Source organism: Lontra canadensis, unplaced genomic scaffold (assembly GCF_010015895.1).
Source record: "Lontra canadensis isolate GAN:19392208 unplaced genomic scaffold, GSC_riverotter_1.0 scaffold1, whole genome shotgun sequence".
NCBI lineage: Eukaryota > Metazoa > Chordata > Mammalia > Carnivora > Mustelidae > Lontra > Lontra canadensis.
In genome coordinates this window covers 116,093,311-116,381,668 of record NW_022630995.1, presented here as the reverse complement: position 1 = coordinate 116,381,668, position 288,358 = coordinate 116,093,311, and the positions used below count along the sequence as shown (strand labels likewise).

The 288,358-nt window shown below is 40.8% G+C and overlaps 7 protein-coding genes and 3 pseudogenes across 11 annotated transcripts in view; 5 read left to right on the top strand and 5 right to left on the bottom strand.

Annotated features, from left to right (window-relative positions):
- ABCG2 (ATP binding cassette subfamily G member 2 (Junior blood group)) overlaps positions 1-6,297 on the bottom strand; it is a 129,881-nt gene extending 123,584 nt beyond the window's left edge. Inside the window, exons 1-2 of the mRNA XM_032861926.1 lie at positions 6,256-6,297; positions 5,916-6,070 (exon numbers count right to left, since the gene is read on the bottom strand). The gene's annotated coding sequence lies outside the window, so the exon portion shown is untranslated. The remainder of the gene's footprint in view (positions 1-5,915; positions 6,071-6,255) is intronic.
- Positions 6,298-23,431: 17,134 nt separating this feature from the next.
- PPM1K (protein phosphatase, Mg2+/Mn2+ dependent 1K) lies at positions 23,432-46,131 on the bottom strand. Of its 4 annotated transcripts, XM_032861897.1 has the most exons (8): positions 45,976-46,130; positions 44,854-45,143; positions 37,996-38,514; positions 37,068-37,168; positions 29,705-29,870; positions 29,200-29,344; positions 28,170-28,304; positions 23,432-25,024 (listed from the first exon to the last, which is right to left on the bottom strand). In XM_032861897.1, exons 3-8 carry the CDS (start codon positions 38,433-38,435, stop codon positions 24,893-24,895), a joined length of 1,119 nt encoding a protein of 372 aa, XP_032717788.1. In that variant the 5' UTR covers positions 38,436-38,514; positions 44,854-45,143; positions 45,976-46,130; the 3' UTR covers positions 23,432-24,892. The 4 variants fall into 4 exon arrangements, with proteins under 4 accessions (XP_032717788.1, XP_032717780.1, XP_032717797.1 ...); XM_032861889.1 differs by lacking the exon at positions 44,854-45,143; XM_032861906.1 differs by lacking the exons at positions 44,854-45,143; positions 45,976-46,130 and adding an exon at positions 45,271-45,289.
- Positions 46,132-64,293: 18,162 nt separating this feature from the next.
- Positions 64,294-64,805, bottom strand: LOC116868360 (annotated as a pseudogene).
- Positions 64,806-79,563: 14,758 nt separating this feature from the next.
- On the top strand, positions 79,564-80,649 carry LOC116868318 (annotated as a pseudogene).
- A 14,732-nt stretch (positions 80,650-95,381) lies between these two features.
- Positions 95,382-118,896, top strand: LOC116868251 (annotated as a pseudogene).
- A 19,271-nt stretch (positions 118,897-138,167) lies between these two features.
- HERC6 (HECT and RLD domain containing E3 ubiquitin protein ligase family member 6) lies at positions 138,168-200,292 on the top strand. Its single transcript, XM_032861876.1, has 23 exons — positions 138,168-138,618; positions 140,653-140,812; positions 143,309-143,385; positions 147,294-147,521; positions 148,832-148,929; positions 150,430-150,557; positions 151,362-151,492; positions 152,794-152,861; positions 162,692-162,813; positions 163,362-163,421; positions 166,411-166,504; positions 171,054-171,243; positions 176,124-176,278; positions 182,905-183,018; positions 183,770-183,877; positions 187,481-187,639; positions 190,585-190,728; positions 192,417-192,583; positions 194,502-194,565; positions 196,065-196,135; positions 197,482-197,668; positions 197,758-197,860; positions 199,881-200,292. Exons 1-23 carry the CDS (start codon positions 138,420-138,422, stop codon positions 200,108-200,110), a joined length of 3,057 nt encoding a protein of 1,018 aa, XP_032717767.1. The 5' UTR covers positions 138,168-138,419; the 3' UTR covers positions 200,111-200,292.
- Positions 200,293-205,118: 4,826 nt separating this feature from the next.
- On the top strand, positions 205,119-247,381 carry HERC5 (HECT and RLD domain containing E3 ubiquitin protein ligase 5). Of its 2 annotated transcripts, XM_032861843.1 has the most exons (23): positions 205,119-205,416; positions 208,329-208,449; positions 209,121-209,197; positions 212,289-212,510; positions 213,706-213,797; positions 214,283-214,413; positions 216,435-216,580; positions 217,927-218,003; positions 218,941-219,044; positions 220,426-220,485; positions 222,845-222,938; positions 225,848-226,037; positions 227,462-227,616; positions 231,179-231,292; positions 232,394-232,504; positions 233,947-234,117; positions 236,886-237,029; positions 238,084-238,250; positions 243,176-243,242; positions 244,127-244,197; positions 245,682-245,865; positions 245,957-246,059; positions 247,107-247,381. In XM_032861843.1, the coding sequence occupies exons 1-23, from the start codon at positions 205,134-205,136 to the stop codon at positions 247,310-247,312; spliced, it is 3,090 nt and encodes a 1,029-aa protein (XP_032717734.1). In that variant the 5' UTR covers positions 205,119-205,133; the 3' UTR covers positions 247,313-247,381. The 2 variants fall into 2 exon arrangements, with proteins under 2 accessions (XP_032717734.1, XP_032717742.1); XM_032861851.1 differs by lacking the exon at positions 232,394-232,504.
- LOC116870246 (60S ribosomal protein L23a) lies at positions 242,390-242,866 on the top strand. Its single transcript, XM_032861864.1, has one exon. It carries the CDS (start codon positions 242,396-242,398, stop codon positions 242,864-242,866), a length of 471 nt encoding a protein of 156 aa, XP_032717755.1. The 5' UTR covers positions 242,390-242,395.
- A 7,500-nt stretch (positions 247,382-254,881) lies between the features above and the next one.
- Positions 254,882-255,714, bottom strand: PIGY (phosphatidylinositol glycan anchor biosynthesis class Y). Its single transcript, XM_032861831.1, has one exon. It carries the CDS (start codon positions 255,659-255,661, stop codon positions 255,446-255,448), a length of 216 nt encoding a protein of 71 aa, XP_032717722.1. The 5' UTR covers positions 255,662-255,714; the 3' UTR covers positions 254,882-255,445.
- Positions 255,715-255,743: 29 nt separating this feature from the next.
- Positions 255,744-257,747, bottom strand: PYURF (PIGY upstream reading frame). The gene is made up of 2 exons (XM_032861818.1): positions 257,506-257,747; positions 255,744-255,897 (listed from the first exon to the last, which is right to left on the bottom strand). The coding sequence occupies exons 1-2, from the start codon at positions 257,706-257,708 to the stop codon at positions 255,756-255,758; spliced, it is 345 nt and encodes a 114-aa protein (XP_032717709.1). The 5' UTR covers positions 257,709-257,747; the 3' UTR covers positions 255,744-255,755.
- Between the last annotated feature and the right edge of the window lie 30,611 nt (positions 257,748-288,358).

Sequence of the window (288,358 nt, the reverse complement as noted above, 5' to 3'; positions counted from 1 at the left end):
TAACTTCTCAATTTTCTTGATATATCTAGGCTATGCAGTTCATCTGTGAGTTTTTTCAAATTGTTACAAATATCCAAAAATTTTTCCAATATATTTATTGGAAAAACCCATGTGTTAGTGGACCCAAACAGTTCAAACCCATGATGTTCAAAGGTCAACTGTAGTTTAGTCCACAAATATTTACTGAGCATCTACTATGTGCCAAGATATAAGTGTTAGGATATAGCTTTGAATTAGACAAAGACTCTCTCCTCAGGAAGCTTACATTCTAATGAAGATAGATGATAGATAGATAGATAGATAGATAGATAGATATAGATAGATATGATCATTTCAGAAAGTGGTATGTCAAACAAGGAAGTTACATAGAGTCATGGGAGCCTTCCTTGAGGAAATACCACTTGAGCTGAAAACTGAAGAATAAGAACCAGCCATGCGAAGACCTGTTTGTTTGTTCTTTCACTGTGGTAAAATATCTATAACATAAAATTTCCCACTTTTGAGTAGAGTTTTGTGACACTGAACACCACCACCCATCTCCAGAACTTTTTCATTTCCCCAAACTGAAACTCTGTACCCGCTAAACAATCACTCCTCACTCCCCGTCACCCCGGTAGTAACCACTATCTTACTTTCTGTTTCTATGAATTTGACTCCTGTAGGTCCCTCATACAAGGGTTTATTTGTCATACAGTATTTGTCCTTTGATGACTAGCATAGTCCACTCAGCATAATGTCACCAAGGTTCATCCATGTGTCAGAATTTTTAAAACAAATATTCCATTATAAACATAGACCACATTTTGTGGTGTTCTTCTACTGATAAGACACCTGAGTAATTTCCATCTTTTGGCTATTGTATTACTCACAAGTGTACAAATCTCTATTTGAGTGCCTGCTTTCAATTCTTTCAGTATATACCCAGAAGTAGAATTGCTGGATCGTATGGTAACATCATGTTTAATCTTTTGAGGAATTGCCAAACTTTTCTATAGCAGCTATGCCCCTTCAAACTCCCACCAGCAAAGCACAAAGGGTCCAGTTTATATCCATGCCAACTCTTGTTATTTTCCTCTTTTTTTTTTCTTATTATGGCCATCCTAGTGGGTATGAAGTGGTATCTCATTACGGTTTTGATTTACATTTCCCTTGTGATTAGTGATGTTAAGCATCTTTTCATATGCTTACTGCCCATTTTTAGATAATCTTTAAAGAAATGTCTACTCAAGTCGTTCTGCCTTTTATAATTCAGGTATTTGGCTTTTGTTGTTGAGCTGTAGGAATCCTTTATATAGTCTAGATATTAACCCCTTATCAGATATATGATTTATAAATATTTTCTGCCATTCTGTGGGTTGTCTTTCCACTTTCTTAATAATGTCCTTTGAGACATGCGAGTTTTTAATTTTAAAGAAGCTCAAAGATCTGTTTTTTCTTTTGTTGCCTGTGCATTTGGTGTCATATCCCAGAAATCACTGTCATGAGGCTTTTCCCCTATGTTTTCATCTAAGAGTTTTATACTTTTAGCTGTTATGGTTAGGTCTTTGGTTCATTTTGATGAACCATTTTGATAATTTCTGTATAAGGTATAAGGTATAAGGTAAGGGTCTGACAGTTCTTTTGTATGTGGATATCCAGTTTTTCCAGCACCATCTGTCAAAAAGAATGTCTTTTCCCCATTGGACATTCTCTCTATTCCATTTCATTGGTCTGTATTTTTTTATTTATGCCATTACCACTGTTTTTTGATTACTATAATTTTGTTGAGGTTAGAGATTTAGATCAGAGGTCACAGCAATTACAAAGAACTAGAGTAGGGAATCAGTGAACTTTTTCTGTAAAGGGCCAAATAGAAAATACCTGGGGCTTCAAAGGCCATGTGGTCTCTGTCACAATTACTCTACCTGCCATTATGGCCCTAAAGTAGCCATAAATGATACAGAATCAGGTGGTTGTGGCTGTGTTCCAAAAACACTTTATCTTAATTGGTGGCAGGACAGATTTGCTCCAGAGGCAGTATTTCGACACTCTTTGGACTAGAGGTCACATTTGGGCATTTTCAAAGGCTTAAAGGAAGGCATGTGTGACCAGAATAAAGGTTAGAGAGGAGGAAGGAGCTGAGGCTAGAGAGGTAAGTCAGAGCCAGATCACAGAAACCTGTAGAACACAAGGAGAATTTGACTTACTCTCTCTCATTCACTTACCAAACATCCATCAGGGACCTTCTGGGAGCTAGGGGCTGGGACTACATAGACTCCATCCTCAGCCTCCATGGACTTTTGACATAGAGAAATGTAAGCTAAGGAGTTTTAATACAGATCATATTTCCTGAGTCATGACCTATGTTCCACTCCCTCACTTGAACGAACCATGGGAGATGCTCAGAGCTTTACCCTACTGCTTAATTTTTTTTTAAGATTTTATTTATTTGACAGACAGAGATTACAAGTAGGCAGAGAGGTAGGCAGAGAGAGAGGGGGAAGCAGGCTCCCCACTGAGCAGAGAGCCCAATGTGGGACTCGGTCCCAGAACTCTGAGATCATGACCTGAGCCAAAGGCAGAGGCTTAATCCACTGAGCAACCCAGGCACCCTACCCTACTGCTTTAGTTCAAGCCTTTATTCACTGTCTCCAGGATGATTGCCACAGTCTGTTCAAACACCTCTGTCTATAGTCTCACCTCCTTCCAAACCAGCCCCCACATTGCAGCAAGACAACTCCTAAAATGTAACTATGATTGCACTCCCCAGCTTCAAACTGCCACTCTAACATGGTTAAGTCCAAACCCTTGGGATGATACATAAGGCCCCAAGTGAGCAGACCCCAGCCAACTTCTCAGCATCATCTGCTCTCTCTCCCCTTGGTGGGAAGTGCTAGCTGGCGACCTGGGGTCTTAACTCACAAAAACCCTCACAAGAGCATGTTTGACTCGTGATTAAGCCCTGCATACCACCTACATTAAAGAAGGGTGTTTGATATCTATGTGAATTCTTATTGTTTGTGTCTCTGTTATAAAGTACAATTATGAATTGAGCAAGACCTGGTAATAAAAGAACAAACACATAGAGCAAAAGCCCTGCACTGCTGAGTCAGTTAAGCTTCACAACTCACTTCCAAGGTAAGTCATACCATTGTCTCCATTTTACAGATTAGGAAACAGGCACAAAAGGTTAACTTCCCCAGGATTGCACAGTTTGCCTAAGCGAGGTCATCAATATTCAGACCCAGAAATTCTGGCTCTATAATCTGTGTTATCAAGCACATTGTGCTCCCTCACTAAACCATAAATATATTCTTTTAAAATACTGACAAGCTGCACCTATAGTCTAAGAGGGTGACCGCTGGCTGGCAGCATCAGATTCATCTAGAAGCTTATTAGAAATGCAAATTCTATGTGATCTCACTCTGTCAAATAAATAAATAAATAAATAAATAAATAAATAAAATCTTTAAAGAAATGCAAATTCTATATCTGGGACCTGACCCACTCAGAATCTCTGGAGGTAGAACCCAGGAAGCTGAGTTTTAGCAAGCAATCCAGGTGATTTTTTTTTCTTTTTTAAGATTTTATTTATTTATTTGAGGGAGAGAGAGAGAATGAGAAAGACACAGAGCATGAGATGGGGGTGAAGAACAGAGGGAGAAGCAACACCTGAACCGAAGGCAGACGCTTCACTGACTGAGCCACCCATGCACCCTCCCCGGGTGATTTTTAAGCATGATAAAGTTTGAGTTTGAGACCCGTTGCTCTAAAATATTTATTCCTGCGGAGTAAAGACCTTAATGGAGGCAAAGCTTAAGACAAGCATGAGCATCAATGACAAAGAAGTAGAAACAGAACTCTTTTTAGCGTACAAAATTTTCTAAGTCCAACGTAAAAAGAAAGCAGACCTAGTACGGAACACTACAGGATGTCAAAGGTCCTGAGAGGTTGAAGAAAGTACAAAATAAACCTGACCTTGGAGCCATCAGGCTGGGGTTCAAATCCAGCACTCCCACTAACCAGCTATGTGCCTTGTAAGAAATGGCTTAACCAGCGTCTCAATTTCTTCACTAACAGGTTAGAATAATAAGCCCTTTGACCTGCTCCCTATGATGGTTGTGAAAATCATGTGGGATAAGATACGTGACGATGCTTTGTACGGAAGGATAACATGGTGATGAAGTTTGTTTTCCTGCTGGAACTCCTTACCGCAGACTATATGCATCTTCCCTTCTACTCAGGAAGCGGATAGGATTTTGAGTCTTGCAGCGACTCAAGATTTCTCTTCAGTGTAGGTTGGAAGAGATACACAGCTGGAATGAGAGGTTGCTCTGGGCTTGACTAGAGAGAACAGAGGGAAGTGGCCTCAGCTGAGAAAATGGTGCCAGAGCTTTGGCAGATGGTGGTGGAATACCATTAATATATCTGAACTCATCTGTGCCTTTACAATTTCTCTCCCCCCCCCCCCCGAAAAGTTTAATTAAAACCTGTAACAGCTTCAGCCAATGTTCAGTCCCAGACATTCTCACCGCCTAGCAGTTGCTATTGTGCGGGCTGTTTACAAAAACCTCTGTTCTGACTGGTCAAGGTTTGTGCCACACAGTTGTTAAATTTTTAAGTAACACCTCTGGTGATACCCCAATGATAGAAAGGGATGTTATTCGAAGCTTATTTCAAACATAAGCAATTCTTCTCCCTCAGAAATGGTTTAATGTGTTCCTACTGCGCTTCACGAGGCCAGCGCATTCCTCGGACCCTTGACCCCAGTGCCTACTCCCTGACTTCATGACAAATAGTTTTGGCACGTTCACTCATCACAACACAATTTATAATTTATTCTGTTTCAAGCATATTTCTCCGGCTGAGGAAGCCATGAGCTACTATTCCAGAAGAACTCCCATGTGTCTGTGGGTCAGAATTCTATTTCTAAGCTGGGGTTTCTTCTATTCATTTCCTGAAGCTATGACATCCCAAGCCACCACACTCTTTACTTTCCCCCTTTTTTCCCATTGCTATTTTCTCCCCTCAACTACGGACAGAATAGGTAGACTTCCTATCTATTCATTTTTTCCTTCTTAGCTTGTCTCTTTTGGATTAAACTCGACTTTCAGATAAATGTGAATCATTTAAGAGAGGGAGATATTACCAGGAGAGATTAAAGGCCTCTCATAAGAAAACAAAACATATTACTTATGTTCCTTACTTGAATTGACATTCAACCTTGTAGTAGATTCATAGGCCTTACAATCTTTATACCTCAAAATGGTAGGTGGAAGACATCAGTTATTTTTCGAGTATGCATAATTTTTACTGAAACTGAAATGATCAAAGTAACCACTAGCTGTACCTGTTGAGGTGTGATAGGACACTTAATCCCCTAAATTGTAAAAATTAAAAAAAGATTTCTGGCTCTGCCTAAAGTGACCCACGCAGTCTAGGGAGCAGTCCAACATTCTCTCTCACTTGGGGTGACTTGGCTTACCACATCTAGGAACTGTTGAACAGAAACCCCCAATTTTAGAGATAGTCCATTGAGCAGATACAACCAGGGTAAGGGATGGGGACTGATTTTCTTTTCAGGTGCTCTTCGTAAATCACATACCTAGTTAAATACCTTCATTCTACCAGCATCCTCCCAATCCTTTTCCCCCCAAAGCAAAAAAACCTAGAGGGCTGAAGCCCTTATTACTCAAGGCGTGGTTCATGGACCCACAGATCTGAGGCTGCCTGCAAGTCTGTCGGAAATGCAGAGTCTCAGGCCCAAACCAGACCCACGGAATTCTGCTGCCTTTTAACTCAATGTCCAAGTGATTCATATTCACATTAAAGGATGAGAAGTACTGATTTAGGTGACATCTTTGTTAAAGAGCATTCCAAAAAGAACCAAGATTCTCTACTCCGAACACTTGAAAAAATAAAAACAGACAACTCACTTCAGTTAGGACGTGCGATGCTGGATGGAAAGCAGCCCAACCTTCGTAGGGAGGCAGCGGTGATGCAGAGACTTCTACCCTGGTAGGTTTTCCTATAGAGACTTCAGCCCCAGATCCATGTCCCTTAAAGTTCCAGGAGTTTCCTCTTGCCAGCCCTCGGGCACAAGGACAAGAACCAGGGAGAAAACGTAGCAGCCCCTCAGCAAGGTCCTGCAAGGACCAAAAAGACCAAGACTTTCCAAAGAAACTAGCCTTGAGGAAATGGCCAGGGGTGGAAATGAACAGTTCTCATCTCTCCCTGATTTCCCTCCTTCTCCCCTAGGAGCCCGGCATTACCCACATTTTTTTCTTGACTACTGAGATTCAAACTGATGACCTAATGCCTCCAATCTTTCTGGGATCCTTTTCCGGCATTCCGGGCAAGAGGATGGGGAAGAGAGAAAAGGCACGTGTCAGAGAGATATTTTTATCTTTCTCTTTGTGAAACAGAACCCTGGTAACAGCATCTCCGACACTAGCAACAACTTGAGGAAGAATCAAAACCAATCCTAGCAAATAGTTGTGCTCTGTGTAAACTTCCTGTCTTTCGCTAGCTCTGACGAAATGGAGGTGGGGGGTGTCTCCTCTCATAATAGGTCCTGCCTTCTAGCAAAAAGAATGCAAACAAGAAGATAACATGTTTAAAAGGAAGTGAAAGAAACCAAAGCAAAGACAAGAGTTAGGTTTCAAGGCAAAGACCCACCAGCGATTGAAAAGGAAAGAGCAGCTGTATTTCAAACATGCTAGTCTTCTAATGTTCTCCTTTTCTAACCCAGAAATATAATAGGAAGGTAAGACCATATTAAATAAGTATTTCATCTTCTGAAAACGTGATGGTGTTAAGTGAAATAATAGGACATTTACTAAGAGCTTCTGGTCCCTCTCTTTACTAGTCTTGACAAGTCTTTTCACCCACGCTTCCTCAGTTACAAAAGGGTGAGCACAATGATGCTGTCCCTACACAGATTGGCACAATAATATGAGATGTGCAAAATGTCAACGACTGAGCTCGCCATGATTTAAGTTCTCTTTATATTTAAGTCACCATTCTGAGTCTTCTTTTGCTCATACCTAAGCACAAATCAGGCACTCAATAAATATATTTGTTTTCCTCCACCTTCTTCCGGCATTCAATAAATAATGATTGAAATGAAAGTTAAAAAAAAATCTTGATGTGTTAATAAATTCTACCTATTTATTTTTATTATTTTTTAAATGGTGGTAAAATAAGAAAATATGCATTTTAGCCATTTTTACGTGTTTGGTTCAGTGTCATAAATTGCATTCAGAATGTTATGTAACTGCCACTACTATCTATCTCTAAAACTTCCTCATCTCCCCAAACAGAAACTCTGTAATCATAAAGAAATAGCTCCTTCACAGTTGTTTTTTGTTGTTGTTGTTTTTGTTGCTGCTGTTTTTTTTAATGTGGGGATCAGTTTTTAATCTGGGAGGATCCCTCCTCCCTCACGGTTATAGTTGCACTTTAGGAACCCCTGAAGAGAAAATACATACTGCCAAGAATAACATAGGTAACTCTTTTAAATAAATTTACATTTTAATCACATAACACATCTTTGTGTATTTGAAATATATGAGATTATTCTTCTTGCAGTAAAATTTCTGCCATCTTTGTGGATATATCTGGACTTCTTCTTAATGTGTTCTACATTTTCTTTTTATAATTTTTATTTTTTTAGAGAGAGAGTGAGACCAAACAGGGGGAGGCAGAGAGGGAGAGAGAAAGACTCTTAAGCAGACTCCATATTCAACATGCAGCCCAATGTGGGGCTCGTTCCCACGAGCCTGAGATCATGACCTGAGCTCAAATCAAGAGTTGGACACTCAACCAACTAAGCCACCCAGGCACCCCTCCTTTTTAAATTTATAAAGCTGATTATTTCCTTTTGAAGAGAGAAGAGAAACTAGCATTTATTGATACCCACTGGGTACCACTGAGGATTCAAACGTCATTTCATTCTTTATCATAAACATGAATAAGGCTGAGGAATCGTTTATGTGGTATTACTATAATCCTGCGTGATAATTTTCCTAGTTATTGCACAGTTGACTATTCTGCTGTGATGTAAGCACATAGACAAAGCAGAGATGCTGTATCTTGCCTGGAATGTAATTAAGCAAGGCACATGTGCATTTTACTAGTTAGCACAACTGTCTGTATTAAGCAAGGCCTAAAGGTAAAAAGCAACCAGGGCAAAGTTACAAACCTCCTAATCAATGGTACATTTATTTATTTACTTACTTTTAAATATTTTATTTATTTATTTGACAGAAAGAGAGAGCACAAGCAGGGGGAGCAGCCGGCAGAGGGAGAAGGAGAAGCAGGCTTCCAGCTGAGCAGGGAGCCAGATGTGGAGCTTGATCCCAGGACCCTGGGATCATGACCTGAGCCGAAGGCAGATGCTTAACCAACTGAGCCACCCTGACATCCCTCAATGGTACATGTTGATAAAACATGTTGATAAATCTGTACAGATGGCAGAAGTTTTATTCCAAGGTTTATTCTATCACCCAGTTACCTTACTCCCCCACCTCCCTCCCCCACAGCAACCCTCCGTTTGTTTCCTATGATTAAGAGTCTCTTATGGTTTGTCTCCCTCTCTGGTTTTATCTTATTTAATTTTTTCCTTTCTTTCCCTATGATCCTCTGCTCGTTTCTTAAATTTGACATATGAGTGAGATCAAATGATAATTATCTTTCTTTTCTTTTTTTAAAGATTTTATTTATTTATTTGGCAGACAGAGATCACAAGGAGACAGAGGGTCAGGCAGAGAGAGAAGGGGAAGCAGGCTCCCGCTGAGCAGAGAGCCCGATGCAGGGCTCAATCCCAGGACCCTGGGATCATGACCCAAGCTGAAGGCAGAGGCTTTAACCCACTGAGCCACCCAGGCGCCCCTATAATTATCTTTCTCTGATTGACTTATTTCGCTTAACATAATACCCTCTAGTTCCATCTTGCCATTTCCAAGGTTTATTTTAAACCAAATAGAGCTAACTTTGCATATACAATTTTAAGGATAATTAAGACATATTAAAATAAATAACCATGATTCTAGAATCACCTAGACATTGTTGGGGAAAATATGGAATACATGACACAGTATCTGTCCTCCATGGGTTAGGCAGACAAGACTAACACACATGCCCTAACAGGAGAGCTGGCTGAAAATCAGATTGGTTCAGGAAGCAGGTAGGGGTAGAAAGGAGAACCCAGCATAGATTAGGGATCCTGGATCCTCAGTTCTACTGATGTAGACCTATGGCTGACTTGGCTAAGATGACCCAGCAAGCTCCTAGAAAGGTTCAGAGTAATGGGGCATCAGCTCTCAGGATTCCCTTTTATTCCAAAATAATAAACATTAGATAAATGCTTGCTTAGAAATAACTAAAGCCTCTCTTCCACTGAGGCAAACCTAAGTGATTCCAATTTAAGGAAACAAATATTGCTTTTCTGACAGAAAGTAACACAAACTAATTTTCAAATTTTCTCCTGTATTTCATGCAATATAATTTTATGTTATTAAATATAATATTAAGACAAAAGTAATGCAGTAAAAAAAAAAAGAAAAGAAGGAAGGTAGCAAGGGACTGGGGAAGGAAAGTAGGAAAGGAGCAAAGAAATTAGAATCTAAATGTTTACCCCTTTAGGATATGGTTAAATAAAATGTAGCATAGGCATACAATGGAATATTATACAACAGTTTAAAAGAATGAGGTAGAAATATATGTACTGTCTTGACAAAGAAAGATCTCCAAGATATATTAATTGTAAAAAAACAAGTTGCTAACACATTACAAAATAAAACTACATGTTTTTATATGTACCCATCAATGTATATAATCACATAGAAAAAACTTCTGGAAAAAAAAAAAAAAAGAAAAAACTTTTGAAAAACATGACCCAAAATGGCAGCAATCTCTGGGTAGTATGAGATTAGGAGGTAGGGATGGCTTGTTGACAACATATACCTCTGTTGTTTAAAGATTTCCCAATGTGTATTTATATATTTTCCTATTTCTCTTAGAGTAAAAGCCAAGGACCTTTATCTCTTCCACACCTACTTCTCTATCACTTTTCCCTTTGCTAACTGTAATGTGGCCAGACCTATCTCCTTGCTGTACCTCAAACGTACGTATACTGACCCACCTCAGGGTCTTTGCACTAGCTCTTCCCTTTACCCAGAATGATCTTCCCCTATTTATATATATGGCTCATTCCTTCACTGCCTTCAAGTTTTTCTTCAAATAGTAACTTCTCAGTGAGGCCTACCCTGACCTCCCAAATTAAAATTGCAGTACCTTCTACTAGCATTCTTGATCTGCTTATTTTTTTGAGAGCTCTTATCACCTTTTGACACGTATAATTTCCCTATTTCTTATGTTTGCTTTTCTCCTTCCACTACCATGTAAACTCTATGAGGGCATGGCTTTTTACTTGCTTTGTTCGTGAATAAATCCTTAGTCCCTGGAATTGTGCCTAGTATACCTCTAGATGCTTAATAAAATGTATTAGTAAAGTCACAAATTTTTCCCAAGAATATAATCATGTATTTTTGTATATATTGAATAATCAAAGATAATCACCAATCTCAAACAAACAAAAATGTTTCTAAAAAGTTAGAATAAAATGCCTGAGAACCTCCTGACTTTTATGCAACAAGATTTGAAATTTTCCAGCTGAAAGCTAAATAAGGTAGAACGCATGGGACAAAAGCTTTTGAATGGAAATCCTTCTTTTGACTTAGCATACTATCTAACAATGCACAATATTTTGCAAACAACGAGGAGCAAACCAACCACTCCTAGAACCTCTGTGAAATCCCCAGCTATTTCTTTATAGAAGGAAAGGGCCAGTTAAGGTCCCTTATTTCTAATACAGCACTATGCCAAAGGTGAAAAGTTGTAGCAAAAGTCATGGATATTCATTCTTTTTTTTTTTTTTTAAGATTTTATTTATTTATTTGACAGACAGAGATCACAAGTAGGCAGAGAGACAGGCAGAGAGTGAGAGGGGGAAGCAGGCTCACCGCTGAGCAGGGAGACCGATGTGGGGCTCGATCCCAGGACCCTGGGATCATGACCTGAGCCAAAAGCAGAGGCTTAACCCACTGAGCCACCCAGGCGCCCCATGGATATTCATTCTTGAAGACCTCTGTTATTTCTTTCCAAAAGTGTATATCCCTAAGAATGTAGATGGAATTTAATCCCCAATCTTGTTGAAGCATCTATTGAAGTCCTTGGAACTGGAGAGTGAGAAAGGTTTGAAACAGCCAGCATTATCCCCTACTTCAAAATTGAAGTCTTTTAGCTATCAGTGATTCTTTTTTAACAGAATCAGTAGTTGGGCAGTGGAGAGGAATGCATTCCAAATTAACAAGGAAGAGTAGTAGGGAATGTGGTTCACAGATAAATATTTTGCCAGTCCAATTTCCCCGTCTTTAACCATTCCTCAGGGCTCTGAGAGGCTGTAACAAAGAACACTTCCTTGCTTAGCCATTGAAATTATGAAAGGGTTGGGGCACCTGGGTGGCTCAGTTAGTTAAGCATCTGCTTTTGGCTCAGGTCATGATCCCAGCGTCCTGGGATCAAGCCCCAAGTCTGGCTCTCTGCTCAGCGGGCAGCCTGCTTCTGCCACTCCCCCTGCTCCTGCTCTCTCTCTAATAACTTTTTAAAAATCTTTATTTTAAAAAAATTATGAAAGGGCCTTTTCTGGTGTCCCAAACTTTTGTTTTCCATATTGTATTGGTTTATAATGGCATCTTCAGAATTCTCTAGAAGGAATCCAAAGAAATTTGCCATAATCTATTTTTTTTAATCTTTTGTTTTTAAAGATTTTATTTATTTATTTGACAGACAGAGATCACAAGTAGGCAGAGAGGCAGGCAGAGAGAAAGGAGGAAGCAGGCTCCCCACTGAGCAGAGAGCCTGATGCGGGGCTCAATCCCAGGACCCTGGGATCATGATCTGAGCCAAAGGCAGAGGCTTTAACCCACTGAGCCACCCAGGCACCCCTGTCATAATCTATTTCTATTTTCCAGGGTATGGAAAAGTTCCTCCTAATTTCCTTTAAGGCTTAGAAGCAAACCAAGACTTAGCAACTGTTTAATAAGAATGAAAATTCTGTGTTCTGTATCTTTATCATCAAGGCTCACAATGATTATTTACAAGTTCCTCAGCACTTAAACAGATTTGTTTTCTCATTTTGCCAGTTATAAACTTCTGAGAGTTGAGGGCCTCATTCTAGGCTTTTGTAGTCTGACAATATGGTGGTGTTCAAACAGTAGTTATTAAAATCAAGTCTTTATAATCAGCATTATAAACCAAATGATAATATAAACAGAGATAATATAAACATGTTTATATACATGACCTAAAATAAAATCACACTTGTAGCAGAACTTTGAAATGCCAAATGTGCTTCAGTGGTTGCTTCCAAGTTTTATTTTTATTTATTTATTTATTTGAGAGAGAGACAGTGAGAGAGAGCATGAGCGAGGAGAAGGTCAGAGAGAGAAGCAGACTCCCTGTGGAGCTGGGACCCCGATACGGGACTCGATCCCGGGACTCTGGGATCATGACCTGAGCCGAAGTCAGTCGTCCAACCAAATGAGCCACCCAGGCATCCCTGCTTCCAAGTTTTAAAAGCCATACAGCACAACAAAAAATTAGTAACTATGATGACCTGTCCTTGTTAACTCTTCATACTTGTTATTTACTGAACTGGAGACACAAGAAGCTCTAGGAGAGGAAAGTTCAAATCAAAGTAAGTCTTTTTATTAGGCAGACCAAACTCACCTCTCTTTATTGCCTGGGACATTTTTTTTTTACATTTTTTTTTAAAGATTTTATTTATTTATTTGATAGAGATCACAAGTAGGCAGAGAGGCAGGCAGAGAGAGAGGAGGAAGCAGGCTCTTCACGGAGCAGAGAGCCCGATGCGGGGCTCGATCCCAGGACCCTGGGATTATGACCTGAGCCAAAGGCAGAGGCTTTAACCCACTGAGCCACCCAGGCGCCCCATAAATAAAATATTAAAAAAAAAGAAAAAAAGAGTTGAATGCTTAACCAATTGAGGCACCCAGGTGCCCCTAACATAGATCTTTCTGACATCCAAAACATTTTTTCTGCCTTTGTTTTGATAAAGTTTAGTTTTGAAATAAATATTTATTTTCCCCTCCCCCAAATTCTAAAGCTTTCCATCTTTAGAGAAATGACAGTGCTCTTCCCTTTCATCTACACCCCTAGGGTAGAGCACATTCATTCATTCCCTCCTTCATTCAGCACATGAATGAAACTGAGTAAAATTACGTAGCCTCTGTCCTCAGAGAACTGCACAGTGACCTCTGGGGTACAGCCTGGAAGCCAGTCCCTTGGTTTGACATCTAACAAACCATGCAATCTTGAACACAAGAGATTAAGATTAAAAACTCCAATTCTTGTTTTCTCTCAGTTTCTAAATAGGAACTTTAAGTCAGGAATTCTCTCATGACTTTGGCTTTAAGCTTTGGCATTAGGAATCCCTCTCACATTTCTTTGATCCTTAAAAGCAGATTTAGCATCAGAGAAGTATCACAGTGGAAAGATGTTCCAGGCAACACCTAAGACACCTCCTAAATTTCTATCTTCTTACATTATCATTGTGTCTGATTTTAAGCACCATGGTCACACTTTCTCAGCTGTGCCAGCACAACTTCCTAACATGGACTGAACAAAATCTTAAAAACAACAGTGCTGGCCCACCTAGCCAATTTGGTTACTGAAGAAACCTGAGGACTTCATTACTCTTAGGAACACTGTGATCTTTCTTCTTTTCATGATTCATCTTTTGGGAAGGGTGTACTCTCAAGTTTTAAAATAAGGCTCAGAAATGAAATAACTCTTCCCTATTTTAATTGTCATTCATGCATTCCAAACTTTTTTGAATGCCGACGATATGCCAGACTATTGTTAGGATTATAGAGAAAGACCAAGTTCCTGCCCTGGAGGAATTCACAATCTAAAGGTGAAGAAAGGAAGGAAACAACGTGTTATAATATTGGGTTAAAGCCTCAGTGGGTTAAAGCCTCTGCCTTCAGCTCAGGTTATGATCTCAGGGTCCTGGGATCAAGCCCTGCATCAGGCTCTCTGCTCCGCAGGGAACCTCAAATGTAGTCAGTATAAGGGCCTGCCCCTCCCAGAGGAACTGGCTTGTGGACCCCGGATGTAGGGGCGGGGCAGGCCGGGTGGAGACGTCCAATTGGTGGGGCACGCGTATATCCACTGGGATGAATTGGGATTCAATTGGCCGCCTGCGTAGGGACGGGGTTCAACCACCCCCATAAAGGTTGGTCTGCAAGGCTGTCGAGGGAAGGAGAGCTGTTAGAGGAAGAAGAAGGAAGCGGCAGCAGCAGCAGCAGCAGCAGAAGAAGAGTCGGCGGGAGCAGAAGAAGAGCTGTAACAGCTCTTGTAAGAGCTATAAGTGATGGCGGCGGCCCCGAGACACCTGCTGTCCGGACACCAGTGGCCCCGAGACGCCTGCCATCCCGACCCCGGCGGCCCCGAGCCACCAGCGGTCCAGACACCGGTGGTCGAGCCGCCGGCGGTCCCACCATGCCAGCAGTCCCGCCACGCCAGCGGTCCCGCCACCAGTGGCCCTGATGCCTGCGGCCCCGAGATGCCTGCAGCACTGAGACATCAGCAGCCCCGACCCCAGCGGCCCCGCCCATACCGCGACCCTCGGCAGCGGCGCCAAGGGGAACGGCCTAGACGGCAGCAACCTCGCAGCGAACCCTGAGCCGCTGCCTCGCCAGAGCTGTGTCATTCTGGGGAGCGGCTTCGTCTAGGAAGAGGCCTCCTTGGTGAGCGGCCCTGCGGGAGCAGCATCATCAGGAAAGAGGCTTCCTCCAGAGCAGCCTCGCCGGAGCAGCCTTGTCTGGGGAGTGGCCTCGCCAGAGCAGCCTTGTGAGAGTGGCGTCATGGGGAGCAGAGTCTGTGTCATCGGTGTTGTCCTCCTCATCATCGTCGCTGTCGTCATCGCCTCTTCATCATTGGGAGCGGCTTCCTCCAGAGTGGCCTCTTCTTGGGAGCGGCTCCACCCAGGGAGCGGCCTCATCTGCGTAGCAGCCTCGTCCGGAGCGGCCTTCTTGGGAGTGACCTTGTCAGAATCATCGTCGTTGTCTTTTCGTAAGAGACATCCCTGACCGGTCAGTTTGATTTTTGATGCTTGGCATGAAATAAAGCTTTATTTGATTTTCACTTTATATCAGTCTCGTTCCTTTGATCACGGACCCTAACAGTCAGGAATGCAGTGTAGGAGCTTGGTTAACTTTTGTCCCGGTCTCAGGGTGCTTTTACTATGTCCTTTCTTCGCCTGATACGTTTTCCCATTATTCAAGTCTTCCTGGTTTTCCGCAAGCAGCTGCAGCGTTCTCAGGTTCCTTATGAGTTTTTTCCCCCATCTAATTACTAATATATACATACTTATTATTTCTGGAAAGTAATTGACTTTGGGGATGAGATAGGGCTGGATTTGAATCCCAAGCCAGCACACTCACGTGACCTAGGAAACGTCCTCGTCAGCTGGGCATGATCTCGGGATCCTAGCTCCTCTCATTACACAGTTAGGGAATCAGTCCATCCCTCAGTACTGCGTAGATTGTGTAGAGAGAATCTGATTGGTTGTTGACTAGCTAAGGATCGGCTCTCCCAAGATGTCCAAACCGGGTAAAGTCTGTTGGTGCAAACACAGCCACCCAGGCCAAAAGTTTTAACAGATTATGAATCAGGCACAGTTCCTGGGAATTAGGGTTTGAACTGGACGGAAACCCCCCCTGGGACCCTGGACAAATCCCTCGTTCTTCGCAGCGTTATCTGCAAAGTGTGGTTACTATGTCGTGGATGCTGCGCTCTGCGACCACAACTTACCTTCAGGACTGAAGAAACTATTTCCCTACCAGGGGGAGCGCCACCGGACCACAGCCGTGGTAGGCCACCCTCTTCCCCCAGAAAGGGAGAGCCACCCCGCCGACAGCCGCGCCCTCTGTCTGGAGGCAGTCTGCACCGCCTGATGCAGGAGCGGAAGTCAAGCGGGAGTGGGCGGAGCCTCGGAGCGCCGCGCGCGGGCGGTCCCTCCGCTTCGGAGTGGGCTCCGACGCCGGGTTCTGTTTCATTTGGGCACGGCGCGGCTGCGGCTGGGGAGAGGAAGGAAGGAAGGAACTAGAAAAAGAAATAGAAGAGAAAGGAGGAGGAGAGAGGCAACTAGCTGTCTGGCAAATGCCAAGGGAGTGAAGGAAACGAGTCCCAGGGGGAGGGAGGGGCGCATTCCGACGCCCTGAGCGCGGCGCCTCAGCCCGCCGCCCTCGCGGTCCTGGGCGCTGGGTCCCCGCAGCCTGCCCCTCACCCCCGGCACCCGGCGTGGGTGGGGGACAGAAACCGCGAGCTCCCGCTGCAGTCCCGCCTGGGCAGCCCCTCAGAGCCAGGCACCAGAGTGCGCGCCGGACAAAGCATTGTGGAAAACCGACCTCTAGACGCCTGGGTCGAATTAGAACACGGACCCGCTGGGGATTTTAAAAGGCTGAGGGATTTTACAGGAAAATACAGGATCTGGGCCCTTTCTATAGGAATCTGGTGCGTGCTGCCAGCCTTGCTCACTAGGTCTTCAGGGTGGTCTCACGGCCCGCGCTGGAAAGGACACCTCAGCGTCATTTCTCAGTATATATACTTCGAGCCCGCCAGACGGCAACACTGATACCAAGTTTGTGGAACAAACGAGTCTACAGGAAAACTGGTGAAGGGCAGGGGGAGGCTTCAAGAATGAGGAAGAGAAAAGGTGTTCAAAGTCAAGTCTTACTGAAGCATTAGTCTGTATATCTTAATTTCCATCCATTTTTACGTTTCTGTGGCGGTTTCAAAAGGTCTTGGAGGAGTGCAGTGAATGTGGGAAAGACTTCCCTGAAAGGTTTAACTTCTTTTGGGGTCAGAAAATCCACACTGCGCGGGCGGGTGGACTAAGGGTCTGCCTTGGCTCAGGCAATCTGCTATGATCTCGAATTGAGCCCACCTCAGGCTCCCTGCTCCGGGGGAAGTCTGCATCTCTCCCTCCCTTCCCCTTTTCTTCTGCCCTTCCCCCCAGCTTTCTCCCTTTCTCAAATAAGCAACAAAATCTTTTAAAAAGTAAAATAAATGGGCACCTGGGTGGCCTAGTTGTTAAGCAGCTGCCTTTGGCTCTGGTCATGATCCCAGGGTCCTGGGATTGAGCCCTCGGTCATGCTACCTGCTGGGCAGGAAGACTTCTTCTCCCCCTCCTATTCCCCCTACTTGTGTTCCCTCTCTTGCTGTGTCTCTCTCTGTCAAATAAATAAGTAAAAATCTTTAAAAAAAATTTTTTTTAAAAATAAGTAAATAAAAAGTAAAATAAAGCCCACACTGGGAAAAAGCCTTATAAATGCAACCCGTGTGGAAAATTCTTCACTCATATCTCCATTTTCCTTCAACACCAGATTCACATTGAGGCAAAGCCTTGTTAAGTGTAGCAAATGTGGGAAATTCTTTGGCCAAAGCTCCAGCTTTATTGTACAGAAGAGTTCACACTAGAGCAAGGCATTGTGAGTGCAGAGTACATGGGAAACCCTGCACTAGTGATTGTGACTTCATTCAACACAGAAGAGGTCACATGGGTGAAAGGCCCCATGAGTGCAGAGAATGTGCGAAATTCTTTAGAGCCCAATTAGCTCAGTACCAAAAAATTCATACCAGAGAAAGATCTCACCAGTGCAACAAATATGAGGAAGCTTTCAGCTAAAGGTTTAACCTCATTCAGCACCCGAATTCACCACCACACAGGAAGGCATCCTGTGCTGGGCAAACCCAGGGAAGTCTTCAGCCAATGGTCTGCTCTGATTCAGCACTAGAAACTTCACAAAGCAGGGGCAGACATCTGGGGGCGGAGGTGGCTCAGTTGGTTGTGCTTCCGGCTCCTGGTCTCAGGGTTTCCGGCTTTCCGGCACCTGGTTTCACGATCTCGGGGTCCTAGCACTGAGCCCCTGGATGGGCTCTGCACTCAGCAGAGGAGTCTGCTTGAGCATTTTCTCTCTCCCTCTGCCCCTCCCCCCACTCAGGCAGCACACACTATCTCAAATAAATAAATCTTAAAAACAAACAAACTTCACAAAGCAGATAATCTTTAAGAGTGCAGTAAATTTGAGAAAGCCTTCAGCTGATTCATTTCCTGGGCACAGGAAAGTTCACATGAAGTAAAGCCATAGACATGCAGGGAACATGTTCTCTCCTTATTCAATATAATAACACTGAAGGAGAACCTTTATGAGGGAGATCCGTTCCTGAAGTTGAAACTCATACATCGGAATACACACAGTGGGGAAATTTCCTTCACAAGTTCCAGATATGTGGGAAGAAGCTTCCAACAGTTGCTTTATACTTCCTAACTTGCTTGGAGCGCTTCCCAAAATTGTCACTGCCAGTTACTGTGGCACAAGTCATCTCAGCTCTACCACCTGCCAGGTCTCCATGGTGTGCATTAGTCACTCCCAACCTGTTCAGGAGAGTAGATATCTGTGTCTCTCTAGAGAAAATAATAAGTAGCATGAGCCTTTATGGGGACCCGTTCCTTTTTCTCTAATTAGGGCACATCCCTGACCCAGTTGTACCCTAAAGGACCGTATCTCAGTTCTGCAGGCCACCTGCAGAGGAGATTCACCTTCATGGATATTGTTGTTCTTCAGTGATGCTCACGATGGATTTTTCCAGCCTCCATGTCACCAACCTGTGACTCATGATCTGGCTGCCTCACCTGGCTTTGGTTTGTGAAACAATAAAGGCCTCATTTTATTTAAGACAAAAATCAAACAACTCTGAAGGGACGTCCCAATTTCCTGGGTTTCCTGAGTTCCCTGTGGAGGGACACGGGTCTTTGCATCACAACTCAACTCTCCCTCTTCCCATTCCTGCCCATTTCCCACCCCTGGTGCATGTGCTGTTGCCAAGAGCATTACCTAATAAATCTGTCTCAGAGCCTGCTTCCCAGGGAACCCAATCTGTAGCGATAGCTTGCCCACACCCTGCAATATTTTAGAGAGCAATAAATTAGACATTGTAAATAAAGATGCCTAGACAACTCTAGGGGCAACTTTATTGAAGGTTAGTCCTTTTGGCTCTTATGAAAAGTTTTCTATCACCTCTATCAAGGCTTTGTGCCCTCCTAGCTTGTATATATTTTGTGTTGTAGGGGAAATATTCTTGCCTTCCTAACATTATGCTCTTTTCTTCTGTGTTCTGCATTAACTTGCAAGATTTGCTCCTGTGAGTATTTTCACTCAGGTCAAGGCCAGCTTCACAGGTGCACAACCTGCGTAGCTGCAGGAGACCAAGTTCCTAAAAGGGCCCCAAACTTGGTTCAGCAGTTGCGGTCTTCGAAATTCTTCATCAGTTTTGAACAAGGGCCTGTTTTCATTTTGCACAAAATATGTAACTGGTTCTGCCCTTGGTCACTTGCCTCCTAAGACATGATATAGGTCTCCTGGTTCTTGAAAGAACCTACCCTTGACATGTGGCAAAGGCTTAAGGACTTCACTGGTTAGATCTCTTTAGGCTCCAAGCATCTTTGCTTTATCTGTGCAGGTGAACACTATCTGGTGTAACTCACTTTCCTCACTTCCCTGCCTTCTGACAAAGTTCTTCAAGGGAGGTAATCAACCACTACCTTCCCCAAGCCCTGCTAGGCCCAAGCTGGTGCCATTTGCAGACCTAGGCAGCAGCTTCTCAGTAAACGCTTATCATTGGTAGACTGACTTATTAGATTCCGTAAGAATTCATATAAATCCTGTACTGTTTAAAGCAGTAATTCTGTTCATTCATTCACAGTCACTCCCATTATACTTACTTGGCTTGGACGTAATTTATTTTTTGTGACAGAGGCTCGGTTATTCTAATATGCTCATCCATCCACTGAAGAGTTTCTGGATCATTTCTTGTAATTCTACTTCATGTGCACCAGAGGGCCTTCTGCAAATAGATGTTCACAGATGTTTGACAGTAGTAACTGGGTTTTGCTTTTGCCGATGTACAAAAGGAGGTTATGGTAGATGAGAAGGACTTTGAAGTCAAGGGGGCCTGAATTGTATCTTGCCATTATGAGCTGCACGAAGGCTCCATTTCCTCATCTATAAGAAGTACAATTAGAAAGGTTTCCTGTGTGATCATTGTGAATAAGTGAGATGGTATATGCAAAAGAGACTCTGAATATTCATTTCCCCTTCTCAGTCTTCTAAAAAAGCAAGGTTAGAGCCATTCATGAGGCACTGCTCTTTAAGGTTTTTGTTCAGAATAAGATTCTGAACCATACATATATGAAGGCATAACTGATCATGGTCTAAGGAAACTCTGAAAGAGGTGACAGATCATTCCTTCACCATTAAATACTATGTTTGGCTTATTATTTAAGGTATGTAATGTCCATTTCCCCACTAAAAATCAAGAGAAGTATAATTGAATGCATTAACTTATTCAACAAACATTAATCAGCAATGATTCAACATCTCCTCATTGCTAAACCTCTGAAGAGTGCTCAGTATGGAGTTTGAACAAAACAAGACAGATCTCTACTGCCATGGAGTTTACCAAGTTACCTTTGGGAAAACAATACAGGAGATATCCTTGTGCCAATGGTACACAACTATTCAATTAACGATAGGACAATAAAAACTGCTTGTTAAATGTGTAATGCTGAGGTCTGCAGGATCACTGCCAAACCCCTACTTCTATTTTTTTAAATATGTAGAAATGATAGTGAAATACACCACATGCAAAATATTAGAAAATCATCATGATCATTTTCCTCTGATGCACCAACAAATATTTTGGAAGAGGGAAATTAAAAAAAGACAAATTTTGCTTTAGATCAAATTTTAAAAAAAATTGAATAGGTAAGTGTATACACTTTTTCCAAAGATTCTTCAAACTAATTCTGTAAACATCCTGATTTTCACTATTAAATTCCCAGCTACTCATTGGCTCTTGAATATCAGTGTTCACAGGATCACATAATAAATATTGGGAGTCTGGATTCCAAATAAACACACTTGAATTTCAAAAAGTGTTTAATGGATGTACTTTATTCAAGTGGTGTTTTGAACACTGAGATATATCATTTTAGTCTGTTCACAATTATTCTATTACATACATTTAAAACAATCGTCAAAGCAGCGATGACATCAATTCACCAGGAAAAAGTACAGAATACACCCAAGTAGCACTTTGGTAAAATTGCAAAATATTGCACACAGGAACATTTAATTTAATTAATTTTCAGCAGAAATTAAATTAATTTGGGACACATTAAGCTGCTAAATTTTATACTAGAATCCAATGGCAGATGAGTCATTTTTGGAAGGGGAGGAACTCCATGGTTTCACAGCCCAGAACACTCAGTTGACCATCAATGGACCATTTCAACCATCCAACAATCAGTGGGAGCTTCCAGAGTCCATGGGTCTCTTTCCAGATACCGAAAGCAACGGGCACGTCATCAGAATTAGGCTTGCAAAGACACATTTTATTTCTGCTTAACTTGTCCAGATAAGTGAATCTAGTAAGTACAATAAAATATAATCCAACCAAAATTTTTTGTCACTTTCCACAGATAAGAGTATGTGAACAACTGAAGGGCTAAATACAAATCCATGCTTGTATTCAAATGTTTGATGCTAAACTTTAACCAAGCCTTCCCCGGCTTTAAGCATTTTCTTACTATCATCTTACCATGAAATTAAATCCTTATCCATTCTTAGAAAGGAAACGAAATGACCTGTCTGATATTGAGGAGTTAGCACAGACCTAAATCATTCTCTGCCAAGATTCTTTAAAAAAAAAAAAAAAAAAAAAATCAAGTTCCACTTTGAAAAAATAATTTCTATTCAGATTATGTGCTAATAATTGTTCAAAGCAAGTAATTTCTTTCTAATTTTGGAACTTGAGAAAAGTTTGCATTATAGAGTACAGAGATTCAAAACTCTTCCCTTCAAAACAAACAAATTATTTATTTATTTATATTTTTTTCCCCAGGAAAAAAATGTGTTTAGGCCTCGAAACATTTGAACACAAAAATCTACAACAAATGAACAGTTGATGCAGAGCAGGACAGCATTTACTTTTGAATATATTAGGTACTTAAGAACTTATACTTGTGAAAAATCACAATGATTTAAAGAATATTTTGCCAAATCAATGTTGGCAAATAGTTTGGCAACACATTTGATAAAGGTGATTTATATACTACATATAAATGAAAGACAAGTGTAAATTATAATGGATTTAGGTTTAATTACAATAATATATAATCTACATTATACCTACACCCATATGGTAATAGCCACATGGCAAATTCACAGTTGTAACTAAAAAACTATATTTAGAACAGTCTTCTTTCCACTACTACTTGCATAATCCCTTATAGGCTTATTATCTTTTGTGGATTATAATAACCTACAAATTTTACTTCAACATTGTGGCTTAAAAAACAAACACCAGTATGTTTTTATGCTTTAGTCAAAATTGACTGATTGCAAGTTTTAAAAGCTTTTCAGGTGAAACAGAGCAAAGTCCACCTCAAAGCAAGGCCCAGACAAGCCTACAAACTCCTCTTTGTTACACCTCACAATCCGCCTCAGTGCATCAGTGACTTTTGAGCTTGACAACATCACTCCCATCCTTAGTTTCTAAAGTAAAAGATAGGAACAGTCATGTGAAGAATTCAGATCAAAAATGAAATCTACAGGGGCACCTGGGTGGCTCAGTGGGTTAAAGCCTCTGCCTTCAGCTCAGGTCATGATCCCAGGGTCCTGGGATCGAGCCCCGCATCGGGCTCTCTGCTCAGCAGGGAGCCTGCTTCCTCCTCTCTCTCTCTCTCTCTGCCTGCCTCTCTGCCTACTTGTGGTCTCTGTCTGTCAAATAAATAAATAAAATCTTAAAAAAAAATTAAATCTACATATTGAGAATATCATTTTGTGCTTTAGAGTTTTCGTTTGCTTTTTAGTCTGGAAATTCTCCATACTCCTAAGCGAAGTTTCTATATTTAGGTTCTGGCACCTAACTCAGAAAGAGCCAAGGAAGTTTTCCAGCTTTCTTAGGCTACCTCTGGTTCCTCACTTCCCAGACAATGAACAGGAGACTATTTGCTTTCCTCAATGTTTTTTACTTTCACTAAGCTTCCTTGGGGGGAAAAAAAATTGAAATATTTGTCACCATTTTTACCAAAGGAAAATTCCTGATTAATATATGCAGGAAAACTCAAGATTTATTTTCTTCTATTCTCAAAAAGGTGAGAAGATGTGAATATTTATATTGGACCATGTTCCTTCTAACAACAAACCTTTAAATAAAACAAAGACAGAAAACCAGTCGACCATGAAAACTGAGATTGGAAGATATACACTCCACCAACTTTACCTTCTTGATTTCTTTCTTTGTCTCTGCAATAAAACTCCACATCATTCTTAACACTTAATATTTTCCTCACGTCCTACTATTTTATTTGCAAATTACCATACAGCAATGTAGCTTCAACATGCTGGTCTGCTTCTGTGTTTTTCACATCAATTACCCACCACAAAATATCACCCACAGCCATTTTAATTTCACTTCCTCACCTCCCAATAACCATTGGTTCTCCACTATAAAACTGCCCGCTGTTTGTCAAGAGTCCTTGGGGATAAACTTATCAATAATTTAAAGCTAACTGGTGAAGGAGCTATGCAGGCTTGTTCCCTTTAATTCTCTATGACTCCAAAATTTACATAGGTACATACACCCACACATATAACCAATTTACATTGTCTGCAAAAGTAAACTGCAGATAAAATTCCAAACACGCATGTAGAGATTCACATTTTAACAGCAAACTTACATGCATATATAAAGAAGTATAGTTTTACATTCCTAAATTACATTAGCAAGCTGAAATATAGAATGCTTTCATGTTTTAGATTTATTCTACACTATGAATCACAGAAATAAGCGAAAAGGAGACATAAACCTCATACTATGTCTATAGCATTGTCAGTCAATGTGGTATTATTTTTACTGACACATTATCCAACTTGCTTACTCTATACAACAGTACATAAACATACTATATACAAAACACAGAGTTAGAGCTAACAAATGGAAACTTTATACAAAATACTTGCTACTGTCAGTATTTGTTTGTGTAGGTTTGACCAAAAGACTCAGCCTGTACATAACTTTTCTGATATAAAGGAGTAGTCCATGTAGCTATATAGCACTCTTAGCTACAGAAAGAGAAGAATGGAGACCAAGGGACACAGCTGGAATACGAAAGTGCACTGTTGTAAATAGCCACACACTTTAGCAGGGTCATATTATCTGAATTAATGTCTTTTGCATTGGGAAGTTTACCAGTAAGTGGTCCAGAATACAAAATATAGTCACAGAGAACTCAGTTTTCACACTTACTCCTCGGCAGAACTATTAAAAACAAACACTTGCAGCTAACACATTGCAGAGCTGTCAAAATACCTATCAGTGCTGAAGAACTTGAAGGCAAGAATCTGTACCAACAGACTGAAGAATAAAAACCATCAAAAGAAACTCATAGCTGCCTAAGAGTTTTAAAAATTAGACATATAACACTCAGCAAGTGCGTCAAAGCCACTTTTCATTTGCTCACTCAACTTGAGACTCCCAATAGCTGAATTACATGTATACTGATACCGAGTATGTACAGTTGAACATAAATATGACAGATATTTATGAAAAGCTACAATGTAAATGGTTAATACACTTACACTGATTTGTGTACTGATCTAGTGAGTCAGAGTTACCCTGACACTTGTTTGACCTAGTAAGTTTCTCGACATGCTCAGTGAACAAGTGTTTCACAACAATTCAATGTCCCAGCAAGCAATCAGGCCCATCGTCCGCTGGAGGCAAAGCTTCTGCTGAATGAGAAGTTGATTTCGGAGTTCTTGTACTTTCCCCATGCACCAAAAGGCACTACGACCACAGTACTATTATCTTCACTACCATACTGTACTGCCTGTAAGGTTTAGCAGGAAGAAGAAGAAAACACAGGAAATCAGAGTCTGTACAAAGAAAAATAACCGGTACTCTGGAAGGCTATAATCTCATTTAAAATAGTTAACAGTGACTTTGCATTCATTCAATATGTATTAATATGTATACATGTTTATTAGATTGTACACAGAATAACAGATGCCCCCCCTCAAAAAAACATATTAATTATATTCCACTGGAGCAATTTTGGCAACAGAAATACAAGTGGACTAAGATCAAGGTATGTAGCTCTTGAAGAAGAAAAGAAAGCATTTAGCATAGGGACTAATACAAGGTAAAAAGTAATAACCTAAGGAAATGAAAGTGTGTAAGATGTAGCATCAATAAGGTTTATTACACTCCCTACGAAATGAAAAGTTGCATAAACTAAATTTCCTACAGTGGGAGAACTGTAAATCAGTTTTAAGAACGAATTCAAATAGCAAATGATATAACATTGTAAGAAGTACTTGGGATTATACTAAACAGCAAATGTATTTCAAAAGAATAACAGCCTGAGGCTAAAACTGTGAGGGAAACGGTTAATAAAAATATCTGCTGTAAAAAGCATCAAAATATTGGGATGCCTGGGTGGCTCAGTTGGTTAAGCATCTGCCTTCTGTTCAGGTTGGGATCGAGTACCCCATCTGGCTCCTTGCTCAGCAGGCAGTCTACTTCTGTCTGCTATTCCCCCTGCTTATGTTCTCTCTCTCTGACAAATAAATAAATAAAAGCTTTAAAAGAATTTTTTTAAAAAGCATCAAAATATAAAAAAGTTTTACAAATAAATTCTAAGACACCCCCCCCCAAAAAAAAGGTCCAAACATCAAAGTACTAATACACTTAACATATAGGAAGTTGTTACAATAACCATGAAAAAGACAAACATGCCCATAAGAAAATGGAAAAACACTATATGCACAGGTAAGAAATACAAGGGTCTAATGAACCTCTGCAAATGTTTAGTTTCACCAACAAAGGAAAAAAATGCAAATTTAAAACACTAAAATTCGATTTCCCTACTTATCAAATGGGCAAAAAACAATGAGCAGCATTTGGAGAAACAGAAATCTATAAACATACTAGAAAACAGTGTAAATTGGAATAGCACTTCTGGAGGGCAATTTGGCAAGCTTATTAAAAGTTTTTGAATAGGGAGCCTGAGCGGCTCAGTCAGTTAAGCATCTGCCTTCAGCTCAGGTCATAATCCCAGGGTCCTGGGGTCGAGTTCTGCATCGAGCTCCCGGCTCAGCACAGAGTCTGCTTCTCCCCCTAACCCTGCCCACCTGCTCATGATCTCTCTCTCAAATACATAAACAAAATATTTTTTAAAAAAGGTTTTAGAATACAGTGTATCCTTTTACCTAGCAATTTTCTAAGAACTTTACCTGAGAAAATAATGTATGAAGGAAAAAGATGTGCACAAGTAGATACAAGAATGTTTATACAGCGCTCTTCTTCCCTATATATTATGGGAAAGTGAAAGAAACTAAATTTGCTGATTAGGGGAACTAGTAAAAGAATCACGGCACAAAAATATAGCAGAATACAATGCAATCATTAAAATATCATTGGCTGTGTGAATGAGAACACACATATCTGAGAGAGGTAGGTGAAATTATTAAAGAAGTGATCATTCAAAGGACTGGGCCCATTTCTGTAATCTCATGAACACACATAGCAAACAAGACAATACTTCATGCTTGCCCATCTACTTTCAAACAAATAATGCTTTTTAAGTGAGGTCTTAGGGCGCCTGGGTGGCTCAGTGGGTTAAACCTCTGCCTTCAACTCAGGTCATGATCTCAGGATCCTGGGATTGAGGCCTGCATCAGGCTCTCTGTTCATTGGGGAGCCTGCTTCCCCCTCTCTCTTCCAGCTGCTCTGCCTACTTGTTCTCTCTCTCTCTCTCTCTCTCTCTGTCAAATAAATAAATAAATAATCTTTAAGTGAGGTCTTAAGTCTTAATTACAAATATTAGCATTTAAAGGTTTGGGCTAAATATGCCTTCCCAGTTGCAAATGTAAAAATTGGGAAGTAAAAAAAAAAAAGCTGTTAAATTAAAGCATGACTCTAATGATCAGTGATGGCTACAATGTCAAAGAGCTATCTATCCAAACAGAATATTTAAAGAGCACATGGAAATTCTACATTTTATTTACTGGGTATTACTAGGCATTCCCAATTTTAGCTCTGACTGACATACTCATACATGACCTAACCATACCTCTTTCTGAATTTTTTTTTTCACACACCCATTCTTTTTTTTTTTTTTTTAAGATTTTATTTATTTGACAGACAGAGATCACAAGTAGGCAGACAGGCAGGCAGAGAGAGAGGGAAGCAGGCTCCCTGCTGAGCAGAGAGCCTGATGCAGGGCTCCATCCCAAGACCCTGAGATCATGACCTGAGCTGAAGGCAGAGGCTGACCCACTGAGCGATCCAGATGCCTCTCACACAGCCATTCTTAAAACCCAGACAAGGACTATGCTATAGTGTTCCTAGACCGGATATTTACTTGCAGCAGTCTAGTTTAATGGTCTAGTGGTTGAATTTGGGAGCTTGGCTGTCTGGGTTTGAAGCCCAGTTCTGCGATTTAATAGTTTTGTGATCTTGAATAAGTTACTTAAGTTTTCAGCCTCAGTGCCTTGGTTTTCCTCATCTGTGGAATGAGATAGTACTAGCTCTAACCTCAGAAGGTTACAGTGATGATTACATGAATTAAATATATGTGAAGTGTCTGACACATAGTAAGTGGTATTACTATTGACAATTATAATTTACTATTGCTATTCCTGTCATATCAAGCTGTGTACAAATCCAAAAAATTAACATAGCACATTCCCTGCACACAAATTTCTGAACTACTTGGGAGAACTGTGAACGTTTTAAAAAATTGGAACTATTATGGAGTCAAGTGTAAAATTCCTTGTAATACTGAAGCAAAAACACAAAACTTCAAAGGACTCTTAAGCCCATAGTAGCCCTGAGGGGCTGTACTGGGACCTGCACCTGGGTGTTCTCCCTGTCCCCACCTCCCCCCAACCCATGCATGCTCCACGCCCCCCTCTCTCCCCCGCACCAGCCTAAATTGGGACTTTTCTAGCAGAAGCTCTTGCTGCTGTCACCTGTTCAATCACTGCATGGGCTGCTTCATTGGGATCATGGCACTGGTTGACAAAGTCACAGATCTCTTGACTATTCACCATGAAATTAATTCCATCTGTAGTGAGGACCAGGAAGCTGTCATCAGCATGATGTAGCTGCAATCAGAACCAAATAGACTCAACCTTTGAAGAGTATTCAAAATTCAAAGATTTTACCTGTTTGCCAAGTGGTCATCTGTGTTTAAGAGCTTAACAGTGAAAATGGAAGGCCAATATTTTGGGCAAAATTAACATTTGTAGCATCAACCACCAAGTATAAACCTGGCATGTACTTAATAACACCACAAAGGGAGAAACTAGACAGCCAAATGATGAGAGGCAAGCATGGTACAATGGTGGTGGGCACTGCGGTCTCTGGAGCCAGGCTTCCTGGGTTCCCAGTGTCCCTCTACACAGGTAAGTTCACCTACACTCTCAATTTGTCTTCTCTGTAAAATGGGGTGCTAGTAGCTATTCTGGACAGAGCCTGGCCCACACTAAACCCTACTTAAGTATCTGTTAGACACAATGAATGTAAGTGGGGTAGCTCTCTGCCACCATGGTTGGGAGCCTCTATTATAGAGGACTAGGTGCTGGCACTTGCAGAGAAGGAAGTGTCAGCTCACAACTGGGTGTGTGTTGAGGGAGGTGCAGTGTTAACTGGGCCACTGATCGACAGCATGCAAAAGATGTCAGAGAAAGGGAAGTGGGCAATTATTTAGTTTGGTGCACAAGGGAGGCCAAGGTCAGATTCCAAGTGGTGGTGATGCCGGATATCACATGTTGGTGAGGAAGGGCAGCAGAGCCATTCCACCAGGCCATCGCAGTCCAGGGTAAAGCAAAAACCAAGCACTTCATCCTACAGCAGGCCAGTATCTTACTTTATTTGAAAAGTTCATCTATCCTTCCATAAACTACTCCTTTCGAGAGTCATGTTGGCTTTAATGAAGGCTTCTAGCTGGAAGTAATCCTTTCATTCCTTGCACATGTATCAGATGTTGCGGATTGTTACCTTAATCCTCTTTGTTTCTGGTTCTGCTATCACACCACTGGTTTTAAGATCCAAGTCTCCAAGACTCCTTGTCATTGCAAGTCTGCCATTCACGTGAGGCTGTCCCAAACTATTCCAAGCCACAAAACCACCACATTTCTTGATCCTGGTCCAAGAAAAAAAGACTGACATGATACCCCAGAAATGGAGGCATGGTTATATTTAAGAGAAATCAGTTTAAAATGCAAGGTTTCAGAGTGCCTGGGTGGCTCAGTCAGTTAAGCTTCTGCCTTCAGCTCAGGTCATGATCTCGGGGTCCTGGGATCAAGTCCCAAGTCGGGCTTCCTGCTTAGTAGGGAGTCTGCTTCTCCCTCTCCATCTGCCCCTCCCCGCTGCTCATGCGCTCTCTGTCTCTCTCAAATAATAAAATCTTTCAAAAATAAAAAATAAAATAAAATGCAAGGTTTCATTTCTATCTTGAACTACAGAAACAGCATCCTCATAGAATGATCAGTGGAGGTGGTACCTTTCTTTTTCATCTTTTCTTTCTGGAGTATGGTCAATGGTCAGCTTCATAGGTTTTCCTTTTCTACACAAAATAGCCCGGCTATCCCCAACACTGGCTACAACCAGTTCAATACCATCTCTCACCAGGGCTACCGTTGCAGTAGTCCCAGAGGTCAGAAGGGTTGCTGTAAACATTATGAAAAAGAGTATAAGTCAGTGACAGTCAAATGATCGGATATGGAATTTGTATTACAAAACACAGGCATGTTAAACTAATGCTGAAAAGTGTCATTCTAATCTAACTAAAACTACGCAAATAAAATGCAAAGGAACTATGTAAGTAAGAGCATGCAGAGGAAGAAGTATTTAATTCAGTAACAAGGCTCCATGCAAACAGAAAAGGTTGCTAACCTAATTTGGTAAAAAATACAACACTGTCTCCACATGGCCTCTATTCATATAAACTAGAGCTGACTTGAACTGATAATTATGACACCCTTGTGTGTACATCAGGTGTCCGTATTAAAAGTATTCCATTTTAATTACATTAGTTAAAATGGCAGGATGATTTTTAGGTCTACTGAGCTCACTTAGGCAAGCTGACTTTTCTAAAATTTTTATGCACTTAGAAGGCTTTTTCTTCCATTTCTTAACTCCTATCTTGTGACTGCATTATCAGTTAATAAGCTAAGCAAGAATGCCAAGAGTGTATCATTTGCTCTTCAAGTGCTATATTTTATATTCTTTCCTTCTACAATTGTTTTAATTTTACAAATGTTCACCAAAAAAATCCTAAAATGGTTAAAGGTCCATATTCTTTTCTATTTATCTTTGTCCTCCCCAGACATGAAAAAAAGTTACAGCCATCATTTTATTAGGAAAATATGGGGTGTGAAGAACGAAGTTCATGCTGGTTTCCCAAACACTTAGTGTTAGTTCACACTTAATTTTCTCTGACCAGTAACAAAATTAAATGTCACTTGGCTTGAGGTTGCCACTGCTTCCTTCATCCAACCCAAACTGCATTTTTGCCTCTTTCTTTGATTTATTCAAACTGCATCTGCCCTAAGTTCTTTACTATGTGTTAAAAATTTTGAAGATGCATTGAGCCTTGCTGAAAGTGAAACTACTGTGAAATTAAGGGCTAAAAAGTAAAGCAAATTGGAAGAAACTGAAAAAGATAATTTATTTAAAGCAGGTATTATCTTCAGTAACATGGTTAATTCTTTAAAGCATGTAAATAAAATATTCAGGTGATCATCCAAAGATGATTTCTTCTTCAAAGGTAGATTTAGGAAAGTGCTACTGATTTGACTGATTGAGGCTCAATATTTCCAACTTTTTCTTTCCAAAAAGATGCTTTAAAATGCATTTAAAAATTTCATCAGTAATACATTTTGGATGAAGATATATATATATATATATATATATACACACACACACATATATATATTTTCATATTCCAATTGGTGTATTAAAATGCCTGCTTTAATCAGAAATGGAAAATGGAAAAAAATTAATAAATCCTAATCTTTTTTGTCCATGCTGAATCTAATTTATTGAGAAATAGCATTTATAGCTGCACTATCTTCCCATTGATCTTTCGATTTTGGAACTGTTGCCCAAGATAGTATCTCAGCAATGCTAAAACATACTACATATTTGTCATTGTGTAATGTGACTGTTTTAGCATAAGAATCAGTGATGTTCATATTATAAAAGTTAAATTTTCTGTTTTCCAAAACATTGTATCATGGAACAGTCAGAGTTTAACCACTGTGATCTTTTCCAATGATGGGAAGCACCAGGCAAGAGAGCACAGGCAGTCACTCACATGCTACCCATCCAAGAAACTTAGTATTCCTCTCCTTTGCTTAAGTGATCATCAGCAGATTTTTAAACAGGTGGTTTTAATTAGCTATATCAAAAGAGTTAAAATTTCATAAACGAACACTTCTAAGTTTCACTATTTAGGATTCTATTGTTATTCACGTCCACCTCAGCCACCCAGGAATTTCAAAGGTCTTGAGTTTTAACCAACCCAACTTCACAGTTCCAAAATCCCAGGATTTATGGGAAATTTTTCAAAACTAACTGTTGATTCTGGTTTGCTAAGGATCTAAGAAATAAAGATTAAATAAACATTTATTTGATTTAACATTTAACATGGAAGTAAAAATTCTCATTTTTTGCCCTAACAACAAAAACTATAAAACTAAGACATCTTTCAATAAGGTCTTAACACTCACTGGACATTTCCTACTGCAAGTCATCTCAACTAATGGGACAAAGAGGATGTGGGAACCTTCCAGTAGTCCAGGCTAGGAACCGCTGGACTCCTTCACCTGGGACAAAATTAAGCAGATCTCTCTTTCCACTGAAGCCCAGCATATAGTGTCCACGGGCTCCAGGTCTAGAGCTGCTGACCGGGCACAGTTCTCTGCCACAAATAACACGCACAGAGGCAAATAGGAAATTCACCCAGGAATTGTGCTCAAACATTACAAACCTGCAACACAGGGGAGGGCAGAGAAAGAGCTGCAAAATAAGGGGAAGCATTTTTATTTGGGTGAAAATTTCACTAGCAAATTACATAGTATTTCAGGAGGTGCCAGATCAACGAATTCAAGACTCAGTTTGCCCAAGTTGATGGTATTTTGTAGCTGAATCCGTTTTTTCATTGCAGAGTAAAACCTCTTAGCTTCACAGCTTCCCACGGTTGGGAAAACTATATGCAAACTCAGGCATACCAAACATATATGCAGTGTTAACACAGAAACACATCTATACATTCATACTCTCTCTTTCACACATGCATACCACTCACACATACTGTAACAGTTAGTCCTGAGAAGTAAGACAGTAGCTCTACAGAGCTGGAAAAAAGGCATTGTCAATTTGATTGGTACTAGCATCATAACTGTCCCAATAACTAACGGGAAAATTCATGGGTTCTGCAGTGAATATTTTGTATCTAATAAGCAGCACATAATCAGAGAGGATGTTCACTACAGTATACCACCAAATTACTGGGAGTCAAATATATATTAAGAAGGAATTAAAGCACCTCCTGTACCAGATACAAGAAGTACATATTTGTTAATGACACTTAATTTTTTTTTCAGTAGACTGATTTAAATTAATTGTTTAAATATCGGCTAGTAAGGCTCTTGAGCTCTGGTGCATATTTGTAAGTTTATGGAAGTCACAAAATGGGTATTTCTGCAGCTCTCTTCTTTCCCCGGTGTTGCAGGTCGACATATCAAAAGAAAAATGATCAAGTTTTTGAATGGCAACATAAAAGTAAAAGCTGTACTTTTCAAAGTATAAACAACCCCTCCCAGTAATTATTGTTTACTATGTAACAATTGTTTACTGTGTAAACAATAATATGTATAAACCAATACGGTTTCCAATATTTATTAAACATGGGTGTCCAGACACTCAGGACTCATGAACACTGAAATCCAAGTAATGAACTGAAGCAGTAACAGCACAATAAGTATCTCTTCAATGTCGTCCCTATTGCTCTTTTCTTTTGGCTGCGCCCAGTGTAAGAGGGTACTCAAAAACACCGGCTTTCTAACACTGGTTATTTTGTAGGGATCAAGTAGTGTGAAGCACATGGACGTTTCCAATGGGACTCATGATGCTGCCACCAACATCTCACACTCTGAACGTCAGAGAAAGTCTTCTCTTTCTGATCCATCTGTCTTTTGGGTAACTTTGCTGCTTTCAAGCCTTAAGCAATCCAGAAATACTTGGAAGAGTTTATAGAATGTAAAGGATATAATCTCGGTTTTCTACCACCCCATTTGTTTTAAGTGAGATTTGTTCATAGACAGGAGTGTAATGGGAAATCATTTGAATTTGCTGGCTGGTTTCATTAGTTGTCAAAATACATATGACTGGCATGAATTGAATACAAAAATATTTAAAGATAATGAAATTAGCTTCATAAATAAGGGTTATTTCAAAATGTGTCAACAACAAATCCACAGGGGCGCCTGGGTGGCTCAGTGGGTTAAGTCTCTGCCTTTGGCTCCAGTCATGATCTCAGGGTTCTGGGATCGAGTGAGCCCACTGGGCTCTCTGCTCAGCAGGGAACCTCTTCCCTGCCCCCCTCTGCCTGCCTCTCTGGCTACTTGTGATCTCTGTCAAATAAATAAAGTCTTAAAAAAAAAATCAGTAAAAATAGCCAGCAACTTTCTAAGGGCAAGATTCTTGCTGTTTTTGGTAAGTGGCATTCTGATTTTCTTCTCCTCAAACCATCGCATTTTTTTTTTTAAGATTTTATTTATTTATTTGGCAGAGAGAGATCACAAGTATACAGAGAGGCAGGCAGAGAGAGAGAGGGAAGCAGGCTCCCCGCTGAGCAGAGAGCCCCGATGCGGGACTCGATCCCAGGACCCTGAGATCATGACCCGAGCTGAAGGCAGCGGCTTAACCCACTGAGTCACCCAGGCGCCCAAACCATCGCATTTTAAACTGAAATACTATTTTAAATGATAACAGAATAATCTGAAGCACTTTATGTAAATGTGACAGCTTTGGACTAAATTCTTGAAAAGGAAAATGTTTTATGTTCACCTTATTTTGTTTACTTTCTCTCAAGAAAGCTAATATGGTATAATTGAGGGGTACTCCTCCCATTTATACGCCAAATTCTACCATTACTGATTCATTCCCATGGTTTAACCAATCTCTTTTCAGGCTTCCCCTACTTAAAATTCAAATCCACACAGGATGACTCATTAAAACACATACACTGTATTAATAATTTCATTAAATTGGCTCTAGAATAATCAAAGAATAAACTGTAATAACTGTGGTGAGAAAGAACAGACATGGAGATCAGGTCAGTCCAAATAATTGAGTGCCTTCCAGATTCTATACAGGATGCTCAGCGATGGAGATTCAGAATGAAAAAGCACAGTCCCTACCTTTAAATCCTTCACTGGAAGGGATCAAGGAGAGAAAACAGGACTGATGCTGATAGAAAAGGCTAAAAAAAAAAACCCACAAAAAACCTGGAAAGGGCAAACTGCACTTACTTCACAATTTTATTTAACTAGCCTGGATCCTACCCATAGCTCTGCCAAAAGAACATTATCCATTCTTATAATGCTGACACAGCTTCAGTTCTTACTAAAAACAAAAAAAAAAAAACAACAAAAAAAAAGTTTTTAATTTAAATAATAACTTTGAAATCTGAAACATGTTTTTTTAATCCACAAATTGAAAAGGTACATAACTTACACCATCTATCTTCGGTAGCTTTAATATATTTGATAAAATAGGCCCCGAATATCAAAAGGCAGTTTTTCGCAACATTGAAGATTGGCAACTTACTAAGAATAAATTTTAAAGCCGTTCCCAAAATACTTATTTAAAAACACACACACAGACCAAGTGATGTCTAAGAATACATACAAAACGAGATTTAAGAACAACAATGTCATAGTAGACCCCTTTCTTTTAGTAGCGCACTGGGTAACATTGTCGTGCTCCATTGTACTTGTAAACAAATGGCCATTAAATGAAAAGTAAATTTTAGACTACCTTATGAAATTTCTGAGATCATTAGCTCAAGGCATATGACAGATGAACTAAGTTAAATAAATTCAGTTTAGATTTATTATTAGAAAATAATTATTTTTTATGATTACTGACTGTACAACTGTCTCTGAGTAAAACACTTTTAGAAAGTTTCTTTTAAGGTAGGCCAATTAAACAATTTTTTTCCTTAAGTTCAAAATTCCCTTTAATTAGAATTTATTATTTTATAAAATGAAAGGGGTCTTCTTATACGCCGAATCTCAGTTTGCAGCATCTTTGTCAATTAGATCTTTTACCAAAGGGCTGATTGCACCCATGAAGGGTTATGTTTGATTGCTGGCCCACACATTCCCCATTATAAGCTTAAGGGTTTTCTTCTGACAGGTAGAGCCCAGTAACAGCTGGGACACACCCCCTGCATTACAGCCAATGAACACCATGGTGTAAGATACAGCCAACCTGGTTATGGATGAAACCAGAGCATGCCAATCTTCAGAATCAGAAAATTAAAACTACAAGAAAGTGTTTTTGACTCTTCTCTTCTACCTCATATATTTGACCCATTAGGAACAAGAGCTCAATCGTATACCTACAATTTACCTTCTCTCAACCTCTATTTTCAAAGGTGAGGAGCCAGCTGGAAGAAAAAAAGTCCAAAGGAATGAAGGAGAAGAGAAAATGGGCCGAATGATCTACAAACAAGAAAATAAATCCCTGAACAAAGAGAGTGGACTCTGATGCTTTTCCAAAAAGTATGATAACAGTAAGTTTCTCAAAAAAAAAAAAAAAAGGGCAGGAAAAATCTTTTAAGATGGTGGATAGAACCATCTTACTCATCTTCTATGATCTTCATCATAAAACATGCCCATGAGAGAGGCTACTGTGGGTGCCAGGGAAATCCCAGCCCTCACTCTGCAACTGGCCCTTGTCAGGGAAATGAGGAGAATTTCCATCCCTGTGCTCTCCAACTGAAAATTGTGAAATGTTATTTCTCTGGTGCTTTGACTTCCTTTAAATAAAAAGGTGAACCAAACACAGATTAATATTGTGCCATTCACTTTCAAATCAGTTATGAGGTATGTATGCATACATTTAAATGGTCACTGCGGAAGTTTTCCAGGAGCAAAAGATTTGGGGGGTCAGCTAATTAGAAAACACAAGTTCCGTTTTTCTGAACACTTTTGATAAATTTGGTCAAAATCAGAAACATTCCACTTTCAAACTTTAAGGACATGCAGTAGATAAATTTTAAAAATTCAGCTGACACGTCCTTGTGTTTAACAAATAAAAACAAAACATCCCTGATTACCACAAAGCTGCAAGACCAAATTCTCCCTTCTAATTAAACAAAACAGTGCATATTAGCCATTGTCTTTTCTTATTTAGGACCAGTTAGCAGTTTTCTTCTTGTCTGGACAGTTACTACATGGCTAAATGAGATCACCCTCTAGTGTCTTTTGGTACTTGCTCATCAGATTCATCTAAAAAAACCGAAAACTGTAAACCCTCCAACAGTATGGACCTCCTATCCATATAAAGAGCAAATTTTAAAAATTTTTAATCTTTTTAAAATTTAAATTCAGTAACAGAACCATTTTAGAGCTTCAATTTTTGAAAATTTCTCCAAGATATTTCATTTAAAAATGAGGTTCTAACATTAATTTGTATTCCAAACAGCATTTAAAGTTATTCCTTCCATAAAACCACTTTCAACATAAGCATCCTCATAAATAAACTTACATTCCCACCCCAAAGGGCTTAAATTGTTTCCTTTAATTAGACAAGCCCCCCAAGACTCTAAGGAATGCGACTGTTTTACTTACCATCCGCAGACAGGTGGGCGTGCCTTGAAAACGCTTTATCTATTTCTAGAAAAGCCAAGGTCAACACAGTTTCCAAGTTCTTCTCCTTAGGAAGCAAGTCCCTTTATGGAGAGGGAAAAAGAGCCCCAAACAACTGTTTTATAATAGGTTTCTCTTCATCCAGGTCCCTCTAGCTAGCTGTTAGTCCATACAATGGACCTCCATGGTTTGTCTTTCAGATGCTTAAAATCCATAGATTAGCAAATCAAATTAGGAAATATCTAGACTAGGAAATAAGCCTTTAAGAACAATAAAAGTCCAAGTCTCCCTCCTTAAAGATGAATACTCTCTATCCACAACCCTGAGAGATCAAAATTTCCTTCAAATAAATTTACATTACTGAGTTCAAAATATGAATAAATCAACTGATAAATAACTATATACAAGAAAACAAGAAATTGTCATGTTCTCCCCCTCTTTTAATTCAAGTCATACTGTCCCCAAAATACATTAATAACTGCAGTAAATAAGCTTTTTTAAGAGCTCCAAAATACCCTCATTAAACGCATTTTCCCCACACTACTGTCAATCATCTAAAGCTACTGGTACCACTGGGAAGAAGAATTACCATTTACTGAAAAAACGCAGGTCGTGCACTGGTAGGAGTAAATGCTTTTCATAATACATGAGATCGTGCAGCTTGTACGACTTAGCTCGACACAATCACAAATCCAAGTGCTGATCCTGGTCAATGTCCCCACCAGGCGGAATGGTAATAACCATCAGTAGTAACAAGGGGCAGGCTTAAGCTACTGCTTGCTTGTCAACCAACGGTATGGAACCACTCAATTAACTAGGGTAACCCTGAACATCTCAGCCAAAAGGCTGACGTTCAAACCTGAAGTATAAGGTAAACTGCAAAGTCAAGAGTGAAAGCCACTGTACATACATGATGCATTTCTCCATGTGGGTGTGACAGAAATCCGCGGCTGCAGGTCCGCCGTGGCCGTCATACACCGCGAAGTACAGGACCTCATCTGTCAGCTGAGCGCTGTCAAACCGGTCTTCATTCTCTTTCCGTTTCCCAATATGCGAGGCGCAGCCCACGTTCTCCAGGCTGATTTTGGGAATTGGCTTGCCATACTTAATGCTGGGCGGCAGCAGAATGGGCTCATCGATGCGGTTATCCCAGATCCCAAAATTATCCCAGGTGGCCGGACGCCCACTACCATCCGGATCAAACCGAGAACACCTGGGCTCCGACGTGGAGCTGTGGCAGGTGGGTGTCAGCCGCTTGTCGTCCTGCAGTAGGCGGGAGCTTAGTAGCACTCTCCTTCTCACGTGGTTCCCACCGCTTCTCACCAAAGTAATTAAGGCAGCTGTGGACATACCTCAACTCCAAAGGACTCGGGAATGAGGGAAAGACCAACAGAACAATAATGGAATGTCTTCAAGAAAAATGATGCAACTGAGGAGGGGGGGAGGAAGGGAGAGAGAGAGAGAGAGAGAGATTCCATCAGTAATTTCACATGTAACTGAGGTATCATTAGATATTACCAAAACATGGGGCCATAAAGAATGAGGCACCTAACAGCCTACTTCTAAAAATAGTGGATCAAAACCAAAATTGATTTACATACCCCTTTCACAGTGTTTAAATTCTATAAACATTTGACAATGTGTATGTATCATGTAGAACAAGTGTTTTCTCAAACTTTAACCTTCAGTCACCCCAGGAACTTGTTAAAACACAGATTCTGCTTCAGTCCACCTGGGGTGGAACCTGAGATTCTGCATTTCGAGCCAGCTCCCTGGTGACAGCAAACAACTGATCCCTCAGGCCCATACTTTGCATAGCAAGAATGTAAAATACAGGTGTAAATAAATATTCTTCCCTTTGTTAAGGCCATTGCTCTGAAGAAAAGGCAGGGGCAAATGTTGACAGTTCCAAAGTCTCTTAAGGAGGAAAGAAGTAAAAGTAATTGGTTATAGAATAGTTAGGACAGGGGCGCTTGGGTGACTGAGTTGTCCAGTGTCTGCCTTTGGCTCAGGTCATGATCCCAGAGGCTTGGATGGAGCCCACATCAGGCTTCCTGCTCAGCGGGGAGCCGGCTTTTCCCTCTCCCACTCCCCCTGCTTGTGTTCCCTCTCTTGCTAGCTGTCTGTCAAATAAATAAATAAATAAATAAATAAAATCTTTTTTAAAAAATAGGACAGTTCTGGGGCATCTGGTGGGTTAAGCCTCTGCCTTCGGCTCGGGTCATGATCCCAGGGTCCTGGGATCGAGCCCCGCATCGGGCTCTCTGCCGGGCAGGGAGCCTGCTTCCCCCTCTCTCTCTGCCTGCCTCTCTGCCTACTTGTGATCTCTGTCTTAGATAAATAAATAAAATCTTAAAAAAAAAAAAAATAAGGACAGTTCTGTACTCAGAGTGCCCAAGTTTTAACAAAGACACAACCTAGGATCTAAATTCTGTTTTAAGATTTGTCAACTTAGGGACACCTGGGTGGCTCAGTCAGTTAAGCGGCTGCATTCGGCTCAGGTCATGACCACAGGGTCCTGGAATCGAGTCCCACATCGGACTCCCAGCTCAGCGGGGAGCCTGCTTCTCCCTCTGCCTGCTACTCTCCCTGCTTGTGCTCACTCGCTCTTTCTCTCTCTCTGACAAATAAATAAATCAATTTTTTTAAAAAACTGCCAACTAAATTGTTAATGAAGAATGGTTCATGCAAACACTCCCACAGGCACAAGGAAGAGACAGTTCTGATGTGTGTGATCACTGGGAATGGGGGACCCCACCCTTGTGAGTTATGAACAACTGATTTATGCATTTACATTAACAGCTGCTGGTCTCCTATCTACCAGTCCAGCAGCCCAGCCCTTGCGCGCCCTACAGACTGGGAGCTAATGCCCGAGACCACATTTCTTTTAACCTATTCCTCTGCACCCCCATTTCTGGACTCTGCCCCAAAGCTGAATCCTCCCCTGGGTGTTGTCAGGGGGAACTCCTACACCTCTGCAAGAAGGGCTGTGTTCCTGGCAGTTTTCCATACAAATAAGGTTCCAAGCAAAAATTCAACTCCACGCTACTTTGTTCTGTTACTTAATGCATTAAAAAAAACAACTGGAAAAGATAGCATAATGTCAAGATTTGATAATGCTGGTGGAGGGTATACAGGTATTATATTACTCTCAATTGTATGTTTGAATTATTTCACAATAAAAAGTTGAAAAAATACCTCAACAAAAGGCACATATCCACACCACACACACAAAGCCCAACTTGAGTGAACCCGTAAGTACATGCACCGCAGATCTCAAATAATCATTTTCAATATAAATTTTTGGAAATCAGTCTAGCTGTGTAAGAACAGTAAATAAAACAGTAGAAAGAAAAGAGGTCCCTTATGGGGCACCTGGGTGGCTCAGTGGGTTAAAGCCTCTGCCTTCGGCTCAGGTCATGATCCCGGGGTCCTGGGATTGAGCCCTGCATCAGGCTCTCTGCTCAGTGGGGAGCCTATTTCCTCCTCTCTCTCTGCCTGCCTCTCTGCCTACTTGTGATCTCTGTCAAAATAAATAAATAAATAAATAAATAGCTCCCTTCGATATCTCTACAACAAAAAACATGTGTGCCCTGCCTTCATAGAATTTAGTATAAAGAAGGCCTCCCAAAGAATGAATGTATCGTGAAAGACTTAGGAGGCCATTCCTTCTTGGCCTTTTAGCTAATAGCACGTGTAGAAGATTGAAACTCCCTTCTATGACAGTATTAGGGGTGGGGGAGACGTAGTATTCTGGTTATCAAGTATCAAACAGAAGCAACACATTAAACTACCCAAAAAAGGTGTTTATCCCTTTGCTTCTGACTGAAGGTGATCTTTTTTTTTTTTTTTAATTTTATTTATTTGACAGACAGAGATCACAAGTAGGCAGAGAGGCAGGCAGAGAGAGAGGAGGAAGCAGGCTCCCTGCTGAGCAGAGAGCCTGATGTGGGGCTGGATCCCAGGACTCTCAGATCATGACCTGAGCCAAAGGCAGAGGCTTTAACCCACTGAGCCACCCAGGCGCCCCAAGAAGGTGATCTTTTTATTCAGCAATAATAACTATGTTAATAAAGGTAAGGACTTGGGAAGAAATTTCAAACTATAATACAATCTACGCTAGGGAACTTATTATTGATGGAGATACTTCACAAAGCAGCTTTATACCATACAGAAAAAAAGGAAAACTTTTAAGATACGCTTCTTACAAACCATTCATATTGAAGAGTGCAGCAGAAATTAGTGAAGCACAATTCTTTTTTCTTTTACACTGAGCTGTAATTGACAATACAATATTGTATTAGTTTCAGGGGCACAATATAATGAGTCTGTTTTTGTATAAGCAAAGTACTATTCTTTTGGCTTCAGTCTGAAATCATCTGCGCTTTATTCAGCCTTGGGCCTTTTTGCAGTTGTTCACCTAATTTAAACAAGAGTTCTAAGAATTAGAAGCAAATAAATATTGAGTAAATTTTTTTGCAGCTCTTCTAGGGCACTCTTGTCTTCTCTCTCTCTCCTCCAAAAACAAAACCAGAGCTGCATTTTTAGCAGGCAACAAATATCCACCGGAAACATTATTTAAGAATGAAATAAAATGGGGCGCCTGGGTGGCTCAATCGGGTGAGCATTGGACTCTTGGTTTCGGTTCATGTGCTGATGGGCTCTGTGCTCAGCGCGAAGTCTATGGGGGATTCTCTCCCCCTACTCCTTCCTCCCCCACACTCCGGCGCTCGCTCTCGCTCTCTCTCGCGCGCGCTCTCTCTCTCTCTCTCGCCCCCCCCCCCGAAATAAAAAAAAAAAACTTAAAAAAAAAAAAAAAGAAAGAAAGAAAGAAAATGGAAGTTGGGCAGTTTCTGTAAAAGCCCCGCTAGGGGGCACTTGGGTGGCTCAGTGGGTTAAGCCTCTACCTTCAGCTCAGCTCCTGATCTCAGGATCCTAGGAACTAGCCCCATTATCCGGCTCTCTGCTCAGCGGGGAACCTGCTTCTGCCTCCCCGCCTGCCTCTGTCTACTTGAGATCTCTCTCAGTTAATAAATTAAATCTTAAAATAATAATAATAATAATAATAATAATAATAATAATAAAAGCCTCGCTAGACTAAAATCAATCATCAACCTGGCCTTCTTCCTCATTTATTATCTGCACAATCATCTCAGAAAGTAAGCAGAAGAGTCATAGGAAAACATTTACTTTGGGGGATACTTTCGGCATAGATAAAACGTGAGCCAGATATAGAACTAGTTCAGCACCAGGTATGCAAGCAGGTGACTGTATATTTCCAAAGCAATATAACTAAATCATATTAATCTCCTTATTCCCTGGGGAAACATTCAAAGACGACCTGTGTTCCCAAGCTAAATAACTACTTTGAATTAAACCTGCACATCAAAAAAAGTTTCCTCCAGGGATTCAAGCTAAGAATTAGCCATCAGCTGCCCCCAGTCCTCCAAATGCCCACAGAAATGACTACACACTGACTAGCAGACAAGAGAGTCTAATTTATGATGTGGGGAAGGAACCCAAAGTACACGGGGGGAAAAAACAAAAACAAAAAACAAAAAACAAACAAAAAAAACCAATCAATGTCCTTCATAACAAAAAGAGTGGAAAACAACCTGACAAACACCTAAGAGATATTTTTATTATTTGTCCGTTTGGCAATTATAAATTGGCATGTATTTATCATTCTGCCCCCCCCAAAAAGTTATTCAGTAATCTTTTATGTCAATCTCTCAGCCAGAAATCAAGACTAGGTTATTTTTTAAACCATTTTAACATTTATATTCAATCTTTGAAAGTAAGTCATCCAAAAGAGTCAAAGGGCAGAATTCCATGTGAAAGCTAGTTGAAGACACAAAAATGTCAGAGCAAGAGTTAAATCAACCAAGAGCACAAGAATATATTACCCACACATCATATTCAACTAGCAAATATAAAATGCAAAAACAATCTTAAGAAAATAAAGATAAATACATTGGCTGGAATCCTAGTGACAGAACAGGTTATTTATATCAACAACCTAAACTATATATATATAGAGAGAGAGAGAGATAGATATAGATTTTTTTTTTAAGAATTTTATTTATTTGACAGATCACAAGTAGGCAGAGAGGCAGGCAGAGAGAGAGGAGGAAGCAGGCTCCCTGGTGAGCAGAGAGCCTGATGCGGGGCTGGATCCCAGGACCCTGGGATCATGACCCCAGCCAAAGGCAGAGGCTTTAACCCATTGAGCCACCCAGGCGCCCCCAACCTAAACTATATTGATAGTCATAGACCAAAAGGGGGAAAAAAAGGACAATTTTCCTTCTAAATCAAACTGTTCCAAATTCCTTTTTATTTCCCTATCAAAACAAAAATTTATGACCCACAAATTTACTTTTAATCACATGAATATTTAACTATGTGAGTATGCACACATGTATACACACACCAAGAAACCCTATATATTCTACATACTGTCAATAAATAAATGCCTGAAAACATTTTCCTTTTTCATCATTTTCACACTGATTTGTGTGACCAGGGGTTCTCCATCTTCCTCCTTAATGTTTTAACAGTTTAATAGGATATTTGAAAGTCCTGACACAGAACTCGTGGACCAGTGAAAAATGCTGGCACCTGGTTTAACAATTCTGACTAGCAGGAGGGATTCTCAGCAAAGGGGGTTACATTGGAAGTCAGCTCTGACACCATGCGAGTAGGCACAGAAATTCTGCATGAGGGCACTGCTGAAAGCCCACATCCTGCGGAAGAGTCGGAAATCTCAGGTGAAATGCATCAGGAAGAAGAAAAGAATGCATTTGGTTTGTAGTGAACTTTTGAAATACATACTTGATTTAAAAATAAAAGACGGTGAAGAAAAGCCACAATATATAGCTACAAGATTGCTATGCCAGTTTTGCATCTTCATATCATTCCCATTTTATAACCCCTCAATGGCTTAAATATCTCAAAGCTATCCAAATTTATTTTTGGATAAGAGAGTCACTCACTGTTTCTGGAAAGAGGATACACTTGGGATTTCAGTTAAACTGTTGACTGCTGAAAGCAGGTCAAAAGGGCAATGTATTGTTGAAATTTCAAGTGCATGTCAAAATTATTCAGTCATTCTATGGTTCAGTACTGCAGAAAGCTGTTTAGATTTATCCCTCCAGCACAAAAAAATGTAAGAAAATATTCATATTTGCCATTATAAAGCAAAACTCAGGTACCTTTACATCAGTAACTTGCACAAAGGATACACATGGAATTTTAATATTCTCAAAGCAAATATTTATCAACTTTTTTAAAGACAAGCAGTGCATCCCAGTAAATTCAAATATATCAGGAAATGTGGGCTCCAATATTTTATCAGTACTCCACTGGGAGGAAGGGAAACAAAATATAATAATGTTCATGAGGGAAAGAACAACAATAAAAACCCCAAATGATTCCCCTTGGGTTTGATGTGAACATGTTTAGATGTTTAGAGGAAGGAAAGTCGTGAAAAGTGTTCATTATTCTAATTCCATAGATATATTTTAAAACATCTTTGTTAATGTGGATACAATTCATACACCACGTTCCAAACCTGTACCTTTATACTTCATTTAAGGATTTTCCTTGACATTCTATACTACATCAACAGCACATCTCCCCTCTTCTTTCCTCTTCTCTAAGTAAGATTCTAGTCAAGGGAGGTGCCTGTGTCAACAGAAAGTGCCTATGGTTGCAAGAAAAAAACATTAACAAGAACTCACTGCTCAAAAAATTGTAACTATTTTATTACCCAGTGGTGCATCTGTTCTCTTCCTCTAATACCATGACATCACTACTCTTCTTCAAGACCATTATAATCCGTCACTTGTCACTCATTCTGACACCGGCGACAATCTCATTCCTTCCTCCGCACTGGTGGAGGATGAGTGCAAAGGGCTTAAGCGGCCTTGCTGCACGTTTTCAGTCTGAAGCTCAGAAAGGCCAGTGGAGCTTTAGGGACTCCAAATTCCCTGGCTATTTCCACCCGGAGTCTCGTCTTTGTCGCCTCCTGTGAAATCTCTCACCTACATGAAGCGGTTACTAAAAAAAAAAAACACAGAACATCACCAGCCACAAGGCTTCTCCTGGCAAGGCAAAACCCACATCCTCAGATCGACACCAACCAGGGCTCTGCATCCTGCTCTATTCCGGTCCCCTAAACGCTCATCCTCGGACAGTTCAGGATCCTGGGCTCGCTCGCTGGCTGTGACAGATCAGTAGCCGGTGTGATAACACCGCAGGAAGCACACCCTCCCGCCCGCGCAGCGCTGCAGATGGCTGGGCTCCCTCCAGCACCTTCCGCCGCCCGGTCTCCGCCTCCCAACCACCCTCTCGCCGCACAGATCTCGGGCGTCGCCACGTCTCCTTCACCCCGGTTCCATTGGCGGCGGCAACGCGACGCTGACCCCTGCAGCATCTTCGAGCCCGGAGTGGGAGCCGGGCGACCCGGATCTTTGCTACGGGGAAACGCGAACGAGCAGCCCCAGCCCTTTCCACCATCCAGTTCGTGGTCCCTCCTGCCTTCCAACCCCGGCCCACTCCACTCGCAATGGTGGCGCCTCCAGCCTGCAAGTCAAGTTTAAGGTCGAGCGTGGGGTGTCCCGGCGGCAAACGCCCACTGCCGGCAGCGCAGTCGGGGTGGGCCGCGACAGAATGTGCTACTCAGGACCTCCAAAGAGAAGAAAGCGGCGCACAGAGAACCCAGACGCTGACTGTGGGGCTGGGGATTTGGACTTACATTTCCCCTCCCCTCCCTGACGAACCCTCCGTTTCCCCTCCATTCCGCAGACTCTGAGCGCTGGGATGCGACCCCACCTATAAATAATATCATAAACTGTTAGCAAAAAATGAAGTGCACTCTCTAGGCTCTTACCTCGCGACGGGCACGTCCCTGGAAATTTTCTAATTAATTAACGGAGGGCGGGGAAGGGACTTCCCCGCTGGGCAAGTAAGATTGCCTTATCCGACGTTTCTGATTTCTGGAGCAAGCAGCTAACACAGCCACTGGCTCTCCCGATGGAAAATCTCCCCAGTTTTTCGCCCGCAGTGAGCCAGATGGAGAGGGGGGGGGGGAAGTCTGTTCCTGCTGACTGACGGCAACCCTGGCCAATCTGCTCTCGGAGAGTCTGTGCGCCGGCCGCCCGCCCTCGGTCGCAGCCAATCATAGATTCCAACGGAACGAGCCTCCCCGCGACTGCAATTTGGTTTGGCTGACTTTTCGCAGCTCGCGGTAGAGGGACGTCGACCTGGGCCAGTAGCGACTCGAGGTGACATCCCGCCCTCCCCGAAGGCCTTGACCGTAGGGCCAATGAAGGGGCGCCTGGGAGGTGGGTGGGATCGGGAGACTGGGTAAATCGCCAGCGGGTCGAGGAGGGGTGTGTGTCCCTTGTGGCAAGGGGGCAGTCGTTGTGACAACTAGGAAACCGAGAACGAATGCCAACACTTCGGCAGAAGGACTTGAAAGGCATCTGGTTTCACTGCAGTTCTTTGGAAAACTCACAGTGCTGTGTTCTTCGTGACTGCACAGGCGTCTTGTGATTCCTTGGGAACATCGATTCATTCGTTTGACAGATATTTCCATGTTTGTGGAGGATCTTTCGTATGCCAGACACTGCACCAGGCATTGGCGCTGCAATCCGGACACAAATACACGTGATTTTTGCCTTCACGGAACTTACAGGCTAATAAGGAAAAGGGAGCAAACAAACAGGTAAACAAGCATATGAAACAAGAATCACGTCAAGGACAGAAATAGACAAAGTGTGGATATAGAGAATAAGAGGAGGTTGACATTAGAGAGGGAGGGTTGTTGTAAGAGAACTTTATAAGATCCCATTCAGTCGGAGACTTGAAGAGTAAGAAGGCAATCAGTAGTCAGCCGAGGAACCTGAAAAGCGGTAACTATTCTGGGCAGAGAGGACAAAGGTCCTGAGGGGCAAGAGTTTGACATTTTGGAGAACAGAAAGAAGAGCAGTATGGCTCTAGCGCATAGGGCCGGGCAGAACAGCGTGACATGAGGTGGACTGAGGTCAAACCATATACCCAAGTCTTCGAGTTTGCATTACATTTTAAGTGTAATGGCATTCTACTGGCGCATTTTAAGCAAGGAAATAAAGGGATCTAGTTTAGACTTTACATCACAGGTTAATGTGTAGAGAACAGGTAGAATAGGCTATTAGGAAACTGGTGAGGAGACCACCTTGGGTGAAATTCAGGGTGGGAGATGACCAGGCTTAAGCTACGGTGATACCACTTAAGGGAGGGGAAAGCAGACAGATTGGAGCTATTAAAGGGAAACTATTAGCCTGTTTTGACATATCAGGTATCCTGCTCCTGGGACAGCTGTTCTGAATCCAGTTTGTTAACTACTCTATTTAGAGACTGATTCTTACATTGGTGACCCACAAATTCTGGTAATGACTTGAAGGATTATTATGCTGGGTTGAGATTCCATTTTCATGGGCTTCCTAGAATTTTCTTTCTTTCGTTAACTTTTTATTGAATCATAATATATATGCAGAAAAGTACACACATTCCAAGCTGTGTGTGCACCTCAATGAATTTTCACATTCCAAATACACCTTTGTTGTATCCAACACCGTTCAAGAAACAGAACATTATTAACACCCAGGAACCCCATCATGCCTTCCAGTCGCTGCTTGTCCTGTCAACAACACAGACTTAGTTCTGCCTGTCTTTGTACTTGACATATATAAAATCATTAAGTATACATTTTTTCGTGTTTGGCTTCCTTACTCAACTTTATACTTACGAGATTCTTCCATAATGTTGCATGTAGTTGTAGATGATTCATTTTATTCCATTTTGTGACTATACCGTAATTTATGAATTCATTCTTTTGAAAGACATTAGAGTAGTTTTCAGTTTGGAGCTATGACCCTTAGTGATAATATGTACATTTTAGTACATGTCTTGGCCTTTTATATTGATGGAGTATTTTGGTGGCCGAAGCTTAAATACAGTTAAGTTACTTTTTTTTTTAAGATTTTATTCATTTATTTGACAGAGAGAGAATACAAGAAGGGGGAGCAGCAGGCACAGGCAGAGGGAGAAGCAGGCTCCCCACAGAGCAGGGAGTCCAATTGGGGCTAGATCCCAGGCTCCTGGGATCATGACCTTAGCCAAAGGCAGACACTTAACCAACTGAGCCACCAGGTGCCCCAACAATTGCGTTACTTTTGACCGTTCATCAATAATGTAGTACCATGTATTGTAATATCCCAAACATTCAGACCAGGTAATGAAGGACTTTGCTCTCACGAATGTGAAAACTTTTGGCAACAACGAGAACTGTTGATGTGGGAAATTTTAAGTTTGGAAAACTAAAACATTTTGAATTATGCTTGGCATTTTGACCTTCTTTTTAAGTTCTTACAAACTGCATGCCCACCATTTGAGAACATCATGACGATGCCATATCCTTTTATTCTAACAGACTATAACCTACAGTCATATGATAAACAAGATCAATTAGGTGGCCCTGAAGAATATGCGTATGTTTGATGTTATTGCAGTCCTCGGAATTACATTTGAAAACCTTACCACTGGGACATCTGGGTGGCTTAGTCCATTAAGCATCTGCCTTTGGCTCCGGTCATGATCCCAGGCTCATGGGACTGAGCTCCCCATAGGACTCCTGGTTCAGGGGAAGCCTGTTTCTCCCTCTCCTTCTGCCCCTCACCCATTGATGCTCTCTCTGATGCTCTCTCAACTAAATGGATAAAAAGAAAACCGTACCACTCCATATCTTACCACAGTTGATAACAAACAACACCAGTAGTTTGCTTCTTTTGAATTTTATGCTAAGGCTGTTTGAATCTCTGATGCTAAAGGTAGTACAAATGTACATGAACTCAGCATGAGGGACCATTCTATAATGTCCCAAAGAATCAAGTGAACACAACACTCCATGCCTTCATTAAGGTGAGCTCCTTTGTATTTTACTTTATATTTTAAAGAATTCAGTGGTTTGATAGTAGTGACTATCGGGAAATTATTCCCAAGACAGGTCATGAGACTTTGGGCAAGTGGGTGGCATGGGGACTTATAAAATATAAAGTGAGGACATGTGAGTCTTGAGAAAGCCATTCGAGATTTGGGCTAATGAACCACCAGCATGGAACTGTTAAAAGGTAAACAGAGGCATAGTAAACATTTTAAGAGTTTATTTGAGCAAAAATCAATTGGAATTGGGCAGCCCAAACCAGAAATCATTAAAGAGTGCTCCACAGATAGGAGCTAGAGGCAAGACTTTATAGAGAAGAGAGGAGAGCAACGCAAGGAAACTATCTGGCTCTAACTTAAGCAGCTACTTTATTTGGCATAGTCTGATTTGCTGTTTGTGATTGGTTTTCCTTAGGTTTTTAGTTCTTAACCTTCAGGCAATACAGACTTAGGTTTTGATCTGCTAGTGTTACTAAGGCATTAATGCCATCTCACTCAAAAATAAAAACAAAAAACACACAACTTTTTTTTCTTTCTTGTTAATTTGTCTTTTGTCAGTTTCATTTTTAGGTCCCCAGCCAGAGAACCTCGGAGAGTAGAGGGAAAACATTCTTTCTTCTCCTACTTTAGAATCAGTAATTTTCCAGGTGACTGTCTCTATGCTACTTCTGGCCTCATGCCTAAGCAGGAGCCTGGAATAATACTAGGATGTATTTTTGCACAGTTCAGCCTACTCTCTCTGTTAGGTCCCCCAATAATGGGTCCGTGATTAAAGGAGCGAGACTGATATAAAGCGAAGGTCAAGCAAAGCTTTATTTTGCGCCAGGCATCAAGAATCAAACCAAACATTCAGGGCCTCACCTCTTATAAGAGAGCGTGAACTTTCTCTGTTTCACAGACTAGCTTTTAAGGGCAAAGGCCATGTGGTTGGGCCTGGCCACGCACAGGTGGTCAATGAGATTGTAACACACAGAGGAAACTCCACAGTCATGCTAGGTCATACATAAGTGACCAATTATATTACAATTTACCCTATAGTAGGCATTTGACCTAGCCTATCACCTTGGTTAGAACTGGCGCCCAAAAGTTTCCCAAAGGGTGGGGCCCATACTCCTGGGTAACTAGGGAGACAATATGCAACCCTCCACTGATAGAGGTCTCCACCTGGCCTGACCCACCCTTTATTTGGGCTTTGTTACCTGAGGCTGGTTTCCGGGACTTGTTTTTCCCTGGAGGAAGAGGAGCAGGGACAGTTTAAGGGTTAAACAACAAGGTTATTGTTTGACGGATGGAAGCGCTCTGGCTAAATAGGTCCTTACACTCTCCAGAATTGCTAGCCCAGATGTCCTTTCTCTGTGTTACCAGAATAGCTTCCAAAATACTGACCCAAAGAATTTTTAAAATCTTTATTTATTGGGGGTGCCTCTGTGGCTCCGTTGGTTGGGCATCACCTTTGGCTCATGTCATGGTCCTGAGGTCCTGGGATTGAGCTCTGCATTGGGCTCCCTGCTCAGTGGGGAGGTCTGCTTCTCCTTCTTCCTCTTCTTCTGCCTCCCATTTGGCCTGTTTGTGCTCTGTCAAATAAATAAATAAAATCTTTTCTAAAAATTAAAAAAAATAATAAATATTTATTTATTATTAAAGGGAGCGGGTACAGAGGGAGAAGAAGAGAGAAAATCCTAAGCAGACTCCATGGTTAGCACGGGGCTACCCTGACCCCAGGCTGGATCTCACTCACTGAGCCACCCAGGCGCCCTGACACAAAGAATTTATGTTTTTTCCTTGGACCCAGTGAAACTTGCAGCAATGATTTTACTTTACAATATAATGTTGCTTTTTCCCCCCATGTATAATTTTCCTCCACAAATACAGAATAAATGAGCTTCATCTAGAACTAGTAGTATAGAGATTTGAATTACCTTTCCATTTCCACCTCTGACTTTTCTATTTGACCTTATTTAAGTATTTAATTTCACCATGCATCATTATTTTTTTTTAAGATTTTATTTACTTATTTGACAGAGATAGACAGTGAGAGAAGGAACACAAACAGGGGGAGTGAGAGAGGGAGATGCAAGCTTCCCACTGAGCAGGGAGCCAGAAGTGGGGCTTGATTCCAAGAACCTGAGATCATGACCTGAGCCTAAGGCAGACATTTAACTACTGGGGTGCCCCACCATGCATCAATCTTATACAGGGCCATTATGAGGACAATTATATTTTATAAATGTATTGCAGGAAAGGTTACAGCAAAGTTGGACTTTATTACTTAAATCACAAAAGCTCAGAATCAAGGAAATAAATTTGGTAGTCATTAACACCACTAGTCAAATATTTCTCACTCGCCATCACTCAGGAGCTTCTGGCTCCTTTGTGGGTGGTGCTATGGGAAGGGGAGGTACCTGTGACAGTTCAGGACAATGAATTTGTAAGCAGGGTTTCTGAGTTGGAGCATTAATGTTCCTTGGCAAGACCCTCCAGGGCCCACTTCTATCTGCCATTGCAACCCACACTGTTCTAGATCATGTCCTCTCCATCAGTCTGGATCACTGAGTGACTATGAAGAGCAGAATTCTGCTCCATTATATAGCATGAGCGAGAAATAAACCACCATTTTTAGCCACTGATTTTGTTTGTTATGGCATCTTGAGCTAATTTAACCTAGTCTATCCTGATGGATGCAGAGAGTAGCTCCAACTTAAAATCATTTGACTAGGGCACCCTACTGGCTCAGTTGAAAGAGTACACAGCTCTTGATCTTGTGGTCATGAGTTCAAGCCCATGTCAGGTGTGAAGATTACTTACATAAAGCTTTTTTAAAAATAAAATAAAATCATTTGGTTGAGGTTTTCTTGGGGCAATTTTAGTGAAAGAGAAATTTGTGTTCATTTTTTTCAGTAACTTTTTGTGAAGTTCCAGCTGTACATCAAGTACTATGTATATTAGGCTCTGGGTTTATAGCAATGAATGAACAATATGAACATGATCTCTGCTCTTATGAAAATTAGGAGGTGGGAGAGTAAATAGTACACATGTATCTAAGTATAATGAACGCTAAAATGAGAAAAGTGTGGGGCATCTGGGTGGCTCAGTCAGTTAAGTGTCCAACTCTTGATTTCAACTCAGGTGTTCATCTCAGGGTTGTGAGTTCAAGCCCCATATTAGGCTGGGCGTGGGGCCTACTTAAAAAAAAAGTATGGCGTTCTCTGAATATTATCCTAGGAGTTTCGTGGCTCATCTTCTTCTTTCTGTCTCTGCCTCCCTTTTAACTTAGGGATATTCAGTTGCTGAATATTATACAAGTCTACCTAGAAAGAATAAGAAGGAAAAAAACAAATTTCTAACTCTTGAGAAGTATCTTGTAATCAAATAAAATGTTCCTTGCATGGGTCCTGAGCCTAGACTCCAACATCACTTTTGACCAGTGTATGGCCTCAGATAAGTAGCTAACTTCACTGTGCCCATTTCATCAGATAAAATAGCACTAAATATAACCTGTCCTGGCCAACTTATGTAACTGCTGCAAGAATTAAATTAGGTAGAGAATGTAAGTGTCCCATAAAAATAAACAGTGTTATTACTCTGAAGATTTGACAATACATTGGAGGAGGCTATAAACAGCCAGTCTAAAAAAAAAAAAGAAAAAGAAAACATTTGGTCCACCTATAAAGCAACCTATAAACAAATTAATATGGCACCCTTCTAGCTATGGGAAATGGTACAGATTAATGCAATGAAAATTATACCTTCAAGAATGTAAAACTCAGTGTTTATTGCTGAGTAGTAGCCGCTAATGTCCTGTTATTAGTATATGGCTGAAACAGGCCAAAACTTCCCTCGTAATCTTCATAAAGAGCATTCAATACATTTATTGTCAGTGGAATGAAATGAACATACAAATTAGTAGATTTATCCAAGTGGATAAAATCCATGCAGTATTACAAAAAACTGCCATCATCTTCAAAATCTGTAATGTCAGAAGTGTGTATGCTTATAAGCTACTAGAAATGATGTCTAATTTCTCTCATTCCTCTTTTCTGAGTCTCATTTAGATTAAAGTTTGGAATCTTAAGGTAACATTGTAAGAGATGATGAAAGGCACACTTGTCACTGGTTGTGAGGAGGCAACCAAGAGCATGAGTTATTGGCATGTACAAACACACCTCCCTATTTTGTACAGAGTGGGTGTAGGTGCTGAACTACTCCTCTATTGGTCAGTTTCTCCACCAATGGCAGCAAAGAAAGTATTCTTTTTCAGCTAATTAGCATATGCTGGGAAAGTACCCAGAGGCATTTCTCTCCCTGGCAGTGTTAAATATAGACTTTAAAACCAGGCTTAGCATTTACCACTTAAAAGTTACCTTGGCTTTGGGTGATCTAGATTTTACAAACAAAAATTCTCCGGGAAAAGTTTTTCAAACTCAAATAAACTAATAGCATGTAATGGTTCTGCTATAGAAAGAAAGCAAAAAACATCTGTTTTTTTGAAGATGCTTTAATATAAAGAAAATAGGAACTCACACTACTCCTCCAAGTTGAAACCAGGAAAGATTTCCAAAGGTCAGAAAGGACAAAAGTGGGGGGGGGGAGGCGTTCTCTATGGCCACCCTACCTTCACAAAGAGTAGGGAACTTGCAGGAAGCTGGGAGCCCCGAGGAGAGCCGAATTATAGCAAAAGGAAAAAGGGGGAGGGAACTGAGAGAGGGACATAAGCCTGCTCACCTGAGGAAGCACCATATGGCCTAAAATGTGACCCAATGAAAACAGTAAGGAAACAGGTGCTTAATGCTCTTTGGTGATGAACTGTAGATAACAGCATAATGCAAGGTCACATAGTATTTTCTACCTGTTCTCTCTTTCCCTGGATTCTCCCTCCTCCTGATGAATCCCACACCACTGTTGAGTGTTTTCATCTTACCGCGCTGTCCCAAAGTTTGGGTAGCTTTCCACTTCCGACGGGGAAAGAAATCCTGAGCTTCCAAGGCTTGTATTCAGACCTGTCCATGGGCTGCCCCTGCCCTTCTCCAACCTTATGACCCACCACTTCCCTAAGTGGACCCTTATTCCACCCAAACACATCATTTTCTGTACCTGCCATGAGCTTTCTTACCTCCTTGCTTCCTTGCCTTTTTAAAAGGCAAGTCTTTATTTTCTCCTCTCAGTTTTCTTAAATCTTCAGAGGTGGGAGGATTAAAGCGAAAGTTTGCCATGTGATTACGCTCACTGAAGAACCAATATAGACGATCACTTCAGGCTACATACCCAAATCATCATCACTTGCTGTAGCAGGGTTCTCCAGAGAAACAGAACCCATAACAGGGGTGTGTGCGTGTAGGTGGAAGGAGAGAGGGAGATTTAAGAAATCTCATCTCGCGCAGATGCAAATCCGAAGGGAGGGAGCAGACCATGGATATACGTGAAGGAGGAGTAGTCCGGGCAGAAGAAAGAGTAAAGCACCAACGTCTTGCCATGCAGTGGCAGGCTAGAGACCCAGGGAGGAAGTAAGGTTGCAGCACAAGACCCAAGGCAGTCTGGATGGAGGCAGAATTCCTTCCTTAGCGGATGTCAGTGTCTCTTTCTTAAGACTTTTCACTGACTGGATGAGGCCCCCCACATTATGGAGAGGAATCTGCTTCACTCAAAGTCTACTGATTTAAGCATTAATCCCATCTAAAAATACCTTCAACAGAGACATGGAGACATGATGTTGGACCAATATCTGGGTACTTTGGCCTAGTCCCACTGACACATAAAATGGACCATTGCACTCACCGATGCAAATGTTTATTCTGTCCAGGAACTGTTTTAAATGCTTTACATGTAGTAATTCACTTAATCTTAATAAGCCTATGAGGTAGGGTTACTATCATCATCCCCATTTTACAGATGAGGCACAGAGAGGTTAAGTAACTTACCTGAGATCATATAGCTTACAAATGACGGTGCTGGAACTTGAATCTTTGCAACATGGCTCCAAAGTTCATTAACAGCTATGTGATTTATCTCTCAAGAAAAAGAAAGTGAAAGCACAACTCATTGAGGCCTTATATGTTCTTCCCACTGGCCCCATAAACATCTTTGTTTCCCTGCCATAACATCTGTTAGATGCCAGTGTTTACAGAAAACTCAAGTATGTTCACGAAGCAGCCCTTTGATGTAGGTAACATTATCCCTATTTTACAGATGGAGTAAATTTTGAGGCACAGAAGGGTTAATGACTTGCCCTCAGCCACACAATATTGAGAGGAATAGCAGGGATTTAGACCCAGGACCCTCTGTCTTCAAAGCATATCCCCTTCCCACACTGTCTGTACATAGTTCATCGATGTGTTAAATATGTTCCTACTCACCTTTGTTTTGAAAACTTAAATTATTTTAACAAAAATTGGCTTTACCGATTGCTTAACAAAAATTAGTCTTCTGTTGGGCGCATGGATGGCTCAGTGGGTTAAAGCCTCTGCCTTCGGCTCAGGTCATGATCCCAGGGTCCTGGGATCGAGTCCCACATCGGGCTCTCTGCTCCGCGGGGAGCCTGCTTCCTCCTCTCTCTCTGCCTGCCTCTCTGCCTACTTGTGATCTTTGTCTGTCAAATGAATAAATAAAATCTTTAAAAAAAAAAAAAGTCTTCTGTTTTAATGTGTTCCACAAGTGAAATACACCGTACCTATGAGCATAAATTTCTGACTAATAAATTTCTGACTAAACTTCATGCACCAGGAAAGAACAGAGATTACAGATAAAGTAAACGGAGAGAAAAGGCAGGGGAGGGTGAAGAGCATTTTCTGTTTCACCAGGTAGAGATTATACAGTATCATCTGCTGGGGGCCTTCCATGTTTAGAAAAAGGACAAGCGGAGAACACAGCACTCTGTGGCACTGAAAGGGGAGAAAATGAGCAGTTAAAGTAGAATACAAATTGAACCTGAGGGGTGAGTTTGCTTAAGACTAGCCAGCTGGCAAGAGCTCTCATTGGGAAGGAAAGCATAAAACAGAAACCATCCGTTTTGCAATGTTGGCTCGCTCTGCTGGATTTTTAGCTGAATTTACTTTCCGTCTGTTTTTCAGTGACTGATATAGAAAGTTTTATTCCAGAAGAAGGCTTGATTTCCTAACTGGGCCCAAGAGCAGGCGGAGCCGCCCACAGGTTTACTATAGATAAGGATCATAGTAGAAGAGTGCAGCCAGCCAGGACCTTTCACCTCTTCCTTCTTACCTCATTGACTAAACAGGGAGCTCGGGAGAGAGAAGGACCAGAAGTCTTTTTGCCCGACCAGCAGTCAATGTGTCAAAGAATTTTGGAGCTGGGAGGTACCTTTGGTTTTATTTCCTCCTCTTCCTCTCCCCTTCATTTTTCAGAGAATTCAGTGCAAACTCTGAGAGGCGATAGATTTTGCCCAAAACTGCAGAGCTGACAACTACAGACTGGGAGTAACTATAGGCCAAACTTCTAGCATCCCAGTCAAGTGCTGAGTGCATCTCTTCACACCATGTGCAATCATAACTCCTAAGAACAGGCAACAAAGCCAGAGATCTATCAAGGATATGCCAAATGGTAGAAAGGTTGTGCAAAACTAACGTGTTTCTTTACAATACCTGTAGGAAAGACACCAAGACTGTAAGCAGGATTGGCTCTAAAAAATATTGTGAAGTAATTAAAGTATGAATTCAGTGGCCTCATACTCGGCTTGTCTGAGAGGCTATGTATTACAATAGTGGAGAACAAGACTCTGAAGATAGCCAGCTTGTTTCAGTTCTGGCTCTCAATTTATGAGCTGTGACCTTGGGCCAGTTTCTTAACCTCCCTACGCTGAGTTTCCTTGCATGAAGAAGGAGATGGTAGTATTTCTCAAATCATAGTTTTAAGGAGGATTCCATAAACTAACATGTGGGAAGTATGTAGAGTCATTCCTGGCTTTAGACAGCCTAGTAAATGCGAGGAATTTTGACTAATCGCTGCCATCGCCTGTAACACCCTACCTTGCTCTAGGCTTGCTGGTCTCTGGCAATGTCCCAGCTCACAAAATTTCTCTGTTCTTCCTCCTCTTTTCTATTGCAGCTCTCTCCTTTTAGTTGTTCAGTAAATGGCTGTTCACTCATTCAAATAATACATATTTAGCGCATCTCCTGATGTACCAGAAACTGTTCTGAGAACTGAAGATTACAGCGGTGAACTCAACAGACAAAATTTCTGTCCTTGGGGAACATACTAGAGAAAAGAAGATAGAACAACAGAGATAAATATATTCTTTACTTTCTGTAACAATGAATGGTCTGTAGAAAAAGAACAATGAATAATGGGATAGAGCAGGGAAAATGTGCTATTTGAGGTGAGAAAGCCAGGGAACACTTTTTAGAGTCAGGGGCACTCAGGGGGAGAGACCGTAATAGAAGGGAGGGAACCGACCACACATATCTTTGAAGAAAAAGTACTCCAGGCAAAGGAAAGGACAGGACAAGTACAAAGGCTCTGTAGCCAAGTGGCAAGGAAGCCAACAAGATAGGAGCATGGCTAGTGAGTAAAATTAAGCAGAAAGGCGGCTGGAGAAATACTGGAATCTGTAAGGCATTGTACACTAAGATTAGAAATTTGGATGTTACTCTCATAGTTAAGAAGACCCAGGGAAAGAGAACAGATGAGTGTCAGGAACGGATTTATGATTGAAAGGGATCACTCGTGTTGTTATGCAGAGAATAAACTGCGGGGGGCCAAGAGGAGCAACAAAGGGACAAGCTAGAAAATTCTCCAGGTGGAGTTGAAGAAGAATCAAGGGTTTTGGGGCGCCTGGGTGGCTCAGTGGGTTAAAGCCGCTGCCTTCAGCTCAGGTCATGATCCCAGGGTCCTGGGATCGAGCCCCGCGTCGGGCTCTCTGCACAGCGGGGAACCTGCTTCCCTTCCTCTCTCTGCCTGACTCTCTGCCTTCTTGTGATCTATGTCTGTCAAATAAATAAATCTTTAAAAAAAAAAAAAGAATCAAGGGTTTTACTTGGGGGAGTTAAATTTCTGATGCCTAGTCGACATATAATGAAGATTTTGCGTAGGCACTTAAATACATTCATCTCTTCTTCTAGGGAGACATGATTTTTGGAGTCATCAGTGTGTGCATAGAACTTAAACCCACCAGGACAAGACCACCTAAGAAGTAAGGAGAAGAGAGGAGGCGGGAGGCCAAGGTACTGAGATTTTGCAGGATGTAGAAGTTGGGAAAAAGAAGATGATTGAGCAAAGAGACAAGGAGTAGCATTGAGGTGGGAAGAAAAACAACAGAAAGTGAGAGAAGGGCAGTATAGATTTCAAGAAGAAAGGTGTCAGCAGCTGTTTCAAGTGGAGCTAAAGATTAGGTGAGCTGAGGCCTTTGGTATGCAACAATAGGTAAATAATACATATGTCTAAGCCCAAAGTCAAGAAACTAGAGTATACTCGGCATCAGACAAGTGTGTATTACCCGAATTTCAATTCCTTAAACTGTAGGTTGCTCTTTAGTTACTAGCGGCTTCTGACATTTTAAATCTGTTTCCTAGTTCCCAACCAGTTCTATCTTTGTGATAACTTATCTCCAGTTCTTCCCTTCCTATACTCACATGTGGTTGCCCTACCAAGGGTGCCCTATCAAGGGTAGAGTCTATTTTTGCACACCCTTGAATCTGGGCTGGGCCTGTGACTGCTGTTAACCACCAAAATACAGGGAAGCAACATTGTCTCGATTCCTAGCCTTTTAGAGAACGGGCAGTTTGCATGTCCTGCCTCCTGGAAGCCTGCCATCATGTAAGGTACATCTACGGGGAGAAAACAAGTTTTCAACATTTCTTATTGCAAATAGCTAATCACTTATATGTTTTATAAAGTTCCATTCTGCAGTTTCCATTTTTTTAAGATGGTAGGTACAAGGTTTTGTTTATTCTTCCGTCAGCTGATGGACATCTAGGTTAGGACATTTGGGGCTATTACGAAGAATGCTGCTATGAACATTCATGTACAAGTTTTTGTGTGGATTCGTGTTTTTGTTATTTTGAGTATATATCTGCAAGTCAAAGCGCTGGCCGTATGGTAGCAGCTACACATCTTTGAATCACTTTTCCTGAAAGAATTTTTTTTTTTTTAAAGTCTGAATCCGTGACACAAAATTTATAGGGCCAGACTTCGTGGAAAATACAAGTCATCTCTTCAAAATACAGCATGTTGGAGCAATTACAAATACACTAGTACATCGTTGAAAAACTTATCAGTAAAACCTATCATAGAAAGCATAAAATAAAACAGAAAGGAAGCTAGGAATAGAAAATGTGTTGGGTTAATGGAGACGATGTTATATGCGTATGCCTGGCTCCTCCCCCGAACATCGTCCACTCTCCCCAGGTTATCTCGGCTCTGTTACTCTGGCCTCTACTGGAGACAGCTCAGGGGACCACTCTCTCCTGTCCTGCAGGTCTCTGGTTACTCCTCAGTACATTAGGGGAGTCTCCCCTAACTACCTACCTAAAATAACTCTCCCTCTCCTCTACCCGTTCACATTTTCAGAGCACAGACCCACACATTGGATGTTTACCCATTCATTCATTTAGTTATATCTGCCATTCCCCAGACCTCCCTGGAAGGTGGATTTTTGTTGAAGTTGTAATATCCCCCCAGGCACCTGAATGGCTCAGTAGGTTAAGTGTTTGCCTTCTGCTCAGGTCCTGGTCCCAGTGTCCTGGGTTCAAACCCTGCATTGGGCTCCCTGCGCAGTGGAGAGCCTGCTTCTGTTTCTCCCTCTGCTGTTCCCTCTGCTTGTGCTCTCTCACTTTCTTTGTGTCAAATAAATAAAGTCTTTTAATAAATAAATAAATAAATTGAATATCCCCAACACTTAAAGCAGAGCAGTATAAATCTGTCAAATGAATGAATAAATGAATGAATGGATGAATGAATGAATGAAGAATCCTCCATTTCCTGGCAAAGCCTTTGCTGCATTGAGCACTGCCCTAGGGGAAATTACATCAAGCAAATACCATGCGTGCAAAGTTGGCCGCCATAAGAAAATCCCAGGGAACCTAAGTGGGTCCACTGCCAGTCATGCAAGCAGAAAAGGAAATAGAACTAAAAATTACCTAAATACTTCTGTTCTCACTTTGTGGCATGGTTCCTGCTGCTTTCCCCTTCATCTGTCTCGGTCCTTTATACCTCTCAGCATTCGCTCTTCTTGACTCTGTTTCACACATTGTGTGGCACAGAACAGTGGGGCTGATGTAAAAATCCCAAATCTGAAGACTTAATGGTTGATGTGGAAAGAGCTCAGCCTGATTAGCTCTAAGGGAGTGCTTTCAAAAATTCTACATTTTTAGGGCAGGTAGCTACAGGCTTTCCCCTCCAGGTTTTCTTCCACATCTTTTACTTCTGCCACATCTTTTACTTCTGTTCTTACCTCCTCAGTTCAGTTATATCAAGCAAATGTTTGTGGAGCCACCTGTGCCAGACACTTGCTAGACCTTGGAGACCCTTCTGCTTCTAGTATTTCACAGTTTTAGCAGCCACCATTCCACTCATTTATGTCATAACCGTAAGCTTCTTGAAGTTTCTCCACTCTGAGAATAGCTTGCACATAGATGGTTGTTGTTAATGTGGGAAATGAATTAAATTGAATTGATAATCAACCTGGAATCTGTTTTCTTTCTTCATTCCTCTTCAAGGCAATCTATGTCTGTGATACTCTAAGAGATACATATTTGGTCTTTGTCCCCAGTTCCTGAAACAGAGCTCCTAAATCCATTAGAATTTCCTGAGTAATAGGAGTCACCTCTTGTCTGATGAAATGACTTTTGGTGGGCCCCTCCATAGCTTCAGGCCAAGACTTGATTTGAGGGTTAGAACTTTCAGTCACACTTCCAACCTCCAAGGAGGGGAGAGAGCCTGGGGACTGAGGTAATCATCTATGGACAATGATCTCATCAGTCATGCCTAGATAACAAAGCCTCCATAAAACCCAGAAAGTTGGAGTTTGGAGAATTTTCGGGCTGTTGAACACATGGAGATCAGAAGGAGTGGTATGCTCCAAAGTGGACTGGAAGCTCCATGCCCTTTCTACAACACCTTGCCCTATGGATCTCTTCCAGCTGACTGTTTTAGAGTTATATCCACTTATAATAAACCAGTAACCTAGTAAGTTAAATGTTTCCCTGAGTTCTGTGAGATGCTTTAGTAAATGAACTGAGCCTGAGGAAGGGGTCGTTAGAACCTCCCACCTAGGGGCTCCTGGGTGGCTCAGTTGGTTAAGTGTCCAACTCTTGATTTCAGCTCAGGTCATGAGCTCAGGGTTGTGAGATTGAGTCCTATGTGGGGCTCCATACTGAGTGCAGAGTCTGCTTGAGATTCTCTCTCTCCCGCTCCCATTGTCCCTACACTACTCTCTCTCTCTCTCAAATAAATAAATGAAATCTTAAAAAAAAAGAACCTGCCATCTCTAGCTGATTGGTCAGAAGTACAGGTGAAAAGCTAAAGTGAGGGCAGACTTGTGGGACTGAGTCCTTAACCTGTGGGGTCTGTGCTAACTTTGGGTGGTTCATGTTGGAACTGAAATGAATTATAGGATACCTACTTGTGTCCAGAGAGTTGGAGAATTCACTGGTATGGAGGGGAGCCCACGTATTTGGTGACAGAAGTATTGTGAGAAAAAAATCACAGAAATGTGGGTAGTGTTGGCAGCTGTTACATTTTTTACATCACAGCTAAGCTGGAAGGCAATTAGCCCGAGAAAATACTTTGAATCAGAAATTTAATAAGAAACTTGTATTCAAAATATATAAAGAACTCTTGCAACTCAGTAATAATTTAAAAAACCAATTGTAGGGATGCCTGGGTGGCTCAGTGGGTTAAAGCCTCTGCCTTTGGCTCGGGTCATGATCTCAGGGTCCTGGGATCGAGCCCCACATCGGGCTCTCTTTTCAGCAGGGAGCCTGCTTCCCTTCCTCTCTCTCTGCCTGCCTCTCTGCCTACTTGTGATTTCTGTCAAATAAATAAATAAAATCTTTAAAAAAAATAAAAATAAAAAAAAAACAATTATAAATGGGCAAAAGGTCTGAATAGACATTCCTCCAAAGAAGATATACAGGTAACCCATGAAAATTGCATCATGAAAAGATGCTCAACAGCATTAGTCATTAGGAAAATTCAAATCAGGGCACCTGGGTGGCACAGTCCGTTAAGCATCTGACTCTTGGTTTCAGCTTAGGTTGTGATTTCAGTGTTGTGAGATTGAGTCACGTATTGGGCTCAGCACCCAGTATGGATCTCTCTCCCTCTCTCTCTACTCCTCCCCAACCCCCCTTCTCTCTCAAATAAATAAATAAATCTTTAAAAGGGGAGGAGTTCAAATCAAAACCACCAGAAGATACCATTTCACACCTACTAGGATGGCTGTAATAAACAAAATGGACAATAACAAGTGAAACAAGGTTGTGGAGAAATTGGAACCTTAGTACATTGCTGGTGAGAATGTAAAATTGTACAGTCACCGTGGAAAACAGTTTGGCAGTCACTCAAATTATTAAACGTGGAGTTACCCTTCTTAGCAGTTCTTAGGTATATACCCAAGAGAAATTAAAACATACCCACACAAAAGCATGTATATGAATGTACATAGTAACATTCTTTATAACTATCGAAAGGTGAAAACAACCCCAAATCCATCAACTGATGAATGGATACAGAAAATGTGGTACGTCCGTACAATGGAGTATTATTAAGCAATAGAAAGGAATGAAGTACACATATGTGCTCCTACATGGATGAACCTTGAAAACATAAGGCTACGTGAAAGAAGCCAGTCTCAAAAGACCGCGTATTGTGTGGTTCCATTTATAGGAATATCCAGAAAAGGCAAATCTACAGAGATTTGTAGATTCATGGCTGTGGTGTATGGGAGTTTGGGGGACGATGGAGAATAAATGCTAATGAGCATAGGGTTTCTTTCTGAGGTGATAGAAATATTCTAAAACAGTGGATACCTGAGTGGCTCAGTCAGTTATGTGTCCAACTTTTGATTTCGGCTCAGGTCATGATTTCAGGGTCACAAGCTCAAGCCCTGCCTCAGGCTCCATGCTCAGCAGGAAATCTGCTTAAGATTCTCTCTCTCTCTCCTTCTGCCCCTCTTCCCGTGTCTCTCTCCCTAAAAAAAAAAAAAAAAAAAAAAAAAAGAGTTACAGGTAACTGCTGATACATTTCTTTTTTTTTTCCTAAAGTTTTTTTTTGTTTGTTTAAGATTTTATTCATTTATTTGACAGAGAGAGAACACAAGTAGGCAGAGCGGCAGGCAGAGAGAGGGGGGAAGCAGGCTCCCTGCTGAGCAGAGAGCCCGATGTGGGACTCGATCCCACAACCCTGGGATCATGACCTGAGCTGAAGACAGAGGCTTAACAACTGAGCCACCCAGGAGCCCCTGATACATTTCTTAATAAACATTTGCTGTACATATTTTTATTTATTTTATTTTTTATTTTTATGGTTTATTATTATTTTTTAACAAAGAAGTTGAATGTTTTGTTATTAAACTATCTTCATGCAAGGCCGTTGCTTGTTGTGTGAAAAAAGCACCAGCAAGTACAGTATATTGAAAAATTAAGGTAATGTTGTTCTATATCTGATGCTTTACAGCTAACAAACCTTTCTCTACTGCCAGTTGTTTCCAGTGGAAAGATTAATATTTCAAGCCCTACCCAGGGATTGACGTAAGCACGTTACAATACTCCCTAAGGCTTAGGGTAATGATGTTATCCTTGAATTACACAATTTTTATGGCTAGTTTTTTTTTTTTTTAAGATTTTATTTATTTGACAGAGAGAGACACAGAGAGGGAACAAAAGCAGGGGGAGGGGCAGAAGGAGAAGCAAGCTTCCTGCCCAGCAGGGAGCCCAATGTGGGCCTTGATACCAGGACCCTGAGATCAGGATCTGAGCCAAAGGCAGACGCTTAAAAACTGAGCCACCTGGGCACCCTTATGGGTAGTTTTTAACAGCAGATCATTTCAGGATTCTGAACATCAGAACTGGAACATACCAATCAGAGGGCGTTGCAAAACAGATGCATATTATGTTTTTCTGCAATCATTATAAAGTTAAGGGGTATTTTCTTCCATTAACATTGTTGCAAGTAGTTTTTTCCCACTGGTATTGCTAATGGTTGCTATTTTAAATCCTCTGTGTACCACTAATTTAAGACCACTGTGCTAGACTAAGTTGTTTATTTAGGGGTTCCGTTTTCACGCCTCAGTAGGTTTCATATATTTTTCATTTGCTTCTTCACTCATTAATTCATCCAATTCTGATGGATTACGGAGAGCTATCTTGATCAGCCAACCATCTTCATAACAAGATTGCTGGCAAGTCCTGGCTTTTCTGCAAGAGCGTCATTAATTTTGGTGACTTCTCCTGGTAGAGGACAATAGGGTTCATGAGCACTTCCACGCTTTCCAAAGCAACAGCCTCATCTCTTTGTTCAGTTTTGTCCCAATTTCAGGCAGACTACAGTAAACAACATCTCCCAAAAGTTCTTGTGCAAAATTGCCGATTCCCACTGTTCCAATACCATTTTTGGTTGTTACCCATTCATGTTTGTCTGTGAATTTATGCTTAGAGAGCAGTGCAGAGCTGATGTGCGGGGGGCCAATGGGCGCCCACCCTCAGCCCCCAGGGCCAAGGCAGGTGGTGGTGGTGGGGTGACGTGCAGGCTGCATGCCCCAGCCAGAATGCTCCACACTGCTTGCATCGCCATATTCACAGAGATGCCTGTTTATTTTATTTTTTATTTTATTTAATTTTTTCAGAGGAGGCAAGGGGCAGAGGGAGAGGAAGAGAATCCCAAGTAGGCTCCACACCCAATGCGGAGCCCAGCTCGGGGCTCAATCTCACAACCCCGAGATCATAACCTGAGCTGAAATCAAGAGTCCAAAGCTTAACTGACAGAGCAACCCAGGCACCCTGCTATACACTTTTTTTGTTTTTGATGTTCTAAAATTGATTTTGGTAATGGTTGCACGACTCTATGAATATGCTAAAAATCATTGACCTGTGCACTTTACATGGATGAGTTATATCTCAATAAAGCTGTTTAAAAAATGATATTGGCCTAACCCAGGGAACGGAATAAGGTATGCAAGAGAAACCTGAAACAGCAGGATCAATCTTACCCTTCTCAGCATATCAGCTTTACTGTGGGCTAGTCAGTTATATAAACACGAGTGGATAGTACTCAGAGAGATGCAAACAAAAACATTCCCAAGCATATCACTTTATAACTTTCAGGCTAACAAAAAATGAGAAATTTGGATCTTGCCAAGGGTTGGAAGCAATGGGGGAAAAAAGGAACATACTATTCTCCCCTGCTGATGGGCATCTACCTGACGCAGCCAATCTGGCATGATTTGTCTAATGAAGCATACATATATCTGTGACCCAGAAATTCTGCTTCTAGGAAACTTTCCAGAGAAATTTTGACACGGGTTATACGGGAACAGGGGCAAAGTTGTTTCCTGTGGCGTAGCCAATGGTGGACAGGAGTTGAGTTTACACCAGGTTCTCATCCCTGTGAGAAGACACAGGTAAGATGTGAGGCACACGCCGGAGTCTGCAGCCTCTGTGAGTAGTATCAGGTTAGATGGAGGCAAAGCTGCATGGGTAACTCTTAAGTACATAGAGCTGAGTGGGAAAATATAAACACCTGAAGGAGATACGTGATACAATTCTGTTCCCATAAGTAAAAACTTGCACACATAAAATATTTTGCAGGAATACATTCAAATAAAAAGATAGCCCACTCCAATAAAAGCAGCAGTTAGTTCTATGCCTTATAAAAGGTCAGAATTTATTGAGCTAGAAAGGATGAAAAAAATACCCATTAGTATGATTGTAGGGGAGATTCCTACCTTGCGTAGAAGATCGTTTATCAGATGACCTAAAGCTACATAAGCCAAGAAAACTCTCTATGTGAGATAACAGAGGTTGCAACATTAAGAACACAACCTAAGAGGAGTTAGTTTCTTTACTATTTTAAGGCTCAATAGCTGGGGATGATTTCTCTGAGAAGGGATTTGAACCTCGGTTCTCTGGAATTCAAGATGGTTGGTTTTGCTCTAAACTGAGGTTGACCCACTGATTCCCCAGTGGTTCTTGGTGTGCCCCCCCCACCCCCGCCGCCCACTCTCCCACCAACGCAGCAATGAAACATAGCCTGGTTTCCCTAAAACAAATGTACCCCGTTCACTCCACCACCCCAGTTTTTGCATCATTGTGCCGATGGCTTCCCGCATTCCCTCACAGACATTTCTACCTAATGTTAAAGAGGTTCCATGCCAGACAAACCTGGTTTCACTCTAGGCTTCACCATTTGTAGCTGATTGTTCTTGGTTATTTACCTTGTCAGTTTCTGTTTTCCCACATAATCAGGGATAATAAAACGTGTTGTAGTGTTTTCCTTGCACCTATCAAACATACATATTACAGTTCAAATTATGTCCTATTTATTATGTATGTTCTTCTGCTGATTTTCTTTTTACCTAATATCTATTATGGATAGTTTTCCATGTCAGTATATATAGATAATAGCTGTCATGCATACACGGGGGCAGAGGGTACACAGGAAATCTCTCCTTTTACTCAATTTTGTGGTACACAGAAATCTGCTCTAAAAATAATCTATCTTTAGGGGCACCTGGGTGGCTCAGTGGGTTAAAGCCTCTGCTGTCGGCTCAGGTCATGATCCCACGGTCCTGGGATCGAGCCCCGCTTCAGGCTCTCTGCCCATCGGGGAGCCTGCTTCCTCCTCTCTCTCTGCCTGCCTCTCTGCCTGCTTGTGATCTCTGTCTGTCAAATAAAAAAAAAAAAAAATTAAAAAAAAAATAATCTATCTTTGGGGCACCTGGGTGGCTCAGTTGGTTGAGTATCTGACTCTTGGTTTTGGCTCGTTCATGATCTCATGGGTCATGAGATCGAGCCCCCCATTGGGCTCTGCACTTAGTGGGAGTCTGCTTAGATATTCTCTCCCTCTGCCCCTTCCCCTGCTCTCTCCCTTGCATTCTCTCCTGCTCTCTCTATCTCTCAAATAAATAAATGAATCTTTGAAAAAAGTAAAATAAAAATAAAAAATAAATTATCTTTTTAAAAATATTAAAGTTGATTCAGCAATATACTTGAATAATTGAAAATACATGTTAAGGGGCACCTGGGTGGCTCAGTGGGTTAAATAAAGCCTCTGCCTTCGGCTCAGGTCATGATTCCAGGGTTGTGGGATTGGCCCCCACATCAGCCTCTCTGCCCAGCTGGGAGCCTGCTTCCTCCTCTCTCTCTGCCTGCCTCTCTGCCTACTTGTGATCTCTCTCTGTCAAATAAATAAATAAAATCTTAAAAAAATAAAATAAAATACATGTTAAAGAATTTCACAGTATGGGGGTACCTGAGTGGCTCAGTGGGTTGAGCCTTTGCCTTCGGCTCGGGTCATGATCCCAGGGTCCTAGGATCGAGCCCCGCGTCGGGATCTCTGCTCGGCGGGGAGCCTGCTTCCTCCTCTCTCTCTGCCTTCCTCTCTGCCTATTTGTGATCTCTGTCTGTCAAATAAATAAATAAAATCTTTAAAAAAAAATAATTTCACAGTATGATCATTATGAAATCTAGGATTGTACAATTAGATAATATTAGCAGTATGTTATTTTTGTATTTAAATAGTGTTCTCAGAGAAATGATCATTTTTTAAAAGATTTATTTATTTATTTTAGAGAGAGAGAAAAAGCAAGGGGCAGGGAGGGAGAGAGAGAGTCTCAAGCAGACTCCATGCTAAGCATGGAGTCCAGCACAAGACTCAGTCTCATGACTCTGAGATCATGACCTGAACCAAATCAAGAGTTTGATGCTTAACCAACTGAGCCACCTAGGCCCCCTGATAGAAATTATCTTAATATGAACATTTAATAAATAATTTTAGATAATACCTGTCCATGTCAATATATACTTTAAAAAGTAGACATTGCTTTTTATTTTTTATTTTTTTTTAAAGATTTTATTTATTTATTTGACAGAGATCACAAGTAGGCAGAGAGACATGCAGAGAGAGAGGGGGAAGCAGGCTCCCCACCGAGCAGAGAGCCCGATGCGGGGCTTGATCCCAGAACCCCGGGATCATGACCCGAGTCGATCAGCGGGTTGGAGCCTAGACATTGCTTTTTAGAGTAGTTTTAGGTTCACAGCAAAATTGAGCAAAAAGTACAAGGAGTTCTCATATATACCATGGCCCTCGCATACATGCACAGTCTCCCCCACTACCAACATCTCTCACTGAAGTAGGACATTTGTTATAGTCAGTAAACCTGTATTGACACATGATTATAACCTAAAGTCCATGGTTTTACATTAGGGTTGACTCTTCATGTTGTACCCTCTACGTTTTGACAAATATGTACTTTTATTTTAGGATAGTTGACACACAATGGTACATTCATTTCAGGTGTAAAACATAGTGATTTGTCAAGTTTAAACATTATGTTGTGCTCACAACACTATTAAAGTATCATTGACTATATTCCTTATGCTGTGCCTTTTATTCCCATGACTTACCCATTTCATAACTGGAAGCCTGTATCTCCCCTCCCTTACACCCATTTTGCCCATCTCCCCCACCCCCTTCTCCTCTGGCAACTATCAGCTTGTTGTCTGCATTTATAGGTCTGATTCTACATTCTGTTTTCATTTATTCATTTTTTTAAAAATTCCACACATGAGTGAAATCATATGGTATTTTTCTTTTTCCGTGTGACATATTTGTTAGCATAATACCTTCTAGGTCCATCCATGTTGTCCCAAATGACACAATCTCATTCTTTTTTATAGCTATGTAATATTCCATTGCATACATATATACGGCATCATCCTTATCCATTTGTCTATCAGTGGATACTTAGGTTGTTTCCATATCTTGGATATTATAAATAATGCTACAATAAACATAGGGGTGCATATATCTTTTTGAGTTGTTTTTATTTTCTTTTGGTAAATATTCAGTAGTAGAATTACTAGAACATATGGTATTTCTATTTTTAATTTTTTGAGGAACCTCCATATTCTTTTTCATAGTGGCTGTACCAATATACATTCTCACCAACAGTGTATGAGGGTTCCTTTTTCTCTACACCATTGCCAACACTTGTTATTTCTTATCTTTCTGATTCTATCTGTTTTGATTCTGCCTATTTGTAAGGTGATAATCTCATTATGGTTTTGATTTGCACTTCCCTAATGATTGGTGATGTTGAGCATCCTTTCAAGTGTCTGTTGGCCATCTGTATGTCTTCTTTGGAAAAGAAGGTCCTCTGCTCATTTTTAATTGGATTGTTTTTTGTTGCTGAGTTGTAGAAGTTCTTTATATATTTTGAGTATGAACACCTTATCAGATATACCATTTGCAAGTATCTTCTCCATTCAATAGGGTTTTTAGGGGGAGTTTGTTTGTTTGTTTGATGGTTTCCTTTGCGGTGCAAAAGGTTTTTATTTTGATGTAGTCCTGATAGCTTATTTTTGCTTTTGTTTCTCTTGCCTTGCTTAGGAGGCTTGTCTAGGAAAATGTTATAGCCGACGTTGAAGACATTACTGCCTGTGTTTTCTTCTAGGATTTTTATGGTTTCAGGTCTCACATTTAGGTCTTTAATCCACTTTGAGTTTATTTTTACTTATGGTGTTAAAAAATGATCCAAGTTTTATTCTTTTACATGTAGCTATCCACTTTTCCCAGCACCATTTATTGAAAAGATTGTCTTTTCCCCCATTGTATGTTCTTGTCTCCTTTATCATAGGTTAATTGACCATATAAACATGGGTTTATTTCGGGACTCTCTATTCTGCTCCATTGATCTATGTGTCTAATTTTGGGCCAGAACCATAGTGCTTTGATTACCACAGCTTTGGAGTATATCTTGAAATCTCAAGTCATGATACCTGAAGCATTTTTTTCTTTCTCAAGATTGCATTGTCTATTTTGGGTCTTTTGTAGTCTCATACATGTTTTAGTATTATTTGTTCTAGTTCTGTGACAAATGGTGTTGGTATTTCGATAGGGTTTGTACTGAATCTGTAGGTTGCTTTGGGCAGTGATAAATATAAATATAATGACTGCATGGAGTACTATGTTATGGATTTGTCATGCATACTTTAAATAATTGTTTGAAAATAAAGTTCACTTTGATTTTTCCCATTATATATAATACAGATGATGCAATGCTTATTAAAGCCCTTGCTACTTTAGGGGTGCCTGGGTGGCTCAGTGGGTTAAAGCCTCTGCCTTCAGCTCAGGTCATGATCCCAGGGTCCTGGGATCGAGCCCCACATCGGGCTCTCTGCTCAGCGGGGAGCCTGCTTCTCCCTCTCTCTCTGCCTGCCTCTCTGCCTACTTGTGATCTGTGTCTGTCAAATAAATAAATAAAATCTTAAAAAAAAAAATAAAGCCCTTGCTACTTTAACTTATCAATTAATATGAAAATAAGATTGGTGCATAGAAAAATCAGCAGAGAAATGAATAAGCAATTTATAGAAGACATATAAATGGCCAATATAAAATAAGAAGTTGCTCAGTCTCAATGATCAAAGAAACAGGGATTGGAACAAGACATCGTTTTCAAGGGACATAGATTGGCGAAGTTGAAAAAGATTGGTAATATTAGGGCTGTAAACTGGGGGTAGGAGAGTAAATTATTACACCCTTATTTTTTTTTTTAAAGATTTTATTTATTTATTTGACAGAGAGAGATCACAAGCAGGCAGAGAGGCAGGCAGAGAGAGAGGAGGAAGCAGGCTCCCTGCTGAGCAGAGAGCCCGATGCGGGGCTCGATCCCAGGACTCTGAGATCATGACCTGAGCCGAAGGCAGCGGCTTAACCCACTGAGCCACCCAGGTGCCCCGTTATTATACCCTTATAAGAGAGCAATATAGTGACATGTTACAACAATCAAAATGTACAGATCTTTCGGATTATTTTTAACTTTTTAAAATCTGTGGTGATAATATTATTCTTATGTTAGATAGTCCTTATCTTTTAGAGATAAAATATTGAAATATCATGAATGAAATTTTATGATAACTTGAATTTCTTCAAAATAGTCTGGTGAGGGGGTGGAGGGAAAGTGGGAAAGGGCATAGATGAAACAAGACTGGCCACAAGTTCTCATTTGCTGAAGCTAAATGTGACGAATATATATTTGATCTTTGCCCTTGGTTCCTAGAACACAGCTCCTAAATCCCTTGGAATGTCCTCGGAGCATTTTTTGTTCTGAAGAGGCTACTTTTGGTGGGCCTCTAGTTAGCTTCAGCATAAGGACTAGTCACCAGAAAGACCAAGGCACGATTAGAGGATTGGAAGTTTTATCCCCACTCCTTGACCTCCAAGGAGGGGAGAGGAGCTAGAAAGGGGCTAGAGATTGATCTGCTGATTAATCAGCATTGACCAGTGATTTGCTCACTCTTGCCTAGTAAAGGAACCTCCGAGTCAGTAAGCATATTGAGATGCTGACATGTGCTCTGGAGAAGACATGGAAACTCTGTGCCCTTCCCTCCATAACTTGCCCTTTTCATCTTTTTTTTTTTTTTTTTTTTTTTTTGGCTATTCTAGAGTTGTCTCCAGCAGTGGACTGAATGTTTGTATACTCTTCCCTATTGTTGCCAAATTCTGAAGTAAAAATTCTAATTCTTAATGTGACAGTATTAGGAGAGGGGTCTTTTGGGAGGTAATTAGGTCATGAAGGTGGAGCCCTCATGATGAGACTTGTGCCCTTATAAAAAGGGATCACAGAGAGCTCTCTCCATCCTTTCTCCACTATGTGAAGATACAACAAGAAGTTAATAGTCTATAATCCAGGAGCATCTGGGTGTCTCAGTGGGTTAAAGTCTCTGCCTTTGGCTCAGGTCATGATCCCAGGGTCCTGGGATAGAGCCCTGCATTGGGTTCTCTGGTCAGCAGGGAGCCTGCTTCCTCCTCTCTCTCTCTTCCTGCCTCTCTGCCTACTTGTGATCTCTGTCTGTCAAATAAATAAATAAAAATCTTAAAAAAAAATAGTCTGTAATCCAGAAGAGGGCTTTCACTAGAACCTGACCATGCTGACACCTGATCTCAGTCATCCAGCCTCCAGAACTGTAGGAAATAAACTTCTGTTGCCTATAAACCAGCCAGTCTATGGTACTTTTTACAGCCCAAACAGACAAAGACTTACTTTATAATAAACTGAAGATTAAGTAGAGCATTTCCTTAAGTCGGTGAGTTTTCTAGCAAATTACTGAGCCTGAGGAGGAGGTCATGAGAACCCCTGATTTATGGCTGGTTGGTCAGAAGTTCAGGTGGCTACCTGAGACTTGTAACTGCCATCTGAAGTAGGTGCAGCCTTGTGAGACTGAACTCTTAACCTGTGAGGTCTGTGCTAGCTCCAGGTGGCTACTGTCAAAATTGAGTTAAATTGTAGGACACCCATTTGATGTCAGAAGTGTCTGAGGGGTGCCTAAAGGGTGCCTGACTGGCTCAATCGGTTAAGCATCTGCCTTCAGCTCAGGTCATGATCCGAGTGCTGGGATCGAGCCCCACATCAAGCTCCCCACTCAGCAGGGAGTCTGCTTCTTCCTTCCCCTCTGCCCCCCACCCCAGTGGTCTCACTCTCATAAATAAATAAATAAATAAATAAATAAATAAATAAATAAAGTCTTTAAAAAAAAGAAGAAGTGTTGTCTGAGGGGTTCCTGGCTGGCTCAGTTGGTGCAGCATAAAATCAAATTGACACCTAAATTAATAATCATGATTAGTTCTCTTTTGCTGCACCACAAATTACTCTATTGCTTGAAGGACAACAAACATTTATTAGTTCACATAATTCTGAGAGTCAGGAATTTGGGAGCTTCTTAGGGTCTCTTCTTAGGTCTCTCATGAGGTTGCAGTGAAGGTAACAGTCAGAGTTGCTGTCATACGATGGTTTGGCTGGGGCTGGATGTCCTCTTCTAAGGTGGTTCTCTCTCATGGCTGGTAAGTGGTTGCTATAGGAGGTTTCAGCTCCATACCACAAACACCCATGTGAGTATCCTTGTGACCTGACAGCTAGCATCATCCAGAAGAAGTGATCCAATAAGGCAGAAGCCTCAATGGGACCCAGCCTCAGAAGCCACCCTCTAACACTTCTCCAACACTTCTTGCCTCTTGATGCAAGAACCACTGGGGGCTACTTGGGAGGTTGGCTACCACAGTCAGTAATGGAACGAGCATTAAAGGAATGCAGATGAAAGTGATTTTATTTTACTCTTTATTTGCAGTTTAATATCAGTGCTCTTGCTTTATATCTTCTTTTGTCCCTCCAAATCTACTCTACCCTTTCCTGTCCCAAGAAGTTCACCTGTATGGACCATACCAAAGGGTTCCCTTGCCCTCTGGTTTCAGTTAAGTTCATCCGATGGGGAACCCTAGAGAGTTTAGGAAAGAAGGGAATAGGAGCATTAACTCTCTTTGTTCCCTTCCTCAGTCTATTTCTCTCGCCCAAATGTCACAGTTCTTTTCAGGGAAGTCCTTGCATTCCTTTCAATAACCACTCCCTCCCCTCATCCCTTCAGGCCATGGGGTCCTAACCACTCTGCTGCTGCTGACCCCAGGTTAAGGCATTCTCTTGTGGTGATGCTACACAATTTGTACACAAAATTGTGCACAAAGATCACTTGCTCAAATGATCTAACTTGAGTGGAACCCAGTTTTCTGTTGAGATTCTGACTGATAATAGTGCTAAACAGGCAAATGGCAAATTTATGTACAGCTCTTTAGTATAAGCCCAAATTTATGTACAGGGATTTGGTATAAACCCAAATAGCCTCCAAAACAATGTCTCTGATGTTTGGGGTTATTTCTGCTGCTTCATAGAATTTTGTTTTCTTTCTTCCTCCTTCCTTCTTCAGCTCACATCTGACATTCACTTGACCTCTTAGCTTGCCTGGTGGCTCAGATTGGTCTTTAATGGCTAGTCTTGGAGAGTTTAAAGAAAAAGGAAGGTGAGATTTCTAGATACAGGAGGGTGACCTAGCCCTAAAGCTTTTTACTTACTATCTTCTGCCCTTCTTAGGTGGACCCTGGAAAATCTGTGAATGGGTGTTCCCTACCACTTGGATGCCTACGTGATTTTGAGGTTGATATTCATGTGCTGGGATAATGGGGCAGAAAAGACAAAAGGATCTGACTCTCTGATGACCGTGGAGACTCCACACAGGCACTGCCTACCTCCAGACTGCTTTGAGCACAAGAGAAATGAACTCTCTTGGTTAAATCACTATCATTTCAGTGATAGCATATCATCACATGCAGGTGAGCTTAATGCAAATCAACATAATGTACTTCGAAGAGAACATCTTGGTGTCAAGAAAATATCTAGCTATTCCAGTCACTGCAACAAATCTACAGAATGGTTACACCCAATCTGCACCTGCACCTCATTAAAAATCTCCACAGGGCACCTGGGTAGCTCAGTCAGTTAAGCATTGGCTCAGGTCATGATCCAGGGTCCTGGGATCAAGCCTCACATTGGGCTCCCTGCTCAGTGGGGAGACTGTGTCTATCTCTGTCTCTCAAATAAATAAATAAATAAATAAATAAATAAAATCTTTTTAAAAAAATAAAATAATAAAATAAAAGTCCTCCACAGACTGCATGTATCAGGGACAGACCAAGCTGTGAGACTTCACTCTGTCCTTCAGTGGCTTATAGAGGAGAGATACTCTTGTCCACACAAGATGGTGATATTAAAAGGGAAGCAGGCAAGTCCATGTTAGAATTTATAGAAGAAAAAAAATGTGGCAAAGCCTCAGACTGACAGCAATGCTGAGGATTATAGCTTCAGAGTTGCAGACCTGAGTACCTCATCTCCAGCCAGAGATCATCGGCTTTCTGCTGCTTCTTTTCCTCTAACTATATCTTGCTCCAGGCTGTACTCAAAGCAGCCTAAACAGCCAGCACTTCTGTGGGGAATTCCTGACACCACTGCCCAGCAATAGAGACCTTGAGAGATAACAAGTCCCAAGTCACATTCTCTTCTGACTGAGCTAGCCAGCATCCCCGCCCTTTGCTTTCTTTTTCCATTTTGGGGTTCAAACTGGTAGACTACCATGACGTAATATTTCCTATTCAATTTTCTCTTTCCTTAAAGAAAACCAGAGCTGGAGGCATCAAAATCCTGGACTTCAAGCTCTATTACAAAGCTATAATCATCAAGACATTATGGTACTGGCACAAAAACAGACACATAGATCAATGGAACAGAATAGAGAACCCAGAAATGGAACCCTCAACTCTATGGTCAACTAATCTTTGGCAAAGCAGAAAAGAATAACCAATGGAAAAAAGACAGTCTCTTCCACAAATGGTGCTGGGAAAATTGGACAGCCACATGCTGAAGAATGAAACCGGACCATTTCCTTACACTGTACACAAAGATAGATTCAAAATGGATGAAAGACCTCAATGTGAGAGAGGAATCCATCAAAATCCTAGAGGAGACTACAGGCAGCAACCTCTAGGACTTTAGCTGCAGCAACTTCTTGCTAGACACATCTCCAAAGGCAAGGCAAACAAAGGCAAAAGTGAGCTATTGAGACTTCATCAAGATAAAAACTTCTGCACAGCAAAGGAAACAGCTGACAAAACCAAAAGGCAATCGACAGAATGTGAGAAGATATTTGCAAATGACATATCAGATAAAGAGCTAGTATCCAAAATCTATAAAGTACTTATCAAACTCAACATCCAAAGAACAAATAATCCAATCAAGAAATAGGCATAAGATATGAACAGACATTTCTGCAAAGAAGACATCTGAATGGCCAACAGTCACATGAAGTCAACATCACTTGGCATCAGGGAAATACAAATCACAACCTCAAGGAGATACCACCTCACACCAGTCAGATGGCCAAAATTAACAAGTCAGGACATGACAGATATTGGAGAGGATGCAGAGAAAGGGAAACCTCTAAGACTGTCAGTGGGTATGAAAGCTGATTCAGCCACTCTCGAAAAGAGTATGGAGGTTCCTCAAAAGGTTGAAAACAGAGCTACCCTGCAACCCAGCAATTGCACTACTGGGTGTGTATCCCAAAGATACAAATGTAGTGATCTGAAGGGACATGTGAACCCCAGTGTTTATAGCAACAGTGTCCACAATAGCCAAGCTATGGAAAGAGCCCAGATGTTCATCAACAGATGAATAAAGAAAATATGGTATATATATACAATGGAATACTACTCAGCCATCAAAAAATGAAATCTTGCCACTTGCAATGACATGGATGGAACTAGAGGGTGTTATGCTAAGCAAAATATGTTAATCAGAGAATGACAATTATCATATGATCTCACTGATATGTGGAATTTAAGAAACAAAACAGAGGATCATAGGGGAAGAGAGGAAAAAAATAAAACAAGACAAAACCAGAGAGGGAGACAAACTGTAAGAGACTTTTAAGCATAGGAAACAAATTGAGGGTTGCTGGAGGGGAAGGTGTGGGGGATGGGGTAACTGAGTGATGGACATTAAGGAGGGTATGTGAGCACTGGATATTATCTAAGACTGATGTATCACTGAAACCAATAATACATTATATGTTAACTGAATTTAAATAAAAATAAATAAATTTAAAACTTTTTTCTCTTTCCTTAGGCTTTTTTTGGATAGTAAATAGGGGAGACCAGAATATGTCACCCCCAAAATTCCTCTTTAACATAAAAATTATTTCAAATTTAAGGCAATTAAGAAGCAGCAAACTCTTCTCTCTGATTGCCCTCTTTCTGCTTACAAGCAAGATATAAATTCTCCTTTTTCTGGAGGCAGACTTCAGCTCAAGGACAATAAAAAAGGAATTTACAAACAAACTTTACTCCATTAGCTTCCTCCCATCTATTTACCTTCCCTCAGTTTGCCACCCTTGGAAGCCTAAAACTACTTTCCTTTGTCCTGTTATTTCTCTATAAATGTATTGTTTTTTTGATGAAGATGCTACAGAAGCCAGAGTTCTAAGCCACTACTTTGAATTACTCTTCAAGTTTCTCCAATGTGATGAACTGCACTGTACATATTAAATTGTTTTTCTCTTATTAATCTGTCTCTTTGTTAAAGAGCCCAGCTGAAAACCTAAGATGAGTAAAGTTTTGCCTCCTCTATGTAAAGAAGCAGGTCACCTGATGAATGTTTTTTTCTTCACTCTGGCAATGCATATGCTGCAACTAATCACAATGTGATGGTATCTGGAATTGGGGTCTTTAGAAGGTAATTAAATCATGAGGGTGGAACCTTTGGCCAGAGAGCTGGCTCTCATCCTCTGCCATGTAAGATACAAAAAGTCAGCAATCTAGCTTAGATGACCCTTGCCAGAACCCAACTCTGCCAGCCTCCAGAAATGTGAGAAATAAATTTCTTTTTTTTAAAAAAAGACTTTATTTATTTATTTGACAGAGAAAGAGACAGCAAGAGAGGGGTCACAAGCAGAGGGAGTGGGAGAGAGAGAAGCAGGCTCCCCACCAAGCAGGAAGCCTGATGTGGGGCTTGACCCCAGCACTCTGGGATCATGACCTGAGCCGAAGGCAGACACATAATGACCGAGCCACCCAGGCACCCCAACAAATAAATTTCTATTATTGACACATCACCCAGTCTATGGTAATTTGTTATAGCAGCCTGAACTAAGACATACCCCTTACAAATCTCATTTTGACTCTATTTCTATAATGCAGTAACAGTTACTAAAGTCAGCATCATCTAGTCTGGTTGCAAATAGGTTTGCAAATTTTTATTTATTTATTTATTTATTTATTTATTTATTTATTTATTTGACAGAGATCACAAGTAGGCAGAGAGGCAGGCAGAGAGAGAGGAAGGGAAGCAGGCCCCCCGCTGAGCAGAGAGCCTGATGTGGGGCTTGATCCCAGGACCCTGGGATCATGACCTGAGCTGAAGGCAGAGGCTTTAACCCACTGAGCCACCCAGGCGCCCCAGGTTTGCAAATATTTAAGGTTTGGTTTTTATAGATCAAACCAAGGACCAGAAAAATGTGGCTTCAGGGGTACCTGGGTGGCTTAGTTGGTTAAGCATCTGACTCTTGATTTCGGCTCAGGTCATGCTCTCAAGATCATGAGATCAAACTCCATGTCAGGGTCTGCATTCAGCATGGAGTCTGCTTGAGATTCTCTTGCTCCCTCTCCCTCTGCTCCCCCCACTTGCACTCACTCTATCTAAATAAATAAAATCTTTTTTTTTTTTAAGTCGTTTCAGCAGGTCATGGGTCCATGGGCTACCGAAGAAAAAACAGGCTTCCCTGGCTCTTAATGTCACTCCTTGTATATATAGCATCCCTTTTCCTTTCAGTGTCTTGAGAGAGAGCACTGTGAATGAGGTGGGCAAAGTTCCTATGAGGGTAAATGAAAGATTCAGAAACTCCAGGGCCACTTTGTCATCTAGGCCAGTGGTGAGGACCTGAGGTGATTTGGCAATATCTTTGTTCTTGGCACAAAGAACACCTATTTGTTCTAAATGCACCCATATTTACCCTGTGTGGGGTTTTGTTTTGTTTCTCTCTTTCTCTTTTGTTTTCTTTTTTTATTACTTTGATATTTATTCAAAAAATCGTTATTGAGTGCCTATTGTATATGAAGCACCGTGGCTGTCAGGAATTAAATGGTAAAAGTCAGAACATAGCGCCTACTTCTCATGGAGTTCTCAGTGATTCTCCGTGATCAATAACAACAATAATCATTAATAGATATAGAATCATTACTATGTGCCAGATCTTGAAGTCAGCACTGTACATTTGTTATTTAATTCAAAAAACTAGAAATGTATTATTGTCACCATTTTATAGATGAGAAAACCAAGGCACAAAAAGTCAGAAATTTGCCCAGTCACATGGCCACAGTGGTAGAGCCTGTATCCTACTTGTCACCACTTTACTGTCTTTATTGTTCTACCCAAGGAGATATCACCTGAGGTGTTTTACTAATCCATTGCTTTATTCACTCATTCACTCACCACACTGTTATTAAACATTTTTGATGTGCCTGGGATATGGCTGTGGTTTTGGACAAACAAAGAATTAAGAACAGTTCCTCTCATTGAGTAGATCACAGTTTACTGAGAACGATCCATAAACACGTAATTCCAGCACAACCTGTTAGGTACAAAAGCCGGGCTACATACCAAGTGAAATGGAAACAAAGAAGTGGAAGTGACTCACTTTTGCATGTGATTGCTGAGAAAGACTTCACAGAAGGGAAAATCTTTTAACAGTAGTCTTGAAGGCTTAATAGCAACTCATTAGTTAAAAGAAAGGAGAGAACATAAGGAGAGGCCCAGAGTCATGCCTGTGCCAGGTGTGTGGGCAATGATGATATAGGTAGGTGGTGGGAAGTAGCAGGACTTAAGGATCAACTTGAGTTGGGGCTCCATCACTCATGCTATAGCCACCACCCAGCTGACACCACTGCCACTGAGCCAGGGATGGCTGTGCCTCCCTTAAATGCTCATCCTGGCAAATCTGCCAGGGATGTCTTCCCCAAGAGCTATGGATATGGCTTCATAAAATGTGATTTGGAAACAAAATCCTAGGGATATCAGCTCAGGTCATGATCTCAGGATTCTGGGATGGAGCCTGGCATCAGGCTCCTTGCTCACAGGGAGTCTGCTTCTCCCTCTCCCTCTGACCCTCACCATTTGTTCATGCTCTCTCTCTCTTTCTCTAATAAAATCTTAAAAGAAGAAAGGAGGGAAGGAAAGAAAGAAGGAAGGAAGGAAGGGGTAGGAAAGAAGGGAGGAAGGAAGGAAGACAAAATCTGAGAATAAACTGGAATGTACAAACTTAAGTTCATCCAACACTGAAACCAACCAGCAAAGTGAGGGTTAGCCTGGAAACCAAGTAGATGCACCAAACATGGTCTGATGTCTACAGAGAAATGAAACACTGTGAACATATGAGGTATGGAAATCTTTGTGGAAGATCAGCTTGCATGTGGACTGAAGCTGACCTTTGATTCATCCTCTCATGGGGGACAGGGGCAGGGTGCCAGGGAGAGAGTAGCAGCGAAAGGGTGGGATGATAAAATCAGGACAGGGCATAAGCAAGAGTGCATCAACCTGGATGTGGATTTCTACATGGCTGGGCCTTCAGTCTGGGGTGTTCAGGTGCCAGGTCAAGAAGACTGGCTGGCTGGCTAGCTCCCAGATGAATCCTGAGATCACAAAGTCTGGGGGGTACCAAGAGCAACTTTGCGGTTGGCTGCAAGACTGATGAATTGCAGCTTCACACTAACATAAATGACAGGATAGAGTGTAGTGGCTCCATTTATCAGAAGGTGAACAAGAAGTTGGAGACCAATGTCATTCTGGTCTAGACAGCAACTAACACTTGCTGGACCTGATGTCCTGTTTCCCGACTGATGTGAACAACTCCATTCCGATGGGTTTAGGATACATTCAGATCCTAAAGCCAGGGGTGTCAGACTGACACTGTGAGCTCTGCTGGATGGCACGAATGTCAACACTGGTGGCCACAAGCTTGGTCTAGGCCTGGAATGCAAGCATAATTGAATACTGTGCAATCGTTTAATTTTAAACTATTTTGCAGCATAGCTACCTTCAGGATTTGGGTACCTTTGTCTGGGATGCAGCATTGCTAAATATCATCTCAGACCTCCACACTAAAGATCGTTCTGCCTGGGGCGCCTGGATGGCTCAGTGGGTTAAGCCTCTGCCTTCAGCTCAGGTCATGAGCTCAGGGTCCTGGGATCGAGCCCCGCATTAGGCTCCCTGCTCAGTGGGGAGTCTGCTTCCCTTCCTCTCTCTCTCTGCCTGCCTCTGCCTACTTGTGATCTCTGCCAAATAAATAAATAAAACCTTAAAAAAAAAAAAAAGATGATTCTGCTTTAAGGTATTGCCCTTTCAGAAATAAAGGAAAAACAAATTCCAAAAAAAGGTCATTTCAGCTGTAGACTTGGGGGGAACTTGATGACCTATAGTGATGTCAGATTTCTTTTTTATCTAGAAATGGCTCCTATGGAAGATGATAATTTATAGGCAGTTTGCAAATAGGTAGAGTACATGAATAAAATTATGACTTCCTGAGACATGAACCTTGGTTTCCTACCCTAATGGAGAAGAGGCTTGTTTAGCTTGTTCTTTGATGTTGTGTACTAACTCATCTGAAAGAGACTTAAATTTTTTTAAAGATCTCCTTTATTTATCTGAGATAGAGAGAGAGCACACACAAGCGGGGGGCAGGGGAGGGACCAGCAGAGGGAGAGGGAGAAGCAGACTCCGGCTGAACAAGGAGCCCGATGCAGGGCTAGATCCCAGGACCCATGTTCCCAGGATCATGACCTGAGCTGAAGGCAGATGCTTAACACACTGAGCCACCCAGGAGTCCCTGAAAGAGACTTTAGACAGATTTTCATGACCTGTTTCCACCACATTCCACACCTCTTTTACACCACATAGTCTGCAGTGCATAGTAGCTGTTTTTTTATGTGCCATTTTGGGGTGGAGAAGATGGATGTGATGAAACCAGTAATTCAACTTAATTCCCTTAATTCCCTTTCATGTTGTTTTTGGTTTTTTTTTTGCCCTTGCACCAGATGAAACAGCTTCTAAGAGTTCTAGCTGCAAGCAGGAACAGTCTCTGTGACTGTAATCACGTTGTGACATCATTCAAATCTAAATTGGATTTCTATTTATATTCTTATCATTTGGTTTATTTTTTAGTAGTTTAATGGGTACATTTTAGAGTCTGACATTTCGTGTGGAATTAGATCCTTCCTTTCTAATGCTATAATTAACATAAAGTAAAATTTGGATAAAATATTAAAGCCTAAAAAAAAAAAAAGTTGCGTTGGAAACAAAGGGTGACTTGACCATACTCAAAGGGGTTTCAGCTGGGGATTAATGCATACAGTTCTGTATTTTTATTTAAGATTTTTTAAAAAATTATTTATTTGACAGATAGAGATCACAAGAAGGCAGAGAGTCAGGCAGAGAGAGAGGGGGAAGCAGGCTCCCCGCTGAGCAGAGAGCCTGATGTGGGGCTCGATCCCAGGACCCTGAGATCATGACCTGAGCCGAAGGCAGAGGCTTTAACCCACTAAGACACCCCGGAGCCCCACAGTTCCATATTTTAAAGAATCTCTCCACCCTTTTTTTTTTTAAGATCTTATTTATGTATTTGAGAGTGACAGAGAGCAGGAGCAGAGGGAGAGGGAGACGAACGAAGACTCCCCGCTGAGCAGAGAGCCTGGGGGTAGGGTTCATCCCAGGACCCTGAGATCAGGACTCACAAGCTGAAGGCAGACACTTAACTGACTGAGCCACCCAAGTTTCCTTCTGGAGCCGTTGTGAAAGACATCAAGGCTAGAAGATCCTGAGGAAAGGAAGAACAAGTTGGTAACTATTGTAGCCATCTAAACATTATTTCAGTTATGGAAGAGGATTAATTCAGTTAATTCTCATAACCCAGATAGTGACCATATGCCACTTACAGATGAGGAAATCAATGAATAGAGAGGTAGGTTAACTTGCCAACAGCCAGTAAGCCGAGTCAGGTTTCAAACACAGGCATTTTTTGTTGTTGTTGTTGTTTTAAGATTTTATTTATTTATTTAAGAGAGAGAGAGCATGAGCAGGGGATCGGCAAAGGGAGAGGGACAAGCAGACTCCCCGCTGAAAAGGGGGCCTGACATAGGGCTGGATCCCAGGATGCCAAGATCATGACCTGAGCCCAAGGCAGATGCTTAACCCACTGAGCCACCCAGGGGCTCCCGGGCAGTCTGCTTTTTGAGAAGCTTTGGGAATAAGGATGGAGTGCTACTGGAGGTGGGCTAGAGGATGAGGGATATTATGGAGCAAACTTTCTTAAAAATCCCTTTAAACATCTCTCTCTCTTCGTAGTTTCGACACTCTGCCCGCTAATCTCTGCTCTAAGGGAGCAGTCACACTGCTTTTCCTGAGAACTTCCTCCTTCTCCAGCCTGGCTGTGTATATTCCACTTAGCTCTGAAAGAGAATGTGACCCTCCTGGTCTAAGCACCCTCATAGGCTAAGTGAAATCTCCTCCAGATCTGATTAATTTTTGCTAGAGATACTAAAACCCTGCTTTCAATTCCAGGGAAGGTGGGAGGAGAAGTCTGGGAACGTGATGGTATTAAGACCATTAAGACATTGGATTTGGGGGCGCCTGAGTGGCTCAGTCCTTGAGTATCTGCCTTCCGAGCAGGTCATGACCCCAGAGTCCTGGGATCAAGCCCCGCATTGGGCTCCCTGCTCAGCGGGAGGCCTGCTTCTCCCTCTCCCACTCTCCCTGCTTGTGTTCCCTCTCTTGTGGTGTCTCTCTCTGTCAAATAAGTAAATACATTCTTAAAAAAAAAAAAAAAAAGATGTTGGATTTAATTTCAGGTTTGTTTTATTTGTGGTGCCTCAGGGATATTTAAGTGAAGATGAGAAAAGAGACCACAGCAAAGGAAGTCAGAGGTTTGAAGATTTTCTTTGGAAAACACTTACTAAAAAAAGAAAGAGAAAGAAAGAAAATAGTTATTAAGTGTTTGGTTTCAAACAATTAACAAGAATATTCAAATATCATCTCCCTGGTCATTACTCCTAGTATTTTGAGAAGGCAGCCCTTGTACACAGCTAGATTTTTTCCTAAATACTTTGAAAAGGAAACTAAACCTGTGCATCAGTGGCCAAGTTCTCAAAACCTATTTCTCTTAATGTAGTTTTTTCTGAAGATAGTTTATGATACAGGTTCTAAAATTCACAATTTCTTCAAGTTTAAAGAACCACAAAGGGATATATGTCATAATATTTGTGCAAAAAAATTTGATAACAACATGTATGTAGAGGTTGTAATTTTTACTTTTATTTTTCCTGATAAAGAAAAACTACATGTTGACTACAGAGAATATAAAATGCAGAAGATAAAAAATTCATCTTAACATCATATATAAGCATTATGAACATTTACACATAATTCCTCCCATATTACTTCCCTCTTTTTCTTTCTTTTATTTTATAATTATAATGATTCTGGTGTTCCATTTCAAACATAGCTATTTTTTCCTCATGGTATATAAACTGCTCTTAAAATATATATATTTGTGGGGCACCTGGGTGGCTCAGTGGGTTAAAGGCTCTGCCTTCAGCTCAGGTCATGATCCCAGGGTCCTGGGATTGAGCCCCACATCGGGTTCTCTGCTCAGCGGGGAGCCTGCTTCCTCCTCTCTCTCTCTCTCTGCCTGCCTCTCTATTTGTGATCTCTGTCTGTCAAATTAATAAATAAAAACTTAAAATATATATATATATATATATATATATATATATATATATATATTTGTTGGGGTTGCTGGCTGGCTCAGTGGGTAGAGCATGTGACTCTTAATCTCAGGATTGGAGGTTTAAACCCCATGTTGGGTGTAGAGATAACTTAAGAATAAAATCTTTAAAACTATATATATTTGTTTTTTTAAATGGTAAAAATAATTCATTCTCACTGTTTAAAAAAAAGTCATACAATACAAAAAATACATTGAATCAAAAACATAAGTCTCCCTGCCTTTTCCCAGACTTATTCTCCAAGGTACCTCCAGTGATGGTTTGATTAAATCCTCAAGTTTTTACAAAAGCAATTCTTGGGGATATTTTTTCCCCTCATACCTGTAATCTAGATCAACATAAGCATGTTTTCCCTAAAGTGTTGTTAATGATTACTTGTCTGTTTTTCGGATTACTTTTTTTACCCTGTTTTTAATGATTATGTATGACGCAATGTTGCTAAAACACTGGAATGTTTGGTGTGAATGAGCTGGAGGAAGATTTTATACCAAGAGTGGCATAAAATGGAATATAGACATTCCTTGAATAGAGGCTAATTATGGTTTAGATTCTCATCTTTCTTCACCTTTCTTAAAAATAAATTTTTTATTATGGGGTCATTTTACATCTACAGAAAGATACAAAGATAGCCCAGATGGTTCCTGTATACACTTGGCCCAGCTTTCCCCAATGTTAGAATCTTGTATAACTGTGGTATGTTTGCCCAAGCTAAGAAATTAACACTGGTACAACATTATTAACTACAGATTCCATTTGGGTTTTGTTCGTTTTCCCATCAATATCCTTTTTCTTTTTTTCTTTTTTTTTAAGATTTTATTTATTTATTTGACAGAGACAGAAATCACAAGTAGGCAGAGAGTCAGGCAGAGAGAGAGGGGGAAGCTGACTCCCTGCGGAGCAGAGAGCCCAATGCGGGGCTCAATCCCAGGACCCTGAGATTATGACCCCAGCCGAAGGCAGAGGTCCAATCCACTGAGCCACCCAGGCACCCCATCCTTTTTCTTTAAAAAAAAAAAAGATTTTATTTACTTATTTGACAGAGACACAGCGAGAGAGGGAACACAAGCAGGGGGAGTGGGAGAGGGAGAAGCAGGCTTCCCACAGAGCAGGAAGCCCAAAGCGGGGCTCCATCCCAGGATCCCGGAATCACGACCAAGGCGAAGGCAGACGCCTAACAACTGAGCCACCCAGGCACCCCTTAATATCCTTTTTCTGCTCCAGGATCCAATTCAGGATACCTCATTTCATTTAATCACTTCATCTTTTTAATCCCATTGTTTTAGGGCTCTCCAGGAAAGTTTGTGGGAAGGGAAAGGGTTTTGAGAAGAGTACACCCAGACACGTTTGAGATCATGTTAGCAAATGAGGCTGTTAATTATTGGGAGTTTTGAGATTCTTGGTGGATGTTATTTTACTTAGTCATCCTGCCTCCTTCAGGCAAAAGTATTTGAGGGGTAGCTGTACCAAATGTCATCCGTGAGTAGAGATCCTCAAGACATCATCTGAGAGATGTCAGACATGAGTCCGTTCTCAAAAAAGGCTCCTCCTCCAGCAACCTTCTCATGAAAATTAGAGCAACAGGGATTTGCTCACCACTCTGGTCCACAGGTGCCTCCATATGTCTTTACTAAAATTGCAGATCATCTTCATATTAATTTATCAGGTCAATTTCTTTGGCGGGTTGTCATGTAAACTGATATAAGGGAACAAGCTTGGGTGGGTATGTAAAGAAAATGCTGGAGGACCGGCTTGGGAAAAACTCCGAACACATTGCGCTTATGCTGTTGAAGGAAATCAGAGTATACTCGTTGGAACTGGGAGCCTTGAGGTGTGTATATGAGGTAGCTGGAAGGCAGGAAGTTTGGAGAGGAGGAAAGGTGTGCTTTTAATGGAGGAGATAAATTCTGTGAGAGGTGATAGGAAAAGACAAATCTAGCCTTCTTTATACCTTTCCCTCCGCTGAATCAGTGCTCTACGAACACAGTGCCCACAATCCCCACAACTGTTACGGGTGTTCAGCTATTTTATACCCATAGAGTCATATCAGTGCTGAAGGGATTAAAATACTTCCAATTCAGGAGGTAAGGCCTCTGCTCTCCTGAGCCCTCACGTACCTTTTCACCGCCCTGGCTGCCCAGCTCCTGCCCTGAGAGCCCTGTGGGAAGGTGTTCAGGTCCCTGGCACCGCAGGACAATCCTGCCCAATGGGCCAGGGCCCCGTCATTTCTGATGATTGTGCCAAAGTGAGCAAATATTTGTACATGGTTCCTGCTGATAAAGACCATGACCCTGGGGCGCCTGGGTGGCTCAGTGGGTTAAAGCCTCTGCCTTCAGCTCAGGTCATGATCTCAGGGGGTTGGGATCCAGGCGCGTGCGCGGGGGGCTCTCTCCTCCATGGGGAGCCTGCTTCCTCCTCTCTCTCTGCCTGCCTCTCTGCCTATTTGTGATCTCTGTCCCTCAAATAAATAAATAAAATCTTAAAAAAAAAAAAAAAGACCATGCCCCAGATCCTTTGCTGTATTTTTTTTTTTTAAGATTTTATTTATTTATTTGACGGACAGAGATCACAAATAGGCAGAGAGGCAGGCGGGTGGGGGTGGGGGCGGGGAAGCAGGCTCCCTGCTGAGCAGAGTGCCCAGCGTGGGGCTTGATCCCAGGACCCTGAGATCATGACCCGAGCTGAAGGCAGAAGCTTAACCCACTGAGCCACCCAGGTGCCCCCTTTGCCATATTTTAAGTGTTGAGAGGATTCTGACTATCAAGGATTTCCAGACTCAGGCCAGCTTTCTGCAATACAGGTAGAATTCCTCCACCAGTTCATCTTAACTTTAAAAAAACAAAACAAAACAAAACAAAAAACACCTGGTAAAACATACATAACAAAATTTGCCATTTAATCATTTTTTAAAATATTTTATTTATTTATTTAACACCGAGAGCAAGAGCATGAGAGAGTATAAGCAGGGGAGCAGCGGAGGCAGAGGGAGAAGCAGACTCCCCACTGAGCAAGGAGCCTGCTTCAGGGTGCCATCCAAGGACCCTGAGGTCATGACCAAAGCCAAAGGCAGATGCATAATCAAACTGAGCAACCCAGGAGCCCCCATTTAGTCATTTTTCAGTGTACAATCCAGTGGCATTAAGTTACTTTTAAAGCTTATTACCAAGAATGCAATTCTTTTTTTTTCTAAGTTTATTTATTTTTAATAATCTCTATATTCAGCATGGGATTTGAACTCTCGACCTCGAGATCAAGAGTCACATGCTCTTCCAACTTAACCAACCAGGCACCTGACCAAGAATGCAATTCTTATTATTCCTGGGCATCTTAAGGGTCTGTGCTTTGGTTCACACTGTTTCTTTCACTTCAAATATTCTGCTCTTTCATCTGCTATTGAAACCCTGAATACATATCTCCATGTCCACCAAATCTTCATTAATCTCTTATAGCAGAAACTAAGCCCTGCTTGCTCTAAACTCTTTTTTCCCCCCACCCAGGAGCCCGCATAGCGCTTGTCTTTTACAGTGGTTTTTAATTTATTTTTTTTTTATAGACATTAAGCACATACCCTCCCCAATGTCCATAACCCAACCACCCTCTCCCTCCCCCACTCCCCCCAGCAACCCTCAGTTTGTTTTGTGAGATTAAGAGTCTCTTATGGTTTGTCTCCCTCCTAATCCCATCTTGTTTCATTTTTTCCTTCTCTACCCCCCAAATCCCCCAAGTTGCCTCTCAAATTCTTCATATCAGGGAGATCATATGATTGTTGTCTTTCTCTGATTGACTTATTTCACTCAGCATAATATCCTCTAGTTCCATCCATGTTGTTGCAAATCTTGCAAAAGGCAAGATTTCATTTCTTTTGATGGCTGCATAGTGTACACACACACACACACACACACACACACACATATCACATCTTCTTTATCCATTCCTCTGTTGATGGACATCTACGTTCTTTCCATAGTTTGGCTATTGTGGACATTGCTGCTATAAACATTTGGGTGCACGTGCCCCTTCAGATCACTACATTTGGTAATTCGGGTAAATACCCAGTAGTGCGATTGCTGGGTCGTAGGGTAGCTCTATTTTCAACTTTTTGAGGAACCTCCACCAACAGTGTAGGAGGGTTCTGCTTTTTCTGTATCCTCACCAGCATCTGTCATTTCCTGACTTGTTAATTTTAGCCATTCTGACTGGTGTGAGGTGGTATCTCATTGTGGTTTTGATTTGTATTTCCCTGATACCGAGTGGATGTAGAGCACTTTTTCACGTGTCTTTTCGCCATCTGGATGTCTTCTTGTAGAAACGTCTGTTCATGTCCTCTGCCCATTTCTTGATTGGATTATTTGTTCTTTGGGTGTTGAGTTTTTAAAGTTCTTTATAGATTTTGGATACTAGCCCTTTATCTGATATGTCGTTTGCAAATATCTTTTCCCATTCTGTCAGTTGTCTTTTGGTTTTGTTAACTGTTTCCTTTGCTGTGCAAAAGCTTTTGATCTTGATGAAGTCCCAATAGTTCATTTTTGCCCTTGCTTCCCTTGCCTTTGGTGATGTTTCTAGGAAGAAGTTGCTGCGGCTGAGGTGGAAGAGGTTGCTGCCTGTGTTCTTCTCAAGGATTTTGATGGATTCCTTTCTCACATTGAGGTCCTTCATCCATTTTGAGTCTATTTCTATGTGTAGTGTAAGGAAATAGTCCAGTTTCATTTTTCTGCATGTGGCTGTCCAATTTTTCCAACACCTTTTGTTGAAGAGACTGTCTTTTTTCCATTGAACTTTCTTTCCTGCTTTGTCGAAAAGTAGTTGGCCATAGAGTTGAGCATCTATTTCTGGGTTCTCTATTCTGTTCCATTGATCTATGTGTCGTTTTTGTGCCAGACCGTACTGTCTTGATAATGACAGCTTTCTAATAGAGCTTGAAGTCTGGAATTGTGATGCCACCAAATTTGGCTTTCTTTTTCAACATTCCTCTGGCTATTTGAGGTCTTTTCTGGTTCCATATAAATTTTAAGATTATTTGTTCCATTTCTTTGAAAAAAATGGATGGGATATTGATAGGAATTTCATTAAATGCATAGATTGCTTTAGGTAGCATAGACATTTTCACAATATTTATTCTTCCAATCCAGGAGCATGGAACATTTTTCCATTTCTTTGTGTCTTCCTCAATTTCTTTCATGAGTACTTTATAGTTTTCTGAGTACAGATTCTTTGCTTCTTTGGTTAGGTTTATTCCTAGGTATCTTATGGTTTTGGGTGCAATTGTAAGTGGGATTGACTCCTTAATTTCTTTTTCTTCCATCTTGTTGTTGGTGTATAGAAATGCAACTGACTTCTGTGCATTGATTTTATATCCTGACACTTTACTGAATTCCTGTACAAGTTCTAGCAGATTTGGAGTGGATTCTTTTGGGTTTTCCACATAAAGTATCATATCATCTGCAAAGAGTGATAGTTTGACTTCTTCTTTGCCGATTTGGATGCCTTTAATTTCTTTTTGTTGTCTGATTGCTGAGGCTAGGACTTCTAGTAATATGTTAAATAGCGGTGGTGATAATGGACATTCCTGCCGTGTTCCTGACCTTAGTGGAAAGAGTCTCAGTTTTTCTCCATTGAGAATGATATTTGCTGTGGGTTTTTCATACATGGCTTTGATGATATGGAGGTATGTACCCTCTATCTCTACACTTTGAAGAGTTTTGATCAAGAAAGGTTGCTCTAAACTCTTAAAACACACAATTTGAAACTCTCAAATATTTCTACTTCTGCCTTGCATTATTATTTTTATGTGTGTATATTTATTAATACCATCTAGACATCTGTTTTTTAAAAAGATTTTATTTATTTATTTGACAGAGATCACAAGTAGGCAGAGAGGTAGGCAGAGGGGGAGGGGGAAGCAGGCTCCCCACTGAGCAGAGAGCCCAATGTGGGGCTCGATCCCAGGACTCTGAGATCATGATCTGAGCCAAAGGCAGAGGCTTAACCCACTGTGCCACCCAGGAGCCCCATAGACAACTGTTTCTTAAAGTGTTATGCAGGGATTGCTTCTATTAGAATCACCTGCTTTAAAACAATGTTGATCCTCAGACCCCAATACCAGAAATTCATTTAATAAGTCTGGAAGTGGGTCCAGATCTTGCATTTTAAACAAGTTCCCCAAGAAATCTTATGCATACTCAAGTTTGAGAGCAAAGTTCTAGGCAATTTCTCCCAAAGGGTAGGGGCTATGTCTGGCTTGTTTTAGCATATTTTATAGCACCTTGTGCTCAAAAGTTGATAAATCCTGAATTGAACAGCTCGATTGACTATAAACCAAAAATGTGAATGTATTTTCTCTTTGTCCCTATGATTTGGACAACCAGATTTTTGTGTGTTTGGTTTTGAATGGCCAGTGTCTAGTCTTAGTTCTGCTGAAAGCATCTCATTTTCTTTATTTCCCTGAAGAAACTACTTCTTCCAAGTATTACACTATATAGTTCAGATAGAGGTAAATCTAATCCCGGGTTCCAGAAGTGGGAATGTTATCCAGGCCAGCCTTCAAAGTGTAACAATTTCTCCTGACCACAATGATTTGTTCAGAGGTGTGCCTACAATCCCAGCTGAGACAGGGGGGTCAATCCTAGCATTATGCTAAACTCTTTCTCTTGGGATTGTAAAACTGAAATGATATTTGAAGTCAACACAGGCTGCCTGAGCACAAAGCCACTGAAAAAGAGAAGTGGAACCTAGAGATTAATGAGACAGTATATCCTGAGGACATCATTTGAGTGCCTGAATAAAGCCTTTCCTGAAGTTTATTCCTTAAATTTGCAGGCATTAAACCAATTAATCCTCTTCCTAATTTAAAGTAAATTGAACTGGTTTTGTGTTGCCCACAGCGGGAGTCCTGTTATATCTTTTATATTGCCCTCTACCATCTGATACTGTGAGTGAACAACTTTGAGTCTTGGACTTTCCCTAACTCTCTCTGCCAATGTTAAATATGATAAATATAATTTCACAACAGTGCTCAGGCCTGTTCAGACTTCTTTATTTCATTTGCATGGGTGTGATTTAAACCCATCTATGAGAGCAGCCTTTATATACTTCTGAGCATGACTTGAGTGCTAAGCCAATTTATACAAGGATATTCTAGATGTCATCTTTCCTGGAAAACTTCCCTGACTCTCACACTTCCTAACATTCCAGGTTAAGAGGCTCTCTCTTAGTTTTTAAACTTACCCTTTTTCCAGCCCCCTTTATTCTGTTATAATTGTTTCTTACCTGCTTTCCCAAGTGGAGTTCCTTTTGTCTTTTGTTTGTTTGTTTGTTTTGTAATCTCCAACACTCCGCCCAGTGCTTTGCACAGAGTAGGTACTTGACATACAATTATTGAATGAATGAATGATAAGAATTGCATAAATTAGGAGAAACTAGTTTCTTTCCCCGTACTTTCTCTAAGAAGGCTGCAGCGAATCAATAACTACATTTAAGACGTCTGGTCATCAATCTTTTTGCCTTATTTTGTATTCTATGAGGCATATAGAGATGGATCTTGGTGAAGTATTCAAAAGTGGGCAGTAAGTGTGAAGGGTTGAAAATAGGAAAAATGAAGAACAATTGAAGGAGCCTAGAAGTTATCTTGGGAGATGAAGATTTGGAATAGAAAACAAAACTGTCTTCAAATACTTGCAGTGGGTGGGAACAGGGCAAAAATGAGGCCAATAAATTTAGATGGAAGTTCTTCCACAATAGAGAATTCTAATGATGAGGGCCATGAGAGGTACAACATAACTGCTTCAGGACTTTCTGAGCTTCCCATTCCTGAGGCACCCCTGTAGAGCCCAAATACCAGTAGAACAGTAGATACTGGGGGTCAGAAAATAAAATATTGGCCTTTACTGGTTTCCTGCCACCCAGACAACATTAAGTTTTTAGAAACTTTTTTAAGAATTCTAAGAATCTGGGGCGCCTGTGTGGCTCAGTAGGTTAAGCATCTGCCTTTGGCTCAGGTCATGATCTCAGGGTCCTGGGCTCCAACCCCATGTTTGGGGGGTGGGGGGGGGGAGCTACTCAGCAGGGAGTCTGCTTCTCCTTCTCCCTCTGCCTCTCCTCCCCCTGGTGCTCTCTCTTTCTTTCTGGTGCTCAATCCCCTCTCTCCCTCAAACAAATAAATAAAATCTTAAAAAAAAAAAAAAAAAGAAAGAAAGAAAAAAAGAATTCTAAGAATCTTTGAATCTTTTATGAATATATATATTTTTTTAATTCTACTAAACCATTGTTTCTTGTGTAATGAAACATTTGCAAATGAGGAATTGTATTGCCTTCTCTTGCTCCAGTGCTACACTGAGGGAGAAGAGGATCATGTAGCCCAAAACCATCACTTTGCATTTGGTTAGAACAAGGGCTCTGAAGCATGGGATTCTCCTACATATGTCCTGCATTCTGCTCAGTCCCAATCTTAGGACTTTATCTGTGTAAACTTTGCTCAAATACGAGTGTGTATTTCTGTATGTCTTTGGCTAATTTTACTTATCATTCTTAGGTGGTGACTAATTAATTAAGGGTGCAGGCCCTCCAATAAAAACCAAAGGCTGGGTTTGGAAAAGGGTAATCTAAGGACCGCCTGCATCAGAATCTCTCAGGATGTTTTAAGAATGCATATTCCTGGGTCGCACCCACACTTACTAAATGAGACCCTTTGGGGAGTTGGGCCGGGAATCTGCATTGTAACAAGTATAGGGGAGGAAAATGAATTTCCCCCCTCCCTTTCTAGATTCTTAGCTGAGACCACTGTATAAGAGATGGATTAACAAGAGAAAGACAAACAGAAGGTTGTTAACCTGCATATCTCATGTACACTTGGGCGATTCCAGAGAAAAATGACTAAGTCATAGAGGTAGCTTTAACATTTAGGCTTACCTACCATTTTAATAGGGAAAGAGGAAGGGAGATGGAGACTTTAGAGGAAAGAGCAAATTATTTTTATTTAGCAAAGATGAGCAGGCCTTTAGAGGATGGATGGTACAGGGGTGCCTGGGTGGCTCAGTCATTAAGCATCTGCCTTCCGCTCCAGTCATGATCCCAGGGTCCTGGGATCGAGCCCCACATCCAGCCAGGTGGGAAGCCAGCTTCTCTCTCTCCCACTCCCTCATCCTCCCTCCCCCTCACCACTTGTGTTCCCTCTTTCACTGTGTCTCTCTCTGTCAAATAAATCAATAAAATCTAAAAAAGAAGAAGAAGGAGGAGAAGGAGAAGAAGAAAGAAGGTATGGTCATTTGTGGCAAAGTATGTCTGGGTATGGGGTCAACTTTTAGTCTCCCTCTCCTGTGAACACAGTCCATCCTCCCTGGGTGGTGAAACTCCCAAGAAGAGATTTATAGCAATTGAGTCCCATTTGGAGCCTGCCTTTAGGCAGATAAGAGTTGAGAGAAAGTCTTTATCTATATTTCTCTGCATTTGCTATCTTCAAGTGCCTCCAGCCCAAAAGAATCATGATGCCAAAGTGGCATATTTTGGGGTGACATGTCCCAAACTCCTACAGGTGTATTTTGGGGTGGCGTATTGTTACCCTTCACAAACAACCCCAGATAGTATTGTGAGTGTTAAAGTTTGAGGCTCATGACTTTGGAGGTAACAGGATAGCAGTGAGGGAACTTCCCTCCCCTGAAAACAAAAGTTATCTTTTTGGGGAAAACTGCAGACTGTTCTCAAATGTCAAATGACAGGGGCGCCTGGGTGGCTCAGTAGGTTAAAGCCTCTGCCTTCGGCTCAGGTCATGATCCCAGGGTCCTGGGATTGAGCCCCTTGTCGGGCTCTCTGCTCAGCAGGGAGCCTGCTTCCTCCTCTCTCTCTGCCTTCCTCTCTGCCTACTTGTGATCTCCGTCTGTCAAATAAATAAATAAAATCTTTAAAAAAAAATGTCAAATGAAAGACTGCCTATTAGGGAAGAGAGCAACTGAATTTTTTTCACTGCTAATTCTATGAAAATATATGACCTTATAGGAATTACAGATATCAAATTATATTTTAACTATTCATGTGGTGAAAAGATATTTTAAAGATTTTACTTATTTATTTGAGAGAGAGGGAGTGAGCAAGAGAGAGAAGGAGCAGGGCGAGGGGCAGATGGAGAGGGAGAAGCAGACACCCACCTGAGCAGGGAGCCCAAGGCTAAGGCTCAAGGTTCAAGGTTCTAGCTCAGGACACATGAGATCGTGACCTGAGCCGAAGGCAGACACCTAACTGGCTGAGTCATCCAGGTATCCCAGTGAAAAGATATTTTAAATTATATAATTGTATAGTTCTGCACATATTAAGTGATGACTTCATTTTATTTTATTTTATTTTAAATATTTTATTTATTTATTTGAGAGCGAGACAGTGAGAGGGAGCATGAGAGAGGAGAAGGTCAGAGGGAGAAGCAGACTCCCAGTGGAGCAGGGAGCCCGATGCGGGACTCCATCCTAGGACTCTGGGATCATGACCTGAGCTGAAGGCAGTCGCCCAACCAACTGAGCCACCCCGGGGCCCTAATTTTATTTTTTTTAAAGATTTTATTTATTTATTTGACACAGAGAAAGAGACAGCGAGAGCAAGAACACAAGCAGGGTGGGTGGGAGAGGGAGAAGCAGGCTTCCCACGATGCAGGAAGCCCGATGCGGGCTCAATCCCAGGACCCTGGGATCATGACCTGAGCCAAAGGCAGATGCTTAATGACTGAGCCGCCCAGGTGCCCCAATGCCTTTATTTTAAAAGGAAATCGGGGACCACACACCACACAAAAGGTTATTATATGAAGGTATGGAAGTATTTACATATCTAACCTTATTTATAAAAATATAAATTTGTATTTATAAATATAAGATATAGATAGATAGATAGATAGATACGTATCTATCTATCTATCTATCTATCTATTCATCACTTTGTTGAGACCAGAGGCTGAACTCAGGATCTGACCAGATGGCCGGGCTGTCCCTCAGAATTATCAAGGAAACTCAGCATTTGATGGCAGAACCAGTTCCTGGCATTAAAGCAGAACCAGATGGAAGCAACACCGTTATTTTCATAGAGGCCCTCAGGATTCCACCTTTGAGGGAGGGACTTTTCAACTTGAACCATTCCTTCCAGAAGAATACCCAAAGAAGCCCCTAATGTACATTTCGTGACTGAAATTTATCACCATTATGTAGACAAGTTGGGAAGAATAGATTTAGATACTTTGAAAGGTAAGTGGTCCCCAGCACTGAAGATCTGCACTGTTCAGCTGTCCATCCAGGCTTTGTTAAATGCTCCCAATCCAGATGATGCATTAGCAAATGATGGAGCACAGCAGGGGAAGACCGAGGAAGCCCAAGCCGTAGAAACAGCCAGAGCATGGACCGGGCTATATGCTATGAATAATATTCAGAATCCATCTGATATCAAGTGTGCCTCAATTCTGTTCTGCCAAGACTTCTTCCTTTTCTGTTTGCATTTTATGGACACAGTTTTAGAAACATTACAGAATAAAAGACCAGACATCTTCAGTCCTTTGGTCATTAAATACACATTAGCAAATCTGTGTCTTTTCCTGATTCACTGTCATAAAGCAAGAGCTGAGGCTAAAAGTATCACCTGGATTGTCGTGAAACATTTAAAAGCAGTGGCCCGGGGCGCCTGGGTGGCTCAGTGGGTTAAAGCCTCTGCCTTCAGCTCGGGTCATAATCCCAGGGTCCTGGGATCGAGCCCTGAATCGAGCTCTCTGCTCTGTGGGGGGCCTGCTTCCTCCTCTCTCTCTGCCTGCCTCTCTGCCTACTTGTGATCTCTCTCTCTCTGTCAAATGAATAAATAAAATCTTTTAAATAAATAAATAAATAAAAATAAAAGCAGTGGCCCCGCTCAGCCTGTATTCTTTTCCCCCATCCCGGTTTAAGTATAAAGCACTATGAGGGGCGCCTGGATGGCTCAGTGGGTTAGGCCTCTGCCTTCGACTCAGGTCATGATCCTAGGGTCCTGGAATCGAGCCCCGCATCAGGCTCTCTGCTCTGCGGGGAGCCTGCTTCCCCCAACCCCTGCCTGCCTCTGTGTCTTCATATGATCTCTGTCTGTCAGATAAATGGATAAAATTTTTTTAAAAACAGGGCGCCTGGGTGGCTCAGTGGGTTAATCCTCTGCCTTCAGCTCAGGTCATGATCTCAGGGTCCTGGGATCGAGCCTCACATCAGGCTCTCTGCTCAGCGGGGAGCCTGCTTCCTCCTCTTTCTCTGCCTGCCTCTCTAACTACTTGTAATCTCTGTCTGTCAAATAAATAAATTAAATCTTTAAAAAAAATCTTTAAAAATATACATATGTATTTTTTGTTATTCTAAAAAAAAAAATCATCACATTGTATACCTTAAACTTGCTTGGGTTATGTATCAATAATATCTCTATAAAGCCAGGGCGCCTGGGTGGCTCAGTGGGTTAAGCCGCTGCCTTTGGCTCAGGTCATGATCTCAGGGTCCTGGGATCGAGTCCCGCATTGGGCTCTCTGCTCATCAGGGAGCCTGCTTCCCTCTCTCTCTGCCTGCCTCTCTGTCTACTTGTGATCGATGTCTGTCAAATAAATAAATAAAATCTTTAAAAAAAATATATATATATATATATCTATATATCTATAAAGCCAGAAAGAAATCAGAGAGGAAAATTGGTCTTGACATATTTAGAGTCATCAAACAATATTATTAATTAATATTTTCAAACATTTGCGTGATAATCATGATGAATGAGAAATATGGGGAAGTAAATGACTTGCTTTAAAAGCTCACAGTGAAAGAAGTCTTAATGTCTACACCAGAAACCAGGCCGCAGGTACAGTGGGAAAGATTTGCTACTTCTCATTTTATGACGACGCATTGCATCTCCAAATGGGCTCTGTTCCAGGTCAAAGAAAATAAATCATGCTGTACACGAAAACAGTTCCTGAAATTTACATTTTGTTTGCATTAGAACATAACTGTTCACCTGGAAATATCTCCAGATAAGTGGACTTTGGAAGAGATTGCTACCCATTAACTGAGATATCAGATATACTTTTTCTAGTAATGACTAAAAAATTATAATGGACCTCCAAAGCCTGGAACCTTAAACAAAAAGGCTTTTTTAAAGAACTCTGACATTCTTGAGACCCAGCCTTTTAAAGACACTCAGAAGAGCTAGTACATCTGAATCTCAGGATTATGTTTCAAAAACTCATGTGTTCTAGCTTTGGCTTCAATTGTTAATTTCTGACAAGTATTTTACCTCATTGCACCTCTTTTTTTTTTTTTTAAGATTTTTATTTTATTTATTTATTTGACAGAGAGAGATCACAAGTAGGCAGAGAGGGAGACATCGGGAGTGGTGGAAAGCAGGCTCCCTGCCTAGTTGAGAGCCCACTGCAGGGCTCCGTGCTGGGCTTGATCCCAGGACCCTGGGATCATGACCTGAGATGAAGGCAGAGGCTTTAACCCACTGAGCCATCCAGGTGCCCCAAGCATCTCTACTTTTTGTGAATCAAATGACGGTCATCTTGGTACCAGACATTCTGATTGTGAAGAATTTGCAAATAGAAAGTACTGTGAAAATGACAAGTGCTGCTATGATTAGAGCCCCTGTGTCTTGTGGTTTTCAGATAGGAGTTTTCTTTCAGTCTCCATCTATGTTTACTCTCTTTATATCTACTGCAATTATTAAGAATCATATGCGTCAAAAGCTTAGTTACTGTCCTGTTGTCACTGCCTTCCAAGTTGTCCATCAAGATAGCAGGGTACTGTATCCAGAGAAGAGGGTTTTCTGGTAAAGAAGCTTTGATAAAGAGGAATGCTAAAAAACCTTTTGTCTTTGGAATTAAAAATCAGGAATATCACGCTGTGTTGTACTGATAAAATTTAAGAGGTAAATGTAAAGTTATAGTCAATCTCATTTCTCCAGGGTACTTTAGATAATGTGTTATGGTTTACAATTTTAAAACTCTTTTAGTGAAGTTATACACACACATGTATAAATAAGCATATATTACATTAATCATAAATACATAATGCAATGATTTTTTTGTTATACATACACCCAGGTAACCTCTGTTCAGATCAAGAGGCAGAAAAATTTCAGCCCTCCTTAAGGTACAACTTTGATTGTATTTTAAAATGGTACATTTATTTATCTTTTTAAAGATTTTTTATTGTTTATTTGACAGGCAGAGATCACAAGTAGGCAGAGAGGCAGGCAGAGAGAGAGGGAAGCAGGCTCCCCGCTGAGCAGAGAGCCTGATGTGGGGCTCCATCCCAGGACCCTGAGATCATGACCTGAGCCGAAGTCAGAGGCCTAACACACTGAGATACCCAGGCAACCCTAAAATGGTACATTTAAATTATAATTCAAATAAATGAAATATTTAAATATTTGACATGTATTAAAAAGAAAACCACAATGCCCAATGGCATGAGTTAGGGTAATGTCCCAGGTCAGTAAACCAAAACTTAATACCTATCCTAACTGCAGTTTTAACCCTACAGATACGTAACCTTCAACCCGTCCACAGGGGAGTGTCCTGGGTCCGCACTAGGAAATTTACCAACAAACTGCCCTCCTTTCCCTTTAGAGGGCGACCTTGTGTAAAACAATGGATTTTTTTTTTTTTTTTGGCTAATAATTTCCTTTTTTCCACTCCCTCTCTACCTTTACAATCCTTCCTTTTCTGTCTCCCCTTAAAGCTCCCTTCTACTTAGTAGGTGGGAAGAGAAGAAGGGGCAACTCTTGATCTCCAGGTTCTGAGTTGGAGCCCCGCATTGGGTGTAGAGATTACTTAAAAATTAAATCTTAAAAAAAGAGAGAGAGAGAGAGAGAGAAGAAAATATTCATCCACTGTTTTGCCACCTAAATGAAACTACTTTGATTTCTGATCATTTCATTTGTTAAAAAGAAAACCACAGGCTCCAAATGGCATCACTTAGTTTCAGCCCCCAAGTCTGTAAGCAAAGGAGTAATAACTAACTAGCCTCCCTGCAGTCTCAGTCCCACAGGAATGTAACCTTTAGTTAACCGGTGAGCACAGAATTTCCTGTTCAATACTAGGAAATGGACTGATACATCCCTTCTGCTCCCTTTAGGAGGGCAACCTTTCCTAAACAATGCATTTCTTGCTAATAAATTCCTTTCTTCTTTTGTTGTGTGTGCCCTTTCTCTGCCTTTAAAAACATTTCTCTTGTTTAGCTCTGAGGCGCTCCCCTCTACTTGCTAGATGAGATAGATGCTGCCTGATTCATGAATCATTTAGTAAACCCAGTAGATCTTCCAATCACCTCAGTGTAATTTTGTGTTTTAACAGATTTGACTCTTTTTTCACAACACTGACCTTATATCAAATTCAACTGCTTCAATTCAGAGAGCCACAACAGTTAAAAACAAGGATATCAGAAAACTGGGAGAGGGGTGCCCCTGGGCGGCTCAGTCCGTTGTGTCAGGATCTCAGGACCCTGGGATGGAGCCCCATGTTGGGGCTCCCTCTCCCTCTGACCCGCCCCCTGTTCCGGCGCATGCGCACTCTCTCTCAAATAATAAAAATTATGGGGTACCTGGGTGGGTCAGTCGCTTAAGCATCTGCTTTTGGCTCAAGTCATGACCCCAGGGTCCTGGAATAGAGTTTCCATTGGGCTCTTGCCCAGCGGGGAGTCTGAACCTCCTTCTCTGCAGCTCCCCCTGCTCCTGCTCTCTGTCAAATGAATAAAATCTTTTTAAAAAAATCGGGGCGCCTGGGTGGCTCAGTGGATTAAGCCTCTACCTTTGGCTCAGTTGTGATCTCGGGGACATAGGATAGAGCCCCGCATCGGGCTCTCTGCTCAGCGGGGAACCTGCTTTCGCCCCTCTCTCTCTCTGCCTACTTATGATCTCTCTCTCTGTTAAATAAATAAAATCTTTTTTAAAAAATTATGAGCAGAGTATATATAAAATTTCAAATCCCATTTTTTACCTGACATCACATCATATGCATTTTCCATGTTGTTTCATAATTCTTTGTATTTATAATTATTTGCTTCCATATAACATTGCATTGAACAAACATAATATAATTTCCTGAACTCTTCCCCAACTGTTAGAAATAAAGTTTGTTCCAGCATTTGCTCTTTGCTGTGATGAACATTTTTGAGTATACAGATTTTTCAGTTTGGTAATGGCTTTTCAGTGATCTATCTTCCTAAATAAAAAGAAAACACACTTTTAATCTCAGCCCCTTGGCTAAGACATTAACTTTACTTGACTTTCTGTTCAACAAATGTAGGATTGTAGTACGCAAGTCTGAAAGGGACCTTGGAAGTCAGTTCCAAGTCAGTTCCAAGTCAGTTCTGCTTAATTTTTTTTTTTTTTAAGATTTTATTTATTTGACAGACAGAGGTCACAAGTAGGTAAAGAGAGAGAGAAGCAGGCTCCCTGCTGAGCACTGAGCCCTATGCGGGGCTCATCCCCAGAACTCTGACTGTGACATGAGCCAAAGGTGGAGGCTTAACCCATCGAGAGCCACCCAGGTGCCCCAGTTCTGCCTTATTTCTGTAAAATTTCCATGAGATAGTAATTCAACTTTAGTACAATCACCTCCCCCCTGGTTTTAGAATTGCTATTGCCATATTCCTTATGGGGACATAAACTAATGTAAAGGGACACCTAGGTGGCTCAGGTCATGAGCTCAGTGCCCTGGATTATGGGACTGAGCCCCAGTTTGGGCTCCCTGCTCAGCAGGCAGCCTGCTTCTCCCTCTGCTCCTCCCCTGCTCTTGCTGGCACTCTCTCTCTCTCTCTCAAATAAATAAAATCTTTAAAGAAAAAAATGTGAAATTTTTTGAGCCACCCTCTCCAGTTTCCTGATATGAAACCATTGCCCCGACCCATCCCCACTCCAGCACCTTCTATCTGCTGATTTTAGTTATTTGCCAGTCTTCCTCTTTGTGATCACTCTCTTCTGTTTCTCCCTCCAGTTCTTCCCCACCCTCTCCCCTCTGCTTTCTGACTCAGGAAGCTGGCAGTAAAGGACTGGAAGGGCCTATTTAGCCAGAGCGGCCCCACCTCGGTTGAACAGCCATTTTGTTGTTTATGCAGTAAAACTTAAACTGACCCTGCCCCCCACCTTAAAAGCAAGTCCGGGAAATCAGTCCCAGGTAACAAAGCCCAAATACAAGGGTGGGTCAGATCGGGTAGAGATAACAGCCGGAATGCCGGGATGAGTCGGGCCGGGTGGAGACATCCAATCAGTAAAGCTCGCATACTGTCTCCCTAGCTACCGAGGAGTGTGGGCTCCCCCCCCCCCGCCTTTTGGGCGCCAATTCTGACCAAGGTGATAGGCTAGTTCAAATATCTACTATAGGGTAAATTGTAATTCAATTGGTCACTTATGTGTGACGTAGCAGGACTGTGCAGCTTTCTCTGTGTTACAATCTCATTGGCCACCTGTGCGTGGCCAGGCCCAACCACATGGCCTTTGCCCTTAAAAGCTAGTCTGGAAGGCAGAGCGTGGTCATGTCTTTGCAAGAGATGTCCCTGTCCGGTCAGTTTGATTCTTGATGCTTGGCACGAAATAAAGCTTTGCTTGACCTTCGCTTTGTATCAGTCTCGCTCCTTTGACCATGGGCCCATTATTGGGGGACCCAACAGGACTAAGTCAGTGCTTAGCTGATGGGCCCCAATAAAGAGAGAGGAGAGGGAAGTTTACTTCCTGCCCCGACACTTAAAGCAGGTTGCCTCCTTTCCCTCCAAGATCACAGCTCCTCTCAAAGTGATGCCCTTCAGGGGCATAATTACTCTTTCTGGGTTTTGTTAATAATACCTCCCTGCGTCCCTTAAGGTCTAGGGATATCAGCCCGGGGATAACTCCCTGGCCTGGTCGCTGTCCTCTACCCTTCCCACACTTTTGGAAAATGGTCCATTTAATCAAACTATTGGGACGATTTTCATTTGAATGTGCCATCTGTTTCCTGCTGGGGTCTGACGCACTCGTATACACTCAACAAGCACAACCCAGACTGGCGCAAAACTGGAGTATTAACTGTTTGCTTTGTTGATACTGATGGTTAAATGGGCCAGAAAATACTGGCATGGCTCCCCTGCTCCCCTCTGGTGCTCATACTTCACAATCCCTGGCAGAAGGAGAAGGAAACTTCTACTATTGAACGTCCGTAATAAAGTTCATCTTCAATGGCTTATGAACTAAGACTTTATGTTATGCCTTCCTTTAAAGTTCAGATTTTTTAAAAGCTTTTTTTCCCTAAGATTTTATTTATTTATTCAGAGAGAGAGCATGAGCAGTGGGGGAGAGATAGAGAGAAGCAGGGTCCCCATTGAATGGGGAGCCCCACCCAGGACTTGATCCCCCACCCCTGAATTATGACCTGAGCGGAAGGCGGATATGTAAGCTGCTGAGGCACCCCCAAAGTTCAGATTTTTATCTCATGAAAACCCTGATGTTAGATATACATGTGCCAGAGCTATTTTATTTTATTTTTATTTGAGAGAGAAGAGAGAGCGAGCCAGGGGAGGGGTAGAGGGAGAGAATCTTGCTGGACTCCCCACTACCCAACGTAGGGCTCTATCTCACCACCATGAGATCATGCCCTGAGCAGAAATCATGAGTGGGACGTTCAACTGACTGAGCCATTCAGGTGCTCCCCAGAGCTATTTTAACAATAGCATGAATCTGGGCAGCTGGCTGGCTCAGTCAGCAAAGCATGCAACTTTTGATCTCAGGGTTGGGAGTTCAAGCGCCACTCTGGGTGTAGATATTACTTAAAAATAAAATATTTTAGGGATGTCTGGATGGCTCAGTGCATTAAGCCTCTGCCTTCAGCTCAGGTCATGATCTCAGAGTCCTGGGATCGAGTTCCGCATCGGTTTCTCTGCTCAGCGGGGAAGCTGCTTCCCCCTTTCTCTCTGCCTGCCTCTCTGCTTACTTGTGATCTCTCTCTCTGTCAAATAAATAAATAAAATCTTTAAAAAATATATTTTGAAATTAACTATTAAAAAATAATAACATGAATAGATGGTATAAGAGCTAAATGTGTATTTTCCCTTGGTGGATGCTCAATACCTAGCAAGCTATGGATGAAATAAGAACTCTGGGGGTGCCTGTGTGGCCGTCAGTTAAGCATCTGCCTTTGGCTCTGGTCATGATCCCAGAATCCTGGGATTGGTCCCTCACTGGTCTCCATGCTCAAAGGGGAGCCTGCTTCTCCCTCTGCCTTCCACTCTCCCTGCTTGTGTGCACTCGCTCTCTCCAACAAATAAATAAATAAAATCTTAAAAAAAAAAGAACTCTGATAATTAAAACATTTTTAAAATGAAGAGTCAACCTTTTCGAGCATTCACATTCTTCCATACCTGTAAGACAATCTCATGTAGAAACTGAAACAATTCTTCCACACCTTTGAAAGCATTATTTGGCAAGTTACTTTCTGGCTGTGCTTCCTCTAAGTTTCCATTTCCTAAAGAAAATGCTTTTTGACACTAAGGAGACACTAAGTGGATTAAGGCAGAATTGTTGGATTAATTATTTCCTTGTAGAAGGACTGCTTCAAACTTGACCCAAAGAAACAAGTGAAAGTTACCAAGGGTTAATTCAAACCATTCTGTCATTTTCTTGACACGTTTCTCCTTCTGACTTTCAGTTGGACATGTTTTGCTCTCACAGAGCAGAGGGTGTGGATCAAGAAGTAAAAGATGTGAAGGCTGAATCGAGGCCAAGAAAAACTTGGGCTTTCTCACTACATATTGAGCAATGCTCTCTACTGACCGCTCTCATCCATTCCAGGTCTGCAGTTACCACTGTTGAAATAATTTTTCAATGGTGGTGAGGTCTGGGGCCAATGGCCAAGAAAGAATTCTTGAGACGTCTTTGGAGCAAATGGATGACTTTATGAAAGCCCCGGGATGAATCCCTGGGCAGAAAGAGCAGCTGCCCCAGGGTTGGGAGGGGTGACTGATTGTGTACTTGGGAGATCGGGGAAGGTGAGGAAAAGGGAGATTTTCAAAAGAACTTTCATATGCTAAAGAGGACCTACAGGATCCTCAAGGCCTTGCCATTGTCAAGTTAAAGTTGTTTTCCCCCCAGCAAAGCATTAACATTAAGACTGGTGGGAGTGGGAGTTTCCTTCTGGAAGTTAGGTCATCAATAAGAATGCTTTTCTTTTTTCTTATAAATCACTAAAGCATTTGTAAACTGAGGGAGACTCCAGTCCTGCAGGACTGTAATCTATATATTGAGCATTTGTTTTTCTTCCCCTTAGCTTTAAGGCAGCCGGGAGTGCCAGAGGATTGTCACACTGATCCTACCTGGGGCGGGGAAGGGAAGTGGTGGTGTTGGTTGTGGAGTGTCAGCTTGTGCTTTGTCCCCAGCTCACCTTCTCCCTCCTCATTGTCACAGATGACTCCCTAACTTAATCTTTAACCCAGACCTTTCCGAGATCCAGCCCCACACAGACAACTGCCTTCTTGACATTGCCAAGTGGAGATGTCTGAAGAAATACCTGGGCATCATGACCTTTCCCATGCCCGAGTTTGCTCCCCTTCCTGTATTCTGTGTGTCATAAAGTGACACCATCGTCCATTCAGTTACACAAGCCAGATGCCTCAGGAGCACCCTGGACATACCCCCTCATCCTCTCATCACTCCTCTTCCAATTTCTCTCCGAAATACATCCCAAATGCTCCCACTCTGTCCTTTTCTCCGGGGCCAACTCCCTCGTCCTGCTGCCACCACCTCTTGCTCTTGTCCAGGGAACGACAGTCACTGCCTGAAAGGTTTCTCAGTATCCACTCTTCCCATTCTTCCAACTAGTTCTCACGCTTCCGCTCAAGTGACTCTTTTGAAATGCAAATATGTTCCCGTTTATACACATGCACTCACAGCACACAGAGCTTTCTTTCCTCATTAATATTTCAGTAAACTTTTTCTTTTTATGAAAATCAAAAATTTTAACTTGGCTTATGAATTTCTGCGTGGTTTGGTCCTGTCCTACTTCTCCAAACTAATCTTCTTTCCATCTACCTCCTACTAACTGTATAACCTTGAATAAGTTACCTAACTTCTGGGTCCTTCAGTTTCTTCATCTGTAAAAAGGGGAATGACAATAGTATCTTCCTCCTAGGGTTATTGTGAGAATTCCTGTAAAGTGCTTAGAGCTTAATAAGTACTCAACAAATGTTAGTTCTTATTAGCATATCTTAGCTTCTTCAATCACACTGATGGTTTTTCCTCAAAGGTGTCATACTTCTTCTACCACAATACCTTTACACAACGTGCTCAGTCTCTTCAGAGGACCGGTCCTTTCCATTGTCAGCTGGCATCATGTCCTCCAGGAAACAATTTATGATCCCATTAAACAGGTAAGTCCTTCTATTACCTGATATAGCAACATCTAACTTTCCTTAATACCACTTATTATATTTTTGCATTTATTTTGGTGATCTCTTGACTAATGTCTCCCTCTCTACTGAAGTCCATGAGGTCGGGGTGGGGCTGACTGGATTGGTTTTCCCTCTTAACGCAGTATCCTCAGGCCCCTAGCATCTGACATTGAATAAGTATTCAATAAACATAACTTGAATAAATGAAAATGAATTTCATTGTACACTAACAGGATCTCCAAGGCAATCCATTCCCCTCAAACAGAGCGCAGCGTTTGTGTGAATGATTTAGGATGGGTGTTCCTCAAGGAAGCTCTACTTGACCGTGGAGACCCTATTAAGTTTATCTAGGATGTTGATGGTTATCTCCTTCTCTACCTGTATGTAAGTCATCCCTAAGAGGATTACTTTCCACTAGACAGGTGGTTCCAAAACGATGTCCCTTGATAAGGCCAAACTTAAACATGAAAAACAATAACACCCCCTGAGAAAAACCTTCACAGGAGAGTTTCTCTATTAAAATTCTCTCTTGGGGCATCTGGGTGGCTCAGTGGGTTAAAGCCTCTGCCTTCGGCTCAGGTCATGGTCCCGGGGTCCTGGGATCGAGTCCCGCATCGGGCTTTCTGCTCAGCAGGAAGCCTGCTTCCTCCTCTCTCTCTGCCTCCCTCTCTGCCTACTTGTCATCTGTCTGTCAAATAAATAAAGCTTTAAAAATAAAATAAAATTCTCTCTTGTCCAAGAGATGTCAGACAAGTTGTTTCCTGGCATCTTTGATTTTCTTCTCAGGCCTGGTTCTGGTTTGCTGCATTTTAACTTGTTCTACTTTATAGAGCTACACAAGGGTGAAATAATAATAATAATAATAGTTCACATCTATTGAGTGGTATTGCCTGCTATCACCAGCCACTATACTAGTCATTCCCTATACCTATGACCCTGGAACAACACAGGTTTGAACTGCGGTCCACTATATGTGGATTATTTTTTTTTAATGCAGTACAGTACTGTAAATGTATCTCCTCTTCTTATGATTGTCTTAATATTATTTTCTTTTCTTTAGCTTATGCTATTATAAGACAAGAGTATATAAAACTTATACAAACACATGTTACTCAACTATGTCTTTGGTAAGGCTTCCAGTCCACAGTAGGCTATTAGTAAAGTTTTGGGGGAGTCAAAAGTTTTACATGGATGTTCAGCTATGCTGGGGTTCAGCGTGTAGATTGTGTGCAGAGCACTTGGCTTGGGGGTCCCAAACAGACCAGGTTTGGCTGTTCACCACCAACAAAATCCAAAGGCAAAGAGACAGTAGCGGTAAAACAAGAAATGGGCTTAGTTCAGTGAGACCAGCCCTGGCAGACAGTGGACTCGTGTATCAAAGACTGTCTCCGAAAGGCTGCAGATACTTCCAGATTTATATAAGGAAAATGTGGGGCAAAGGGGGATAGGTATGATCAGGTAGACAGCGAAGGTCAAATCTGTCATTGTCTTGCAGTCAATCGTGGGTGGGTTCTTGCTGGGTCCCTGCAGTCCCTATTGATGTAGGAAAAAATGTAACCGCTCAAAACCCATGGCCAAGAAAGAATTCTTGAGACATCTTTGATATGTCTTTGGTACAAAAGATGATTTTATTAAAGCATGGGGACAGGAACCGTGGGCAGTAAAGCTGCACTGGGGTCATGAAGAGTGACCCACTATATACTTTCAGGTTGGGAGGGGGTTAGGGATAGTGTAAGCCTCCCAAGTATTTTGGAAACAAGGTTTCCAGGATCCTGAAAGGGCTAGCTATTATTAGGAAAGATTATTTATTACTGTGTAGTAGAAACTCAGTCATGAGAGTCATTAGACCTTTCAGATGTACATTGATGTGTCATATGCTTGGGGGTTGATTGCCAACATGTATCTTGGGGGAGGGGAGTAGAGATAAAGGAAGTTTCCAAAGGAATTTTTATATGTTAAATTAGACTTAGAGGATCCTGGGGGTTGGGCTAAGATTGCTTTTGCCTTTAAAAAAGTATCAACATTGGGGCACCTGGGTGGCTCAGTGAGTTAAGCCTCTGCCTTCAGCTCAGGTCATGGTCCCAGGGTCCTGGGATCGAGCCCGGCATCAGGCTCTCTGCTTGGTGGGGAGCCTGCTTCCCCCTCTCTCTCTGCCTGCCTCTCTGCCTACTTGTGATCTCTGTCAAATAATAAAATCTTTAAAAAAATAGTAATAAAAAAATAAAAAAGTATCAACATTGAGGCAGTTGAGTCTGTAGAGGAAGGTCACTCTGCCTGTTTTAAGGACTTGTCAATGGGCTGTAGGTAGTAAGGAAATGTTATTAATTTCTCTTCTGCCTTTGTTTTCCATATCACCTATTACTTGAGGGGGTAGTTTTGGTTCCCATCAGGGGATACTTTGCCCTCAGGGTCTTCCACCTGAGCCAAGAGACTAGCTGGAAAGAAGAACCCAACTAGAAAGATTGAAGTCAAAATGGAGCAGCCAAAGTCCTCTTTCAAGTGTTCCCACATCTGCACTGTTCAAGGGTCAACTATATATTATTCTACTAATTCTGAATTAGAGAAAAAATCCTCTCAGGTAAATCCTATTATTGAAGTAGTTTTTGGAATATTTTGGTGAGGTTGGTAGAGTTCAGAGCCTATGGCCAAATAAGAATTCTTAAATTGTCTTTGGTGCAAAATGGCAGTTTTATTAAAGCATGGGGACAGGACCTCTGGGCAGAAGGAGCTGCTTCTCAGGGATTGTGAGGGACAACTGATTATATACTTTGGGGATGGGGGAAGTGAAGATAAGGGAGGTTCCAAAAAGATTGTCATATGCTAAAGAAGACTCTGAATATTTTAGGCTTTGCTATTGTCAGGCTAAAGCGGTTTTTCCCTCTAGCAAGGCATTCACAGTTAGACAGTTAGGAACTTCCTGCCTCAAGTATTTATTTGTCAGTAGGCTGCAGTGTCCTGCTGAGGACGTTTAATTTTTTAAAAAATATTATATTTGTTTATTTGACAGACAGAGATTACAAGTAGGCAGAGAGGCAGGCAGAGAGAGAAGGAGAAGAAGGCTTCCGGCTGAGCAGAGAGCCCGATGATGTGGGGGCTCACTCAAGCCCAGGACCCTGAGATCATGACCTGAGCCAAAGGCAGAGGCTTAACCTACTGAGCCATGCAGGTGCCCCGATGATATTTAATTTTATCGACATTTCCTTCTGCCTTTGTTTCTCACATCATTATTATCCTCATTTTACAGCTGGGAACATGGAGGTTCAGAGAGATGAAGAAATTTACCTAATCTCATAGGGTCAGTGGAGCTAGATTTTGAATGCTGGTAGTCTGATGCCACAGCCCACACCTTTATGTGCTGAATCACAGTGCCTAGGCACAGCTAGTGATCCTAACACGTTAGCTTCTCATCCAGTTGGATAAGCTACAAAGACTACTCAAATTGTCCTCATAATCTTCCAAACATGTTGTGAACACAAACATCAGTCACTCTGGGATCAGACAGCAAAGTTATCCACATTCAAAACAACACATCTTGATCTGTGATTGGTATATAATGGGTGCTGCTGGCATGATGTGGTGCTCAGTAAATATTTATTGAATGACTAAATGGATCATACCAGTCACACTGATGAAGTTCTTGAACCTAGGTGAAGTTCGGTGGGGTGAGATTCGGAGCCGACGAGTGAGGTTCGGAGCCGACGGCTAAGAAAGAATTCTTAAGACGTCTTTGGTGCAAAAATGTGGTTTATTAGAGCACGGGGACAGGACCCGTGGGCAGACGGAGATGCTGCGCCGGGCATGTGAGGAGTGGCTGGTTATATACGCAGGAGTTGGATAGGTGAGGACAAAGGAGTGTTCAGAAGGGCTACTGGGGTAAAGAAGACTGTCAGGATATTGAAGGCCTGGTTACTATCAAGCCAAGGCCGCTTTCCCTCTAATGTGGCACTAACATAAAGACAATTGGGAGTCTCCTGGTGGAATGTTACATTCCTGCTATCAAGCGTCCTTGTTAGTGAGATTTAGGTTTAAAAGAAATTTAACTTTATTTACTTTTCCTTCTACTTCAGCCTCCTTCAGTTTTTATGGAGGGGAGGGTGACATTAGGGCTTGAGGAACTGAGTTATGTGCCTCTGGAAATTGGGCTATTGATAAGGTAACCTCTTTGGTGTAAACCTCAAGGACATTTGTAAACCAAGGGAGACTCTGTCTTGCAGGATTGTGATCTCTGCAAGTTAACTATTTGTTTCTTGTTTATGGCAGTCAGGGGTGCCTGAGGAATGTGACACATATTACCGAGGGGAGCGGGTGGAGAGGGGGTGCAAGGTGCCAGCTTTTGCTTTGTTTTCAGCCAGCCTCCTGCTCCCTCATCAACACCATCATATACCCTTTAATTGGGTTATGAATATTTTCCCATGTAACTTCTCCATACATTCAGCATTCTCTCCAAAAATACAGTGAAGGGTTTCCTTCTTAATTCATTCTCTGTGGTCAAACAATATGATCATAAATGCATGACCTTGACAACCATCCATCTGTCCATTGTACAACTGTTGTTGGCCAAGCTACGGTGTTTCCTGCTTTTGCCTTTGTGGAGAATGGGCTCATTTTTCTCTGATGACCATGCAGCCTGGCATCCCTTCTGTTTTCTCTCTTTTCATAGTCAGGCCTGTGCAATATTTCTCTCTGTGATTCTCCCACCACAGGCAGGTGAGTTTCAGCTGTTACTCTTACTGTGATTGTTACCTCTCACTGTTAACACCCGGCAAGACTTTCTTTCACAAGCCCAACCTACACTGCACTGCAAAAGGTACCTCGCCATCAATTTCAAACTGACTGACTGTCAGAAACCATTTCTATCTGAAGTAAACTCTCTCACCATAATCAAAAGTAGTCCTTCTCTCTTTTATGAAGAATATATATTGATTGCATAGTTTCTTAGATTCCATATAAACCCCCCAATAACTATTACACTATATGATATTTAAAGAGCCTATACTAATAATAAAAATGAATAAAGAGCCCGTACTACATGTTCATTGCTGAGTTAACAAATGTTAACTAACTAAATGTTAACTAACTAAATGTTAACATTACCAATCCAATTTTAAGGTGAGGAAATTTCACCAGGTGTGAAAAGACTTTCTTGAGATCCTTGGCTGGTATTTGTGAGTCTGGATTTACATCCAGGTCTATCCACTTGTAAAGCCAGCCACCTCTACCACTGATGACACCTTTTTATTTTATTTTATTTTATTGAAGATTTATTTATTTAGTTAGAGAGAGTGTGTGAGGGCAAGTGGGTTCATGAGCAGTGGGGAGGGGCAGAAGGAGAAGGAGAGTCTTTTTTTTTTTTTAAGATTTTTTTTTCTTTTTTATTTGACAGAGATAGAGAGAGAGAGAGAGCACAATTAGGCAGAGGGAGAGGGAGAAGCAGGCTGTTTGCTGAACAGGGAGCCCGATGCAGGACTCGATCCCAGGACCCCGGGATCCTGACCCGAGCTGAAGGCAGCCACCCAACAGTCTGAGCCACACAGGCATCCCGAGAAGGAGAGTCTTAAGCAGACTCCCCACTGAACACAGAGTACTACTGGGCTGGATCCCCCTACCCCATGATCATGACCTGAGCCAAAATCAAGAGTCTATCTCTTAGCCAGCTGCACCACTCAGGTACCCCAACAGCATCTTTTGAAAAGGCCAGTTAGTATTCTTTTGTATAGCTGTACCAAGAGACTCAGCAGTGTCTTCTTTACTACTGGATTTTTAGGTGATTTCCAACCTTTTAATATTGAAATGTCAGTTTGGGGTGCCTGGCTGTTTCAGTCAGTAGAGCATGTGACTCTTTTTTTTTTTTTTTTTTTTTTAAAGATTTTATTTGGCAGAGAGTGATCTCAAGTAGGCAGAGAGGCAGGCTGGGGGTATGGGGGTGGGGTGGGAGTAGACTTCCTGATGAGCAGAGAGCCCAGTACAGGGCTCCATCCTAGGACTTGAGATCAGGACCTGAGCTGAAGGCAGAGGCTTAACCCACTGAGTCACCCAGGCACCCCAGCATGTGATTCTTGATCTTGGGGTTGTAAGTGCTTGCCCCACGTTGGGTGTAGAGGTTTAAAAAAAAAAAAAAAATATATATATATATATATATATATATATATATATATGGCACCTGGATGGCTCAGTTGGCTAAGCGACTGCCTTCGGCTCAGGTCACGATCCCAGAATCTCGGGATCGAGTCCCACATGGGGCTCCCAGGCCATGGGGAGTCTGCTTCTCCCACTGACCTTCTCCCGTCTCATGGTCTCTCTCAAATAAATAAATAAAATCTTGAAAGAAAGAAAGAAAGAAAGAAAGAAAGAAAGAAAGAAATGGCAGTTTGATGAACATTACAGTTAAATCTTTTACATTTTTTTTAAGATTATTTATTTATTTATTTGACAGAGAGAGAGAGAGAGAGAGAGAGCTCAAGTAGGCAGAGAGGCAGGCAGAGAGAGAAGAGGAAGCAAGCTCCCCACCAAGCAGAGAGCTGGACGTGGGGCTCAATCCCAGGACCCTGAGATCCTGACCTGAGCCGAAGGAAGAGGCCCAACCCACTGAGCCACCCTGGCACCCCTAAATCTTCTCTTTGAAGTAAAAACAGCATTATCTTTTCTCTAGAGTACGTAAGTAATATATGCTTACCATAAAAAAAATCAAGGAACACATGAAATTTTAAGGGAGAAAATAAATACCATCTGCAATTCTACCATCCTATAATAGCCACCATTAACATTTTGCTGATGACAATTTTGTGTCTTCCTTATGTATACCATGTATAATTTTACATAAATGGAATCTTATGTCTCTCCCTCTTTTCTGCATTCCTTAACTCCCACTCCAACAAATGTTATACATAGGAGTAGACAGGAGGTTCATTATTTTACAAAATGGGATTATTTAAGTTATTTTATTTTATTTTAGGATTTTATTTATTTACTTGACAGAGAGGTAGAGAGAGAGCACAAGCAGACAGAACAGCAGGCAGAGAGGGAGAGGGAGAAGCAGGCTTTCCACTGAGCAGGGAGCCCAATGCAGGGCTCGATCCCAGGACTCTGGGATCATGACCTGAGTCCAAGGCAGACACTTAACCAACTGAGCCACCCAAGTGCCCCGGATTGTTTATTTTGTAAAAACAGAAAAGAAAAATCACTTCTCTCCAATGTGCTCCTTTGCTTAAAAATAAATCATGAAAATACCTCAAGACTGCTAGTATAGATCTAACTCATTCTTTTTGATGACTTCTTATTACGCCACTGGATTTGCCAACAATGTCTTTAATCACTTCCCTATTAAAGGAAATTCCATTTAGTTTTCTTTTTTATTTCTCCTACCAATCAAGAAGGTTGTAAGTAACACCCTTACACAAATATCCTTACTTACAAATTTTCCCTTACTTTATGGACTAGATTTCCTAAGGTTACTGTCTGTCCTGTGTGACTTCTAGACCAAGGCCAGGGGCCAGTATGCAAACTATGACCCTTGAATCAAATCTGGCCTGCCCCTTCCCCTCCATTTTTGTATGGTATAGGAACTCAGTCAGAATGGCTGTTATATTTTTTTAATGTTTGAAAAAAAATTTTTAAAGGAATAGTATTTTGTGGCATATGGAAATTATGCAAAACTCAAGTTTCAGTGTATAAATAACATTTCACTGGACCACAGTTATATGCATTTATTTACATATTGTCTGTGCTACTTTTGTGCTACCATGTCAGAGCTGAATAATTGTAACAAGAGTGTATGGAGAGCAAAGCCCAAAATATTTGCTATCGGGCCCTTCAGTAAACAAAATCTTACTGATGCTTGACTTAGGCAATTGATGTACTTCTCCTATTGCTATTAAATGAACAGGGCAACTATCTATCAGGGCAACTATCTCTGTCTATCCATTTAATTAGTTAGCTAGTTATTTATTTATTTAGTAAGTAAGTAAGGTGATAGAAGTTTATTAAGTGAAGATACAGAAAATGCTTCAAGAGTGAGAGGAATCCTGACAGGGTTGCCAACCAGGGCCTTTAGGGTTGGTCTTTTATAGAAAGCTAACCAGGGCGCTTAAATCCTTTTAACTTCTCAGGGTGCCTGGGTGGCTCAGTGGGCTAAAGCCTCTGCCTTCGGCTCGGGTCATAGTTCCAGGATCCTGGGATTGAGCCCCACATCTGGCTCTCCGCTCAGCAGGGAGCGGGCTTCCCTCTCTCTGTCTGTCTCTCTGCCTACTTGTGATCTCTGTCTGTCAAGTAAATAAGTAAAATCTTAAAAAAAAGTCCTTTTAACTTCTCTATTGATAATGCCTTCCAGGGCTTACTTCCTTTTATTTATTTATTTGACAGAGATCACAAGTAGGTAGAGCGGCAGGCAGAGAGAGAGAGAGAGAGAGGAAGGGAAGCAGGCTCCCTGCTGAGTAGAGAGCTGGATGTGGGGCTTGATCCCAGGACCCTGGGACCATGACCTAAAGGCAGAGGCTTTAACCCACTGAGCCACCCAGGTGCCCTGGCTTACTTCCTTTTTAAGGGCTGGTTATTCTTTGTTGGTCCCAGTGATTATCATAAAGACACCCACCCACACAACCCATCCCAAGCCTAGGGCAGGGTGATTCGCCAGGGGTAACTATTTAAAAATACATTTATTTAAGGGTATGGGGGGGGAATCAATAGCCAAGAATTTGGGGGGGGGTATTTAAAGCTGCTTTCTATTAGAAACGTAACATTTATTGGTGTACTCGGGTGGCCCAGTTGTTAAGCATCTGCTTTCAGCTCAGGTCATGATCCCAGAGTCCTGGCATCAAGCCCTGCATCAGGCTCCCTGCTCAGCAGGTAGTCTGCTTCTTCCTCTTCTCCCCACCTGTGCTCACTCTCGCTATCTCTCTCTCTCTCTCTCTCTCTCTGAAATAAATAAATAAAATCTTTTTTAAAAAGTACATATATTATTCCCTCTGTATAAAAACTGTTTTGATATTCAGATTTCAATAATTATCAGCGTTAAGTATATTATCTGTGGTGACGGGAAGATATGTTCTCTGGACAGGTTGCAGGGAGGATGATTAGGACCTTTGTTTCTTTCACTGTCAGGTTGATCTTATTCCTTCCTTCTTCATGTCTCCCCACAGTGCCTTTTAGCCGTCTAGGGATGGCCAGACAACCAGCGACTACTTTGCATATCTGCTAAAATTAAAGCACAAATTAGATGTGAGAGGAAGCGGTGGAGAAGGGTTAAGTGAGCAAGCTGACTGACTTATGACTAATTCTTGGCAGAATCAGCAAGAGGATCCTGGATTGCAGATGCATTACCTCAGCCCTGAACAGAAAAGCATGCATGATAATGGAGCCAAGGAAAAGGCCAGTGGAAAAAATATATTTTTTATAGTTAAACACAGAGAAATGACTGATTTCCCTTTCCTGTAGAAGTGTTCCTAGAATTGTCTGCTGTGATCAAAGCTGCCCTTAGAAAAAGGAAGAAATTAGCTTAGGTATTTACAGGGAATTAGGAATTCCAGGAGGCAGGAAAAATGAGTGCTCAGGAAGACCAGTCAACAGGTCAGAGAGGGCAATGTGAGAATTTTCACATTTTGAACTCTGTCATTTTTGGTTAAGTAAGAAACCTATTTGTTCTGTTAGAAGGAATGTTCTAAACCCTAAAAGAGGATAATCTCTCCTTTTCCCTTTGTATTCTACTAGATCTGTTCAGTTAGTCCTCAAGTATGGATGGGATGATGGTTCTCTCTCTTTTTTTTTTTTTAAGATTTTAGTTATTTATTTGACAGAGATCACAAGTAGGCAGAGAGGCAGGTGGCGGGACAGGGTGGGGGGTGGGGGGGGGTTAGTAGGCTCCCTGCTGAGCAGAGAGCCCAATGCCTGACCCAGAGATCATGACCTGAGCTGAAGGCAGAGGCTTAACCCACTGAGCCATCCAGGTGCCCCTGGAATGATGGTTCTTGTCTAGGCACTGGGCATTCCGTGGCGGCAAAGCACACAGAAATCCTGCCTTCATAGAACATGCAGTCAGCAAGAAAAGAGAAATCATAAGCACAGTAAATCACCTTCTATAATTTTTAGAGCTTGACATATACGATGGAAAAATAAAGCAGGGAGGGATGGAGGTAAAGGAATAGGTCTAATCTTTTAATTTTTTAGCTCTCTTTTTTTCTTTTTCATTTCAGAGGTAGAGTTCAGTGATTCATCAGTTGCATACAACACCCGGTGTTCATTATGTCAAGTGTCCTCCTTGATGCCCATCACCCAGTTACCCCATCCCCCCACCCCCCTTCCCTCCAGAAACCCTTCTTTGTTTCCTAGAGTTCAGCATCTCTTATGGTTTGCCTCCCCTTCAATTTTCATCTTATTTTTCCTTCCCTTCCCCTATGTACATGTTTTGTTTCTTAAATTCCTCATATGAATGAAATTATATGGTATTTGTCTTTCTCTGACTGACTGACTTCACTTAGCATAATACCCTCTAGTTCCACCCATGTGGCTGCAAATGGCAAGATTTCATTCTTTTTGATGGCTGAGGGATAGCAATAGGTGAAATCCTAAATTTGAGGTCAGGAGAGGCCTCTGGGAGGTGAGACATGAGCCCAAGGCATGTCAGGGATGAGAACTCCAGGAGGAGAGACTGAGGGTGCGAGTGCGGGAGATGAAGTACATCCCCACTTAATGAAAGGACCTGAAGGAATCCAGCTGGTCAGTGGGAAGCAAACAAGCAGGAGAATATTTAGGAATGGGGTCAGAGAGCTGAAGGGCTGGTGGCTAGACTGCACAACTGACATGCACTTTGGCTTTTACTTTGGGTGAAATGGCTGAAATTTTCCCCTTAGAAGTGGAGATCTGGGATGCCTGAGTGGCTCAGTTGGTTAAGTGTATCCCTTTGGCCTCAGGTCCTGATCCTCCTGTCCTGGGGTGGAGCCCCAGGCTTCCTGCTGATGAGGGAGTCTAATTCTCCCTCTACCTGCTCTGCCTGCCACTCCCCCTGCTTGTGTGTAAGCTCTCTCTCTCTCTCTCTGATAGATAGATAGATAGATAGATAGATAAAATCTTTAAAAAATGAAAGTGGGGATCCAAGGGGTGCCTGGCTGGCTTATTTCAAAGAGCATGCAACTCTTGATCTTGGGGTTGTGACTTGGAGCCCCATGTTGGTTGTAGAGATTCCTTAAAAAAATTTTTTAAAGATTTTATTTATTTATTTGACAGAGAGAGACACAGCAAGAGAGAGAACACAAGCATGGGGAGTTGGAGAGGGAGAAGCAGGCTTCCCGCGGAGCAGAGAATGTGGGGCTGGATCCCAGGACCCTGGGATCATGACCTGAGTCAAAGGCAGACACTTAACAACTGAGCCACCCAGGTGCCCCCGCCCCCAATTTTTTTAATTAAAAAAAGTGAAGATCCAAGATCTGATCTAAGATCTGAAATCCACTAACTCTCCTTATCTTCTGCCACCCTCTTTTTTTTCCCCTCATCATCCATCCTCCCAGACTCTAAATTATCCCTGCAATACCAGGGCCACCACTAGGGCCCACTGAGTGAAGCACTTGCCTCCCATGCAGAAGTTAAGGGGTGTGCCAAAAATCTCCATAGTACTGATTTTCTGTTTGGCTCAGTCACTGAAATGGCACAGCACAGCACAGCATTGTGATTGATCCTATCTTCATTTCAATTTTGATATTTTCTTCATCACGGAATGTGGGCATTAGTTTTGATATTTAGAAATACTGCATTAAATGTTATTTGATTACTTAGGCTTTTTGGCATCCTTTCTCTTAAATATTGTGTCCAAGGTGTGTGCCTCGTTCACCTCACCCTAGTCCCTGTTCCTATGCTTTCTCTTCTCCCTGTTCCCCAACATCGGTCTAAACCCAGGGTCTGTAAGCAGTTTCTATAAAAGGTCAGATAGGAAATATTTTAGGTTTTTCAGGCCATTTCTGCTATTGGAGCAGAAAAGTAGCCATCGGTAATAAGCAAGCAAGTGAGGGTAGCTGTGCTGTAGCAGGCTGGAGGAGGTGGCCTCCTGAAGACAAGGCCTCCAGGTGACCTAAGAGCTGGACCCAGGCAGTCGGAGGCTCCCCACCACTTCCACTGTCCATGAAATGTGTATTCTGCCCACCATTCCCATAGTAGGAGCCATTTTTCAAGGATGCAGCCTGGAGAGAGTAATGTGTTGCTAAGAGCATCTGGACAGTGTGTGTCACTGGACCCAGTTAAGTTCTCTATATAAACTTCTGAGATACTGGTGGACAGGTGTGCAGATATACTCATCTCGCGGCTGCCGAAAAGTCTCTTAATGTAAGTTCCTTTGCTTATGAAACCTGCCACCTACCTATCTGAAGCCGTCTGCCTCTTTCTTCTGTCTCCCTGCCTTCCAGCGATGAGAACCCATTTCAGATATATCCCAGGGAACTTCTGAGGTTGAGAACCAATGCAGTCAAACTTTACGAATGGATATGGAAATTTGAAGTTAACGTCATTTTCATGTATGACAAAATATTATTCCCCCCCCCAGTCATTTAAAATGCAAAAATTATTCTTAGCTCATGGGCCATAAAACAGGAGGGAAGTCCAGATTGGAAAGTCTTCATCTGAATTGTCAATAACCTGAGACATTTCTCTCAGAAGTGCTATTTCTCTCTCTCTCTGTCATTGCTCAAGGACCTGCGGTTCACCATGCTGATGGCAGACTTTCAGGGCCTCTGTGTTTAGCTCGTGCTTCCACTGGAACTTGTCTTCCTCTCCTCAACGCCCATGCACATGTGCAGAGCAAGACCAGTCTCCTTACCACCCTCTACACAAATCAGGTTCGATGTTCGCTACCTGCCTTTGATCCTACTGCTTTTTCTCTCTGGGATCTGCCCTTCCTTCTCTCTCCCGCTACCTTTTTCTGACCCCACCACTAGTGGCCTCTTTTTCTCTCAACTCCTACTGTGGTTGACTGTAATGCCATCATTTAGTCTTAATTCTAACATATCCTTGTTTTCCCGTTTTATACGTGCACATATTGTGTTTCAGATGTGATTCCTAATCCTCTGGAAACCCTTCAGAATGCCTCGACCATGGCTGAGTACCTGGTAGAAGGCTGATACCCATGAACCAATGAACTTGGTTTAGGATTATTATCTTTTTTTCCCCCCAAGATTTTATTTATTTGATAGAGAGACAGCAAGAGAGGAAATACAAGCAGGGTCAGAGGGAGAGGGAGAAGCAGACTCCCCACTGAGCCGGGAGCTGGAAGCTGGGCTCCATCCCAGGACCATGATCCTAGGATCATGACCCAAGCTGAAGGTAGATGCTTAATGACTGAGCCACCCAGGCACCCCTATTATATCTTCTCTTAAAATTACCCTTCAAATGTTCAAATGGGACTGATGACATTTTTAGGACATGCCCTCTGAATTTGGGGAGGGGTCATCATTTTGATTGGATGCACAGATTATTTATATCTCTATGATTAGCAGCATTTTTGTGTCACGTGATTCTTAGCTTGTGATCTCATTGCCTTCTGAATGTGCTTCCTGATTCTCCAATTTACTGAAGGAAACCCTTAGGTTAAACAAAGACCTCTTGGACCACTTCCAGTTAAGAGAAAAAAGGAATGGCCGTTTATCAGACACCCGCTTAGGGGTACAGCAGTCTGCTGGGGACGTTACAAAAGGTGGGAATGTTATTCCTGTTGTTCAAGGAGGGGAATGAGGCTCAGAAAAGTTCAATAACTCATCTAAGTACCGGGAATGAAATGAAACACTCGGAGGGCACTGTAAAGGGATTTGAACGGTTTAAGGTCACCGCTAGGCCTGAGGGAGTCAGCTCCCTTCCTATACTTGCCTCTTCTCTGCACGCCCCCCTGGCCACCCTCACCACTACCAAACCTCCTAACATTCCCGACACATGGTGACGCATGGTGACGTAATGCGTAGCTCCCAGCGCAGAATCTGAGACTGGACGCTCGCACGGGAAGTGTGACATTTTCTTCCTCCCAATATTTCCTATTTCCATTCCCTACCTCCACTACCGCTTTAAAATTGAGTGGCTCTTTTAAATCCACACCTAAATTGTAATTCATATTATGATTTATCAAATTACATTGAAGAAAGCAAGTCAGAAAGGCAAGTATTTAACTGTATGAGCTCCAGGGCACGTAACCTATGACCTGGTATTTGCGGTGGATTCTCTTCAAATTCTTGTTGAGCTAAATTGGCATTTGAGAAATATCTCCCGATTTAAATATAAAATAATCCGGTCCCACATTGGGCTGAATCCCGATGCTCCTGTGTTCTACTTCTTAGAAGTCCCTATTGCTTAACAGAGTTCACTTTGAGGGCCCAGCCTCCCAAACCTACCATGGCCTCCTCTCTTTCCAGCAGGTCACTTTCACTTCTCTATCTATTCCAGACACGAGGCAAACTGGCCTAGCCAACCTCCTCAGACAGAGGGTTTAAGGATCTTTGGTTCTTTGACTTCAAGACTTGAATACGATTTAGGAACCCATTCTCCATTACTCACTTGTGTGTCTTTGTTTGTGCCACTTCTCCTTTTTGGAGAAGTAGGCTTCTGGGGACCCTAAGGGTTCCCATCCGTGGAGCCACTGTCAGCTGAAATCCCCTATTGTTTTTTGTTTTTGTTTTTGTTTTTTTAGATTTTGTTTATTTATTTGACAGAGATCACAAGTAGGCAGAGAGGCAAGCAGAGAGAGAGGGAGAAGCAGGCTCCCCGCTGAGCAGAGAGCCCGATGTGGGGCTCAATCCCAGGACCCTGAGACCATGACGTGAGCTGAAGGCAGACGCCCTAACCCACTGAGCCACCCAGGCGCCCCATATATAGCTTTTCTATAGTTACTAGTGTACATATCTCATCTGGTCAGTAGATTCAATCATCTTGAGGCAGAAATTCCATGAAGTAGGGCACCTGGGTGGCTCAGTCGGTTAAGCGGCTGCCTTTGTCTCAGGTCTTGATCCCAGGTCCCTGAGATCAAGTCCCACATCAGGCTCCCTGCCGCACGGGGAGTCTGCTTCTCCCTCTGCCTCTGCCTGCTATTCCCCCTGTGTGTGTGCCCTCACGCGCTCTCTCTCTCTCTCTCTCTCACACACACACAAATAAAATCTTTTCAAAAAGAAAAAGAGTTTCATGCTCAATCAATTGGCTTAATCCCAGGTGCCCCGGGAGAAAAATTTTTAAAGAAAATGTGCTTTGATCACAAGGTGGGCATCAGTGGTTGTTACAGATAACCTGTTTTAGATGTTATTTAGATCGTATTTCTCTGTTCCCTGGGTTGAGGGCAGCTTTCCTTAGGTTTTCCCAGAAGCAGTTTCTGATTGAGGGTATAAAAGTGTCTTGTGATACACTTCTAGAAAAAAGAACAAGGGAATGGAGAAGAGGAACGGGGAAGAGAAGGTGGTAAAGAAGGAGACATTGAATGAAATCCTATGAGGGGTAATTTGGGTTCAATTCCATAAAGAGTACTGTAGATAATACAGGTCAAGACCGTCTAATAGAAGTACAAGCCAAGCCAATATATTATTTTTTTATTGAGGTTTAATTGACATATAGCATTATATTTGTTTCAGGTGTACAACACAATGATTTGATATTTGTATATATTGTGACATGATCACCACAATAGGTTTAGTAATCATCATCACAATATATAGTTAAAAAAATTTTTCTTTATATCTGTCCTTTTACTTATTTTTATTTATTCATTTATTTTTAAGTGGGCTCCATGCTGGGAGGTGGCTTGAACTCTTAATCCTGAGATCAAGACCTGAGCTGAGATAAAGAGCTGGATGCTTGGGGCACGTGGGTGGCTCAGTGGGTTAAAGCCTCTGCCTTTGGCTCAGGTCATGATCTCAGGGTCCTGGGATGGAGACCCGCATTGGGCTCTCTGCTCAGCAGGGAGCCTGCTTCCCCTTCTCCCTCTGCCCGCCTCTCTGCCTACTTGTGATCTCTCTTTCTCTGTCGAATTAATTAATAAAATCTTAAAAAAAAAAAGTCGGATGCTTAACCGATTAAGCCACCCAGAAGCTGTCTTATATATCCTTTTAAATGCTGTACTATCCACATCTGAAGAGATGAAATTAATTTTAATAATGTTTTATTTAATGAACTCACTATATAATGATAGGGGAAAACTGTACTCTAAGATGGCTGACCAAAACCAGCAAGGGAATTCCAGTCCCTATCCCAAAGCCCTTCCAGGTTCTTCTTTCCTACTCCGTTTCCCACTTCCGCCAAAAGTACCAAGTATGCGGAAGTAGAAGGGTATAAATCCCCCTCCCTGCCTGTGCTGCGGGCTCAGACCTTTGGAGAACAATCTCATCTGAGCCCACCAGTGTTAAATAAACCTCTGATTCTCCAAAGTTTCGAGTGCCGCCTGGTTCTTCCGCCAGGATCCAGTCCAGGTTGTGCAACATTTGGTTCCCTGACCGGGAAACCGCTGGCCCATTGTTGCCACCGGTTTGGGGCAATGGCAGGGCAGTGATGGAACAGGGGATCGTAAGGGAGAAGGTGCGCCCTGCCTGATTTCGGCAGTCTTGCGCCCGGTCACCTCAAGCCGGCCCACCCCGCTGTTCCCACCCGGACTCAAAGGAGACTTGGCAGGTGAGGACCCGGTCCAGATGTCTGATTCTGGTAAGACCTGGGGCCACAGGACCCAATCAGGCCCAACCCTGAGGGTGGATGCGGAGACTGATCACCTCCCAGAGACCGCTTAGAGGTCTCCCAGGTAGGGCCTCCCGTTGAAGGGGAGGTCCTTCGGGTCAAGACACCCCCCCCACCCCTCCCACCCCCCCACCCCCGTAAGGGGAAACAGGAAGGAATTTCCAGAAGGAATTCCACAGGTCAGGGCTTCCTGGAGGGGAGGAATTGTAATAACTTTGGTGTGAATGTGTGAGTGAATGTGCAGTTTGACCTGGCTTGTCCAGCAGACTGAGTCAGTGGCTCCACAGATGGGCACCCTTAGGGTCCCCAGAAGCCTACGGAGTCTGAGTGGCCCTAACTTGTTTCCGTGGTGACCTCATGGGGTCTAAGGCAAGCCCCTTCAGGGTGCCAGTCTGGGGTTCATATGGACTTATTAAGCCTGAGGCACCCAGGTGTCCTCTGGGATGGCCGACAGAGGGGCATCTGACTGGTCTCTCCTTTGGAGGGACACCCACCCTTCATTTGTCTTCATGCCAATGACACAGGGAGAGAACACACAGGGTTGCCAAGGGAGCCTCTCTGCTCATGGTGGAGGCTCTTCAAAACCTATGGTCTTAAGACTGTATGCTCAAAATTTTAAATAAATTCTCAGACTATGGGGTCAAAACATCTGGAAAATGAGGCACATTATGTGAATTGGAATGGGCCACCTTTGGGGTCAGCTGGCTCTCTGAGGGGCCCTAAGAGCTACCCACTGTCCAGATCATTTACAAAATTATGGTCAGGACTCCCAGACACCCTGACCAATTCCCATATATTGATTCTTGGCTTCAGATAGCCCAAACTCTGACCCCCACGGGTCCTATTCTATGCTAATGGGAAGGAGCAAAGTAGGACATTTGTAACCCAAGTGAAAGAGCTCAAAGTCTGTAAGGAAGCAAAGCCTATCAGGGAGGCCCTGGCCGGGGGGCATCAGGGACAGCAACTCAGATGAGCTCTGGATAAGGATGAACTCGTCAAAAAGTGTGGGGACCACAGTCCTCCTCTGACTTGGGGCCTAAAGCTGAGCTGCAGGAAGACAGTGCTCCTGCTTCTTGTAAGTGGCATGTGTGGGGAGATACTTGATTTAGCAGCTCTGATAGCCCACAGGAAACTTGATCCAGACAAACAGGATGTAAAATAACAGGAGCTCTCACATTTACCTTTAAGAGAAAGTGGGGGAGGCGCCTGGGTGGCTCAGTTGGTTAAGACTTGACCTTCCGCTCAGGGTTCAGGTCATGATCCCAGCTGTCCTTCAGGATGGGGACTTTAAGGAATATTCCCAAGCAGCTGCCAAACCTTTGTTTCGGGGAAATTCCCTGTCATTCCTGGCCCAATAAGGATTGTCTATCCCCACCCTTGTTGGCGGGAAAACATGGCGTCTGCTCCTCTGGAGCTGGTGATCATCTGAGCCGGGAACCCTTTCTCTGCCCTCTGACAGCACTTTTTTTCTGCCTCTCCATCCCCCTTTTCCTGTTTCTACACCACCTTGGGTTCAGCCTGTATTACTGGCTCTTCCCTTCACTGTCAAGGAGCAAAAAGAGCACCCACAGGACCTAACAGCACCCACTCCAGATTTCCTCATGGGTCTCAGGTGAAAACTGATCATGGGGAAGATCTTGGTGGAATATATTTCAGCATTTAAACTAAGTTTGTTGGCTTAGTTCAGACAGATGTATCTTTTAAGTTATCAGTGGTAAATGTGAAACCTTTATTCTATCAAGGTTTACTGAAGGTCAAATAAGCTCATTATCTCTGTTGAAATTTGTTAGCAAAGTGATGACTAAACTGATAGTTAATTGTCTCAAAGTTTTCATGGTTAATTGTTAATATAGCTTTCAAAGTCCTTGGTAACCTGAAACTTTAAAGTTTTGGTTGGATGACAAATGGAATTAAATTGTGTACATCTAGGTCTTTTCCAAATGGAATAAAATGCTAAAGCATTGATTACTGGATGTAGGTTTGTGCCATTGACTTCCTACTGCAAAGAAACTAAGAATATTTAAATCTCTTGGTAAACATGCTTTGTGCTTAACTAATTCATAAATTTGCAATCGAAAGAATTCTGTTGTAACAGTTCACAAAATGGTTAATACTTAGCCATCACTAGATGTTAGGGTGTTTCTAAGAGTACAAAATTCTGCTAACTGTGACTGATGGAAATAAGGGAAACCAACTCTATGTGGAAAAGTAGGAGATATGTAAGAAAGATATAAGGAATGGGAATGCATTTTGTTAAAGGAAAAGAAGGTAATTTTGTCCTAAATGAGATGGTTGTTTGGAAGGAAATGGCTTGGGACAAAACCTAAATGCAAAGGAAAATTGTAGAAGGTTTCTGAAGGGAAATCTTCAGAAAAAGAATTTTAAGTGTGGTCACAATGGACTAAGATTGAAATGGAAAAAAAAAAGACACTGGTATAGAAAGCTGGTTTTCTCTCTGTTGAAAAGGACAAAGTTTTCTTAGGTTAACTGATCTGCTGTTAAGAAGAAAACATAAACAGTTGTTTCCTCTTTGCCTGTCCAGAAAAGCCATTTTCCACATTTCACCTATATCAGGTGTTTAACATCCCTAATTATATTTAGGCACGTGCTTTAAAGCTTTCTAAGATTTTAGCAAATGTTGACAAGATTTAAATTGTAAATGAAATCTCTTTAACTCATTAGGCTTTTCCTTGGTATGCTGTTATTAGGAAGTACTGCCAAACAAATGATAAACCTTGGGTTACATTTGGGTAAATGCTATAACTACTCTAAAGGTTCTATACATTTCCTAAAGTTTTAATATTTTGATAAGGTCATCACTTGATATTTAATTATTGAAGTGTTATGTGTCACAGAAATAACCTGATTTCCTTGCCTGCTAAATTGTAAACTCTAATCTCATCAGCTCTTTAACCCTGTTGATTCTGAGTTTTTGTCATTTATAATTGTTTTAATTCTCTTGTAAAATGGGTTTCACCTTAAAGGAGATTCATAAAAAGGACTTTCAGGACAACACAGGTATTCAGTATCTTTACGATCAGAACTGAAATGAGTAAGAATTTCCAAAACTAACTAAAGCTGCATTCAAACTAAACCAGAATTAGTAACATGGGACTAAATGAACAAAGAGTTTTTAATGTTATGTCTCATTTTAGACATTGCTTGTTCTCTAATGTTTGCTCTTCCAGACTAAGAAAAATTTTACTAAAGTTACCTGTGACTTACAGAAATGTAAAAATATTCATTGTAAACAAATCAAAGCATTCAACTTTCCTCTCTATCTGAACCCTCTGAAACTCAAATGGTCTCAGTTAAGTATTCTTCCATGGCAATCAGTCATTCGCATAAGTTCAATAAGAATCTGTTCTCCTTGTAACAGGACACCATTGGAAACATTGGTTATTTTACCAAGGCTTTGATTGGAATGTCATATTTGAGAAAGCCATGCATAGACTCAGATATGACCAGACAGCTTTAAGGAACTAAAGTTGACTTTATGAAACCTGAAGCTATAAATCCCCTTGCTGGCCTGATACCTTGCTTACAGAGTTCCAAGCACCCTCACCAGGTGAATAAAGAATGTCACTTCCTGGCAGGTGCAGGAACCTCAAGATACTTTAGGATCCTCAGGAAGAGGAATTCACCCAAATCGACAGGTATTGCAGGCATGTCTAATGGCAAGTTCTTGGCTTAGCTTCTGGCCTGGAGAGGCTACTAAAAGTTCAACCTAGAGATTCCTTATAAGAAGTTTCCAGCAAAGCAGATTCTAAAAGATGTATATGATCACTCACTGTTCTTGCTGATCTTATGTAAATAATTAGGCCAAATCTGTTTAAACTGGACTTGTTTTTTAAATAAATTACTCCTAATTTGGCTATCTCTGGAAATGAGGGTTATTTTAGAGAGAAAAATTATGTTTCGGTAACACACCTTTGTGAATGTTAAGTTCTAGATTTGATTGTCTTTAAATGTTTGTTTTTACCTAAGCTAGACAACTAGAGGTAAACTTCAGAGAAATTACCATAGTAATTCATATATAGACAGTCTTCTGCTGATTATTCTGTGGGGATAATAACAGAACCCCATGGGCACATAATTATTTAAACAACTGGAAAATCGGATTGATTCCCCAACAATTGTATAAATTAACTACCACCTTAACGAATTCTGTGGGGCTAAGATAATGAAATTGCCTAAAAGCCAGAACCATACCCCATCCCATAGGATTAACTATAGACTTATGGAGATAATAGATGACCCCACTTTCTTTATGATTGGATTGGATGATGCATGTGGGACTCCCCTTATCTCTTAACAAGTTTTCTCCCACTTGCCAGTGATCCTTTGTAATTAGAAGAGGGCTTCTTAGTGGTTTCATCCCTTAGTCATATTTAGCCTAGTAGCCACCTCTATTGAGGTACATTTACAAACAAAGGCTTTAGCTAAGCATAAAACAGCGCTCCTAGTAAAAGGAGCCTCAGAGTTCACTATGGCACAGCCCCTGACTGTAATGACTTTGCATCAGGTCCAGATTTGTTTTAGAAACCAAAGGCTGCCGATGGATGATGGAGACCAACTTATTAAATACTAGGCTACACTGATAGAAATGCCTGAAATACTACCTAAAACCTGTCAGACTTTAATAATACCTAAAACCTGTCAGCTACCCTTATGCCTGGACCTGAATATTGCACTTCTGTAGAGCATAACTGTTGGAGGGCATTGATATTGTTTATTCTAGTCAACTGGGTTTAAAGGATTGCCGCAGCTATAATTCACCTCAAAAGCCCTTTGGAGGGACACCCCCCCATAGTAAGTAGGTTTTAGAGGAGACCTTGAACAGATTGGAAACTTAGAGGTGTCCCAACACCTCCAAGCCCCAGGAAGAACTCAAAGGTGCATCTACTGAGAAGCTTTAGAAAGGACCCCCTCAAACCATGGTGGACAGGGCCCCACACTGTTGTTTTAACCACCCCTACTGCCCTTAGGGTCTTAGGTGTCACTGAATGTGTCCACCGCTTTAGAGTAAAGAAGGCTCTCACCAGTTGGATGAGTCACACCAGCGGAAAGCCCAACCAGATCCTATGGACCTGCCCTGGCTCCACCTTAGATGAGACGCCACCGACTGATGGACATCTGTTCACGGTGGTTGTCAACATGACACTGACACCCTCACCTCAGGAGTTGGACTTTACATTGCTCCCCCTTCTGACTGGACTTTATTCCAGAAACTTGTTATTGTCATTGCTTATTGGGCAGCCTTAGGAACCTTAAGATGGATTGCTAAGTTCATAGAAAACATGACTACCAGATGAGCCACTGCCCAAACACTAACCTTATGGGGCCATGGTAATAGATGATAATGATGCCCTCTAAACTAGTGTTTAAAGGGGCATCGAAGGGGGGAATGATAGGGAAAAACTGTACTCTTAAGATGGCTGGCCAAACCAGCAAGGGAATTCCAGTCTCTGTCTCAAAGCCCTTCGGGTTCTTCTTTCCTATCCCGTTTCCCACGTGCGCCAGAAGTACCAAGTATGTGGAAATAGAAGGGTATAAATCCCCCTCCCTGCCTGTGCTTGGAGCTCAGACCTTTGGAGAACAATCTCATCTGCGCCCATCAGTGTTAAAATAAACCTCTGATCTTCCAAAGTCTCTAAGTGCTGCTTGGTTCTTCCACCAGGATCCAGTCCAGGTTCTGCAACAATAAAAAGCATTAATGTTATCAAATGCCTCTGCAAGTCTTCCAAATTCCGTTGCACTGAAGGCAATTCACAAAGGAATAAGTTCCATAAGTTTAATTTAATTATAAATAAATTCTGTTTCCTTGAGAAAATTAGGATATGTACCAGGAGGGAACACTCTGGAATCAAGACTGTCTGGGATGACGTACCAGTCATATCACTTCTTATTTGTGTGACTCTGGGCAAGTTACTTTATTCCTCAATGTCTCAGTTCCATTTTATATAAAATAGGAATAATGATATCTGCTCACAATGTTTTTGTTATGATTCAACCAAACAATTCGTGTGCATCTCTAACAACAGTGCCTGTCACTTAGAAATCATTTAATAGGAATGACTGGGTGTCTCAGTCGGTTAAGCTGCTGCCTTCTGCTTAGGTCGTGATTCCAGGGTCCTGGGATCAAGTCCCACATCAGGCTCCTTGCTCGGCAGGGAACCCCTTTCCTCTGCCTGCTTGTGTGCTCGCTTGCTCTCTGACAAATAAATAAATAAATCTTAAAAAATCATTTAATAAAGATTAACTAGTGGGCAATAGAAGTAAGATGTATTGTGGTTTGGGGTTCCAAGACTCCAACAAAAGGCAGTTTATTATATCCCTTCAGTAAGTTTCTACAATTTAACTAGCTGAATTTGTATATTCCAGTTCAACTTTTCCTACATATTCTAAACTAGTGAGGGTTAAGGGCACAAGTGTGAAGAAAATTCTCGTAAGACTTCGTGACACAGTGATGAGCTCTCATGATGAACACTATAAGGGGAACAGCCTTCCATTTTGACTTGAATGAACTGCTTCACCCTTTCCCTCCATCCTTCTGTGGTAGTTTCCGTATTGGCACAGAACTGGGTGGAGGTGGGTTAGTGATGGTTGGTTGCCATGGGAAGGAAGAATATGCCTGGAAAATGGAGTATTCACCTGAAAACAAGAGTTCAAACAAGAGATGAGATAGTCAAACTAGTTTAAGATCATTGCCTACTCACTAGCATGGAGGCTTAAGTAAAGTTCAGATGAGTTGTAGAAATGAATGTTTCTGTATGGTCTGACTGGATTTTTCACCCTACCACCAGTCCTGGCTTCATAATATGTGGGGCCCAAGGGCAAAAATGAAAATGCAGAGCTCCTTGTTCAAAAAGTAGGAGAAAAGTACAATTAAAAGTACCAAAATTTAAACTTCTTTTATTTCACAATCTTTCAATTTGTCATAGTTTTTTAAAAAATTTGTTAATGTTCTAAATTTTAAAAAAAGTTGGGTTTTTGTTTGTTGTTGTTTTGTTTGTTTTTTTCTGGCTCAGTTGGTACAGCATACAACTCTTTTGTTTTGGTTTGGTTTTGTTTTTTTAAAGATTTTATTTATTTATTTGGCAGAGATCACAAGCAGGCAGAGAAGCAGGCAGAGAGAGAGGAGGAAGCAGACTCCCCGCTGAGCAGAGAGCCCGATGCGGGGCTCGATCCCAGGACCCTGGGATCATGACCCGAGCTGAAGGCAGAGGCCTCAACCCACTGAGCCACCCAGGCACCCCAGCATACAACTCTTGATCTCAGGGTTGTAAATTTGAGCCCCATGTTGGGTATAGAGATTACTTTAAAAAAATAAAAATCTTTAAAAAAAAAAAAGAAAATTAGAATTTTAAATTATTAGCATGAATTTTACCATTCATCTTTACATTGTGCAATATCAGTTTTAAATGCAAGTGTTAGGGACGCCTGGGTGGCTCAGTTGGTTAAACATCTGCCTTTGGTTCAGGTCATGATCCCAGGGTCCTGGGATCAAGTCCCACATTGGGCTCCTTGCTCCGTGGGGAGCCTGCCTTTCCCTCTTGTCCGCTTCTCTCCCTGCTTGTGCTCTCTCCTGCACTCCCAACCTCTATTTCTGACAAATTAATACATAAAACCTTTAAAAAATAAATGCAAATGTTATTATTTTTTTAAAGATTTTTTAAAAATTTATTTGACAGAGATCACAAGTAGGCAGAGAGGCAGGCAGAGAGAGAGGAGGAAGCAGGCTCCCCGCTGAGCAGAAAGCCCTATGCAGGGCTCTATCCCAGGACCCTGGGATCATGACCTGAGCCAAAGGCAAAGGCTTTAACCCACTGAGTCACCCAGGCGCCCCAAATGTTAGCATTTGTTGAAAGTTTTATTTCTTAGTGATCTGTACATCCAAAATGGGGCTGGAACTCACAATCCCAAGCTCAAAAGTTGCATGTCCCACTGACTGAGCCAGCCAGGCGCCCTGCAAATGTTAGCATTTAATTTGAATGTAAAATCATCAAAATTATGCAGTTCATATTTTACAGCTCTTGTATGCATGTGTACTTCATCCTTACCAGAAATGAGGAAATACTAAAAACTAGCTCAATCATTTTATTCCACTTCTTGATACCTATATATTCTACCAATCTTTAATTTCAGCCTAATGATAAGGAAGGACTGAAAAGAAAAGAGATTATGGGTTGCCTAGTTTTTCCTATTCTTTCTGTGTCGTCATAATGCTGAAATGCATAATGCTGGTTGGCTAATACTGAGAAGTAACCAGAGTAAGAAAGGGTATGATGGGATTTCTTGCTTGTTTGTGTTTCTTAAAATGCTTTAGCCTTATTTGTGTTGGAAGCCCAAATTCTGGTTCTAACAGCAAGTGTGGCCTCTAGAAGCTATCAGTGTCCTTGCTTACGCATTTGTAGATGTAACCTGCTGACCTTATACTAGCTTTGGGTCTCATCGAACTCTCACACATTGTGAGCCCAATGGAATTCTGTGTTCCTGCTGCATCTCAAGCCCTATATTCAACTATGGCAGCAAGAAATAGCTGACCTATCACACACATCTCCTCTGCTCACAGGCACGCTCCAGTGTTGCACCAGATTTCACTCATGAAACACAAATCCAAACATGAAGTTGTTAAGAATTTCAAGCTAATGACAGCAGAACGTTAAACTAAGCTCAGGGCCTTCTGAGAGCAGAGTGCTGATGGGCTGACATCACTGGCCACACACCCATGAAGTGTGTTCTGCCTGCCCCTTAGGTTTGCACCAAATGTCTGAAGTGCCTTGCTACTTGTGGAGAGATTGTTTCTGCCAATTATCTTCTCTCCTTCTTCCTTGGTAACGGAACCCCATTTTTATCTGGGGTTGTAAAGTGCGCAGCTAAAAACTACATTTTCCAGCAGCTTCTCCCACTACAATAGCCATATGAAGACGTTTTGGTTAATCAGATGCATGCAGAAATGTATGAGATTTAGGGAAGCAGCCTCATTTCTCCTTCCAAGCTGTTTAGAATAGAGCTGTGACGCCTAGAACTCCAGCAGTCATTGGAACATGAGGTTAACAACTAGGTTCTCTAAGGAAGCAGAAGGTGCCTGAGTTCCTGAAAAATAATGGGGCTGTCGCATGTGCCCTTGACTGCTCACCTCAGGGCTTTTTGTGTGTGAGAAAAATAAATTTGTATTTCAACCGTTACTCTGTATTTAAACCATTATTACTTGGCTGCTGTATTATATGCAGATGAAATTAATCCTAATTTATAGATAAAGCTGCACTAGTTCGCATAGGTTAACAAGTTAAACTGTGTTTGAAATACAGTTCTTGGTGGGGCACCTGGGTGGCTCAGTCAGTTAAGGGTTTGCCTTTAGCTTGGGTCATGATCTGGGGGTCCTGGCATTAAACCCCATGTCAGGCTCCCTGCTCAGCGGGGAGTCAGTTTCTCCCTCTTCCTTTGCTCCTCCCACCCCCAAGTAAATAAATAAAATGAAAACAAAAACAAAACCAAAAGCAAATACAATTCTTGGGCAGCCCTCAATTTGTTATTGGGTAACACGTTTTGAAGCCCTGGCTGGAGCGGCAACCATTTCTAGGATTAGAGACACTTTTCCTCTTTCTTCCCAGTTCAGGGCTATGTTCTGGTGCTCTGAGATTGTTACAGTGTTACAATGCAATGTTCAAGAAAGACAATTACAGGGGCGCCTGGGTGGTTCAGTGGGTTGAAGCCTCTGCCTTAGGCTCGGGTCCTGATCCCAGGGTCTTGGGACCGAGCCCCGCATCTGGCTGCTTCTCTGCCTACTTGTGATCTGTCTGTCAAATAAATAAATAAAATCTTTTTTAAAAAAGACAATTACAGTACTAACAGGATAACTTGAGTATAGCATTTTATTTTTTCTAAGTAATTTAAATACCAATATCGTTCAATGAGCATGGGAAAGAAAATCATTAATCCTTGTGAATAATTGTAATACTACCTATAGAGAAGACATGTCTACCGTAAGTCTACCAACCATGAAAAATGGTTGCTGCCATTGAAGAGATCAAGTTGACTAATACTGCCATCTAGAGTTCAAAATCAAAATTACCACTTCTTATCTGTAAAGAAACTGAAACATGGGGTTTGGATAGGTCAGCTTTTTTGGTTTGTTTTAGGGTTTTGTTTTTAAATTTTTATTTAAATTCCAGTTAATTAGCATACAGTATAATATTAGTTTCAGGAGTACGATATACTGATTCAGCACTTCCATTCAGCACCCAGTGCTCATCACAGCAAGTGCTCACCTTAATTCCCATCATCTATTTAACCCAGATTCTCCTCCCCTCTGGTGACCATCATTTTTTTTTTTTTTTTTAAGATTTTATTTATTTATTTGACAGAGATCACAAAGTAGGTGGAGAGGCAGGCAAAGAGAGAGGAGGAAACAGGCTCCCTGCCAGGACCCTGGGATCATGACCTGAGCTGAAGGTAGAGGCTTTAACCCACTGAGCCGCCCAGGCGCTCCTAGTGACCATCATTTTATTCTCTATTGGTTGGAATCTGTTTCCTGGTTTGACTCTCTCTTTCTCTCTCTCTTCTTACCTTTGCTTGTTTGTTTCTTAAATTCCATATATAAGTGAAGTCATATGGTATTTGTCTTTTTTTTACAATTTCACTTAGCATAATTCTTCATTCTCTGCTCAATTTAATTCAGCATGATAACTCTCTAGTTCCATCCAGGTTGTGCATATGTCAAGATTTCATTCTTTTTTATGGCTGAGCAATATTGCTGTGTGTGTGTGTGTGTGTGTGTGTGTGTGTGCGCACCTTCCTTATCCATTCGTCCATCAGTGGACACTTGGGCTCTTCCATAATTTGGCTATTGGTGATAATGCTGCTATAAACGGTGAGGTGATGTATCCCTTTGCATTAGTATCCTTTGGATAAATACCTAGTAGTACAATTGGTGCTCTATTTTTAACTTTTTAAGGAACCTCCATACTGTTTTGCAGAGTAGTTGTACTAGTTTACTTTCCCACCAAGGGTGGGAATCCTCACCACAACACCTTGTGTATTGTCTTGTTAATTTAATTTTATTTTTTAAAAAAGATTTTATTTATTTATTTGACAAAGATCACAAGTAGGCAGAGAGGCAGGCAGACAGAGAGAAAGGGAAGAAGACTCCCTGCTGAGCAGAAAGCCCAATGCAGGGCTCAATCCCAGCACCCTGGGATCATGACCTAAACCAAAGGCAGAGGCTTTAACCCACTGAGCCACCCAGGTGCCCTGTCTTGTTAATTTTAGCCATTCTGACACTAGGTCAGTTTTTTCTCGTACTGACTTACATCGGCTATCCTAATTGTCTTGTCCATTTGTGAAGAACCAGAGAGCTAGACATGTGGTGGACATGTGAGAGCATCATGACTAAACACTAGATATCCAAGCCTGTGAAGCTGAGAGCTGGGTGTAAAGCTTAGAGCTCTCATAACTCTCTTGCTATCTCTAAGGAGGTTCTAGAACTCTGGAGTACACTGTATGGAGCTGGATGATGAAGCACTCAGAGCAAGAGACAGGGTGAAGAGATACAGAGACATGGAATCATTAGGACAAGTTGAGTCCTTGTTTTCTTTTTAAGGTTTTATTTTTAAGTAATCTCTACACCCAATGTGGGGCTCAAACTCACTACCATGCCAGCCAGGCGCCCTGACATTAAGTCCTTGTTGACAGCAATTCCTGAAATCAGCCATACTGATGGATGTTTTAGTTCTGTGACTGTCAGAAGTGGCTAAGTTACACTACCTGTGTAATAACACCTCCCAAAAGCTCAGGAACTTACAACAACAAAGACTGATCTCTCACTTACACTACATAAATTAGCTACACCTCTGTTATGCTGTTGGTTCTAATCTGGGTCCCAGGATGATGGAACAATCTCTATCTGGAAAATCACCAATTGTAACAGAAGAAAAAGAGAGGAGGAAAAATAAGTATTGGCCCTTAAACCATCTGCCCAGAAGACACTCTCTGCTTGCATGTCATTGGCCAGAACAAAATCATATGCTCAAGCCTGACGCCATAGGGCACAGAGGCAAATCAGATATTTTCAATAATAATAATAATAATGCAATCTACAGTAAATTTCCCTTTTGCTTAAATGAACTTCGGTCATATTTCAAAAGACTCTTAAGTGAGAAAAGTGAGGAAAGAACAAAATTGGATATTTTTATTTATTTATTTTTTTTTTTTTTAAGATTTTATTTATTTGACAGAGAGAGATCACAAGTAGACAGAGAGGCAGGCAGAGAGAGAGACAGAGAGAGAGAGAGAGAGGGAAGCAGGCCCCCTGCTGAGCAGAGAGCCCGATGCGGGACTCGATCCCAAGACCCTGAGATCATGACCTGAGCCGAAGGCAGCGGCTTAACCCACTGAGCCACCCAGGCGCCCCCAAAATTGGATATTTTTAAAAAGATTTATTTATTTATTAGAGAGAGAGCATTTGCAAAAGAGTTGTGGGGAGAGGGGCGCCTGGGTGGCTCAGTGGGTTAAAAGCCTCTGCCTTCAGCTCAGATCATGATCCCAGAGTTCCGGGATCGAGCCCCGCATCGGGCTCTCTGCTTAGCAGGGAGTCTGCTTCCTCCTCCCTCTCTCTCTGCCTGCCTCTCTGCCTACTTGTGGTCTCTGTCTGTCAAATAAATAAATAAATAAAATCTTAAAAAAACAAAAAAAGAGCTGGGGGGAGGGATAGAGGGAGAGAATCTGCAAGCAACTCCCCACTGAGTAGGGAGCCCGACATGAGGCTCAGTCCCACAACTCATAAGATCATGACCCCGGCAGAAACCAAGAGTCTGTCACTTAACTGACTGAGCTACCCAGGAACCCCTAAATAAGATATTTTATATAAAATAGCCAACACATGGTAAACATTCAATAAATGGAGCTATCCTTTCCAAATGCATGAACACAGATGAATTGAGAATTATATCTTTCTCAAGCAATAAAAGTATGATCGACTTCTTTAATTTGCATTTTATTCACTTATCTCACATTAATTGAGTTCTTTTTATTTATTTTATTTTATTTTTTAAAAATATTTATTCTAGAGAGAGAGCATGTGCAAGCAGGGAGAGGGACAGAGGGAGAGAGAAAATCCTGAAGCAGACCCCCACTGAGCACGGAGCTCCACAGATGGCTCAATTCCGGGGCCTGGAGACCATGAGCCTAGCCAGAATCAAGAGTCAGCTGCCCAACCAGCCGAGCCAGCCAGTTCTTCTATGAGTTCTTTTTATGGATCAGACACTATGCTAGGTGGTGGGGACACCATACATTTATATGTTAGCTCTCCAGTTGCTTTGTTTTAAGGAAATATTTAATATGGGGCTCTTGGGTGGCTCACTGGGTTAAGCATCTGACTTGTGATTTGGGCTCAGGTCATGATCTCATCGGTCGAGGGATAGAGCCCCATTTCAGGCTCTGTGCTCAGCAGGGAGTCTGGGATTCTCTCTCTCCCTCCCTCTTCCTCGGCCCCACCCCCCACTCACATGTGTGCATGCTCTCTCTCTCTCTCTCTCTCTCTCTCAAATAAATAAATGAATAAATCTTTTAAAAAGGAGAAAAAAGATTATTTCTTTCTCTGTCGCCCCTCCTCCCCCTCTCTTAAGAAAAAAGAAAGGAAGAAAAGAAAGAAAGAAAGAAAGAAAGAAAGAAAGAAAGACAGAAAGACTGACTTAATATGAGGGCTTAGTGTCTTATGCTGATGGTCCCAAACTCTTATCATTTGTGCATGAGGGAAATAAATATTGAGGAAATTACTATTCAGAAAAAGGTTATATACAGTTCATACTGAAATAGAACCTGAAGTCTGAATGCTATTCATTTACTTGCCACTCATAAACCCTTTTGTCCAATACATATTTGTTAGCGTCTGTCATGTGCCAGGCACTCTTGCAACAACAACAAAAGAACATTTATCCCTGTCTATAGAGAACTTAAAATGTACTAGTAAGAAGAGTGGAGCGGAGAGTACACGAATGGATGCGGTAAATAATAAAAATAAAACAGTAGTGCCAGTGATGGCTAACATTGTCATAGTTCCCAATGACCTATTTTTGCCAAACCTAAAGACTAACACTCAACCTAGATCTTGCCCAACAAGCAGTTGACAGAGGTGATCATTTCCTTTTCCTTTACCTGCTTAGTACACACCACCCTTCCTGGTTTTCCTCCCCAGATAAGTCCTCTGTTTTGTGCTAGTCACATTCACCCCCCACTGAGTGAGCTCATTGAGGCATCTGATGACTGATTTCTCATTTCTACACTGAGGACTCCCAATTTTAGGACTCTCCCTTGACTTCTCTGCACCGCTCCAAAATGGTTGGTCTTATTGCCTCCTTATATAAACAAGCATTTTACAGTTATTACCAGACTGAACTCCTGATCCACCAGCCCCAACATGGAGCCTCCCTCAGGGTTCCCCATCCCAGGAAAGGGAACCACCATTCACCCAGTTGCTCAGGCCAACCTTGGAATAATCCTAATTCCTTTCTTTCTTTCCGCCTACTTCCAACCTGTCAGCAAACCTGTGGACTCCTTCAAAACATCTTGAATGTGATTATTTGTTCTCTCCTCCCTTCCAGGGTGTTGCCTTAGTCCCAAGGTCAACCTTCAGACATGGCCTCTTACAGCAGCCTCTCCTAACTGGCTTTTCTGCTTCCATTTTTGTTCTACTGTGTTACCATAACCAGAATGAGTCTTTTAAAACTGAAGTCCGATCACGTCACTTCTCCATTCAAAAGCTTCCAACTGCTCTCCTTCACCTTCTGCCTTTAGATATGAGCGTGACACATACCATCCTTTTCCATGTCCCCTGGACTCTGCTCAAATGTCACTTCATCTGAGAAGTGTTCCCTGAAATCTTATTAAAATAACAAAACAAAACAAAACAAAACAAAAACACAAGTTCCTGGGGCACCTGGCTGGTTCAGTCTGTTAAGTCTCCATCTTCTGCTCAAGTCATGATCCTGGGGTCCTGGAATCCAGCCCCACCTAATTCCCCACCTTATTCAATGGCGGGCCTGCTTCTCCCTCTCCCTCTGCCCTTGTCTCCTGATTTTGTTCTCTCTCTCTCTCTCTCTCACTCTCTCTTTCAAATAAATAAATGAAATCTTTTTTTAATAAATAAAATCTTTTTTAAAACTCCAAAGCTCCTTTTGCCCCCACCCTCTATTACTTTACTGTGTTATTTTTCTTCATGTTTTTATAAATAGGAGAGTGTTAGTCCCAAGAGGATTTTGCTTTTCCACTGCCCAAAACAGCCTAGGAAAAAAGGGTAGGCACTCAGATGCGTTTGTTAAGCACTCTAAGCACTCCAAGCATTATTCTAGCATTATGCATTACCTGTTGAATTACCCTAAAGTTAGATTTACTGTCCACGAGGGGCGCCTGGATGGCTCAGTGGGTTAAATCCCCTGCCTTCGGCTCAGGTCATGATCCCAGAACCCTGGGATCAAGCCCCACATCAGGATCTCTGATCGGCAGGGAGCCTGCCTCCCCCTTTCTCTGTGCCTGCCTCTCTGCCTACTTGTGATTTCTGTCAAATAAATAAATAAAATCTTTTAAAAATTAAAAAAAAAAAAGATTTACTGTCCACGTGTCATCGATGTGGTAGCTGAGGCACAGCTTCGTTAGATAACTGGCCCAAAGTCACACAGCTCATGAGCTGCTTAGCTAGTATGTAAGTGAACGCAGGAGTCTTCCTCTGGAATCCCTCAGCGCTCCTCAGCACTGGGTGCTCACGTTTGAGCTCCAAAAGCCATTGGCCGGGACGTCAGGATGACTAAGAGTGCCAGGGCGGGGGCGTTGTGGTGGGGAGTTGGCCTCTAGGTTAAGTCCGGCGGGTCCACCTGGCTTTCCGGTTTCCGCAAACCAGCACACAGCTGTCACTAGCCTCTGAGAGCGCGTAGGCGCGGCGCGCGGGAGCGCGATGTACCTCTGCTGGGACACCAACCGCCCAGGACCTCTGCGCCGGAGGCCGGCCGGCCGTGGCGGTGCGGAGCTGCGACAGGCGGCCTCCGGGGAGCGCCACTCCCTGCTGCTGCTGAGCAACGGCGAAGTGCACTCGTGCGGGGACAACAGCCACGGCCAGCTGGGGCGGAGGGCCGTGCAGCGCCAGGAGCAGCCAAGTGAGTGCGGGACAAAGGTGCGGGGCGGGGGACCAGGTAGTGGGGGTGCTGGGAGCCCCGTATCTCTGGGCCCCACGATACGGCCAAACGATGCTCTACGCTGCCTGCGCTCAACTTCGTTAGTTTCGTTTTCCAGAACCGCAGTTTGTTTCGGTTTCCAGTTCATCTTAAAAGCGTAACTGAGAGCGGAACCTAACGCGACAGCGTGGTCCCTCCCACTGAGCCTTTCTAGACCAATCCCTGCCAGTGCGGGTCTCTGGACTAGAGGGACCTTCCAAACGTGGTTTCTGGGTGGAACATCCCTAACTCTCTCAGAAATACTCCAGGGCATCTTTTTCTAAAATTAAAAAAAAAAAAAGTATAATAGCATTTTTACCATTACTAATTATTATAGAAACACAGGGAAAGAAATTGCCTATAATTCCACTACCCAAAGACAACTGTAATATTTTGATGTATTTGCTTTGTTGCTCTATTCTATATTTACTTTTATAAAAGCATGTCGTTATATAGTTTGTATACGCGGTATTTATACAGCTCTATAAATTGGCTCTTACGAAACATGATATCATGAACATACTGCTTTTTTATTATGTATTTTTTGAAAACACGTTTTAAGTTGTTGCAAAACATTCCAGGCTTTGACAATACAAGTTAATTCTTCTTCTTTGATGGACATTAGGTTTTCTCCTCCTATTATAGGGGCTGCTATAAATAATGCTGTAATTGCCATTATTTGACCAAATTTATGACTACTTACTTAAAATAAATACCAAGAGTTGTGTCTGGGAGGAAAAACTTCTCCTCTACCCTGTTAGTTCTTTTTCTGAAGGCCTGCAAACTAAGTAGACAAAGATTGAGGAAAAATATATACAATTTTATTAATATTTTATATGCACAGGAGTTCACAGAAAAAAAGGAAACTCAAAAGTGGTTAAATTCGAGGACTTATATTGCATTTTAGCAAGGAAAAGGGAGTTTGAGCTTCAAAACATAATTAGTTGTGGGGAAGTGACTGGAAATATACAGGGGAGATTAGTGCCAGCTCCGGTGGTAAGAGTTCCTCTTCCCTTTCTGGTGTAGGAAAGGAAGGATACCTTTACAAGGGAAATTTATGCCCTACTTTTAGGTGTCTAGTGGGAGGGCAGAGAACTCTTCCTGCATCTGTTGATTTTTCAGTTGCCTTCAGCAAAAAATCATCATTCTGTCAAAGTGGTATATTTCGGGGTGGCATATCCTGATCCTTTAGGTGGAGATGAGAGGCAACATGATACCTGATGCCTAATTGTTCCCCAGGAATGTGGTACTAGTCTCTACCTTCATGAGTGTGTGAATCTTTGGGATATTTCTTATTATCCCATAGTTTGAAAATAAATCATTGAAAAGGATAAGATCACAAAGTTTTAAAAAAAGAAAACTGAAGTATTAGCAAAAACTTTTCTAGTAGTGATATATTTAACTCAAAACCTCTTATAATTCAGAGACAAACACTTTGGGAAAGCAGTTTAGATTAACTTGTAAGAATCATGCTGTAATGACCAGGTTTTCATTTGTGGGCACCTTTGACCCATTAAGGGCATATTACTGCATTCCTCTTTGTGAGAGTATCTGGCTTCTGCCTCTCATATTCATGGGGAAGGCTCCCTGCTCACTTCTTCCTGAGAAGGGACTCACTATTCTCACTGTTCAGGGCTGGAAAGTTGAAAGAAACATCTATTCTCTGTCTCCCTTTGTTTTGCTACCATCATCATAGAGAAATCTTAGGCCAAGCCTCGTAGTCCCTACAAGTTCCCCTCCTCCATGAAATTCATCCTTTTGAATGACAACCATATTCCCACACAGACAGTGTAACATACATTGAGCTTTTTTCCTTCACACCTTAAGTGTGATTATCAGGCCTTGATTTAAAAGTCCATTGGAAAGGATGAGAAATCTGAGTGACCCTTCTTTTTGAAGAAAGTAAACTTGTTGTCTTAAACTTCTTGTTAAATTAATAATCTTCTGAGGTGTTTTGTTTTGTTTTTGTTCCTGAAGAACCAATCAAGGCATTGGAAACTCTACGTGTTGATCTCGTGAGCTGTGGAAAGGAACACTCTCTTGCTGTCTGTTACAAAGGAAGGGTCTTTGCATGGGGGGCTGGTTCTGAAGGGCAGCTGGGAATTGGAGAATTTAAGGAAAGAAATCTTATACCTACGTAAGTATTTCCATTCACTCATTTATTCATCTGTTATTTTTCAGTTTCATGGGCGAGGCACTATGCAAGATGTCAGGGTACAAAGATGACTATGACAAACACAGTCCCTAGCCTCAATGACTATAGTATAGTGAGAGAATGAGGCAGGAAGACACCTCCAACACCAACTATTGCTTAATTAGAGTCCTATGAAGGAGAAGGGCAGGGCATTTGAAATGAGAACCTGTGACCCTTTGATCTACATCTTATGTATTGGAAATAACTGTGGGGACCCTCCCAGTAAATAAATAAATAAATAAAATATATAAAGTAAACATAAAATATCAATAAAATAAAATAAATATTATTTTAAAGTAAAAGCATTACACAGAAGATGCAGAAAGAAACCTTATCTGAACTTCCTTTCTGACTAAAGCAAGATCTCCTTGAAAAAAAAGCTGCCATTAGCAGCTTGGAGCGAGTTTCTTTTGAATTCAGTTGCTGTGAAGACAGATTGCCCAATCAAAATTAAAAAAACCGGGGCGCCTGGGTGGCTCAGTGGGTTAAGCCGCTGCCTTCAGCTCGGGTCATGATCTCGGAGTCCTGGGATCGGGGGCCGCATCGGGCTCTCTGCTCAGCGGGGAGCCTGCTTCCTCCTCTATCTGCCTGCCTCTCTGCCTGCTTGTGATCTGTCAAATAAATAAATAAATAAAATCTTAAAAAAAAAAAAAAACTAAAAAAAAAAAAAATTAAAAAAACCTATGGAACCTTCCATACTCTCCTACTGAAGTCCTAAATCCCCTCCTTTGGCTATTGATATATTTAAAGTGATTCCACAGATTTTCCATTACTGGGAGCTCCCCTGTGTACATGTAAATAAGCCTTGTTTTTTTTCTCCTGTTAATCTGTCTATTGTCAGTTAATTTGCATGTCCCCCCGTTCCCTATCCACTGGATCCAACCTGGAAGAGGAAGAGTTTTCCTCCCAACATAACCTTTTGGTTCTGTCTTAAGCCACTGGATCCTAATATTTTGTGTAGTAAGATGGGGGGAGAATCACAAACACCTTTCTAGGACAAATGATACATTTTCTAGGACAAATGATACGACAATCAGTCTGAATTGTGTGTTCATGAATTATATGTTTAAGAATTTTTTTTTTTTTGGTGAAAGATTAATTTATTTATTTGACAGACAGAGATCACAAGTAGGCAGAGAGGCAGGCAGAGATCGAGGGGGAAGCAGGCTCCCTGCTGAGCAGAGAGCCCGATGCGGGGACTCGATCCCAGGACCCCGAGATCATGACCTGACCGAAGGCAGAGGCTTAACCCACTGAGCCATCCAGGTGCCCTGTTTAAGAATTTTTAAGAGTATAATTTTTAATACTTGGAAGTTACTTTTTGTTACTTCTCTGGTTTTTAATTGTATAAGAGAGTGTGTGGCTTTGGGGGACAAGCATTGAACTTGGAATGAAAAGACGAAGGTTTGAGTTTAGTTCTACAACATGATATCTATAACGTGATTCCCTAGACCAAACCAGAACTCTGAGTTCTGTTAGGTTCAACCATATGAAATTGCGGATAGTTATGTTTTTGATCCACAAAAATGGCAGTTTAGTAGGATTCAACCTAATGATTTCTTTATCACATAGGGCTTAAATCAGGTGATATAAATAACAGTGTTCTATAAATTCTAAAGCCCTGTGTCATATGTGCATGAAGAAACTTTTCTTTTAAGCCAGTAAGTACAGAATAAAAGTTAGTACATTATATACTGCATTTAAAGTCTAACAAATATCACTTCTGTATTACAACTGTTTGGATTCTGCTTGTACCTTTTTTTTCCTAAGATTTTATTTATTTATTTATTTATTTGAGAGAGAGAGTGAGTGAGAGAGAGAGAGAGAGCATGAGAAGGGGGAGGGTCAGAGGGAGAAGCAGACGCCCTGTCAATGCAGGACTCAATGTGGGACTCTATCCCAGGACTCCAGGATCATGACCTAAGCCAAAGGCAGTCACTTAACCAGCTGAGTCACCCAGAAGTCCCTGCTCTGTACCTTTATATGTGCTGATGTCATGCTTAAAATAGTTTGAGGACTTTGGAATGAGGGTACAACAGAAAAAATTAGAAAATAAAGTTATTTCTGGGGAAACTATGCCCAGGTTACCAAAAATCCTGAAAATGATGGATGTGTACATGCAAACTTGTCAGTGTGACAGCTGTTTCAGACAAGTAACTCCTTACAATTGCTGACGATTACATGCCAATCAGGAAAATTGCCATTACTGTGGTGTTTTTGAATACTGCCGAACTGCCTTACATATCTGCAGTCATCCAGAGACCCATTTATCCTATTGTAAAAAAACATTAAAATAGCCCAGTTTAAAAAGAAAAGAAAGGAAGAGAAAGTTACTTCCCTAAACCAAATATCTTAGCTGGGATTGTTTTAGTATCTGTAGTTCATTTGGTGAGCCACTCTAAAGAAAGATTAATAAATTTTGTATCATTTTTATTACAGGAAGATAAAAACTCTGACTGATATAAAAATTATACAAGTTTCCTGTGGACACCACCACTCCCTGGCATTATCAGAAGGTAAAAAAAAGGGGGGGTTTTGGATCTTCTAAGTGTCATTACAAAGTAATTTTTTTAAAAATGATGTTATTTTTTAAAGTGAGAGAGACACACACAGTGAGAGAAGGAACACAGGTATGGGGAGTGGGAGGGGGAGAAGCAGGCTTCCTGCCCAGCAGGGAGCCTGCTGCGAGGCTGGATCCCAGGACTCTGGGATCATGATCTGAGCCAAAGATAGAAGCTTAATGCTTAATGACTGAGCCACCCAGATACCCCACAAAGTAATTTTTTTGAATATGAATGCTGCCTGTTGATTTTTAATGCACTGGGGCTCATTTTAATGCATTAAGAAGTTTGTTGGTTTTTTTTTTTTAAGATTTTATTTATTTGACAGAGATCACAAGTAGGCAGAGAGACAGGCAGAGACAGAGGGGGAAGCAGGCTCCCTGCTGAGCAGAGAGCCTGATGTGGGGCTCGATCCCAGGACCCTGAGACTATGACCGGACTGGAAGGCAGTGGCTTAACCCACTGAGCCACCCAGGCACCCCTAGAAGTTTTAACTCTTTAGATTTCATAAGCTGTATTGTTCTTCATTTTTCCCCCTATTCTCTTTGTTCATATTATACTCTAAGTAGTGCCTAATTCATATAAATGCCATAAAGGGTCATCTCTGTTCACATCACCTGATCTGACTGTCAAAGAATTTAGTAGTGGTTTTAGCTGGAACTTTGCCCTTTATGCTGAATGGTTGTATATACCAGCAAACTCAAGTAGACTAAGGTCTATTTGTCTTTTTTACTTAGATCAAAGAAAGAAAAGTCAAGATATTAAAATTATGACTTCACATGTTTTTCTACTAATAGCCCCATCCTTTGTCCAGCGTCAGTCAAAATCTTCCAATAGAGAGTATTGCAGAAGAAAAACTTTTCTCCTATCCTCTTTTTTTTTTTAAAAGAAGATTATTTATTTATTTATTTGACAGACAGAGATCACAAGTAGGCAGAGGCAGGCAGAGAGAGAGAGGAGGAAGTAGGTTCCCCGCTGAGCAGAGAGCCCAATGTGGGGCTCAGTTCCATGACCCTGGGATCACGACCTGAGCCGAAGGCAGAGGCTTTAACCCACTGAGTCACCCAGGCGCCCTCTCCTATCCTCTTTGGTTCAGTACCTGGGAGTCTACACATTTAAGTGACAAAAGATAGATTGACAAGAGAAAAGACACACCGGTTTTATTATTTTAGTGCATGGAAGTTTACAGAAAAGAAGTGAAACTCAGGAAGTGTTTAGACATGGGGGCTTATGAACCATTTTAATGAGGGAAGAACTTGGGCTTTGCAGGATGACCAATTGTAGGGAAATACATGGGAGGTGGAAGTACATGGGAGAAACTAATAGAAGATAAGAATTATTTTATTTAGGGTTATTTGTGAGGACTCATGTTAAGGCAGACTGTCCATCTCTGGTGATGGGTCACTGCCCCATCCCGGGTGCAGGAGAAGAGGACACCTTCAAATGGGAAATATATACCTTGCACTTGGGTGGATAAGAGGAGGGCAGAGAACTTTTCCCACATTTGTGGATTCTCAGTTGCCTTCAGCTCAAAATAACCCTTATGCCAGAATGGCGTATTTTGGGGTGGCATATCGTGATCGTCTTCCAGAGACATGTAACATTTGCATATCCCCCAGGTGATGTCATATGCATAATGGCAGCTGCACCACAGGGGCTCCGGACATTGCCTGGTTGCCTTCTGTGCGCCAGCTACTATGGGAGATGCTTTACATCTGGAACCTCATGAAATCACTTAACAAACACAGATGCTGCGCATCCTTGGTACCCTCATTGTAGAAATGAGAAATTGGGCTCAGAGACTTTATGTGATTTGCCTAAGATCACACACTAAGAAATAGGAGTGAGATTTGAACCTGAATCTGTTTACTTCTCAGCTCTAAGCAGTTAACCATGGTACCATGAAGGCCCTGAGACCACAGCGTAATCCTGTGGCTCTTGGAGAATTCCTTCCTACCATTTCCAGAGGTTTGATCTAGGGCAAGTTGTTTAACCTGACGATTTTCTCATCTGTAGGAGAACTGATGCCTATCTTATGGGGTGTTTAGAAGATTCAGTGAAAGAAGGAACACAATATATCCTGTACCATCCATGGCAGATAGCAGGGGTACAAGAAGGATTAGTCTGTCTTCCTTCCTTCCTTTCCTTCTTCTTCATTATTGAAACACCTTGAAGTGTTTCCCCAGGGTATTGATTTGCCTTTATACTGGTCTGGACTGAGGGTTGTGTGGAACCCACGTACCCAGTACATTTGCTGTGGTGAACTGTGAGTTCTCATAGACCTTCATATGAGTTTGACATTGTGCAGTGGGGCCTCAGAAATTCTTTCTTTCTTTCTTTCTTTCTTTCTTTCTTTCTTTCTTTCTTTCTTTCTTTTTTAAGATTTGATTTTATTGACAGAGAGGGTGAGAGAGCACAAGCAAGGGAGCAGTGGGAGAGGGAGAAGCAGGCTCCCCGCTGAGCAGGGGGCCTGACACGGGGCCTGACACGGGGCCTGACACGGGGCCCGACACAGGGCCTGACACGGGGCTTGGGATCCCAAGACCCTGGGATCATGACCTGAGCCAAAGGCAGACGCTTAACCCTCTGAGCCACCAAGTGCCCCAGAAATGCTTTTCAGTGGTAGAAATAACTTTAGAAGAGTTAAAAAAGAAAAATTAGATATAATAACATAAAAATCTGAGCTTTATTAGCATTTTTCAGGGGAAACAATGAAGCATTAGAAGATCTTGATTTTTTTTTACCTCATGTAAGTTAACCACCTTTGGTCAAATTCAACATAAAATATTGATGGTCATTTCCTTCCATAGAGTCATTCCGCAAGTATTTTTTAAGTGCCTATGTCTCCAGCAAAGAGGATATAGCTGTGAACATATCTAAGACTCTGCTTTCATGGAGCTTATATTCTGGACGGTGTGTAGGGGAAGTGAACCTTACACATATAGACAAATAATTATGTCATATAACAGCGATAAGGGTAGGAAGGAAAGTGAGGCCAGGAAAGGGAATGGGAGAAAGTACTGGAGTGGAGGGAAGAAATCTTTCTCTTTTATAAATGATGTTAGGGAGACTATCACTTACACCATGACCAGAGACCAAAAGAAGGGACGGAGGAAGACATAATGCTAAGGCCATGATCCAGAGGTATGATCTAGATGCAAAGGCAATGAGGTAGCAACAGACTCAGCAGTAAGTTCAGCAATAGCAGGGTCTCTGGAAAGGTCTGCGCAAGGGAGAGATAAAGGTCTGAGATGTGTCCTAGGGAACACTGGTGACCAGGGGCTTGTGAGCTGTGGTGAGAATTAGCCTTTTAATGAGCAAGATAGCAAATTCCTAAAGGGTTCTATCTGACTTTTTTTTTTTTTTTTTTTTTTTTTTTTTTTTTTTTAAAGAGCACTCTCGCTGCATTGGAAAACAGACAAATATGGGCACGGGGAGCTTAGTGAGGGGCTGTTGTAAACTTCCAGGAGAAATGTAACGGTGGCTTGGTGGCTAAGGTAGTTAACAGTGGAGAGGTGAGAAGTGGTCAGTTTCAACACATTTTAAAGGTAGAGACTTTAGGATTTGCTACGGGGAAGGGTGTAAAAGAAAGAAGGGAGTCGAGGATGATTTCAAGATTTCTGGTCTGAGCAGCTGAAGGAACAGAGTTGTTCTCAACTCAAGGGAGAAGAGGAGTGGATGTTGTTGGAAGGGGCTTTTGGAGGTGTTCTTGACCATCCTCCTTGCTCTTAGTGAGAATACTCTAACCTCCTTTATCCCTGTTGTAGTTATTAAAGACTTGTAGAATGAGGGTGGCAGTTTCTACTTGAATTTGGTATTCCAGTGTGTTGGCAGTTCTCAATTTCTCTGCTTTCTCTTTGTAGGTGGCCGGCTGTTTTCCTGGGGAAGTAATAGCCACGGACAGCTGGGCCTGGAGAAGGAGTGCCCATCCCAAGCCAGCCCGCAGAGGGTGCAGTCCCTGGAAGGCATCCCCCTCACTCAGGTGGCTGCAGGTGGGGCGCACAGCTTCGCCCTGTCTCTCTCAGGGGCTTCGTTTGGCTGGGGAAGCAACAGTGAAGGGCAGCTGGCCCTGCACAAGAACGACGGCCCAGGTAACGAGATAGTCTTCCTGTGGTAAATCAGTCTTTCTTTCCAGTTGTAGGACCAGCTCCACAAAGGGGACTCTCGAGGATTAGAGCAGTGATTCCCAAACTTTGTGATACATGAGAATCCCCTGGGGAGCCATCTTGATTTTTGATGGCCACTGTAATGTATTACCACAAACTTGTGGTTTCAAACAACACAAATGTATTATCTTACAGTTCTGGTGGTCAGAAGTTTGATTCGGGTCTCACAGGGCTAAAATCAAGGTGTCAGCAGGGCTGAGTTCCTTTCTGGAGGCTTCGGGACAGCAGGGTAGGGGATGTGTATGGGTGTTGCACCATTTTCTCATCTTTTCCCCCTTCTAGCATCCACCTCCATTCCTTGACTCATAGCCCCTCTTTTTCAAAGCCAGCAATGGCTGGTGAAATCTTCCTCGGGTCACATTACTCTCACGGTGATTTTTCTGCATTCCCTCTTCCTCAGATAAAGGACCCTGGTGATTACATTGGGCCCACTCAGATAATCCAGGCTAACCTCCTTATTTTAAGGTCAATAGATTACAACTTTAATTCCATCTTCATTAACTCCTCTTTGTCGTGTAACCTAACATAGCCACAGCCTCTGGGAAAGGACACGGATATCTTTGAAGACCCTTATTTTGTCTACCGTAAGAGCATTTAAAAAATCCCAGCACCCAAGTTAGATGCCATACCAAGTAAATCAGAAGGTCTGGGGATGGAAGTCAGGCATTGGTCATTATTAAAGAGTCTGCAAGTTATGCCAATGTGCAGTCAAGCTTGTGAACCACTGGATTAGAAGATGCTGGCAGGACAAACAACCAACAGCCCTTAAACAAACTCACTGCGAAGTCTTCCCCACGAATCCTGTCCCTCTGTTCAGTTCTTTATATTCAGTTAATATATACTCAGCCAGGACTTAATCTCATTTCGTTTGACTCTGTCAACATGAAGTAAGTCCTCTTCTTTTCTTAATTATTATTGCAATTTGCAGAACACCTACTAGGTGACAGAAACAAATATAACATAATGGCACTATTCTTGGGAATAAAGGTCTTAAAACTTAGCTTTCTAGGAGAACAGGCTAAGGCGTTCCAGAAGATTACATCGTTTTCAGAAATAGATGCTAAAGGGGTGTTTTTCTTTCTTTTCCAAGGCAGGGCCTTCTCTCTGTTCTATAATACTCATGAGTGCTCATTTAAAAGATTATGTTAATGAATTATAAGATGATGAAAATATTAATAGATGTGACAGCTTATGAAATCTGAGTCTTAGCCTCTAGAGATTCTGCTTTCTTTCAGTGGTGCAAAGCTCCAAGCCTTGTTTAGTTGCTGCGCTGAAGAATCTAAGTGTGGTTTACATCAGCTGTGGTTATGAGCACACTGCTGTGCTTACCCAGGTAATCTAAAATGTTTTGCTATTTTTTTTAAATTCCTGACAATGTTACCCCAAGGTACATGTCCTGTTATTGAAAGCAATCTGTGTATCAATATCTCAACGTAACCATTCAATGCACAAATACCTAAAAAGGTAAAATTAATCAAATGTAAACCATGACATTTTCAAGATCGTATAGCAGAAGCTAATTTCAGCTTTAGAAAATATTTTTAGATACCCACTAAATTAGATTAATGGGGTGCCTGAGTGGTTCAATTGGTAGAGCATGCAACTCTTGATCTTGGGGCTATAAATTCGATCCCCACATTGGGTGTAGAAAATGCTTAACAATAAAATCTTAGGGGTGCCTGGGTGGCTCAGTGGGTTAAAGCCTCTGCCTTTGGCTCAGGTCATGATCCCAGGGTCCTGGGATCGAGCCCTGCATCAGGCTCTCTGCTCAGTAGGGAGCCTGCTTCCCCCTCTCTCTCTGCCTGCCTCTCTGCCTGTGATCTCTGTCTGTCAAATAAAAAAATAAATAAATAAAATAAAATAAAATCTTAAAAAATTTTTAAATGATTAATATAGGAGCTAATCCTTTTAGCAGTTGTTCATTCATAATATAGTTCTATAGATGGAATTATTGCACAGGCAACAAACTAATTTTTACAGCTTTCAAGAACCCAGATTATAGACTAGAACCTACTTTGTTCCATTTCTTGCTTGGCACAATTACCAGTCTGCTTTGTAAATGTTTGCCTCCTCTTCTTGTACTGGCCAAATAGTATATTCCAATGGGATGGATTCTCCCTATAGCCACAAGGAATAGACAAATAGAAAACTATTTGTGTGGTTGAAATGTTTATTTAAAAACTAAATGAATAGGGGCAGCTGGGTGCCTCAGTTGTTCAGCGACTGACTTCAGCTCATGTCATGATCCCAGGGTCCTGGGATGGAGACCCGCATCGGGCTCCCTGCTCACCGGGTAGTCTGCTTCTCCCTTTGCTGCTCTCTCTGCTTGTGCTCCCTCTCTGTCTGTCAAATAAATAAATAAAACCTTTTTTAAAAAAATAAATAAATAAAAATAAAAACTAAATGAAGCACTGACCTCTACCTCTGAAACCTCTGGCCCCAAAGCTGGAGCAACTTATATTTACTATTAGAAATAATAAATATAAGATCCTTCCCCTTTATTATAGAGCTTATATTTCACATAGTGCTCTCATACAATTCTTTGATAATACTTAATCTTCAAGTTTTTAGTTACTTTTTAAAATCTGAAATTAGGGGTGCCTGGTTGGCCCAGTGGGTTAAAGCCTCTGCCTTCGGCTCAGGTCATGATCCCGGAGCCCTGGGATCGAGTCCGGCATCGGGCTCTCTGCTCAGTGGGGAACCTGCTTCCTCCTCTCCCTCTGCCTGCCTCTCTGCCTACTTGTGATCTCTGTCTGTCAAATAAATAAATAATATCTTTAAAAAATAAATAAATAAAATCTGAAATTAGTCTGATTCCTTCTTTTTCAAACAGACTGGGAAAGTGTTCACATTTGGAGGCAATAGCTATGGACAGCTGGGATATAGCCCTACTGCTGAGAAGAAAGGGCCACAGCTCGTGGAAGGAATTGATGGCCTAGTTTCACAGATAGATTGTGGAAGGTAATGGACTAGTTTTTTGTTTGTTTGTTTTTAGTGTGAGTAGAAAGTGTTACATTTTGTTACTTAGAAATGATTCCTCAGGGTACCCCTCTCCAGTCCCCTCCCTCTATGGTTCAGTAAGCTTTGCTACTCATCCAAAAAAAATGACTCCTCAGCCATGTTATCAGACCTTAAAACCCAAAATATGTGACTACTCTTTTTATAGATCATTTTCCTTTCTGCAAATTTACTTCTTTCAAATACAGTTTGAGTTTTCTATTTTTGTCTAATTTATTCTAGGAATTTCATTTGTTTAATAAGAATTTATTCGAAGTCTTCTGTGTATAGACCACCTTACTAGGTGCTGGGGGTTGGGAGGAAAGTTAAAAGTAAAAATAGTGGTGGGGCTCCTGGGTGGCTCAGTTGTTAACCATCTGCCTTCGGCTCAGGTCATGATCCCAGTGTCCTGCGATCTACTGAGCCTCGGATATATTGTCCTGGGATATATTGAGTCCCATATCGGGCTCCCTGACTCAGCAGGGACTTGTGCTCTCTCTCACTCTGACAAATAAGAAACAAAAAAACAGAAATGGTAGAAGCTATAGTAAAGACCCACCAATAATATTCTATCTTTAAGGTTAGTAATAAGTTAATATTCACCTACCATTTGTTTAGTCACATCATTTGATACCCTCTCACCTTGACATTATGATAAGGTTATCTGGGTACTCAGTGTAAGATAAATCTGTTACTTTGTGTTAGGAGACATCATCTTTCTCAAAAAGTGTGAGTCCCTTGGTCTTCATTATATTCTGTCTCTTGCAGTTACCATACTCTTGCATATGTCTATACCACTGGAAAGGTAGTGTCTTTCGGTCGTGGACCATGTTGCAAAAGCAGCCCAACTCATCCGGAGGCTCCGACAGAAAACTTTACCTGCCTGGTTTCTGCTGATGGTACGAGTGGTCCTACTAATTTATGATTTTGTTTTAATTGATACCACTGGAGGAGAAAAATTATTTATATTCTTTTCACAGAAGTACATAGATCTGTGGTTCTTTTTGTACTGTTATTTTTAATCCGTACAATATGCATCTTTTCTTATGCAGTGATTCCTGGAGTATTTAGTAACTTTTTTCTAAAGATCAGGGTAATACAAAAAGATCCCAAGTCGATGGATTATCAGAAACACTTTTATATATTTAATCGAACCTCTTCTAGGTATACCTGGCTGGCTCAGTGGGTAGAGCATGTGACTCTTCATCTCAGGGTTGTGAGTTTGAGCCCCATGCTGGGTGTAGAGATTGCTTAAAATCAAATCAAATACAAACAAACAAACAAAAAATCCACCATCTAAAGCACATCACCCTGATTTCATTATGCAAGTGCCTGAAAAATTAAATTTTAAGAATATACAACATAGAACCTGATCAAAATTAATCTTTTTATGGTGCTTGTAGTCCAAATTCATCTAGAAGAATATAAATTGTCAATAAATAAGTAAATTTAGATGAGTAATATATCAGATTTTGTTTTAAGGATTTTATTTATTTTAGAGAGAGAGAGAGCATGCACAAGAGCACGGGGCCGGGATTGGGGAGGAAGCAGAGGGAGAGGGACAAGCAGACCCCATGCTAAGCACAGAGCCCAATGTGGGGCTCAGTCCCATGACCCTGAGAACATGACCTGAGCTAAAATTAAGAGTCAGATGCCTAACTGACTGAGCCACCCAGGCACCCTGATATATTGTTTTTTTTTTTTTAAGAGTATTTTTTTAGAAATGAAATCTTGCCATTTGCAATGACATGAATGGAGCTAGAGGGTATTATGCTAAGCAAAATAAGTCAACAGAGAGGGACAGTTATCATATGATCTCCCTGATTTGAGGAATGTGAGAAACAAGACAGAGGATCATAGGGGAAGGGAAGGAAAAATGAAACAAGACGAAACCAGAGAAGGAGACAAACCTTAAGAGACTCTTGGTCTCAGGAAACAAACTGAGGGTTGCTGGAGGGGCGGGGGTGGGAGGGATGGGGTGGCTGGGTGATGGACATTGGGGAGGGTATGTGTCATGGTGAGTGCTGTGAATTGTGTAAGACTGATGATTCATATAGACCTGTAGTCCTGAAACAAATAATACATTGTATGTTAATAAAAAAAAATTTAAGACTTTTTTTAGAGCAGTTTTAAGATTGTAACAAAAGATTTATTTTTCTACTTCTAAAAACAATGAACATGGATCTGCATTTTCTTTTAGACCTTGTGGATTTTGAAGTCAAACATATTTTTGCTGGAACACATGCCAATTTTGTGACAACTTGTCAGGTATTTATCATACTTTCTGTTTCTTTTTAAAATATATTTTTTAAGATTTTTACTTATTTGTTTTACAGAGGTGGGGTAGGGGGTGCACAAGCCAGGGGGCAGCAGGCAGAGAGAGGCAGGCTCCCTGTTGAGCAAGGAGCCCCATGCATCACTTGATCCCAGGGCCCTGGGATCTTGACTTGAGCCGAAAGCAGATGCTTAACCAACTGAGCCACCCAGGCACCCCTTTTAAAAATATTCTTAAAGGGGCACCTGGGTGGCTCAGTGTGTTAGGCCTCTGCCTTCGGCTCAGGTCATGATCTGGGATCGAGCCCTGTGTTGGGCTCTCTGCTCAGCAGGGATCCTGCTTCCCCCTCTCTCTGCCTGCCTCTCTGCTTACTTGTAATCTCTGTCTGTCAAATAAATAAATGCAATGTTTAAAAAAAATTCTTAAAAACAAAAAACAAAAACAAATAAAAATCATTTATTTCCATCTAGATTTCTTTTTTTTTAAAGAGCACACAAATGATGAGAAAGCAAAACAGCCTTATTGATGATATGGAGAAAGTTTTAGTGATCTGGATAGAAGATCAAATATTCCCTTAAAACCAAAGTCTGATCCAGGCAAGACCCTAATTCTCTTTAGTTCTATGAAGGGGCACCTGGACGGCTCAGCCAGTTGAGCATCTGTCTTTGGCTCAGATCATGATCCCGGGGTCCTGGGATTGGGCCCCACGTTGAGCTCCCTGCTCAGTGGGGAGCTTGCTCCTCCCTTTCCTTCTGCCTGCAGCTGCCCCTGCTTGTGTGCTCTATCTCTCTCTGTCAAATAAATAAATAAAATCTTTAAAATAAAATTCAGTGATGTCTGAGAGAGGTAACGAAGCTGCAGAGGAGAAGTTGGAAGCTAGCAGAGGTTGGTTCATGAGGTTAAGGAAGGAAGCCATCTCTGTAATATCAAAGTGCAAGGTAAGGCAGCAAGTGCTGATGGAGAAGCTGCAGCACGTTATCCACAGGGTCTAGCTAAGATGGGGGCACCTGGGTGGCTCAGTCAGGTACACATCCAACTCTTGATTTCAGCCCTGGTCATGATCTCAGGCTTGTGAGATTGAGCTCAGCTCTGAGTCTGCTTGAGATTCTCTCTCTCCCTTTGCCCCTTCCCCCACTCGCATGCCCTCCCTTTCTCTCTCCCTTTCTCTCTGTCTCTCTCATAAATAAAAATCTCAGAAATAATTTTTTTAAAGATTTTATTTATTTTATTTGACTGAGAGAGATACAGCGAGAGGGAGAACACAAGCAGGGGGAGTGGGAGAGGGAGAAGCAGGCTTCCCGTTGAGCAGGGAGCCCAATGCGGGGCTCAATCCCAGGACTCTGGGATCATGACCTGAGCCAAAGGCAGACGCTTTAACAACTGAGCCACCCAGGTGACCTACTAAATAAAGTCTTAAAAACAACAAAAAAATGTAGCTAAAATTATTAATGAAGGTGGCTACCCTAAACAAGAACTTTTTTTTTTTTAAGATTTTATTCATTTATTCAACAGGCAGAGATCGCAAGCAGGCAGAGAGGCAGGCAGATAGAGAGAGAGGTGGAAGCAGGCTCCCTGCCAAGCAGAGAGCCCGATGCAGGCAGGGCTCGATCCCAGGACCCTGGGATCATGACCTGAGCCGAAGGCAGAGGCTTTAACCCACTGAGCCACCCAGGAGCCCCCTAAACAAGAACTTTTTAATGTAGATGAAACAGCCTTCTATTGAAAGATGCCATCTAGGACTTTCATAGCTAGCAAGAAGTCTGTGTGTGGCTTCAGTGTTTCAATAGACAGTCTGACTATCTTGTTAGGGGCTAAAGCAGCTGAGGACTTTACGCTGAAGCCAGTGTCCACTTACCATCCTGAAAATCCTAGGATCCTTAAGAATTATGCTAAATCTGCTCTGCTTGTGCTCTGTAAATGTAAAAAGAAACCTGGATGACAGGACCTGTTTATAACATGGTTTACAGAATATTTTAAGCCCCCTGCTGAGATCTGCTTAAAAAAAAGTTTCCATTCAAAATGTTATTGTTCTTTGACCATGCAGCTGGTCACCCAAGAGCTCTGATGGAGATGTATAAGGAGATGAGTGTTGCTTTCATGCCTGTTAATGCAATGTCCACTCTGCAGCCCATTGATCAAGGAGTCATTTTGACTTGCAAGTTTTAGTATTTAAGAAATACATTTCCTAAGGCTATAGCTGCCATAAATAATCATTCCTCTAACGGCTCTGGGCTAAGTCAGTTGAAAACCTTCTGGGAAGGATTCACCATTCTAGATGCCATTAAGAACATCTGTGACCCATGGGAAGAGGTTAAAGTGTCAATGTGAACAGGAGATTGGAAAAGTGGGTTCCAGCCCTCATAGACGATTTTGAGGAGTTCAAGACCTCCATGGGGGAAATAACTGCAGATGTGGCAGAAATTTTAAGAGAACTAGAATGAGAAGTGGATCCTGAAGGTGTGACTGGATTGCTGCAATCTCATGATAAAACTTGAATGGATAAGGAGTTGCTTCTTATGGGTGAACAAAGAAAGTACCTTCCTGAGATGGAATCTACCTGTGAAGGTGCTATGAAGACTGTTGAAATGACAATAAAGGACCTAGAATATTGTATGAACTTTGTTTACAGAGCAGCAGCAGAGTTGGAGAGCACTGACTCCAGTTTCGAAAGAAGTTCAGCTGTGGGTAAAATACTTTTGAACAGCATTGCATGGTACAGAGAGATTGTGAAAGGAAGTGCCCATTGATGTGGCAAATTTTAATGTTGTCTTATTTTAAGAAATTGCCACAGCCACCCCAGCCTTCAGCAACCTTAACCCTGACCAGCATCCTCAAGACAAGATTACAACTGTCATCAGCTGAAACACTCAGGCTCTCAGACTCACTGAGAGCTTAGACTAGCAGTTTTTAGCAATAAAGTATTTTTAGAATCAAGATACACACATTGTTTACAGATGATGCTATTGCACACTTGATAGACTATGGTATTGTGTAAATATGATTTTATATGCACCAGGAAACCACAAAATTCATTTGACTTACTTTATTGCAATACTCGCTTTATTGTGGTGGTTTGGAACCAGACCCTCAATATCTCTGAGGTCTGCCAGTACATAGTTAACTTCCTAATTTGTAATTTTCTTCCTCCCCTTCCCTCCTTCCCTCCCTCTCTTCCTCTCCCTCTCTCCCTCCCTCCCTTCCTTCCTTCTTTCCTTTCTTAGAGAGATAGAGTGCACATGAGTTGGGGAGTGGGGCAGAAGGAGAGGGAGAGAGAGAATCTCAAGCAGGCTCCGCACTGAGCATGGAAGCTGAGGCGGGGCTCCATCTCACGACTCTGAGGTCATGCCCTGAGCCGAAATCAGGAGTCAGATGCTGAACTGACTGAGCCACCCAGGTGCCCCGAATTTATACTTTTTTCTATTTTCAGGAATGTTTTAAACTTGACATCCATATAGACTCTTGCCATATTCTCTGGGACAGAAAGTGATCAGAGGCAAAGGTTTCTGTGCTGCTGGGGAGAATGAGGAGATTGTACTTGGTTGCTCTGTCACAGCTGTCTAGTCGGCAGTTGCCTCCTGTGTCTCAGGCTCTACTCTTGGTGCTGGGGATAAAAATGAGTAGTACAGAAAAGGCTGGTCTCATTCTTGGCCTTTGGATTCTACAGGACAGGTGATAAATATGTAAATGCAAAATAACAAGATTGTATTAAAGAGCAATCAGTTTTCTGAAGCAAACAAAGTGAGCCATGGGAGACTGATGGAGTGGACTTCTTTAGAAATGTCAGTCAAGGGGCACCCGAGTAGTTCAGTCGGTTAAGCATCTGACTCGTGGTTTTGGCTCAGGTCATGATCTTGTGGGTCATGGGATCAAACCCCATGTTGGGCTCCCCTCTCAGCATGGAATCCACTTGAAGATTCTCTCCCTCTGTCTCTCGCCCCACTCACATGCACTCTCCTTCTCTAAGATAAATGAATATGTTTTTAAAAAAAAGAAAAGAGGGCGCCTGGGTGGCTCAGTAGGTTAAATCCTCTGCCTTCGGCTCAGGTCATGATCCCAGGGTCCTGGGATCGAGCCCCACATCAGGCTCTCTGCTCTGCGGGATCCTGCTTTCTCCTCTCTCTCTCTCTGCCTGCCTCTCTGCCTACTTGTGATCTCGGCCTGTCAAATAAATAAATAAAATCTTTAAAAAAAAAAAAAAAGAAAAATGTCAGTCAGGGAAGACATCTCAGAGGCTGGGAAGTGAGGTATCAGAGACCTCAGCTGTGCTTAGATCCAAAGAAAGAATGTTCCAGGGGCGCCTAGGTGGCTCAGTTGTTTGAGCATATGACTGTTGCTTTTGGTTCAGGTCATGATCTCAGGGTTGTGAGATCGAGCCCTTCCACAAGCTCTACACTCAGTGGGGAGTCTGCTTCTCTCCTCTCTCTCCCTCCGCCCTTCCCCTGCTCATACTCTCTCTCTAAAATAAATAAGCAAATCTTTAAAAAAAAAAAAAGAGTGTTCAGGTAAGCACACATAGAGAGGCCCTGTGGCAAGGATAAGTTTAGCATGTGTGAGGGACTGAGAGAGGGCCAGAAGGGCAGAACATAGTAGGAAAGGGTGAAGAGTTGTATTGAGATGGAGGCAAGTAGGTGAGATGGGATCAGTGTAAGTAGTCCTTGGGGAGGGGATCTGGAGCCTTAGTGGCATGTCCAAATCTGGAGCTCAGGGAGGATGTCAGCACTGGAACATAGACATGGTAGTCATCCAAGTACAGACAATATTTAAAGCCAGGGTCTGGATGAAAGGTCACCTTGAGAAAGAGAGTTAAAAATAAGCAGAGAAGGGGGACAGAATCCAGTCCTGAAAGACTTCTCCATTTAGAAGCCCAGCAGTGAAGAGATGCCGGAAGAGAAATTGAGAAGGGCCAGTTTCCGAGGTAGGGGAAAAGAGGGAGGCTCATCAAGATAAGAGAAGAATGTATTTCCAGAAGGAGGAAGTGGCTAATCCTGTCACATACTGCTGAGAGGTCAAGTAAAATGAGATGATTTTTGAGAATGATCCTGTTCAGGGGGAGAAAATGATGGTACATGAGAAAGAATGAATATTTGCAGAAGCATGTCCCACAAAAGGAGAGGAGAGGAGGAGAGGGAGAGAGAGAATCTCAAGCGGACTCCGCACTGAGCATGGAAGCTGAGGCGGGATCGCATCTGTGTAGAATGTAGGGGCTTGAGCGGAAATATTTATTTTGCTCTAATAAGGAACTGTGGAAATGAGGGTGAGTGATGGTGGAAAGGTGCCTGATGGCTTCGGTTTTCACAGTGACAAAGAGGGTAAGGCCCTCATCTGGGAGTGAGTGAGACAGGAGGAGTGTTAACAGGTTTGGGAATAAAAGGAAGGTGTACAGTAGTTGTCTCAAGAGAGTGAGAAGCAAATGTGGGAAATTACTAAATAGTGTTGGGTGCCCATTTATGATAGTAGGACTGCAAGTCAAATCAGTCAGCACCGTTGGGTGAATCTCTCCAGTGAATGGATTGGATTCAGTTTTGCTTGGGTTCAAATTTGGAGTATTCCAGACTTGTTTTTAACCACAGATGGAATTTTGTTAGGTAAGTTCAATAGGACAGTGAAAGAGTAGGAAGTATTTGCAAGGGACTTATTACAGTGCTGACCATGGACTCTAAGCTGGGTAAGAATGAGGAGGTGATGAGTAATGAACAAACAATAGGGTCACTGGATTGGCGGTCCTAATGGCCTTGAAGAATGTTGGAGTGGGTTCTGCTCTAAAGTAAGTGTCTTAGTCTGCTCTGCCTGCTAACAAAACACTATGGACTAGGAGGCTTCTGAACAGCAGAGATGTATTTCTCACAGTGCTGGGAAGTCCAGGATGGAGAGGCCAGCATAGTCAGTGTTTGGTCAGGACATGCTTCCTTACTTACGGATGGCTGTCTTCTTGCTGTGTCTTCACATGGCAGAAGGGGCAAGAGAGCTCTCTGGGGTCTCTTATAAGGGCACTAATCCCATTCATGAGACCTAGTCACCTCCCGAAGGCCCCACCTCTTTATACCGTCACACTGGGGATTAGAATTTCAACATATGGGGGGGAACACATTCAGTCCATAACATTCTCCCCCCCAAAATATTCATGTCCTTCTTGCATGCAAAATACATTCATTCTGTTCCAACAGCCCCCAAAAGTCTTAATTCATTCCAGCACTAAAGAATGTTAGATTGGGAGTTTTACTTTAAGGGAATCAGAAAAGGTGTCTCCTAACCAAAGAAAAGAATGTTTCTTTTCCTTTTTTTAAAGATTTTATTTATTTATTTGGTGGGGGGGAGGTGAGAAAGAGTATGAGTGGGGGTGGGAGAGGGCAAAGCGGACTCCCTGCTGAGCAGGGACCCCCCCCCCCGCACACCCCCAAACCCGCCAATGCCGGGCTCGATCCCAGGACCCTGAGATCATGGCCTGAGCAGAAGACCACCCAAGCACCCCTGAGAATGTTTCTAATAGAAATTTTAGAAGGTGAAACAGTTAATAATGATTATAAAGCATGGGGTATTACCTAGATCTAGGGTAGTGGTTTTCAACTAGGAATGGTTTTGCCTGGGAAACATTGGGCAACTCCTGGAGATGTTTTAGGTTGAAGTAACTGGAAAAGGGCAGGTGTGTTGGGGTGGCTGCCACCAGCATCTGATGGGCAGAGGCCACTGTAGCTGCTAAACATCCTACAATGCACAAGACCCCCACAAAAAATAATTATCTGACCCAAAATGTCAATAACATACATCTTGAAACCCTGGTCCAGGACACGGATAGTTGAGGCAGAGCAGAGGAGAAGTATGGAGATGAGATCAAGACTTGAGCGATCTGGTGGGAAATAAATCATGTTTATTAGTTCTGTAGTTGCCAAGAATTACAGGAAGAATGACAACAAGCATGGCAGTGACAAGGGAGACAGCAAGGTACTAAAATTTTCAGTGTTGAAGGGTAGTGACAAGGACATTGGGAGATGATTACTTCAGAGAAGCTGGGATTTTGAAGAGTAAAAGAAATGGTGTATAATGCCAATAGGGAGCACCTCATTGTCCTAAGTTTCCAGCCATGTGGGGAGAATAAAAAGCTTTCTTGTGATTGAGCTAGAGGGAACACGAGGGCTCAGATCAGGAAGCTGAAGGGAACTTCAGAAGTCACGGTTACACATCTTTTTCCGGAAGTTTTTATTTTAGCATTAAATAAAAACGGTGGAGAGTTTTATGACTCATGGAATGTCTGGCTAGCTCAGTTTGTAGAGTATGTGACTCTTGATCTCAAGATCTTGAGTTCAAGCCCCACGCTGGGCATAGATAGAAATTACTTAAAAAAAAAAATTTCCTGATTTATTACAAGTTCATTGGAGGCAGAGGTATAACATGGAGCAGAGCACTAATACCTTTGGAAGACTATATTAAAACACAGGTTTTTCTTTCCATATAGTGATTTCGGATACCTCTCACCAAGCCATTTCCATTCAAGTATTGTATAGAACCATGGTTCTCAAAGTGTGGGCCCTACACCAGAGCAGCAGCATCACGTGGGAATTTGCTAGATGTAAATTCTTTTGTTTTTTAAGATTAATTAATTAATTTATTTGACAGAGAAAGCATAAGCAGGGGGAGCAGCAGGCAGAGGGAAAGGAAGATACAGGCTCCTGCCAAGCAGGGAGCCCAACATGGGGCTCGATCCTAGGATCCTGAGATCATGACCTGAGCTGAAGGCAGCCACTTAACCGACTGAGCCACCCAGGCGCCCCTAGATGCAAATTCTTGAGCTCCACCCCTAAATGAGAAACTGTGGGGTTGGACTCAGCAGTCTATGCTTTAGCAAAATCACCAGGTAATTCTGTTGCATGCCAAAGTTTGAAAACCACTGATTTAAAAGTAAAAATCTATGGGTGATTAGAGGGGAGAAAGAAACCAGTGTTTACTGAATACCAACTATAGGGGCACCTCAGTGGCTCAGTTGATTGTCTGCCTTTGGCTGAGGTCATGATCCTGGAGTCCCTGCTCAGTGGGGAGTCTGCTTCTCCCTTTCCCTCTACTTCACCCCCTTCCCCTACCCCTTCACCCCCCGACCTCCGCTCATGCCCACTCTCTCTCTCAAATAAATAAAATCTTTAAAAAAAATGAATACCAACTATAATCCAAAGGCTTTGTATACCTAATATCATTTAATCTTAACAGGAGCCCAGAGAGGTAGGTATTATTATCTCATTTTTTAAAAATTATGGTTAATCTATATAGATACTTTTAACCACAATAAAATATATATAGTATACTTAATAAAATATATTGTATACTTAAGAATAGCTAAAATAGAAAATTTTATGATATATATATATGTATATACACACATACAATTTCGTGGCATTAATTGCATTCATAATATTGTGCAGCCATCTCCACTATCCATCTCCAAAACTTTTTTTTTCCAAAACTTTTTTTTTTATCACCCCAAACAGAAACTCTGTAACCATTAAATAATAAGTCACTATTTATGACCACCACTCCCCACAACTGCCCCAAGCCCTGGGTAATCGCTAATCTACTTTCTATATGAAGTTGCCAATTTCATATAAGTGGCATCATACACTATTTGTCCTTTTTTTTTTTTTTTAAGATTTTATTTATTTATTTGACAGAGATCACAAGTAGGCAGAGAGGCAGGCAGAAAGAGATAGAGGGGGAAGCAGGCTCCCTGCTGAGCAGAGAGCCCGATGCGGGGCTCGATCCCAGGACCCTGAGATCATGACCTGAGCTGAAGGCAGAGGCTTTAACCCACTGAGCCACCCAGGTGCCCCCTATTTGTCCTTTTGTATCTGGCTTATTTCATTTAGCATAATGTCATCAAAGTTCATCCATGTTGCAGCATGTATCAGAATCTCTTTTTATGGTGTTAGGGTCCGTGATCAAAGGAGCGAGACTGATACAAAGTGAAGGTCAAGCAAAGCTTTATTTTGTGCCAGTATCGAGAATCAAACCGACCGACCGGGGCGGCCTCTTACAGAGAGAGCAACCCTTCCCAGCCTCATAGACCAACTTTTATAGAGCAAAGACCGTGTGGTTGAGCCTGGCCACACATAGGTGGCCAATGAGATTGCAACACACAGAGAAAGTTGCATAGTCATGCTAGGTCACACATGGGTGCCCAATTGAATTACAATTCACCCTATAGTAACTATTTGAACTAGCCTATCACCTTGGTTAGAATTGGCACCCAAAATGTGGGGCCCACATTCTTTGGTAGTTAGGGAGATAGTATGTGCGCTTTACTGATTGGATGTCTCCACCGGGCCTGACTTGTCCTTGTATTCTTGGCTCTGTTATCAGGGACTGGTCAACCATATTTTACTGCATAAACAACAAAATGGCTGTTTAATCCGAGATGGAATCACTCTGGCTAAGTAGGCCCTTACAATGGCTGAATATTCCCCTGTGTCTATGCACCATGTTTATCTGTTGATGCTGTCATTGGACACCAGCTGTTTCTACCTTTTTGGCTTTTGCGAATAATGCTGCAGTGAATATTGGTGTATAAGTATGGGGTTGAGTCCCTGTTTTCAGTTATTTTGTGTCATTCCATTTTTAAATGATAAAGCTAAGGCTCAGATCAAGCAAAGTGGCCAAGGCTAGGACTGGAACAGCCCGGCCAGTCTGAGAACCCAATCCTTCTGACTACACCTCTTCCCGCGACACACCACGTCAGAGAGGGTGGGGGCCTACCTACCGCCTGCACCACAAGCCTTGCCGTGCTATTTATTCCTCAGCATGTGGGTGTTTTCCTGATCTTTTTTTTTTTTTTTCCATGAAGGATACCAGTTCTACAGATGTTTCCAGGAAAATCCTGCCAGAAATAAGACAAATTAGCCAGTCCCTGACAGAAAAATGGATAACATCAGCAGCAAGAAGCCCTGAACGCAAAGTGGCTGAGAGGTAGCTCTGTCTGATAACCTATAAATCACTGGTATTTGGTTTCAAAGCCATGGGGTCATTTTATCCTAAACATAAGACAGGGTTTGGCTTTGCTGGGAAAGCATGTGCATTTTAACCATATTCTCTTCCACCACCTCGAAGTCTGCAGACGTTGCTGATGATCTCACGTCATTTACTTAACTATATTGAGTACATGCCGTTCCCAGGCACCTTGATAGGCGTGAGAGAGGCAGGAGAGAATCAAAAACATGTATCTCACAAAGCCTTCATTGAAGTAGACTCTTGTGTATCTTCACAGTTTATACTCCGGGGCGCTATAAATTTCTATTTCCAAAAGGATGGATTTTATCTAAATCCGTGACTTGGTAAAATGAACTATGAAGGGTTTTGGTGAGATTTATCAGCACAAAATATATCCAGAATTTGGAAGTCTCGTCAGAGAGTAGTTATTTTCCTTGATGATTTCATGTCATCAGTTGTATAATTGGACAAAAGAGGAGTCATGCTTCATAGTACAGTACGACTTAACACTTGTGTTACTTTTACAGCGAAATTGCGATGATATTTTCATCTCCTGCTTGTCTGACTGCAAGTTTTTTAAAGAAAAGGTAAATTTTTACATGAGATTTACCTTCATTTAAAACACTGGGGAAGGAAAAACACATTGAGAAATATTTAAAATGAAATGCTTTAAGTCAGTCATTTTAACTTGTGAATTATGTTATCTTCGAACATAAAGTTCAACATAGAAAACTCTAAAGGTTGTGACAGAATTCTCCCATTTTGTAAAGTAAAGACCACTGCAAGTTGTAATTCCCAATTCACATGGTTCACCTTCTCTGCCCTGTCCTCCTCTGTGACCTGACAAAAAGGAATGATGTTCTTTTCAGGATCTTCATGTCCATGAGGTATCATTCTAATGTCGCTATAGTACTTAGAGGCCAAGGCAGCACTCTGCAGTTCTTTTTGTGGTGGGATCAATAGGGAAATCCAGCAACAGGGAAAATAGATTCCACTTATTTTATCTTGAACTAGGTTCACTACTACAGAGGAAAATCTAATTTCTCTATTTTGTGTCTGATCCAGTCCTATAAACAGCTCTCTCTTTTTTTTTTAAAGATTTCTTATTTTATTTATTTGACAGACATCACAAGTAGGCAGAGAGGCAGGCAGAGAGAGGAGGAAGCAGGCTCCCTGCTGAGCAGAAAGCCCCATGTGGGTCTCAATCCCAGGACCCTGGGATCATGACCTTAGCTGAAGGCAGAGGCTTTAACCCACTGAGCCACTCAGGCGCCCTTATAAACAGCTCTCTTGTGAAGTGCTCAACATTTGGTCAAGTATTTCTTTCCTTCCCTTTATGCTTTATAACACTGTGCCTGGAAACTGTTAAGAGATAAACTGGGGCATATTAAACATTTCAAGATTTATTTAAGCAAATACTGATTCAAACTGGGCAGCACCAAACTGAAATGGTTAGGAGCACTCCACCAACAGGGGCTAGAGGAAAGACATATGTAGAGAAGGTGCAGAAGCAAAGCAAAGCAATTAATTGATCAGCTATAGCTCAAAGCATGGAGGGCTATTTGTGATTGCTTGTCCTTAGGTTTCGATATCATTACTGAGGTGTTTATAGGCTCAGATTTGGGTTACTTACATAGGCCCCATAGTGATAGAGCCCCCCTCAGTGTAATGGCCTCCATGTTTAATTTAACAGTATTTAAGGGTGAAGGTGGATAGCAGCATGAAGGGGCCCTTAGGCTGCCCTCTGGCTTCTCTGGAGGCTGATGCCCTGCTGGCTTGTCCGCAGCAGATATCACTCAGTCCAGTCCTCCCCCACTAGGTCAGGTCTCATCCCTCCCCGTTGAATAGGCCCCAAGCTGCCTCACAGATTCTGAAGTTAGTTATACACATCTTGTGCCTCCTCCTGGCCAGGGAGGGCCAGTAGGTGGCACTCACTTAACCGGTGTTGCAGGCATTCTTTGGCTCTGTGTAACCCCGGTTGTCCCATTGGTTCTAAAGCCAGCTGCATTCTCAGTCACTCCTTAAGGGGACTGGAGGAACTGTTGAGTCCAACAACCGCACCTCAGGACCAGAGAAACCCAGGGAAGCTGAATGCCATGGCTTCCCACTGGCAGCCCATAGGCAGTGTCTTTCTAGAGTTCTAAAGAGCATCCTGATTCATCCCCACACATCGCAGTCAAGGGAGAGAAGAGAAATCAGACACTGCTTGCCTTTGCCTTTTTCCTCTCCCATATGCTTTCTTCTTCTTCTTCCCTTCCTTCCAGGAGAGAAGTAAGGGACAGGGACTCTGCCATACAGTGTTTCCTCTTTCTTCCCTACTCTAGCCTCAGGCTAATCCTTACTGCATATAGAATGTTTTCCAAGTGAAGAATATCATCTTTGTAAAGTGGAAAAGTATCCTCCCAGGAGTGATGAAACTCAAGGTTTGGTTTTAAGATGTCAAAGACTGCAAAGGACAATATATTTTAAAGGGAGAATTACAATACTTTGAGTGCTTGCATAAATATTTTAGCCCTGGTATTACTATTGATCCATTAAATCATCAAGCATAAGGTATTTCTTTCTTTTTTTTTTTTTAAGATTTTATTTATTTATTTGACAGAGAGAGATCACAAGTAGGCAGAGAGGCAGGCAGAGAGAGAGGAGGAAGCAGGCTCCCTGCTGAGCAGAGAGCCGGATGTGTGGCTCCATACCAGGACCCTGGGATCATGACCTGAGCCAAAGGCAGAGGCTTTAACACAGTGAGCCACCCAGGTGCCCCCATAAGGTATTTCTTGATAGAATGTTATAAAAACAAGTTGTTTGACAGATGCAGTCTCTTCAGATATCCCCAACACAACACCTAGACAAAGCTTTGATAGTATTACTAAGGGGAAGGCCGGGCGGGCATTTATCAAGAATTGGCAGTTTGGTTTAGGGTAGGCCTTTCAGTTTGGGGGATGGAGGGGTGGGGATGGGGGTTCGATTAGGACTGGGAAAAGATTCAATGATCCAGGATGGTTGGAAACAGCAAGGCATTGACTTTGAAGCAAGAGAGTCTAAGAATCTTAGGGCATAAATTAATGCTTTCCATTGAGGAGTTAATGGGTCTTTTCAGGAAGTTCCTATAATGCACAATCAAACCACTTGCCTGGGCTTAGGCTCACTTGGAATAGTGAAGTCATGCTAATGAAACAGAGGAATCCTAAGTAATGGAGATGTAGAAGGCAAGGTATAGGCGGGGTGTTGGGTAGTTTCAGTTCTCAGTGTACCGGCTGAGTGTGAGGGTAAATAGTGTCAGTTCTCAGATGCAGCACATAAAATCTCGCTATTATTGCACCCCACACTTGTAGCCACTTTAGAGATAATAATTTGTTACCTACTCTCTTTTAGGAGAATATAAATTTTATAAAACTTTTTGTGCCAAGTAAATTATTTTGAAAGGAGGCAAGCTGTAAGAAAGAAGTTTGTATCTGCTAACTAATAAAACAATAAATATGTATGAAGTTTAGAAATACTATTTTCGATTTGTTTATGCGTGTTTTTTGTTTTTGTTTTTGTTTTTGTTTTTTGTTTTTAAATTTCTTCTATCCAAAGAGGATCTGTAGAAACAATTTCCATTGATGTGGACTTACAAAAGGCAAGAGATACCTTCCAGAAGTTAACCAAAACAGAATGGATTTCTCTCATGGTAATGGCCAATATTTACTTGAGAAATAGAACAATGGAATTTCTTTACGGGAACCAGTAGATTGCAGTTTAATTTTGTTGGGAGCTGAGTCAGAGGGATGGTGTGTGATAGGGGAAGGGTGGCTGTTCATGAGGTTACCATATTCCAGACACTGTGTTAGATGCCGGCACTTTTTATTTTTTTAATTTATAAGTCATATTTTCGGCAAATGACTTGCATCCAAAATACAGAAATGATTTTTGTAACTCAGTAAGAAGAGAAATTACCTAAATTTTAAAAAAGATCAAAAGATTTGAATGGATATTTATGGATAAGCATAGAGAAAAATGCTTAGTACAATTAATCGTTAGGGACATGCAAATTAAAACCACAATGAGATATCACTTCACATCCACAATGATGATCATCATCATAAAGAAAGACAATAACAAGTATTGGTGAGGATACAGAGAACCCAAAAGCCTTATTCGTGGCTGGCAGACGCGTATTTCTTTAGAAAACAATTTGGCAGCTTCTCAAAAAAGTTAAACATAGATTTACCATATGACCAGCACTTCTACTTCTGGATCCTTTTCCAACCCAAATGAAAACACATGTCCACACAAAAGCTCCTATGTATATGATCATAGCAGCATGTTCATGATTGTCAAAATGTGGAAACAACCCAAATATTTATCAACCAGGAAGTGGATAAATAAAATGCGGTTAATTAATACAATGGAATACTACTCAGCAATAAAAAAGAGAGATGTTATAGCATAGGTGACCCTCAAAACATTATGTAATCGAAAGCAGACAAACACATAAATCACATATTGTTTGATTCCATTTACATGAAATGTTCAGAGACAGCAAATCCATAGAAATAGAAAAATAGATTAATGGTTGCATGGAGTATATAATAGGAAATGTGGTGGTTGAATAATGGCCTCCCAAGATGTCCATGTCTCAATACTCAAAGTCTGTGAATGTGTTGCCTTAAATGGCAAAAGGAATTTGCATAGGTCATCAAGTTACCAGTCTTGAGATGAGGAGATTATTCTGGATTATCTCCAGGGGCCCAGTGTAATCACAGGAGTATCTGTAAGAGGAAGCAGGAATGTCAGAGTTAGGGAGATTTGAAGATGTGTGTTTCTGGATTTGAGAATGAAGAAAGGTCAATAGCAAAGGAATGCTGACAGTCTCTAGAAACTAGAGAAATGAAAGAGTGGGGTTATCCCTCTAAGAAACCACTAGCCAGGGAACAGATTTTCCCTTTGAGCTTCCAGAAGGGATGCAACCTTGTCAATGTCTTGATTTTAGTCCTGCAAGACCCATTTGGACTTCTTCTTCTTCTTCTTTTTTTTTTTTCTTTAAGATTTTAATTTATTTATTTGAGAGAGAGAGCATAAGCAGACAGAGGGCAGAGGAAGAGGGAGAAACAGACTCACTGCTAATCAGGGAGCCCAACGTGGGCCTTGATCCCAGGACCCTGGGATCATGACTTGAGTTGAAGGCAGATTCTGAACCAACTGAGTGTCCCTCATTTTGGACTTCTGACCTCTAGAACAACAAGATAACAAATTCGTGTTTCTTTAAATCACTAAATTTGTGGTTATAGTAACTGTTAGTATGGTTAGTTAGTATAGTACTAATATATAGTATAGTGATTGTTATAGTAATAATAGAAAATAGGGCTAGAGACTCTAGGGAAAATCTATCTTTGACTTTTTTTTTTTTTTAAGATTTTATTTCTTTATTTGACACAGAGAGAGAGCACAAGCAGTAGAGTAGAAGAGGGAGAAGCAAGCTCCCCACTGAGCAGGGACCCCGATGTGGGACTTGATCCCATGACCCTGAGATCATGATCTGAGCTAAAGGTAGTAGTTGCTTACCCAGTTGAGACACCCAGGCACCCCTCTTTGACTTTTCTTGATTTAGAGGCTGCCTGCATTCTTTGATTCGTGGTCCCATATCACTGACTTCTGCTTCTGTGGTCACAACCCCTTCTCCTGACTTCTACTCCCTCTTTTAGATACTGGCACTTTTTTAAGCACATGTTTAAATGTATAGTAAATACAGTATTTTTATTTTCAATATGAAAAGAACAAAGTTTGAGAGGTAAATAATCATTAGCAGATACATGAAAATAGCACTAGTTTGGGAAGCAAGAGAAGCTTTACCTGTACTGGGGGAATGGAAAGCTGATTCTCTTGCGATCAATGTCAAATCTGGTTGAGCCAAATTGGCTACTGATTCAGCCCTTATGCTGTTTGGGTCACATTTTCTTTCCTTTTTTTATTGGGCTCATTATTTATGGAGTTCCTCTTTAAGATCGATTCTAGTTTAGTATTTTGTGATTCTGGGCTGTGTTGGAAAATTTTCCCTCTTCCAACTCAGGTTCATGTGTTTGGGGGCCTGTGAACTGACAATAGACTGATTAACAGAAGAAAGCGAGTTTTATTCCATGCTTCTGGGGATCATTCAGCAAAGAGCTAACAATGAGAGCTTATCTACCAATTAATGGGGAAAAGGGAATTAAAGAGAAGAGGCTTCTATGAGAAAACAAATAGAGTTTTCAGGGAGAAAAATGGGCTTTAAGGGAGCCGAATGGAAGATAGGACAGCTTGTGATAATGTTTGTTTATGCAATTTCTTATCCAAGTGCAAGTGGCCGGTCTTTCCCTGGCAGTGAAGCTTGCTCTCCCAAGGACATCCATGGCTGCCTCACTCTGGGAAGGCGCTGCCTCACTCTGGGAAGGCCCTGCCTTTAGTCAGATAAGGGAAATCTGAAGCCTTCTTTCTGCATCAGCGATATCACACATGCTTTTGGGTTAAAGTCATCTTTATACTGGGTCCCTACATTTGGCAGGGAAAGGGGGAGAGTGTTCTTTAATATGGGGTAGATATGATATTTTTATTTTCAAGATAAAGAAGTAAGAATAGTAGATATTATTGAATGTATTTAAAAATAAATACATCTAGGTTAATTGGGAGATAACTTGGGGTGCTCTTCCCAATGTGAGTTCCAAGGAACACTGGTTTCACAGAATGCTCCCTGAAAACAGGTTCTAAGTGAAACAACTTTGGAAACGCTGCATACCATTATGGAGTCATGATGTACATGAAAACAACTTGTAAGAATGCTAATGTAATAATAATATATAGTACTTTTATTATTGCATATATAATCTTATTTAATCCTTATGACATGTAGAGATAGACACTGTCCTTAAAAGTAACTAAGCTCTATTAAATAGACTAAGTGAGGCTAGCTGTTGTAACAAACAACATTCGAATCTCAGTGGCTTGACACAATGAAAACTTCTTTCCACATCATAGTCTATTGATAGTTGGAGACAGGAAGCTCATGCAAAGGGGAGAAAAGAGAAATATTTTCCCTCTACCCATCTTAGTTTTACTGGCTGAATCCCAGCATATTGGACTGAGAAAAGACAGATTAATAGGAGAAAAATAAACAGAAGTTTATTAATGTGTGCATGCTGCATATACAGTCAGTGATGAGTAGCTACAGGGGTGGTTATATAGCATCTTAGCAAAGAACAATAATTTTGTAGAAAGGAGACAACACAAAGGAAAAGGACTTTGAGCTTCTAAGGGTGACTGCAGGAAGGCAAATATCCGGGGATACTGATAGTAGATAAGGTCTAGTTTGTAAGGTTGGTTTGTGTAGACCCTTTCTCAGTGCCTGCTCATCTCCCCTGATTAAGGTTGTTACCCTTCTCCTGGTACAGGAAGTTAGGGGCAAGAGGACACCTTCACAAAGGGAATTTATATTCTAGTTTCAAGTAGATAGAGGGAAACCAGAGAGCTTATTTTGTACCTGCTTTTTCTCACTTGCTTGCAGCTCAAAATAATCCTCCTGCCAGAGTGGCATATTTTTGAGTGGCATATTCTGCTGTCCTTCCCACCTCTGCATAGGTTCATTGAGGAGTGACTTGGGCTCCTTTCTTGAGTCCTAGGCCCTGGGGCCATGAAATCCTCCAGATCTTTTGTATTTGGTTGGCAGATAAGGAAAGAGAGTATGGGAGGTCCCATGAGGGGCTTCAGGGGTCATGCCTGGAAGTGATATACATCACCTTCACTCATATCTTGTGAGCCAGAACTCAATTTTTTGGCCCCACATAACTGCAGGGAGGCTGGAAATGGCTCTTCCTGTGAGCCCAGGAGGAAAATGAAATAGGATTGGTGAGGTAAACAATATGGCATTATCTCTGCCATGTTAGATTTAAGTCAGATAGATCTGGGTATGGATCCTTGATCTGTCAATCTCTAATTGAGTGTCTTCCATGATTCACACAGTATGTACATGTGATTTCACTTTATTTCCCTCACACAACCCAATATAAAACAGAGAGGATGACTCTCACATAACACTTTTGGGGAATTTGGGCTGCAAGGAATGATGGAGTTTGAACAGTAGGTTTGAGGAAAACTAAATTATTTTTCCACTGGAAAATGGTGGAACAAAACCCCTAGTCCCACAGCTTGTTTTCACTATAATCTGTATCTAATGGATGCTGGGCCCTTCCTGTTCCTTCCAACTACAGATAACTACATGTCTCAGGGATAATCTGCTCAGAGCTCTCCCATGTCGTTCTTCTCACCAAGAAGCATTATTAGTTTTCCTTCTGCTCCTAGAATGTCCTGTGATGCATGATTCTAGGAACTGGTGGAGTCTGGTGGTTCCATTTGCAGAAGCTGTTTGTAAGACATGTGACCAAAATCCACAAGTTCTGAGTAAGTTTGATTACTTTTGTCACTTTATCTGTACTCTCAGTAGAGAATCACTGAAGTAAAAGTTGGAGCAAATTTTGGATACAAGATTTAAAAATACACACGTGTTTGGGTATATGGTATGTGAATGTTTGAAAAGATTAAGCTAATATTACAATCATCATTATTATACAAAGCGTGTGTAACTCTTAGGTTTGGGTATGGCTTTGACATCAGAATTTAATAACCATAGAGGATCCAGTAAAGATATATCCATACTTTAAAACTTTGTTCATGTTTTAAAACTTGAGACATTTTGACCTGCATGGGAGCAAAATTTGCCATCCCAAAATGTGTCTCTCTAGCATGTGGATTATTCTAGACTATTTTTAAGAAATAGAAGACTCAGGAGGAACCATTGACCTTCCCCCTAGCTGCCTAAAAGATGTAAAAGATAAGGCCTGCTCCAGGAATGGAGCTATCTCCACAGGTAACTATAGTATAATATGAATTAGGTGTGGTAGACAGGGAAGAACTTAGCAAAGTCTGTTAAAATTCCCTTCTGTATTCCTTTGTTTCCAAATGGCCCAGCAAACATTTATTTACCAAACATTTACTCTTTTTCATCTTCTGTGAATTGTCTTCCTTCCTTTTGAAGACTCAGACTCCTACCCTCTTCTCCTTAACTCTGCACAGCATATAAGCCTTAACTGTCTGACTGCTTCTGGGCCTCATATTCTTATAGAGCCCTTATACACACAAAATTAAAATTTTATTTTCTGTTAATCTGTCTCATTAATTTAATTCTTAGACCAGCCAAAAGAAACTTGAAGGGAAGAAGAAAGTTTTTCCTTCCCAACAGATCAGTGATGAAAAACAAATGTTAAACTTTGTGTTCTTATGTATTGTATTCAGTGCTATGGGATTTCCTTTTACAATTTTAAGCTAATGTTCAAGGTCCAAAGCTTTAAAGGTACAAAGGATATATATGATAAAATATAAGCCACCCAGTTCCCCTCCCAGAAAGCAGTTATAGAATATAGTTTTTTTGTGTAAACTTTGAAAGATATGTATTTTAAAAAATAGAGACATAGATTCTGTCTTTTTCTTTCTTTTCTTTTTTTTTTAAATTAAATTTAATTAATTAATTTATTTGACAGAGAGAGATACAACCAGAGAGGGAACACAAGCAGGGGGAGTGGGAAAGGGAGAAGCAGTCTCCCCGCTGATCAGGGAGCCCGATGTGGGGCCTGATCCCAGGACTCTGGGATCATGACCTGAGCCGAAGGCAGACACTTAACCCACTGAGCCACCCAGGCACCCCTCTTTTTTTATTTTTTTAATGGTAGCACACCATTCACATTTTTTGGCAACTTGCCTTTTCCCATCAACATTATATTGTAAGGGTATGTTTGTTCTGTTACAGGAACTGCCTGGTTCTATTTAATGGCTTATTAGTATTATATTGGGAGGATATACTATAAATAGCTGTTTCTAAGCTTTTGCTATTATAATAGTGCTAACATGTATTTCTTTATATGTATATACATTTACACAGATAGAGAAAATTCCAGAAGGAAAATTCCTGGATCAAATTGTATGTGCATTTAAAATTTTGAGAGATTTTGCCAAATGACCCTGCACAGAACTTTAAGTGGTCAAAATTCATATTGTAGTCTATGTAAGTCGCATGTAAAAGTGCAACATGACAGCCTTGACAGAGGATATACAAATTTATACTTCATCAACAAATACAACAGCATCAGCCCACTCATTTTTCTACAATATTATCAAACTTTGGTATTTGCCTTTCTGAAGAATCTCTTATTTTGAATTTTGATTTGCTCTTTTTTTTCTTTAAAAGATTTTTTTTAATTTATTTATTTGACAGATAGAAAGAGAGACTGTGCACAAGCAGGAGGGGTGGGAGAGGGAGAAGCAGGCTCCTCATTGAGCAGGGAACCCAACACAATGAGGGGCTTAATCCCAGGACCCTGAGATCATGACCTGAGCCAAAAGCAGGTCACTTAACCAACTAAGCCACCCAGGCACCCAGAATTTTGATTTTCTCATTATGAATGAGATAGTGCTGGTTTTCCTATATCTTAATTCCATTCTCTGGTAACTATCAGTTCTTCCCTCTTAACCGATTTTTCCATGTGTTGTTGTTAGTGTTTTCCTTTTTTATTTAGGAGCTCTTTTTTAAAAATTTTGTTATTTGACAGACAGAGATCACAAGTAGGCAGAGAGGCAGGCAGAGAGAGAGAGAGGGAGAAGCAGGCTCCCTGCTGAGCAGAGAGCCCTATGCAGGGCTCCATCCCAGGACCTTGGGATCATGACCTGAGCTGAAGGCAGAGGCTTTAACCCACTGAGCCCCCCAGGTGCCCCTATTTAAGAGCTCTTAAATGATTAAGGCAATTAATACTTAATCAATAATATGAATTACAAATCTTTTCTCTGGGTTATTATTATTATTATTTTATTTTGTGGTACTTTTGAATGCATAATTATTCTACAACATTTTTATGAAGGGGTGCATTGGTGGCTCCATTAGTTGAGGATCCAACTCTTGGTTTCGGCTTGGGTTGTGATCTCAGGGTAGTAAGGTCAGAACACCCCCCCACCCCCACCCCTGCACTCAGTGCTCAGCAGGGAGTCGGCCTGGGATTCTTTCCCTCTTCCTCTGCCCATTCCCCTGCTCTCACTTGCTCTCTCTCTCTCAAATAAATAAATCTTAAAAAGAAAACAAAAAGGGCACCTGGAATCAAGCCCCGCATCGGGCTCTCTGCTCATCAGGGAGCCTGCTTCCTCCTCTCTCTCTGCCTGCCTCTCTGCCTACTTGTGATCTATGTCTGTCAAATGAATAAATGGAATCTTTAAAAAAAATTAAAAAAAAAAAAGAAAACAAAAAGCAAACAACAACAACAAAAATGTTTGTTACTTTAAAACATTTTTATGAAGTCTAGTATATGAACATTTTCTTTTATGGCTTCTGAGTTTAGATCATACTTCAGAAAGCCTACCTCACTCTGAAATTAAAAAAAAAAAAATCCCCAGGCACCTGGGTGGCTCAATCAGTTGAGCATCTGCCTTTGAGTCAGGTCATGATTCCAGGGTCCTAGATTGAGTCCCACATGGAGCTCCCTGCTCCCTGCTCCCCTTGCCCCTTCTTCCACTCATTCTCTCAATCTCTCTCTCTCACTTTCTCTCAAATAAATAAAATCTTTTAAAAAAGATTCCCATGGGGGCGCTTGGGTGGCTCAGTGGGTTAAAGCCTCTGCCTTCGGCTCAGGTCATGGTCCCAGGGTCCGGGGATCGAGCCCGGCATTGGGCTTTCTGCTTGGCAGGGAGCCTGCTTCCTCCTCTCTCTGCCTGCCTCTCTGCCTACTTGTGATCTCTGTCTGTTGAATAAATAAATAAAAATCTTAAAAAAAAAAAAAAGATTCCCATGCTCCTATTAGAATTTTTTTAGGTTTCATTTAAGTAATCTCTATACTCAAAATGGGTCTTGAATTCATGGCCCTGAAATCATGAGTCACACACTCCTCCAACTGAGCCAGCCAGGTGTCCCCCTTTTCTTTTTTGAAGTAGGCTCCATGCCCAACATGGGGCTTGAACTCATGACCCTGAGATCAAGAGTAACATGCTCTACTGAATGAGCCAGCCAGGCAGGTGGCCCTCTCCTCCTAGAATTCTTATTGTTTCATTTTTATGTTTAAATCTTTGATCCATATGGAGTTTATCTTGATTAAACTTTATTTTTTCTGAGTCAGTTTTCAATTGTCGCCACACATTTATTGAATGATGTATTTCATTCCCACTAATGTGCCATGCCACTTTTATCATATGCTAAAATGTCATGCATATTTGAGTCTATTTATGGAATCTCTATAAATCTGCCTTTCATGCATCTGCATCATATTATTTTACTTGTATTAGCTATTTTAACATTTGATAGGTTCGTTTTCTAAGAATTATCCTTTAAAGATACAAAAATCCAAGTTGGAACCAAGTAATATTACCATATTGTTATTGAGTTCGTTTAAAAAAATATACCCATATATGCCAGGTATTCATAGTCTGAAAACATAGATACTATTTTTTTCAGATTGAAAGTGTTCTTTTTTTTTTTTTTTAAGATTTTATTTATTTATTTGACAGAGATCACAAGTAGGCAGAGAGACAGGCAGAGAGAGGAGGAAGCAGGCTCCCTTGCTGAGCAGAAAGCCTGATTCGGGCTCGATCCCAGGACCCTGGGATCATAACCTGAGCCGAAGGCAGAGGCCTTAACCAACTGAGCCACCCAGGCGCCCCAAGATTGAAAGGGTCCTTGATGAAGGGTACTTTGGTGGGTCAGTCATGATCCCGGGGTCCTGGGATGGAGCCCTGCATTGGGCTCCCTGCACAGCTGGGTGCCTGCTTCTGCAGCTCCCTCTGTTGTTTCCCCTGCTTCTGCTCTCTGGCGCTCTCTCACTGTCTGTCAAATAAATAAATAAAATCTTTAAAAAAAAAAGGAAAAGAAAAGATAATGTCCTTGGTGACATGATATGCATATATGTGTGTGTTTGTGTGTGTTCTTATGTATGTTTTCAGACTTTTAGATACTCTATGAAATTTTCAGTTTGAAAATCATGCAACCAGTCAAGTAGTCAGGTATTAACAGGAGCTATGAGCAAGTTTCTTCAGAATCCTAAATTCGAGTTTTAATTCCAATGATACTAAATTCACATCTATGAGTAATAAATGTCCAGGATGATATCTTGATATAAGAAACTTTATAGATTTTGTCATCAGAAATGGAAACTATTACCTATTTCATACATTAAAGAACCCAGTAGAAACGGGGATTTTTTTTTTTTTTTTGGAGGCTGCATATTTATCGTGGCTGATTTTATACCCCTCAGAGCAGTGTTTGGCATCTTTGCAAGAATCTTCTTTCAACAAAATGGTCCAGATGCTTAAGACTGCCATTATCTCCCAGCTGTATCAGTGGACTGAAACCAGTCAGAGTTACTGCAGTCTTAAAGCTCTTCTAGGAATGCTGAAAGAAGTACATGAGGTAAGGGTTCCTCTGAGGGAATGTATATACCATTTTACTCGAAATCCCTCTGGTCTTGGCCAACTGGAGTCCTCTTTTGTTTTGTTTCTAAATCAGAAAGAAAATGTTTTATTCTGTCCTTAGTAATTCAGAATTTTGCTTGTTTTGCTGACTGGCTAGACCCTAGCCATAGACTACATTTTTTTTTTTAAGATTTTATTTATTTATTTGAAAGAGAGGCAGTGAGAGAGAGCATGAGCGAGGAGAAGGTCAGAGGGAGAAGCAGACTCCCCGTGGAGCTGGGAGCCCGATGCGGGACTCGATCCCAGGACTCCGAGATCATGACCTGAGCTGAAAGCAGTCGTCCAACCAACTGAGCCACCCAGGCGTCCCTAGACTACATATTTTATATATGTAACATATTTTATCTAATGTATATTAGATGCACAAATACTCAAAAAATGAGAATGACTCAGCATTTTCAGTAGAGTACACAACATAATCTAGAAGTAATTTAAACTTAGGGTACTAATAAACCTAATGATTGTTGAGGGAGAAGGAGGAGCCAGAGCATTTTAAATAAAAGAGCAGAATTAAATTAGTATTGTTCAATTAAAAATAATTAGCTAATGGGGTGGTAATCCTTATATCAGATCAATTAGATTTTAAGCCAAAGACTATAACAAGAGATGAGGAAGGACACTATATCATACTCAAAGGGTCTGTCCAACAAGAAGATCTAACAATTTTAAATATCTGTGCCCCTAACATGGGAGCAGCCAACTATATAAACCAATTAATAACAAAATCAAAGAAATACATCGACAATAATACAATAATGGTAGGGGACTTTAACTCACTGAAATGGACAGATCATCCAAGCAAAAGATCAACAAGGAAATAAAGGCCTTAAATGACACACTGGACCAGATGAACATCACAGATATATTCAGAACATTCCATCCCAAAGCAACAGAATACACATTCTTCTCTAGTGCATATGGAACATTCTCCAGAATAGATGCCATCCTGGGTCATAAATCAGGTCTCAACTGGTATCAAAAGATTGGGATCATTCCCTGCATATTTTCAGACCACAGTGCTCTGAAGCTAGAACTCAATCACAAGAGGAACTTTGGAAAGAACTCAAATACATGGAGACTAAACAGCATCCTTCTAAAGAAAGAATGGGTCAACCAAGAAATTAAAGAAGAATTGAAAAAATTCATGGAAACAAATGATAGTGAAAACACAACAATTCAAAATCTGTGGGACACAGCAAAGGCAGTCCTGAGAGGAAACTATATAGCGATACAAGCCTTTCTCAAGAAACAAGAAGGGTCTCAAATACACAACCTAACTCTACAGCTAAAGGAGCTGGAGAAAGAACAACAAAGAAAGCCTAAACCCAGCCGGAGAAGAGAAATAATAAAGATCAGAGCAGAAATCAATGAAATAGAAACCAAAAAAAAAAAAAAGATAGAACAAATCAACGAAACTAGGAGCTGGTTCTTTGAAAGAATTAATAAGATTGATAAACCCCTGGCCAGACTTATCAAAAAGAAGAGAAAGGACCCAAATAAATAAAATCATGAAGAAAAGAGGAGAGATCACAACCAACACCAAGGAAATGCAAACAATTATAAACTCATACTATGAGCAACTCTACACCGACAAATTTGACAATCTGGAAGAAATGGATGCATTCCTAGAGACATATAAACTACCACAACTGAACCAGGAAGAAATAGAAAACCCAAACAGACCCATAACCAATAAGGAGTTTGAAACAGTCATCAAAAATCTCCACAAACAAACAAAAGCCCAGGGCCAGACGGCTTCCCAGGGGGAATTCTACCAAACATTTAAAGAAGAATTAATTCCTATTCTCCTGAATCTGTTCCAAAAATAGAAATGGAAGAAAAACTTTCAAACTCATTTTATGAGGCCAGCATCACCTTGATCCCCAAACCAGACAAGGATCCCATCAAAAAAGAGAATTACAGACCAATATCCTTGATGAACACAGATGCAAAAATTCTCACCAAAATACTAGCCAATAGGATTCAACAGTACATTAAAAGGATTATTCACCACGACCAAGGGGGATTTATTCCAGGGCTGCAAGGTTGGTTCAATAGCTGCAAATCAGTCAGTGTGATACAATACATTAATAAAAGAAAGAACAAGAACCATATGATACTCTCAATAGATGCTGAAAAAGCATTTGACAAAGTACAGCATCCCTTCCTGATCAAAACTCTTCAAAGTGTAGGGATAGAGGCACATACCTCAATATTATCAAAGCCATCTATGAAAAACCCACCGCAAATATCATTCTCAATGGAGAAAAGCTGAAAGCTTTTCCACTAAGGTCAGGAACACGGCAGTGATGTCCATTATCACCATTGCTATTCAACATAGTACTGGAGGTCCTAGCCTCAGCAATCAGACAACAAAAAGAAATTAAAGGCAACCAAATTGGCAAAGAAGTCAAACTATCACTCTTTGCAGATGGTATGATACTTCATGTGGAAAACCCAAAAGACTCCACTCCAAAACTGCTAGAACTCATACAGGAATTCAGTAAAGGGTCAGGATATAAAATCAATACACAGAATTCAGTTGCATTTCTTTACACCAACAACAAGACAGAAGAAAGAGAAATTAAGGAGTCAGTCCCATTTATAATTGCACCCAAACCATAAGATACCTAGGAATAAACCTAACCAAAAAGGCAAAGAATCTATACTCAGAAAACTATAAAGTACTCATGAAAGAAATTGAGGAAGACACAAAGAAATGGAAAAATGTTCCAAGCTCATGGATTGGAAGAACAAATATTGTGAAAATTACTATGCTACCTAAAGCAATCTACACATTTAATGCAATCCCTATCAAAATCCCATCCATTTTTTTCAAAGAAATGGAACAAATAAAATTTATATGGAAACAGAAAAGACCTCGAATAGCCAAAGGAATATTGAAAAAGAAAGCCAAAGTTGGTGACATCACAATTCCGAACTTCAAGCTCTATTACAAAGCTGTCATAATCAAGACAGTATGGTACTGGCACAAAAACAGACACATAGATCAATGGAATAGAATAGAGAGCCCAGAAATACACCCTCAAATCTATGGTCAACTAATCTTTGACAAAGCAGGAAAGAATGTCCAATGGAAAAAAGACAGCCTCTTCAACAAATGGTGTTGGGAAAATTGGACAGCCACATGCAGAAAAATGAAACTGGACTCTTTCCTTACACCACACATAGAAATAGACTCAAAATGGATGAAGGACCTCAATGTGAGAAAGGAATCCATCAAAATCCTTGAGGAGAACACAGGCAGCAGCCTCTTTGACCTCAACTGCAGCAACTTCTTCCTAGGAACATCACCAAAGACTACAGAAGCAAGGGCAAAAATGAACTATTGGGACTTCATCAAGATCAAAAGCTTTTGTACAGCAAAGGAAACAGTTAACAAAATCAAAAGACAACTGACAGAATGGGAGAAGATATTTGCAAACGACATATCAGATAAAGGTCTAGTATCCAAAATCTATAAAGAGCTTATCAAACTCAACACCCAAAGAACAAATAATCCAATCAAGAAATGGGCAGAGGACATGAACAGACATTTCTGCAAAGAAGACCTCCAGATGGCCAACAGACACATGAAAAAGTGTTCCACATCACTCGGTATCAGGGAAATACAAATCAAAACCACAATGAGATACCACCTCACACCAGTCAGAATGGCTAAAATTAACAAGTCAGGAAATGACAGATGCCGGCAAGGATGCAGAGAAATGGGAACCTTCCTACACTGTTGGTGGGAATGCAAGCTGGTGCAACCACTCTGGAAAACAGCATGAAGGTTCCTCAAAAAGTTGAAAATAGATCTACCCTATGACCCAGCAGTTGCACTACTGGGTATTTACCTTAAGATACAAATGTAGTGATCTGAAGGGGCACGTGCACCCGAATGTTTATAGCAGCAATGTCCACAATAGCCAAACTATGGAAAGAACCTAGATGTCCATCAACAGATGAATGGATAAAGAAGACGTGGTGTGTATATATACACAATGGAATACTATGCAGCCATCAAAAGAAATGAAACCTTGCCATTTGCGACGACGTGGATGGAACTAGAGGATATTATGCTTAGCGAAATAAGTCAATCGGAGAAAGACAATTATCATATGATCTCCCTAATATGAGGAAGTGGAGATGCAATGTGGGGGAGGGATGTGGGGGGTAGGAAAAGAATAAATTAAACAAGATGGGATCGGGAGGGAGACAAACCAAAAAAATCTCTTAATCTCACAAAACAAACTGAGGGTTGCTTGTGGTGGGGGGGAGGGAGAGGATGGTGGGGTTATGGACATTGGGGAGGATATGTGCTATGGTGAGTGCTGTGAAGTGTGTAAACCTGGCGATTTACAGACCTGTATCCCTGGGGATAATAATACATTATATGTTTATAAAAAAATTAAAAAATAAAAAATAAAAAAATAATTAGCTAATATGATTTTATAAATATAAATTGCCAAATACAATCAAAATCAATTTCTCCACACAATATCAATCCCAATAGGAGAAAATATTATGTACAAAATTAGTGCTGAAGTGTTAATGCATTGATTATTTCTAAAGTAGTATATTTCCTTTTACCTAGCTTTATTGAGATATAATTATATAACATTGTGTGAGTTTAAGGTGTGCAGCATATTGCTTTGATACACTTACACTTATTTGGTATACTGATTCATTTTATAACTGGAAGTTTGTACCCTTTGACCAATATTCCCCGATTTCCCCCATCCCCTTGCCCCTGACAGCCACCATTCTACTTTGTGTTTCTGAGTTTGGCTCATACATATGTATTTTTCTTTCTCTAACTTATTTCACTTAAAATAATGTCCTGCAAGTCCACTCCACCCATGTTGTCAAAAGGCAGGATTTTCTTCTGTGTCATGGCCAGATAATATTTAGGGTATATATACATCTTCTTTATCCATTCATCCATCCAGGATGTTTGTTTCCGTGTCTTGGCTTTTGTAAAAAATGCTGCGTTGATCATGGGGGGTACATTTATCTCTTTGAGACACTGATTTCATACTCTTTGAAATGAATATATTTATTCAGATGAATGTTTTTTTAATATACCCAGAAGTGGGATTGCTGGATCATATGGTGGTTCTATTTTTAATTTCTTGAGGAACCTCCATACTGTTTTCCACAGGGGTTGCACCAATTAACAGCCCTACTTGCAGTGTTCAACGGTTCCCTTTTCTCTGTATCCTTGCCAACACTTATCTCTTATCTTTCTTGTCTTTCTGATGACAGCCATTCTCATTGTGTAGCTTTGGGTTGCATTTCTCTGATGATTAGGGATGTTGAGCATCTTTTCCTGTACCTGTCGGAGATCTGTAGGTCTTCTTTGGAAAAACAGCTATTCAGTTTCTCTGCTCATTTTTAAATCAGATGTTTTTGTTTTGTTTGCTCAATGGCATGTGTTCTCTATATATTTTAGATATTAATTCCTTTTCAAGTATGTAATTTGCAAATATTTTCCCCCATTTCATAGGTTGTGTTATTTTTATTTTTTTTTAAAGATTTTATTTATTTATTTGACAGAGATCACAAGTAGGCAGAGAGGCAGGCAGAGAGAGAGGGGGAAGCAGGCTCCCTGCTGAGCAGAGAGCCCGATGTGGGGCTCGATCCCAGGACCCTGGGATCATGACCTGAGCCGAAGGCAGAGACTTAACCCACTGAGCCACCCAGGTGCCCCCATAGGTTGCGTTTTCATTTTACTTTCTTAATTTATATTCTTAGATTCTATTTTCCTGCCTTGTATCTTTTGGATTAGTTTGATTTGATGGAGGCTTATTTAGATCATTGGTTTTCCAGAATTGCTTCTTCTGGGAAACCTTCTTGAACCCCTCAAGTCCTTCTCCAATCAGAAAGTGTATCCTCCATGCCTGATTACTTATTTTTACCTATCAGGCCCTGGGTCATGGGTTGGTAATCTACACCCTCATGTAGCAGCCTCATGTTTTTGTTATTAAAGTTTTATTGGAACACATCCACACTCACTTGTTTACGTATTCTCTAAGGCTGTTTTCTGCTTCAGAGTGTCAGGGTTGAATAGTTGCACCAGAGACTGTATGGTCCCAAGCACAAATATTTACTGTTTGGATTTAAGAAGGAGTTTGCTGACTACTATACTAGACAGTAACCTGTGTGTCAGCAAGGAGAATTTTTAGTTTATGTTTTGTTCCACACCTGGCAAATAGTATGTGCTAAAATAATATTCATTAATTAATGGAGAAAAGACTAATTTTGTCAAAAGTACTTGGATTTTATTCCCAAGATCTCAAAATTGTTTCCAGTGTATCTGTGCCCCAAGAACTGGTTTACTAATCTCCATTGTCAACATCTGTAACTTTTACAGTATTTATGAAAATTGGATAAATTATAGATAAAAAATTGGAAGTTTTATAGAATTCTATTTTATCAATGCCAAAAGCACTGGGTTTATAGAGCTCTATTCTAATTATCTATATAATAACCATATATATAATAGATTAAATAATATATTAATAGAAAATAAAATTCACAAGTCATGTTTTCTCTAAGGTAACCACAGCTAACTGTCGACTACCAGAAAATACTTTCATCATAGATGAATTCCCCAGAGAGATGATCTTTCATGAAACTAAAAGAAGACTGTTCTTTAGGGATAACAACCTGGTAAGACTAAAATTTTTATTTCTGAAAATTTTCATACTTTATAGGAGGACACATTAGTAGCTGGGTATCTTGTTGATAAATCAAGATTTGAACATTTCTTCATTGCAATGCTGAATTGCTAAATTAGATGATCACTGAAAACCTAAACACCTTTAACTCACAAAACAGATGCATTTTCTTAGAAAGTTCTCTAGCTACTTTGAATTTTTAAAAATAGATGGCAAAAAGAATAGAGGGAAACAATTTAAAATGATGAGGTGGGGCTCCTGGGTGGCTCAGTGGGTTGAGCCTCTGCCTTCCGCTCAGGTCACGATCTCAGGGTTCTGGGATTGAGGTTCTGGGATCGAGCCCCGCATCGGGCTCTCTGCTCAGCAGGGAGCCGGCTTCTCTCTCTGCCTGCCTCTGCCTACTTGTGATCTCTGTCTGTTAAATAAATAAACAAAATCTTTTTTTTTTTTTCTCATTTTTTTTTAAAGATTTTATTTATTTATTTGACAGAGAGAGATCACAAGTAGAGAGGCAGGCAGAGAGAGAGAGGGAAGCAGGCTCCCCGCTGAGCAGAGAGCCCGATGTGGGACTCGATCCCAGGACCCCGAGATCATGACCCGAGCCGAAGGCAGTGGCTTAACCCACTGAGCCACTCAGGCGCCCTAAATAAACAAAATCTTAAAAAAAAACAAAACGATGAGGTAAAGGAATGAAATTTTTTCCCTTTGAATTATTAAAACTATTATCTCTTGTTATTTTTTAGATACCTGCAGAAAACCTCAGTCGCATTATTTTCAGTGATTTTCCATTTATTTTTAATTTGCCATCCAAGATTCAATTATTACGAGCTGAGTCCCATTTGAAAATGCTGGTATGTATGCTTTACTTTTTTTTAATTATGCAAAATTACAGACATATACAAAATAGAGATAATGGTGTAATGAGCCTCATCACAAAGTTCCAGTCATCATCAACATTTTGCCCATCAACAGTTTCCCCATGGATCACCTTTGTTGGTTTTGTGGTTGTTACTATTTCAGCTGAAGTATTTTAAAGCAAATCCCAGACCCGATTTCCTTTCACCTTTCTATACTTCAGTGCATTGTTTCCGGTTGTTTCACTCTCATTCATGCCGAGATTTGTCAGTGGGTTCAGGTGGAGACCACATGATTCTTCTCTTGTAATGCTTCCCGTCAACGCTTTGTTTAATAATTCTCTCTCTGTTGTTTTGGTTGAGGTTTGCAAAACAGCATTATTTCTAATCATATCATTCCTTCCAAAGTTATTAATTGAATTCTGTAAAGAACTTTTCCTCATCAACCTGGGCCATTTGGCTACATTCATATAGGAAAGTAGAATGATGCTTAAGGCTTTTTCTTTAATTATTAAATGTTGCCAAATCACTGTACAGAGAGGTTGTACTAATTTATGTTACTACCAGTAACATACACACTATAATCGATGCAGAGTGTTATCAAGCTTTGTGTTCTTTTTCAACTGAACAGGTTAATCATGATTATTTTGGCTAATTTTAATTGGTTTTCTCATTATTATATAATGTCTGAGTCCTCACTTTAAATAATATCCATTGTTTTCCTTCTGTGAGCAAATACTGAAATGATCTAGTAACTGCTCTTTCTCTCTCCCTTTCCTCTCCTCCTCTATCCATTTTTTTTTAAGATTTTATTTATTTATTTATTTGACAGATAACAAGTAGGCAGAGAGAGAGAGAGTGGGGGGAAGCAGTTTCCCTGCTGAGCAGAGAGCCCGATGCAGGGCTCGATCCCAGGACCCTGGGATCATGATCTGAGCCGAAGGCAGAGGCTTTAACCCACTGAGCCACCCAGGCATCCCATCCTCTATCCAGTTTTAGTTACTACTGTGATCTTAGTGTTTGGATTTCATATCTGCTTAAGAGCTTGGAGCTTGATATGTAGCTCCGTCTGATATTTTTAAATTCCCAAATAACGGCTATGAGTCAATCAGTGAGTTTATTCTGTTTCCCATTTACTTTCTTCCTTCTGCTTCTTTTTGAGTCGTCGAGTTATTCCCACAGAACATTTACATGCTATTTCATCTCTCTTAACCACCATTAGCGTTCATTTTCAGTTAAGTATTTGAGTGCTTACCCCACTCCCAGACATTATGCTAAAGATTTTCCAAACATGTTTTGATTGCTGAGGTCTGTCTAGGTTATTCCTCAGAAAAGGTTCCAATTTATACTTTAAAAACTCACAGGAATCAGGGGTGCCTGGGTGGCTCAGTTGGTTAATGGACTACCTTTGGCTCAGGTCATGATCTTGGAGTCCTGGAATCGAGTCCCACATCAGGCTCCCTGCTCTGTGGGGAGTCTGCTTCTCCCGCTGACCTTTCCTCTCATACTCTCTCTCTAAGTAAATAAATAAAATCTAAGTAAAAAAATAAAGTAAATCTAAGTAAATCTAAGTAAAAAAATAAAAAAAAACCTCACGGGAATCAGAAGTCATACCTATTCCTTTTATTAATAATTTAAAGGATACAGGCCATCTACGTGAAATATGGAGCAGTCTGGGACATCATATGCAGAAAGGAGCCACTTCAATTATAAAACATTTCCTTGAAACTCTTAATTATGCAGCTTATGTGACATTTCCCAATGATCCATGCCCCATAAATCCATAAATTCCAGCTTTATTTATGTTAAACAACTGAGATGGGCAAGGTACGTCCTGCTAAAAGCATTCCATAGGTAAAGACTCTCCCTCTTGTTACTATTATTAGTCATCGGCATGTTTACAAGATTTCTTTTGTTTCCCAGCCACCTCTTTTTATATTTTCCTAACATACCTGGTAGTTGAAGAAATTATGATTCCTTTAAACTGGTCCCTCCCTTGCAGTATTTTCTTCTACGGCAGTATTCAGTGTAGCAGGTCTACTGGTAGTGAGGGGTTCGTGAGGACTGTGTGTATAGAGGAACCAGGCAGCTTGGATATGATGAAGTATTGGGAAAGGTCTGAGTATAAGAAAACTTTCAGTTGTAGTTGTCATGGGTGAAAGTAGAAAGGAGACTCCACAATCCTGACTTCCAAAGGAGAGAGGATGGGCATATTCAAAACTGTAAACTCCAAACTATATTATCAATTCACATGCATAAATGTGGAAAGAGGAAACCAATACATGGGGAATTGGGATAGAGCAACTGGAAAATAAGATAAAATGCAGGTTTCCTGCCTAATTCTCAGTTAGGTGAAAGAAAGTTGGGGCTACAGCAGGCCACATATGCCTCTCCCTGCTATAGTGAGTGGAGGATGTTGCTGGCCACTCCCTCACTCAGAGCCACGGGTTGTGGTGCTCAGCATTCAGTATTGCTGAAGTGTCCCAGAGCCGCAGACTCCTGGGCCACCAGAAGAGATGACCTGTAATCAGGAAGGACCAGAAATGCCACCTGTTTCATCTCCCTACAAACTTGGAACTTTTTTATAATGAACATATTCAGGAAAAAACAGAAGAATCTAGTGGAACCATGTACAATTTCTCAAGATATAGTAGTGGCAGAGATCTGGGACAGGCTTTCCCAAGCCCAGAGTCACACAGACGCTTCTCTGAGATGCTTGTAAGAATGCTGCTGTGGGTAACCACACCTAGCCTGGAAACCTGGAATAGGATAGCTATTATCTGTCTTGTTGTCGCTGTTCACGGGACAGGTCCCAAAGACAGCTACAATGGTTTACGAGTCCTAATACTCCTTTTTGTCCTTAGGTTATAGCAGAAGCCCTAGAGAAGTGTTAAAGCTCAAAGCAAGGCTAGTAAGTCCAATACTAGATTTCTAATCCGAGGGGTTCAGTAGAAATAAGATATTGACTAGAGTATAAGGAAATGTTGAAAATTCAGAAAAGCTAAATGGAAGTACTATGGAGAGTGACAGAGCAGGTAAAAAGTGAGGCCACTGGTGGCACATTTTTAGAGGGCTCCCCTATGAATCAGGTAGGTGGATCACAGTTATTTGAACCAGAGTGGATCTTCTCTGAGCAAGTCTTTCCTCTGATCTTTTTCCTACTTTAACATCATCCTTGAGCTCCTATGCTACCCTTATATTCTTGGGGATTATGGTGCTAAAACTCTGCTTCTTAAGACATGGTGGATGAATGTTTCAGCGTATTGAATACCGCTACTGCCTTTAAGGATCATGTTTACTATGAATGAGATCGCTTGTAATTACTTAGCTGTACCTCCATGGTGACTAATCCCGTGAATATAATTCCTAGATGCCACGGTTTCACAGATCCTGGGATCTCCTTATCTTCCATAGTATAGTGTAGATATGATGGCCTTTTTTCCTAAATAATTACAATCTGAGTATATAGCAATGTGTATAGCAATAGTAGGCATGAGCAGATGCCATGAAGACCACATTTATTTGAAATAGTAAACACTTCATAGTGTTCTGTGAGATTCCTAAAATATCTTTCTTTCTTTCTTTTTTTTTTTTTTTTAGGACTTAAAACAGAGAGAATACCTGGATTGGGGGCAAGGAATTCTTCCGTTCAATGAATTCCTTCCATTTATAGTTAAAGTCAGAAGAAGTCACCTAGTTGAAGATGCTCTGCATCAGTTAAGCCAAGTTGAAGACACCAACCTCTGTAAAGGATTAGTGGTAAAGTAAAAGTCTCTTTGGACATTTTTACTAATGTGAAGGGGAAACATTTGTAGAATACAGCAAAGGAAGAGCCTGCTTTTGCACCTATAGTTATCAGCTGTAGGTTTCCAGAATTCTGGGGTGCCAGGCTGGCTCAGTTGGTAGAGTATGTGACTCTTGATCTTGAGGTTGAGAGACCGAGCCTCACATTGGGCAAAGAGATTACTTAATAAATAAAAAATAATAATTCCTTGCTTACCCTTTAGAGAAAAGCTATGGGATGTTTAATTGAATGTTGGGATTCTGTGTAAACTATTAATTGCCTATAGCTACAAAACTGCTGCATAATGAACCATCCTAAAGTTTAATGACTTAAAAAGACAATAATTTATTATAGAGATCTGAAATTTAGCTGAGGATCTCCTAATTTAGGTTGAATTCACTTGGGTCAATTTGTAGATTTTTGTCTGCACTTATTCACGTGTTTGGGAGTTAGGCAGGAACTGGCTGATCTAGGCTAGATTAAGCTTGGCTGGGGTAGTGTCGCAGTTTCCTGTGCTTTTCATCTTCCTGGGACCAGCATGCATGTTCTTCTCACTTCTGTGCCAAAGGTATAAGATAGCAAATCCAATCACACAACTAACATGGTTTAGTCAAAGCAAGTTGCGTGGCTGAACCCAAGTCAAGGGCTGATGAAATATATTCAGCCTCTTTGGAGGAAGGAATTGCAAAGTCACACACCACAGACATGGATCAGGGAGGGTAAAACATATTGATGCAATCAACAAGCAGCAGGTAGAAGAGATACTTTTCCTACATTTTGGCTCTTGTTTTAGTCATAGAGTATCCAGTATATTGGTTCTAATTCTAGTCATCTTTCACTTTGTCCTTTGTGGGTACCTGTAGGGTGTGTATTGTGTTTATCTCAGATCATCTGCCCTATTGAGGCCATAGAATAATGAGTAACTCTTTAGGTAAAAGCTGGACTCTGTCCAGTGGGAGTGATTTTCCTGGTATCAGCCATAAGAAGGAGACTTAGGTTCTCAGAGAAGAAACCAGAACCTAGAGGTTGGGCTCAGCCAAGAGAGGGATATTTCCCAACCTGGGACTGAATGGCAAACAAACTATTTTATAAGCCAGACTATGTAGTTGTATATTTCATTATGTATCCACTTTCTTTTAAATCTTCATTATGAGGAAATCAATCGAGAATTACTCCATCCACAAGAGATATCAGAGAGGTAGGAAGGTGAACTTCAAGGTAGATCCAATCAACATGTAGACTCTTGAACAAGGCAAGGTTGTCAAAGCCAGTTATGTGTGGGTCCTGACCACAGTGAAGGCAGACTTGCTGGTTTAAGTGAGGAGAAATTGGAAAAGTGGAAGTAAGCTTCATTTGTTATTGGGATATCCAGGTAGAATGTAAGGTGGGCACTTGGAAATGAGATGGTAGTGTATGGCCAGGGAGTCAGGTGAGGGGTGGCAGAGATATAATCTTAAGGCAGAGAAAGGAGAAAGAGAATGCCTAGTGGGGCTTAGTGATGCTTATATTACAAAAAACAAACAAACAAACAAACAAAAAAAAACTGATAAAGTGTCCAGCTCTTCATTTTGGCTCAGGTTGTGATCTCAGGGTTATGGGAATGAGCCGTGCTTTAGGCTCCACACTCAGTGGGGGGTCTGCTTCAGACTCTTTCTCCCTCTCCCTCTGCCCCTCCCTCCCTGTGAGAGTACATGCTCTCCCTCTGTCAAAAATAATAAATATTAAATAATTAAATAAATAATAAAGAAAAATAAAATCTTTAAAAACAAACAAGATACAAAGAAATTGGCCAGGAAAGGAAGCAGAAAAGTAGTTAGAGTGGTAACAGGAAAACTGGGACAATATTGGCCATAAAGGTAGATTTTAGAGAAGGACATTTCCTACAGCATAACTTTTAACAAAGCTAGAACAGTTTTGGCTTCTCAGACTTCATACTTGGGTAGGTTAAGCTGCCATACATGTTCAGTGTGAATAGTGTTAAGTTGAAAATATTATAAAAAAATGAATTTTTTCAAAAATATTTAAGGGGCGCCTGAGTGGCTCAGTGGATTAAAGCCTCTGCTTTCGGCTCAGGTCATGATCCCAGGGTCCTGGGATGGAGCCCCGCATCAGGCTCTCTGCTCAGTGGGGAGCCTGCTTGCTCCTTTCTCTGCTTGCCTCTCTGCCTACTTATGATCTCTGTCTGTCAAATAAATAAATAAAATCTTTTAAAAAAATATTTAAAAAAATAAATAAGGGGCTCCTGTCTGGCTCAGCCAGTTGGTGGAGCATGCAACTCTTGATCTCAGGGTTGTGAGTTTGAGCCCCATGTTGGGTGTACAGATTCCTTAAAACTAAAATCTTTTAAAAAAGTAAAATAAAATTAAAAAGGAAATAATAGTAGAACTGAAGAAAGAAAAATAAAAGGATAGTTCACACGTGAGAGCTATGGGCCATCTGGTCTGATGGTTCCTTCAAAGGTGCTAAAGCCAGGGGGACTGAGAGGGTAATTTGTCAGAAGTTCTAATGAGGGAAGAGGCAGGAGAAAAAGCTATTGACTGGAGCCAGAGTTGTAAAATCTGAATGATGAGATGAAGATAGACAGTAAGATGGAAGAACCAGGGACCTGAAGTACATCCAAATGTGGTTCGATACTCTGGTCAAAATAATCGGTGAATGCTTAGTCTTGCTAGAATCCCTCTTTACTTGGTTCATGTGGTGGTGTAGAGGACTCACACACACACTAATCTGACTGTGACCAGGTTCACGGCATCTGCTGCTCAGCAGGAAATTGAGGGAGAACAGATTGCAGTGAGGTGTGGGATTGAAGGGATATGGGATTCCAGGAATTCTGATGATGGCAAGAGGTTTGAAACTTTTCCACGAAGATCAAGGCATCCTATTTTAAATCTGAGCCTGTGAATGTGTTCTCTTTCCTCAGATTGAATTTACTAAAGAAATATGTTCTTCGGGGTACGGGGTAATAGCCGAGTTCTTCTACTATATATTTGAAGAGATGACCAAGACAGAATATGGAATGTTCATATATCCTGAAGAAGGTTCTTACATGTGGTTTCCTGTCAGCGTAAGTCTTTTATTTTCTTACAGTTTTCCAGGACAGAAAAAGTATACCATATACTGTAACACGAAAACCATAATAATAATAATGTAAATTACTTAGGGGCTATTAGAAAAGCAGAATCTCAGGTCCCACCCCAGATCAGAGCATGTATTCTATAAGATCCCCAGGTGCTTCTATGCATGTTAAATTTTTTTTAAAAAGATTTTATTTATTTATTTGATACACAGAGAGAGAGATCACAAGTAGGCAGAGAGGCAGGCAGAGAGAGAGAGGGAAGCAGCCTCCCTGCTGAGCAGAGAGCCCGATGTGGGGCTTGATCCCAGGACCCTGGGATCATGACCTGAGCCAAAGGCAGAGGCTTTAACCCACTGAGCCATCCAGGCACCCCAGCATGTTAATTTTTTTTTTTTTTTTGCATGTTAAATTTTTAAATAGCTTTTATGAAGTATATTTGAAATACAATAACCTACACATCAGGTGTTCAATTTGGTTAAGTTTTGATTACAAATATATCCATGAAACTATCACCACAATCAAAATAATGAACATATTCATCATTCCCCCAAATTTCCTCATATGCCTTTCTAATCCTACCCTCCACACACTTCCTGCCCCCTGCCCACACAGCCACTGATCTGATTTTTGTCATTCTGGAGTACTTTGAATTTCCTAGAATTTTATATAAATTCTAAGATTTCTATTTCAGGGCCAGCTTTGCCGTTAGCAGGCGAATGACATTGGGCTACTTATGTAATAGCCTCAATCTACATGCTCTATTTACTTCTTACAGCTATTGTAAGCATAAATGTTAAAAATGCATTTAGAGGGATGCATGGGTGGCTTAATTGGTTAAGCATCTGCCTTTGGCTCAGGTCACGATCCCAGGGTCCTGGGATCAAATCCCGTGTTGTCCCCTGCTCAGCAGGGAGTCTGCCTCTCCTTCTGCCTGCCAGGCTCCCCCTGCTTGTGCTCTCTCTCTGATAAATAAATAAATAAGTAAATAAAATATTTTTTAAAAATGCATTTAGGATTTTCAGGCTAGTTGTCTGTTGGCTGCGCTCTAATGATGGTCCGGCAAGAGGTGGCCAGTGTTTTCCCTCATCTGGGACTACAAAGTGCAAAGAGTAAAGCCGTTTCATCAGGACTCTTTCCTTCTTTCCACCCACCTTCACTGTCAACAGCATCAGTCACCTTCCCTGACCCATATGCTTGTCCCTGTCAGCACACCTAGGCTGAGGGCAGTATCACCGAAGGGGACACACTTGTCTGACACACATGACATGCCTGATGCACAATGAAAGTGCAAATAAAGAGTACTCTTCCTTCTGCTGTGTCTTTTTTCTACACGAATTTGAAGGCAAAGATGATAACATTAAATAATGACAACCTTGGCTTATAAGGCTATCCGAGTGTATTTTTTTAATATTCCAGATATACTTTCAGTAACAAAAAGTAAATTCATCTATTTAATATTCTGAACTATTAGTTTATATTTTATCTTATGGAAGAAATTTAAATTGTATTAAAGCCTGTGTAAGAAGCTCAAACTTTCTTTTCCTGAAACCCATTTGTTCCTAATTTGTGACTTTTAGAAAAGGAAACCAAAACCAATTTTTACTAATCTAATTATCCCTTTGGATTATTGATTATTTCTAATACCTTAGGGATTTTTTTTTCTTCTCCTTTTCCAGCCTGTATTTGAAAAGAAGAGATATTTCCTTTTTGGGATCCTGTGTGGACTCTCCCTAAACAACTCAAACGTTGCCAACCTTCCTTTTCCACTGGCTCTGTTTAAGAAACTTCTGGACCAAAAGCCATCATTGCAAGATTTAAAAGAACTCAGTCCTCTTCTGGGAAAGTAAGTAATATTTTTCCAGAACTATGTTAAGTCTCAGTTATTCAGGAACAAATGATGTTAATCACACATACACACAGAGACAAGGTCTTCAATTTCAATAAATTTATACTCTTTTGATGAATTTGAATCTTAGCCTGACTTACAATAAAGTATGCCTTTAAGAATAAGGAAAAGCCAAATGCTCTTCTAATTATCAACCTACAACAGAGCCTAGTATCTTAAATTTATCTAGGTGGAAACTGTACATAATATTTTTTTTGAAAGATTTTATTTATTCATTTAGAGAGAGACGGACAGCAAGGGTGGAGGGGCAGAGAGAGGGAGAAAGAGAATTTCAAGCCGCCTCCACACTCAGCCCGCAGCCCAACGAGGCTCAATCCTGTGACCCTGAGGTCATTAAGAGTAGGATGCTTAACCAATGAGCCACCCAGGTGCCCTGGAAATAATTTTTTTAATGAGAACCATGCATACTGTATTTATTTTCATAAATCATATTTAGTCAATTAATTAATTAATTAATTTTAAAAGATTTTATTTATTTATCTGATGGAGAGAGAGAGAGCACAAGCAGGGGGAGAAGCAGGCAGAGGGAGAGGGAGAAGCAGGCCCCCCTGCAGATCAGGGAGTCAGATGTGGGGCTTGAATCCCAAGATCATGCCCTGAGTCGAAGGTAGATGCTTAACCCACTGAGTCCCGCAGGCACTGTCATTTAATTTATTTAAATTCATCAGCATGTCATCAACTCTATTTTTTAAGTACTGAAAAATACTTGTTCTAAGTTAGTATATGTGCTGCCGAAGCGAGCACTACTTGTTCTAAGTTAAAAGGTAAACTATATCCTGTGAGGAAAATACTAGCAACATAGATGATAGACAAAGATTAGTATTGCCGATATATAAATATAAATATATATGTGTGTGTGTCATCACAGATAAATATGGCTGAGGGTATGTGTGTGTATACACACACATGCACACACACACACACACATATGGCTAATCAAAAAATGAAAATATGCTCAATCTTCCTAGTACTTAAGGAAATATGAATGAAAATGAAAATGAGATGTCTGGGCACCTGGGTGGCTCAGCGGGTTAAGCCACTGCCTTCAGCTCAGGTCATGATCTCAGGGTCCTGGGATCAAGTCCCGCATCGGGTTCTCTGCTCGGCAGGGATCCTACTTCCCTCTCTCTCTCTGCCTGCCTCTCCATCTACTTGTGATCTCTCTCTGTCAAATAAATAAATAAAATCTTAAAAAAAAAAAAAAAGAAAATGAGATGTCTTTTTTGTGCTTACAGACTGACAAATGTTAAAAAGTTTTTCATAAAACACACAGTTGGCAACAGATCGAAAAGGATTCTCTTCTGTCGTACTATTTGTGTAAGAGTAAACTGCCTGGATTTACACTATATACCCTGACACTCTAGAGAACAGGGCTTCTCAACCTTGGCAACACTGAGATTAGGGGCTAGATAATTCTTTGTTGTGGAAGGCTGATCTGGGCATCGTAGGATATATTTAACAGCCAAGGGGGCTGCTACCCACTAGATGCCAGTGGTGACCTTCCCCCTAATTGTAACAACCAAAGATATCTCTGGATTTTGCCAGATGTCCTCTAGGGGTCAAAATCTCCCCTGATAGGGAATCACTGGTCTATAGGAAGGGGCTCCTTTCTGTAATTTCCATCAAGACACAGCAGTGTCTATGTATTAGCAGTGGCCCAACAAAACTGTTAAACAAGGTTAACTAAGAAGAGGGAGCGGGAAGGTAAGCACATTTACGTGGCATTTTATACATTTCTTTATTGTTCAAGAGTTTTTCTACTGAACATTTGTTATTTTTGAAATGTGAGAAGATCAAGAATATAATTTTTATTTTTTTAATTAAATATTACTTTTCAAATGAAAATTTTCATTAGGAATTTGCAAGTTCTAGATAATGAAGCTGATGACATTGGAGAAGAACTTTACATATATTTTTCTGTGAGTACCAATGTAGTTTAGCTTTATATTACCTTAAATATGGGATTTCTTTTTTAAAAAATTTTCTACCCTGCCCCCTTGGGATTCCTTTTTTGAGCATATTTCACTTCTGTATTATATGACTCTCCGCCCACCTGCTCCTCCTTTGATACCTTATGTTTATATAGTCTCAAAGAAAGTGAAAATACAGCAATTATGCAATCAGTGTGAACAACGTAAACCACTAAATGCTTAAGACTATATACAGCATATACAGGGTAGGTTTTTTAATTTTTATATGTATTTAAAAGATGCAACATGGGGGGGTTAAGGGGGTAGGAGAAGAGTAAATGAAGCAAGATGGGATTGGGAGGGAGATAAACCATAAGTGACTCTTAATCTCACAAAACAAAATGAGGGTTGCAGGGGGTAGGGGGGTTGGGGGGGGTGGGGTTATGGACATTGGGGAGGGTATGTGCTATGGTGAGTGCTGTGAAGTGTGTAAACCTGGCGATTCACAGACCTGTACCCCTGGGGAAAAAAATATATGTTTATAAAAAAAAAATTAAAAAAAAAATTAAAAAAAAAAAAAGACTGAACTACATAATTATTTAGTTCCCAGTTATTTATAGTTATAGGGAAGAATGTCCTGGCAATAATGGTTTTGTCGTTGTGTTGGGAAGGAAGAATTTATTGTTTCAAAGTCCTTCTAGTTGGACTAAAAATCAAATTGGCATGACAAAGATTAAAAGAGAATATCAGATTTAATTTTGTATGTGCAAGGAATCCATCCAGACATGGAAATTCCAAAGACAGGCAAAATGACGTATATATGTCATTCTGAACTAAGGAGAAGGGGGTAGCGGCCTAGGACTTCAGAGGGAAGAAATGCAATTTACAGGAAGATGAAAAAGAGCAAATGTTTGGTAAACAAATGTTTGTTGGGTAGCTCAGAAACAATGGGACATAGAGGACTTTTTAAAAAAAGATTTTATTTATTTATTTGACAGAGAGACAGCAAGAGAGGGAACACAAGCAGGGGGAGTGGGAGAGGGAGAAGTAGGCTTCCTGCCAAGCAGGGAGCCCAGTGCAGGGTTCAGTCCCAGGACCTTGGGATCATGACCTGAGCTGAAGGCAGATGCTTAACAACTGAGACACCCAGGTGCCCCAACATAGAGGACTTTGATCAAATGGGCCTTGCTAGGTTCCTCTCTATCTACCATGCCTAGTTCAGAGTCTATGTAGTTGTCTGTGGTAGTAGCTCTCTTCCTGGAGCAGGTCCTCTATCTAAATTATTTTTAGACGGTTGTGGGGGGAGGTGAAGAGCTTTTCCTGAATCTGTTGGAGGTTTTAAAAATTTTGTTATTTTTTTCTGATTCTGCTGGGTTTTGATTGCTTTTAACTCAGAAATAATCATTATGCTAAAGTGGCTCCTCAATGGGGTGACCTGCCCGTGGCCCCTGCAGTTGAATTATTCAGAGTCTCTTTCATATTTGGTACTGAATATATTTTGGTTACAGATACGCTGGGACAAAAAGGATGTTGATTTAATTCCAAATGGGATCTCTGTACCCGTGGACCAAAGCAACAAGTAAGTTTTGACTTAGAACATCTGTTATGAATACACATAACATGTTTGTTATCACTATAATTTATGCATGTATTTTAGCTTTTCAGATGATCATTTTAGCTCCTCATCTCTGAGGAAGATTAAAAAGTTTACAGGTTAAGAGAACGGGGAAAAGGAGTCAGGATTAAATATTTCCTTTGCAGAACTTTTCACTAGTTACTCACTTAACAATTATTTTTGAGCCCTTCCTCTGTACCAGATCCTATTCCGGGTGCCAGAGAGACAGCTATGAAACAGACAAAAGGTGGAGCTTCAATTCCAGTGGGGCAGAAAGACCATATATAAATAAATTATTATGTAATATGATGTCAATAAGGATGAGCACTGTGACAAAAGTTAATTAAGAGATTTACAGTAGTGTCGTGCTGGAACCAGCTGGCATCTGCTTGTGAGAGCTGATGTTCAATTTTCCAAAATGTTGAGAGTTTATTATTGAGGTATTAGTAGCATGAAATCAGCCATGGTGGGAATATTTACACCACAAAGCTGGCAAATGCTGCAAATGAGGGTTCCCTTTCATTTTCTTCTCTTTAGAGGACTGGTTGTTAACCATTTACCAGCACACTACTGGTTCCAGGGGATGGCAGAAGGTGGTCAGATAGGACACTCCGCTAGGGCAGTCCCTGAAGCTGCTCAAGGCGCGGGAGACTTCCATGTTTCTAGTCGCTGTCAGGTGGACATCTTCTTCCTGCCGTCAGGAAATTCATCAGGGTGGGGGGGGGTGGGGGAAAACAGACTTTTGCAGAAATGATTTCCACACGGTGACACATGATGTGAGAGAGGAGGGAGAGGGGAACAGTGGACCAACCCTGAGAACTAGTCCTGTTGCTATGGACCTCTCTGATGGTTGACAGAAGTCAGCATGTAAGGAGGGAGCAGTGCATGCTGTGGCCCCAACTCTAAGAAAGACGGGGAGCGCCCCCCCCACCCCGCAACTATCAAAGGTCAAAGATTCAAATGCCAAGTGGGAAGAGGCTGCTGTGTCAGGCAGTAGTCAGATCCAAAAGTTTGGAATTTACCCTAAGTGCAATGGAAAGAAAGCCTTTGGAAAGATTTTAAGCCAGAGAATTACATGTACAGATGACTGTTTTAAAAGTATCTCTCTCTCGGAGGGAAAGAGCAGCAAAACAGTCTTTGTCCTTCTGCTACACACTTCAAGGTGTCTTCCTTCAGCTGACCACAGGCTTTTACTTCCCTCTGAATAATTTACTTTTCTTTCTTAATAGAAATTGTTAAAAGGGCAAAATAGAGAATATTTTAGTCAGTGGTGAAATATGTTATTGGCTTTTTTTTTTCCTTCCCTCAAGGAAAGAATATGTTTCTGCATGCATTGATTACATTTTTCACACCTCTGTAAAGACAGTTTATGAGGAATTTCAGAAAGGATTTTATAAAGTCTGTGACAAGGAAATACTTGTTAAACTTTTCCAGCCCGAAGAACTGATGACAGCAATGGTTGGAAATACTGATTATGACTGGAAGCAGTTTGAAGAGGTTGGTGATAACAAAAGTTCCCCCCACTTCTTCCAAACAACTTCTATACGTTCCCCCTAAAATCCATTTTTCTCCTTCTTTTTCTCAAGAATTCACAATATAATCAAGGATACCACAAATCACATCCAACTATACTGATGTTTTGGAAAGCTTTCCACAAATTAACTCTGGAGGAAAAGAGAAAATTCCTCTGTAAGTATTACTAATAGATGGATTTATAATTATATATCTTTTTAAAAGATAAGTATTTGCCATGAGGTCATTATTAAATGTTTTATTTAATTAAATAATTTATTTAAGTAATCTCTACACCCAACATAAGGCTTAAACTTATCACCCCAAGATCAAGACTAGCATGCTCTTCCGACTGAGCCAGTCAGGCACCCCGCCATGAAGTCGTTCTTTTTTTTTTTTTAATCATCTTTTTTTTTTTTAAGATTTAATTTATTTGTTTGAGAGAGATCACAAGTAGGCAGAGAGGCAGGCAGAGAGAGGGGCGAAGAAGCAGGCTCCCTGCTGAGCAGAGAGCCCGATGTGGGGCTCGATCCCAGGACCCTGGGATCATGACCTGAGCCGAAGGCAGAGGCTTAACCAACTGAGCCACTCAGGTGGCCCCATGAAGTCATTCTTAATAGTGGGTCACACGTGTTTATAGCAAAGCCAGGCTTCCTAAATCAATGTTCTTTCTCTTATATAAGCCTGGTTTCCCATTGAAAAAAAAAATAAATATTACTAGTTGCCTTCTAATCAAGCCTTCACTCTCACATTCTTATCTTTATTTATCAAAGTCCTATGGAGGGCGCCTGGGTGGCTCAGTGGGTTGAGCCGCTGCCTTTGGCTCGGGTCATGATCTCAGGGTCCTGGGATTGAGTCCTGCATCAGGCTCTCTGCTCAGCAGGGAGCCTGCTTCCCTCTCTCTCTCTGCCTGCCTCTCTGTCTGCTTGTGATCTCTCTCTGTCAAATAGATAAATAAAATCTTTAAAAAAAAAAAAAGTCCTATGGAATTAGGACTATGTATATTTTTCTAATACTATTTTAGAAATAATGCTAGTAGCAATTCCACTGATGATAATACCAATGCCTTTATTGTGTGCTTAACTCTGTGTCAAGCATTGTACTGACCACTTCCTATCTGTTACCTCCCTTTATCCTAATAGCCATGTTTTGAGGTACGGTACTTATTTTTTTCCTCATTTCAGATCTGAGGAAAAGAGGCTTTATGCGTTTAGTAGTTTGCCTATATTCAGACAGCTGGCGAGTGTGAGAAACAGACTCTGAACCCACTAGGCTGATCCAAAGCCAAGGCTCTGAACCAATAAACTGTGGCTTGTGATACGAGAACTTCTCTTGGTGGGAACCCTAAGGTTTCCCTTGGACAGATTTAATGACTTACTCTCTCACCTCCCTTCCCATTTTTCAGTCATTCTGTAGATATATATCTTTTTTTTTTTTAATTTTTTTTAAAGATTTTTTTTTTTTTAATTTATTTGACAGATCACAAGTAGGCAGAGAGGCAGGCAGAGAGAGACAGGAGGAGGCAGGCTCCCTGCTGAGCAGAGAGCCCAATGCGGGACTTGATCCCAGGACCCTGAGATCATGACCTGGGCCAAAGGCAGAGGCTTTAACCACTGAGCCACCCAGGCGCCCCAGATATATATCTTTTTGCTATTTTTGTTGCTCTTGAGGACATTGGAGGACAATCCCAACTTCACAAACCTAAACTACTTCTCCACAATCCCTGTCTAATCTCTGAGGGAAACTTGCTTCAGCCCATTGATTCCACTGTCTGTGCATTCAGTGCGTTTACTTACATCTTCCTACTTCTGACTTTTTCTTGGGCTTTCCCCTTCTGCCTTTCCTGGAGAACTAACTAGCCAGATGTGACCCCTGTAGTCTCCCTGCTCCCCCAGCTGGGTACCACCCGTCAGTCTCAGGGCGTCTTCACCTCAGCCTTCCTAGCTGAGCTAAATTAAACGTCCATGTATCTTGCTCTTCTCTTTTCATGTATGTGATTTTCCTAATTAGACCATGAACTCACTGAGAACAAAGACCAGATGTCATAATTTTTCTGTGTTCTACATGGCCCTATGTGGCTCTCGCTACACAAGGGTACTCAGTGGTATCTATTGAATGAAGTGATTCATTTCTTCCTTTTCATTTTACGTTTTGCTCTTTCTATGAAATATCTTAACCAAAATTTATTCCTTTCTAGTTTTTCTTAGGGGAAATGACAGACTGCCTGTAAGAGGCAAACAGGAAATGGGAATCATATTTCGCTGTCCTGAAACTTTCCGTGAAACAGATTACCCAAGAGCGCTGACCTGTCACAATATTCTGGACCTTCCTAAATATTCTACAATGGAAAAAGTGGAGGAAGCCCTTCAAGTAGCCATCAACAGCAACAGAGGATTTGCCTCTGTCCAAGTCACAGAGCAACAGTGATCCTGCGAGTTTCAGTGAGGCCTCAGAGCCTTAAGCCCTCATCCTTTGACTCTTCTGTTCTTCCTTAGGTCTAAGTAGCACAAAGTGTTGATAAGTCTTAGGTAGAATTAGTTGACAAATGTTGGATAAACAATAAAATGATGAATCAAGAGGGATTAAAAAAAGTGATTTTTAAAAATGAATCAACATTTCTTTTTTTTTTTTTTTGAATCAACATTTCTTGATCCCTAAATTTGTTATCAGAATGTTTGTTTTTTACCAAATTATTCCTGAACAATAATTATCATTTAAAAATAAACTGAATATTAAAAGCTAATAGATTTTTTTAAAAGATTTTATTTATTTATCTGACAGACAGAGATCACAAGTAGGCAGAGTCAGGCAGGGAGGTGGGGTGGAGGGAAGCAGGCTCCCTGCTCAGCAAAGAGTTGGATGCGGGGCTCGATCCCAGGACCCTGAGATCATGATCTGAGCCAAAGGCAGAAACTTAACCCACTGAGTCACCCAGGTGCCCCGCTAACAGGTATTTTTTAAAATATTGTATATCTAATAAACACATTGTAAAAATGAAAGATATGCTTAAGCTTGAAAAAGTAATAATTCAACATGTTTTTGAGGCATGTAAATATATATTTTATATTCTAGCATGTCTCTAGAATTTTTATTTTAGCCAACTGCTGAGTAATTTATTTGAAAAATCTAAATGTTAAAGGATTCATTAATTCATCGAAGAATTACTTATGCTCAATACTGTGTTCCAAGAATATTCTAAATGCATATATCATTATTTTGGCTAAACTCTAACCCCAACCAGGAACTCCTATCTATTGGTAGTTGGAGAGAATGAAGGACATGAAATATGTCTTAGCAATATGGCTATGGAATGAATTAAAGGAGAAAGAGAAATATGGCTGTAAATGGGCAATGAATTTTGAACACCAGTTCTATCTTATATTACATTTTAAACTGTAAGCTATTCTATAAATGCCTGTTGTAATGGCAAACCATGCAGAGATGATGTCTTATATCAATGGCACTTTTGGAAAGGAAACACCATGGGGTGTAGTCCATGTCGGGGTGGTGATGTGGAAAGAGGGGAGGATCGCCAGAGGATAGATAGAACAGAGAGAATTTACTAAGGACACTAGAATGTGGGGTGATCCTTAGAAACACAAGTCCCAGTGAATCTTCAGATTTATTTTGGACATGTCTGGTTTCTCTAATAAATGGAATGGGGGCCCAGATGTATTCTCTTTGAATTTTAAGGAAAAAGGTAACCTCTAAATCTCAGGGATCCCTAGGCACTTGACTTTTAGGTTGTATTTTTCAGAACTTTCAACTCCAACATAAATTTTTCTAATGCAAATGGGTGAACTATACTAAACATTTAGGGAAGACAGCACAGCAATTCTCTTCTTCTTTTTAAAGATTTTATATATTTACTTGAGAGAGACAATGAGAGAGCGAGAGAATGAGTGGGAAGAGTGGCTGAGGGAGAGGGAGAAGCAGAGTCCTCGCTGAGCAGGGAGCCTATGCAGGCTAGATTCCAGGATGCTGGCATCATGACCTGAGCAGAAGACACGCTACCAGATTGAACCACCCAGGAGCCCCTACTGTAGTAGTTCTTTACATACTCTTTCAGAAAACAGAGGAAAAGGAGTGTCAGAAGAGCATGCAACTCTTGATCTGGGAGTTAAGAGTTTGAGCCCCAAGTTGGGAATAGAGATGACTTAAAAATAAGATCTTTTTATTAAGAAAAAAGAAAACAGAGGAAGAGGAAACACCGCCCAATTAAGTACAATGTTGGCATTACTCTCATGTCAAAACCAGACAAAGACATTATGGGAAAAGAAAACTACAAATATCTCTCATGAACAGAAACACAAAAAAAACTTTCTAAGATTTTAACATATCAAACATATCCAACAAAATATAAAAAGGATAATACTTTGCAGCCACGTGGAGTTTAGTCCAGAAAAGCACTTAAAAATCTATTAGATCTCACTGTAATAAGACAAAGAAAAACCATATAATTACCTCAATAAAGGCAGAAAAAATTTTTGACCAATTGCAATAACCACTTATGTATGATATTCTTAGCAAATTAGAACCAGAAGGAAACGTTCTCAACCTGATAGAACCTGCAAGGAGCTAACCTTACATTCAATGGTAAGAGACTAAATGCCTTCCAAAACTATTAACAAGGAAAGGGTGCCTCTCATCACTTCTTGTACAACATTTTACTAGAGGTATTATTCCATGTAAGAGGGCAAAGAAAAAAAGAAAAGGTATAATGATTGGAAAGGAAAAAGTAATACTATCTTATTTATAGACTACTTCGGTATCTGCAGAAGATCCTAACAGATCTAATACCAAACCGAACCAAACCAAAACCTATTAAAACTGTTCAGTAAATATAGAAAAGTCTCAGGATTCAAGGTCAATATATAAAAATTAAGTCCTTACATATATTAACAACAATCATAAATTGAAATTTTAAGAACTATTTATAATATAAAAAGATAAATACTTAAGGATAAATTTAACAAAACATGTTACACTATACAGTAAAAACCAGAAAATATTGCTGAAAGACATTAAAGCAGCTTTAAATTAACAGGGAAGGGCACCTAGTGCTGCAGTGGGTTAAGCCTCAGACTCTTGTTTTGGCTCTGGTCGTGACCTCCAGAGCTGGCCTGAGAATTTCAATGCTAGCCAATCCCACATGTGTGGGCACACAGTTCTCTCTCTCTCAAATAAATAAACCAATCTTAAAAAAGAAATTGATGGGGAGAGATATATGCTCATGGACCCAAGACTCAAACTGATTTATTCAGTTTGACACACTGATAATTAAATCAGTTCCCAAACTGACTTAATTTAGTGCAATCTCAAAGTCCCTGCAGTCCGTTTTGTAGATATCGATGAACTTATCCTGAAATATATATGGAAATGGGAAGGACCTAAAATAGCCAAACAAATAAATATAACACCCAAAACAACACTGAAGAAAGGACAATGGTGGGCATTTGAATGAAGTGATTTAGAGACTTAATTATAATCTACAGTAATCAAAGCAGTGTGGTCTTAGAGTATAAACAAATATAGATCAAGGGGACACAGTAAATTTAGTCCTGAAATAAACTCAACAGCGCATAGCCAACAGAATTTTGACAAAGATGCTAAGGCAATTCAATGGGGAAAGGCTACGTAGAACAACGGGAAATCAGGACAAAAATGAACCTCTATCCTTTCCTGATGCCATAAAGAATAATTCATTTGAAATGTAACAAAAGACCTAAAACTGTAAAACTTGTAAACGATAACATATAAGAAAATCTCTGTAACCTCGGGTTAAGCAAAGATTTCCTAAGACAAAAGAAAAAAAGGCATTAACTATGTAAGAGGAAAAAATGGATAAATTACATTAAAATTAAAACTTTCAGCTCTTCAAAAGACACTTCATAACATTTTAAAACAAGCCACAGATTGGTAGAAAATATTTCAAAACATATCTAATGAAGGACGATATATAACACAAGGTATTGTAATATATGAAAAGAACTTTGAGATAATAAGCAAATTAATAAATGGCAAAAGATGTGAATAGACGCTTCACCAAGGAAAAGACAGAGGTTAGCCCAAATAAGCATATGAAAAGATGCTTCAACATCATTAAGCATTAGGGAAATGGAAATGAAAACCATAGTAAGATACACAGATACAGGGGCATCTGGGTGGCTCAGTCATTCCGCGTCCGCCTTTGGCTCAGGTCATGATCCCAGGGTCCGTTGAGCCCGATACCGGGTTCCCTGCTCAGGGGGGTGCCTGCTTCTCTTTCTCCCACTCCCCCTGCTTGTGTTCCTTCTCTCGCTGTATCTATGTCTTTCAAATAAATATAAAATCCTTAAAAAAAAAAAAACCCAAAAGATACGCGTAAAGACGACTGCAACTGCTATAATTAAAAAGACTGAAAATACCAAATGTCGAGGATATAGAGGGACTGGCACTCCCATAAATTGCCGGAGGGAATGCAAAACGGCATAGCACTTTGGAAAGGTTTGGTAGTTTCTTGTATCATATTCATGCATGTATTTACCATACGATACAGCAGTTCCATTTTTAGGTATTTACTCCCAAGAAAAGAAAACATATATCCGCTCCAAGCCGTGCTCACAGTCATAGCCCCTCTATTCACTGGAAAGAACTGAAATGTCCGTGGATCGGTGAATGGATAAACTGCTACCCCTCTGCCGTAATACCAACCAACAATCACTACTGACTGACCAAATAACTGATGAAACACGGGATTAACCTCAACAGCATTAAGCTAAGCGGAGGAAAAAACCGAAGACCGCACAGGGTTGACTCCGTGTGTCAGGGATTCTCGAAAAGGCAAACCTTGCTGACAGAAAGCGCCTCCGCGGTTGCCAGGCACCGCGGTGTGGGCGGAGGACCGACCGCGAGGTTCTCGATTTCAGTTCCCTCGCGGCCCACTGGCGGAGCCCCAGACCGAACGCTGAACGAAGCCGCTTTCCTTGCCACAGTCGTTCCTGGAAATTCGGCAGGTCCGCTGTGTCAGTGCTCCTCCTAGCGGAACTGCAGTGTTTCTTCCAAGGCCACCGGGTCCAGGCGTTCAGGGGGCCCCTGCGAGCCCGGGGACGCCCCCTCAGCCATGCCCACCCATCCCGTCCTCCGCCAGCACCCTGTGTCCTCTGGCAGCCTTCCAAGCCCTTCGTGACCCGTCCGAGTTTCCCTTTCCCTTTCCTTCTCTATTCCGCCCCCGAACCAGAGCGACGGTTTCGTTTCTTCCCGGCGCTGCGGGCTCCGCCCCCAAACAGCACGCTGCGAGCCCGGCGTCTGAGCGGGGGCGGAGCAGGCGAGGCTGCGGTTCCTCGACGCCACTGCGCTGTCCGCTAGCTCCGGCTGCGCACCGCGACGCCGCGGACGGTTTTCTCGGGGGCTCCGTCTCCTCCGAGACTCGGAGAGCAGACGTGCGGCCGTGAAGCCCGGGAAAGCCGTGATGGAGCAGAGGCCGCGAAGGAGAGCTCGCGGCGGCGTGCGCCCGGTTCCCGGGCCGGACCCGCCGTCGCGACCCGCAGCGCCGCGGCGCTCCGCCGAGCCGCCGGGCACTCAGCTCTGGCTCTTCCCCAGCGCCGCCGGCCTCCGCAGAGCGCTGCCCCAAAGGACCGAAGCGACGCGACAGATGTGCTGCACGCGCGGGCGCCTCGTGGTGTTGGAGCGCGGCGGGGCCGGCGTCGAGGTTCACCAGCTGCCGGCGGGGAGCGACGGCGCCAAGAAGCCGAGTGAGTGGGCTGGCCGGTGCCCCCAGGGCCCTTCCGTCTCGGGCTGGGGGTGTGAGGGTGGGCGGCCGGGGGCCCCAAGAGCAGCGCCAGCGGAGCTGCCCGAGGGTGGGTGTGGCGGGCCTTCTCTAAACGCGAAGGGAAGCCCCGAAGGGGACCCGACGCTGCCGCGGTCACCGGTGGCCGCAGAAACGCGCCAGGCCGGGTGGCTTTTGAATTTCGCGCGTGCGAGTGCCTGAGCCCTCCCTTATCCGCGTTCCGGTTTGGCGCGGAGTTTGCAGGACGGTGGCGAGAGCTGGGTCGCGCGCTCTGCAAGTCGCCCGCGCGAACGGAGAACGCGTGCAGGCTGCATCTTCAGGGCCAGTCCTCCTTTAGCGTTGGTTTCTGTCGAAGTTTGCTTTTCGCTCGCTCCTGTGGACAACACAGCGGCTCCGATTTTGTGGGCCTTTGGAGAATATAGTTTTCTGGTTATCAACGACAATATCATATATATGCAAACGATTTAAAGAACCCCTACAGTTGCCCTTGGCCGAGGTGGTAGTAATCTCCGTCGATGAGGTCGGGAACTGTGGTTCCGATTTTAATCGTGGAGGAAAGCGAAGGGCCACATTCTTAATCTTGGAAATTTCGCCCGTCTGTTGAGTGAAGAAAGTCGAGCATCTTTTCCTTTTTTCTATTGATCGTTTGCATTCCTTTTTTGGTGAACTGTTTGTTCATATCTTAAAATGGCTTTTAAAAAATTGAGTTGTTAATCTTTTTCTTATTTGTTTGAAGCGTTATTTGAATATTAAGAATAGCATAGACGTTGTGATGTTTTAGTTGATGTTATTTTATAGTTTTCCTTCATCGATCTTTTCTGTTAAGACTTAACGGATTTTGTGTTACACAGCTATCCACACTCAGGTTTTTTGTGTTTTTTTTAATGTACCCATCTTTATAGCAATTTTAAACTTTTACTTTTTTTTTTTTTTTTAAGATTTTGTTTATTTATTTGACCAACAGAGATCACAAGTAGGCAGAGGCAGGCAGAGAGAGAGGGAAGCAGGCTCCCTGCTGAGCAGAGAACCTGATGCGGGGCTTGATCAGAGGACCCTGAGATCATGACCTGAGCCAAGGCAGAAGCTTAACCCACTGAGACACCCAGACACCCCAGCTTTTACTTATTTTTTGAAGTAGGCTTGGTGGAGCCCCACGGGGCGGGGGGGGGGGGGGGGGGGGGGCTTGAACTCTTGACCCTGAGATCAAGACCTGAGTTGAAATCAAGGGTCTGTGTGGGGTTTAACCAACTGAGCCACCCAGGCTCTCCTTAATGCTTTTATTTTTAAAGTTAGAATTTGGGATGCCCTTGAAAATCATTTTGATTTTAGTACGTAGGGGAATCTAGATTTATTTGTTTCTCCAAATGGTTAGTCTGATGTCCCTTTACCTTTTATGAGTAACCTTTTCCTCCCTGGCCCTTGAGTACTTTTTTTTCAACTGATTGGAAATGCTGATCTCTGAAAAATATTAGTCTGTTTAACCATTTCTTCTTTATTACCATACTGTTTTGGTTCTCATAGCATTTCTAATAAGAAGGTTTGTGCTTTGAGATTTTTACATGAATAAATCCAGTTTGGTTAGAACTGAGGAGTAAAACAAATCTCCACATCCAATTTTTGTGAACAAATTAAATGAGTAAATGGTAACTGTGGACACTTTTTAAATCTCTTAACTTTTAGGAAGGGTTAACTATGCAGTAATGCCAATAAAAATTCTTTTAACAGCATGTCTCCTTAAAAACTAGTCCTCAGGGGCACGTGGGTGACTCAGTGGTTAAGCGTCTGCCTTCAGCTCAGGTCTTGATCCCAGGGTCCTGGGATGGAGGACAGCATCAAGTTCCCTGCTCCGCGGGAAGCCTGCTTCTTCCTCTCGCACTCCCCCTGCTGGTGATCCCTCTCTCGCTGTGTCTTTCTCCGTCAAATAAATAAATAAAATCTTTTTAAAAAATTAGTCCTCAACCACAATTCTTCCTTTTAAAATTATAGAACTTGGGGGTGCTTGGGTGGCTCCAGTGGTTGAGCGTCTGCCTTTGGCTCAGGTCATCATCTGCAGGTCCTGGGATCCATCCAACCCCACATCAGGCTCCTGGCTGGCTCAGTAGGTAGCCTGCTTCTCCCTCTCCCTCTGCCTCCCCAGTGGTTGTGTGCTCTCTTTCTCTCTCTCAAATGAATAAATAAAAAATCTTAAAAAACAAAACAGAATATAGAACTTGGCTCCTATATGGAGCAATTAGGAGAATTTTATTATTATTATTTGTTTTGTATTTGGAAAGAGTGTATCTCAAAATACACAATATATTTTCTCCTAAAACAAGTAAATGCCATCCAGATACTGTTATATTTTCTTATAGACTTTTTCATTTCTGTCACTTCAAATTTAATTTCTCTGTCTCAAACTATTAAACAGGAATCTAAAAGCAAACATTTTAATTGGTTATTTAAAAACTATATTGAATTTTTAAAAAAATTTTTATATGAGGGAGGGACAGGAGGAGAGGGAAAGAAAGAAATGTAAGCAGGCTCCACGCTCCTCCATCTCACAACCCTGAGATCATATATGACCTGAGCTGAACTCAAGAAAGATGCTTAACTGACTGAGCCACCCTGGTGCCCCAAAACTATATTCAATTTAAAACAAAGAATAAATCAGTGCCTTCCCAAATTGGAAAGAAAAAAAATCCATGGTCAAAACAATAGTCTTTCCTAATTTGTCTGGTTTTGTACTTGAATTTTTCTTTAAGGAGAGGTTCATGTTAAGCCAAAGGTTGTCTAGTTGAAATTTCTTTTCAAGTGTTTTAAGCATATTTTAATGAAATAAATAATAATAGTGGGTAATAACCTGAGTGATGATAGTTCCTGATTGGGTTTGCTCTGCAGAATGCATTAAGTTAGGAAAAAAAATGAAGATACATTCTGTGGACCAAGGAGCAGAGCATATGCTGATTCTATCCTCAGATGGAAAACCATTTGAGTACAACTATAGCATAGAACATGCAAGGTAAGGGAACTTTTTTCTTTTATTAAAAATTACTTAAAATTTATTCAAATGGCAATCAATTTTTGTAGAAAAATGTTACTTTATATGAACTTTGTCTCCTGCTTTTACATAGTGGCTCTTAAGTAAACAATTCTGAAATGATCAGTGAATTCCATCAGTGAGATACAACCAAATTATGTCCATAGACATCGTGTGTTGCTTTGACATTTAAAAGAAATGATTGTTGGTCTGCCTCACCCCAAATTGGACTTCCACATTCATTGATTCATTTACCCCTCGTAATAATCCTATGAGTTAGATTATCAGAAATAAAAGTTTTCAACGCAGGAGAAAAATACATTATCATGGAATGATTTGTGAGACTTTTTCCTAGTAGATCTTGTGACTTAGAACTTATTTTCATTTTGTATTATTCCTGTATCATACAATTATTGTTTGCAAGAGAGACTTGGGATCATTCTAATTAATATTATATAGTGCACATTATTTGCCTTTTAAACCACCAACTAAAACACACGTATTTTTTATAATTTTAGATGTACTGAATGTGAAGTAATAAATTTAAAATTTTCCTTGAGCTTCAGTCCCAATGAAATACAATTAATAATTATAACATTGATGTTGTGACTTCCATTACAGTGATTGACATAAAATATATTTTCTTTCATCAGGTTTCAATGCATTTTACAAGAAAAAAGTATAATTCAGATCACATGTGGAGATTATCATTCTCTTGCACTTTCAAAAGGTACTTTCTGGACTATTGTTTTTTAGAGGGAATAGATGTGTGTATATGTAGAAAGAGTAGAATGTATATGCTTCACTTTCTAACAGACAAGAATAATGGTTTTGAATTTGATATAGTTCAGAGCACTTCTTAGTGTTTTTTTTTTTTTTTTTTTTTTAAAGTAAGCTCTAGGCCCAATATGGGGCTTGAACTCACAACCCTGAGATAGAGTCAATGAAGAGTCACATGCTCTACCAACTGAGCCAGCCAGGCACTTGTTAGAAAGTAAGAGAATTTTTGGATGTGTAAAATCTTTAGGTTTCCATATTTACTGTTCCTACATTGTACTCTTCAAATGACAAAACCAAAACAATTTTGTAAAGAATTTGATGCCCTTTGTTATTTAAGAACAACAGTTGATGGATTGGGAGTACAGTGTATCACAAACAATGGAGCACTCTCCTGGGAGGATTTCAAGCAAGAACGAGAATTTTTATAGAGCCTTGGAAGTCACAGTGCAATAATAGGGCATGATTGGTTGGGGTTGCGTATGTAGCCTTATTTGGAAAAATCAGGGAATGAGGAAATAAGTATACAGCCTGGAGTTGGCTTGGTGTTTGAGGATTGGCTTACTCGTTGGATATATGGTGTTTCTGGCCAAGCAGAACATTTAAAGGAATATGTAAGTCAGTTTGCTGACATGGCACCCTGGGTAGGAATGGCTCCATCTTGACCCTGGAGATTTATTTCAACAGTTCCATGTTTTTATTTTTCAAATAGGAAACAATGAAAATATTTTGAATAATCAAAATCATTCTGGAAACAGCACCAGGCTTGGGCTACCCTTTTCTAGAACCTTCTTACCTTTTCCAAGTGCTTCTTCATCTCCCATGACAGGAACTTAGAATCTCTTGGGTCTGCTCTTGTGGCCAGTTTGCAGGCCTCTGATGTGCTCCCACATTACCATTTGAATTCAGGGATTCTCCTTTAATATTTCTTCTTATCAGACACCATAATGGTGGGAAGTTGAAACAGTGAATATAGATTACTTCTTAAAGAAACTTGACTATTGGGGCGCCTGGGTGGCTCAGTGGGTTGAGGCCTCTGCCTTCGGCTCAGGTCATGATCCCAGGGACCTGGGATCGAGCCCCACATCGGGCTCTCTGCTCGGTGGGGAGCCTGCTTCCCCCCGCCCCTGCCTGTCTCTCTGCCTACTTGTGATCTCTGTCAAATAAATAAATAAAATCTTCAAAAAAAAAAAAAAAACTTGACTATGGAGGAATTATTATAATAGGATGGTGATAGATAGGAATTCAGGGTCAAGGAAAAAAATTTTTTTAAATACATAGGACAGATAAAAACAAACTAAAGGGAAATTGGGATAAAAGGGAAGTAAAAAATTCAGCTTTTGACCTGGGTTGAGGGCCCTGTTGAAGTTTGAGAGTATGAACTTGCATTGGAAAAAATTGGCCTGATTGTTTGACTTTATCCATTCATGAACACATTTTGAGTATCTACCCTGTTCAGGTTATAAAAATAAAATAGAAGCCTAGGGTCTAATGATATTGGGGCAAAAGAGATATTGAGTTTATTACTGATAAATGTAATCTAGGAAGAATGAAAATTGGGGAAGCAAGAAAGAGAATTATCATTTCATCATTATATTCTTTTTTTTTTAACATTTATTTATTTGACAGCGAGAGATCACAAGTAGGCAGAGAGTCAGGCAGAGAGAGGGGGAGAAGCAGGCTCCCTGCTGAGCAGAGAGCCTGATGCGGGGCTCTGTCCCAGGACCCCGGGACCATGACCTGAGCTGAAGGCAGAGGCTTAACCCACTGAGCCACCCAGGCGCCCCTCATCATTATATTCTTACTGGCTGATAGGCACATGGTGTTACTTTTTTTTTTTTTTTTTTTAGATTTTTAATTTATTTATTTGACAGACAGAGATCACAAGTAGGCAGAGAGAGAGGAAGGGAAGCAGGCTCCCCGCTGAGCAGAGAGCCAGATGTGGGGCTTGATCCCAGGACCCTGGGATCATGGCCCTGGGCCGAAGGCAGAGGCTTTAACCCACTGAGCCGCGCAGGCGCCCCACACATGGTGTTACTTTTGAAGGAGAGTTCTGCCCCCCCACCAGATTCTGCATGGTATCTTGCAAAGAGGTGCTCAATAAGCATTAATTCTCTGATATATTTTTTGAGATTCAGATATTGTCAATTCCATTAGATAAACACTTCAGAACTTTTCTGCACGCTCCATGTATTCAATTAACAGAGGGAGATGCAGACTCTTTCAAGATACTGTGCTGTAATTTCAAATTATACATTATTTAGAATCCTCACGCACGTGAACAGAGTGGGTGGGCAGAAGGAAAATACTAATTTCAGGTTCTGTTTTCCTAGATGTAGAATGTTTTGGTTTTCATGGGCCCATTCCTTGAATTTGGTTATAGTATATTCAGGTGGCTTCATTCTTCTGGTCTTTGTTGGTTTGGGCTGCTATAACAAAAATACCACAGATTGGCTGAATTAAACAGCAGAAATTTCTTTCTCCCAATTCTGGAGGCTAGAAGTCCAATTCAGGGTGTCAGCAGGTTCGGTGTCTGTGTGGAGGGCCCATCTTCTTATATGGTGGGGAGGGCAAGAGAACTCTTTGGAATCTCATAAGGGCACTAATCTCATTCTTGAGGGCTCCTCCCTGATGATCCAGCTAATCCTAGTCACCTTCCAAAGGTCCACTTCCTAATACCCTTACATTGAGGGTTGGTTTTTCCACATGTATATTTTTTGAAAGGGACATGACCATTAAAGAAGCCCATCATGTAGTGATGTGGGGCAGAGGGGGTTGTTCAGGGGCTCTTACTGGTACATCACAATCTTGGAAGGTAGTATTTGGGGAAGCAAGGACACAAACTCTACCCTTTGAAGTAGAAGGTAAGGAAGTATAACTGTTACTGCTAAAGAGGAGATTGCTTTGGGTTTTACTCTCAGACCTGGGAAGTTGAATGTAGGATACTGATGGTATAGTATGGATAACATACATAATGCCCGAAGTTAATGTCTCCTGTACTTCAAACTTACTAATAAGGCAGCATTTTGTTTGTTTATGTCAAGGTGGTGAGCTCTTTGCATGGGGACAGAATTTACATGGCCAGCTTGGAATTGGAAGACTGTTTGCCTCAATCCCCACACCACAGGTTGTGGAGCACCTTTCAGGAGTCCCCTTGGTTCAGATTTCCGCGGGAAAAGCCCACAGCATGGCCCTATCCATGTCTGGAAACATTTACTCATGGGGAAGAAATGATTTGGGGCAACTAGGCCTGGGCCACACTGACGGTATGGAACTATATTTTCAAGTTCATATTATCAAATATATTTCTTAGATAAGAGATGAATTTAACACAGGCCTCCCTGTCAAAAATGGTTCAGATCTTCACTGTCATTGGTGCTTTTCTTCCTGGTTATCTCTGTCTTCAGGGCAGAAGCAATCTAGGAGACATGCATAGTGGAAGTTGTTGCTGTGATTGAGATGTCTGTCAGGGTTGTGTAGGCCAAGCGAAAGAGCCCTGCACTGATCAGAATACCTGGTCTCTGCTTCCCACTTTGCAGTTAACTAATGGCAGGGCCTGGCTGAGTCACTTAACTTTTTTCTAGGCCTTATTTTCTTTTTCTGTAAAGTGATGCATTTGGATGAAATGACCTCCAAAGTGCCTTTGCACATAAATGTCTGTTACTACTCCATTTTAGGACAAAAGAATACCAATGATCTCTTTAGCAGCTCACAGATTCTAATCTTAGTCTATAAGGTATTAATTATATCTATATACGCAGATAAGGGAAAAAAACCTGTTATTCCTGTTATTGAACTACTTCCACAAAGCAGATGGCAAACTTTCTTATGATCCTGAATATGGTCTTGGAGTTTTCAGGTGTGGCAGACTGCTGCTTTATCAGTTGTGGTAATGCACCTGTTTTCCCCTGGGTTAGTGGTCATACACTGCATCTTTCCCTGATAGGGCCCTCAGGAGAGACCATAGTCAGTGATGGAAAAATATTCAAAGGAGGGAAAGGAATAAAGAGCAGTTAAAACTGTTTTTGCTGAACCTCTAAGTGCTTTGACAGGGAAATTGTGAAAAGAAAGGAGAGGTAGTATAGGACAGGAACACTGTAGTAGAGAATTTAAAAGAAAAAAAAAGAGAATCTTTATGTTCATTAAATTTTAGATGGGAATTGGAAATACCAGATATGCTGCAATTGAAGTTAATCAAGTTAGGCTGACAGGAGTGGGTTCTGGGAAGTGGCTTGACACTTTCACGTATGTGTTCTCCTGTGTGTGGCCCTTTGACCACTGCCTCACCCCCAGTTTTAGGCCAGAATAAGTGTACCAACATTGTGGGCTTTCTTGTCAGAAGGTGTTAGGAACTGTGACCACCAGCTGAGAGACAGTGCAGGTATGTTCCTAGTAGCACGGAACTCCAGGGTGCAAATCAGCGTTCTCTTTTGATCACTTCAGCTTCTTTTTCTTGCATAGGTGAAGAATTTCCTTCCCTCATTGAAGCACTGGACAGTCAGAAAGTTGAATTTCTTGCTTGTGGTGGCTCTCACACTGCCCTGCTCACAGAGGTGCGTGTATCCTTGTCTCTCCAATGGTAATTCTGGAAGAACTTTGTGTGGGAAAAGCACAAAACACCTGGATTTGGGCACTTAGTATTTCCCTGGAAAAAGGGGTCACTTCTCACATGTAGGATTGTCCTCCTGATAATTTGGGGCTTTGCTTTGATGGTCTTTTTTTTTTTTTTTTAAGATTTCCTTAATTATTTTAGAGTGTGCACATGAGCAGGGTGGGGAGGGGCAGAGAGAGAGGGAGAAAAGCAGACTCCTCCTGAGTGTAGGGCTCAATGCAGGGCTTGATATCATGACCCTGAGCTGAAATCAAGAGTCAGATGCTTAACCGACTGAGCTACCCAGGTTCCCCTGAGTGAGGCATCAATGAGGCATCAGTGAATAGCCCTTTTGTTAATTATGCAGTGATATCAGTAATATTTTATTATTAAGTAATATTACTTACTGTTGTATTTTTCTAGAATCTGATACTTTTTTTTCTTTAGGATGGGCAGGTATTTACTTTTGGTGCTGGAAAATACGGGCAACTCGGTCACAATTCCACACAGAATGAGTTAAGACCCCGTTTGGTGACTGAGCTCTGTGGAATTAGAGTGACCCAGGTAGCATGTGGAAGGTAAGTTGTCAAGTGTCCATGAAGATTGGTGAGATCATTATGATAAATTTAGATAGGTAGTTTAATAAAACTTTGTCATTTTTTTTAATTGAGATAAACATATCAAATATTTTCACGTGGGTGAAGATGCTTAATTTATGTTATTAGATAATAATTTTTATTTAGCATATATATTTGTTTTCATTGTCTTTTTTTTTTTTTAATATTTAAATAATCTTTAAACCCAGTGTGGGGCTAGAACTCACGACTCTGAGATCAAGAGTTGTATACTTCTCAGACTGAGGCAGCCAGGCATAACCTGCATTAATTTTTATTAATGAGAAAATTATTCACTTTCTGTTGCCCCTTTAGTGAAATATCTTTGTAACTGCTCAGGCAGACTTTCACCTTTAAGAAAAATATGTCATTTACTTGGGAGAGAATAAACATGAATCACAAAGGATTATTCATTGATGTCTTTCTCACAACCCTTTAGAGGCCAGCCTAAGTTACTGTTATTTTTCAGAGTGATCACAGTAGAGGAGAAGACAAAGTCAGTGGTAGTTTGAGTAGAATATTCTGATAAGTTTGATTTTTTCAGCTTTTTTTGTTGTTGTTGTTTATAAAAGTAGAAAAATTTGCTCAAACTCCTTGGCTTATTTAGTTATTCCTTGAAGATCATTCACTTCTAACCAGTGGGATTTTGGTGTTTGTGGTAAGGTTAAGAAGTCTTTTCAGTCAGTTACTCTTCTTTTGGGCAAGTCTTTCCTTATTAAACACAAGCAAATTCAGGCTGTATCTGAATATTGGGTTCATGTGTCTACCAAAATCCTTTGTGTAAAAAAAACTTGTGTATGTACCTTTCAGTCCATAGACCTATTCTTTTATGATCCTGGAGTAAGATTACATAAATGGATATTATTAAAGTAGACCAGATTACTGGGATGGTATGATTCGTTGCATTCAAGGGGACATTTTCACCACTTTGGATTTTTCAGAACACTCATTTCTTTAAGTAGCATGTGTTAGAAGAGGAGTCTCATGTTAGAGATATCTTAATACACACCAGGGGGACAGTTCCCCTACTAACACAAGAGAATTCACTAGAAAGATGCTCAGAACTTACTGAAAGTTATTAAAGCCATATTCACATTTATTATAAGAAATGGATACAAATTAGAACCAAAGGAAGGGATGTCTAGAACAGAGTCCAGGAGGAGTCTTCCACTCTCCAGTCATCATAGAATCATGGACAGAATGATATTCCCTTCTCCCAGCCCAATACATGATGATGTGTATAGTATTGTCATCCAGGGAAGCTCAACCCAAGTCCAGAGTTGTTACTGTGGCTTCGTTGCTTAGTCCGGTTGATTGAATCATTGCCTGCAGCAGTGAGCTCAAATTCCGGCCTCTCCCTCCCGGTAGGTTGGGCTTCAGTGAAGCCAGAGGGGCCCTTCCCAAGCCACCTGGGTGTGATCTCAGGATCTTCCCATGAATAACAAAGACCCTCCTATCACTTGGGAAATTCTAAGGGTTTAGAGGTTACCTCCCAGGAACTGAGGACAAAGGCCAAATTCTTTTCTTAACACATTCTAGAGTGGGAGAGGCCTAGGATCATATCAGTAAGGGAGTCATTATTAAGGTAAAGGTCTTTGGGAAATGGAGCTCAGAAAGGTTCACCTGATTCCGAAATTTTCTAGGATGGGGAGAGGGGGCACTCAAAGATGGCTTCCAAGAGATGGTGACTCTCAAGTCAAGTTTTGAAAAAGGAGTAGCAAGCAAGGGCAGCTGCTTGTTCCTGTCCAGGGAATGCCTTTTCCCAAGGCCCAGCATTGTGGCCTTGAGTGGACATTAGGGATTCCAAAATCATCTGAGCCACACATGAATGCTATTTTAGTTTCCATATTGCTAATTTCGTCCATTGGAAGTTGGTTAACTAGTTTCACTCGCTGGGTGACCTAATTTCAGCAGTTTACGTGTTGCTGTGTACTCTCTTCATTGTAGATAATTGAGAATTGACCATCTGTGCTTTTATTTAATAGGCGGCACACACTTGCCTATGTTTCTGATTTGGGGAAGGTCTTTTCTTTTGGTTCTGGAAAAGAAGGACAACTGGGAAACGGTGGAACACATAATCAGCTGATACCACTTCCCATGAAATTGCCATCAAATGAAGAACTCAAATTTGGTAAATTTTGTAGGAACACAGGATTTGGCTTAAATACTGCACTCAAGAAACTGACTTTTCTGTGTGTAATGTGACAAAAAAAATGTATGACTATGAAGGAAGTTTCTCTAAACATCGGTTTCATTTTTTTACATGTAAAGAGCTTAAAATATTTGGTATAATTAATGAAGTAAAAATAACCATTGGTTTTCTCTTATTCCTTCAGATTAATAAGATTAATGTGGACCTAAAATGATAGAACATAAAATAGATTATATGGATTCAGAGGCATATGTTGTAGGAGACCTATTAATTCCGTGGTGATTGGTTTTCTTACCTGATAACTGACTCAATCATGTAAAGCCCCAAGAATCATGAATGAGAAGCTGTCATATGCCAGGCACTGTAACTGTGCTTATCCCTTATGTGTGTTATCTCACCTGTCCTTTAACAGTTCTGGGAGATGTGTGCTCTCAGGCTTATCTTACTGGAGGGTACAGAGCCTTGGAGGTTAAAGGGTTAGCCAGTTCTTAAAGCCAGTCAGTGCTTTGGCTGGATTTGAACCATGGCCTGAGCCACACGGAGCTCGAAACACTCTGCTATAGAAACTGCATCAGAGTACTTTGGTTACTTAATTCTAAAACCTTAGTGGTGATCCAAGGTACCAGAATTCTCTTAAGTTCTTTTGGGAAAATAAACAGTAGGATGTTTTCTTTGAGCAGTTCATATACTTAATTTCTTCTTCTTCTTCTTTTTTTTTTTTAAGATTTTATTTATTTATTTGACAGACAGAGATCACAAATAGGCTGAGAGGCAGGCAGAGAGGGAGGGGAAAGCAGGCTCCCTGCTGAGCAGAGAGCCTGATGCAGGGCTCCATTCCAGGACCCTGGGATCATGACCTGAGCTGAAGGCAGAGGCTTTAACCCACTGAGCCACCACCCCTCATATATTTGATTTCTTATAATCACTTAGACTTTTGAATTACTTAATTTATATTCTTTACAGCCAGTAGTTACTGGCTAAGTCTTGATTTGTAGAATATGGCTTTTGGTAATGAGGGCTGAATTTAACCAGGGATCAGCTAACTAATCAAATACTGATTCGACTATTTTATATATAAGCACTTACATTAATTATATATGTCAAACTGATGTCATCTGTCAGCCTTGCAGATCATCTGTTTTTGCCAACTAGCCTTACTCTGAAGGAAATGTATATTTCTGCTTCATGAGTGGGAAATGTGCTGAGGCCTTGTGTCATTAAGGGAAAAGGACCAAGTTTAAGAGGAATCTGAAATGATTTAAATTGAGTGTGCCTGTTCATGCCGGTCACTTTCTACACTCTTACTTTCTGTGTCTCCCTTTCAGAAAGCCGAACTTCAGAAAAGGAGTTAATAATGATTGCTGGAGGGAATCAAAGCATTTTGCTCTGGATGGGAAAAAAGGTAAAAATAGATCTCTAGATGTTTTTAAGGTTTTTTTTGTTTTGTTTTGTTTTTTTGACAGAGAGAGAGAGAGAGATCACAAGTAGCAGAGAGACAGGCAGAGAGAGAGGGGAAGCAGGCTCCCTGCCAAGCAGACAGCCTGATGTGGGACTTGATCCCATGACCCTGAGATCATGACCTGAGCTGAAGGCAGAGCAGAGGCTTAACCCACTGAGCCACCCAGGTGCCCCAGATCTCTAGATGTTTTATATAACTTGGTATATTAAGCGAACTGAAGGGTTTCAGTATCCAGGTATGGTGAATTCCAAAATCATCTAGTTTCTAAGCTGATCTTTAGGGAATAGCTAAACATTATGGATCCTTTATTGTCAAAAAAAACTATGTAAGTATTGACTTACAGGAATCAGGAGATTTGTCTCTGGTAAATGTCAAATCAGATTTCTTTAGATCTTTCCTTGGCCCTGCCAGCAGCTTGGTCGGTATCCTAGCAAGCCATCACGTTGACATTCTAACATTTTGCTGGCCTGGAGTAAAAAAGACGCTAGGTTCATAGCCTGTGAATCCCGAGTTGATAACCCCCTCCCACTGCTTTGCTGAGGCCAACCAAGTTCCTCCCACTCCTACACAAAGGATCCATTCCGCTCCCCCCCCCCCTCCGGCTGTGTGGTGCTCATTTTAATCTGATTATTCCTGTTGGAAGTGCTGAGTGTTGGAGCACTCAGAGAAATTTACCTTGGATTTAAGCCCCTTGGGCAAGAAGTTGACAACCAGGCAAATGATTGATTACTTCTTGGTAAAATCTTACTTAAGGATTTCTCACAGCTCTATCCTCCGTATTTAAAAGTCAGTATTACCCTGTATCCTTGGAATGTGCCTAAAAGTTGGATACCTATTTTTGTGGTGTCTAAATTGCTGTGTTTTACTTGTTTTTTTACAGAATCCCTATGTTAATCTGAGGAGGAAAATTCCTACGTTGAACGAAGGGACCATAAAGAGGTGGATTGCTGATGTGGGGACTAAACAGTGGCAAAACACAAAAAGGTACCGCCCCTGTGTTTCTCTGCTCATAGAGTTCTGTAAAGTAGCCTTTCCCCCCCGTAACTGGTTCTGGACAGTTCAGAGATACGAGGTTCTGTGGTCCACGGTGTCCATCAGCCAGAGGAAGAAGGAATAGATTTTGTGCGCGTGTGAGTGTGTGTGTGTGTAGACAGGGATTTATTTTTAAGGAGTCGGCTTATATGCAGTTGTTGGAACTGACAAGTGCAAAATAGGCAGTGCAGGCCAGCCAGCTGGAGACCCAGGGAGGAGTTAGTACTGCAGCTTGGGTCTGGAGGCAGAAGTCTCCATGCCTGGGAACCTTTTTCTCTTCAGGCCTTGGATGTAGGATGAGGCACCCACATTATGGAGGGTTATCTGCTTTACTCAGAGTCTGTTGATTTGTATGTGAATCTCCTCTAAAAAGTATCTTCACGGCAACATCTGGATTGGTGTTTAGCCAGATATTTGGGTACTATAGCCGAACCAAGTTGACACATTAAAAACCACAGCTAATGTGTAAGCTCTGTGAGGGCAGCTTTTTTGACTGGAGGACTCTCTGGGTCTCTGGTATGTTTGCCTATATTGTGACTGTTCTTAGTAGGAGATACCCTTAAGCCATTTCTCAGCCCTCTTTGGCCTTAGAACCATTTGTCTGTGGACCTCTTCACAGCTGGACAGTGTGGGCAGTCTTGCTCAAAGCCATACAATTCCTACCATTTCTCAAGATTATATTTGCTTCTACAAGCGTTTCCTTTTAGAGATATTTTTAGGCATGGTTTCCTAATTTTGTAAAGTAGTTGTATGAAATAGCTGCACTGTAGTCTGCATAGATGATCAAGAATTGTGCTGGTGACTGCACTCAACTTGCTGAGCGCTGAGTGATGTGTGGAATTGTTGGAACACTGTTGTACTCCTGAAACTGAGGTGACACTCTATGTCAGCTGTACTTAAATAATTAAAAAAAAAAAGCTACTTGTGCTATTACTTCCAAGATGGAACTGAGCCTACCCTCCTCACCCCCATCCTCTCATTTAATTTCTGGTAATTTTTTTCTGTTCCACTTAAGTGCAGCAGAAATAAATAGGGTTTGGAGAGCTGGGTGGGATGGGGATGTCTTACTTATTCAAGGAATTAACCCTAGGTCAGTCCTTTTCCTCTTTCCTTGTGGCTTCTCTGACTACATACCTTTTTATTACTCACATTTGTCACGAAGTTTTGAGATTGGGAAAATGAATAGACTTTTAGATGCCCAAGGCAACATGCAAACAAATCAGAGACGGAGAAGTCTGAAGGATGGTTAGGAGATATGTTATTTATCATGTCTCACGCTATAAGGAGACATACAGTATGATGTGTTTTAACCACCATCTTATTGCTCATATAGGGAAATCAGAGAGATATTTTCATCTCCTGCTTGTCTGACTGGAAGTTTTTTAAGGGAAAGGTAATATATTTAATATATTTATAAAGTTTAAGATCCTGTTAAAAAATACTGCGTGGTGACTTAGTGAATAATGTATATTTGAAAGTTGCTAAGATAGTAGATCTTGATCATACTCATTATAAAAAGAAAAGTTGGGGGCATCTGGGTGGCTCAGTTGGTTAAGAATCTGCTTTTGGCTCAGGTCATGATCTTGGGGTCCTGGGATCAAGCCCCTCATCAGGCCCTCTGCTTAGTGGGGAATCTGCTTCTCTGTCCCCATGCTCTTGTGCTCTTCCTCTCTCTCTCTCCCCCTCTCAAATAAATAAATAAAATCTTTATAAAAAAGGGAAAAAATTGTAACTATATGTGATGATAGATGTTAACTAGACCTAAGTGGTAATTATTTTGCACTATATACGTACATCAATTCATTATGTTGTGCACACCTGGAACTAATATAATGTGATGTCAGTTCTTTCAATAAAAAAATGAAAGATTATAAAATGGCATGAGGTTAAAATAATTCACTCTGTGTTTATCTCTTTAAAGATTCTAAAAAAATTTTTATTTCTATTTATGAGAGAGAGAGACAGCATGCACACACACGTGTGTGTGGGGTGTGGGGGAGGAGGCAAGAGGGAGAGGGAAGGAGAATCTCAAGCAGGCTCCCCACTGACCATGGAGCGAGATACGGGGCTTGATCTCACAACCCTGAAATCATGACCTGAGCAGAAATCAAGAGTTGGATGCCTAACTGACTGAGCCACCCAGGCACCCCTAAAAATTAACTGTTTTTAATGAAAGCAAATACATGCACACTGTAGAAAATGTAAAAAATAAAGACCTGTGACCGAAAAAAATGAAAATACCCGTAATCCACTACTTAAGAGGACTAGCTTTTGTGCATATATCTTTTTTTGTGCAAATTTATTTTTTTACTAAAAATGTGATTATTTTCTTTTATATATTACTTTATACTTAATGTATTTGTCCATTTTTTATTTTATTCAGTTCATATTATTCAGTAGTTTTCTTTGATGTCATTGTAATGGCTGCATGCTATTCCATGGGAAGGACATACTTTATTTATTTATTTAACCATTACTTTATTTAACTATTTCCCATTAGAAGGTGTTAAGATTTCTTTGAATTTTTAAATGAAAGAACTACTTAGTATCTCTTTTCCTAAATATTTATATGACGTTTATCTTAAGAATATTTTCTATTCTGAGACACGAAATATTTGTATTATTTTATAGTGTGTCTATTTCTAAGACATTGAACATAAGCATATAGAGAATAAATGTAATTCACAAGTTAAGTTTTTTTTTTAAAGATTTTATTTATTTGAGAGAGAGAGAGAAGGCATGAGCCAGGGAGAGAGGGAGAAGCAGGCTCCCTGCTATGCAGGGAGTCCAGTGCCTGATCCCAGGATCCTAGGATCATGACCTGAGCCAAAGGCAGATGCTTAACCGACTGAGCCACCCAGGTGTCCCTCATTAGTTATTTTCTGTTGCAACACTAAGAATTTACTGCTTCTGAACCCTCCCTCATCTTTTTAAAAAGATGTATTTATTTATTTATTTGAGAGGGGGAGAGAGAGAGAGAGTGAGTACTAGTGAGGGGGGCAAGGGAGCCAGAGAGAGAATCTTACGTAGCTCCATGCTGAGTGTGGAGCCCAAGGTGGGGCTCAATCATGTACGACTTGAGACGAAACCGAGTCAGGGCTTAACCAACTATGCCACCCAGGCGTCCCTGAAGCCCCTTTTTTTGATCCTGACTTTCAGTTCAGGTAAGTGGGAGACATGGTTATTTTTCTTCAGAAGTGGGCAGAAAAACCTCTATTTTTTTGAGTGTGTAGTGTGGCTTTTTAAAAAAGATAAATATTTAATGTGGTGACTCAGTGGGTTAAGGCTTTGCCTTCTGCTCATGTCATTTTCTCAGGGTCCTGGAATAGAGCCCCTTATCGGGCTCTCTGCTCAGCAGGTATCCTGCTTCCCCCTCTCTCTCTCCCTGCCTTTCTGCCTACTTGTGATCGCTGTCTGTCAAATAAATGAATAAAATCTTTAAAATAAATAAATAAATATTTAATATAAGATCGTATCAGAACTAAACTTGGATAGTATGTATATTAATGTGGGCTTTATTTTTTTTAATCTTTTAGAAATAATCATAAGTGGTCAGTGACATTCTCAATTGAATTTGTGTTTAGCCTAATTTCTTTATTATAAAGTTGAGGGAAAAAGTAATTTTGTTGAAATGAAATAAGATTTAGAAGAAGAGCTTCATCTGGATAAATAGTCTGATGAAATCTATAATTTTGAAGTGTCCTATTCCATTTACTCTCCATGTACTTTTAAATTTTATCTTCCTTCTATAGAAAATCTGCAGAAACGATGCTTATTCACTTGGACTTAAATAAAGCAAGAAGTGCCTTTAAAGAGTTAACCCAGAAGGACTGGATTGCTACCACGGTGGTATTCTTTAGATTCTTATATAGAAAAAGAAAATACATTAAAACATCTTTTTTTTTTTTTTTTTGACAATTCAAAATTTGAGAAGAAATACTTTGTTTCAGGAGAGTCTCAGACCCTGTAGCATATCCAGATCTGGTGAAAGTCACACAGCGTTCAGGAGTTGGTCCCTTTGGGGCAAATTGGTTGCTCTGGTAATCCCATGGATGACAAGTAGTTTTGGGGGTTCATCTGTACCCACAAACAGCATACACACACATACACACACAGACACACATACACAATCTGTACATAGATGTACACACTCTCTGGAGGGAATTTTGTCAACTCAGGCTATAAGGAAGATGACTGAAAGATTTGTTGAGGTTGGTAAACTAGAACACAAAGACGTGTTATCTATAATTATTTTAAACATAGGTATAGACATGAGAACACTTTCTGTTATGAGCATCCTCCTTACCCGGGACTATCTGGATTCTTTTTCTCTGTGTTTCGTTCTATTGCACTTCCTTTCTATAGGTTCTAGAATGTTCTTTGGGGGATTGTTGCTTTGTTTCAGTACTGTTATTATTGTCCTTAGGTTTCCCACTTTGCCAAATGCTCCAAACATGTTTCTTTCATTAGTTTAGCCTTTCTTGATGTAGTCTCTATTTATTTCTCTGTTCTCTTAATATTGGTTGATCTAGGGGTAGTACTTTCTATGTTCTCTCAGTCTGTTTCTTTCCTGGTGTCACTCTGGTTCCTTTTCTCTCTCCCTGGGCCCCTCTTCCGTCTCCCCTCCCTCCCCCCTCCCTTTTCTTTGCTCCTCCCTTCTGCTCCCTTCCCCTCCATTCCACTGTGCTTTCTTTTCCTCTCCTCACCTCTTTCCTCCCCTTCTTTCTTCCTCCCTGTCCCCCATTTCCCCTCTTTCCATTCCTTTCTCCTCCCTCTCCCCCTCTCCTCCTCATTTGCTCTTGGCCTCTGTTTCTGTACCTCTCATTATCTCTCAGTCTCCCTATCATCTCTCCCTCCTTCCTTCCTGCCTCACCTGTTCTGCTCTATCCTCTAAAACCAGCATTCTCTATCTGAGCTTCAGGGTCTCTTTACACACACTCCTTTCTCTTGAGGGAAGATGAAAGTTTAATTCTGTTAACCTTGGCAGGACCATGGCCCTGTTAGGGGTTAAGGTAAAATGGATCCCTAATTGTATACCTTTGTCAGAACTCTGCAGCATTTAGTAGGAAGATACCACTTCTGCATCTGTGGAGGGAAGAATTTGGGCCAGTTCCTCACTAAAGCTAATTGTACCTTGGTTGTGCCAGAACAATATTGTATGATATGCAGTCAGCATAATCATAGAGCAGTCTTCCCGTTATTTAGGCCAGATAGTTGGCTAAGAAAACCTGTAATGTTTCTTTCTATTTTGAGATTTCTGGGACACAGATTCACAGACTTTTGCAGTTCATTCCTTCATTCAGTAGACTCTTGGATGCTTGCTCTGTATAGGGCACTGTGGTGCAGACTCCTGGTGAAAATAAGAGACATGCTCCCAGTCTTTAAAACACTTAGTTAGGGACAAACACGAACACGCAGGTATTAGTGGGAAGACTGGGTGTGTTTTATGCTCCGCTGCTTTCCCTGAAGCCACACTTAGAATCTAGTTAGTGTATAATTAATATTTCTGGATGAATTCAGTCATCACTAGGGCAATGAATGGTCATCTCCACTTAGAGCAATCAAATCAAGGTCCCCAGAGGAAGTACGAGTTTACCATGTGCCTACCTCAGGAGGGGCCTTCCTGGCAGGCAGGAAAATACACTGAGGCACAAGTGTGTGGAACAAGATGGCTGAAGTGAGAGGATCACAGTAGTTCTGCAGGTCTAAGGGGAAGGCTGCGAGGTTGGGTGATATGGCAGCTGATGAGCACTGAGGTAGGAGGGGTGTGTGTTACCGGGAGGTGTTAGAGTAATCAGATATGTTCACTCCAAAGACTGAACCATGTAGTAGAGCCTGCTATAGTGTTTTGATACAGAAATAGATAATTACAAGAATTTGTCCATTTAGAGACATCATTTAGTTCATATCATAATTTAATGATTAAGAGATTGGGTTTTGGTGTCAGAAAGATCCAGAAGAGATTCCCACTTACCTCTGTGAGTTTGAGCAGATACAGAGTTCCTGTCTATAAAATGGGGTAAAATACCATCTATGTTCTCGAAGAACTATAACCTGATTAACATATGTAAAGCACTTAGCATAATACTTGACAAATGAGTACTCCTAAATAAGTACAGCTTCTCAGTGGATTTTGAAGCAAATTATTTCTTTTATCTGGGCACGTCTAACATAAACATTCAGAATTGCATTTGAATTTTTCTTGGAATGCTTGTGTTCTGATTTGGGGAAATGGTAAATGGAGATTGGAAGGACTAAAAGATTGAGTTTGTAGTGGAGAGTTGGTGATGAGGCAGGTAATCCTGTGAGGAAACCATGCTATTTTTTGTTACTGGGGTTATTGCTTTTTGTTCGTGTGGGGTTACTTCATGTTGCTTTTGGGGGTTCTTATGCATTCTTTTTCTTTAAAGATAATGAGGTAGGATAGTGGAATGAGGGGGTAGAATGTAGTATTTGTTATTGGGAGGGCTGCCTATTTTGATTTCCTTGTTGATCCAGTATAACTTTAAGATGATTTCTTCTCTACCTCCTTCATGCTTCTCAGTAATTAAATGGGATGACGCTTGTCAGGTATCTATACCTTGAGTAGTTGGGAAGCTATGTGAGATGGGATGTAAACATGGGTTTTAGGACTGAATGATTATTCCAGTTCCTTGGTGGAATGAAACTCCAGGTTCTAGATTTTATTTTATTACAAATTGCATCTAGTTCTTGCTGTGTTTTGAGTGTCTTTTCCCTGATCTTTTTGACCACAGATAACCACATGTCTCAGGGATAATCTGCTCAAAAATCTGCCATTTCATTCTCCACACCAAGAAGCTTTAGAGATTTTCTTCCTTCTCCCTGAGTGTCCCATGATGCATGATTATAACAACTGGGAGAGCCTGGTGGTTCCGTTTGCAGAGGCTATTTGTGCCATGAATGACCAATCTTTACGGGTTCTAGGTAAGACTGCTGATTTACATTTTGAAAATACTTTAACCATCCTCTCAGTGGAAATGCACACCTGGTAAAGTTATAGCAAAACTTAGATAATTGTTAACTATGTTACTGTTTTTTAGTTCATATTCTTAGCACATTGTAAAGATGCTGTAGTAAATATTGTAGTCATCCAAAATAGGTTGTTTCGCTACCTTTTTAGAGTTCTTGTAATGGTACATACGTGGTTTGGTCATGAAGTCCTTTGTTCCCAACTTTTCATTATGAAAAATTCCATGGAAGTTGGAGGAATAGTACACGAATATCCGTATATCCTCTGCCTTAGAGTCAACGACAGTTAACCTCTTGCCATGTGTGCTTCGTTCTTTATGAGCAGCTTACATTTCATGTTTGCTGAAATACTTGAAAGTAAATTGGACACATCATGACATTTCACCCATAATATTTCAGCATGCATCTCTTAAGAGCCTGAGTTAAACCAATCACTATCACACCTAATAAAATTAGTCATAATTCCATAATATCTAGGCTATACTCAAATTTCTGTACTTGTCATAAAAGTATTTTACAGCCCCCCCCTTTTTTTTAAGAGTCTAGGTCAGTTGTCCTGTAGAACTCCCTACATGTAAATTTGTCTGATTATTTCCAGCCTTCTCTACTTCAAGTGCATTGGAAGTTAGGTCTAGGGGCTTGATTAGATTTTAATGAGGTTTTTATTTTGACAAATAGCATATTCAGCCCAAGGAAGTCCATTCTTTCTTATGTTTTTTATTAAATCTAGGTAAGTGAGTGATGAAAAACTAGTGTAAACCATTTTTTGGTTTTTCACAATGCTGAGAGGTGCATGTGTGTGTGTGCTTTCTTTTTCGTAAGCTCTAGGACCAACATGGGGGCTTGAACTCATGACCCTGAGATTAAGAGTCACATGCTCTGTTGAGCTAGCCAGACAGCCCCGGAGGTGTTTTCTTGAAAGTAGGCTCCACACCCAATGTGGGGCTTGAACTCACAACCCTGAGATTAAGAGTCCCATGCTCTACTGAGTCAGCCAGGTACCCTGAGAAGTGTTTTAAGAGTTCAAAACTCATGCTGGGAGTAAGAAGAAGAAAGTTGTGCAATTGCAATTAATTCTTAAGTCTGGTTTTTAAAACAACATGCTATTTGATCTGGGCAAAAAAAAAAAAAAAAAGTGACTTGTCAGGTTTTTTTTTTCCCACAAATTAATTAGATCAGGTTCATGTGTTTGTTATATCAAGGGATTTTTCTCAAGGACATTAAATTCATGAACTTTCTTGATTGCCTTTGTAGTTAACTAAAAACTTTATCACAAATATGTTTTTGTAACTGATAGAATTGACAGTGTTCAATCTGTTTACCTTTAAAAAGCCAAGAGAAATGACATGCCAACAATTGTTTATGTTTGTATTCCTCAGAGGAGTACTGGGCGTCCCTGCAGGAATCTGCATTCGTCAGGCTAGTCCAGATGTTTAAAAGAGCCGTCACTGCTCAGTTGCACTACTGGACTGAAAGCTCGGAGAACAACTACCACGTTAAGGCTCTCCTAGAAATATTGAAAAAGCTGCATAGGGTAAGGGTCTTTCAGACACTTACAGATATGATTTTTATTTTACAGTAAAAAAGGTCCCTTGGTTTCAACTGGCCCAAATATTAAGCAAACTCGGGAAACATGTTTATATTGCTATTTTTAAATTTTTGTTTTCTGTGAGTTAAGTCATGTGTATCAAAGAGTGTATGTACTTACCTGTGTGCAGTTTGAAGAGAAGTAATTCATACACATTTTATTACTTTCCTTTTCCATGTCGCACTGGCTAAGCCTTCCTCTATAATGTTGAATAGAAGGGTTGATGATGGTAGGTTCTTTACCTTGTTTGTGATTCTGTTTATTTATTTATTTATTTATTTTAAAGTTTTATTTATTTATTTGACAGAGTAAGAGAGCACAAGCAGAGGGAGAGGCAAGTTCCCCACTGAGCAGGGAGTCTGAAGGTGGGTGGGGCTTGATTCCAGGACTCTGGGATCATGACCTGAGGCAAAGGCAGACTCTTAACTGAGCCACTCACGTGCCCCTATTTATTTATTTTTAAAGATTTGATTTTATCATGAAGTAATCTCTATACCCAGTGTGGGGCTTGAACTCACAACCCCAAGATCAAGAATCACGTACTGCCCAGACTGAGCCAGCCAGGTGCCCCTTGTTTATGATTTTATTTTTTTTAAATCTTTATTTAAATTCAGTTAACATATAGTATATTATTAGTTTCAGAGGTTGATGTTAGTGATTCATCAGTCTTACATAACACTTAAGTGTTCATTCCATCACATGCCCTCCTTAATGTCCATCACCCAGTTACCTCATTCCCCACCCCTCCCCCCTCCAGCAGCCCTCAGTTGTTTGTGATTTTATTTTATTTTATTTTTTAAGATTTTTTTTTTTAAGATTTTATTTATTTATTTGACAGACAGAGATCACAGTTAGGCAGAGAGGCAGGCAGAGAGAGAGAGGGAAGCAGGCTTCCTGCTGAGCAGAGAGCCTGATTCGGGGCTCGATCCCAGGGCTCTGGGATCATGACCTGAGCCGAAGGCAGAGGCTTTAAACCACTGAGCCACCCAGGCGTCCCAAGATTTTATTTTTTTATTTGACAGAGATCACAAGTAGGCAGAGAGGCAAGGCAGAGAGAGAGAGAGAGAGAGAGAGAGGAGGAAGCAGGCTCCCTGCTGAGCACAGAGCCCAATGACCCTGGGATCATGACCTGAGCTGAAGGCTGAGGCTTTAACCCACTGAGCCACCCAGGTGCCCCTGTTTGTGATTTTAAAGAAAGAATTTGAATATCACTATTAAATAGGATGTTTACTGTAGAGTTTTTGAAAATAACCCTTATAGGTAAAGGTTGTTCCTAAATATTAAACATTTTAAATCCTTGCAAATAACTGACTCCCTCTTTTCCTGCTGAAATTCAAGTTAATTTGTATGTTTGACTTTCTCAGTCTTATCTGTCATGTCTCTTATCCATCTCTCCGTGTGAGTGCATCCCATTCTGAATGACTTCTTTAGCCATATTTTTCTGTCCATGAAATTTCCTTTTAGTGATTTTTGTCTGATAATAAAACTGCCCTTTGGGTTTTCATTCCAAGTATTATGTTTTCCACTTCCAGAAGTTCGTTTCTTTGAAAATTTTTTGTTGGTCAGTATTATGGTATCTGATTCTTTTATTTTCAAGCTTTCCTTCTGCTTATTTAAATCCATATGCATCATACCTCTGGTATCTGAAGTCATTACAGGTCAGCTTTTCCCTCTTGCTTCTGCTGAATCTTCCTCATGTGTGCTTTCATTTTTGTGTTTAGTGACTGTGTGTGTGTGTGAGAGAGAGACACACACACACACACATTTTCCTTGGAACATTATCTTCTGGAATTCTTTGAGGGCTGTGTTTCTCCAGGAAGATTTTCTTGTACCAGGTTCCTAGAGACACCACATCTGTTAGGTACTACAGTTAAATTAAATTCTTGGCTTGAAGCTCTTCAGATCTCCAGGTGTGGTCTGAATATGGTGTGTGAATTTTCAGGAAAGTGCTTCTGTGATTGCAAATTCTGTAGGTGACTTTTTTCCCCTGCAACTTGGCACCATTTTGACTAGCTGCGGTTTGCTTCCTGGAGTTGGTGTCAAGGTACGGTGGTGGACTGTTCATTTCTAGCTTACCCTCACTCTGATGGTTTAGCCCTTTTGGATGCCTGATTTATGAGATGGTTTTCTATCATTGGCCCCATAATTTGAACAGAATCTGGGTTTTGTCTCCGTTCCCCAAAGCCCCAAGCATTGCAGACTGAAGTTAAGTTCCCCAGGTTTGGCAAATACTCTGAAGGCAAATGCCACTTTCACCTCATTTTTGACCTGGTTATTTCATATCTACTTACAATTTTGGTGTTGCATTAAAAATATCTGTTTATACTTCATCTTGTATTTCTGATTGTTTTCAGCGAATAAAGATACCTAATCTGCCAAACTGCTTTAAAAAAAGAGAATTCTGCCATACTGCTGAAATCAGTGGCCTTCATCTCTGGCTACTTTTAAAGGTTTTGTACAAAAGAGAAAGATTAATAAAAAAAATAATTTGAGTTTTGAGAAGTTGAGAAATTTACCAAAAAGTATAGGAAAGTATATTCTCATGAGCTTTTTCCACTTGCAAAAAAGGAATCCTGAGAAATACTGAAGCAGTAACAAGAATCCTCAAGAAATCCTGCTTTATCCTTTGACTCTTAACGGTGACATTAGATTATTTGTCAGGCTCCCTCCCCAAGCTCAGGAGCGAGACCACAGGAAGCCACAAGGATAAAACACCCACTTTTTCCACAACTGGGGATGTGCAAGGCTGAGATCAGCAGGTTCCAGCGGACCATATCATGGAGTTGAAATATCTTCATGATGCTCTGGGTGGTGGTGCTGGAGGTTTGGATCATCTAGGGTCTAGGTCAGGGTTAATACAATATTCCAGGTGAATGGAAGCCAAGAGGAGCTTTTAGAGGATGTCTTGAGAGTGAGTCATTTAGGCGGGGACTGTGCCCATCTATGTCAAGTACCTACTGTCACTCACGTCCAAAGCATGTAGTGTCATTATCAGTGTCTTCACTGACTGATGATTAGTGCTCTTGTAGGGTGTCCATGTGATACCCCTGGTCATTGGGCGATGAAGGCTGGAAGACACCCCCCCCCAGTTTAGGAGGGGGGTGTTCCACACATCCCCTATCAGAGGGAGACGTCTGTAAATGGTATATTGTTAAGCTCTGAAGAACAGGACATGATACATTGGGCCCCAGAGTACTTTGGATTTAGGCTGTGATTTTAGGCTGTGTTTTTCCTTGGACCTAAAATTCTTTAAAGCTTTTCTATGAATTAAAAGTAAGTACAAGTAAGTTTATCATCATATCATCAATTTCTGCTATTAAATTGTAGGTATTCTTTATGTTCCTGAAAATTTGGGCCTTGGCCAGTGGAGGAATTGGATAGAACTTTATTCTGGTCATTGAAAAAGAGTGTTTAATTTGATGTTTATGCTGATAATCTAATCAACAGCCATAAAGCAGAATTGTCTTTATATATGTAAAACTTTCTCATGGGCCATATTTTATTAAAGGTAAACCAGGCCGTTTGTCAACTACCTGAAAATATTTTCAAAGTAAACGAGCTTACGCACTGGCTTGATTTTTATGGGGATGCATACAGAAGGTCTGCTTGGAAAATTAACTCTGTAAGTATAGCGTGTTTATTATTTATTTAGTAAAGATTCTATTTTTTAAAACTAATCTGTACACCCAGTGTGAGGGGTCAGACTCACAACCCATGAGCTAAAGAGTTGCATGCTCTACCAACCAAACCAGCCAGTCACCCTATTAGGGTATGATCAGAGGGTGGAGTGAGTTAATGTAGGTATTTGTGCTGTAACTCTTATGCATGGGTTTCCAATCCTTGTACCCTGCAAAATTGCTCAGAAGAAATAACAGGGCTTACAGGAAAAGTGAGATAGTCCCCTCAAAACCAATGCAGTTTTGTAGCCAGAGCCCTCATAGAAAAGTGGTCACTACCTTAGATCACTTGGATCAACAGGTAAGCAGCTCTTGGAGAGCACCACAAGAATATGAAAATGCACCAAACAAGAGGGTAGAAATGTACTCACACTCTAATGAGAGAATTGGTGGTACTGAGATGGCGCAGATGGGAGTGGGGCTTTCTTAGGTGGGCGTACAAGGCATCATGACTCACCAGGTGCCAGCAAGCCGAATGGGGCTGCAACTTTGATGGTGGCTCTGGGTGTGTCCTTTTTTTATTTTCTGAAATTAAAGCTGAAGGGCTGTTCCTGCCAGTTCAGCAGCTGACCTGAGCTTTTTTTCCTTCTCTCTGAATGTTGGAATTCTGCCCCTAGCACATTGACCCTTAACTGGCAGAAGTCAAGTACGAGCTCAGCACCTATCCACATTATATCATTCACCTATTTTCCTCAGTGCATCTGAACTAATTCACATTTTGAAAGTGCACATTGCTGCAGAACAAACTCTTTGGGAAAGTGTCTAGAGTTTACAATTGATTGCTAAGTTAAATGAGCACTGAAAAATACTAGCTCAATTTTTATTTATTTATTTTTAAGTACTAGGTTTAGATATCTCTCATTGATACACACAAAACATTTTATTAGAATTTTAGGTATCTAAGTACTACTGACCAGCAATTTGGATTGCTTCTGCCAGAAGAACTGAGACCTTAAACTAAGTATCAGGGATTTTAGGCTGTGAGTTAAGGTGTAAGATTTCTCTGTTCTTTCATTTGTCAGAATTCTTGCCATTTCCATTTTTAGGACACTTCAGTAGACACTCAGTATCCTGTCATATTCAGTCATTTTCCATTTATCTTTAATATTCTGTCGAAAGTCAAACTACTGTATGCAGATTCACTTTTAAAAATACAGGTATGTATGCCTATTTCTTTGTCTTCATTAACAAATCAGATGATAAATGCCTTATATAAGTATACAATATGTTGGGGGTTGATAACATTGAAAACAATGGTTATAATATTGATGGAGCTTAGACTACCAAAGGTGGCAAGAAAGACTTGTAATTTGGATTGGCCTGGCTTTGAGGCACATTAGGGCCTTAGCAGTGGAAGAGAGAGCAGCATGGACAGCTCCTCTAGCTTGTGGGGCTTTTGCCTTGAGGTTGGGCCCTGTATACAGGTCTTCTGTACAGCACCAAAAGAGGCATAGTAGACTTGGGCTTGGTTGGGATTAGCAAACCCATATTTAAGGAGCCCAGACTAATTAAAAAACAGAGCAGTGGGAATAGAGGGGACAGAGGACTCTTGAAATGCGGACACACATAGATGGCTGGTAGTCTAATGGTGCCATGATCAAGGTTTGTTAAAAGTGTCCTCTTTTCAGTGACCTGTCATCGGGTGAGTTGGTTCTATTTGTCAACATATCCAAAAAGTTATTTTGAACTTAAAACTGAACTATCGAAAATGCCTCCGGAAATGAAAGCGCACAAGAGCGCTGCTCTTGTTACTGCTTTTATATATGCATCTGGATATGTATATGTGCAAATCATATTCAAATATAGGTCATAACATTGGATACTTTTATATAATGCAGTTAACCACTATAAAACAAAATGGGAAATTGATTTATAAATATGACCATTGATGAAATATTTAACAAAGGAAATATGAAAGGAAAAAAGATACAAGAACTTTATTTTCCTTCAAGTCTTACAACTCCTCTCTTAATTTTTAGCAGGCCTCCAGTGATAATTTTATGGACCTAGTATTTGATTGTTCATTGTGCTGAGAGCCTTAGACTTGAATTGCCGTTTGGTCAGATAGACAGTCTGTGTGTGTGTGTGCGTGCGCACGCATCTGTCTTTCTGTCTCATACATAACTTTTTAGATTATCTGTGCCCTAAAATCTCTCATTGGGTTTTTCTCCTAGCATAGGATATCTTTAAAGGGGTCTCATTCCTGAAGTTTCCTGCAGCATACTTTCTTTCTGAACTTCTTTTCCAAATGAGGAGGTTATGTTCAGCACACTGCTTCAGTGCTTGCTAATCATTCTCTTAACCTAATGATGGCAGTTAGCTTTGGTAGCTGAAGTATTAATAATTGTTGCCAGATAAAGTGGACCAGTGGAGGCCACACCTGGTCACTTTCCTGCTTACACTGGTTGGCTCCACAAAATTTTTCATCCTCCAGGTGTTTCTTGGCTCACAGAGGGTGAATGCTGAATGGATGGCTTCTCTCCAGTGTCTTACGTAAATAAGGCTCTGTTCATGAACGTGACAAGCACTCATAATAAATGGAACCAAATTCCCACTTAGAGCAAATGGTGAAGTGAGTGAAACATTTCTCTTTTCCTAGGAGAAGAAATTTAGAGCATGTATGCGGTTGGCTGGAATTGTGGAACAAGGAGGGTCTGAATTAGCTTTGCTGCCCACTTTGAATCTAACAGTTAGAAGGAGTCACTTGATTGAAGATGTTTTGAGTCACCTAAATCAGTTTGAGAATGAAGATCTGAGGAGAGAGTTAATGGTAAAGTATAATTCTCAATATTTTTGCTGCTGAGAGAAGGAAAACAAAAGGATGGACAGTGGGTCTTGAAGAGAAGAAAGAATTTCCCTTTGCCATGGAGTGTTGCCCCGATTCCCCATGTAGCTGTGAATACCTGGGAATAGCTGCGGGCACTTAGTTGCCCTCGGGCTGAGGAGCAGCGGTTGAAAGGGTTGTCCTCCCCAGCCTGGCAGCTAAAAATTCCAGAACTACCCGTAAGAGGTCCAGTCCTTCCTGAGGCCTGACCCAGCCTAGTTAGTCACCCCCTGGGGAGGGTTCCAGTGAGATCAGGTTGACACAGAGATTTGAGGATTAGTTTCTGCTCTCATATATGTACCCAGATTGCTTTGTGGAAAAGAGAACTTCCTCTTTATTAACTGTAGTTTTTTGAGGGTATTATTTTAGAAAGCCCCATGTTCTGAACATAAATGATCTCTGGTTTAGTTATTCTATAACTTGTCTTACTAGTAGATATTGGACACAGGATAGTAATAATATCTAGTGAATCTGGTGAACATTTTCCTTGTGCCAAGAACACTGTGAATGCTTCACAAATATTTATGTAACCCTTTCAGTGACACTGCATGGAAGGTTCTGTTTTTCCTTTGTTTTGCTAATGTGGAAACTGAGGTACAGAACGATTAGGTGACTTACCCAAGAGCAATCCAAGCTGAGAAGTATCAGAGCCAGGATTTGGGCCCAACTGTTAGGCTCCAGACTTTCCACTTAATCATGACAAAGATTTGCCTGATGATATTTATTAGAATGTTTTGATAGACCTTAGTTTATCACGTCTCCTACTCAGATTAAAGAATGACTTGACTCAAGTTCAAGACACTATTTTTAAAAGTATGTTGCACTGGGGTTTGTGGTTAGAGGTAGCATTGCCACATATTTTTGCATATAGGTAGTTTTTAAAAATCTAACAAACTCATTATGTGAATCTTAACCTGTGATGGCAAGCCAGCCCACTGAGTTATTTTAGTTCCACTTTTATAGTTCATCATCCCTTTTAAACATTTAGGTAACATTTGATGAGCAGCCACCATTTTCAAGACTGTGAGAGGCGTTTTGCATGTTTTTCTGTTTAATCTTTCTGATAATCTCGTGAGAAAACTGAGGCTCTGTGAGATGAAGAACCTTGCCCATGGGAAGGGACAGAGTAAGGATTTGACAACTTAGATTTTACTTATTTTTTTTTAGAGAGATGGGACAAAGGGGAAGGGAAAGGGAGAGACTCCCAAGCAGACTTCACACTGAGGAGAGAGCCCAACACAGGGCTTGATCCCAGGACCCTCAGATCATGACCTGAGCTAAAACCAAGAGTTGGACACTTAACTGACTGAGTTACCCAGGTGCCCCAATACCTCGTCTTCTAAAGATTTTGAGTAATTTACTGAGGTTTGAAACGCACATCTCTAGAAAATAGAAGAAGCATCCATCCATTTAAAGCAGTAAAAGGAGCTTTTGGGGAAGTGCCATGGAACATCCTGAAGGCAACTTTGAGCAGGCCTTTGCACAGGAGTGTGCGTCAGTCAGAGAGAAGGTAGAGTGGAGAGGAGGGTTAAATGGCTGCAGGTGGTAGGGGAAGTTTAAAGAGAAATCGAGCATCCAGGGAAAGCGGAAAGGTGGAACTAGCGCAGAACTGCAAGAATTTCTCGTATTAAAGTAGCAGGAAAAAGAAGAGAGAAATAAAAAACCTAGTTAATGCTTCATAAGAGAAAGTAAGGGAGAAAACAGTGTGAAGAAAGAAGAGGGGATCAGAAGTGTAAAATGAGCTCATGAAATCAGGGAGAGGAGACGTGCAAACGGTCCTCGGAATTCAGGGGTTCACAGGTTCTTGGTCCTCTTGAAGAGAGCACTTAAGTAGGGAAATAGTTTTGGAAGTTGGTGTACCTGATTCTCCAGAATTTGGTGACCTAGAGTGGAAGCCAGTATTCACTGTATGAGACAGTGGTGTTGAGATTTTCTTCTTTTAAGAGTAAGGGAAAACTCAACACATTTGTACACTGAAGTGAGGGATTCTAAGAATGAAGGGCAGGAATGAGTGAGTATTTGAAGGAGCAAAGATGGGTTATGGTGGAATCATCCTAGGAAGAGATTGGTGTCCCTGGGTGCCTTCTCAAGGAGTAAACAACGAAGCCAGTAGGTAACTTGTGCGTGCTCTGGTTTTTCAGCCTTTGAAAATCCAACTATTATTTATTTCTTTATGTTTATTTTCATTTAACTTAATGTTCCTTATTACATAATAATGATGCCAATTGAGGTCAGCTTAGTAGCTGAAGGTAACAGGCTTGACAGATACAGGATTAAATCTAGGCTGCACCCCTTCGCTGTGTGTGACCTTGGGAAGTTAATATTTATTAAGTTCTTTTTTTTTTTTTTTAAGATTTTATTCATTTGACAGGCAGAGATCACAAGTAGGCAGAGAGGCAGACAGAGAGGAAGGGATGCAGGCTCCCTGCTGAGCAGAGAGCCCGACACACGGCTTGATCCCAGGACCCTGGGATCATGACCTGAGCCGAAGGCAGAGGTTTTAACCCACTGAGCCACCCAGGTGCCCCAGTATTTAAATTCTTGAAGCTCATCGCCTCATAGAATTACTGTGAAGATTAAACGAGTAAGATGCTTAGTGCTTACCAAATACTTGGGTCCATAAATAATGTTCACTCTTATGATTATTAAGTGAGTCTTAATACATAGCAATACAGAGCCCTGGAAGTGATATATTATTTGCTGTGTTTCTTCAGGTTTCATTTAGTGGAGAAATTGGACATGACTCTGGAGGAGTCAAGGTAGAGTTTTTCCACTGTCTGTTTGAGGAGATGACCCGGCCAGAATATGGGATGTTCATGTATCCTGAGGAGGCTTCCTACATGTGGTTTCCTGTCAGGGTGAGTCTTCTCCTTTTTGCTTACAGTTATCAACACAGAAAAGGCACGTCATACACCATTGGAAATTAGGTTGTCTAGACATTTTCATTTTAGGAGAGGAGTTATTGATACATATAATTATGGAAATAGCCTTCAGTTTTAATAAGGTGATTATTTTCTTTAAAATGGAGTCCCCTTGGGACGCCTGGGTGGCTCGGTTGGTTGGACGACTGCCTTCGGCTCAGGTCATGATCCCGGGGTCCCAGGATCGAGTCCCACATCGGGCTCCCGGCTCCATGGGGAGTCTGCTTCTCCCTCTGACGTTCTCCTCGCTCATGTTCTCTCTCACTGTCTCTCTCTCAAATAAATAAATAAAATCTTTAAAAATAAAATAAAATAAAATAAAATAAAATGGAGTCCCCTTTCCCTGTGTTCCCAATTCTGCCCACACAGGAAAACTTAAACAGTGTATGTTTTTGGCCATTAATAGAATGTTTGGATAAAAAGGAACCCTTCCTTTCCCAGGTGCCCATTTTTTTGCTCAGTTCTATTTTTCCTTGTGAATTTGAAAATTTCTTTTCAAATTTTCTTTTGAAAGCATGAAAAGAAAGTGAAAACTAGTTTATGAGGGTTCTATTAGTGTGGTTCTGATGTGGTTCTATTAGTGTCCCTGTGGCAGAGATTTAACTTGACTTAATGACTGCACATAAACCCTAAATATTCTTATCGCAAGCTTTACTTTTTTTTTTTTTTTTTTTTAAGATTTTGTTTATTGAGAGAGAGTGTGTGAGCCAGCAGGGGGAAGGGCAGAGGGAGAGGGAGACAGAAAATCTCAAGTAGACTTCCCACTGAGAGTGGAACCTGACGACAGGCTCCATCTCACGACCCTGAGATCGTGACCTGAGCAAAATCATGAGTCAGAGGCTTAACTGACTGAGCCACCCAGGGGCCCCGCAACCTTTTTGATTTTAATTTGTGATTTGACTTTGTGAAAGGGAGAAAAGGTTTAGCTAATATGAATATTCCATTTTACTTGTAAAATTTAAAAGACATTAAATTTTTTTTCTCTTTTCAGCCTAAATTTGAGAAGAAGAGATATTTCTTCTTCGGGGTTCTTTGTGGACTTTCCCTATTCAATTTCAATGTTGCCAACATCCCTTTTCCACTGGCCCTGTTTAAGAAACTTTTGAACCAAACACCATCATTGGAAGACTTAAAAGAACTGAGTCCTGTTTTGGGAAAGTAAGTAGCATAGTTCTTTTTCTAGAACTCTACATAATACATATTTAGATATAGGTATACCTCGTTTCATTACCTTGTGCTTCATAGATAGTATGTGCTTCATAGATAGTAGTGTTTTTTACAGGGGCATCTGGGTGGCTTAGTGGGTTAGGCCTCTGCCTTCGGTTCAGGTCATGATCTCAGGGTCCTGGGATCAAGTCCCGCATTGGGCTCTCAGTGGGGGACCTGCTTCCCCCTGCCTCTCTGCCTACTTGTGATCTCTCTCTCCCTGTCAAATAAAAAAAAAAATAGTTTTTTTTAATAGGTCAAAGGTTTGTGGCAACCCTGTGTTTAAGCAAGCCATTTTTCCAATAGCATTTGCTCACTTAGGGTCTCTCTGTCATATTTATGGTAATTGTCACAGTATTCCAAATGTTTCCGTTACTATTCTGTTTGTTATGGTGATCTGTGATCAGTGATTACAACTTGCTGAGAGCTCAGAGGATGGTGAGCATTAAAGTATTTTTATTTTTATTTTATTATTTTTTTATTATTTTTTATTATGGTAGTCACCATATAGTACATCATTAGTTTTTGATGTAGTATTCTAGGATTCATTGTTTATGTATAACACCCAGTGCTCCATGCAGTATGTGCCCTCCTTAATATCTACCACCAGGCTTACATCCCCCCAAAACCCTTAGTCTGTTTCTCAGAGTCCACAGTCTTTCATTGTTCGTATCCCCCTTTGACTTCCCCCTCCTTCATTTTTCCTTTCCTTCTCCTAATGTCCTCCGTGCTATTCATTATGTTCCACAAGTAAGTGAAACTACTTGATGATTGAACATTAAAGTATTTTTAAATTAATGTATGCACATTTTTAAGACAATGCTGTTACACACTTACTGTAGTGTGGTGTGAACATAACTTTTAAATGCACTGGGAAACCAAGTAATTCTTTTTGACTTGTGTCTGCTTGGATAATTGCTTTATTGCAATGTCTGGAATCAGACCTGCAGTAACTCCAAGGTACGCCTGTAAATAAACACACCTCCCCACCCAAAAGCATTTTCATGTTCAGCAGCAACATTCTAGGTACCTTAGGTCAAGTATTATTTTGGGAAGAACTGTTAGATAATAATTTAACTTTTCAAATTAAGAGAAGTCGATTTCCCCTATGATTGGTCCTTAATGCTTATATTAATCTTTGAACCTTATGTAGAAACCGTTATGGGCAGAGCATAAGTTATACCCTGGTGTGAATTTGCAAGTGACGTTTGTTTTAAATCTTGTTTCTTCTCCTCACCTTTAAAGTGAAAACTTACTTCTAGGTTAAAAAGCCAAGCTACCACCTCACAAAAAATCCTGGTAATAGAAAGGGGTGTTGAGTTTCCTCAACATCCATAAGAAAAATGGACATATAGAAAGGAAGTTAACCCACAAAGGAGTAACAGAATGGCTTCACCTCCCCAGTGCTCATGGAATGCAGATGAAAATCAGAGGCCAATCTGCTGCCCATTTACAGTGGTTGGAAATACTGATGCTATATGGTGTTTGCCAGGGTTTGGGAAAAGGTTTGCTCTAATTTCAGGGGTTGGTAGTGGACGTATGAGTTGGTGATTCCTTTTCAGAGAACAGTGTTATAGTACTTACCTGAATCAGAAATGTATTTGCCACTTTAGCCTAGCAGTTTTATCTCTAGACATTTAATTTCAGAAATAATAGAATCATGCAAGGCTGTTTCCATACTAATGTATATTACATTACATCATTCATAATCTGTGGAATTACCTACATGTTCTTTAATAAGGGAATTACTTACTTTTGGTATATTTATGCAATGAAATCCTATGTAGATTTTTAAAAGAATGAGAATGGTAGTATGATTTTTTTTTTTTTTTTAACTGAGCAGGCCAGTGGGAGAGAGGGAGAATCTCAAAGCAAGCTCCTGCAGGGCTCAGTCTCATGACCCTGAGATCATGACCTAAGCTAAAATCAGGAGTTTAGATGCTTAACAGACTGAGCCATCTAGGTGCCCTGATCCTATTATTATTATCCCCACTTCACAGGTAAGGAAACAAACACAGTTTGGGTAACTTGTCTGACACCCTATAGTGCAGAACCATGAATTGAACAGAGTCTGGCTCCAGCATCCAACTATTAATCATTATTACTAATTATACTAATAAGATAAGGAAAAACATCAGAAGCACAAGATTGGGCAAGGAGGAGATAAATTTATTGTTTTTTTACTGAAACAGTGAAAATGACCTAAATAATGCTTATGCCTGAGAAGACTTAATACACATCAACTTAATAAATGTAAAGATCATTAAATCTGTATCAGTATTCCTCATGCTTTTAGGTCTTCAGAATCTTCAGAAAGCTGTATTGAGGACAGTACAGTGGGTGCAGGTTTTCAATGGAAGAAAAGTGAGAGTTCAGACACTGATCCAGGCGCTTATGGAACTTGCTGGAGGTAGTACACTGGATTAATGGGAACAGGACTGTCAGTTCATGCATATGGGAAAAAATGATCATTGATGCCTTATGGCGTATGCAGAAATCAGGTTCATGTGGGTGAAGGACTTAAATAGTAAAGCAAAAATGTTGAAAGTATGGACAAATATCTTCCTTGCTTTTGGAGTCTTTTTTTCTTTTTTAAAGATTTTACTTATTTATTTGACAGACAGAGATCACAAGTAGGCAGAGAGGCAGGCAGAGAGAGAGGAAGGGAAGCAGGTTCTCCACTGAGCAGAGAGCCTGATGCAGGGCTCAATCCCAGGACCCTGAGATCATGACCTGAGCCGAAGGCAGAGGCTTTAACCCACTGAACAATCTTAAGAAAGACATCAAAATTACCAATATTGAAGGAAAGATGATAAGTTTTAACTGCAGTAAGATTAAAGAATTTATCTGTTCTTCATGAGCTACCTTAACAAAAGGGGACAACGCTCCCTTTTTTAATTAAACATTTAACAATTAAACATATGTCAACTGTTACTTGTGACATATTTTTGGGGATGGTAGAAAAATGGGGTAGGGAAGGTATCCATACAGGTAGGTGTAAGATACTAGCAATGTTTGAAGAGGTAGGTTCTTTGTAAAAACACCCCTAAATTAGTGCATAAGTATTCTTTGTAAGTATTCTTTGTAAGTATTCTTTGTAAAAACACCCCTAAATTAGTGCATAAGCCATATACATGGACAGATAATGACAAGAGTATCATGAACCAGTTCCCATCACTCCCTCTCCTCACCGCCCCCCTTCCAAAACCTACAATGAATAACATATGGTGTGTTTTTCACAACTGTGTAATAAAAAATCCAGGGGGAGGGGATAGTCAGCTTGGATTCCACCTTCCAGAGGCCTTCCCTGGTGACACATCCCTTTAGCAAGAGTTGACCAAGGCTGTATATGGACACTTACAGAGTTTCTGCACACAGCTCACTGTGCTGTAGGGAGGCTTCCATCTGCATAGCTTACCTACGAGTCTCAGTGTATTGACAGTAATGTCTCAGCTTTACATCCCTTATTGCTGCCTCATTGGGTGCTTGATAGATGTTTGTGGAATGACTACATGAGAGAATGAGCAAACACAATGAGACATAGGACTTTATTACTTTTTTTGAAGATTTTATTTATTTGACATCACAAGTAGGCAGAGAGGCAGGCAGAGAGAGAGAGGAAGAAGCAGGCTCCCAACTGAGTGGAGAGCCCAATGCAGGGCTCGATTCCAGGACCCTGGGATCACGACCTGAGCTGAAGGCAGAGGCTTTAACCCACTGAGCCACCCAGGCGCCCCAGGACTTTAAAAATATAAATGAAGTACCACAGGACAACAGAGGGTGGAGATATAAAAACACTGGCTGCTCTCCATGTTGGTGTAACCTGTATTCTCACAAATGTCTTGAAACAGTTAAGGTAGTTAATTGTCACATCTGTCTTAAGCTTAATGATATTGGGACAGTAGATACAGAGAAGGTGCTCTGACCTTCTCATTCCTCCAATTTCCTAAGTGATAACCTGACATTTAAAAGGAGATTATTTTTCTGTAGGTACAGTTCAAAAGCTTAAATAAAGGTAACACTGATTTGCATGAGTTTCAGTATCAGATACGTTATCAGTCCTTTTCCATAGAAACCTATAACCAGCTTTTACGAAGATGGCGCCGAAAGCTAAGAAGGAAGCCCCTGCCCCTCCCAAAGCCGAAGCCAAAGCAAAGGCTTTGAAGGCCAAGAAAGCGGTGCTGAAAGGCGTCCACAGTCACAAAAAAAAGAAGATCCGCACATCACCTACGTTCCGACGACCCAAGACTCTGCGTCTCCGAAGGCAACCCAAATACCCTCGAAAGAGCGCCCCCAGGAGAAACAAGCTTGATCACTATGCCATCATCAAGTTCCCCCTGACTACTGAGTCAGCCATGAAGAAAATAGAAGACAACAACACACTTGTGTTCATTGTGGATGTCAAGGCCAATAAGCACCAGATCAAACAGGCTGTGAAGAAGCTCTATGACATTGATGTAGCCAAGGTCAACACCTTAATCAGGCCTGATGGAGAGAAGAAGGCATACGTTCGGCTGGCCCCTGACTATGATGCTTTGGATGTTGCCAACAAAATTGGGATCATCTAAACTGAGTCCAGCTGGCTAAATCTAAATACAATTTTTTCATGATAAAAAAAAAAAAAAAAAAAAAGAAACCTATAACCACTGAGTAAAGGAAGGTAGGATAAAGGGAAGAGAGCTTGCAGAATTGCAAATACTCAGGAACTTCACGCCTGTCGATGAGGTCTGGCTATCAGTGCACAGAGAAATGGGCATTGTAAACTAGTGACCGGACCTCCCACCTTCACAATAGTCCTGCATTTGACATTTATTTAGATGATGTGTCCAGTGATTATAGTTACTGACTTTTAAAAAATAAAATTATTTATTCTTTAGGAGTTTGCAGACGCTTCTGGATGATGAAGGTGATGACTTTGGAGAAGTATTTTATATCTATTTTAATGTGAGTAATGATAATAACCAGATTACAGATCAGTTTTAACCATATTAATCCTTTACATCTTCAGATTCTAGGTATATCACTCTTTAATAAAAGGACAAACTTCTGAATTAATGCAGAAGTTTTTTTTTTCTTCACTTTTTATGAGCTGGGCCTATCAGTTAGATTTTTCTATGTAACAGCACTTAAACATAGTGGCTTAAACACAATTCATTGAGTTTCTGGCCTGAATCGACTTGCCTGGGCTGAATGGTTTACACCTGCCTTGCTCGTATACCCAGTTGTTGGCTGGGTTATGGAATGTGGGCTGAAACAGCTTTTCTGTTCTAGGGGGTCTCTTGTGCTCCAGTAGGCTTGTCTTTATAGAATTGTCATAGGATTACAAAGAGTGGGAAGAGATGGCAAGCCTCAACATACAAGCTTCTTTTTAAGCTTTTACTTACAGTAGAACCTATTGACCAGAGTAGCTCACATGGCCACAGCCATATGCAAGGCTGAAGAACCGAAGTCCTCCTTTTGTGGGGGTGCTGGGGGGTTGCACAGCTATTGCAAAGTCACACTGCACAGGGGCTTGAATACCAGGCTGGGAAGAAGTTGTGACCGTTTTTGCAAATCCACCATACTATGTCTAATTATATAAAGTGACTATTGAAATGTGGCATTTGCCCAATTTTTTCAGTATAATAAATAATTCAAGTTTTTGTAAAAATTAATTTTTCATTCTGCATGATAAGATAGTAACTTTTTACATGCACATTCCTTGTTTGTATGACAAAAATGCGTACTTTTATAAGATCTTGAGAAAAACAGTATGCTTTAAGGTGTTTTTGTTGATAATTGCTTTGGATTGTTTTGGAGATACTATCTGAGTTTATTTGTGGTTACAGGTGCATTGGGACAAAAATGATATAGACCTAATTCCTAATGGAAGTTGTGTCATTGTTGACCAGACTAACAAGTATGTACAGAGAAGTGAAATATTTGTTTTGTTTATACACTGTTTATTTCACTGGGCTCTAAAAATGTATTAGAGTTCTTACCAATTAATCACTTTTTAATGACAGTGAGGTGGTGTATATTGTGTGTATGTGTGTGTCTCCTGGAGTTTATATTCTGGTAGGGAAGGAAATAGCTTTCGCAGAGAGGCCTTCCCTTATTGTCCTGTCTAGGTTTATACCACTAACTTCTGTCTCTATCTCCTTACCTGTTTCACTGTTTCTTTTCATATCACCCATTACATACCTTTAGGATTGCTGCTTGCCTGTATTTCCCCAATAATAAATAAGCTACTGCAGAATAAGCTCCTGCAGTGAGCTGCTTGATGGCAAGGACTAGTCATGTTCATCATGGTACATCTAGTACCTAGAAGAGCCACTGGTCTGTGGCAGGCACTTAGTATTTATAATGTTACTACATGGTACTGTGGTGTCTTGAGTTCTCAGGCCCTTACAGGATTCTGTTTTAAAGCCACAGTGTGGGATGAGAGAACATTCCACTGATAGTCGGTCGGAGTGGCAGAGAGATACCACCAGATGCACATTCTGGTGTAAGCCAGCCAGCTATTTTTCTTCCATCTTTTCATCTTTATTTTTAAAAAAGAACTTTGAAGTCTGACATACAGAAAATTATACAAATTAGTATACAGATCAAGAAATAGAACATTTCCAGTTCTGTAGTATATTTTATGAATATTCTAATTCACCTATATTATCACTGATAGACATACTGAGGTTCTCTGCCTCTTCACAACTACTTTTAGCCTAGTCGCTTTCCCTGAATCAGCAAATGGCCCAGAGGGAAAAACCGCAAGTAAAATGCTGGGCTCACTTTGCAGGGGGCTTCCCCTCTCTCTTAATACTTCCGAGGCCTCTTGCATCTTAGGTTTGGAAGCCTAGAGCTAGATGTGTTTTTGTATACTCTCTGGCTTTTTCTAGTTCTTCTCATTGGGAGTATTTGGGGTATGCTATCCCATCATAGCTAGATGTAGAAATCCCTTCTGTATTTGTGCTTAACCACAAATACTAATATTAACTACTGTCATACATTCAGACAGTATGGAAGACCATAAAATAAAATGGGAAATTTTTCCCATCTCTCAAGCCTGTTTCCCAGAGCACTATCAGCACGTTAGGTTTTATACTTCCACACTTTCTCTGTTCTAATCTGTGTCCTTTCATTTAACTGTGTGACCTTGAGTTATTATATAACTTCACCAAGAAACTTCTTTTCTTTACTAAAATGTCCTAAGAATCTGCCCTGAGAGTTGTATGACAATTAAGTTAGATATATGAAAAATAGTCAAGTGCATATGGCTATTTTTTGGCACTGAATTAGGTGTTTTAGTTCTCATTTTATTTTTGGCTTTCTGCCCATCTTCCTGCCCCCTGCCAGTTTCCTTCAGGGTACTGCAGTAAGCTGAAATAATTTTTTGTTTCATTAAAGGAGAGACTATGTTTCTAAATATGTCAATTACATCTTCAACATCTCTGTGAAGGCACTTTATGAAGAATTCCAAAGAGGATTTTACAAAGTGTGTGACAAGGATATTATTGAGTTTTTCCATCCGGAAGAACTAAAGGATGTGATTATTGGAAATACAGATTATGACTGGGAAACCTTTGAGAAGGTATATCGTAAAGGCCTAGAAGTTTGAATTTGAATTTCTTGTTTATTATTTCCTGAATATGGTTTTTTTCATGTGTATTTTTTTTTTCTAGAATGCACATTATGAAGAGGGATATGATAATTCACATCCCACCATAGTGATGTTTTGGAAGGCTTTACACAAATTGACTTTGGAGGAAAAGAAAAAGTTCCTTGGTAGGTATTCTATCAGGAGTGATCTAGAATCTTAGGTCTCTCTTGTGGGATACCTAAACCTTGTTTGTTGTAGACACCATTTGCCACAAATCCTTGTGTAAGAGCCACTCCACGTCCAGTTGGATGTTCTCTCTGCCAGCCTGTGTGAACATAAAAAAATGTTAATATGGGTCATCTTTCTTGTGATTTCAGCCCTGCCTCTTGCTTTCAGATGTCCCCTCAGTTCTCCATCCAAGTTAGATATTTAGTCTGCTTTCTGTATTTGTGACTCCCATTATTCAGGCCTTATGGGATTGGCCATATTTTACAACGTCATTGCCTCCAGCCCTTTGTGTCTCCCCTACCACATTTTGATCTCTGTTTCATGCTTACTTGGTTGTTTACCTGCAAATTTGCTTAACGACTTTCTCATATTCTTCCAAAATTTCCATACTTATTTTTGAGAAACATTTACCTTCTTGTTCTTCTTTTTGTGGATAACATGTATGTTGGAAGATAATCAGGCTTCTCCAGAAGCCCAGCCTGACTTTCCAATCTTTGCTTTATAGGAAATCATTATTTCAGCCAAACATTTCCATCATCTCTACATTATTGAGCTCACCTTGTGCCCTCCCACCTCCAGGCTTTCTCTGAAGCTCCTTGTCCTGCCTCAAACCCTCACCCACCTCCTTGTTGCGGCTCTAAACCTTCCCCTTCTTAAAGATCCAGCTTAATTCTGAGCTCTCCAAAGTCTCCCTGGTCATCCCAGCCTGATTCTTTCTCCCTGCTCTGAACCACACTCAGCATTTTCACTCAGGAAGCACTTAATTCCATGATGGCTCACCCTTTTGTTTTCCCCTTGCTATTTCTCTTTTTCTGCACAAGAATATATTTCCAACTAGACTGTAAGCTGCTTGAGGGACAGCGTGTCAGTGCCCGATGCAGGCTGAAGTGGGACTCTGCACATGGTCCCTCCGTAAATGTTTTGAATAAGCACTTTATTTTTCCCCCTCTATAAAAGTCTTGGTCTCTGGGAAGCAGATCACTCAGTTTTATTCTTCTTCTCAGTGTTTCTTACAGGAACTGACAGAATTCAAGTAAAAGGTTTAAAGAACATGAAAATAACATTTTGCTGTCCTGAAAATGTGAATGAAAAAGATCCCATAAGAGCACAGACGTGTATTAGTGTCCTCTACCTTCCCAAATATTCTACAATGGAAAGAGTGGAAGAAGCACTTCAAGTAGCCATCAACAACAGCAGAGGATTTGGCTGACCCGGCCTCACGTTCTTTACCCCTTTATGGTAATATTTTCAAAAATAAAATTAAGAACTCAAGAATTAATGTGAAAGTCCCACTATTCATTGTGTTCACCTGCTCTTTCAGAACTGTGTTTTTGCATATGAGATATTTTGATAATGTTCTAGATTAGGCTGTTAGAACAAGGTGACCCCAAAACATAGTGCATAAAAGACCGAATTTTGTTTTTCTCTCATAAGCATCTTGGCTGAGGTGGTGCTTCTCCTACTCCCACTGCTCAAATAAAGGTCAAATGACTTTCTCATTGAAAATGTCCATGGAAACTGCCCATTTGTCTTAAATCTTCTATATGGCATTTGAAACTGTTGACTTCTTTCTCCTCAGAACTGTTGTGAACTGATAGACTGTGGCTTTCTTTTTCTTGGCTTCTTTCCCATTTCCTTTGCTTGTATTTCTTACACTCCCCTCACCTCCAGTGCTAGTGTAGTCCTCTGTTCTCACTCTGCACACACTCCCATCACCTCCTTGGTTTCTGCTCTGTTTTCATGTGATGGTGCCCAGATCTCTCCGTGACCTACAGGAACTGGTCAATTCCAGTCCCAGCCATTTTTTTTGGTCTAGTAGTCTGTATCTCCCTGTGTGATCTTTGGCTCATTAATCTCAGCATGTCTAAGAAAATTACTGTTTCCTGTAGTCCACGGCTCAATGTTATCACCAGGATTTCTAGGCAGAAGCCTGCAATCCTCATCCCTCCTCTTTATCCACACATTCAATAAATCAGGTCCTAACAGTTCTTGTTCTTGTATCTAGATCCACACCACCCCACAGAACTCTCGAGGCTGGAAACTGCCCGCCCCCCATATCTGCACTGTTCAATAAGGTAGCCTTATGCTATAGTAAGGTTTAGTGTTTGAAGAATTTTGAAGAGAGAAAATGTCAGTGGTGGGAGAAAGAATATGGAGCTGTGCTGCCCAATTTGTGGCTATTCAGTTAAATAAGGGAGCCTGGGTGGCTCAGCGGGTTAAGCATCTGACTTCATCTCAGGTCATGATTTCAGGGTCCTGGGATGTAGCCCTGAGTTGGGCACTCCACTCAGCTGGGAGTCGGCTTCTCCCTCTGGCCCTCCCCACTTGGTGTGCTCTGTCTCTCAAAATCTTAAAAATAGAATTAAATAAAATGTAATCAGTCACACTACCCAGATTTCAAGGGCTCAGTGTCTCCATGTGATGGGTGGCTAATGTGTAAGTGCAAATACACACACTTGGCACTGACAGGTCCCAAACCTACGAACCCCTGTAGTTCTGCATGTGCTTTTTTTCTTGCAAGAAGAGCCACAGTATGATATATCAAGATGATTTGAAAATCAAGCAGTAAAGTCATAGTTCATTGTTATCAGACACCCCAGATCCTTTATCAGGCATGCCCCCTGTGCAGCTCTAGCCTGCCTTCCCACCAGTGCTCTGTATACACAGTGTACTTCACTCTAGGCATCTATAACTATCTCAAGTTCCTGAACAGGCCACAGTCTCTCCTGTGTTGTTGTTTTTTAAGATTTTTATTTATTTATTTGACAGAAAGAGATCATAAGTAGGCAGAGAGGCAGGCAAAGAGAGAGGGGGAAGCAGGCACTCGCTGAGCAGAGAGCCTGATGTGGCTCTCGATCCCAGGACCCTGGGATCATGACCTGAGCCGAAGGCAGAGGCTTAACCCACTGAGCCACCCAGGCACCCACTCTCCTGTGTTTTTATTCATGCATTTTCTTACTCCTGGAAACTTCTTATCCCACCCCAACCTCCTGACTCTTCCTTACCTCCTCTCTCTTCAACTCTGCATCCCAACTCTGGGTTCTTCCTCTTGTTTCTCAAAATTCACTTAATCTATGGCCACCTAGTAGGTGCCACACCAATAAATATGTGTGGAATATGGCTTCCTAGCTCAGCGTTTCACAAGTGCTAGCTTTTCTGAGTACAATCCTCATTATGGTTCCTTCCAAGGGCTTAGTTGCCATTGGTTCTTCATATGAGTTAGCCAGAAGTGCCACCTAGTGGCAGATGCGGAAGATAGCAATCACGTCCATATGGAGCCTTTCACTAAGGGACAAAGCTTGGAGAAGGAGACAGGCCTTTCTCCCCACAATCTCCCCACAGCTATACTCAGTAGTGAGACTCTTACTATGGCTCTTGAGGGTGCTCGGTAATTTCATATTTTCTACTTCCCTTAAAACAACCACCAAGTCTGGAAGTAGGTATCATTTTCATCTTACAGATCCAGAGTCAAGTTCAGAGAACTTCTTAGCCCACTCTGCAGAATTGGAAGAAAAGAGGTCATGGCAAGTCTTTTTTTGTTCTCTCAGAATGGGAAATTCTCACTTTGAAAGCTTTTAGGGAAGGATCTTATTCACAAGATGGGTAGTAAAGGTGGTCCTTGTCAGCAATGCTGAGGACACTAAGGAAAATAATCTCATTAAGAGGCTTTAAGGAGGCAAGAGTTCCCATCATTGTTAGTGAAAGTATAAGATTGTATTTCTTGTGGTGGGCTTACAGCTGGAGGTGGTGGGGTCAATGCCGTGGCGTCCGTATGTGGCATGAACTATGTTATGGGAAGCTAGTGAAGGAGAATCCCCGTCATTAGACATTTAGATATTATTTTTTTTAATTTGATAACAGCTTTATTGGTATATTACTCACATAGGATAGAATTAGCTATCTAATACATACATTTGTATTTATCTAATAAATACAACTGAATGGATTTAGTATATTTGCAGAAGTGTGCAACCATTGCCACAATTTTAGAACCCCCCCCCATTGTACCCATTAGCTGTAACTCCATGATGTCCCAGCCATATGCATTCTCTAATAAACTTTCTGTTTCCACAGATTTGTCTGTTATGGACATTTCATGTAAATGAGATCAAACAATATACTATTTTTAAAAACTGGTTTCTTTCATTTAGCATGTTTTCAAAGTTCATCCACATTGTAGAATTTATCAGTACTTTATTCCATATTATTGCTAAATAATGTCTCATTATGTTTATACCACATTTTACATATCCATTCATCAGCTGAGGGATAGTTGTGTTATTTTCCATGTTTTGGCTTTATGAATGACGCTGCTACGAATATTTGTGTGAAACATTTGTATGAAATGATGCTGTATGGTAAAATCTGTGTTTAACATTTTGAGGGACTGCCAACTGTTTTCCAAAGAAGCTGAATCATTTTTATATTCTCAGCAGCAGCATATGAGAGCTTGAGAAATACTTAAAATCTGCAGATTTGCTTTTTTTTTTTTTGCTACTGTGTTTTTTAATTGAAATATAATTGACTTAACAGATCTGTTCTTAAGAGTGTTGGTGAGGGCCGCTGGTGGGTGGCTCAGATAGTTAAGCATCTGGTTCTTGATTTCGACTCAGGTCATGATCTCAGGATAATGGGATTGAGCCCCACGTCAGGCTCCCGAGCTCAATGGGGAGTCTGCTTGAGGATTTCTCTCCCTCTCCCCGCCCCATGCTTGCACATGTGCATCTCTCACTCTCAAATTTTTTTTTTTTTTTTTTAAGATTTCATTTATTTACTTGTCAGAGAGAGAGAGCACATGCAGGGCGAATGGCAGGCAGGAGAAGCAACCTCCCCTCCAAGCAAGGAGCCTGATGTGGGACTTGATCCCAGGACCCTGGGATCATGACCTGAGCCGAAGGCAGATGCTTAACCAACTGAGCCACCCAGGCATCCCTCTCTCTCAAATAAGTCTTTAAAAAAAAAAAAAGAGTGCTAGTGAAATACAGAAACATTACATTTAGGTAGCTCTTTTCCTTTTTGTGCTATTATTGCCTTGTGTATTATGTCTACATGTTACAATCTCAACAATACTTGGTTATAATTAATACTTTATATAATTTAATGCCTCTTCATTAAATTATGAGAAGGAGAACACAGATGTATTTGTAGTATTAGTTCTATTAACTTTGTTTACCTTTTCTGGTTCTTTTCATTAGTTCCTGTGAATTCAGGTTACCATCTGGTGTCATTTCTTCACTCCAGTTCAGCTTTGCTCCCATCTACTTCCTTTGTGCTGCTAATGGCAAATATGGTAGAGACCCCAAAATACAATTTATATATATTGTTTTCTACAAATTGCTCTACAGATCAGTTAAGTAGAAAGGAAATATACATTTACACTGTCTTTTATAGTTACATAATTATCTTTACTCTGCTGGTGGCCTGCCCCTCCAGGGAAGATGCCATAAAGTTCTACTAGACTAGGAGTTGAGGGAAGAGAGCTCCGGGTCTTGGCGGCACCCTCCCGGAGTGAAACGGTTTGAGCTGAGAGGAGGAAGAAAGATGTGGGTAATGGTTCAGAGGGCACAAACTTCAATGTGCAGCATTTACTGAGTTTTAGATTTTCTTGTATGTTTCCTCATTTGGCTGTATGCCCTTGGGACAATTTCCAGAGACTCTGAATGGTGGTTTTGTTCACCAGTTAGGGTTGTTTGACAAAGGGCTTTCACGTGTCAAATTTAGCTTGTCCTCACAATTTTAGGAAACAAGCAGGAGGATTTCTAAACCTACAGATGAAGCTCAGAGACAAGTAACTTGCCTAAAGTTCTAAACCTTGTTAGAACCATGCTTTCAGGCTCTCAGGAAGTATGTGCCTGCTCCGTGCTAAGCATTAAATTAAAAATGTTGAACAGTTTACTGTCTAGACAGGAGACAGAAAGCAGGCAATTACAGTACAAGTTCAAGTGCTAAAATAGAGATAAAATATATGGTGCTTTAGGAAACAAGAAGAAAGGCATCAGACTTGAGCAGGAATTTGAATCCAACCATTTTGATTCCTAATTTTGCTTTTCTTATAAATAGAAAGGATGAGTCTTCTTAAAATGAGGTATTGTGCAGTGTGGTTAGGAAGGCAGACTGAAGCCCTGGCTGCTGACAGTTTAAGCCTTGGTATGGTTCTTGCTGTTGCCCTGGGTAAATCATTTCAGTTGCTCTGTGTTTCAGCTTCTGCATCTGTATACTGTATACTGCCAGTATGGCCCACCTGACCTCTTAGGTTCTAGAAGATTATATGAAATATGCTTAGCACTGGAGTTAGTGTACCATTTGTACTCTACAAGTGATTGTCAAATAAATTCTATTAGTGAAAGGATGGCATTAATGCTGAACTCCCCCAGAGTATCCTTATCAGTTTCCTCAAAAATGATAAAATGCTTTGCTTGCAAAAGTTGAAATTGACTTTTTATAGTGCTTGTTTTGTCAGCAAAATCATTTCATTTACACTGACCACAGTGAGATTTAGGATAAATTAAAAAAGAACAAGGGGCATCTCGCTGGCTCAGTTGGTGGAGCTTGTGACTCCTGATCTCAGGGTTGTGAGTTCGAGTCCCTCATTGGGTGTATAGATAACTTAAAGAATTAAAAGCTTTAGGGGCCACCTGGGTGGGTCAGTTTGTTGAGTGTTGAGGTCCGACTTTTGGTTTTGGCTCAGGTCACGATCTCAGGGTGAGATGGAGCCCGATCTCATCATCGGACTCCGTACTCAGCAGGTAATTTGCTTGAGATTCTCTGTCCCTCCCCCTGATCACCCCCCTCTCTCTATAAAATAAGTAAATCTGAAAACAAAAAAGCAATAATTCCCTTTCAGGAAGTGATAGGAACTTCTATATTTGTCCAGATTATTTGTATTTTGCCATGCAGTGATTTAAGTATAGTTGGCACACAATGTTACATTGGTTTCAGATGTACACGGAGATTGGACAACTTTCTACACTGTGCTAAGCTCACCACAAATCTAGCTACCATCTGTCACTTTAAATGCTATTATGATACCATTGGCTACATTCCCTATGTACCTTTTATTTCAATGACTTTATTCCGTAACTGGAAGCTTGTACTTCCCATTTCCCTTCAACTTTTTGCCCATTCCCCCTACCCTTCCCTTCTGGGCAACCATCAGTTTGTTTTCTGTATTTGCATCTATTTTTGGTTTTTAGGTTCCACATGTAAGTGAAATCATATGGTATTTGTTCTTTGTCTGATGTATTTCACTCAGCATTAATACCCTCAAGGTCAACCCATGTTGTCACCAATGTCAAGATCTCATTCTTTTATTACATAGGAGTAATATACCATTGTATATATGATGCCGGACAGGCTGAGGCCCCAAGAAGGCCTCAGGCCCCTTTCCAAGAGGGTTTTTGGCTTTGTACAAGGAAGAATTCAAGAGCAAGCCATTTAGAGAAAGGGGAAAAGATTAAGTATACAAGAAAGGAGCTACTTCATAGACAAAGTAGCTGTCTTCCCCAGGAGAGGAAGAGGATTCTCCCTTGCCTCTATTGGTTTCTATAAATTATTTTAAGATTTTATTTGGGAGAGGGAGAGAACGGGGGGCGGGAGCAGAGGGAGAGGGAGAGGGAGACAAAGCGTCCTCAAGCAGACTCCCCACTGAGCAAGAAGCCCAAGGCAGGGCTCATTGGCCAGCTCCTGAGATATGACCTGAGCTGAAATCAAGAGCAGGCTGCTCAACTGACTGAGCCACCCAGGCCCCCCTATATATTTTCCTTAAATTAGGTAACCATACGGGGAGGGGCTTACACTTTAACTTTGGGTTTCTCATTCACATTAGGCAATTAGTTTTTCCATTGTTTTAGGATTGTGGGATTACTCACAGGGAACAATTTTAGGAATGTCCAGCCTGTCACTTTTCCTGCTGAGTTTTAGGGTAAGGGTCAACCTAAAACCAAAATGGCTTTACCTTTGATCAACTTGTCTCCCAAGCCCTCTTCCCTCCAGCCTGATATGCCAGCCACATCTTCTCCATCCATTGATCCACTGAACTTAGATTGCTTCCGTATCTTGGTACTGTAAATAATGCCGCAGTAAACATAGGGGTGCATGTATTTTTTAAGATTAGTATTTGTTTTCTTTGGGTAAATAGCCGGTATTAGAATTACTGGATAATTTAGTATTTCTGATTTTTGGAGGAACCTCGATACTGTTCCACAGTGGCTGCACCAATCTACATCCCCATCAACAGTGCACAAGGGTTCCTTTTTCTACACATCCTTGCCAACACTATTTCTCATTTATTTTAGCCATTCTGACAGGTATAATGTGTATCTCATTGTGGTTTTGATTTTCATTTCTTTGATGATGAGTGATGCTGAGCATCTTTTCATGTGTCTTGTTGGCCACCTGTAGGTCTTCTTTGGAAAAATGTCTGTTCAGGTCCTCTTTTCTTGGTGTTGAGTATCAGAGTGATTTTCAAAACGTGATTTGTACTACAGAATACACTGAAACAATGCACTGCCTAACAGGTCTCCTAAGGCAGGAAAAAGTTCAACTGAAATGTGATTTAAAACACAGCTCTTAGCTCAATAGGACACAAAAGCTCTTTACAAGTCCTCCAACCCTACCTCTATCCTCAAATATACGTATTTTTCTGGGAAAGTATTCTATGTGGGGTATTAAATGCCTGTTTAAACATTGCCTACATTTTAAACTTTAGAATATTTTTTACATTTCCCCTCTTTTGAAACCACACATTTGTGACCAAACAAAAACACACTTTTTTTTTTTAAATGGTATAGTGTCATCTCATTTTATTATTACTAATTTAAGGATTTGATGCCAAAGAAACGAAGGTAATTTTACAAACTCAGAATGTTCGCAAGTACACGAAATTTCCATTTTATTGTAGTTTTCTAGCACACTAGCTCAAATACATTTCTCTACAATTGCTCCAACACAACTGTTGGAATTATTTCAGTCATCCTTAACATGTGACTCTGCCAAATACTTTGAATCTAAAATAAACATAAAATTTTAATTATTTTTAGATGAATGGGGTAAGAAAGTCATCAGGTGATGGTTAAGACTGTTAATTTCCAAAAAACTGTGTTGAAGTGTTTCTTCTGATACAGTAGTTATACATTAGAATTTTCAAAAAACAAGGGCAGAACAAAAATATAAAAGAAACTCCTACAGCTTAAGCCTCCCATGGTCCTAAACCTCTGAGAGAAGCAAGGCAAAGCACCTTTCCTGCAATTTAAGTGGGTTTCCAGTATTTCCATGTAGCTGAGCTTTCCGAGATAGACACTCATGATGTATCATTAATATATGTATCATCTTGGCTCTGGCTATATTAATTATGCCTGAAGAGTTTAATACCCATCCAAGTCCAAAGGTGGAAGAACACATAAACAGGTATGGTAATGGGCAGGAGCAGACTGTAAAAGCACAGGCTGGCTGTGCTAGTGCAGCCCTGTGGGAAGTTTTCTTCCACGGAGGCTGAGTAGAACAGTCCCGCTAGAGAGACCAACGGTATAAGAACAGTCAACGTAGGAAGAGACAGAAACATTCTTCTCCCCCACTTACTACCTGCCACTCTGACTTTTAAAAAGGTAAGTGGTATTAAGAAAGTTTAGCTGTGCTGCTTTTTAAAAAATTATGATCTAGTGCTGCTCCATTTCTTCTTGCTTCTTACTTTGATGTGTCATCCTAGCTGCCTGCGGTATCATATTAGGGATCCCATCAATAATTGGATAGGCTATTCCCAACTCTTCATTAATCAATTCGTTCGTCGATGCTTCGTATCTGAGGGGAGAAAAGGAAAACAAAATGAACTGTGAAAACAAAATGCTTGGAAGAGCTTGGTGTTCAAACACCATCATTTACCTAATTCTTGACAGACTGTTAATTACAAAAAGCAGAATTAAACTGCTTCTAATTCTAAAAGCAGTATTACCCAATTGAAACCTTTCTCTTGGAAAATCAATCTCTAATTGTTCCCATTTTACTCCGTTTCTCTCATATTTTCTACTTTATTCTCAAGCTATACTTTAGTATGTATTTTTAAAATCCAGTCAGAAAAAATCTCCCCTTTTCATCCAAATATTCCTTTCTTAATCTGACAACCTCAAAACCATCCCAGTTCATTTACTACTCAAACAGCCACTAGAGAAAAACTCAACCTCGCCGCTTTAGAATACATGTTTGTTTAATAGAGCAACACTGAGCCATTAGAAAGAAACCACTGAAAAATCGAGATACACAAAATAAAAATTTGAGGACGATGAGACAGAAATGAGGAAACTTTAGAAAACAACAGGCCTGCAGTGAGCTAGTTACACAATTAACTGAGAGGCAGATCAAATGATCATTTCAAGGTGTAAGAAAAGAGTGAGTGTATTCATTACAGAAAATAATCTAAGAGAAATGCAAAAATACTGAAAATAAAAAATGACTAGCAATCCACCACCCAAAAATAACCACTGATAGATACCATGTTGTCAGCCTTCAGTTTTAGTAGCCTGGAACTGTAGAGCTTTTTTAAAATTTTAAATTCAATTAATTAACGTTATTACGTATTATCAGTTTCAGAGGTAGAGTTCAGTGATTCATCACTTGCATATAACACCCAGGGCTCATTACATCATGTGCCCTTCTTAATGCCCATCACCCAGTTACCCCATACCCCCCTCAGGTCCCCAAGCAACTCTTTGTTTCCTATGATTAAGAGTCTCTTATGTTTGTCTCCCTCTCAGATTTTCTCTTGTTTCATTTTCCCCTCCCAGAGCTGTTTTTCCCGGCTCTTGGTTCAAGGAAGCCTTTACAAAACCCAGTTAGTCCAAAACTGAGAGCCAAAAGGGGCAGCACACAGAACGTAAACGTTTAAGGTCGTCAGGCATCGGCTGTACATTTTCATACGCCTTGGACCAACAGTTCATAAACCTGGCGGTACAACCGAGCCGCCGCGGGGCTTCTAAAAAAACCTCCTTGCTCTAGTTCCGCCCCCAGACCCGCGGACTGGGTCGCCCTGGGGTGGTGCCCGGGAATCGGCATTAAAAAAAAGTTCCCTGGCGATTCCACGGCGCGGCCAGTGGTGAACCTGTAAACGCCCAGACCCGTCCCTGCGGGTGGGCGGCTTGATGTGGGAGGCCTGGGGCTCGGCTCCCCTCCGGTCTCCTCCTGCCCTTCCCACCGCAGTTGGGAAATGCGTGGTAGTTGGTCCGCCCGGAGCCAGAAAATGGCAGCGGAAAACGAAGGGCTGCCCAGAGGCCCTTAAGGCTGCCGCGCGGCCCACCCGCCCCCACCCCCGCCCCCGCCCCCGCCCCCGCCCCCGCCTCCGCCTCCGCCTCCGCCTCCGCCTCGGCCCGGGCCCCCAGAGGGCGCGAACGCAAACCCGCAGCCGGCGAATCTCACCTGAGCGGCTTCTTGGAGAGCGGGCACACCAGGAACTCGAGCAGCGCTGGGTCGAAGGCGCGGGGCGGGTCCCCGGTCCTCTCGCTCTTGTCCGCGGACCGCCGTGACCCCGACGCGTGAAGGCACCTACGGGCGACCGCGAACGGCGGCACGCGTGGACCCCGCAGCGCTGAGGAGAGCCAGCCGCACGCTCCGCTCAGCATGGTCCGGCAGGCGGCCGCCGACACACTGCACCGCGCGGCGCCCTCGGCCAGCCCGGACCCCTTCAGCCGGAGCCCGCGCAGCCAGCCCCACCGCCGGCCAGCCTCCGCCCCCGGTGCTGCGCAAACGCAGTCCCGCGGCCGGCAGGAGCTAGCGCTTTGGTTCCGGGGGCGCTCCTGACCGACTGCTTTTCCCACGGCACCACTCCATAGTTATGGCCGTGGCGGGCATCCGGAGGACCCTAGGGACTGTGCCACCGCATTTACGAATTAAAAACAAAACCGATGCTTAAATTGGGGTATTTTGAGCTTACACCAGGGCTTCTCGCAGGGGTGCCAGGAAGCCAGTGGCCGGACCTCAAAGTCACAAGGTTAACCTTGCACCTACGTGGTTATCTCCAAAATGAGGTTTCAACCATTGTCACACTGGGTATGTTAAAAGCATTGATTTGTTTACCAAAGCTCCCGTAACCTCGTTTGTCTCCCCGCCCCTTTTCTTATTAAATTAAAACTTTAGAACCTGGAAAGAATACCACAGGCCTCTTAAGCTCCACGATGTCCAGATTCTTACCCTGTGGGACTTACTGTGACTTCAACCGCATAATAAAGCTAAACCAGTTCATAAATGACCTTGCAGACAGCAAGTTCTCTAAGTAACTGTGTAATTGGGCAGATGTCCATTAGTTGAATGGGAAATCCATTTAAAGGATTTTTCGCCCCAAGTTTGCCTCTGGCGCTCTAAGGAAATGATCACGGGTTTGATCTTTGTTACAGTGTGGTAGATTTGGGCTCTGGTGCATGTTTTACTAGCTATGCGACTCCAGCAAATGACTTAACTACTGTTTCTTTACCTGTGTAGTAAGATAATGGCATTTACCTCTTGAAATCTCCTCCTTGTGGGGATTAAAACGGGATCATGCATGCAAAGAACATTTTAAAAAAATGCTTGGGACAAATTAATGCTCAGTTAATGTTCTCTATTGTTATTTTTATTTCCTCTGTTCTTTCCAGTACAGTATGGTAGCAGATTCTTTGATAGTCATCAATTTTTTTCCCCTTTGTTTTGCTGAATATGGACTTGAACCTTTTTTGTTTCCTTGGACTTTATCGTTTTTACACTTTGGGCTTTTGGGAGATAGGGGTGGGAGTGAGGGACACAGAAATACGGATACAAGATGATATTTGCAGATATTTCCACTCAGTAATCTGAAAATAAAGTGAGAAATCTTTAGAGTTTACTCTATGTTTAGAAGTGCACTACATTATTTGATGCTCTTTGTTCACTAATGTTCAGAAGACTTCAGCATCAGGCACTTTTCAGGGATGTAGCCTCAAGATGAACTATTGTAAAGTTCCTATGTTTACTTTCACATTATTTCCTAGGAAGGCAGTAGGAGGAATTAATTTTTCAGTTGTAGTTAGTTGATACTTTGGGCCCTACAGAAGGAGTTGGTTATAAGAGATAAAATCTAACTATGTTTCAGCGAGCTTTGGGGGAGCAGAGTTTGACTTCTGCCAGCACTGAGTGGACCCAGGCCAGGCTGGGCAGGCCTAGTGTCTTAGCCTTTGGGGGGTAGAGGCAGACACCTATGCTTGAGACCAGTTTCATTAGCCTTAATTTGGCTAGCCTGGCTGACAGATCCCTATCACCTGGGTTTTCTAAACAGTTATAAATAAATTAGTTCCAGTTTGCCTCTACCTAGAAGGTTCAAAGCAGGTCAGTTTACTTTCACTTATGTTAGTATTTGGGGGAAACGGAGAGTAACAGCAAAGCATTGAAAACGTCTTCAAATTTATAAAACCAAAAATCAATAACCAATAGTTAGGAACATCTGACTGTGTGATATATTAGTCCAAATCATGTAAATATTAAGTTACAAAATGTCCTTAAGTAGTCCTTAGTAATGAAGGAATATAATTCATTTCTGAATGCGGTATGCTAAGCTGAATGTAGATGTCAGAAATGAACTGTAACATCATTAGTCCTTTTTTGCTATTGACATGACCATGAGCTATTCCATCACAGAGCCCTGTGCACATTATAATCATGTATGGGCTTAGGTACAGCTGTGTGATGTTGGAGACAGTACTTAAACTCTCTGCCCCAATCTTGTCATCTGTAAGATATCACAGTAATAATACCTACCTTACGAAAGTTGTTGAAAGGATTAAATAAAATAATACAAGGGAAGCAGTTAGCACAGGGGGCTGGCATAGATTACATGTTGAAAAATGCTAGCAGCTGCAAAATGACTTATTGTGGTGAAATTGGTGAAAATTGGGGTTAGAATATAGGGGCACCTGGGTGGCTCAGTGGGTTAAAGCCTCTGCCTTCAGCTCAGGTCATGATCCTAGGGTCCTGGGATTGACCCCTGCATCAGGCTCTCTGCTCAGTGGGGAGCCTGCTTCCCCCCACCCCTCCCTGCCTCTCTGCCTACTTGTGATCTCTAATAAATAAATAAAATCTATTTTAAAAATTAAAAAAAAAAGTGCACAGTGTACCACTGGGCCTTAATTTTAACAGACACGGAATTTTTACGGTGTGCATAATACTAATACAATGTGCATAATACTAACACAATGCTGTTAGCTATCATACACATTAGAGTTAGAGATCCCGGGGCAGATTAGAGGCTAGAATACATATTTTAATGAAGTCCCGTAAATACCAAATTTGGGGCCTTGATATTTGGGTATATCTGATTCAGAGAAAGAAGTTAAAATTAATTTTCCACTAGATGGCATTATTCAGTATTTGAACTAATACTCCTGCTTGTACTTTTCTTTCCGCAATTACAAAGATTTATTTTGCCAGTGGTTGCCTTTATTTGATGACATCTATTTTAGGAACAAAAATCACAAAAATTTTATTAACACATTACAATTATAATGAGTTCATTGAAATAAAGGGTCTAATAGGTAAGTGAAAAAATATGAAATTCATAAAGAAAAAAAATGCAGTTGGTTAACAAACACACAAAATAACAATAGTAAAGTAACGCAAGTTTCAAACATCAAAGAAATTTCCATTTTTCCCTTATAAAAATAGAAAATATTTTAAAAATGTAATTTAAAAAAAGATTGTATTTATTTATTTGAGAGAAAAAGCACAAGCAGGGGGTAGAGGCAGTGTTGGAGGTGGGGAGAAGCAGACTTCTTGTTGGATCCCAGGACTCTAGGATATGACCCAAACAGAAGGCAGACACTTGACCAACTCAGCCACTCAGGTGCCCCAAAATAATTTATCAAAGATCCACTATGTGGCAGGTACTGTCTGAATTAGCTGGGGTTCTCCGGTTCTCCAGATGTATGTATGCATATATATATATATATATATACACACACACACACACACACACACACACACACACATGAATATATGGGTTGAGTCTCAACCCATTCATACATATGCACATATATATATGAATATAATGAGGAATCAGCGCATATGGGTATGGAGGCTGAGAAGTCCCACTGTTTACCATCCCATTGGTATTCTGTGGGATGGGACAAATGTGTAATGACATGTATCCACCATTATGGTATCAAACAGAATAGTTTCACTGCCCTAGAAATCCCCTGTGCTTTCCTTGCTCATCCCTTCCTCTCACCTAACCCTTGGAAACCACAGAAATTTTTACTGTTGCCCTAGTTTTGCCTTTTCCTGAATGTCATATAGTTGGAATCATACAGTATGTAACCTTTTCAGATTGGCTTCTTTAACTTAGCCATATGCATTTAAGGTTTCTCTGTGTCTTTTCATGATTTGATAGCTCATTTCTTTTTACTGTTGAATAATATTTTATTTTCTAGATATACCGTAATTTATTTATCCATTCACCTATTGAGTGACATCTTGGTTGCTTCCAAGTTTTGGCAACTATGAAAAAAGCTGCTACAAACATTCATACGCAGGTTTTTATGTAGACATACATTTTTTATTCATTTGGGTAAATACCAAGGAATGTGATTGCAGATCATATGGTAAGAGTGTATTTAGTTTTGTAAGAAACTGTCAAACTGTCTTCCAAAGTGACTGTACCATTTTGTGTTTCCAACAGCGATGAATAATTCCTGTTGTTCTACATCCTTGCCAACATTTGGTGTTGTCTGCCTCTTGGATTTTCACCATTCTAGTAGGCGCTGTTGTTATCTCCTTATTTTAACTTGCAAGTCCCTAATGGTGTATGAAGTTGAGCATTTTTTCGTATGTTTATTTGCTATCTGTATATTATCTTTGGTGAGGTGTCAATTCAGATCTTTTGCACATTTTTAAAGTTGGATTGTTCATTTTCTTACTGTTGAGCTTTAAGACTGCTTTGAACATTTTGAATAACTGTCCTTTATCAGATATGTCTTTTGAAATAGTTTTCCCAGTTCGTGGCTTATCTTTTCATTCTCTTTATATGTCTTTATTATACCAGAGTAAATCAAAGTTCAGGATGCTGAGACAGAATAAATCAGAAATATCTTTTCCCTGAGGCTCTTTTATTTCTACTCAAGATAATCTTAAGTAACCAACATCTATTTCTTGCACATTCTTTAAGCTTCTGATTGCAAGATTTCTCTCCTTTGCTGTTGAACTCTTTTAAAAATGGGAGCACAGATTTTTTACCCCATGTAATCCTAATATACAAGAGGCAAACAAAAAAGAGGTGCATTCACAGTCAAGCACTGTGGTCCAAATTGAGCCACTATTTCTCTCCCTGGAGTGACTGCAAAGACAATTGACAGTGATAACATTCATTTACAGCTTGACCTTTCTCATTTGATGCATTGAAAGTCAAGTCTCCTCCAATCTCATACGGCAATATAACAAAGTAGAAAGATGTATTTCTCATGTCATACTGTAAGATATAAAAATGGTAGAACGTTCCATTCTCTGTTTCATCCTGTTGTTATAATTAACACAAACCATCTTGTGGGAATGGAGTGACCTACTTCGATGTATCTTGCTTTGTGTGTGATAGTTTAACAAGTCAGATATTCATAGACACAAACAAATGGCCAAGAACTTCCAACCCCACTTCCATTGGATTATGCAAAGGTTCTTGGCACAATGGCTTATAAGGCCCTCAAAAAACTAACCTCTGCTTTTCCAGCATCTTATCACTATGCCACTTCCCATCTTGTATTCAGCCGTTCTGAATTATTTGCTGTCCCACTAATACTCTAGGCTGTTTTATAGCTCCATGTCCTTTGCTCATGCCATGACACCCATCCCAAATATCCTTTTCTTCATTTGTGCATCTAAAGCACTTACTCACCGTTAAGACCAAGTTTCAACAATCCCTCTTATGAAGATTTTTGTAACTCCCTCCTTTTCCCTGTACCCTGGGTATTAGCCAGTTCATCCACCATGTACAATGGTATAACACACACACACACACACACACAGACACCTATACTAATCTGTAAGATCCTTTAGGTCACATACAATGTTTGTTTTATTTCTTTATCCCTGCATCTAACACAGTGACTGGCACATAGTAGGATTTTTAAAAAAGATTTTATTTATTTACTTGAGAGCGAGAAAGAGAGAGGGAGAGAGCACAAGCAGAGGGAAAGGGAGGAGCAGGTTCCCGGCTGAGCCTAGACCCCAATGCAGGGCTCGATCCCAGAACCCCAGGATCATGACCTGAGCTGAAGGCAGATGCTTAACCAACTGAGCCACCCATGCTCCCTCAGAGTAGGTTTTTTTTTTTTTAAATTTTATTTATTTATTTGATAGAGAGATCACAAGCATGCAGAGGCAGGCAGAGAGAAAGGGGGAAGCAGGCTCCCCGCAGAGCAGAGAGCCCGATGCAGGGCTCGATCCCAGTACCCCGAGATCATGACCTGAGCCAAAGGCAGAGGCTTTACCCACTGAGCCACGCAGGCACCCCCCAGAGTAGGTTTTAAAAAAAAAGCCTATAAAATGAATATAATAGGTCAGCTTAGTTTTCAAATGTTTAGTTGTTCCTCTTGTTAACAGAAAAAAATTATTATGCAGTTATACAACATGCCAGGAACATACCAGTGAAATGATTAGTTCAACATACTTTTCTTTTTCAATTTAGAGAAATTTTAACATAAATTCTTTTCCAGCCTGGTTATAATTTTGAACAACATAAGTTACAGTGGAGGGGTGCCTGGATGGCTCAGTTGTGTTAGCATTTTGGCTCAGGTCATGATCCTCAATCCCAGGATGGAGCCAGCATTGGGCTCCCTGCTCAGTGGGGAGTCTGCTTCTCCCTCTGCCTGTCGAACGCTCATTCATTTTCTCTCTCACTCTCTCTCAAATAAATAAATAAAATCTTGAAAAAAAATAGAGGTACTAGAAGGAGTGCTATATTAGATCTGTCTTCTAAATTTTTTTTTGTTTGAGGTTATCTATTTTTACAATTTACATAAAAGTTACAAAGAATTCTTATAAACTCTCATTGCGATTTCCTAAATTAACAACTCTCCAGCTTGCTTTTAAAAAGTGTTTGAGGGGCGCCTGGGTGGCTCAGTGGGTTAAAGCCCCTGCCTTCGGTTCAGGTCGTGATCTCAGGGTCCTGGGATCGAGCCCCACATCAGGCTCTCTGCTCGGCAGGGAGCCTGCTTCCTCCTCTCTCTCTGCCTGCCTCTCTGGCTACTTGTGATCTCTCTCTCTGTCAAATAAAAAAAAAAAAAAAAAAAAGAAAGAAAGGTGTTTGAGAGTAACTTGCAGACATGAGGCTTAACCACTTCAAAACAAAACAGAAAGCATTTTCTTATACTACCGTGGTACAGTGATCAAAATCAGGAAGTTAATATTGATACAATGTTCTTATAAAATCTACAGATTAAAATTTCACCAGTTGTCCCATTAGTGTACTTTTATAACAAAAGAAAAAAAGTATTTCTGGTCCAGGATACAATCCACTATCAAACATTGTATTTAGTTTCTGTGTCTTATTTTTCTCTTATAACACGAAATAGTTAAAAAAAGGAAAAGAAAGTTTGTTGCTGGGGTTTTTATTTGTTTGTTTGTTTGTTTTTGGTCTTTCATGATCTTGACATCTTGAAGCATATAGGCCAGTTACTTCTCAGCAAGTCCATGCCTTGACTTGGATTGTGTGATATTTCTTCACAATTAGATTCAGATTATGCATTTTTGCCAGGAATACCAAAGATTGATGCTGTGTCCTTTTCAGTTCTTCATACTAAGAAGCATTACTCCTGATGCTAATTCTGCACATATTATCAAGGTGGTTCCTGCAAATTGTCTCTGCTGTAAATTACTGTTTTTTCTCTATGTAATTAAATATTATATGGGAATTACATAAATATCTTATGGAGATGAGGTTATATTTACAGCTAAACAAAACAGAGCAAGTTTCCTAAGCAATATAATGAGAAATTGTTTAGCTCTGTATTTGAATTTCCTGGAGATTATTTATAAAAATTAGAAGACTGGCAGCACCTGGTGGCTCAGGTTGTTGAGTGATAGACTCTGGATTTCAGCTTGGGTGGTGATCTTGGAATTGAGCCCTGCCTCGGGCTCTGCCTTCAGTGCAGAGTCTGCTGCACTGAAGTCTCCCTCTCCCTCTGCCCCTTCCCCTGCTCTCGCGCTCTCTCTCCCTCTCAAAAGTAAAAATAAGTAAAATCTTTTAAAAATATTAGAAGACTGTTTAAAAATGGAAATCTTCTGATATTTTAGAGGGTTTAGCCTCAAAATTATTTCCAAAAACAGGGTGTGTCTCTGTATTCTGTCGAACTGAATTTTAAAACCTAAGTAAATGGAAGTTTTGCATTCAGCAGCTCCTGGGGGATTACACTTGAAGAGGAATAGCAGTAGAACTCTTGTTTCTATGATGTCTATGCATTTGGCTCCTCCAAAACCCTCTGACAGGAAGATAATGTCGTATGTTATTAGTCATAGTTTATAATAAAAAAACCAGGCTTATGTTGGTGTTGATGAATCCTGAGTTCTGGTCTGTTTGTTCATCCACATATTCTTAAAAAGAGAACGATGGGGGTGCCTGGGTGGCTCAGTGGGTTAAAGCCTCTGCCTTCGGCTCAGGTCATGATCCCAGGGTTCTGGGATCAAGCCCCGCATCGGGCTCTCTGCTCAGCAGGGAGCTGCTTCCTCCTCTCTCTCTGCCTGCCTCTATGCCTACTTGTGATCTCTGTCAAATAAATAAATAAAATCTTAAAAAATATATATAGAGAGAACTATGCTGAAATTGTGATTTGATGCATGTTTACTTGTTTTCTGGAGTTGTATATCTAGCACAATAAATAGGATATTTCAAATTATTCTTTCAAATGCATCTATGCCATTGTAAAGGAATCATGGAGTTCTTTTAGATCCCTAATTGTTAATTTTTTTTTTTGCTTTATTGAAGTATGATTTTTGCAAATAAAAGTGCATATATTTAAGGTATATAATGTGATGTTTTGATATACATATACATTGTGAAACAATTACTACTATCAAGCTAATTAAAGTATCCATCACCTCACATTTTTTGTGTGTGTATAGCGAGAATACTTAAGATGTACTCTCTTACCAAATTTCAAGTACACAATACAGTATTATTAACTATAGTCACCATGCTTATACTAGATCTACAAAACTTACTCATCTTGCATATCTGAAACTTTGTACACTTTGATCAACATCTCTCCATTTCTCCCACCCCACTCCCCATCCTAGCCCTGACAACCACCACTCTACTCTCTGTTTCCATGAATTATATGGTTTTAGATTCCACATGAGATCATGCAGTATTTGGTTTTCTGTGTCCAGCTTATTTCACTTAGCGTAATGTCTTCCACGTTCATTCCTGTCACAAATGATGGGATTTCCTTAATTTTTTTAAAGACCAAGTAATATTTCATTTTATATACATATATGTACACGATACATATACACATATGTATCGTATTTATGTATATAGCTCACATTCTTTTTATTTATTCACTTCTTGATGGACACTTAGATTGATTCCATATCTTGGCTATTCTGAATTATGCTGCAGTGAACATGGGAGTGCCGATATCTCTTTGAGATCCTGTTTTCATTTCCTTTGGATACATACCTAGAAGTAGGATTACTGGATCCTATGGTAGTTCTAGTTCTATTTTTTTGAGGGACTTCCATACTGTTTCCCAAAATGGATGTACCAGTTCACATTCCCACAAAAGGTATATGAGGGTTCCCTTTTTTGCATATCCTCACCAATGCTTATTATCTTTTAGCCTTAATACCCATTTCAACATATGTGAGGTGCTATCTCTCAGTTTTGATTTGCATTTCCTTGGTAACTAGTGATGTTGAGGATTTTTTCATATACCTGTTGGCCATTTGTATGCTTTCTTTTTTTATTTTTATTTTTATTTATTTTTAAAATTTTTTAAAGAAGAGAGCCCGATGCGGGACTCCATCCCAGGACCCGAGGATCATGACCCGAGCCGAAGGCAGAGGCTTAACCCACTGAGCCACCCAGGTGCCTGTATGCCTTCTTTTGAGTACTGTCTATTCAAGTACTTTGCCCATTTTAAAATTGGGTTATTTGCTTTCTTGCTTTGAGTTGTTTGAGTTCCTTCTATATTTTGGATATTAACCCTTTATCAGATGTATAGTTTGCAAGTGTTTTCTCTCATTTCATAGGGTTTTTTTTATTTGCTGATTGTTTTCTTTGCTGTGAGAAACTTTTTAGTTTGATGCAATCTCTCTATGTACTTTTGTTTTTGTTGCCAATGCCTTTGGGGTCATATTAAAAAAGTCATTTCCCAGACCAAGTCAAGAAATATTTTCCCTGTTTTCTTCTAGTTGTCTTACAGTTTCAGGTAAACATTGAAGTCTTTAATCCATCTTGAGTCAATTTTTGTATTATGTTGTGAGATAGGCTCCAATTTCATTCTTCCGCATGTGGATACCCAGTTTTCTCAATACTATTTATGGAAGAGACTACCTTTCCCCTTCGAGTGTTCTTGAGATCTTTATGGAAGATCAATTGACCATAAATGTGTAGATTTATTCTGGGCCCCCTATTCTGTTTCGTTATCTTTTATGTCTATCTTTATACTGGTACCATACTGTATGGATTACTGTAGCTCTGTAATATAGTTTGAAATCAGGTTGTGAGAACCTCAGGTTTGTTCCTGTTGCTCAAAAATACTCAGGCTACTTGAGGACTTTTGTCACCTATGAATTTTAGGATTTTTTTAATTTGTGAAAAATAGCTCTGGAATTTGAATAGGAATTACATTGTGTCTGTAGATCTCTTTGGATATTAATGGACATTTTAACAATATTAATTCTTCTAATCTATGAACATGGGATGTCTTTCCATTTATTTCTGTCTTCTTTGGTTTCTTTCACCAGTGTTTCATAGTTTTCAGTATACTGATCTTTCATTTTTTTGGTTAAATTTATTCCCAAGTATTTAATTTTTTTGCATGCTATTGTAAATGGGATTGTTTTCTTAATTTCTTTTTTGAATAGTTTGTTATTAGTGCATAAAAATGCAATTGACTTTTGTATATTGACTTTGTGTCCTGCAGCTTTTCTACATTTCTTTATTTATCTGTGCTAATAGTTTTTTGGTGGAGACTTTAGGGTTTCTTTTTTCTTTTTAATATTTTATTTATTTATTTGACGGACAGAAATCACAAGTAGGCAGAGAGGCAGGCAGATAGAGAGGGGGGGGAAGCGGGCTCCCCGCTGAGCAGAGAGCCTGATGTGGGGCTCGATCCCAGGACCCTGAGACCATGACCTGAACTGAAGGCAGAGGCTTAACCCACTGAGCCACCCAGGTGCCCCTAGGATTTTTTTGTAGATAAGGTCATGTCTTTGACAAACAGACCATTTCACTTCTTTCTTTCAGATTTGAATGCCTTTGATTTCTTTTTCTTGCCTATCTGCTCTGGCTAGGACTTCTAGCACCATGTTAAACAGAAGTGGTGAGAGTGGACATCCTTGTCTTGTTTCTCATCTTTGAGGAAAAAATTTCAGCTTTTTGCCATTGAGTATGATGTTAGCTGTGGGTTTTTCATATATGGCCTTTGTTATGCTGAGGTATGTTCCCTCTAAACCCACTTTGTTTAGTTTTTTATCAAATGGTTGTTGCACTTTGTCAAATGCTTTTTTGCATCTATTGAAACGATCATATGATTTTTATCCTTCATTCTCTAATATCATGTCTCACATTTATTGATTTGCATATGTCGAATCATCCTTGTATCCAAAGGATAAATCCCGCTTATCATGGTGTATGATCCTCTTAATGTGCTCCTGAATTCAGTTTGGTAGTGTTTTGTTGAAGATTTTTGCATCTATATTCATCAGGGATATCGGCCTGTAATTTTCTTTTTTGTAGTGTCCTTGTTTGGCTTTGATCTCAGGGTAATGGTGGCCTTATTACTTGACTTTTAAAGTGTTCCCTTCAATTTTTTGAAAGAGTTTGAGAAGGGTTGGCATTAAATTTCTCTAAATACCTGTAGAAGTCACCAGTGAGGCCATTACGTTCTGTACTTTTTATTAGGGGGGAGTTGATTACTGATTAAATCTCCTTACTTATTATCCTATTCATATTTTTAAAAATTTCTTTATGATTCAATATTGGTAGGTTGCATTTCTAGGAGTTAAACTTTTTCTTGTAAGTTATCTAATTTATTGGCATATAATTGTTCATGGTAGTCTCTTATGATCGTTTGTATTTCTTTTTTTTTTTTTTAAGATTTTATTTATTTATTTGTCAGAAAGAGAGGGAGAGTGAGAGAGAGCACAAGCAGAAGGAAAAGGGGGTGCTGCAGAGGCAGAGGGAGAAGCAGTCTCTCCACTGAGCATGGAGCCCAATGTAGGACTTGATCCCAAGACTCTGGGATCATGACCTGAGCTGAAGGCAGAGGCTTAACAGACTGAGCCACCCAGACGTCCCGATCATTTGTATTTCTGTGGTATTAAATGTAATGACTCTTCTTTCATTTACAGTTTTATTTATATGAGTTTTCTCTATTTTTTTATTAATCTAGGTAAAGATTTCTCAATTTTGTTCATCTTTAAAAAAAACCCCTAGTTTCATTGATTTTTTAAAAAAATTTTATTATTCATTAATTTGAGAGAGCATGTGAGTGAGCGAGCATGAGGAGGAGCAGAGAGTAAGGGACAAGCAGACTCTGGGCCGATGCGGGGCTCAGTCCCCATGACCCTGAGATCATGACCCTGAGATCACAACCTGAGTCAAAACCAAAGGCCAGCTGCCAACTGACTGAGCCACCCAGATGCCCCTCATTGATCTTGTCTATTGTATCTCTGTTTCATTATTTCTGCTTTGATCTTTATTATTGTCTTCCTTCTGCTAAGTTTGTACTTTTTCTAGTTCCTTGAAGTGTAAAGTTAGTTGTTTATTTGAGATTTTTATTTTTTTATTATATTTTATTTTTTATTATTTTTATTTTTTTTTAAAGTAGGTTCCATGCTGAGCATGGGGCCCAATGTGGGGCTTGAACTCAAGACTCTGAGATTGAGAACTGAGCTGAGATTAAAAGTCAGACACTTAACTAACTGAACCACCTAGAAGCCCCTCTTTTTTTTTTAGATGTAGGCCGTTAGCACTATAAATGTCCCCTTTAGACCTGCTTTTGCTGCATGCTGTAAATTTTGGTATGCTTTGTGCTTGTTTTTGCTTGTCTCAAATACTTTTGATTACCCTTTTGATTTCTTCTTTGACCCATTGGTTATTCAGGAGTGTAATTTCTACATATTTATGAATTTCTAATTTTCCTTTAGTTATAGACTTCTAGTTTCATACCATTGTATTCAGAAAAGATACTTTGTATGGTATCTTTTGATACTTAAATTTGTTAAGATTTGTATCATAACCTAATATTTGGTCTGCTTTGGATAATGATCTATGTGTGTTTGAAAAGAATGTGCATACTGCTACTGTTGGATGAAGTGTTCCGCATATGGCTCTTGGTTCTACAGTGTTGCTCAAGTTTGCTGTTTCTTTATTAATCATGTCTTGATGATTTATCCACTGATGAAAATGGGATTGAAGTCCCCTACTGTTACTATTTCTTCCTTCAATTCTGTTAACATTTGCTTTATAAAATGGTGTTCCAATGTTAGATGCATCCTCTTGATGAATTGACTCCTTTATTATTATATGATGACCTTTGTCTCTTGTGACAGTTTTTGGCAATTTTGTTTGATAGCCATCTTTTTCCATGTCTTCACATGGTCTTTCTTGTGTGTGTATCTATTTCCTAGTCTCTGCTTCTTATAATAACATTAGTCCTGTTGATTAGGGCCCACCTATATGATCTCATTCTACATTATTTACCTCTTTAAAGGCTCCATCTCAAAATATATAGTCACTTTCTGAGGTACTAGGGGCTGGGATCTCAACATATTAATTTGGAGGGACACAATTCAACCCCTAACACTGCTCTTCCTCTCTTCCGGTTCCACTGACTTGGTAAAAAATACTTCAGCTGTACAGGATTTAAAAGAAGGTGATCAAACATCTTAAAGTCTCTTAATAGACTTTGTAATACATATTTAAATGTGTTTAATTTTTAAAAGGAAGCCATTTACAGGATTCTCAATTATGAAGGAATTATATATGAGAAACATTCATTTTTAAAGTAATGATGGCTCCAAGGAAAATATCTGTTTTCTCTCTTTAAAGATTTATTTCTTTATTTGACAGAGAGAGAAATCACAAGTAGGCAGAGAGGCAGGCAGAGAGAGAGGGGGAAGCAGGCTCCCCACCCTGAGCAGAGAGTCCAATGCGGGGCTCAATCCTAGGACCCTGAGACCATACCTGAGCTGAAGGCAGAGGCTTAACCCACTGAGCCACCCAGGCGCCCCTGTTTTCTCTTTGTATATACTTGAAGGTAACTTGACCGTAAACAACTTTTATAGTCTGAACTTTAAAAAAAAAACCAAAACTTAAAAACTTAAAAAAATATATTTTTTCAGGAAAAATTCTAAACTAAAGCGTAATATAGAGTTCTCCTCATGTAACTGTGTAGTAATTCAAGTACTTTCTTTTTTTTTTTAATTTTTAAAAAAGATTTTATTTTTTTATTTATTTGACAGAGAGAGATCACAAGTAGGCAGAGAGGCAGGCAGAGAGAGAGAGAGAGAAGGAAGCAGGCTCCCTGCTGAGCAGAGTGCCCAATATGGGACTCGATCCTAGGACCCGGAGATCATGACCTGAGCTGAAGGCAGAGGCTTAACCCACTGAGCCACCCAGGTGCCCTCAAGTACTTTCCATATCTCATTTCTCCTTAATAGTGGTATAAATGTGAATAATGACCAAATATTTTAGAAGGGACTTCCTTGCCCTTTGGGAAACAATCAGTTAAGATATGCTTAATTATAGTAGACTGAAAACAACTCTCAAATATCAGTGGCTTGGAATAATGAGTTTATTTTGTGTTCATGCTGTTAGGTTAAAACACATGAGAGTAGCAGTATTTTAATCACTTTTGAACTAGGCATACTGCAAGTTTGTGTACTTAACCCTAACCCATAACAGTTATAGATTGATTGGGGTCTCTTCTCCTTGTTGTCCTTATTGCTCTCTTTTTACCAGTGAAGATGTTACTGGTTACTTTGAGAAAAGGAAAGGAACCTAAGAAAGTACACACATTCCACTTATACTCAAACATTATTGGCCAAAAACGTCACAACTCTATGTCTAACTTCAGTTGGGTGGGGGAGTACTATCTAAATGTTAGGAAGAAAGAGAACTGGAAATACTTGTGACAACCAGATCTGGTAATATTTATGTCACCATCAGCCAGTAATAATGATTCTTTTATATACTTTTCTAGTCCTCCCATGCATCATAGAACCTAATTTGAAAAATCACAAGACTTCATTATTCAGATCATTGTTGTTGGCTTTTGTGTGTTGTAAAAATGGAAACACCCTTGACATCGTTAATCCCAGATGAATTTGATGTTATTTACATAGACTTTGTCACAGAGTTTCACAAATAGTTTTTGGACCTTGCTGTTGTTGAAATTAGTAATTCTGCAATAATTGTCGTGTTCCTCTATGATATATAATGTAATTCCTATGCTAGGGATATTTTTTCAAGCTTTTGCTGGGTCTAGAATTGGAATTGCACAACAGACGTTGAAGAAACCATGTTTCGATAGTTTCTTTACTTTTTTTGGTCTCTCTTATTCCAAACTTGTCATATAATATGATATAATATAAATAATATAAAATATAATAGTTCAGATGACACCTATGTTTAATAATGAAATAGATAACATCTTTATTAAACTGGCTGGTCCTATTTGTCAGAAAGAAGTCGCTGGTCTAGTGAAATTCTAGTTTTAATTTTGTATTCTTTGTTAGAATAGTAGTGTAAGAATTGTGTTATAATTTTTTGGTTAAAAATTATAACAAGTATCTAGTTACTGTATCATATGAACCAATATCAAAGGAATGTATACTTGTAACTTTCAGTAATGGCTTTCTTTCTTTATTTTTATTTAAAATTTAGTTAACATACAGTGCAGTATTGATTTCTGGAGTGGAATTCAGTGATTCATCACTTTCACATAACACCCAGTACTCATCACAAAAGTGCCCTCTTTAATACCCTCGGACATCTAGTCCAATCCCCACCCACTTCCCTCCATCAACCTGTTTGTTCTCTATCCTTAAGGGTGTTTTATGGTATGTTTCAGTCTCTCCCTTTTTCCCCTCTTCCAATATGTTCATCTGTTTTCTTTCTTAAATTCTACATGTGAGTGAGATCATTTGGTATTTGACATTCTTTGACTGACTTAGCTCATGTAGCATAATACACTCTAGCTCCATCCACATTGTTGCACATGGCAAGATTTCATTTTTTATTTTTTTTAAAGATTTTATTTATTTATTTGACAGAGCGAGATCATAAGTAGGCACGGAGGCAGGCAGAGAGAGAGAGGAGGAAGCAGGCTCCCTGCCAAGCAGGGAGCCCGATGCGGGACTCGATCCCAGGACCCTGAGATCATGACCTGAGCCGCGATCCCAGGACCCTAAGATCATGACCTGAGCCGAAGGCAGAAGCTTAACCCACGGAGCCACCCAGGCACCCCAAGATTTCATTTTTTAAAAAAGATTTTATTTTCTTATCTGAGAGAGAGACAGAGAGAGCATGAGTGGTGTGAGGGACAGAGGAAAAAGGAGAGGGACTAGCTGACTTCCCGCTGAGCAGAGAGTCCCACATGGGACTCAATTCCAGGACCCTGAGATCATGATCTGAGCCAAAGTCAGATGCTTAACTGACTGAGCCAGCCACATGCCCCAAGATTTCATTCTTTTTCATGGCTGAGTAATATCCCATCATATATATATATGTGTGTGTGTGTGTGTGTGTACACACACACACACATATATATATCTAGATATATATAGATACATATATATATATATATATCACTCTTCTTTATCCATTCATCAGTCAATGGACATTTGGATTCTGTCTATAGTTTGGCTATTGTTGATCATGCTACTGTAAAAATCAGGGGGCATATACCCCTTCAAATCTGTATTTTTGTATTCTTTGTGTAAATACCTAGTTGTGTAATTGCTGGATAATGGTGTAGTTCTTTTTTTAACTTTTTGTGGAGCTTCTGTACTATTCTCCAGAGTGGTTGTACCAATTTGCATTCCCACCAACTATGCAAGAGGGTTCCCCTTTCTCCACATCATTGCCAACACTTGTTTCTTATGTTGTTTATTTTAGCCATTCTGACAGGTGTGAGAGTAACAGCTTTTTTTTTTTTTTTTTAAGATTATTTATTTATTTAGACAGACAGAGATTACAAGTAGGCAGAGAGGCAGGCAGAGAGAGAGGGAGGGAAACAGGCTCCCTGCTGAGCAGAGAGCCTGATGCCGGGCTTGATTCCAGGACCCTGGGATCATGACCTGAGCCGAAGGCAGAGGCTTTAACCCACTGAGCCACCCAGGCGCCCCGAGTGACAGCTTTATTGAGATAAATTCATGTATATACAGTTTACACATTTAAAGTGTACAATTCAATGGTTTTTAGTATATTCACAGAGCTGCACACCCATCACCAAGATCAATTTTGAAACATTTTCATCATTTTGAGAAGAAACCCTGTACCTATTAGGAGTTACTCTTCATTTCCTCACTCCCATCCCACCCCTGGAACTAGGCAACCACTAATACACTTTCTATCTCTACAGATTTGCCTATTCTGGATATTTCCTATAAATGGAATCGTACAATAGATAGTTTTTGTGACTGGTTTCTTCAATTTAGCATAATGTTTTCTAGGTCCATCCATGTTGTAGCATGTAAATCAGGACTTCATTCCTTTTTATTGACAAATAATATCCAATTTTGTGGACATACCACATTTATTTATCCATTCATGGTTGATAGACATTGGGTTGTTTCCAAGTTTTGGCTATGAATAATGCTGTTATGAACATGTGTTAAAATTTTTGTATACCTTTACATGTGTTCTTATTTTATTTGTGTATGTACCTAGGAGTAGAATTGTTAGGCTATATGATAATATATTAGGCCTATATTATAGCCTATATGTTAGGCTGTAATCTGTATTTGACTTTTAGAGGAACTTGCAGATTGTTTCAAAACAGATGTACCATATTACAGTCCTTTTTAAGGTTTTTTTAAAAAAACGTTTACATAATATCTATACACAACATGGGGCTTGAACTTATAACCTGGAGATTAAGAGTTGCACACTCTACAGACTGAGCCATCTAGGTGACCCCACTATTTTAAATTCTTAGCAGCAATGTTTGAGAGTTTCAATTTTCCACATCCTTGCTAGAACTTGTTATAAGTCTTTCTGATTATAGTCATTTTAGTGGGTGTGGTGTAGTAATTCCATGTGGTTTTGACTTTCATTTCCCTAATAGCTAATGATACTGAGCATCTTTTTGTTTGTTCGTTTGTTTATGGCCATTTACGTGTATGTTTATTGACCATTTGCGTATCTTCTTTGGAGAAGTGTCTGCTCAGCTCCTTTAGACATTTTTCAATTGTGTTCTTTGTCTTTTTATTATTGAGTTGTAAGAGTTTTATATTCTGGATACAAATCTCCAGTGAAATATATGATTTGCAAATATTTTCTCTCAATCTTTTCATTGTCTTTTCACTTTTTGGTGGTGTCCTTTGAAGCACAAAGTTTTTCTATTTTTCTTTGTTTGTGGCTTTTCTGTTTTGCTCTGAGAAACATTGCCTAATCCAAATTCACAGAGATTTATACCTATGTTTTCTTCTATGACTTTCATAATTTTAGATCTTAACTTTAGGTCTTAGAACAATTTTGTTAAATTTTTTATATGGTGTGAGGTAGAGTCTACTTTTAATCATTTGGAAGCAAATATATAGTTATCCCTGCACCATTTGTTGAAAAGACTATTCTATACCCTTAATGTATCGTCTTTGGACCTTGGTTGAAAATCAACTGACTATAAATGTGAGGGTTTATTTCTGGACTCTCAATTCTATTGCATTGATGGATATGCCAGTACCACACTGTCTTGATTACTTGTAGCTTTGTAGTAAGTTTTAAAATTGGGGAGTATGAGTCCTCCAATTGTGTTCATTTTCAAGACATTATTTTGGCTACTCTGGATCCCTTGAAATTCCATATGAATTTTAGGATTAACTTGTCAATTTCTCCAAAGAAGCCAGTTGGATTTTTTGCTAAGGATTATTGCTATCTTTATAATATAAAGTCTTCTGATCCATGGACATAGGATGTCATTCCATTTTTTTTAGGCCTTTAAAATTTTTTTTAAATGACTTGTAGCTCTCAGTGTATGAGTTTCACACTTTTTGTTACATTTATTCCTAAGTATTTTATTCCTTTTGCTGCTATTACAAGTGAAACTTCTCCTTAAATTTCAAAAAACAAATTTTTGTTAGGGAATGTTTGTTAGGGAAACATAAAGCTACTATAGACATTTAGACATAATATAACATAATTTAGACATTTAGACATAATTGATTCTTATTTGTTTATTTTTAAAGGTTTTATGTATTTATTTGACAGGGAGAGAGAGTACAAGCCAGGGAGCAGCAGGCAGAGGGAGAGGGAGAAGCAAGCTTCCCATGGAGCAGAGAGCCTGATGTGGTGCTGGATCCCAGGACCCTGAGATCATGACCTGAGCCGGAGGTAGATGCTTACCTGACTAAGCCACCCAGGTACCCCTATAATTGATTTTTATATGAGTCTTAAATTGTACAACCTTGCAGAACTTATTTATAATTTTAGTAGTTTGTTTTTCACTAGATTCCTTAGGATTTTCTGTATATAAGATTATAACATCTGCAAATAGAGATACTTGTACAACTTCATTTCTTTTTTTTTTAAATACTACTTCATTTTTAATCTGGATGCCTTTTACTTTATTTTATTGCCTAATTTCCCTTTCCAGAACCTCTAGCACAATGTTGAATAGAAGTGGCAGGGGCAGATATCCTTTGTTCCTGATCTTAGGTGGGGAAATTCAGACTTTCACCATTAAGTATTATGTTCGCTATGGGTGTTTTGTAGGTGCTATAAACAATCTTTTTTTTTTTTTTAATTTTGATTTATTTATTTGTGAGAGAGAGAGAGGTGGTGAGAGAGACCACAAGCACAGAGGAGAGGGAGAAGGAGGTTCCCAGCGAGCAGGGAGCACGATGTGGGGCTCGATTTCAGGACCTGAGTTCATGACCAGAGCCGAAGGCAGCCACTTAATGGACTGAGCCACCCAGGCACCCTGTAAAGAATTTATAATTGTCACATTCTTCTCTTACACAGTTGTATTACCTAAATATATTAGTAGAACAGAACTTGGTAAAATTGAGAGCAACATAAAGCAAAGAATAGGGTTAATTCTTGTTGTCTACTATGTAACTATTGAACATCTTCATCTTTGTTCTTGCCCTGTCTGTAATCTCCACTGAGGAAAGTGACCCACCATTGAACCCCACTGTCTGAGCAGCCATATTTGATACTGTGCTATGTTCCTTCCTTCCCCACCTTCCAATCCCCTTTATTGGACTGGAATAACCATCTAACCTAAGAACAACTAATCCTTAGGTGAGATCGTTATCTTCACCCTCTAAAGCCAGATTCAGAAACATTATTTTCATCAAGTGAACACTCTTTCTCATGACTGAACCTCAGAAACAAAGGGAAGAATTTGTCAATTACTGGTGCAAATTCTAGCTGAAAATTTAGGTGGGAGCAGAATCAGGTTGGCAGGCCATAATAGATCATGTATAAGCTAAAATTATTTTTTTAAATAAAAATTATAAATAAGCAGAAATAGTTATTAAAGCAGGACAGAAATAAGTAGGTACATAGGCTAGAACTAAGTAACACAAATAGCCGAATAGTAGAGGGAAAATTCTTGAACTCTCACATCTCAGGTTTCTAGAATGAGCTTAAATTCAAAACCAGTCTTCTTTGGCCCTCGTTCTTGGAATCCCATGTAATCCTAGTCTTCTTATTCCTTCACATGAGCTAACTTTAAAGTCTTTATTGCTAGTAAGTAAACGAAATAACTGAAAGACTCAGGATAAGTTAATTACATTTGACAATTTTTTTTTCTCAAGTGAACTGAGCTCTAAAGAGAAAGACATGGGAAAAGAGAATGGACAGTAAAGTATGAAATCCATGAAAATAATGAAGAAGGAAAATAGAAGAACCTTAAGGTCCTTGCCCATAAGTAATCCATGTTGCCTAATGTTTTTACTGTTAGTTGTTAGAAATGTGATTAGTACTGACTAAATAATTCCTATTCAGGAGAAATATTTGCTAAGGTGGTATTAATGAGATTATTAAAATGACAATACTGTGCTTGATAAATTATTCAAGGATAAGGCATTTGGGAAGAAACCTTGTTAATGGCAAACATCTCTTAAGGGTTTAAAATGTTATGGTGACAATATGAATTACAGACTATATAAATGGTAAGAGGCTGTGTCTTGACAGCTAGCTTATGGTTTTAGATGAAGAATAAAGTAATTGTGAAGACGAGGTAAATAAAATGATTGAGATTAATTACAGTTGGTCTTTAAACAATAATGACTATTTAGTCTTGGTGAACAATTGAGGTGTAGGCTATAATTTTTCCAGCTAAATTGGATTAATCCTTCTCAGCTGCCAAATAAAGTTAAAGGACTTTGCTAATTAAAGATAGGAAGAGTTAATGATGGGAAGAATTTATCTGTCATTGAGATGGGGGCAACTTTTTATATGTTAGAGGAGTGTATGAGAAGTTAATGAAATACCTTGGCAGGTATTTGGGAAAAAGATAAGGCCTAGCTTCAAAGGTATCATCAGAATTATGGCAATTGAGGTATGGGGTTTACATTCCATTTATTGGCCCAGTAATCATGCCTTGTTAATTATAGCAAATATACTAAAATGTACTGCTTTTGGATGGTGGTTTTTGGCTAGGGTGTTAGTTTCTAGGTTTTTTCAAGCTAATAGTCATGGAAAGCCAAACACAGGATCTAGAATTGAACTAAATAAAACAATTACCACAAGGTGAATTTTAGTATTGTAATAATATGCTGTAAACCAATATTTTCAGAGTATGGATTCAACAATTTAATTAATTGAGTTCACTGAATTGTAGTGGAGTATAAAAACATGGAAGTTTTGCATTTTCCTGCAGGTGTGAGTCCTTCAAAATAACTCTTGTCATTCATATTTATGATTGCATATTATATTAAAGAGTGTTCTCTGGAGAAACTGAGCCAATAAGATATAAATATAGAGATATAGATATAGAAAAGATTTATTATATGAATTGGTTCATGCAAATATACTTTGAGAAGTCCCATAATCTGCCATCTGCAAGCTGGAGAACCAGAAAGCTGGTGGGATAATTCAGTCCTAGTCTAAAGTCTGAGAACCAGAAGAATTGATGTCTTAGTTCATGCAAAGAGAACAAATTCTCCCTTTCCCTGCCTTTGTGTTCTATTCAGGTCCTCAAAGGGAATGGGGTGATTTTACCCATGTTAGTGATGGGTAAAAAACCAAGATGGTGACTCTTCACTCAGTCTACCAATTCAAATGCAAGTGTCTTCCAGAAACATCCTTATAGGCATGCCAGAATGTTTACCAGCCACCTGGGCATCTGTTAGCCCAATCAAGTTCACATGCAAAATTGACCACACATATGCAAGTTATTATGAGGCAGTTTGAGACATGTCAAAACACATGGTTTTTTAACATGGAGGGTTTGCTTTCAAGTGGCCATTGAGTGTGCCACAAGTAGGGACTTGATTAAACTCATGAAATTATGGTGTTATGTTTTTATATGCTAATTATTCATCATTGTAATAGAGTTTGACATAAAATGCTCTTGAGAAAAAAAGAATGAAGGGCACCTGGGTGGCTCAGTTGGTTAAGCAACTGCCTTTGGCTCAGGTCATGATCCTGGAGTCCGGGGATCGAGTCCTGCATGCAGGCTCCCTGGGAGCCTCTTCTCCCGCTGACTTCTCTCTTCTCATGCTTTCTCTCTCTCATTCTCTCTCTCTCTCAAATAAATAAATAAAATCTTAAAAAGAAGAATGATATTTAGTATATTTATTAAGAATAAAATTGTCATATTTTACTAGCAAGACATTTCAAGTGGGCAGGAAGAATTTTTCATATAGCCCAAAATAAATTTAAATTTATTTATCATTCTGGTGTGATTATGGTTGCCTAAGCCAGGATGCAGATAAATCCCATCATCATCAGAGACTAATATATTCCTTAGTTAAGTTTGATATGATGAGAAAAAGAAGAGAGAAAAAGTATAGTAAATGTTACCCTACAGCACATTAGTGGCTTGTTAAGGTCTGGTGAGAAGCTTCTTAGTTTGTAAGCTTATCTAGGTGGGAGAGTAGAGTAGCCTGACAAGTTATATATAGTGCCTGTGAGCAGAAGTTTCCAATTTATATTTATAATTGGATCAAATTTGGGGAGATGGGTCAGAACAGGAGTTCAGAGTCAGACTCAAGTAGGGGTTAGGAGCTTTGAAACGGATTCCATTGGAAGCTCTAAAAGTATGGAAAAGAATTGTGGTTGTTCATTCTTCGTTGATGCTAGCTTTCCACACAACCCCTTGGCATGATGCATATCATCTTTCTCTTTTTTAAAGAAAATTTTATTTATTTATTTATTTGATCAGGGGGAAGCCAGGGAGAGGAGAAGCAGGAGAGGGACAAGCAGGCTCTGACTGAGCCACCCAGGTACCCCGATACATAATATCTTTCTAGCTTTTCAAACATCTTGCCATTCTCCAATATTCTTTTTTTTTCTTCTTCAAGATTTTATTTATTTGAGCGAGAGAAAAAGAGAGAGAGAGAGTGAGGGAGCGCGCGCGAGTGCGAGCATGAGCAGGGGGAGGGGCAGAGGGAGAAACAGACTCCCCGGTGGGTGCAGCGCCCCTAGTGGGGCTTGATCCCAGGACCCTGAGATCACGACCTGAGCCAAAATCAAAAGTTGGACACTTAACTGACTGAGCCACCCAGGCGCCCCTCCAATATTACTTATTGAAAAATGAAGCAGTCCAGGTAGCAGTAATTGTATTACAGGAGATGCCCTAGAATTCCTAAACCACAAGTGTAATTGTGAAAAGCGATAATTTTGAATTTAGCACTCTAACTGTCCAAAAGTTTGTGCAAACATTTGCAATTATGGATTAAAACACAAATAAAATGACAGTAAACCCTAGGAGCTCTAAACCACACTTTTTTGCAACATCAATTGCAAATACACTTGTTTTGGAAGATGAATTGGTTGAGACAAACACTTTCAAAGGAAATAAGCAATTTGGCTACATGCAGTCAACATTTCTGAGTGCCTGTTAGGTGAGAATAATCACTGCGGTAAGAGCTGTGGAACAGGCATCCGTCAACTACCACCTTCTTGCAAACCTCTGCCTCAGGTCAGTCACAAATCCTGTAAGTTCTCCTTCTTTATCTTGGCCTTGACTTAGACCCTCACTTGCACTCAGTTCAACCTCATGACTGATCTTGCTTGCTCATCCTTCTATAAACCAGCCTCCATCCTGCCGCCATAGCTATCTTTGTAAAACACCAATTAGGTCACGTTGAATGCCTGCCTAAATTTCTTCGATGGTGCCCTGCAGCCTTCAGAATTAATTTTCCACTCCTCTGTATGGCACAAGCCCTTTTTATTCCCATTTGGGTTTCTTGAGCCTTGTTTCTCACCACATGTTCTCATGTACCTTCTGTTCACACGCAGCAAGCTATTTGCAGTTTTGCAGAACGACGTTACATCACTCTTTTCCCTCTATGTAGCTCTTCCAGGTTCATTTCTTTCCCCTCCCCTTCTTACCCTTCTTCTTCTTCCTCTTTCTTTCCCCAGTCTGAGTTAATCACATCTTCTCTGGGCAACCAGAGCCACCCACTCATACTGCTATCATAACGCTTTCTGTATTGACCTGTAATTGGTTAAACTGCTTGTATCTGTCACTGGACAAGGAGTTACTTAAATACAAGGGCTATTTATTTCTTTTCTATTTACTTAGTGTTGGTGCAGTGCCTGGCTCATAGCGTGGACTCACTAAGTGCTCAAATGTGCAGTCAAACCTGCTTCCTTAACATCTCTCATCTAAGTCCTCCCTTCAGTCTCCACTGCCATCATCTTAACTTAGTCCCTGTTGCTCACTTGGAATCCCAACACAACCTCTGTCACCACTGTGTTTAGTCCTTCCCAGTGATGATTCACTCTTCATACTGTCACTACTTTATATATTTTTAAAATACATAGACTGATGATTTCACCGAATGACTTAAAATCATCTCTGCCTCTTCATTATGTTAAGAATGAAGCCTAAAAAAGCCAGACTCATAGAAACAGACCCTGGTGTTTACCAGGGCCTGTGGATGGGGGTTGAGGGGGACAGTGTTGGAGAGGGAAATGTTGGTCAAAGAAGACAAACTTCCAGTTGGACGATGAACAGGTTCTGAGGATGTCATGTACAGCAATGTGATTATCGATAACTATGCTGTATTATATATTTGAAAGCTTATTAAGAGTAAATCTTAGGGCGCTTGGGTAGCTCAGTGGGTTAAGTCTCTGCCTTTGGCTCAGATCACGATCTCAGGGTCCTGGGATCGAGCCCTGCATCGGGCTCCCTGCTCCTTGGGGAGCCTGCTTCCCCCTCTCTCTCTGCCTGTTTCTGCCTGCTTGTGATCTGTCTCCTTCTGTCAAATAAATAAATAAAATCTTTAAAAAAAAAAAAGTAAATCTTAAATGTCCTCACCACAAAAAAACGGTAATTATGTGCTGTCATGAAGGTATGAGCTAATGCTATGGTGGTAGCCATTTTGTAATATATACATGTATCAAATCGATACATTGTATACCTTAAAGTTACACAGTGTTATACCTCAATTATATCTCAATAAACGGGGGAAAAAGAATAAGTTCCAACTCTTTAGCAAAACATCTAAAGGCGTTTAGGATAGAGTTCTTGTCACCCCTTCTAGTCTTGTCATCCACCATGACTCATACCAGGTGCAGCCCACGTGCGGCAGGCATTCTTGATCTCCAGCCTTCATTCCTTTGCATACTTGGCTGTCTCTGCTAGTGCTCTTGTCCCCACACCCATTGTATCATAATGCTTTCCTTTCTACTCTTTCTCCGGGACAGTTCTCCACCGACAGGGATTTTGTCCTGTTCATTTGTCCAGTTGCTGATTGGTCAACATCTGTTGACCGTGCAAATGAAGGACATATTTGATACAACTCAATATATTACAGTGGAATTTTATTTACTTCTTCATTTTCCAATGATAATTGCTCTGTTGATCTAAGAACTCTTAATGGCTTTCAGTTAAGCAACTGGCTCAGAACAAAAGTGTCATATTTGTATTCATTCCAAGAGACATTTTTGCATCCTGGCTGTGTTTCAGCTAATATGCTATATTGCTACACTTGATTTTGTTTTCCTTAGCTGTACAGTCTCAAAATTATTCCTGTTAGACTTCTTCTGACCATCTGTTTATCAAAGTCACTTTGAATTTTCTTTATTCAAAACATTAGTAACCCTTTTCAACCTAGTGTATAACTACAAACCAAATAAGCCTGCTTGCTATTCCACTATTTCAGATCAAGCACAAAAATCTTAAACGGCATTAGCAAAAGAATGACTTCCAGTGACTGCCTTGCCTTTTGATCCCTCTGCCAGTGTAATAGGAAGTCAGTGACAATTACTATGACTTAACTTCTAATCTGTTGTGTTTCTACTTAATAATATCACTAATAAGGTTTTGTTTTGATTTCTCAATAATGATCACACGATTTCCACACCAAATTCAAATAGGAAATTTTCTTTGCTAGGAGTTGCCAGTCTCTATTAGAAGACGATGCTTGGGGGCACGTGGGTGGCTCAGTGGGTTGAGCAACTGGCTCTTGATTTCAGCTGGGGTCATGATCTTAGGGTTGTGGGACTGAGCCACAGTCGGGGTCATACTTACTGGGGAGTCTGCTTGAGATTCTCTCTCTCCCTCTCCCCCTCCACCTGCTTGCATTCTTTCTCTCTTTTTCTCTCTCTAAAATAAGTAAATAAATCTTTAAAAAAAAATGATGCTTGTTCAGAAAATCCATAGCAGTATTTCAAAGTAAATGTTTTTCTTTTGAAATGTGAACTGCTATTTACTTTGGTTGACTTTTTGGTCATAATGGGATACAAAGTTATGAATTCTTGTTCAACTAAAATAAAGTGGTGTTGATTTTCATCTTATTAAATATAATGGCCTAGTAGCTCTATTTTTATGTTTCTAGTTATTTTTTATTCATTAATATGAGACCTGAATTGGGGCCTCTGGGTAACACAGTTGATTAAGCAACCGACTCTTGGTTTCTGCTCAGGTCATGATCTCAGGGTTTTGAGGCTAAGCCCTGTGTTGGGCTCTGTGCTCAGTGTGGAGTCGGCTTAGGATGACTCTCTCTCCCTCTGCTTCTCCTCCCACCCCCACATTCACGCTATCTATCTCCCTCTCTCTATCTCTCATATAAATAAATAAATAAATATATTAAAAAATATACGAGGGGACGCCTGGGTGGCTCAGTGGGTTAAGGCTCTGCCTTCGGCTCAGATCATGATCTCAGGGTCCTGGGATTGAGCCCCACATTGGGCTCTCTGCTCAGCGAGGAGTCTGCTTCCTTCTCTCTCTCTCTCTGCCTGTCTCTCTGCCTACTTGTGATCTCTCTGTCAAATAAATAAAATCTTTAAATACATATATATATATATATATATATAAAACCTATATTTTGGACACGGATCTACAAGCAACTTATTAAATTGTCCAATTGCTTCATGGTTCTATAAAATATTTATATGATAATAAATATAGCATTTATATAGTAATAAATATAGTGTTTTTTTATTACTGACTCAGTAATATCATAGAATTAATGCTTTTTTGTCTAGAGTGCGTGTTTTCATTTCCTAGGGCTACTGTAATAAGGTACAACATAGTGGGTACCTTAAACAACAGAAATTTATTGTCTCACAGGTCTAGAGACTGGAAGTCTGAGATCAAGGTTTTGCAGATTTTGTTCCTCCTGAGGGATGTAAAGTAGAACTTGTTCTATGCCTCTTACCTAATCTCTAGTAGCCTTAAGCATTCCTTGGCTCATGGATGGCATTCTCCTTGAGTCCTCCTGTTGTCTTCCCTTTTTTACATGTCTCCGTATCCCAATTGTCTCTTTTATCAGTACACAGTAATATTGGATTAGGATCCCACCCAATGATTTCATCTTAACTTGATCATCTACAAGGACCCTATTTCTGAATAAGGTCACATTCACAGATACTGAGGGGTTAGGACTTCAACATATATTTTAAAATACATTTTAAAGATGATTATTATTTTAAAAATCCAAATTACATAGAAGATGGCTCTTCTCTTACCCTTCCTAGGTTTTATGAATGGTAACTTCTGAATCCCAGTCATTTTAGCTGTTTGACTGTTTCCACAGTTCTAGACATTGAGGTTTGTAGAATGAATGAAGAACACCTTCCTGAAACTACAATGTCCACTCCTAGATTGCAAGTGATATGGTTTGGAAAACTTCAGTAATTCTTTCAGGATACCAACATATTCTTGCTTTTGTTTTTGGTACCAATCTCTCTTTAATAATAACATTGGGGAGTGTCTAGGTGGCTCAGTCAGTTAAGCTTCCAATTCTTGCTCTCATCCCAGGTCTTGATCTCAGGGTGGTGAGCTCAAGCCCCTTGTTGGGGTCCACCCGGGGTGTGGAAGCTATTTGTTTGTTTAAACAAACAAACAAACAAACAAATAACATTGACATTTAAGGAGATGCAATTAATGTTTAAGGGTACAGTTCACAACCCTGCTATGAACGATACTATAGCATCATGTCATGTGGTTTGTTGAGTGAGTTTATTGGTAGATGGTTGCAGTTTCGAGTAAGGTAGTAAGTTATGCTCCATGGAGCCTAGCTGGTTTCACTTTTCTCATGGTTACAGACTGCTTACACCAACTGGCCATCTTGAAATGTAGGCCATGGAAAGGGATGAGGAAAATGGCAAAAGGAGTCCAGATGGTTTAGCATCAGCCGGTTATCACTGGAAGGAACAAACCTCTGTCTTCTATTTCTCCAATGCCATTGTACCTTTAAAGAACTATTGTAATGTCCTCATCATAATTCTGAAATAATATGGCTTCGCTGCTCCTAGTTGACTATCTTGGAGTGATTTAAGTATTGGAAGGCTGGTTCTTATCACCTGGAATTCAAACAATCATAGAATCCAAAACTTTGAATTAGAAGTAATTTTCCCATTGGTGGGTTCAAAGTTCCAACCTAGTGCACAGAACTGGGCCATAGCACCCTGCAAATGAGATTTTGTGCTGCTTTAAAATAGGGAGAAATCAACTATGACTGACAACTTCTACAATATAATACTAAACAGTAAATACTAAGTCTAATGACAATAATATAATGACTTCCACTCAAGAATTTATGTTTATGCGTGCCACGATTAAAAAAAAATATCGAAGGCTTAGATGTATCCAGGTACTTGGATATGACATTAAGCAAGATGGATACCAACTTGGTTTTCTAGGCATTTGTAGTCCCTCAGAGAATGAACGTTTTATTTCAGTCAAGTGTGGAAAGTTACAAATGAGGAAGTTAAGAGTATAATAAGATCTGTAAAGTTCTCTGGGGTAAGGCAAGGAAAGCTTCCATGATGAAGTGACATTTATGCCAACACTGTGAGGATGAGAAGTTAAGCATTGACAGAAGAAGAAAAGTGTTGGGAACAAAATCTACAGTGTGCACAAAGGCCTGGAGGTCAGAGAGGGCATGTTATTGATGATTCTTGCAAAGAATATAACCAGTTATTCCATATTGTATTTATTTTACTTATTCAATTACAGCGTGGCTAATAGTCATGAACAGAGATATGTAGATATAGAAAACTTAAAAAATATTTTATTTACTTTTATGTGAGAGAGAGAGCAAGCAGGGGGTGCACAGAGGGAGAGAATCTCAAGCAGACTTCATGCCTAGCACAGAGCCCAGCGAGGGACTGGATCTCATGACCCTGAGATCATGACATGAGCTGAAATCACAAGTTGGATGCTTAACTGACTGAGCCATCCAGGCACCTCTAGAAAGCTTTCTTTACAATGAGCTTAATTGTGAATCATCATCTACTCCTTTCATTTTTTTATAGGGTTCTCCCTCCATCATCTCAGTGAAATTTCTCAGTGATAGTCAGTGGTTCAAGGTCCCCCAGTTCAGGTTTTATTTATTTCTTGAATATGATAAACTGAGTTTGTTTTATGAGTTTTCTCATAATTCTCACAACAACCTTGCCAGCAAGTATTATTATCTCCAACTTATAAATGGGGAAACTGAGTCTCAAAGAAGTTAAATAATATATCCAAGATCACACATGGCCAGATGCCAACTCCCACCCTCAGCTTCCCTAGTCCATTCTCTTTCCATTCTGCTTTACTGCCTATAAATTACACAGTGGATTGTGAGAGGCCAAGTTCCCAAGCATGAGTTAAGCTTTTTGAAATTGAAAGTCTCAGTCAGAAGACTCCCCTTTTCTTTTTTCTTTTTTTTTAAAAAAGACTTTATTTATTTATTTGTCAGAGAGATAGAGTACAGGCAGGCAGAGTGACAGGCAGAGGCAGAGGGAGAAGCAGGCTCTCTGCAGAGCAAGGAGCCTGATATGGGACTTGATCCCAGGACGCCAGGATCATGACCTGAACTGAAGGCAGACGCTTAACCGACTGAGCTACCCACGCATCCCAAGACTCCCCTTTTCTATTCTCCTCTCATTCCAGTGAGTCTTTACTCCACTCTCCCATGTATGTCACTGCCTCTGAAAAACTCATCTTCACTGAAGAAAATGAGCAATTCTTTAAGCCCCAAAGTGCTTGATTTACCTGTTTTAATAATTAAAAATGCACACCATCAGGACTTTTGTTTCTTTAGATAAATTCATTCTTTCATGCATCAGTTTAAATCGGATGTCTTATTGAGGTAGTCAATGGCAGAGAAAGAAAAGAGAGGAAAGGGAACTAATAATTCAGAGCCCATATGCTAGGACCTTTATGTTAGACCCTTTAAAAGACAGTAGCTCATTTCATCCTTAGCATAAATGTAGGGT

Bases quoted from the DNA above. Each gene is read 5' to 3' on its own strand.
- PPM1K (XM_032861897.1), bottom strand. From the start codon at position 38,435: ATGTCCACAGCTGCCTTAATTACTTTGGTGAGAAGCGGTGGGAACCAC. The intron at 37,169-37,995 runs GTATGTACAGTG...CTCTCCATAAAG, and splicing joins CACATGGAGAAATGCATCAT to GGACTTGCTTCCTAAGGAGA. The intron at 28,305-29,199 runs GTAACAATCCGC...TTCTGATTGCAG, and splicing joins CAGAAACAAAGAGGATTAAG to CTACATCATGCTGATGACAG.
- HERC6 (XM_032861876.1), top strand. From the start codon at position 138,420: ATGTACCTCTGCTGGGACACCAACCGCCCAGGACCTCTGCGCCGGAGG. The intron at 162,814-163,361 runs GTAGCTCTGTCT...TTACTTTTACAG, and splicing joins GAACGCAAAGTGGCTGAGAG to CGAAATTGCGATGATATTTT. The intron at 166,505-171,053 runs GTAATGGCCAAT...TTCCAACTACAG, and splicing joins CAGAATGGATTTCTCTCATG to ATAACTACATGTCTCAGGGA.
- HERC5 (XM_032861843.1), top strand. From the start codon at position 205,134: ATGGAGCAGAGGCCGCGAAGGAGAGCTCGCGGCGGCGTGCGCCCGGTT. The intron at 216,581-217,926 runs GTAAATTTTGTA...TCTCCCTTTCAG, and splicing joins AAATGAAGAACTCAAATTTG to AAAGCCGAACTTCAGAAAAG. The intron at 219,045-220,425 runs GTACCGCCCCTG...TTGCTCATATAG, and splicing joins CAGTGGCAAAACACAAAAAG to GGAAATCAGAGAGATATTTT.
- LOC116870246 (XM_032861864.1), top strand. From the start codon at position 242,396: ATGGCGCCGAAAGCTAAGAAGGAAGCCCCTGCCCCTCCCAAAGCCGAA.
- PIGY (XM_032861831.1), bottom strand. From the start codon at position 255,661: ATGTTTCTGTCTCTTCCTACGTTGACTGTTCTTATACCGTTGGTCTCT.
- PYURF (XM_032861818.1), bottom strand. From the start codon at position 257,708: ATGCTGAGCGGAGCGTGCGGCTGGCTCTCCTCAGCGCTGCGGGGTCCA. The intron at 255,898-257,505 runs GTGAGATTCGCC...TTCTCCCCTCAG, and splicing joins CTCTCCAAGAAGCCGCTCAG to ATACGAAGCATCGACGAACG.